At 50.7% G+C, this 280114-nt stretch overlaps 12 protein-coding genes, 1 long non-coding RNA gene, 2 other non-coding genes and 1 pseudogene across 28 annotated transcripts in view; 6 read left to right on the top strand and 10 right to left on the bottom strand.

The window, feature by feature from the left end:
• The window catches only part of ERICH4 (glutamate rich 4), a 2798-nt gene extending 2664 nt beyond the window's left edge, over nt 1-134 (bottom strand). Inside the window, exon 1 of the mRNA XM_005701687.3 lies at nt 1-134. This exon is cut by the window's left edge and continues 234 nt beyond it. Coding sequence (XP_005701744.2) covers nt 1-60 — 60 coding nt within the window. The 5' untranslated portion in view covers nt 61-134.
• LOC102178064 lies at nt 5583-18992 on the bottom strand (annotated as a pseudogene).
• LOC102177329 (cytochrome P450 2B4) lies at nt 18574-34893 on the bottom strand. Its single transcript, XM_018062462.1, has 9 exons — nt 34660-34893; nt 27629-27791; nt 27331-27480; nt 25866-26026; nt 24283-24459; nt 23659-23800; nt 21935-22122; nt 21620-21761; nt 18574-19663 (listed from the first exon to the last, which is right to left on the bottom strand). Exons 1-9 carry the CDS (start codon nt 34828-34830, stop codon nt 19473-19475), a joined length of 1485 nt encoding a protein of 494 aa, XP_017917951.1. The 5' UTR covers nt 34831-34893; the 3' UTR covers nt 18574-19472.
• On the top strand, nt 75488-81274 carry ATP5SL (ATP5S like). 2 transcript variants are annotated; one of them, XM_005692438.3, is made up of 6 exons: nt 75488-75533; nt 77089-77285; nt 78473-78553; nt 79311-79447; nt 79552-79714; nt 80094-81274. In XM_005692438.3, the coding sequence occupies exons 1-6, from the start codon at nt 75516-75518 to the stop codon at nt 80272-80274; spliced, it is 777 nt and encodes a 258-aa protein (XP_005692495.2). In that variant the 5' UTR covers nt 75488-75515; the 3' UTR covers nt 80275-81274. The 2 variants fall into 2 exon arrangements, with proteins under 2 accessions (XP_005692495.2, XP_017917950.1); XM_018062461.1 differs by lacking the exon at nt 79552-79714 and having other exon boundaries at nt 78473-78567.
• B3GNT8 lies at nt 85391-101710 on the top strand. 5 transcript variants are annotated; one of them, XR_001919491.1, is made up of 4 exons: nt 85391-85525; nt 93556-93701; nt 94026-94117; nt 96091-96825. It is a non-coding gene; the product is annotated as a UDP-GlcNAc:betaGal beta-1,3-N-acetylglucosaminyltransferase 8 (long non-coding RNA). The 5 variants fall into 5 exon arrangements; XR_001296780.2 differs by lacking the exon at nt 85391-85525 and adding an exon at nt 91420-92679; XR_001919492.1 differs by lacking the exon at nt 85391-85525 and adding an exon at nt 100891-101710 and having other exon boundaries at nt 93461-93701; nt 96091-96363.
• BCKDHA (branched chain keto acid dehydrogenase E1, alpha polypeptide) lies at nt 87589-106245 on the bottom strand. The gene is made up of 9 exons (XM_018062460.1): nt 106090-106245; nt 97024-97209; nt 96832-96918; nt 93346-93454; nt 91252-91413; nt 89652-89858; nt 89412-89553; nt 89028-89199; nt 87589-88123 (listed from the first exon to the last, which is right to left on the bottom strand). The coding sequence occupies exons 1-9, from the start codon at nt 106195-106197 to the stop codon at nt 87953-87955; spliced, it is 1344 nt and encodes a 447-aa protein (XP_017917949.1). The 5' UTR covers nt 106198-106245; the 3' UTR covers nt 87589-87952.
• EXOSC5 (exosome component 5) lies at nt 106495-115404 on the top strand. The gene is made up of 6 exons (XM_005692436.3): nt 106495-106843; nt 111239-111352; nt 111837-111958; nt 113269-113409; nt 114367-114456; nt 115155-115404. Exons 1-6 carry the CDS (start codon nt 106510-106512, stop codon nt 115245-115247), a joined length of 894 nt encoding a protein of 297 aa, XP_005692493.2. The 5' UTR covers nt 106495-106509; the 3' UTR covers nt 115248-115404.
• TMEM91 (transmembrane protein 91) lies at nt 117103-122474 on the bottom strand. Of its 2 annotated transcripts, none has more exons than XM_018063274.1 (4): nt 122298-122474; nt 120878-121101; nt 118694-118843; nt 117103-118158 (listed from the first exon to the last, which is right to left on the bottom strand). In XM_018063274.1, exons 1-4 carry the CDS (start codon nt 122308-122310, stop codon nt 118000-118002), a joined length of 546 nt encoding a protein of 181 aa, XP_017918763.1. In that variant the 5' UTR covers nt 122311-122474; the 3' UTR covers nt 117103-117999. The 2 variants fall into 2 exon arrangements, with proteins under 2 accessions (XP_017918763.1, XP_017918764.1); XM_018063275.1 differs by having other exon boundaries at nt 120920-121101.
• B9D2 (B9 protein domain 2) lies at nt 130893-138763 on the top strand. 2 transcript variants are annotated; one of them, XM_005692435.3, is made up of 4 exons: nt 130893-131126; nt 131560-131651; nt 135372-135497; nt 138166-138763. In XM_005692435.3, exons 2-4 carry the CDS (start codon nt 131564-131566, stop codon nt 138477-138479), a joined length of 528 nt encoding a protein of 175 aa, XP_005692492.1. In that variant the 5' UTR covers nt 130893-131126; nt 131560-131563; the 3' UTR covers nt 138480-138763. The 2 variants fall into 2 exon arrangements, with proteins under 2 accessions (XP_005692492.1, XP_013826783.1); XM_013971329.2 differs by having other exon boundaries at nt 130893-131136.
• On the top strand, nt 139374-155421 carry TGFB1 (transforming growth factor beta 1). Of its 2 annotated transcripts, none has more exons than XM_018061650.1 (7): nt 139374-140613; nt 143825-143985; nt 145182-145299; nt 147360-147437; nt 147588-147738; nt 153412-153565; nt 154281-155421. In XM_018061650.1, the coding sequence occupies exons 1-7, from the start codon at nt 140259-140261 to the stop codon at nt 154437-154439; spliced, it is 1176 nt and encodes a 391-aa protein (XP_017917139.1). In that variant the 5' UTR covers nt 139374-140258; the 3' UTR covers nt 154440-155421.
• CCDC97 (coiled-coil domain containing 97) lies at nt 159197-169723 on the bottom strand. The gene is made up of 5 exons (XM_018062458.1): nt 169516-169723; nt 165853-166308; nt 163701-163979; nt 163140-163269; nt 159197-161350 (listed from the first exon to the last, which is right to left on the bottom strand). The coding sequence occupies exons 1-5, from the start codon at nt 169553-169555 to the stop codon at nt 161230-161232; spliced, it is 1026 nt and encodes a 341-aa protein (XP_017917947.1). The 5' UTR covers nt 169556-169723; the 3' UTR covers nt 159197-161229.
• HNRNPUL1 (heterogeneous nuclear ribonucleoprotein U like 1) lies at nt 172398-206860 on the bottom strand. Of its 4 annotated transcripts, none has more exons than XM_018062456.1 (15): nt 206607-206860; nt 200871-200996; nt 198729-198882; nt 197679-197752; nt 195617-195756; nt 193922-194021; nt 192061-192173; nt 186627-186893; nt 185415-185537; nt 185192-185320; nt 177940-178108; nt 177065-177349; nt 175728-176017; nt 174159-174353; nt 172398-173624 (listed from the first exon to the last, which is right to left on the bottom strand). In XM_018062456.1, exons 2-15 carry the CDS (start codon nt 200989-200991, stop codon nt 173508-173510), a joined length of 2277 nt encoding a protein of 758 aa, XP_017917945.1. In that variant the 5' UTR covers nt 200992-200996; nt 206607-206860; the 3' UTR covers nt 172398-173507. The 4 variants fall into 4 exon arrangements, with proteins under 4 accessions (XP_017917945.1, XP_017917946.1, XP_017917943.1 ...); XM_018062457.1 differs by lacking the exon at nt 206607-206860 and adding an exon at nt 206469-206562; XM_018062454.1 differs by lacking the exon at nt 206607-206860 and adding an exon at nt 204597-205225.
• On the bottom strand, nt 207534-243533 carry AXL (AXL receptor tyrosine kinase). 3 transcript variants are annotated; one of them, XM_005692561.3, is made up of 20 exons: nt 243344-243533; nt 241474-241696; nt 241039-241139; nt 240135-240311; nt 234560-234640; nt 234300-234415; nt 227766-227976; nt 227330-227469; nt 225882-226032; nt 225645-225671; nt 223057-223189; nt 222665-222756; nt 219348-219443; nt 219096-219173; nt 217184-217276; nt 216659-216780; nt 215595-215704; nt 212549-212708; nt 211899-212035; nt 207534-209393 (listed from the first exon to the last, which is right to left on the bottom strand). In XM_005692561.3, the coding sequence occupies exons 2-20, from the start codon at nt 241629-241631 to the stop codon at nt 209042-209044; spliced, it is 2535 nt and encodes an 844-aa protein (XP_005692618.2). In that variant the 5' UTR covers nt 241632-241696; nt 243344-243533; the 3' UTR covers nt 207534-209041. The 3 variants fall into 3 exon arrangements, with proteins under 3 accessions (XP_005692618.2, XP_017917940.1, XP_017917942.1); XM_018062451.1 differs by having other exon boundaries at nt 242819-243405; XM_018062453.1 differs by lacking the exon at nt 225645-225671 and having other exon boundaries at nt 242819-243405.
• TRNAE-UUC lies at nt 230127-230199 on the top strand. Its single transcript has one exon. It is a non-coding gene; the product is annotated as a tRNA-Glu (tRNA).
• On the bottom strand, nt 245445-245517 carry TRNAG-UCC. The gene has a single exon. It is a non-coding gene; the product is annotated as a tRNA-Gly (tRNA).
• Nucleotides 252616-266460, bottom strand: LOC102190811 (cytochrome P450 2S1). Its single transcript, XM_018062450.1, has 9 exons — nt 266020-266460; nt 264613-264778; nt 262192-262341; nt 261271-261431; nt 260961-261140; nt 258482-258623; nt 256816-257003; nt 254009-254150; nt 252616-253915 (listed from the first exon to the last, which is right to left on the bottom strand). Exons 1-9 carry the CDS (start codon nt 266191-266193, stop codon nt 253734-253736), a joined length of 1485 nt encoding a protein of 494 aa, XP_017917939.1. The 5' UTR covers nt 266194-266460; the 3' UTR covers nt 252616-253733.

Genomic DNA, 280114 nt, shown 5'->3' with positions numbered 1-280114 from the left:
TGGGTAGCTGGGGGCGGGGGGAGGGGAAAGGGCAGTGGAGGGAGGAGCACCCCCTGGCATCACAAAGTCCGTTCTCCACAGAGAATCAGCAGCTTCGTGTGTGTGTGTGTGTGTGTGTGTGTGTGTGTGTGTGTGTGTGTGTGTGTTTTAACTGAAGTGTAACATCAGGTCTGCTCACAGGGATCCAACCTCAGCCCCTCTGGCCGGAGGTCAAACTCCACCCCTCCCTGCCTCTTCTCAGATGGACCCCTCACGGGTGAGCGGCTGCCCCGCCTCTTCTTGCCCCGCCCCTCCTGGGTCCCGCCCACTGCTCCTCCCCAACGCCCCCTGCAGCCCTCTCCTCCACTTGCCTCTGTCTTCCCCTGGTTTGATGCTTGCCCGTCTTCTCCACTCTGGCCCTTGCAGGGCTTCCCAGAACCTGTGCCTGAAGAGCCAGGAGTGGCTTCCAGGAGAACGATCCCTCAGCCGGAGTTCCTTGGTGTTCAGGCTGCTGGCCCAGGCTGAGCAGCAGTTCTGCCAGCCCTGGACCTGTCCGCAGACACTATCACTAGCAATTGAGGCCTCTCCATGAACTGCAGCACACCAGGCTCCTCGGTCCTCTACTACTTCCGGGAGTTTGCTGAAACTCATATCCATTGAGTTGGTGATCAATCCCTGGGTTGGGGAGATACCCTGGAAAAGGGAATGGCAACCCACTCCACTATTCCTGCCTGGAGAATTCCATGGACAGAGAAGCCAGATGGGCTAAAGTCCATGGGGGTCACAAAGAGTTGGACATGGCTAAGCAACTAACATTTCCTAATGCCAGTTACAGAATCTAGGCAGTGACTTACTGTACAAATCTTCAACTTTTCTGTATATTTTCAAATTGTCCTATTAAAATGTTAGGAAGCTATGATGCTATTGGTCTCTGTCTCTTAGTGGAGACTGTTGATTCCTTTGGGAGAGTTCACTGGTTGAGATTTTCAACCGATGGGAGTTGAGTCAGTGCTCACGACTGGTGGGAGAGTGTAACAGAGCTTGACTAAGGCTTTCCCTCCAAAGATGCTGTAAGCAATGGAAAGTAACTCAAATTCATTTAGGCAGAAACAGGAATCTATTTTTCGGAGCTCTGGGGCAGGCCACATGCTGGATTCAGGCTTTAAATGATGTCTTTGTTGTTGTTCAGCTGCTCAGTCATGTCCAGCTCTTTGTGATCCCATGGACTGCAGCACACCAGGTTTCCCTCTCCTTGACCATCTCCCAGAGTTTGCTCAACTCTTGTCCATCAAGTCAGTGATGCCATCCAACCATGTCATTCTCTGTCATCCCCTTCTCCTCCTGCCTTCAATCTTTCCCAGCATCAGGGTCTTTTCCAATGAGTCAGTTCTTCAAATCAGGTGGCCAAAGCATTGGAGCTTCAGCCTCAGCATCAGTCCTTCCAATGAATATTCAGGGTTGATTTCCTTTAGGATTGACTGGTTTGATCTCCCTGCTGTTCAAAGGACTCTCGAGTCTTCTGCAGCATCACAGTTTGAAGGTATCAATTCTTCAGCTCAGCCTTTTTTTATTGTGATGATGTCTTTAGCAGCAGTAGTAGTTTAGTCGCTAAGTCGTGTCCGACTCTTGCGACCCCATGGACAGTAAGTAGCCTGCCAGGCTCCTCTGTCCTTGGGATTCTCCAGACAGGAATACTGGAGTGGGACTCTGGTTTTCTCAATCTCTCTGCTCTCTTTGTCTCTTTTGTTGTCTGGTATTATCCATATGGTGGTAAGAGAGTTGCTGGAAGTCTAGTCCGTGGTAGATTATATCATTTTCAAAATATTTTCTTCCCTCCCACTGGTCCTTTCCTTAGGAGAGGATTTTGTTTCCCTCTTCCCCGCTGATGAGTTTGTTGTGCAACTTGTTTTGGCCGTGACTCCTGTTGGCCTTCTTTTGTACCCATAGGTTTCACGGGGTTCCGGGTACTGCTCTCTCCCTTTGACCCTTCAAGGATAAGGGTGTAATGGAGCCTCTCTGTGGCTAGTTTACAGGTGTTTCACCATCCCTCATTGGATACCCTTCACTTTGTAAATAGTGCTATTATTAGATGCTCTATTATCTTACTTGTGTGTGACTTACTTTTCTGCTGGGATCCTGACTGACACAGAATTCTATTGGATAGATCTACCACAATTTTTTTTTTTTTTTTGAGGGGCTTCCCTGGTGCTTCAGCAGTAAAGAATCTGCCTGGCAATGCAGGAGATGTGGGTTCAATCTCTGGGTAGGGAGGATCCCCTGGAGCAGGGAATGGCAACCCACTCCAGTATTCTTGCCTGGAAAATCCCTTGGACAGAGGAGCCTGGTGGGCTACATGCAGTCCATGGAGTTGCAACAGAGCTGGACACGACTTATCGACTAAACAGCAAAACAACCGCCACCACAATTTATCGGTTGTATCTCATGCTCTGCTGCTGCTGCTGCTAAGTCACTTCAGTCGTGTCTGACTCTGTGTAACCCCAGAGACAGCAGCCCACCAGGCTCTGCTGTCCCTGGGATTCTCCAAGCAAGAACGCTGGAGTGGGTTGCCATTTCCTTCTCCAATGCATGAAAGTGAAAAGTGAAAGGAAGTCGCTCAGTCGTGTCTGACTCTTTGCGACCCCATGGACTGTAGCCCACCAGGCTCCCCCATCCATGGGATTTTCTCTTTTACCTTCAATCTTTCCCAGCATCAGGGTCTTTTCCAATGAGTTGGCTCTTCACATCAGGTGGCCAAAGTATTGGAACTTCAGCATCAGTCCTTTCAATGAATGTTCAGGGTTGATTCCCTTTAGGATTGGCTGGTTGGATCTCCTTGCTGCCCAAGGGACTCTCAAGAGTCTTCTCCAGCACCACAATTCAAAAGCATCAATTCTTAGGCTCTCAGCTTTCTTTATGGTCCAACTCTCACATTTGTACATGACTACTGGGAAAACCATAGCTTTGACTAGACAGATCTTTGTCAGCAAAGTGATGTCTCTACTTTTTAATATGCTGTCTAGGTTTGTCAGGAGAAGGCAATGGCACCCCACTCCGATACTCTTGCCATAGCTTTTCTACCAAAGAGCTAGTGTCTTTTAATTTCATGGCTGCAATCACCGTCCATAGTCAGCATCTAAGATCTGTTAGGACTTCCCAGGTGGTCCAGTGGCTAAGAATCCACCTGCCAATGCAGAGGACACAGGTTTGAGCCCTGGTCTCGGATGATCCCACATGCCTTGGGGCCACTAAGGCCCTGTGCCACAACCACTGAGCGTGCACAGTCTAGAGCCTGAGCTCCACAACAAGACAAGACACCTCAACAAGCCCGCACACCACGACAGAGGAGCTCCTCGCTTGTCACAACTAGAGAAAGCAAAGCCTGGGCGCAGCAACAAAGACCCACCACAGCCATGAATAAATGAACAAATAAATAGAATCTTCAAAAAGAAAATATAAATCAGACCATGGCATGCCCGTGCAAATGGAATAAAGCACAGTCAATTTCTCGCCCCCTTCTCTGACCTAGTCTCCCACACCTCAGTGCAAGCCGGTCCCAGCTCTGGGCCTTTGCACTGGCTGTTACCTCTGCCTGAAACACTTTTCCCCCAGGCCCCTGAATGGCTGTTTCCTTCTCATCCATCAGTTCAGTTCAGTTCAGTCGCTCAGTCGTGTCTGATTCTTTGCAACCCCATGAATCGCAGCACACCAGGCCTCCCTGTCCATCACCAACTCCCGGAGTTCACTCAGACTCACATCCATCGAGTCAGTGAGGCCATCCAGCCATCTCATCCTCGGTCATCCCCTTCTCCTCCTGCCCCCAATCCCTCCCAGCATCAGAGTCTTTTCCAATGAGTCGACTCTTTGCATGAGGTGGCCAAAGTACTGGAGCTTCAGCTTTAGCATCATTCCTTCCAAAGAAATCCCCGAGTTGATCTGCTTTAGAATGGATTGGTTGGATCTCCTTGCAGTCCAAGGGACTCTCAAGAGTCTTCTCCAACACCACACTTCAAAAGCATCAATTCTTCAGCGCTCAGCTTTTTTCACAGTCCAACTCTCACATCCATACATGACCACAGGAAAAACCATAGTCTTGACTAGAAAGACCTTTGTTGGCAAAGTAATGTCTCTGCTTTTGAATATACTATCTAGTTTGGTCATAACTTTTCTTCCAAGGAGTAAGCGTCTTTTAATTTCATGGCTGCAGTCACCATCTGCAGTGATTCTGGAGCCCCGAAAAATAAAGTCTGACACTGTTTCCACTCTTTCCCCATCTATTTCCCATGAAGTGATGGGACCGGATGCCATGATCTTCATTTTCTGAATGTTGAGCTTTAAGCCAACTTTTTCACTCTCCGCTTTCACTTTCATCAAGAGGCTTTTTAGTTCCTCTTCACTTTCTGCCATAAGGGTGGTGTCATCTGCATATCTGAGGTTATTGATATTTCTCCCGGTAATCTTGATTCCAGCTTGTGTTTCTTCCAGCCCAGTGTTTCTCATGATGTACTCTGCATAGACGTTAAATAAGCAGGGTGACAATATACAGCCTTGACGTACTCCTTTTCCTATTTGGAACCAGTCTGTTGTTCCATGTCCAGTTCGAACTGTTGCTTCCTGACCTGAATATAGGTTTCTCAAGAGGCAGGTCAGGTGGTCTGATATTCCCTTCTCTTTCAGAATTTTCCACAGTTTGTTGTGATCCACACAGTCAAAGGCTTTGGCATAGTCAATAAAGCAGAAATAGGTGTTTTTCTGGAACTCTCTTGCTTTTTCGATGATCCAGCGGATGTCGGCAATTTGATCTCTGGTTCCTCTGCCTTTTCTAAAACCAGCTTGAACATCTGGAACTTCACGGTTCATGTACTGCTAAAGCCTGGCTTGGAGAATTTTGAGCATTATTTTACTGGCATGTGAGATGAGTGCATTTGTGTGGTAGTTTGAGCATTCTTTGGCATTGCCTTTCTTTGGGATTGGAATGAAAACTGACCTTTCCCAGTCCTGTGACCACTGCTGAGTTTTCCAAATTTGCTGGCATATTGCGTGCAGCACTCTCATCCCTCACCTCCACTTAAAAGTCACCACTTCACAGAGGTCTTTATCGATGGCCCTGTGCCTCAGTCACTCCCTATTATATGGCTTGTTTTTATTTGCCTCTTATCAAACACTGTCTGCAATTATCTTGCTTATTCATTTGTTTCTTAACCATCCTCTCACTGACTGGAATGTTGGCTCCATTCCATTCCTTGTTTCCATGGTAATCTCACAACTCAGAACAGTGCCTGCCACATGGTAGGGACTCAGTAAATATTTGTAGAATGAATGAATAAGTAATTCTATCCACAAGACTTCGTAATGAATTTTCCCTTGAGATGTAGCCTTGAACTCCAAACTGAAATTGCCAACACACCACAATACTAGTCTTGAAATTCTGCCTCTGTCCCTTACCTTGAAATCTCAGATCACCATCTATTCGATCTTTCTCTTCCCTGAGCCTGCTTTAAAGAAAGATGCGGGGCTCCCCTTGTGGTCAGGCTGGATGATGGGGAGACCACAGAAGGAACTTTCCACAGGAGAGAGTGAGCAGGGAAGTGAGGAGCCTGCACGTGTTAATTCTGGACAGAGAGAGAGGCTGCATGCAAAGACTCAGAGGGGATCTGAGCCTCTTCTTGCCTTCCCCCTCCCCTGCAGGGCAGGAAGCTGACCTGGAACACAGGGGGCAGTCTCCCCAGCCCATTCACCCTTGGTGTAAGGTCAATGTCCTCAGGGGCCTTGTGAGACCCCAAGGAGAAGTTCTGCAGCAAGGAGGTAAAGATGAGGAAGGGCTGGGAGCGGGCCAAACTCTCACCTAGACAGAGGCATTTTCCTGCAGGTGTAAGGGAGAGAGTGTCAATGAGGGGAGCCCTGCAGAGCAGTTGGTTGCCCCACCTCGAAAATCTAAGGATATTTGCATGCTCATTTACATAGATTTACATGCCAAGTACTTCTGATTCTATGTTGGTGATGGTTAGTTGCTAAGTTCTGTCCAACTCTTCACAACCCCATGGTCCTCTGTCCATGGGATTTTCCAGAGAAGAGTACTGGAGTGGATTGCCATTTCCTCCTCCAGAGGACCTTCCTAGAGGGGTAGAGGGGAGCTGAAACCTCTGGCCCACTCTGGTGTAGGCGGGGACTTGGCTGATCAAATACTGACCTACTTCTGCTCAGTGGATACACAGTCCTTGCTCTAAGCTTCTGAGTGTCTGCACTCTTCTGGTAACTTTGACCCTCCTCCCAGCCCCCTGGTCCTGCTCACCATCAGCAGGCAACAGAGTCAGCCTACCAGACCCAATCCCCACACCCCAACCCATGGAGGTACTGTCTAGTCATGCCCACATCATGATTGACAGAGACTTTGAATAATACTCTGCCCACCTTTACACCCATTTTTCTGACTCTCATGACCACTCCTCACATCGTCCTGCCACACAGGGTCAACTATCACCAATGGGTCCACCATGTAGGTGGAGCCCTGAATATCCTTGACCCACTTTAGCACAGGCTGGGTCCACTGGAGTAACCAAGAGAAGGACCAGCATGTTCCTGGGTTGAGCAAGAGTTTCATCTGCATCTTGTTGACCCGCAGTCTCATGGAAAGGAAAGGAGCCCAGAGAGCTATCTTGCGTGTGGGGAAAAGTTCATTACTGTTCCTTCATTAAGTATTCCCAGTACATTTCTTGGTGCATAAACTTCTCTGCCACATTGAACTTGGATGGGATTTCCTTTATCTGGTGAAATGAGGTCTAAATTTGTGCATGTCATGCATTTTCCCCCGTTTCTTCATACGTCAGGAAAGAGTCCCCATTAGCTCCCATTTCTACATGACTGTTATGGTCATGAAAATAATAACCTTTTAATTTTAAGTTGTTGAGACGTTCAGATTACAGCCTAGCCCTGCCCTGACCTCCACAGAACATGACTTCCTACCCAGCCTTGAGCAAGTAACCTGCCCACCCAGCCAGCCTCTCTTGTTCCGCTTTGACAACAGAGAATGAGTCAACACTGAGATAGCGACTATTTTTTAAGTGATCAAAGGAGGAAGACAATTTGATCCTCCTGACAAGAGCTGAAAAGATTATTGAGAATACTCAGTGTAATATCTTGGTTAAAAATTTAAAAAGAATTTACTGTAAAATATGGAGGAGAAAAACATTTCCTTAGTTTGACTTACAGTTGAGAAAAATATATGGTAGAGTAGCCATAAAATATCTGGAATAGGCAATAGCCAGCATTCAGCTTCATAGAGAAAATAAAAATATTCTCCTTAAAGTTAGGACTTGGACAAGATTGCTCACTATCTGTGCTATTGCTTCACATGATTCCAGAAGGGCTAGTCCTTGATATTTGGGAAAACATGACATGTGACGTTAACATAAGAAACAATAAAGTCAAAATATCATCATTTACAGCTGCTAACATCAGTTAACTCCACTCCAGTACTCTTGCCTGGAAAATCCCATGGACGGAGGAGCCTGGAAGGCTGCGGTCCATGGGGTCGCTGAGGGTCAGACACAACTAAGCAACTGCAATTTCACTTTTCACTTTCATGCATTGGAGAAGGAAATGGCAACCCACTCCTGTGTTCTTGCCTGGAGAATCCCAGGGACAGGGGAGCCTGGTGGGCTGCTGTCTATGGGGTCGCACAGAGTCGAACATGACTGAAGCGACTTAGCAGCAGCAGCAACATCAGTTATTAGGAAAATCCAAGAGAAAAAAATGAAGCATTATTAGGTATAAAAGTAATATAGGGAATTTGTTCAATTATGACAGAAATACACACCCCAAAAGATGAGTGGATTTCTGATATACTTAATAAAACAATTTGAAATGCCTTTAGAAAAGTGCTCTGGACTAAAGCCTGTGCTCCCAAAATTTATATGTTGCAGTCCTGATGCCCACCACGATATTTTGAGAAGGGATCTGGGAGGTAATTAGGTTTAAATTAGTTCATTAGGATGGGGTCTCCCTGAGAGGAGAGCGTTCTTAGAAGAAGTGAGACCACAGTCCCCAGGCTTGCAAGTCTACAGCAAGATAGTGGCTGTGTGCAAACCAGGAAGAGACCGCACCAGAACTGGACCATGCTGGCTCCCTGATCGCAGACTTGTGGCTTCCAGAACTGTGAGAAAATAAATTTCTTTTGTTTAAGCCACCCAGTCTATGGCATTTTGTTACAGCAGCCCACAGCTGAGCTGACAAAGTGGTCCTACAAACAATAGCCACAATCTTCTCCCATGTTTCTTAGGAATAAATTTAGCAAAAAATATGCAAAACCTAGTTTTAGAAAAGTTCAAGATGCCAGCAGTGGTACAAGGACTAAATGAACACACTGCCTTTTACGCTGCTGCTGCTGCTTAGGACATATAAATGGGCTTTAGGTGGTGCTCATGGTAAAGAATCCGTCTGCCAATGCAGGAAACATAAGAGACACCTGTTAGATCCCTGGGTCCTGGGTCGGGAAGATCTGGAGAATGACATGGCAATCCACTCTGGTCTTCTTGCCTGGAGAATCCCATGGACAGAGGAGCCTTGCAGGCTACAGTCCATAGGGTCGCAAGAGTCAGACATGACTTAGCGACTAAACCATTACTATCAAAAATGGAGGTTTGGCAAAGCATCAGAATCAAAATACAAATTTAGATTAATCCTAGTAGAATCCCAGTGGGATATTTTGGGACTTTGACAAAATAGTTCTAAAATACACTCAAGAAAAATAAAATGTGTTACAAACAAAAAAAGGAAGAGTAATGTCCCCTGGAAAATATTAAAATATATGTACAGATATAATATTAATAATTCAAAGAATATTATATAGCTGAAAAAGACAGATTGGAGAATCAGTGTGGATATGGATTATTACCCCCAAAAAAAGAATGCTAAAACAGAAATAGACCTGAGGAGAATAACCACTTCAAATACGATGAATTTCAAGTCAGTGGCTAAAACTGAATTATTTCATAAGTGATGAATACAGAATAACCCTAGGAATGCATATTGAATCAGGGTTGACCTAGGACTGAATATTCCTCACATTTCTGTGCCTTAAGTGTCTCATATATCTCACTCTAGTCTTGCTTGTATTTTTAAATATGAAAGCAGCTAACAAGAAACAAATTAAGGAGTTTTCTTTCTTTTTCTTCCTTTCTGTTCCCTTCCTTTCTTTCTACTTTTAATTAAGTTACCTACCTATTATCTATTTACCTACCCACCACCTACCTTTGTGTGTGAGCAAATATTAATAGAACCAGTAAAGGACATCCTCTGTAGTACTAATAAGTCAGGTTTAGTGATGAATTATGGACGATTTTCACCTTCACTTCATACTTCACTTTTTGTATGAAAATGAGAGAAATGTCGTTATTTAATCTTGAAAGGAAAGTTGTAAACGCCTTTCCCCATTCTTGCCGCATGGCAGGTGCTCAGCACTGGATCCTTGGTTTCTCTGTTCTCTGTGTGCAAGCATGTCTCTCTGCCTCTCACTTTATCTCCGTCACTGACTGAGTCTCCGTCTTCCTTCCCCACCATACCTCATCCCTATCCTTCCCCCTCACACTATTCTTATCTCTGAAGATGTCTTGCTTTCTCTTCCCTTCAGACTCCTCGTTTCCCAAACTGTTCACACAGGGCTTGGAGCTGGATCAAGAGAGGGAGTCACATACAGAGCGGGAGTGAGCAGACATGCCCACGGGGGAGAGAGAGCATGCCTGACTTATGGAGAATGGAATGAAGACTTGTGGCTTCTTGAACTTGCCCTGCGCATCCAGGAAGCGGCCAGGGTAGAGGGCATCTGGCTTCTCAAAGTGGCGTGGGTCATGGAGGGCAGAACTCAGGATGGAGTACACAGGAGCGCCCTAAGAGGACGTCAAAGACAAATGGGCCCAAATGGCCGTCAACAAAGAGCGGCTGAATCCTCAGCAGATAAGGAGCTTCACCTGCTGTCTGGCTCTACACTTGCTGGCAGGAATGTTGAAACAGTTCTGCCCTATTTGGTCAATAGTGTCCCATCCCTCCAGGTATCCTCACCAACCACCCTGATTCCTCCTCCCCAAGACCCCGGGTCTTCTTTATGATCCGTCGACGGAAAGGTTCACATCTGACTCAACAGAGCCCTGTAGGAAGCTGACTCCAGGACTGGGGCCAGAATATAATCGGGTGGGTGCTGTTCATTGGGCAATTTGATACTGTTCATATCTACAGAGTATGGTTATATTTCAAAATGAAAGCCACACACACAAATTGCAAACTGTATTGGTATGGACATAAAGACCAGAGGGTAAGGTGACATGAACGCTGGGCACATAAACTGCACCATAACAGATGCAGTAGGGCCCAGTCATTGTGTATATAGGTATATATAAACATATGGGTTCATATAAAGGAGAGATTAGAACACAGATTATAAAACCAGTCAGCTGTATAACAAGTTTCAATAAGTACATGGTACTTTTTTCAGCAAACATAACATTTTGTAAAGGTTAAAAAAAAAAAAAAGAACAAAAGGGAGAGGACTTTTCTCTTTCTAAAATCTCCCTCCCTCCCACAAAAATCTGGAAATAAGAATTCTTCTTATAGTCACGAACCAGACATGAACCATAAGGCTGGAGGTGGCCAGCACCTTCCAACCAATATTCTCTGGCCCTTCTGGTCTCACCTTTGGGAGATAATATCCCCGGAAGTGAGTGTCCCTGATGGCAGAGTGGGGTAGGCCAAGTGGGACAGAGTCACTGGATCTCCGAATCTCACGGATGACAGCATCTGTATATGGCATATTTACCCGCTCTTCCAGTGCTGGGAGATGGGGTGCACCATTACTCTGTCGATTTCTGCCTGGACTTCCTCTGAGAATGGTTAGGGTGGGAGGAGGGTATGTCGATAAATATGCATACCAGTGGACTCAACCAAGTGACCTAAAAATGACCTGCAGCCTGATGGGAGGATCTTGTAAATTCTTTACTAAAGATGTTAGGCTACCATTCCTTCTTAATGAAAGCATCAAAAAGGAAGTTAGAAGCTTCTTTGAGGGAAGTCTTGGGTGGTGTTTCCACTCTAGTTACAACATGAGGATAACTTGGATAAAGATGGGTGGGTGGAAATTCATTCAACACTTCAGGATGTGCTTTTTTCTTTTCAGCTAAAAATGAGTTGCAGGTAAAACGGGTGTCATCTCTTTTTGTCCCACTCACATGCTATGTGATTTTATATATGTCACTCCCCACTCTGGCCTTAAATTCATTCTTGTGAAATAACATGCCTGACCAGGTGAGAGCATCTCCAAGTCTGATCTGCAGACCATTAACTTGAATGGAGGAGCTCTTTAATTAGTTGTAAATGGGCAATATACTTCAAAAAGTCAAGTTTTTTGTCAAACTCAAAAACCATGTACTTTCATAGACTGGCAAAATCCACTTCAAATGCTTTGTGCTTTTATTATAAGTCCCAATAGAAGTGATTTTTTATTTTTCAGACTACTCAGGACAAAAGTTATCTGTCTTAGCCCATCAGACAACCACCTTCCCATACAGCCTCAGGGACACTCACCCCTCCATCGTCCCCAGCTCCCATAAGCCCAGCTCACCTGAAGACATCGGGATTTTTAAGAAGGAGTAGAAACCCATAGCTGAGAGTGGCGCTGGAGGTCTCTGTGCCAGCAATGAGCAGTGAGAGCACCGCGTTAAGGAGATTTTTCTGGTGAAACTCACTCTCAGGATCTGAGCGCTCCAAGAGACAGCGATGGGCGCTTCCTAAGGTCTCGCCTTGCAAAGATTTCACTTTTTAGGGTCTTCCTCCCTCTCTACCAGCACCATGTTCCTCTGTGCCCCTCATTCTCTTTGCTGATCTGTTTTTCTCTAGCCAAGGCCAATAAGATACTAAGAGAGTGAGCTCTGGAGCCAAAGCTCTGGATTTCAAACTCAGGTCCTACCATGTATTAACTGTGTATCTTTGTGCAAGAAATAAAAATTCTATGTGCTTAGTTCATCACGTGGGTTGTCGTGATATAATGTATAATAAGCTCAATGGGCTTCCCTAGTAGCTCAGATGGTAAAAAAATCTGCCTGCAATGCAGGAGAGCCCACTTGGGTTCCTGGGTGGGGAAGATCCCCTGGAGAAGGGATAGGCTCCCCACTCCAGTATTCCTGGGCTTCCCTGGTGGCTCAGCTGGTAGAGAATCTGCCTGCAATGCTGGAGGCCTGGGTTGGGAAGATTCCCGCTGGAGGAGGGCATGGCAACCCACTCCAGTATTCTTGCCTGGAGAAGCCCCATGGACAGAGAGCCTGGTGGGCTGCAGTCCATGGAGTCACAAAGGGTTGGACACGACTGAGCCACTAAACACAGCACAGCACATGGCACATGCCCGACCAATCAGAACAGACATTGGTCTCTATCATCTGAATATAGGAGGAGCCTGACCAATCAGAACAGACTTGACTGTCGGAACTGGGGAAGAAGGGAGCTGTGTCTCAGAGAAAGCTTACTGGACACATGTTAACTGCTTAATTACCAGCTCTTTAAAGGCTGCTGGGAGGAAGGCTTGGGGAGGCATAGGAAAAAAATGGTGGGGGACTGTGGATCTTGGCTTTCTTCTAATCCTTAGGGAAATATTTCAACATTTAAAACACATGTAATCGCACCCAAAGATATTAGTTCAATGTCAGTACGGTTTCCATCACTCCGTTTCCCATCGCCAACACCCATCTGGGCCAGGTCTTGCCTTGTCCATGTGAAGCAGGAAGGAATCCTTGAAGTCCTTAGGGCCACTGGGATCCAGCATCTTCTGGTGCCTCTCCATGTTCTCAGTGATAAATCTTTCACCTCTTGAATCATGCTGTACAAGCACGTGTGTGTGCCAGGAAAGTGTTTTCAAGATGCCCGGGGAGATTTCAAACTCCTACAGGGTGGCAGACAAGGCCCCAGAACCTATTATACTCGCTGGACTGGTTCTGTGAGTGTTGATGTTCTGAGCTGCACATATAGCAACATCCAAAGGCTATTATTTACCCTGCAGACTTGGAGGGTGTGGCTCCCACCTGAGCACACTCACACACACATACTCACACACACACACTGACACACACACACACACTCACACACACACAGTGCTGCATGGACCTCTGCATCCAGCCCCAGTCACTGTCTCATCTGCTGAGGTTTCTTCTCTCGAAGCCCATCCTTGTCCAAGGCCTGATTCTGACACCCCGACTGACGGATGGCTTCACCTGGGAGGGGTCAGGGCTTGGAGTGCGCACATGAAACTGATCTCTCGATGCCTTCTGCCTTTGGTGATCAGGACAGAAATCATCTGACCTCTTCCCAGGGTCTACCCACCCTGATTCCTGGCCCACCATGGAATCTTTAGCCTCACCTGGCTATAGAAGGAGCTGACAATGACAGAGCCCTCATTCATTACATGTAGGAGCTGTAATAATTGAGGGTCCTGGTAATTAAAGTGCTCGTCGAAGGCGATGGAGGAGATGGTGTTCGCAGTGATGGAGTTAAAGAGGAAGTGGGGATCCAGGTGGGCCCCTGAGGAGGAGAGGTCTGTCATGGGGGTCCCCTGCAGTGTCCTTCTAGGAGACTGACCTGACTGGTGCCAGCCTAGCTTGTTTGATGATTTTCCTCTTTTCTTCTTTGCTTTCATTGTTCCTCTCTGTCTCCCCTTTTCTTTCTAGGAATGTCCACATCTGTGTCTCTTGTAGTTTTTCTTGCTCTCTGTCTTGGGCTGACTTTCTCTGGTCTTATCTTTGACTCTTTATTCCAGGCTCACCCCTTCTTCTCTGTTCTCTCTCCAACTCCCCATCTACCCTCACGGCCCCTCTCCTTGACCTCACTGGCATTCCATGTTCCTCTGACTCTGTATCTCTCTACCTTTATCTTTGCACGGCTTTTTCTTGCAGCTTCTGCTCCCAGACTCACTCATTCATTCAGTGGCCTCAGCATCTCTCTGTCTCTTGTTTTCTCTCTGCCTCTGGTCTCTTGTGCTTCTGGCTGCTTTCTCTGCCTGTTTCTCTCTCTGCCTCTGCTGGTCTCACTTTGTCTCTCTCTCTACCATCTTCTGTTTTTCTGTTTATTCCTGTCTATCCTTCTCTCTATTCCTGAACCTGTCTCTGCATCTCTCTCTCCCGCTCTCTCTCACCCCATCTCATCCCCACCTCCACCCAGCCCACACTCACCCAGCTCCTCCACCAGACACTGAGCCCCTCCTTGATTCCTTCCTCAATACTCTGCTTCCCCATCCCAAGTCCTTCATGGTGGTCACAGAGAATTGCTGTAGAACCTTCCAAGATATTCCACTGGCAAACCCACACCCGATGGTGGGGCATGGAGGGAAGGTTTTGAAGGCACATGGGATAGTCCCTCCCTCTCTCCCTAATCCTCACCCTCGTCCCCCACTCACCTGTTCCCTGGAAGACAGGGTCAGTGATGGCGACGTGCCCTCGGCCAGAGAACGCCACAGCCTGACCCACCAGGGCCTCCCTCATCACCTCGTACCCCCACAGGATGACAGCCGGCCGAGACCCCAGGTAGATGTTAAAGACATCCCCGTCTTTCTCTCGCAGCTGTGGGGGCAAAGTCCAGGTCTCACTCTCTGACTGAAGAGAAGGCTCTCCACCTCACCCCTGCATCACACCTCCCAGCTAGCTTACCCTGCAGGCTGCAGACCCATCAGGGAAGAGCAGAGGCTGGAACTCTGTGGTCTCCTCCGAGCCTCACATATATCACCTGACCCCCAGCATCCTCCTCTCTTGGCTTTTCCAAGAGCCCTCCCAGCTTTGCTTTTAAGAACTACAGAGACTCCCCACATCCAAGCTATGGAATCTCTCCTTCTCAACCCACACAGGACCACAGCTCAAAGTCTCAAGTCGATCAGAATCTCTCTCTCCAAAGGAAAGCCTCCTACACTGTTGGTGTAGCCACCATGGTGCAGCCACCATAGAGAATAGAATGGACGTTCCTCAAAAATACTAAAAATCGTTTCCGTGTGACCCAGCCATCCCACTCCTAGGCATATGTCTGGAGAAAACCATAATTCAAAAAGGTACATGCACCCCAGTGTTCATCGCAGCACTATTTACAAAAGCCAGGACGTGGAAGCAACCTAAATGTCCATCGATAGAGAAGTGGATAAAAAGGTGTGGCCCATATATCCAATGGACAATCACCCAGCATGAAAGAGAATGAAGTGACGCCGTTTGCACTGACACAGATGGACGTGGGCCTGGCAAACCGAGTGAAGGAAGGCCGATGGAAAAGGCAAATATGTGCTGTCACATACGTGGAATCTAAAACAATGGTACCAGAAAGCCTATCTAGAAACAGTCATTGAGTCACAGATGTAGAAAACAAACTTATTTACCTAGAGGGAAAGTGGGGAAGGGTAACTTGGGAGACTGGTTTGACATATACTCAGGCTAATATACAAAATAGGTAACTGATAAGAACTTACTGCATAACACAGAGAAGTCTGCTCAGTTCTCTATAATGACCTATATGGGGATGGAGCCTAAAAGAGAGTGGATATATATGTGTGAGTGCTGCTGACTCACTTTGCTGCACCAGAAACCAACACGCCATTAGAAATCAACTATACTCCAATAAAAAAGTAATTAAAATTGTGAAACAGAAATGGTCACAAATACAAAAAACAAACTTACGGTAACCAAGGATAAAAGAAGGGAGGGATTACTTGGGAGACTGGGATTAACACATGTACATTAATATACATGAGATAGATAACAAATAAAAATTTACTGTAAGCACAGGGAACTCTACTCAGTACTCTGCAGTGACTTCTATGAGAAAAGAATCTTAGAGTGTGCGTGTGTTAGTCACTGAGTCATGTCCAGCTATTTGTGATCCCATGGACTGTAGCCCACCAGGCCCCTCTGTCTCTGGGATTTTCCAGGCAAGAATATTGGAGTGGATTGCCACTCCCTTCTCCAGGGGATCTCTCAACCCAGGGACTGACCTGGGTCTCCCACATTGCAGGCAGATTCTTTACTGTCTGAGCCACTAGGGAAGCCCATAAAAGGAGTGGATACATCTACATGCATAATTGATCCACTTTGCTAGCCAGCAGAAACTAACAAAGCATTCCAAATTAACTAGACTCCAACATACAGTGATTAGAGAAACAAGACAGGACTTCCCTGTGGTACAGTGGATAAGAATCCTCCTGCCACTGCAGGGGACACAGGTTTGATCCCTGGACCGAGAGGATCCCACCAGCTACAGAGCAGCCTAGTCCATGCACCGCAACCACTGAAGTCCACGTGCCCAGAGCCCGTTCCCCTCAACAAGAGAAGCCCCCACAACGCAGAGCCCACACACCTCAGCTAGAGAGGAGCCCCTGTTCTCTGCAACTAGAGAGCCCACAAGCAGCCTCAAGACTCAGCTCGACCAAAAATAAAAAAATATATTGAAAAAAAGAAGGCCTGAAGGAGCAACTCTTTCACTGCACCTTCCAAAGTCCTAATGATCATTGTCTATCCTTACTATGACTACTTTTTGAAAACCCATTTGGCACTTGTTATTAAACTGTACGGGGAACTGTGTTAAACGTATTTTTTTTTTTAATAAAAGACTCTTGCACCCTAATGTTGACTGCAGCACTATTCGTAGGAAGAAACAGAAGGAACAGAAAGCAACGTACTTGTCCATTGACAGAGGCTTGGGTAAGAAGATACGGTGTATGTATACAGTGAAATATTACTTAGCCATAAAAAAGAACAAAATAATGCCATTCACAGCAACATGGATGGACCTAGATTATCAAAAGAAGTGAAGTAAGAAAGAGAACAAGTATCTTACGATGTTGTCAATATGTGGAATACAGTTTTTTAAAATGATACAAATGAACTTATTTCCAAAACAGAAACAGAGTCACAGATGTAGAAAACAAGGTTATGGTTTACTGAGGAGAAAATATAAGGCAGGGAGGCAGGACAGGATAAATCAGGAGTTTGGGGTTAACATACACACCCATCTATATGTTAATATAAAACAGATAATCAAAAAGGACCTCTATACAGCAGGGAACTCTACTCAATATTCTGTAATAACCTATATGGGCAAAGAATTTGAAAAGAGTGAATATATGTATATGTTTAGCTGAATCACTTCTCTGTACATCTGAAACTAACACAAGAGTGTAAATCAACTATGCACCAATAAACTATTTTAATCAAAAAAAAAAAAGGTACTTCTCTCTTCACTCAACCCATCCTCCACTCCTTCTCATAGGAATTCTGGTAGCTTCTCTATCCCATATCTAGGGCCAGATCATGGCTGGAAGAAGACAGCTCCCAAGGGAGTCTGGGGAATCCCATCCAAAGTTGACCTGCCTCCCCCAGCTCCCTGGCTAACTGGGAGCTGTTTCCCATTCACCCCACCTCCTGGTGCCCCTTCCATCTCACTGCCTGCAATGACTTGAGTAAATCCTTGGGGTTCATTTGCAAAATGTTTCCCGGGATGGGAAGAGGCCAAGGTCCAGTGGAGAGGCAGCCCCGGGAGGCAGGGCAGCCTCAGAGGAGCAGGAGGCCAATGAAGAGAATGAGGAGCAGGATGGCAGAGAGAGCCATGGTCCATGCCTGCCTTCCATCCGACGTTCCTCTAAAAATTTAGGTGTCTCTGTTCTGTTATTTTGCCCGATGGGTGTGGAGGTTGTGCTAGGATCCTGCCTTGGCAGAACTCCTGCTAATTCTCCAGAGACAGGAGAGAGCAGGGGTTGCAGAGGCCACGAGGTTTTATCATCTCAGCAGATCCCAAGCCAGCTCCCATGGGCCTCTGATGGGCTGGAGTTGTCTTGGTGGGCGATGCCATTGAACAGAGAGTACGTCCCCCATGGAAGAGGGGTGGTGCCAGCTGAAGGAACTTGTGGAGGCTGCACTTAGGGTGGGGGCCCTGCAAGGGTGGCTCTCAGACATTTTATCAGTGAGTGGCATTGCAACATAAGAGATTAAGCTTAGCTTGCCAGCAGAAGCGGGCGTCCTGTGCCCACTGGGGACAGGGCTGTGTCTGCACATCTGTGAAGTGTGAGGTGTAGACAAGGAGGCAGGGTCTGATGGAAGACCTAACTCCGTGTGGTCTGGATTTAGGGGTTCATTGTTTTTTTCATTCATCCATCAGCAAATATTGTAGATGTCTGTCACCTACCACACATTGCCTCAGGTGCTGACGGTAGAGTGTTAAACAAGACAATAGGTTTTCCCTCAAGGAACAAGCATTGAGATGAAGCAGTTCTCACCTTCTGGAATGATCTCCAGTGATCTCACAATCAATGAGTCATCTGTAAGCCGGCAGGGATCACCACTGGACCCAGGGATGTCAGACTTCTGATGTTTATTTGCAGCTCGGGGCATTGGAGGGGGGATGTCAGGGAATCCAAGACCCCTGTATAGAGCCACACAGCTCAGGGGCCATGGGCTGAGGTCCTTCATGGGAGGAGGGAGGCGGGAGAAGCAGGAAGATAAATACGAAGGAGGACCACTCTGTGTAACCCATAGTCTACAACATGGATGTACCTCAAAAACACCACACTAAGTGAAAGAATCCAGACACGAAGGAACACACATTGTATGATCCGTTTATATGAAATGTGCAGAATAGCAAGTTCATGGAGACAGCAAGCATTTGGTTTTGCCAGGGGTTGAACACAAGGGAAAATGGGGAATGGCTACTAAGGGGTACCAGGTTTTCCTCTGGGTGAGGAAAATGTCTGAAACTAGATGATGGTGATGGCCAGGATTGTGAATGAACCAAGTGCCACCTCGTTATACACTTGAGATTGGTTAGTTACAAGTCATGAACTTCATCTTCATTTTAAACTCTATCTCGGGGACAGAAAGGAGCTGTGTGAAGAGTTTAGGTTCAAGAGCCAGGGACCCAGAGTGTGAATCTCGCTTCTCCACTCACTAGCCAGGTCACCTCAGACCATGCTGGCCATTGCATGGCCTCTGTTTACTCATCTGTACAATGGGCATGATCATCGTACTCACTGCATAGGGCTCTGGAAGGACTCAAGTGAGCTCATGGATGCACAGATCATGGAGCCCAAGATGTGGAGAAAGGGAGGCTGTGGTTATTCTCAAGAGGGGAATAGTCACTTTTGTAAGCTCTGGTGCAGAGGCAGAAATGCCGAGAGATACTGAGGCAAGTTTTCATTCTTTGCCTCATTTATTTAGCCAAATATATATATATATATATATATATATGTATGTATACATCACTTGTGGAATTCTATTAATAGGTGAAAGGAAAACACCTCCTTGAGTTTAGAAGAGCTGCAAAGGGACGGAAGGAGGTGAGACACAGATGGGACTTTCCCATGGAGGTGGCATCGATGGAGGGGAGGGATGCTGGCTCACAGCACAGCCTGTCCAGAGGCAAGAAGACAGGGAGAGGGTTCAGGAACCATTCTCTGCAGAGGTGGGGACGCATATGACCCTGGCATCCTTAATCGCCTTCCCTCAGCCCCTTTGACGGGGCAGGAACCGGATCTGGTATTTTGGGGGCACGTTGCCCACCCCACTCTCCTGGGGAGTAAGGTCGATGTCCTCAGGGGCCACAGGGCTGGCCACGGAGAAGTTCTGGAGGATGGTGGTGAAGAAGAGGAATAATTCGGTGCGGGCGATGCCTTCGCCAAGACAGATACGCTTTCCTGTGAGGACAGAACAGAGGTTCACAATGCGGACACGAGGCACAGACTCTCGGGTCACAGTGTGCATCGGGGCAATGCACATACTTTGCCTTGTCACACCCCACAGCCCAGACACCTGTGTTCATTGCAACAAAGTTGTGTGGGATTAGCCTTTAACCTGTAGTCACAGTAGACTCAGAGGATTTCAAAACTCTCTGAAAGCCAGTGCCAACTGTGGGCTGAATGTACCTTGCTCATTTTTCTGGGACAGAGTTTGTAAGCTTCTGTTCAATTTCCAGAGAGTTCTGTGGCCCCAGAGAATGGAAGGATGCTTGACTCTGTGCGTGCGTGTGTGTGTGTGTGTGTGTGTGTGTGTGTTCATCTGCCTGCACATACAGACTGGTGCATATTTCTGACTTAATATTTTCATGTCTGTCATACCTAATATGGGAAGAATGGTACCTATCTAGTAGGGCTCTTTGGAAGATAAAGGTTAGTGTTTTCTAAAATTTTTAAAAGACCTGACTAGTTCAGTTCAGTTCAGTCTCTCAGTCATGTCCAGCTCTTTGCGACCCTATGGACTGCAGCACGCCAGGCCTCCCTATCCTTTACCATCACTGAGAGTTTGCTCAAACTCATGTCCATTGAGTCAGTGATACTATCCATCCATTTCATCCTCTGTCACCCTCTTCTCCTGCCCTCAGTCTTTCCCAACATCAGGGTCTTTTCAGATGAGTCAGTTCTTCTCATCAGCTGGCCAAAGTATTGGAGCTTCAGCTTCAGCATCAGCCCTTCCAGTGAATATTCAGGGTTGATTTCCTTTAGGATTGACTGGTTTGATCTACTTGCAGTCCAAGGGACTCTCAAGAGTCTTCTCTAGCACCAGAATTCAAAAGCATCAATTCTTCAGTGTTCAGCCTTCTTTATGGTCCATCTCTCAAATCCATACATGACTAATGAAAAACCATAGCTTTGACTATATGGATCTTTGTCGGCAGAGTGATGTCTCTGCTTTTTAATACACCGTCTAGGTTTGTCATGGCTTTCCTTCCAAGGAGCAAGCATCTTTTAATTTCATGACTGCAGTCATCATCTGCAGTGATTTTGGAGCCCAAGAAAATGAAATCTACCAGTTTCCACTTTCTCCCCATCTTTTGGCCATGAAGTGATGGAACTGGATGCCATGATCTTCATGTTCTGAATGTTATTTCACCCTCATCAAGTGGCTCTTTAGTTCCTCTTCACTTATCTTCTCGGCGCTTCTCTTCTGTAACCCACATCCCAGTCTTCCTGAGTTCTTTCTCAGATGAGCCATGCCATCTCCACCTTCAGGCTCTGCCCTTGCTTCTCCTTCTGAGAGAACATGCCTTCCAGTGGCTGGTTGATACTCCCCCATGATGTCATAGCTTAGAAGACACTCTTTAGGGTAAGCTTTTCCTCACCGACCCACCAGGAGTAGTCAGTATTTCCTATTTGATGTTCCCAAAGCCCCCATTAGAGCAGTTATCATAATTATGATTTGTTACATGAATAAGAGTTGGCCTCTGAGCACTTACTTTAGTCAAGGAGTTCTAAGCCCATGGAAACATTTATTCATTTAACTATAGACTTTTCTGTAACCATATGACCCGTGCTTATCTCCCTTGTTGGGCTGTAAACTTCCTGGGGCAGGAACTGTGTCTCTTCCTGACTCGTCTGATGCGTTATCTTCAACCTCTGATGGAATGTTTGGCTCATGGTGGTGCTCAACAGATTTGATACCTGTGTGTAGACAGGTATAATTGTGCCCCTTACAGAGCTGTGCCTTTGGGATATGATCTTGGTTCTCAAGCCCCCTCTAGCATTGGCGTGAAGATGAGATGAGTTAATACAGGTAAAGCAACTGTCACAAATAAACTGCTCAATGAACAAAGACCTCTCTTTGATTGTCTTCAAGAGGTCACGGCACCTGCACTCTGGAATGCAGGCCCAGCTTACCTATGGAGAAGGGCATAAAAGCATCATTTTTCTTCACTGCCCCACTGGCATCCAGAAAGTGGGCAGGGTTGAAGTCATCTGGTTTCTCAAAGTAACGCGAGTCGTGGAGAGCAGAGCTCAGGATGGGATAGACTTCTGTGCCCTGAGGGAGGGTCACAAGGTTGAAAAATATTGCCATTTCCTCCCCCAACCCACCCCTACATATAATGAACCAAGGGTGAGTGATAAAACCAAAAAGAGGTCAAGGTTGGCAGATGAGAGAGAACCCAGGAGACCCACACAAGGGAGAGATGGGAGCCCAGTGAGGTGCTGTACCTTGGGGAGGATGTACCCTCGGAAATGAGTGTCTTTAGTGACCATATGGGGCACACCAATGGGGATGAGGTCCGCAAATCTCTGAATCTCATGGATGACTGCGTCTGTGTATGGCATTTGGGCTCTGTCATCCAGGGCTGGAGGGCGATCTGAGCCAATCACCCGGTCAATCTCCTTGTGGACTCTCTCTGCACAGAAGAATGGGACCAGGGAACCTCATTTATATTTCTATGCTGGAACACAGTTCAATGTTCTATGAACCCTGGTCCGTTCATTTCCAGGCCAATGAGCCCAGAAAACCTATAGGAAGTGGTTAGATCATTGACACCCCTCTGAGTAACGAGCTTGTGGCAGGAGGTGAAGTGGGAAAACTGTGATTTCTCATCCGTTGGTATCTAATGAATGTTATGGATCCTCTCCCAACATACACAAGCAAACACACACACACACACGCACCCCAGTTTTGCTCAGAATTTCAGACTAAGAACTCAAGGCTATGAACCTATCAAAGTTCCTCCTCTAAGATGAGTAGAAAGTGAGCTAATATTTATTGTGTGTATATTATAGACAGGCACTGTGCTAGGTCCTCAGGAATATAGCTGTGAAATTACACCAGTGGATTAACCCATGAACAGCTGGGTAAATACATGAGTACATCAATCAGTAGATCGATCAGTAGATCAATTCATGAGTGAAAAGACTGGTAAATGGGAGAACACTAATGAGTGGATGCATTATTAACTCATCAAAGGTTAATTTATCACTAAATGATCCACAGACAAATAAATGAACTTGATGAACCAATGACTCGTGTGAATGGCTGGGTGGCTAAATTCATGGAAGAACATGTGAACGAGTACATTTAAAGGGACAGGTGAGCAAAGGAATGAGTGGGTGGTAGGAGGGACTGAATGACAGATGTATGAATCAAGGTGAATAAATGAGTGAATTATTAAACAAACAAATGAAAAGACAGATGGATGAGGATGGAGTGAAAAACAAGCGATGGAAGGATTAAGGTCTGTAACCAATTTTAGAAAAACAGATGGACACATGAATGAAGGAACAGACGACTCAGTGACAAACGGTTTGTTCAACGAATCGCTGTTTCAAATGATCAATAGATGAGCCAGTCTGTCCAAATAAAGCGTGGAGATATACATCCTAGATGAGTCATAGATGAAAGAATCTGAGCGCACGTGTTGACTGATGAGTTGAAAGGACAGATGGATAAATGATGGGTCGATCTTTAATTGATAGGAAAAATAGTGGGAAAACAGATGGACCGATTTTTTTTTTTTCCTGCTACACTGCGCTACTTGCCAAATCTTAGTTTCCTGACCAGGGATTGAACTCAGGGCCATGGTAGTGAAAGCACTGAGTCCTAACCACTGGACCTCCAGGGAACTCCCCAGATTGACAGATTCTTCGTTCATCCATCCACCAACAGAGCTGGCTTAGTTGGGTAGATCATTCAAGACCTGCACTGCTCGGGGAACTTCCCTGGTGGTCCAGTGGTTAAGACTGCACACTGCCATAGCATGGGGTGCAAATTCCATCCCTGGTCAGGGGTCAAGTGAAGAAGAAAAACAGAAACAACCTTCAGGGCTCCTGGTATAAGAGGGGAATGCTGCCTCTCTCATTCACCAAAGACCTCTAGCCCCGTTTCTGTACCTGCAAAGGGCTCAGAACCCCTCCGCAGCGTCTGTCCCTGGCTTGCCCACCTGCAATGTGTGGGTATTTGAGCATGAGCAGGAACCCATAGCGAAGCGTGGTGCTGGTCGTCTCCGTGCCGGCAAAGAACAGCGACAGAGCAGACATGATGAGGTTCCGATGATCGAACTGGCTGTGGGGGTCGGACTTGTCCTGCAGCCGGGTGGGTGGGGCGCCCATCAGGGGAGGCGGGGCCTGCTGCCCTCACCTCTTCTCTCCGGAACCCTCCACCTGGTTCTGGGTCTCACACCGTCCGGCCCTTCCCCCTTTCCTCTATGCTCTGTGTGTCCACCGTCTCTCTATCTCCAGTCTCAATCTCTCTTCGCTCTGTCTTGCTCTGTTTCAATCATCTCGCATCTCTTTGGCGTGTTTGTCCCCCTTCCTCTCCGTCTCTTTCTGCCTCTGCGACTCTTTTCACCAGCTGCTGCAGTTTTCCCCCTTGTCCTGTATTTCCATACCTCTGTCTCCTCCCTACCATCTCCCCACTCTTTCCTCTCTCCCTCTCTCCCTCTGCCCCCTTACGAATCTCCTCTCCCTCCTTCCTCCCGCCACTGCTCCACTCCTTTCCCGTCCCTTCTCACTCCGCATCTTTTGTTCTCCTCCCTTCCACCCCCATTGCCTCTCCCAAATCCCACTTTTTCCATGCGGAGCAGGTAGCAGTCAATGAAATCCCGGGGGGCACTGGGGTCGAGGGTCTCACGGTGCTTCTCCACACTGCGGTCAATGAAGCCGTTGACTTCCTGCAGGTTTTTGTAGATTTGCCTGTGTGAGCCAGGAAAGTACTTCAAGAAGCTGGAGTAGAGCTCGAACAGCTGCAGGAGAGAAGGGGCTGTGAGGCCCTTCTGGGGTTGAGCTAGCCGGTCACGGGGAGGGACAGCCCTCCTGGCCCCCAGTACCTTCACAAGGGATCTCTGTTTTCCTGCCTCTCTCTGCCTCTCTGGGGTGTCTTGGTCTCCCTGTCTCTGCCTCTGTCTCCCTCCGGCCCTTACTCTGTGTCTAAGTCCCTCACTCACCGCTTGTGTGTCCCCGCTGTGTAAGAGACCTCATTTTTCTCTTTCTGCATCTCGCCCCTCTCCTTGTGTTTTCTTGTTAGTCTCCGGCCCACCTCTCTCTCTCCTTTCCACCTCTCCTCATCTCCATGGGTCTCCCGCTCATCCACCCTCTGCCCTGTCCCTGCCTACCCCAGCCAGTTTATCTGTTCTGCTCAAACCTCTCTCTGTCTCTTTCCACCTCTCACATCATCCTTGTGTGTCAGGCGTTAATAACATGATGCTTACACAGAATGAAGCTGCTGCCTATTTGGGAGCATATGTCTATTGCTTTGCCTAATGACAAATGTAACATCTAACTTGTTGTCAACAGTTGCAAAAAATGCAGGATAATATAAATTATGCGTGGAATTTCTCCTTCACCTGTCCTTCTAGAGATAACATGGTTAACTGTTTGGCAGATCTCCTTCCAGACTTTTCCCCTCTCTGTGGTTCTCTGTGAGAGGAGAAAATTGAAACCCCATGTTGGACTTCTGCATGTACTCAACTGAACTTCCTTCCAGATTTTCCAGGCCTGACTCTCCACTAGGACGTCATGGGAATTTGTATTTTCGATATTCATTCCTGTGACTCTGACCTGCACTCTCGGTTGAGAACAATAGCCAGGCAGACTTTTCTGAAGTTTCACTTTTTAATTTAACATACAATAGGGGCGGGGCTTCCCTGGTGGCTCAGAAGGTAAAGAATCTGCCTACAATGCCGGGGTCTGGGTTAGGTCCCTGGGTTGGGAAGATCCCCTGGAGGAGAAAATGGCAACCCCTTCCAGCATGGAAGAACTGCATGGACAGAGGAGCCTGGCAGGCTACAGTCCATGGGGTCACAAAGAGTCAGACACGACTGAGGACTAGCACTTTTCACAATGGGGGTATTTCTAGGTTGACTGGGAAAGACAAACTTTATCATTTTGTTTTAAACGAGGAGCATGCTCATGTGTGCGTCTTTGATTCCTCTCTCTGTTTCTCCCTCCTCCGTCACTCCCCTTTCTTCCTCTTACTCTCTCAGTCCTGTCTCACCATCTCTCCCTTCCCCCAGGTCTCTGTGTCCCTGTCTCTCTGTCTCTGTCTGTGGTCTTTGCCCTTCTTCTGGCTGGAAGCTGCATTTCCGGTTCACAAAAGCAAATCACCCCTCTCCCCTGCCTGGACGTCCACCTGAGCTCTGCCCTCTCAGACCTGGCTGGACAAGGAGCTGATGAGCACGAAAGATTTGAATAACAACTCCAGCAGCCTCAGGAACTGAGGATCTCTGTAGTCAAAGCGTTTTCCGAAGACAATGGAGCAGATGATGTTGGCGGTGATGGAGTGGAAGTAGAAGACGGGATCCTGGAGGGCGCCTAGAGGGAAAGGGGTGGGTCGCAGGGTACAGACTTAAATGCCTGGGGACCTGTCTCTGTGTGACTTTCCTCTATCACTCAGTCACAATAAATAAATTTAAAAAACAACTGGCATCATAACAGCCAACACTCGCTAGCCTGGAAGTTGTGCCAGGCCCTATTCTAAGCACTTCACGTATTATTTTATTAAATTCTCATCTCAGTCCTGTGAAGAAGGTGCAGAGCAGGTGTTCAATCAATTGCATGTGCCATTTACATAGCTCTGTTCTCCTGGTCCCTTAACTGTCCACCCTGCCCCTCCCCATCTTTTTTGTCCCCCTCTAGAGTTCTCTGGTCTTTGGGGAACTGTTCTGCACTTGATTGTTGATGTCTAGATGTGCCAAGCTCGCCCCAGTCAGAGGGAGGGCGGGCTGTGCACCCAGGAGTGTCAGCTCAGTGCAGTCTCTCTCCCTGGGGCTCGCCTGTCCATCGCCTCTTGTTCCCTTGCACACCCTTTCCTGAGCCTGTCTGTCTCTCTCTAATCTTCGTGCCTCAGTTTCTCTCTGCCGTTGTTCCTTCCTGCCTCTCTGAGTCTCTTCTCTTTTTGCCTCTGTCCCTGCATCCCTGTCTCTTTCTTCCTCTCTGTGTCTCCATCTGAATCCCTCTGTCTCTTCTTGTCTTTCTTCTGAGTCCCTCCGTCCTTATACCTCTATAGCTCCCTGTGGCTCTGCCTCTTCCTCCCAGACTCTCCATTTATGTCTCAAAATCTCTTAAGAAAGCATCTTGTCACCTCTGTGTCTCAGACACACGTTTCTGAGGAATCCTAAAACCACTGGAAGTGCCCACTTGAATTCCTAAGAGCAGAAAACCCTGACTGTGCCTCCTTGCTCGCTGCCAGTTGTTCACCTAAAGAAAGGAAAACACAATTTGTCCTTTAAAAAAAATGTCTGTAGTTTTCTCTTTTTCTCTCTTTACTTTCTTTTTATTGAAGTCACATTTTGGCCCTTGACAGATGCAATCAAACATGAACTGGTTCCCCTGAACACAGGCAATTGACGTGCTATTTACTGTCTGAGTCGTCTTCGAGTTCCTCTTGACACTACACTTCTGTATCTCTCCTGCCCCTGCATTTCTCACCTACCCACCTCTGCCCCATCTCTCTGCCCCTCTCTCTGTCCCTGCTCCTCTGACGGTCTCCCAAGCTCTGTCTCCTCTCTGTCTCTACATCTCTCTCTCTGCCCACCATATACCCTTCTGTCTTTGGGCTACAGTCCTCACACAGCTTCCCGTGTTTCTCTCCTGCCCACCCCTGCCCCAGGGCTCACCCTGGGATTTCCGCAGCTCCTCCATCAGACACTGAGCCTCCTCCTGAATCCGCTCCTCCACGCTCCGCTTTCCCATCCCGAAGTCCCTCATGGTGGCCAGAGAGAATCGTCGAAGGGCCTTCCAACGTTCCCCGTTGGCAAAGACAACACCTAGGGTTTAGGAGAGGCTTGGGTTGCAGAGGAATTTTCAAGGACACTCTGGGTCCCGCTCCACCCCTTCCCTTCCCTTCCCAGCCTCACCCTCCCCAATCCCCATCCTCCATCCCCTGTCCCTTCCCAGTGGCCCTGAGGCCCTTACCGTGTCCCTGGAAAACTGGGTCAACAACGGCGATCTTCGCTCGGCCAGAGAAGACCTCGGCCTGGTCCACCAGGGCCTCCCGAATGGCCTCTGTCCCGCATATTATGACCACTGGCCTTGGCCCCAGGTACACCGTGAAGACATCCCCATATTTCTGTTGGAACTGCCAAGCACACCCACAGCCAGGGTTGCTATTAGTCGTTATGCACCTCTGTCGCCATCTCCACTTTTAAACCAGTAAAACACGTGTGTGTGTGTGTGTGTGTGTGTGTGTGTGTTAGTCACTCAGTTGTTTCTGACTCTTTGCGACCCCATAGACTGTAGCCTGTCAGACTTCTCTATCCATGGAATTCTCCAGGCAAGAATACTGGAGTGGGTTGCCATGTCCTTCTCCAGGGGATCTTCCCAAACCAGGGATCGAACCTGGGTCTCCTGTATTGCAAGCAAACTCTTTACCTTCTGAGCCACCAGGGAAGCCCTAAGACACTTGTATATAGATTGGTGATTAGACACTTGCATATGGATTGGTGACTAGACACTTGCATATAGATTGGTGATTAGATACTGGCATATAGATTAGTGATTAGACACTTGTGTATAGATTAGTGATTAGACACTTGCATATAGATTGATGACTAGCCACTGCCCCAAGACCTTACACCCCAGTCTGCCTTTTTGCTTCCCAGAACCCAGCAGTTAAAAGATTAACCCATGACCCAGTCCAGTCAACACTGGTTGGCTTGGTTGGTGTCTTAAGCAGCGTGTGTGTGCTAAGTCACTTCAGTCGTGTCCAACTCTTTACGATCCTGTGGACCGTAGTCCGCCAGACTCCTCTATCCGTAGGATTCTCCAGGCAAGAATACTGGAGTGGGTTGCCATGCTCTCCTCCAGGGGATCTTTCTGACCCAGGGATTGAACCAATGTCTCTTACATCTCCTGCATTGACAGGTGGGTTCTTTACCACTAGCACCACCTGGAAAGCCCCCCAAGAATCACAGATGGTTAAATATTCCTATTAATAATTTCACCCAAGCCCAGGTGATATTAGTTGAGTCTGGTGAGATCTCCCTGGCATCTCAACTAAAGAATCATCCTTCTTGGAACTTCCCTGGTGGTCCACTGGCTAAGACTCTGAGCTCCCAATGCAGGGGCCCATGTTCAATCCCTGCTCAGGGAACTGGATCCCATTAAGTATTTGCATGCTGCAGTGAAGAGCAGCGAAGACCTAGCACAAGCAAAATAAATAAATATAATATTAAAAAAAAATCATCCTTCTTGTGACCCACCTTCAACCCCCATCTGCCTCCTGGCAATTTCCCCAGAGAACCTCCCACCCACTTGGGAGGCATGAAGGTAAAGTGATGGCCTTCTGGGGGTTATCATGAAATTTGAAAAGTCATAACATCAAGTCTTGCCACTGGGGCAACAGCTCAACAGTATTTATTGAAGCTGGAGGCAGGTATACTGAGTAACTCAGCCACTTCATTCCCAGAAACACACTCAACTAAAATGCATACATGTGCTCAGCAAAATAAAAAACAAGGAGGTTCATAGATGCCTTATAATAAATGCTCGCAACATAGGGAATAAACAGCTAGTGATGAATTCATATTGTGGACTACTATGCAACCATGAAAAAGAACAAACCACTTCTACAACCAACATCAAGAATGAAACTCACAGATGTAATGTTGAGTGAAAGCAACTAGACCCAGAAGAGTTCATATGTCATAATTGCATTTCTATGAAATTCAGAAACTGATAACAGGAACTTAAAGTGTCAGAATAATAGGAGGGTAGTGACTGGAAGTGGAGAAGGCAATGGCGCCCCACTCCAGTCCTCTTGCCTGGAAAATCCCATGGGCAGAGGAGCCTGGAAGGGTGCAGTCCATGGGGTCACGAAGAGTCGGACACAACTGAGTGACTTCAATTTCACTTTTCACTTTCATGCATTGGAGAAGGAAATGGCAACCCACTCCAGTGTTCTTGCCTGGAGAATCCCAGGGAAGGGGGAGCCTAGTAGGCTGCCATCTTATGGGGTCGCACAGAGTCGGACACGACTAAAGTGACTTAGCAGCAGCAGCAGTGACTGGAAGGGGGACTTAAGGGGGTATCTGGGCATGAGCCAAGTTGTTACATATCTGTATGTCAACTCCATCAGTATGTTCATTTGAGAAACTTCACTGAACTGAGCACTTAGGATTTGTGTGCTTTACCCTAAAGGTTAAACTTCAATTACAAATTGACTTACGGAAGAAGAAAGACCAACAGCACATGATACCACTTATATGTGGAAGCTGAAGCATGACGCAGTCAGGGAACTAAGATTCTGCATGCTGCACAACTCGGCCAAAGAAATAATAATTAAATTAAGTAACACAGTGTAAAGGAATAAAAGCGACACAAATGAAACAAATACGACACAAGTTAACATACCTAAGAACCAGAAACAGAATTACAGACACAGAGAACAGACTGGCTGTTGTCAAGGGGGAGGACGTGTGATCGGAGGCGGAGGCCGGGCAGAGCAGATGCAAGCTTTCACATATGGAAGGGATAGACAATGAAGGCCTACTACTGTACAGCACAGGGAACTATACTCACTATCCCAAGATAAACCATAATGGAAAAGAAGATTTTTAAAAAGGAATGCATGTATATGTACAACTGAATCACTTTGCTGTACAGCAGAAATCAGCAAAACTTGGTACAGCAGAAATCAGCAAAACTTGGTAAATCAACGATACTGCAATTTCAAAAACTGATTTTAAAAGTTGACTTAAAATTATAAAACGGTTAAGTTTATTGAAAACTCTCTCACAGTGATCTCTGCAAACCCCCCTTGCTGGTCTCCCTACTTCCTTTCCTGTGCTACCCACAATCCTTTCACTGCACACCCCACCCTATCTTGAAACCAGAGCCATCTGATTAAAATGTAAATTAATTAATATCCCTAACCTGTTTCAAACCACCCAGCACTCCTACTCCCTTGAGTAAGGCCTGAAGTTTCCCCACGGTGGACAGAGCCTAAGTGATGTTGCCCATCACCCCTCTGACACCTTCACCTTCACCCACAGATCCTTTGATTGCACAGATCCAGGGTCCCTGGGGCTCCCCAAACATGCTGAGCTTGCTCCTGCTTCTGAGTTCTGGCGCTGATACCTGTCTCTCATTGGTATCTTCCACAGGCATCTTTCAGGGTGTCTGATCATCGAAAAAGCAAGAGAGGTCCGGAAAAACATCTATTTCTGCTTTATTGACTATGCCAAAGCCTTTGACTGTGTGGATCACAACAAACTGTGGAAAATTCTGAAAGAGATGGGAATACCAGACCACCTGACCTGCCTCTTGAGAAACCTATATGCAGGTCAGGAAGCAACAGTTCGAACTGGACATGGAACAACAGACTGGTTCCAAATAGGTAAAGGAGTCCGTCAAGGCTGTATGTTGTCACCCTGCTCATTTAACTTCTATGCAAAGTACATCATGAGAAATGCTGGGCTGGAAGAAACACAAGCTGGAATCAAGATTGCCGGGAAAAATATCAATAACCTCAGATATGCAGATGACACCACCCTTATGGCAGAAAGTGAAGAGGAACTAAAAGGCCTCCTGATGAAAGTGAAAGAGGAGAGTGAAAAAGTTGGCTTAAATCTCCACATTCAGAAAACGAAGATCATGGCATCCGGTCCCATCACTTCATGGGAAATAGATGGGGAAACAGTGGAAACAGTGTCAGACTTTATTTTGGGGGGCTCCAATATCACTGCAGATGGTGACTGCAGCCATGAAATTAAAAGACGCTTACTCCTTGGGAGAAAAGTTATGAGCAACCTAGATAGTATATTCAAAAGCAGAGACATTACTTTGCCGACTAAGGTCTGTCTAGTCAAGGCTATGGTTTTTCCTGTGGTCATGTATGGATGTGAGAGTTGGACTGCCAAGAAAGCTGAGCACCGAAGAATTGATGCTTTTGAACTGTGGTGTTGCAGAAGACTCTTGAGAGTCCCTTGGACTGTAAGGAGATCCAACCAGTCCATTCTGAAGGAGATCAGCCCTGGGATTTCTTTGGAAGGAATGATGTTGAAGCTGAAACTCCAGTAGTTTGGCCACCTCATGCGAAGAGTTGACTCACTAGAAAAGATTCTGATGCTGGGAGAGATTGGGGGCAGGAGGAGAGGGGGATGACAGAGGATGAGATGGCTGGATGGCATCACTGACTCAATGGATGCGAGTCTGAGTGAACTCCAGGAGTTGGTGATGGACAGGGAGGCCTGGTGTGCTGCAGTTCATGGGGTCCAAAGAGTTGGACATGACTGAGCGACTAAACTGAACTGAACTGATCAGCAACAAGGCAAGATGGAGCTTTTCCTTCTCCACTCATTCTAAAGTAGCTCCAAGTAACTCCGGTCACTTTTTTAAAAATATATATTTATTTTTAATTAGAGGACAATGATTTTACACCATTACGTTGGTTTCTGCCGTATGTCAACATGAATCAGTCGTAGGTCCACCTATGTCCCTTCCCTCTTGAACCTCCCTCTCCCCTCCTGCCCCATCCCACTGCTCCAGGTTGTCACAGAGCCCTGGTTTGTAGCTCCCGCCACTCTTGGAAATATCACCTCACTTTATTTTAATCATAGTTCCTACCAACCTAGTATTTCCTTCTCTGTTTGTGTGCCCTGTCTAATGCCATATCATCAATGCCTAGAATGTTTCCGGGCACACAGAAGGTGCCCAGTAAGTTACCATTGAATGAATGAATAGATCGAGTATTAATGAGCACTTACTGTATACCAAGCTCTACACACTGTCTAGTCCTCACAACTGTCTTATGAGGCAGGCATTCTTATCATCACGACCTCATCTTGCTGAAGAGAAGCTAAGATTCAATGAGTAAGAGTTGAATCTGGAACACAAACCCTCATCTGTCTGACTCCAGAAGGATTTGGATATAAATCATGACACCTACTAACCTATGACCTCTCTTTCCTTCCCTCCCTCCCTCTTTCTCTCCCAACCTCTCTCTCTCTCCAAAGACGCAATGGGAATGGAGGATCATGGGGAATTCCCTGGTGGTCCAGTGGTTCGAATTCCAAGCTCCCACTGTAGGGGGCACGAGTTCAATCCCTGGTTGGGGAATTAAGATCCCACATGCCGCATGACACGACAGGAAAAAAAAAAGGATCACGGACACACAGAGAACCCTTGCAAGGACTATAGAAGAGATTTAGGGGGTCTGGAACTAGCAAAAATTTATGCAAAATGTATGTGAATATTTGTGGGGGAGGGGATCCACCGTGCCTTAAATGCCCAAAGGATTTAGTGATCCCCAAGTTGTCAGGAGACACAGGAGAAGGGGTTTCAATCCCTGGGTTGGGAAGATCCCCTGGAGTAGAACATGGCAACCCACACCAGTATTCTTGCCTGGAGAATCCCATGGACAGAGCAGCCTGCCAAGCTACAGTCCAGGGGGTCACAAAGAGTCAGACACGACTGAGTATGCATGTGATAACAATAAATAAAATAACAAATTGTTAGGCAGCTTCCATCCATGAAGGGGAAGAAAAGGCCTCCGTGCTGGACTCACACATCCCCTCTGTGAAGTCCCAGGGTGTAACTATGGACCAGTGCCTTCCCCAGGCTGCCCTCACTATCTATTTCTCTAAGGTGAAGGCGACACCTCTTCTAGCCCACAAGGCGTTGTAACCAAGACCTGATGAATTCCCTCCACGATACAAATAAATCCAGCCACACAGTTCTGAGTGAAGAAACTAAGTCCAGGTATTTCCATGAAAGTCCATGGTGTTTACCCTTGTGATGAAAATGAAATAATACGCAGCTGGGGCCTCCACATCTGTGATAAGACACTCTCCCTTAAAATCAAAGGGTGGTCCAGTGGTTAAAAATCCACTTTCCAATGCAGAGGACACGGGTTCGGTCCCTGGTCGGGGATCCCACATACCACAGAGGAACTAAACCAGAGGGCAGCAGCTAGAGAGCTCTCGAGCTCTGAGCCTGCACACTCTAGAGCCCGTGCGCTCCAAGTGAAGCTGGCACACCACAGCTAGAGGAAGTCTGCACACCACAAGAAAGAGCCAGCGGAGCTCAAAAAGAAATCAAACACGTGACAAGCCCAAGACTCAGGAGTGTGGTCACTGCAGCGGTTGTGCGGAGGGGACAGAGGCACCTGGGGCTGCTGGAAGTTACTGTCGAGTGTTCCCTAAGCCTAATCTGTCGGGGAGTGGGCTCACGGGTATAGATTGCATGGTGGGTGTGCTTGGTTGCTCGGTGATGTCTGACTCCTTGCAGCCCCATGGACTGTAGCTCCCCAGGCTCCTCTGTCTATGGAATTTTCCAGGCAAGACTACTGGACTGGGTTGCCATTTCCTACTCCAAGGGATATTCCCAACAGAGGATTCGAACCCACTGACAGGCAGATTCTTTACCACTGCACCACCTGGGAAGCCCATGGATTACATTATTAATACATAAATAGATCATCAGTCATGAAATCGTGCCTGGAGAGCAGTGATGCAGGACCTGGTAAACACTCCAGCGTCAGCTACGCATTGCACATTAGCGTTTATGATTAGCAAGAACTTGGGACCTGGCCTCCCATTCTGTTCTCCCTCCCTCCTCCTCTTTGTCTGGCGATGGCTGGAACCAATCTTTGACAGCTTTTGTTGGCGGGTACTACCACCCCTTTTCTCCCTCTCTCCCTGTGGCAGGCAGGGACTCGGGAGAAGGGGACAGAGGAGCAGGGATTTCTACACCCCTGGCTCACACCCAGACACCTCTTCATGCCCGCCTGCCCTCTCCAGGGACAGTGCCCACGCACTTCCAAAGGAGCAAGGGACGCCTCTGACTGCCTGATCGCCATCCACCACACTTCAGCTCCACATCCCTTCCTCACCGAACTTCCCACAGCCCACCCCTGAGCCTGGAAGGATGCCTCACATCTACTGGTGAATGATCCCCAGGGACGGAGGCAAGCAGCCACCCTCAGATCCCGCCCACCTGAGTCTCACCCTCAGGAAGGATTTGAGCAGGCCTTTTCTGTCCATCTGCAGAAGGTTCCCCAGGAAGGGCAGAGGACGGGGGCCAGGCGGGAGGTGGCCACGGGCCTTTGGGCGGCCTCTGGCCAGGAGGATCAAGAGTCCGGTGAGCAGAGCAAAGAGAAGGAGCACGCTGAGCTCCATGGCCGAAGGTTGACAGTCTTCCAACCTGCTGGGCTTCTGGCTGAGCCTTTTATACTAAGCTTGTCCCCACACCCACTTATGTAACATCATCCATTCCCTGGCATCCTCCAAGAGTGTGAACTCAAAGAGAAGGGGCACACACTTCCTGCTCCGACAGTCAGCTGACCTGCTCCCCTGATACCTCTACAGCCCCTCCCTAGATGCTGGCAGAGACACCGCGGTAGCAATGACAAGGTCCACATGAGTCTGTTTACTTTTGTGGGTATGGAGAGCACCCGCTGTCTCCCTGCTTTAGCTATGTTAGTGGGTTTGTGTTTACAGACTTCGGTGCATACCTGCTTGCGTGTGTGTGCCTGCGTGATTCTTACACATGAAAGAGGGTTTGTGCTTATGTGAACATGCCCGTGTGTGTTTCTGTACATGAGTGTGAGTGTGCTTACACATGTGTCTCCACACGTGTGTGGACTTCTATGTATTTATGTGGGGTCTCACACCTGAAGCTGTGTCTGTTTTCGCGGTGGTGGTGGTGGGGTGGGTCTGTGTGTGTGAGTCTGTGTGTGTGTGTCTGCATCAGACAGTCTCTTCCACTACAGGGCTTGCAGAAACTCAGCCTTTCTCTCTCCAGCCCGCCTTCCTTCACCCTCCCTTCTGTGAGAGCCACAGATGGGAGGGGAGGGAGGAACAAAGCAATAGGGCGAGAGACAGTTCTGGGGTCTTCAGATCTCTGATTGCCCTGAGTTTCCTCCTTGCCTCCTGCTCTGTCTTCACAGTTGCAGGACTTTTTTCCGTCCGTCGAGGATATGTGTGCGTGTCCCTCTCTCTCCTGCTATCTTTCTCTGTCTTCGTGTCTCTGTTTCACTCCTTAAACTCTGAGCTCCAGGAGCACAGAGACTGCATGCAGTTTGATCAATGCCCGCTGAGCTTGCCTGTCTCCAGCATTCACCTGAGCCTTTGGCAGGCTCAATTTGTATTTACCAAATACGCTAATGACTGTGTCTGTGTCCACTTGTGGCCTGGGTCTGGCTTTCCACCTCTCTCTGTCTCTCCTCTTTAGAAGGAGGGTGGCAGTCTCTTTCTTGCAATGTTAGGCAAACGTCTTGAGAACCCAAAACTCTGATCCCAGCAGCTGAGTCAGACTCCTCCAACCCAGTGTCCCTTCATCTCTTGAAGAGGTGGGACCTGTACTTTCCTGACCTTGGAGAGAGGCCACCATGAACTTTCCTCAACCCAGGTCCTGGGTTCTGCTGTGCTGTGTGAACTGGCACTGAACTTGGGTCCTTATTCCAGGCCCAGGAATCACTGATGGGGAGGCATGAAGTGCTTTACACAGAGGAAATCACCTGATCTTCACTCAGTTAATGGGGTGAATCACAGAGAGGTTAAGATCTTGCCCAAGGTCACACAGCCATCCTGTGGCAGCCTCAGGAGTCAAACCCAGACAGTCTAGCTCCAGAGTCTGTGCTTCCAACCATTTGACTGGGCTGCCTTGCTGAGAGAGAGGCAGAGATACAGAGTGAGATAACAGACAGAGAGAAGCAGAAAGGAAAAGAAACAGAAAGGGTGAGAGGCAGAAGAGGGCAGAACGTTCTAAGGGAAAGACGTCTCTGGGTAAGTAAGCGAGGGAAAACCTTGGTTAAACAAGCTGCTTTCTTTCCTACAGGGCTTCTCAGAGCCCTTAGATTGCTAACACGAGCTGTCCATAACTCATCAAGAGGGGAGGGGACTTGACAGGAGCTCCCAGTCTGTTTGGAGGACGCATCACAATCTCTCGGGCAAGTGTCTGCTGCTCTTTGAGCTTCATGTTTGTGCATCAGGAAAATGTGGGTACCTACCCTGTAGGATATTTATGAGAATGAAAATGAGACCCACTGCGCAGGGGGCCTGGCCCATAGCAAGTGTTCTATGGATGCATGGTGGCCACAGAGAGAGACTCGGAGGCCAAGACTGAGGAAGGCAGAGAGACAGACCCAGAAAGAGAGGCTTGAGACATGACTGAGGGGCACCCAAGACAAGGCTATGGTGAGACCTCAAAGGACACAGCACACAATTACTCATTCACTCAACAAGCAACTATTGGGTACCTACTGTGTGCCAGGCCCTGTTTTAGGCACTGGGGACACAGCAGTGAACAAAACGTGAGTATCTTCGCTCTCACAGAGCTAACATGCTAGTGGGAGGGTCAAATAACAACAAAATGGTGATACATTCAGTAAATTCACATAGTGGCAGTAGCATACAGGCGTCAAGCCCTGGGCTGTCCTTCCTGGTTGTCTTATCACCTGTGCGCATTTTGTTTGATCAACATCCACCTACACCGGGTACATGGTAAGTTTGATAATCACCCCGGGAGTGTGATAAGTTTTACTGTCAGGGAAAGAGGCACAAAGGTGGAAATGGTGATACCTGAGATTGTGCGAGGACAGGCATGGCGAAGAGGCAGGCAGAGAGATAATGAGACATGAGGAGGGAGACACAGAAGCCCAGGGACGGGAGGACAGAAAGACAGACATGAACATTGGAGAAATGAAGGCACTGGTTGTAGCTGTTTAGTTGCTAAGTCATGTCCAACTCTTTGCGACCCCATAGACTCTAGCCCTCCAGACTCCTCTGTCCATGGGATTCCCCAGGTAAGAACACTGGAGTGGGTTCCATTCCCCTCTCGAGGGGATCTTCCCGGCAAAGGGATCAAGCCCGTGTCTCCCGCATTGGCAGGCGGGTTCTTTACCACTGAGCCCCCAGGGAAGCTCTAAATGAAGGCACACTAGGGGACAGCGAAGGACAGACGTGTGTCCTGAGAGAACTGGTGAGGAGCTGAGGGACTCGCGAGCAGCTGAAGGAGGGGCTCTGGGCTGAGGGAACCCACTAGGGGCTCGGAGAGCTAGTGAGGAGCTGGTGGAACTGGTGAGATTCTGAAGGGAAAGTCAGGGGCCGCCTGAGGCAGATTGAGAGGCTCAGGGTAAAGCAAGGTGACACTCAGAATCGGAGACATAGAAACACAGAGACACGGAGAGACCCAGAAGAGAGGGCAACACCGTGCGATGAGACCCAGGGCAGCCGCAGCGACAACCGCCTGTCCAGAGACCACGACGGACAGACAGGTGGGTGCTGGTCTCTCGGGCCACCCCCCGTCGCCACAGCTGAGGGCCTGGCAGGGCCAGTGTTCACAGGGCGCCTGGGCCCAACGCCCAAGGTCATCGCTGTGTGGCTACCAGGCAGTGTGAGGCTCTGCTGGAGAGGTGGGTGCCTTCACTGGGCACTTTGGGCACAGCCATCGCCCAGACGACCCTGTGGGTCAGTGGTGAGATGGGGGCGCCCGGCTCAGGGCTCACTTCACACCCAGCAGGTCCCCTGCAAGATGCAGCTCACCCCAGTCGTTAAGCGCTCAGGCCCTAGAGTCAGAGGTTGCTGTTGTTTAGCCGCTCAGTCCTGTCCACCTCTCTACGACCCCCAGGACTGTAGCACGCCAGGCTTCCCTGTCCTTCACCATCTCCCGGAGTTTGCTCAAACTCATGTCCATTGAGTCTGTGGTGCCATCCAACCATCTCATCCTCTGTCATCCCCTTCTCCTCCTGGCTTCAGTCTTTCCCAGAATCAGGGTCTTTTCTAATGAGTTGGCTCTCCAGGTCAGGAGCCAGAGGACCCAAGTTCAAACCCCAGCCCCACAAGCACTGTCTATATGCTGGCTGGTTCTCGAACCTCTCTGTACCTCTCTTCCCTCACCTGTAAAATGGGGATAATGTCCAACCCCATCCCCAGGGATGTTGTGAGAGTTCAATCAGGTGTTACACCAATACGTGTTATACCCTGGTGGTCCAGTGGCTAAGACTCTGCGCTGCCAATGCAGGGGGCCCAGATTCCATCCCTGGTCAGGGAACGAGATCCCACATATCACAACTAATGATCCCCCATGCTGCAAACTGAAGATTCTGCATGCCACCACTAAGACACAGCACAGCCAAATAAATAAAAATTTGAAATAATTTTAAAAAAAGAAAAAGCAACTTGGATAGATTCTAGCATGTAATACCCATTACACACCTGTTTTCCTGCTAAAGTCAGTTGAAACATTGGGAGGTTTGCTCCAAATCCTCTTTTGCCCATTCGCACGTGAAGGTGCATGATGGTTTCAGAATAGCGCTTTTAGCAGCATAAGGGTAAATCCCTTAAGGAAGCCAAGCACACGGTGTGGCTGAGCCCCTCTGCTGTTCACCTGAAATTATCTCAGCATCGTTGCTCATCGGCTGTGTGCTCCTCGTAGTCGCTCAGTTGTGTCTGACTCTTTGCGACCCATTGGACAGTAGCCCACCAGGCTCCTCTGTCCATGGGGATTCTCCAGGGAAAAATACTGGAATGGGTTGCCGTGCCCTCCTGGTTAGTCGGCTATACCCCAACACAAAATAAAGTTCAAAAGAAAAAAAAGGCAATTTTTAAGATATCTAATATTCTTTGTATACTTTTATAAAGTTTTTTTAGCATAAATAAATGTCAAACCAGAAAAAGAAGAAGTCAGTCACACAGAGTCACACATTACGCATGATTCCATTTACATGAAATACCCAGAACTGGCAAATCTGTGGACACAGAAAGCAGTTCAGTGGTTGGCAGATACTAGGGGAGGGGAGAATGGGATGTGCCTGCCTAATATATACAGGGTTTTCCTTTGGGGTGATGAGAAGGTTCTGGAACTAGACAGTGTTTTACAACATCGTGTGTGTACTTAATGCACTCAATTGTACTTTTAAAAATAGTAAACCTCATGTTATGTTTGCTTTACCATGATAAAAATATTTAATTCATAAGCTCCCCACAAAAATCAATTTTATTAAAAGTCAAAAATAAACCAAATGTGTGATATAGTGCATTCTTGTCAGAAACGTGCTCAAAAACAAGATCTAGGCATCATCTTAGATTGGTGATGAGTCTAAATGATATTTCCAGAGCTGCAATTGAAATGTGCTGTGAAAATATCTGTGGTTTCTGGGGACTTCCCTGATGGTCCAGTGGTTAGGACTGCAGCAGGAATGCAGCAGGATTGAATGGGTTCCATTCCTGGTGGGGGAAATAAGATCCCAAATGCTGCAGGGCATGGCCAAAAAGAGAAGAAAATGTCTGGTTTCCATTAGTGACAAAGCCACTGTTACTGCTGACATGACTGCAATCTGCCTTCATAATCGGGAGAAAGGCTAAATTTCAGAATGAGTTTAGTGAAAAACATGCAACTTTACTTTCCATCCAAGTTCCTGGGGGCCCGGAAATCTAGGGCTGCCTGGACCTCACTGAAAGTCTTGCAGGTCTACAGGCTTCAAATCTAGGCCCTGGAGTCCGTTAGCCTGGGTTTCAACACTGTCTCTGGCACATATTAGCTTTGAGAAGTGACTGTCCTCCCTAGGCCTCCATTTTGTCATCTATAAAATGGGGAGTGTTTTTTTTTTTTTCTCATCGTTTTAAAAATTTATTTATTTTTAATGGAAGGATAATTTCTTTACAGTATTGTGTTGATTTCTGCCATACATCAACACGAATCAGCCATAGGTATACCTATGTCCCTTCCCGCTTGAACCTCCCTCCCACCTCCCACCCACATCTCACCCCTCTAGGTTGTTGCAGAGCCCAGGTTTGGGTTCCCTGAGCCATACAGCAAATTCCCAATGGCTGTCTATTTTGCATGTGGTAATATATATTCTTCCTTGCTACTCTCTCCATTCACCCCACCCTCACCTTCCCCTTCCCATCCCCATGTCCCCAGGTCCATTTCTATGTCTGCACCACCACTGCTGCCCTACAGACAGATTCATCAGCGCCCTCTTTCTAGATTCCGTATATATGCGTCAGTATGTGACGTTGGTCTTTCTGTTCCTGACTTACTTCACTCTGTGTAATAGGCTCTAACTTCATCCATCTCATTAGAACTGACTCACATGCGTTCCATTTTATGAGTGAGTGATATTCCTAAAATGGGGCGTTTTAAAATTGTTTGTATGCACTACATGAAGAATGTGGCTACTCAATGAATCACACAGGTCACACAGTACAGTAGGAACCATGACCTGGGGTCAGGAAAGTCCACGGTGGCACCTCTCCAAGGTCAGGAAAGTGCATGTTTCACCCCTGTGTTGAAATGCACCATAAGACCAACAGGAAACAAAGGTCAGGAAGCTGAAGAGTTGGCGATGTGTAACTCCCCCGCCCCTGTAGAGCACGGATTGAATGTATCTGGTGTTTCCAGTGCCCAGTTGGGCGTTTGGGTCATGGCAGGGGCCCAGAAGAATATTGTGACATGAATAACAATTTTCTGGGGTTTAATTGTGTCACCCCCAAAATTGATACATTGAAGTCCGACTCAATGGACACGAGTTTAAGTAAATGGGAGCTGGTGATAGACAGGGAGACCTGGTGTGCTACAGTCCATGGGGTGGCAAAGAGTCGGACATGACTGAGCGATTAAACTGAACTGAATTGAAGCCTTAACCCCCAGTACCTCAGAATATGACCTTATTTGAAGATGCATTCATTCATTGCAAATGTAATCAAGTTAAAAAGAGGTCCTTAGTGTGGGCCCCAATCTGGTTTGACTGGTGTCTTTATGAAAGGGGGAGTTCAGGACACAGACACATCCCAGGGAGAATGCCATGGGAAGATGGAAGGCAGAGAACAGGATGATGCTTCTGGAAGTCAGGGAACATCAAAGATGGCCAGCAAACCACCAGACACAGGGGGAGAGGCCTAGCATGGATTCTGTCCCATGGCTTTTGGAAGGAATCAACTCTGATGACTCCATGGTCCTTGTTACAGCTGACTTGAGTGAGTGAGTGAAGTCGCTCAGTTGTGTCTGACTCTTTGTGACCCCATGGACTATAGCCTACCAGGCTCCTCTGTCCATGGGATTTTCCAGGCAATAGTACTGGAGTGGATTTTAAAGCAGACTTAGCAAACTAATATAGACTGGGATGACCCCAGATGGAAAGTCACATGATATATCAGTTTCCTATGGCTGATATAAAAAACAATCACAAACTCATTGCCTTCAAATAACACAAACGTATTATCTTACAGCTTATTTATTTATTTAGCTATATCATCTTACAGCTTTTTTATTTATTCTTTTTATCTTATACATCTTCAGTTTCTAGACGTTGCGTCTCTTGGTTCATGGGCCCTTCCTCAGTCTTCAAAGCCAGGAGCGTAGCATCTTCTTTCTTCTCTGACCTCTGCCACTGTCCTTAAATCTTCTCTGTGTCTGATCTTTCTGCCTCTTTCCTTTTTTTTCCAGGAGGACACACCACATGGCTTGCAGGATCTTCGTTTCCCAACCAGGGATAGAACCTGTGCCTCCTGCAGTGGAAGCATGGAGTCCCAACCACTGGGCCACCAGGGAATTCGCTCTGCCTCCCTCTTACAAAAACTCTTACTGTTACATTGGGTCCATCCAGATAATCCAGGTTAATCTCCCCACCTCAAGATCCGTAACTTTGTCCCATCTGCAAAGCCCCCTATGCAATGAAAGTTATTTTAACATATTCTCAGGTTGTAAAGATTAGGACACAGAGATCCTTGGCACAGGGTGGGGAGATACTACAAAGGACTTTGCAGGCTGGGTCCATGGGAAGTGACCCTGAGATGGGCATTCGTGCGTAAGACCCCTGTTGGTTCTCATCACCAACTCAATGGACATGACTGTGAGCAAACTCCAGGAGACAGTGAAGGACAGGGGAGCCTGGCATGCTGCAGTCCATGCGGTCACGAAGTCTGCTAAGTCAGACATGACTTAGCAACTGAACAACAACAACAAATTCCTGAGGAAGGACCTGGGAGCCATGGAATGGCTTTGAGCAGGAGAGTGAGATGGTCAGATGTGTGCTTGGAAGGGACCATGCTCTGGCTACTAAGCGGAGAGAGGCTGGGAGAACAGCTTGCCTCTCTCGACCTTGGCACAGATTCATCCTTCCACCCCACCTTCCTGATCTGCTGCTTGGTCTCTAGCATCATCTGCTCCACGACCTTTGACCACTGTTTGGACTCCCAGGATGAAGACTTCCTAGGGCTGCTGGCTGAAAACCTGCAGCAGGTGGACGATTTTTGGGTGAGGTATCTGTTGAAGCCACCCCAACCCCAATCGCACAGCCCTTCCTCCAAAGTCCCTTCTTTCAGTTCAAACGTCTGCCAACATAAATAAGCCTATATGTGTGTTCAGCTCTTGGTTGGATACTGGAGACACACCAGGAGCCAAGATATACCTAGCTGTGTCATCATGGGGCCACAGTCCAGTGGGGTAGACAGACAAGTCACCAAACCTGATAGCCCAGAGGGACCAGGACCATGACAGATTGAACAATCATTCAGTCCATGCTTACTGAACCTGCTATCCCGTGCCAGCCTGCACTGGCCAACCTGCGGAAGACACAAGGGTGGCCCAGACAGCCGTAGTGGCCCTGACCTAGCAACCTTGAACTCTTTAATCAATATAAATTGACTAGAGACCAGAGGAGAATTTCAGGCAAGGCTTTTTGGGGGGCTTAGGCTGCAATACCAAAAAGTGAGAACAGGAAACAAGTTCCTTTGCTCTCTCCAAGGGGGTGGGGCAAGATGGTTTCTTAAACATAGTGAAGATAGGGGCGGATAGGTGGATTGGGCAGGAGGCGTAGCTTAGGTGGCCTGCCACTCCCTCGGCGGTGCTGTGGGCGGGGCGGATCATGCGCAGTATCCTGCTTTTCCTCTGGGCACCTCAGAAGTGGTCGTTGGTTTGTGGCCTCTTTGTATCTTTTTCTTCCTAATTGCCCCAACTGCGCATGCATGCAGTTATTTTCAGCAGCTTCTACTTTGTTTTCTGTTGCCCCCGGAGATGTTTGTCCAAGAGCTAGCACTCCAGTAAAGGGTCCAAGGTCCCAGCCAATCTCACTGGGACCTGCCCTCACAGAACTCTCATCCTAGAGAGGGAGATGGAACAGTTAGCAGACAGTGACATGTCGGGGGGCAGGGGGCGGGGGGAGCTGATGCTCACGCAGCCGTGACAGCGCAGAGAAACTGCTTGTCATTGTCTGGAGGTCAGGGAAGGCTTCCTGGAGGAGGTCACATCCAACGAGAAACCTCAGTGATGCACAGGACTATACCAGCAAAAGTGAGAGGAAAGACGGGGAACAGGATTTCAGGCAAAGGGAATAGCATGTGCCAAGATACATTCTCTCCAGGGCCTCTTTCCCCCCGAAGATATATAGCCTTTTCCCTGCTTTTCTGAGCCACTTTCCTGGTCCACGCAGCTGTCTCTTTGAGGTCTTTGAGAAACAGAAGGAGCTTGTGGCTGGAGTGTTGAGGAAGCATGAGGTTTCCTTGGACCCGGCTCAGTCCCCGGGATTTCATGGATGCCTTCCTCACTCGCATGCAGCAGGTGAGACTTGGAGCAAGAGGCAGTGCATTCTGGGATCTAGTAGGAGCTGAGAGTCTTGGGGTCTGAGGGTCTCATCTTTGGATGAAACTCAAGAGACTTGGGTCCCAGATTCCCCATTCTTTCAGTTTACTGTGTGAGAGGGTACAATTCCCCCCACATCTCTGAGCCTCTGGTTTTCCATCAGTAAAATAGAAGTTCTGATGAGGCAGCTTTTGTTCTAGCTCTGGAACTATAAACAGGCTTCATTTTGGGTGTTAACTTTGTTCATCTGAGAAGGATTCTGAGGTTTAGTATCAAAGAGTTCTGTGATTGATTGGTGATGCCTGCTGTGGTCAGAGAGTCAGAAAGGAGACGTGTAATCAGGGATCTGAATAGATCTTTTGGCTATCTGAAAAGGCTCTTTTGGCTCCTCTCTAATTCCAGCATCCTGTGTTTTTGCATATAGGACGAAAGGGACCCCCCCACACACACACTCAGAATTTAGGAAGAGAATTTGCCCAGTTGTGCTCTCGACATCTTTTTTGCCAGGGTGGAGACAACCAGCACCACCCTCAGATATGGGCTCCTGGTCCTCCTGAAGTACCCACCAGTTACAGGTTAGGACCAGTCCTTTCTCTTATCATGTTGTCAAGCTAGGTATAAGGATCAAGTTCTAATAACACCTTGCTTGGAGGCTGGGGGAGTGGGGTGGAGTGGAGTACCCATTTTTTAAAATTTACTTTTGGCTGCCCTGGGTCTTCCTTGCTATGCATCAGTTCAGTTCAGTCGCTCAGTCGTGTCTGACCCTTTGCAACGCCATGAATTGCACCACGCCAGGCCCAGGCGAGCCGGCTGAGTGACTGAGCGCAGGCGGCTGTGAGCCGGCTCACTGAGCACGGCTGACAGGAGCTACCCACGTCCAAGGTCAGGGGCAGCAGCCTAGAGTGCCAGGCTGCGTTGGCGCAGGAATGGCCGAGAGGAGCTACCCTGCATCCAAGGTCAGTGGTGGCTGGGAGGAGCTACCCCGAGTCCGAGGCCAGTGGCGGCTGGGAAGAGACACCCCGCGTCCTAGGCCAGGAGCGGCCGGGAGAAGTCACCTCGCGTTGAGGCCAGGGGCGGTGACCTTGAGGAGCCACCCTGAGCGCGAGGCCCGGGCCGGCGGCTGGGAGGAGCAACCCGAGGAGTGGTGGCTGCGCAGGCACAGGAGGGCCTAGAGGAGGTATTCCACGTTGAAGGTCAGGAACCGTGGTGGTAAGGAGATACCCCTCGTCCAAGGTAAGGAACAGCGGCTGTGCTTTGCTGGAGCAGCCGTGAAGAGATACCCCATGCTCAAAGTAAGAGAAACCCAAGTAAGATGGTAGGTGTTGCAAGAGGGTATCAGAGGGGAGACACACTGAAGCCATACTCACAGAAAACTAGTCAATCTGATCACACTAGGACCACAGCGTTGTCTAACTCAATGAAACCAAGCCATGCCCGCAGGGCAACCCAAGATGGGCGGGTCATGGTGGAGAGGTCTGACAGAATGTGGTCCACTGGAGAAGGGAATGGCAAGCCACTTCAGTATTCTTGCCTTGAGAACCCCATGAACAGTATGAAAAGGCAAAATGATAGGATACCAAAAGAGGAACTCCCCAGGTCATTAGGTGCCCGATATGCTGCTGGAGATCAGTGGAGAAATAACTCCAGAAAGAATGAAGGGATGGAGCCAAAGCAAAAATAATACCCAGCTGTGGATGTGACTGGTGATAGAAGCAAGATCCAATGCTGTAAAGAGCAATATTGCATAGGAACCTGGAATGTCAGGTCCATGAATCAAGGCAAATTGGAAGTGGTCAAACAAGAGATGGCAAGGGTGAAACGTCGACATTCTAGGAATCAGCGAACTAAAATAGACTGGAATGGGTGAATTTAACTCAGATGACCATTATATCTACTACTGCGGGCAGGAATCCCTCAGAAGAAATGGAGCAGCCATCATGGTCAACAAAAGAGTCCAAAATGCAGTACTTGGATGCAATCTGAGAAACGACAGAATGATCTCTGTTCGTCTCCAAGGCAAACCATTCAGTATCACAGTTATCCAAGTCTATGCCCCAACCAGTAATGCTGAAGAAACTGAAGTTGAACCGTTTTATGAAGACCTACAAGATCTTTTAGAAGTAATACCCAAAAAAGAAGTCCTTTTCATTATAGGGGACTGGAATGCAAAAGTAGGAAGTCAAGAAACTCCTGGAGTAACAGGCAAATTTGGCCTTGGAATGAGGAATGAAGCAGGGCAAAGACTAATAGAGTTTTGCCAAGAAAACTCACTGGTCATAGCAAATACCCTCTTCCAACCACACAAAAGAAGACTCTACACATGGACATCACCAGATGGTCAACACTGAAATCAGATTGATTATATTCTTTGCAGCAAAAGATGGAGAAGCTCTATACAGTCAACAAAAACAAGACCGGGAGCTGACTGTGGCTCAGATCATGAACTCCTTATTGCTAAATTCATACTTAAATTGAAGAAAGTAGGGAAAACCGCTAGACCATTCAGGTATGATGTAAATCAAATCCCTTATGATTATACAGTGGAAGTGAGAAATAGATGTAAGGGTCTAGATCTGATAGATAGAGTGCCTGATGAACTGTGGAATGAGGTTCGTGACATTGTACAGGGGACAGGGATCAAGACCATCCCCATGGAAAAGAAATGCAAAAAAGCAAAATGGCTGTCTGGGGAGGCCTTACAAATAGCTGTGAAAAGACGAGAGGTGAAAAGCAAAGGAGAAAAGGAAAGATATAAGCATCTGAATGCAGCATTCCAAAGAATAGCAAGAAGAGATAAGAAAGCCTTCTTCAGCCATCAATGCAAAGAAATGGAGGAAAACAACAGAATGGGAAAGACTAGAGATCTCTTCAAGAAAATTAGAGATACCAAGGGAACATTTCATGCAAAGATGGGCTCGATAAAGGACAGAAATGGTCTGGACCTAACAGAAGCAGAAGATATTAAGAAGAGGTGGCAAGAATACACGGAAGAACTGTACAAAAAAGATCTTCACCACCAAGACAATCATGATGATGTGATCACTAATCTAGGGCCAGACATCTTGGAATGTGAAGTCAAGTGGGCCTTAGAAAGCATCACTACGAACAAAGCTAGTGGAGGTGATGGCATTCCAGTTGAGCTATTTCAAATCCTGAAAGATGATGCTGTGAAAGTGCTGCACTCAATATGCCAGAAAATTTGGAAAACTCAGCAGTGGCCACAGGACTGGAAAAGGTCAGTTTTCATTCCAATCCCAAAGAAAGGCAATGCCAAGGAATGCTCCCACTACCGCAGTTGCTATGCACAGGTTTTCTCTAATTCCGGCAAGCAGGGGCTCCTTTTTCCTGTGGTGTGTGCTCTTCTCTTTGTGGTGGCTTCTTCTGTTGCAGAGCATGGACTCTAGGTAGTACTTGTGGTGCACAGGCTCAGTTGCCTGTATCATTTGGAATCTTCTTGGACCAGGAAAATCAAACCCGTGTCCCCTGCATTGGCAGGTAGAGTCTTCACCGCTGGTCCCCCAGGGAAGACTGGGTATCCGTTTGAGAGCATGCAAGGTGACTGCCATTAATGCGATCCTGGGCCTGAAGCCTGGGAAGTTGAGGGTAGGGGTGGGTGCCCAGGATGACAAGCCTTCCCATGGTCACGACTTCCTTTTTCCCACCCTTTTCTGAATGGAGCAGAACTCATACAGCAAGAGACTGACCGTGTAGTGGGGCCAGAGAGGTGGCCCTGCCAGGGGTACAGGGCCCAGACACCACACAGATGCTGTCCTCCATGAGATCCTGAGGTTTGCTGACATCCTACCTCTGGGCACGCCCCGTGCAGTCACCCAGGACACCCAGTTCTGGAGATACCATATGCCCAAGGTACAGGCTGGGTATGGATCCTCTGGGTTCAGCTGGTGTTTCCAGCCTCCTAGGTAGAGCTGCAAGACTGGGCCTCTCAGTGTTAGGTTCCTGGACCCATCCATAGCTTGACCCTCACCCCAACCCAAAGAGGTCTGGAATTGCCAGCCCCTGATGGAACACCAAAGCACAAGCATCGAGAACTAGGCCTCTGGAGTCACCTAGAATCCCTGCACCTCCACTGCCCAGCTGTGCAATTCTGGGAAAGTGACTCAACCTCTCTGAGCCTCAGCCTCCTCTATGATCCAATGGATATAATAATACTACCACAATACTCTGTATGGTTGTGAGGATTCAGTGGATTGATGGTACATAGTAAATGCTCAAACATGTTAGCTATTTTGGTTGTTTTTCCAACTATTGTCAACACCAAAGCCAGAGGAGTCTAATAACTCCTCTTAAGTCATATCCCTCCTCTGCTTGGAGAGCTTCCCTGACGGCTCAGTGGGTAAAGAATCCCGCCTACAACACAAGAGCCGCAGGAGAATCGAGTTCGATCCTTGGGTCAGGAAGATCCCCTGGAGAAAGAAATGGTAGCCCACTCCAGTATTCTTGCCTGGGAAATCCCATGGACAGAGGAGCCTGGTGGGCTAAGCCCAAAGGGTCGCAGAGTCAGACACAGCTGAGCGACTAAGCACTCCTCTGCTTAACTCCCCCGTGGCTCCCTTCTCTAAGGACAGACCAAGTGGACCTGCATCAGACGCCCTCCAGCCCCCTCTGTGAGCTCACCTCCTGCCTTGTCTTCCTAGCTAACTCCAGCCCACCTGACCTCATTGTCCTTGCATGTTCCAGGGCTTCTCCCATTTCAGGGCTGTGCACCGGGGGAATGCCCTTCACTCAGAGACCCTCATGGCTCACTCTCTCCTCTCCTAGAACTTGCTAGAAGTCACCTTCTCCAGAAGACCTTCCCTGGCCCTCAGATGAACAAGCACATAGTGTAGAGAGAAGTGTCTGTCTGATCTCATCCACATGGGGCATTTGCGTCAGTCACCATGAAGGAGAGAGGAGGCTCCTGGGAAATCGTATTTTGCCCTGGAATTGCCTGGAGTGAGAAGTCCCAGGTCTAAGCCTACTCTTGTTGCTGAAACTCAGCCTGTGTTCACCACTGCCGAAGAGAAACATGGAGACGGAATTTGGAGTGAAGTAGAAAAGAGTAGCTTCAATTTTTTTTGCCAGGCAAAGGGGGCCACAGTGGGCTGATGCCCTTAAGACCATGTGGCCCACCCTGGAGAGGGAAGTAAGGAGTTTTATGGTGTTCAGGGAGCAGAATGTGGTCAACTCATGGCCAGTTCCTGGACTGGCTGGCATCAAGGCGAAGTTTCAAACATCGTCAACCTTCCCGTTTCAGCCAGTCCAGGGTCCGTGTCCTTGTGGTCAGCGCTTTTCATCTGGGTGGCGGGTCTTCTTTTTCATTTGGGGTAGGGGGAGGTCTTCTTCCTGTAAAATCAGAAGCAACTTATGAGTGTGTGTCAGGCTTTATCTATGTCTTTCAGAGAACCGGGAGTTCGGTGACTCTTACGTGGCTGAGTTACCATCTAAATTGTTACAGTTTCTTAGCCCAACAGCTATCCTTTGTTTCTACAGCTTCACTTTTCCCAGTCATTAACTCTTGAGTCAGTATTTTGCTTCGAAAGACAAGGGCACCAGGGGCTTGAAGACAGTTTCACTGTTGTGAGCACAGCGTGTGTGAGGTTGGTTTCCTAGAAACAGACGGCGAGATGGAGATATGCATGCAGGAGTCTCACCAGGGAAGCTTCCAGGGAGTGACCCTCCTGGGGCAGCGGGGCTGCAGGATGGGGAGCAAGTGGTAGTGGACTGTGACTCGGCTGCATAGAGGCCCCGGTCGGTCCCATCGGGGGCTCTGGGACTGTGGGACCCACAGAGCTGTCCCAAACCAGAGCAAGGGGCTGGCTTCATACTCCTGTATCAACAGCGGCTGGTCATGGCTTTCTGCGGGGAGGGGCTCTGACCAGGGCAAGGTAAGCTTCCTTTGTCAAAGGCAATTCTTGGAAAAGGACCAGGTCTGAGTTGTTAGCAGCAGACGTTCCTAGGAGCTAGAGTTAATGCTTCAGTCCCGAAGGAGGTGTGGGCGGCCACCATAGGGTCCACTACGTGGGGCAGGACGCCAGGGGAGGTCCAACCTTCTCTAAGTATGTGGAGATGAACCAACAACCATTAGATAAAGCGTGCTTCCTCCTCCTTCCCTGACAGAGAGAACTCCCCAGTGACGTGAAAAGCAAAGTTTTATCTGGATAGTCTCAGACTTCCTCAAAGGAATGTGACAGTTCGGGGAGAGCTAACCCTGGCCCCAGACCCGTGCCTACCTGCTTTCCCTCCCACTTACAGCTCCATCCTACCCCGCAGCCTGAGTGAGCCAAGCTCCATCCACACCCATATCCAGCCGCCCCTTTATTGAAACCCTTTGTCCCTGCTTCTCTTTTATGGTTACTTGTTTGTTTTGTTTAGTCACTAAGTTGTGTCTGACTCTTTTTGACCCCATGGGCTGTAACCCACCAGGCTCCCCTGTCTGTGGGATTTTCCAGACAAGAATACTGTAATGGGTTGCCATTTTCTTCTCCAGGGGATCGTCCCAACCCAGGGGTCGAACCCAAATCCTGCTTGGCAGGCAGATTCTTTGCCGCTGAACCACCTGAAAGGTTATATGTCCCTAATAATTATCCCATCTGTTTGATGGTTAAAAAAAGAAAATGAAAAATGACAAAGGACTGAAAGAACTAAGGCACAAAGGCCAACTTCATTAACATTCTAGTAAAAATTTTACGAGGTCAATAGTAAAAGAATTAGATAAAATTAGGATTTAATGGCTTCAATGATCCTTTCAATTTTATTATTTTTAGGCATCGAGATTACTGTCTTTTTTAGAAGGAGAAATTTGCTTTAGGAAAATTGGGCGCAGGGTGATATGTTCAAGGTAGACTGAGTCTTGTTCTAAAATCAATGATCTGTGTTCAACTTACCATGTTATTGAATTGCTTTAAGTCTCAGTTGCTTCATTCGTCACACATGGATAACAAATTATTTCAAAATATTGTTCTAGGAACTAAATAACTTCATGTATAACCTACTCAGCTTGTGGTTTCTGTCATGTATTACAATAGCTCAGAGCCACGTGCCTGCATCTGAACCCTGGCCATGACTCAGAATCTTCATAACACTGGAACAGTTACATACTATAGTTGACCCTGAATTATTTTTTGTGTATAAAAATGAGGACAATAGTATATGCTTCTTGGAGTTTTTATGAGATTAAGTAGGGTATAAGTAAAATATTTAAAAGAGTCTAAAACATGGTAACAATAAGGAAACACTAAGCACTTTTTTATAGGTGGTAATATCAATAAATGTTTCTCTTTACTTCCTCCTTGCATTAGAAAATAGAGTTTTAAAAACAAGGGTGGTCAGAAATCATAGAGTTCCCAGGTGACTCAGTGGTACAGAATCTGCCTGCCAATGCAGGAGACTTGGGTTCGATCCCTTAGTTGGGAAGATCCCCTGGAGGAAGAAATGGCAACCCACGCCATTATTCTTGCCTGGGAAATTTCATGGACAGAGTAGCCTGCTGGGCTGCAGTCCATGGGGTCACAAAGAGTCAGACGCGTCTGAGGGAGGTAGACATCAGATCAGAAACCAGCGCCTCCTCCACCTTTTCTCTTTTAGGGCCACAAGCTATCACTAGTAAGGGTTAAAATAAATAAGCAGGGGTTTCCCTGACAGTCCATTGGTTAAGGCGTCGCCTTTCAGTGCACGGGGTGCAGGTTGAATCCCTGGTCAGGGAGTTAAGATCTCACATGCCTTGTGGCAAAAGAAATAAAATAAAATAAAATAGAAGCAATAGTGGCTTCCCTGGTGGCTCAGTGGTGAAGAATCTACCTGCCAACGCAGGAGACACGGCTTCCATCCCTGGTCCAGGGAGATCCCACATGCCTTGGAGCAACTAAGCCTGTGCAGCACAACTATTAAGCCTGTGCTCTAGAGCCCAGGAGCCACGACTACTGAAGCCCGCATTCCCTAGACAGAGCCTGTGCTCTGCAAAGGAGAAGCCGCTGCAATGAGAAGCCCTTGCACTGCAGCTAGAGACTATGAAGGAAAGTTACATGGCTCAAAGTAGCCTGGGATTAAAACTCCCCTCCCGGTCCTCCCACCATTCTATGCAAAACAAAGAACTCTCTCACCCAAAGGGGAAAAAACGGACGTTAATGTTGATTACACCCAGCTCCCAGCCCGTCCAGCCTCTGGCTGATCTCCAGAATTCCTTGCCCCAGCCATTTAAGAGAGAACTACTCCGAACAACCTTGGAGAGGAACAGGCCCCCTTAAGACAGAAGATTTCCACATATATGCCTGTATATACTTACTCTGTCTTGGGTTAGTGCAGCAGCTCACGAATCCAACTGCTGCCCCTTCTCTCCTCATTAAAGGTGATCTGTTCCTCTAAAGTGCTGGTCTCAGTCTCATTCTTTTTCTGAACCTCAAACCTGGCCTTCTCTAACTCCCTTATCCTACAGAATGGCCCTCACTCTCCCCAACTAGAGGATGCCCACAGGCAGCAACAAAAACCCAGTACAGCCAAAAATAATAAGTAAAAAATGTAAAAAATAGAAGCAATAATGTACCAAATTCAATAGACTTTCAAAATTCAAATATACACTTAAAAAAAAATCTTTAAATAAATAAAACTATTCCTGAAAACAAATCTCCCTAAATCTGAGGATAGATCTACCTGCATACACCGCTTTTTCTGTGTGGAGTGGGGACTTTCTTCCCTCTTCAATAGCAAGTGGTGAGTAGTGCTAAGGAGGAGAGAGGCTGCCAGGGGAGTGCCTGAACCTTGGTCCTCAATGGCCTGAAAGTTTCCAAATGTCCTTAGTGTTGACTGGGATGTTTGCTTGTTTGCTTGAATTAATGACACATGTACTCTTGCGTGGAGAGGTTAATAAATCTATGACATTGCTCAAAAGCCATCAGAACAGGTAAACATGATCTCAAACAGGCAAGCGTTCTCACCAAGGTCAGAAACCATGTAAGTAACACCAGAGGAGCCACCAGCTTTTATAGTGCATCTTTGTGATAATTTAAAAAAAATCTTCTCTGAGCAAGTGACCTGTGGATTGCATGGTAATAAGAAAAAGAGCCCTTCTGGGATTTCAGTCCTGCTGCGGTGACAGCCCATGTGACTGTTGTTGTTGTTTAGTCGCTGCTAAGTTGCATCCGGTTCTTTTGCAACCCCATTGACTGTGGCCCACCAGGCTCCTCTGTCTGTGGGATTTCCCAGACAAGAATACAGGTGCAGGAGTGAGTTGCCATTTCCTTCCCCAGGAGATCTTCCCCACCCAGGGATCAAACCCATGTCTCCTGCTTTGGCGGGCAGATTCTTTTCCACTGAGCTACCAGGATAGCCTGCTCCATGTGATAGCCCTGAGTAATAATAGTCATTTATTGTCACGCGAGTGTATGTTCCTCGACTTTTTGTCTCTTCACAACAAAGATTTGGAGTGAAGGACATTAAAGCCCCTCGGCGTGTCACAGCTCTCAGGTCTTGGATAGACCGTGTTATAGCTCTCAGGTCTCGAATGGACCATGTTATAGCTCTTAGGCAAATCAGTGTTACAGCTCAGTGTTACAGCTCTATTTTATTTAGAAGATAGCAGGAAAATCCATCTTCGAGGCCTGAGGGCATTGGCGGGGGGAGGGAGGGAGAGAGAGAGAGAGACAGACAGACAGAGTGCTAGCTTTGGTCTTCTATTTATATGTTTATCTCTCCCTGGGCCTGTCCTATGTAAATTGGGCCAGCCAGGAGTGTTGTTTGTCTTACCTGAGGTCCTCACTCTGGTCCCCAGACCTTCTTTTGTTTCATTTTCGCGGGCTTTTCCCTTCCTTGTCTTGTAGCCACTGCCATTTTGGACTCCTTTTCCCTATTTTACCTACCTGACATTCCCCCCTCAAGAGATGGAAGGCCCAATTCTTTGGGAATAGAGGTGTCGAGGTCTTTCTGGCTACTTCCTGCTGAACTGGGGCGGCGAGGGGTATTGGGCCTCCCCCTCTTGCTAGTCTCAAGCCTCAGAGTCCTTATAGCGGTGTCCATCTAAGGGTGACTGGTATTTTCCGTGGTTGGCTGTAGTTTTACATCTTTGTTGAACTGGCACTGCATGTTGTAGCTTGTTGACCTGGGAAGAGACAAAACAGGTTAGATAATTGACAGTACATGGAATAATCATAAGCGTCATCAATATAGCATAACAAGGACTAGTAGGGGTATTAGTCAATATCAAATTCACATCGCCAGGATGGCTCAAGTCCCTCCTTGTTCAGGGATCAGAAGATCTATCTCCTGTCTGTTTTGGAGTATAATCTTTGTCAAGCTGTGTTGGCTCTTTAGAGCTATCCTGAGAAATCTTATCCCCAGGAACTAGATTTTGGGGGTGTTCATTAGAATGGCACTCATTTGTAGTCCTGAATAGGTATCTGAGATCTCCCAGGGGCTCACAGGTGTATTGAGTGTCCTCTTCTGTTTTTTTTCCACAGCTTGACTCATGAGTAGTGAATCCAGGTGTCGTGTCCTGGTACCTTGACTGCTGTGGGGATAGAAAGTATTACAGGGTAGGGGCCCTTCCATGTGGGCTGGAGTTGAGCCTTTGGGGACCTATCTTTCCAGACTTTAATTAGGACTTGAGTCCCTGGAGCATATAGTGGTGACTCTTTAGAATCTTTTGGGTCCTGGTTCATACCCCACAAGCGTATATCTTGTTGGAATTGCCCAATGGCCATGGTATAAGACTGGAGGGTCTGAACCTCTGGATCTAGGAAGAGGTCATTGACAGAAACAAAAGGTCTCCCATATAGCATCTGATAAGGACTGAGACCAAGCTGTTCCTTAGGGGCAATGCGGGTGCGGAGGAGAACTATCAGTAATGCCTCCTTCCATCGCAGGGAGATTTCCTGGGTTATCTTTTTTATCTGTGATTTTAAGAATTGATTGGCTCTTTTTACTTTTCCTGAAGATTGAGGCCTCCAGGCACAATGGAGATAATCAGTAATGCCCAATGCTTTAGAGACCCCTTGGGTGACCTTAGAAGTAAATGATGTCCCATTGTCACTTTGTAATGACCTGGGCAGACCAAATCTTGGAATGATTTCATGGAGCATTTTTTTACCACCTCCTCAGCCTTCTCAGTCCGGGTGGGAAAGCCTTCAGTCCATCCTGTGAATGTATCTATCATGACTAATAGGTATTAATACCCTTGAGAAACTGGCATCTGGGTGAAGTCTATCTGCCAGTCCTCCTGGGTAGGCCCCACGTCGTTGGATGGGCTGGGCCAGCTGGGGTCTTCGAGCTCCTTGGGGGTTGTTTAATTGGCAAGTGGGACAAGAGGACACCACCTGTCTTATAGTTGTTTGGAAGCCTGTTCCTCTGAAGGACCTTTTTAGTAATCTTTGGAGGGCCTTTTCTCCTAAATGAGTAGTGGCATGTAAGGAGTTAACCAATTTGCATTGGAGGTTCTCAGGCAGAAAAAGGAGTCCCTCCTTTTGGAACCACCCCATATGATCTTGATGAAAGCCCTCACTCTTAGCTTTAAGACTCTCACCTTCAGTATATGAAGGAGTTTCTGGCAAATTAGTCTGTGGAACTAAGGTGGCAACCCCTATTAGGTCATGGTTCTGTAACGCTGCTCTCCTAGCTGCCTGATGAGCTGCTAGGTTCCCTCGTGCCACTTCTGTGCTCCCTTTTTGGTGTCCTTTACAGTGGGAGACTGAAACCTCACTGGGCAGATGGACTGCCTCCAAGAGTCGAAGAATTTGATCACCATATTTGATTGGGGACCTCGGGTGGTCAAGTGGCCCCTTTATTTCCAAATAGCCGCATGTGCCTGTAGCACCAGAAAGGCATACTTGGAATCAGTGTAAATGGCTATTTTTTTTCCTTTTCCCAGCTCTAAAGCTCAAGTCAGGGCTATGAGTTCAGCTAATTGGGCTGAAGTACCTGGTGGCAGAGGCTTAGCCTCTATGGTCTCAAAATTGGAGACTACTGCATACCCGGCTCTTCTTTTTCCATCCAAGACAAAGCTGCTTCCATCAGTGTACCAGATTTCCCCAGGGTTGGTCAGAGGATCTGACAATCCTTCTCGGGGTTTTGTCCAGTGGTCCAAGGTTTCTAGACAAGAGTGAAAGGGGAGAGAGCCCTTGGGGGTAGGCAGGAGGGTGGCTGGGTTAAGAACCTCACAAGGGGATATAGTGAGGCCTGGATTTTCCATCAGCATTACTTGATATCTGAGGATTTTTTGATCAGACATCCATAAATGGCCTCTCCCATTTAGGAGTTGTTTTGCTTGGTGGCTGGTAAAAATAGTTAGTTTGCCTCCAAAGGAGAGTTTTAAATCATCTTCTATCATGATTGCAATAGCTGCAAGATTTCGAAGGCAGAGGGGCCAGCCTCGGGTAGTTGGATTGAGCTTTTTGGATAAGTAAGCTACAGGCTGGGGCTCCTCTGCCTTCTTTTGAGGAGTTCCCCATATCAGTGGGATTGAATCATCTCGTCCCTTTAAGCTTTCATATAAGGGCTGGGCAATTAGACCATAGTTGGGTATCCAGATTCTACAATATCCAGTTAGTCCCAGGAAAGCTCGCAATTGTTTTCGAGTTGTGGGGGAGGGCAACTGGAGGATTCCTTGTACCCGATCAGAGGACAGCCTCCTGGACCCGTGTGTAATCTGAACTCCCAGGTAAGTGACCTTTGTCTCGACCATCTGTGCCTTAGCACGGGAGACTTTATATCTTTTTTCTGCCAAGAAGTTTAGAACCTGAATTGCATGTTGTTGGGCACTTTTCTCATCTGGAGAGCAGATTAGTAGGTCATCTACATATTGTAATATTTTCCCATTAGGTCCCAGGTCCAGATCTAGGAGATCCCGGCCAAGGGCCTGTCCAAACAGGTGGGGGCTATCTCTGAACCCCTGAGGTAATACTGTCCAAGTCATCTGTTGGTGTTTTTCTCTTGGGGCCTCCCACTCAAAGGCAAAAAGATATTGGGATTCTTTAGCCAGTGGTATGCAAAACAATGCATCTTTGAGATCCAAGACTGTAAACCACTTGGCACTGGGTAGGATTTCTCCCAAGATTACATAGGGATTGGGTACCATGGGATGGAGGGGGACTACAGCTTCATTTATGATCCAGAGATCTTGAACCATTTGCCAGGTTCTGTCTTTTTTCTTTACTGAGAGGATTGGGGTGTTACATGGCAAACCGGTGGGGACCAATAGCCCACAAGCAAGGAATTTACTTATTAAAGGCTGTAGTCCCTCTCCAGCCTCTCTTTTGAGAGGGTATTGTTTCCGGTTAGGAAACCAAGTGGGATCTCGGAGGACAATGATGACTGGTTCAGCTTGGTGGGCTCGTCCAGGAATCCCCTGGTCCCACACCTGGGGGTTAATTTTGTCTTCCCATAGTTTTTGGTCCTTCTCTATTGAAGGTGTAATGGGTTCTTCAGTAGTAACCAGGAGCTGCAGGGCTCTAGGGGCTGAAAAACTTTTCATCACCAGGGTGGTTCCCAGTTTAGTGAGTATATCTCTTTCCAATAAGGGAGTAGGGCACTTAGGGACAACTAGAAACTGGTGGGAAAATATTTGTTCATCCCAGCAACAAAGAAGTGCTCAGGTGAATCTTTTAGTAGTTACGTTTCCTGTAGCACCTAAAATGGTACAGGTTTGGAAGGAGAAGGGTTCAGAGTAGGAGATCAAGACAGAGTAGGTAGCCCCTGTGTCAACCAAGAAATTCTCGGACCTACCTGCCACATCCAGTTGCACCCTTGGCTCCAGCCTCCGTGATGGTTATCTGTGACAGGCGGGCTGGCTGGAGCGGGCCGCTTCAGTCCTCTTGAACCATTGTGAGGGTAGGCTTGGCTCTTGACCTTGAGGCTCTTGGGTCCCCAGGGCAGAGTGCCGCCCAGTGTCCCAGTTGATGGCATTTGTGGCAAGCCGTTTTAGGAGACTTGTCACGGTTTGGACACTCTTTGGCCCAACGACCCGCCTGTCTGCAGATCAGGCATTTGTCTCGTGCCTTGTCCTTTAAGGACTCAGGGTTTGCCATAGGGCTTTTCTGGAGGGCGGCCAGCATCTTGGCATGCCTTCTCTCTTTTTTTCTCTCCTTCTCTTGGGCCTTGGCCTCCTTTTCCTGTTTTTTGTTATAAAAGGTATTGGTGGCTGTCTGGACCATCTCATCTAAACAGGCAGTGGGGTCCTGCTGTTGTAGCTGTTGTAACTTAATTCTGATATCTGATGCACATTGGGACAGGAATTTGTCGTTTAAAATCACCTGTCCCTCATAAGAGTCTAAGTCCAGATTGGCAAACTTTTGGAGTGCCTTTTTTAGCCTTTCCAGAAAGGCAATGGGGTTCTCATTGGGCTCCTGAGTTATTGCTGAGACTGGGCACAGTCCCACAAGCAATAGGCTTTTTTCTGTTTCCATGGGTGGACTTCCTTAGGGGGTGAGTCTTTCTGAAGCTTATCCTACCCAGAACTGTTGCAACCTGAGAGCCAGGCGTCCCCGGGTCAGGGTGCAGATCCCCAGGCAGGCTGAGGTGTGACAGTCTCCTAGAGATCGAATCCCCAGACAGGCCGAGGCGTGACGGCCTCCCGAGAATTGGGTCCCTGGGCAAGTCGAGGCGTGACGACCTCCTGGGACCCCTGGGACTGGTGGATCCCCGAGCAGGTTGAGGCGTGACAACGTTTTGAGGACCAGATCCCTAGGCAGGTCAAGGCTGATGACCTCCTGGGACCCCCGGACTGCAGTTTGGGCGTCCCCAAGGTCTCCAGCGTGACCAGTGGGGGGTAGAATTAGGGGTTTGGATATTATAGTGTATTTCTCTCCCAAGGCCAGCTATTTTCCGGTTGTCTTTCCAGAAGATTGTAGAGGCAACCTTGTGGGTCTGGATGGGGCTCAGGAAAAGAGCATGAAACAGGAGGGAAGAGGGCAGAGCACAACCTTTGAAAGAATGACATAGCACAAGGGTATAATGTAAACCAATTAAAATCAATTGGGTCTAAGATGACAAGTCAAATTCAACTAAAACTTAATCTCCAATCTATAAACCAACAGACACACCAGAGGTGGCAGGAGAGCTCCAAGGCACTGTGAAACAGATGGAGGAGTGGGTGGTTCCCCAATGGCTGGGATGACCCTCCCACTCATTAGCATATGAATTCACCCCTCTTACAAAACCTAGCCAGGCCGCATTCAATGACCAGTACCCTGTAGAGTGCAAGGCTTTTCTGTGAATCTTAACAAGTCTACCTCTTATCTATCACTTTGACTCTCAATGAATTTTTGTAATGCGACCTCAGAGCCTGAACTTTATTAGTTTTGGCCGGGCTTGAGTCCCCGGAGAGAGCTGAAGGACAGAAGGAAAAAGCAGTGGGAAAATGTGCCAAGGAATCCCCTTCATAGCCCGCCGGGAAATTTGCTAAATATATAAATATATAAATATCTATTAGCTAAAAACAGTGCTCACCGTTTCTTTGGTCTGATCCTTGGCACAGAGAAGAGAAAGGACAGAAGAACCCCCACCGGCTTGTATAACAGCTACTGGGGCTCAGCAGATAGTGCCTTTGGGACATGCTGAGGAGTAGCCTCTCCACAGTCCCTCAATTGTGCCCCCTGCCGCCTGCCTGTTCGCGGGAGGTTGGAGGAAACAAGAAACGAGAGATTGTAAAGGAATTAAGATTTCGTTAGGCATGTCCCTCCAGCCAGAGGAGCGAGGACCTCCTACCTTAACTGGAGGTCTTCTGGGATCTGAGACTGGGCCGCGTGGGCTTTCCGCTGTCCCGGTTTCCAGCTCGATGGGCCTTCCCCTGCGCTGGATTTTCTTCGCGTTCCGCGTCTACCGCCAGAGCTTCACTGAGTTGGGTTCCGGCTATGCTTGGCCTCTTCCACGTGGAGGTTGTTTCAGCCAGGTTATATCAAGTCACGGCACCATAGATGTCACGCGAGTGTCTGTTCCTCAATTCTTGGTCTTGTCACAACAAAGATTTGGAATGACGGACATTAAAGCCCCTCGGCATGTCACAGCTCTCAGGTCTTGGACAGACCGTGTTATAGTTCTCAGGTCTCAAATGGACCATGTTATAGCTCTTAGGCAAATCAGTGTTACAGCTCAGTGTTACAGCTCTATTTTATTTAGAAGATAGCAGAAAAATGCATCTTCCAGGCATGAGGGCACGCGGGGCGGTGGGGCGGGGAGGAGGGGGGGAGAAGGAGAGGGGGAGAGGGGGAGAGGGGGAGTGGGGGAGAGGGAGAGAGAGAGAGAGCGCGCACGCGCAAGATCTAGCTTTGGCTCTTCTATTTATATGTTTATCTCTTCCCGGGCCTGTCCTGTGTAAATTGGGCCAGCCAGGAGTGTTGTTTGTTTTACCTGAGGTCCTCACTCCATCCTCGGACCTTCTTTTGTTTAATTTTCCCGGGCTTTTCCCTTCCTTGTCTTGTAGCCACCGCCATTTTGGACTCCTTTTCCCTATTTTACCTACCTGACATTTACTGAAGGTTTAGCATGTGCCAACTGATTTCTCACTATTTTGTGGGCTCTTGTGAACAGGTGCTATTCTTATGCCCATTTTGCAGATGGAGATACTGAGGTTCAGGAGAAGTCGCTTGCTGGGTCTTCCAGCTGGGAAGTGACAGAGCTAGGATTTGAGCCCAGGTCTGCTGACTTTGTTATAGCAATCTGATGGCAGGTTGGAAAAGACTGTCCAGACACGGAGCATTTCAGAAAGGAGTGAGTTTATTAAGGACAAAGAACGAGATAATGCGAACACTGCAAGCAGAGCAGACCATTCTTCTGACAGACAGGGAGAGCCAACTCTTAGAACACTGGTTCAGCTCAAGGGAAGAATTGATGCCTTTCATGGGCTATTAGCCAGTTTTTATAGCCTCAAGATGAAGAAAACTCCTGCTGGAAGGGTGGCATTAGGTGATTGGTTAGGGCACTATAGGATGAGAACAGGGGTGGGCGCTTTACCTAATATGGAGTCAGGAAGCTGGCTGGTAAGGATCAGGAGGGCTTTTGGCAACCATTACAATGGGGTTCATCATCTCTGATGAGCTTGGGGCAGGACTCCACATCTATGGTCTTGGTGCCAGGCCTTGCACCTGTGACCTTGGTTTTGGGTTCTACAGACCCCAAAGTCCGCAGTCTCCCCACCCTGCTGTTCCCCAGGGCTGAGTAGACCGGGGGTTTGGGATCAACGTGTGAGAAGCCCCACCTCTGCTTGCCTTCCTGGGTATGGCAGCCATGGACATCTGGACAGACTGCCTTCACAGGGCACCACGGTGTTCCCATAGCTCCACTCCATTCTCCACAATCCTGACCAGTTCCAGGATCCCTCCTCCTTCCAGCCCGAGAGGATTCTGGATGCCAACGGAGCTTTTCAGAAGAGCCCCGCCTTTCTGCCCTTCTGTGCAGGTCAGTGTCAATGACTTTGTCCAGGCCAGGGGCTGCTGTGTGACTCCAGGGAGAATCCCTTCTCTCTCTGCACCTCCCTCTTTAACACTAGCCAATGATTTTGTGATTGCTGGTGTCAACTTAAGCACAACCTAAAAGTTGTGACACAACCTAAAAAGTTGTATAGACACAAGCTAAAAGTTGAGAGTTATGTTTTATTTGGCAGAAATTTTTAGTACTTAAGCCCAACAGACAGCATCTCAAGTAACCCAGAGAATTGCTCCTAGGAAGTGAGGGGAAGAGCCAGATGATATAGAAGTTTTACAACAAAGGGAAGGTAGCCTGAACAGTAAGCGATTATTGTTAATTAAAGGAAACCAGATATCTGAAGTTAAGGAATTTAGTGCTTTTCTATGTATGGGATTGGGGGCAGGAGAAGAAGGGGACGACCGAGGATGAGATGGCTGGATGGCATCACAGACTCGATGGATGGGAGTCTGAGTGAATTCCGGGAGATTGTGATGGACAGGGAGGCCTGGCGTGCTACGATTCATGGGGTCGCAAAGAGTTGGACACGACTGAGCGACTGAACTGAACTGAACTGATGTATGGGAAAATGCAAGAGTCTGGGCTCACTGAAATAATTTCTTTCCTATGCATCTCCCCTATCGGGAGCCAGTATCTTGTGTTTATTCACATCCTGAGTTTCTCAGAGTTCACCATAGGGAGTGGCTTCAGCCTAATGGCTGTGGGATCACTGGTATTGTTCTCCTTCCTTGGTCTCCTCAGGGCTCAGAACTTCACATGGAAGGCTGCAATCGCTGATCACTGTGACATCCTTGTTTGCCAGTTTGGCAAGAAAGTACTCCATTTCTCATTGGTTTGGAAAACACATGCTAGAGACCAGTCTCAGGCGAGAAGAGTAGATGGAAAGCACAGACATACCCTAGCCACAGTTAATCCTGAGGTCAGTTCTCACTCAGGAACTATAGATTGTGCCAAGCCTATGGAAAACACCCGAAAGGTTTTTTTTTTTTTTTTCCCCATTTGCTAAATAATGATTAAAAAAAAAAAAAACTGAACATAATCCTCCAACTTCCAGGTAAAATAAACATCACATTTAATTCAAAATACAAAATGCTTTTTAAATGATCAGTTTTGTTCAGTTCAGTTCAGTTCAGTCGCTCAGTCGTGTCCGACACTTTGTCAGACACCATGAATCGCAGCACGCCAGGCCTCCCTGTTCATCACCATCTCCTGGAGTTCACTCAGACTCATGCCCATTGAGTCCGTGATGCCATCCAGCCATCTCATCCTCAGTCGTCCCTTTCTCCTACTGCCCCCAATCCCTCCCAGCATCAGAGTCTTTTCCAATGAGTCAACTCTTTGCATGAGGTGGCCAAAGTACTGGAGTTTCAGCTTCAGCATCATTCCTTCCAAAGAAATCCCAGGGCTGATCTCCTTCAGAATGGACTGGTTGGATCTCCTTGCAGTCCAAGGGACTCTCAAGAGACTTCTCCAACACCACAGTTCAAAAGCATCCATTCTTCGGCGCTCAGCCTTCTTCACAGTCCAACTCTCACATCCATACATGACTACTGGAAAAAACATAGCCTTAACTAGATGGACCTTAGTCGGCAAGTAATGTCCCTGCTTTTGAATATGCTATCTAGGTTGGTCATAACTTTTCTTCCAAGGAGTAAGCGTCTTTTAATTTCATGGCTGCAGTCACCATCTGCGGTGATTTTGGATCCCAAAGTAATAAATTCTGACACTGTTTCCACTGTTTCCAATCTATTTCCCATGAAGTGATGGGACCGGATGCCATGATCTTCGTTTTCTGAATGTTGAGCTTTAAGCTCAACTTTTTCACTCTTCGCTTTCACTTTCATCAAGAGGCTTTTTAGCTCCTCTTCACTTTCTGCCATAAGGGTGGTGTCATCTGCATATCTGAGGTTATTGATCAGTTTTGTTACAGTTACCTAAAAATTAGACAGCTTTGTAAACACTGGCTAATCATTTAATTTAAACTACTTTTTAATTATACATGTAAAGTGAAAGTCGCTCAGTCGTGTCTGACTCTGCGACCCCATGGCCTATACCGTCCATGGAATTCTCCAGGCAAGAATACTGGAGTGGGTAGACTTTCCCTTCTCCAGGGATCCCAGGGATCCTAACCCAGGGATCGAACCCAGGTCTCCCACATTGCAGGCAGATTCCTTACGAGCTGAGCCATAAGGGAAACCCAAAATACTTGAGTGGGTAGTCTATCACTTCCCCAGCAGATCTTCAATCCAGCAGATTGAACCGGGGTCTCCTGCATTGCAGGCGGATTCTTTACCAACTGAGCTATGAGGATAAAGCAAACACTTAATAAAAAATCAATCCTGCAGAACAAGAGAATATAAAGTGAAAGTATGGCAGTCCCCCTGGCAGCCCTGTGGTAAGGACTTGGCACCTTCACTGCCAGGGCCCAGGTTCTGGAGTCCCTGGTCTGGAAACTAAGATTCTGCAAGCCTTGAGACATGGTCTAATTAATTAATTATGAACTAATAATAAAATGAAAATAAAGTCCTCCTCCCCATCCTATTCCTAGATCACAAGCTATAAACTTAGTGACAAGCATGGCTAAGGATTTCTTACACATCCTTCAAATTTTGTTTGTTCAAATGCACACATAAATATGAATGTACGTAGACAGTTTACAAAACTAAGCACTCTTGGCCTCCCATCGTGGCCTTTCTTCCGCCATCCGTCTCGGTTATTGTGCCTTTGCAGCATGCAGAGTTCTAAGTCTTTCTTAATGTTTGTGTGGCTTCTGTTGTTGAGACACCATAATGTATTCACTCATTCCCATATTGATGTGGATTGTTTCGAGGTTTTTTTTTTTAGATTGCTCTTTTTAAAAAAATGTATTTATTTTTAACTGAAGGATAATTGCTTTACAACATTGGTTTGATTTCTGCCAAACATCAGCATGATTTTTGAGTTTTTCTGTTTGTGGCAGTGTGTACTGTTCTCCCTGGGTCTCCAGCCTCCCCAGAGAGTGTCACTGAAGGAGCAGTCCCTAGGACAAACTCTTGGGTCACATGCATTCACTGAAGAAGCTACTGCTTTCACTTTTCTGTACAGCTGAAATTAACACAAACCATAAATCAACTACAGTTCAGTAAAAGAAGCCGTCACCTGGGCTTCCCTGGTGGCTCAGTGGTAAAGACTCTGCCTGCCAATGCAGGAGACACAGCTTCAAGCCCTAGTCCGGGAAGATCCCACATGCCAAGGAGCAGCTAAGCCCATGTGCCACAACTATTGAGCCTGTGCTCTAGAGCCCAGAAGCCACAATCACGGAGCCTCCGGGCTGCTGCTACTGAAGCCCATGCTCCCTAGAGTCCGTGCTCTGCAACAAGAGAAGCCACTGCAATGAGAAGCCCGAGCGCCTCTGCTGAAGAGTAGCCTCCTCTCGCTGCAACTAGAGAAACAGTAACAAAGACCTGCCCAGGAACAAAGACCCAGCACAGCCCAAAATAAACAGATAAAATGCTTGTTTTTAAAAGAGAAGTGATTGCCTGATTCTGTGGGCTGCTACTGAAAGACAAAAGGATGCAGACCCAAGGATGATCTTCAGTCAGTTCAGTTCAGTCACTCAGTCGTGTCCGACTCTTTGCGACCCCATAAATCGCAACACGCCAGGCCTCCCTGTCCATCACCATCTCCCGGAGTTCACTCAGACTCACGTCCATCAAGTCCGTGATGCCATCCAGCCATCTCATCCTCGGTGGTCCCCTTCTCCTCCTGTCCCCAATCCCTTCCAGCGTCAGAGTCTTTTCCAATGAGTCAACTCTTCACATGAGGTGGCCAAAGTACTGGAGTTTCAGCTTTAGCATCATTCCTTCCAAAGAAATCCCAGGGTTGATCTCCTTCAGAATGGACTGGTTGGATCTCCTTGCAGTCCAAGGGACTCTCAAGAGTCTTCTCCAACACCACAGTTCAAAAGCATCAATTCTTCAGCGCTCAGCCTTCTTCACAGTTCAACTCTCACATCCATACATGACTACTGGAAAAACCATAGCCTTGACTAGACGGACCTTAGTCGGCAAAGTAATGTCTCTGCTTTTCAATATGCTATCTAGGTTGGTCATAACTTTTCTTCCAAGGAGTAAGCGTCTTTTAATTTCATGGCTGCAGTCACCATCTGCAGTCATTTTGGAGCCCCCAAAAATAAATTCTGACACTGTTTCCACTGTTTCCCTATCTATTTCCCCATGAAGTGATGGGACCGGATGCCATGATCTTCGTTTTCTGGATGTTGAGCTTTAAGCCAACTTTTTCACTCTCCGCTTTCACTTTCATCAAGAGGCTTTTTAGCTCCTCTTCACTTTCTGCCATGAGGGTGTTGTCATCTGCATATCTGAGGTTATTGATATTTCTCCCGGCAATCTTGATTCCAGCTTGTGTTCCTTCCAGTCCAGTGTTTCTTCACATTTCCTCACCTGTAAAGTGGGGTAATAAAAATACCTGCCTCACAGACCATTCAGCAAATTATTTATCAAACATCTACTACGTTCTAGGCTCTGTGCTAGGTGCTGAGAATACCACAGCGAACAAACAGGAAAAGTACTTACATTTGCGGAGTTGACATTTATGTGTGTTGAGGGAGGGAGAGGGGATAGATAATAATTAAGAGACAAGAAATAACTAAATGGTATGGGGTGCTTTCAAATTGTGGTGCTAGAGAAAACTCTTGAGAGTCCCTCGGACTGCAAGGAGATCAAACCAGTCAATCCTAAAGGCAATCAACCCTGGATATTCATTGGAAGGACTGATGCTGAAGCTGAAGCTCCAATGCTTTGACCACCTGATGCAAAGATATGACTCATTAGAAAAGACCCTGATTCTGGAAAAGATTGAAGGCAAAAGAAGGGGATGACAGAGGATGAGATGGTTAGATAGCATCACTGAGTCAATGGACATGAATTTGAGCAAACTCCAGGAGACAGTGGAAGACAGAGAACCCTGGCGTGCTGCAGTCCATGTAGTCACAAAGAGTCGGCCGTGACTTAGTGACTGAACGACAGCAACATGGAATGTTTGAAGGTGACGTAAAAAGCTGTGGGAGAATAAATTAGAGGGGCAGGAGTAGTGGATGGGGCCATCTGTGGTTTTCAACTCGGTGATTTGGAAGATCCTGCTAAGAAGGGGACTTTGGAAGAGAAATTCGAAGGAAATGAGAAAGCGCTGATGCAGATATCCCAATCATGAGTTTCAGGCCCTGGGAAGAGCCAGTGCAAAGGCCCTTGGGCAGGAATGTGCCTGGAGTTCAGAAAAGCAACGAGGTGGCCAGTGTGGCTGACAGGATGAGTGAGCTTGCCAGTTATGGGAGAGGTGACAGGTTTGATGGCAGAGGACTTTGGCCTATTCCTTGAAGGAGATGGAACCTGTGGAAGGTTTTTGAGCAGAGGCGGGAATGTGGTCTGACATATTTTTAAAGAATCCCACTCGCTGCACACCTGTATGTCCTCAGAGTGCCATCTCCTCTGAGGCATGTGCAGACAGAGGCAGGGCCCTGGTAATCCTTTTCCCCAACTTCCAGCCAACACCCAGACCCAGCAGGGGCTAGACCCCAGGGCTGGGTTCCCACCCGTGTTCTTGCCTCTGAGCCACAGCCTGTACCGGGCAGAGGGCTCACGTGTTTCCACCTGTCTTTGGCTTAACTCTCAGTCCTTGAGTAAACTGATGATGCAAAGAAAGCTTGCTGGGTGGGTGAACCAATGAGCCCTGTTTGGTAACATCAGCCAAGAGACTTGCTCTCTGCTGCCTTCTGTGGAGGGATAAGTTATACAAGGATGACTTTTGCCCGGGATGGCCTGGGGATAGTCCGGTTAACTGCCTCTTGTCCTGGCTTAATTATTCTTTGAATTAATAAATTCACTTTTTTGTCCGTGGCATGTGGGATCTCGGTTCCCCGACCACGGATGGAACCCGCGCCCCCTGCACTGGGAGCCTGGAGTCCCAGCCACTGGACCACCAGGGAAGTCCCTGGCTCAGTTACTAATAGCACCTCTTGCACTCTCAAAGCAATTTGGGTGCAGCAATAAATTATAAGGTCTAGTTTAAACAATTTTACAGCCCAGTTATCTGGGGGTGGAGGGTGAATTTAGGGGCTTTAGAAACAAAGAAATAATATTTATTTTTATCATATTTATCATAAATAAATGTTGGAATCATGAGCTCTTCAAACAACCAGAATAGCTGGCCTTTGTTAACCACTCCCTCTATGCCAGACAATGTTGTAAACATTTTACAGTTATTAAGTCATTCCATCCTCCGATGACCTCAAGTGTAGGTACTGTTATCTCCATGTTACAGTGGAGGAAACTGAGCCCCAGTGGTTGCCAGCTGGTAGGTGGGAAAGCCAGGACTTGCCAAGACCCACATCACCGTGCTATGCTGTTTCTCTCATCACAGAGCCACTACAGTTTAGAATTCTCCAGCCATGAGAACCACAACCTGTATTTATCTGCTGCTCACAGGGACCGTCTTACTGAAGCTTTACAACAAGCCTGTGAAGTAGATATCATGAGCTCCCTATCAGATTTTTTTAAATTATTGATTAATTTATTTTTAATTGTGGTAAAATATGCATACCATAAAATTTACCACTTGGAAGTGGTGTAACATAAAATTAACCATTTTTAAGAGTGCAGTTCAGTGGCTTTAAGTACATTCATGTTGGTGCACCCGTCACCACCTGCATCTGCAAAGGTGTTGTTCATCTTGCAAAACTGTATCCATTAAAAAACAACTCCCCATCCTCCATTCCCCCAGGCCCTGGCAACCGCCTCTCCACTTCCTGTCGCCGTGAATCTGGCTGCTCTGGGCGCCTGATGTATGAGCAACCACGCAGCATTTGTCCTCTTGTGACTGGCTTACCTCACTTAGGGCTTCCCTGGTGGCCCAGCTGGAAAAGAGTCCGCCTGCGATGCGGGAGACCTGGGATTCGATCCCTGGGTTGGGAGGATCCCCTGGACGAGGGCATGGCAACCCACTCTGCTATTCTGGCCTGGAGAATTCCATGACCCGTGTAGTCCATGGGGTCGCAGAGAGTCGGACACAGCTGAGTGACTTTCACTTTCACCTTTTACTTCACTTACCATGATGTCCTCAAGGTTCCTCTGTGGTACAGTATGAGTATAATTTCCTTCCTTTATAAGGCTGAACAACATTCGCTGTATGGATATACCACATTTTGCTTGTCCAGTTATTCCTCTGTGTCAGTTTTATTTATTCATTTACTCATGTACTTAAATTATACACCTAACACAGTAGCTGTGGATAAAACTGACAAAGAGTTTACACTGCCCTCAAAGCGTCTACATTCCTGTATGTTTGGAAACAAACACTAAGTAAAAAGCAAAAGATATGTCATATCAAACTACTATCTATAAAATAAACAAGATCCTAGTGTATAGCACAAGAAACTATATTCAATATTCTGTGATAAACCATAATGGGAAGGAATATGAAAAAATATATACGTGTGTGTTTGTGTGCATGCTAAGTTGCTTCAGTCGTGTCTGACTCTTTGCAACCCTTTGGACTGAAGCCCACAAGACTCCTCCGTCCATGGGATTCTCCAGGCAGAATACTGGACTGGGTTGCCATACCCTCCTCCAGGGGAAGTTCCCCACCCAGAGGTCAAAACTGTGTCTCTTATGTCTCCTTCATTGGCATATGGGTTCTTTACCACTAGTGCCAGCTGGTTAGTCACTCACAATCTTTGCAATCCCGTGGACTGTAGTGCTCCAGACTCCTCTGTCCATGGAATTCTCCAGGCCAGAATGCTGGAGTGGGTTTCCATTTCCTTCTCCAGGGGATCTTCTTGACTCAGGGATAACCCAGATCTTCTGCATTGTAGGCGGATTCTCTACCATCTGGGCCACCTGGGAAGCCAGGTATTTATACATATACATACATATATATATATAACTGAATCCCCTTGCCATAGAGTAGAAACTAATACAACACTGCAGATCAACTATACTTAAAATGTAAAAATACAAATGAAAAATATATGGTGTATCAGATGGTGATGAGTGCTGTGGTCAAAAATAGAGTAGAGAGAGGACAAAGGAAATGCTAGGCAGAGGGGGTGGTAGTTTTAAATAAGTGAGGAGAGGCTGCCCTGAGAAGGAGAGTCTTTGAGCAAAGACCTAGATGGGATGAGAGTGGGAGCCATCTGGATATACTGGGGGAGAGCATTCCCAGAAGAAGAACCAGCTAGTGCAAAGGCCCTGAGGTTGATGGGCCCAGTGTGTTCAGAAACAGAGAGGGAGCCAGTGAGTTTGGAGCAAAGTGAAATATCAATAACCTCAGATATGCAGATGACACCACCCTTTTGACAGAAAGTGAAGAAGAACTAAAGAGCCTCTTGATGAAAGTGAAAGAGGAGAGTGAAAAAGTTGGCTTAAAGTTCAACATTCAGAAAACAAAGATCATGGCATCTGGTCCCATCACTTCATGGCAAATAGATGAGGAAACAGTGGAAAAAGTGGCTGACTTTATTTTTCTGGGCCCCAAAATCACTGCAGATGGTGACTGCAGCCATGAAATTAAAAGATGCTTACTCCTTGGAAGGAAAGTTATGACCAACCTAGACAATATATTAAAAAGCAGAGACATTACTTTGCAAACAAAGGTCCATCTAGTCAAGGCTATGGTGTTTCCCAGTAGTCATGTATGGATGTGAGAGTTGGACTATAAAGAAAGCTGAGCACTGAAGAATTGGTGCTTTTGAACTGTGGTGTTGGAGAAGACTCTTGAGAGTCTCTTGGACTGCAAGGAGATCCAACCAATCCCTCCTAAGGGAAATCAGTCCTGAGTGTTCATTGGAAGGACTGATGTTGAAGCTGAAACTCCAATACTTTGGCCACCTGATGCAAAGAGCTGACTCATTTGAAAAGACCCTGATGCTGGGAAAGATTGAGGGCAGGAGGAAAAGGGGGCGACAGAGGATGAGATGGCTGGATGGCATCATCGACTCGATGGACATGGGTTTGGGTAAACTCCAGGAGTTGGTGATGGACAGGGAGTCCTGGCATGCTGCGGTTCACGGGGTCACAGAGTCGGACACAACTGAGCTACTGAACTGAACTGAGGAAGAGAGAGAGAAGGAGCTGAGGGAAGTGAGGCTTTGCAAAGTGGCAAAAGGCCTTTCTCAAGGTCACAGCTAGTAGGTGGCTGGCCTGCCACTTAAGCAGGATATGCTTGACTTCGGAGCTTGGGCTCTTAACCGTGGCATTATTTTGCTTCACAGATTTATTGTTGCTATTCAGTTGCTAATAGTGTCTGACTCTTTGCAATACCGTGGACTGCAGCACACCAGGCCTCCCTGTCCTTCACTATCTTCCAGAGTCCATTGAGTCGGTGATGCTATCCAACCATCTCATTCTCTTTTGCCCCCTTCTCCTTCTGCCCTCAGTCTTTCCCAACATCAGGGTCTTTTCCAATGAGTCGGCTCATCACATCAGGTGGCCAAAGTATTGGAGCTTCAGCTTCAACATCAGTCCTTCCAATGAACATTCAGGGTTGATTTCCTTTAGGATTGACTGGTTTGATCTCCTTGCAGTCCAAGGGACTCTCAAGAGTCTTCTCTAGCACCATAATTCAAAAGTATCATTTCTTCAGTACTCAGCCTTCCTTATGGTCCAGCTCCCACAATCATACATGACCACTGGAAAAACCGTAGCTTCGACTAAACAGACCTTTGTCGGCAACGCGATGTGTCTGATTTTTAATACTCGGTCAGGTTTGTCCCGGCTTTTCTTCCAAGCAGCAAGCATCTTGTAATTTCATGGCTGCAGTCACCATCTGCAGTGACTTTGGAGCCCAAGAAAATAAAATCTGCCACTGTTTCCAGTTTTTCCCTATCTATTTGCCATGAAGTGATGGAACTGGATGCCATGATCTTCATTTCTGTAATGTTGAGTTTTAAGCCAGGTTTTTCACTCTCCTCTTTCACCCTCATCAAGAGGCTCTTTAATTCTTCGCTTTCTGCCATGAGGGTTATATCATCTGCATTTCTGAGGTGGTTGATATTTCTCCCGGCAATCTTGACTCCAGCCTGAGCTTCATTCAGCCTGGCACTTCACATGATGTACTCTGCATAGAAGTTAAATAAGCAGGGTGACCATATACAGCCCTGATGCATTCCTTTCCCAATTGTGAACCAGTCCATTGTTGCATGTCTGGTTATAACTTGCTTCTAACCCACATACAGCTTTCTCAGGAGGCAGGTAAGGTGGTCTGGTATTCCCATCTCTTTAAGAATTTCCCATAGTTTGTTGTGATCTATGCAGTCAAAGGCTTTAGCATAGTCAATGAAACAGAAGTAGATGTTTGTTTGGAATTCTTTTGCTTTTTCTGTAATCCAGTGGATGTTGGTATTTGATCTCTGGTTCCTCTGTCTTTTCTAAATCCCCAGTGTTTTTGCTGGCCTCAGGCTATCAATAAGCAGTGTTTGTGGTTGGACTGGCCCTTGGAGTTTTTATTATGAATGCAAGATGCCCATCAGCAATAACCATCAGGAAACTTTGAGGAAAAACACATAGAGATTTCTTATTTACGAGACCTAGAAATTACATAGCACAGCTGGAGCCACTCAGTGAGGTCTCTGGTATAGATAGGGGGTGGGGGGGGAGTGCGGAGGGGTGGGGGGCAAACCTGGGGTTCTGCTTTTATTGGTGTCAAGAATGGGCACCTAGCGTTTCACTGGCCTACTCCTCACTGGTGAATTCAAAACAGATGAGCATGAATTTAAAGTGTGGGAAGACAGGGGACTTCCCAGGTGGTCCAGTGGCTAAGACTCTGCGCTCCCAATGCAGGGAGCCTGGGTTCGATCTCTGGTCAGGGAACTAGATCCTACAGGCCATAACTAAAGATCTCAAATGCCACAACTAAGATCTGGCACTGCCAAATTAATTAATTTAAAAATCAAATGAAAATAAAGTGTGGAAAAATAAATGAAGTGTAAGAAGAGAAAAAAGCAAGCAACCCAAATGATCTAAAGTTATCCATGTCAACCAAGAGCTCTAAACATTGGAGAAGGAAATGGCAACCCACTCCAATGTTCTTGCCTGGAGGATCCTAGGGACGGGGGAACCTGGTGGGAGGCCATCCCTGGGGTTGCACAGAGTCAGCACGACTGAAGCTACTTAGCAGGAGCTCTAAAACAAAGGGCCTCAGTGGGAGAAGGTGGGCTGGCTCTTCACCCAGTCCTATGGCTGGTAATGTGTTTATTTGAGAAAGGCACCTTGGAAGCAGATGCCTCTGACAATCAAAGCTTGAGTCAAGCAACTGCATTACAAAAAAGAAAAAAGCAAACAAAACAAAACAACCGTCAAGGTTTACCCTACACCCGGGAACAATCTCCAGGAAGTGATATTTCCCTGGGCTAATCCTGGGCTCATACCTTACAGGCATCGTCTCATTTTACACATGGCAAAACAGGGGCTCCAAGATATGTAGGAACTGGCAGGGGCAGAATTAAAGACAGGTCTCTGTTATGCTTAGTCATCAGTCTTGTGACTCTTTGCAACCCCACGGACTCTAGCCCTCCAGGCTCCTCTGTCCATGGGGATTCTCCAGGCACGCATACTGGAGTGGGTTGCCATTTCCTCCTCTAGGAAATCTTTCCAACCCAGGGATCGAACCCAGGTCTCCTGCATTGCAGGCAGATTCTTACAAGCTACCAAGGAAGCCCAAGAATACTGGAGTTGGTAGTCTATCCCTTCTCCAGGGGAATCTTCCCGACCCAGGAATCAAACCAGGGTCTCCTACATTGCCGGCAGATTCTTTACCAGCTGAGCTACCAGGGAAGCCCCATAAAGACAGGTCTACTGAAGTTTAAGTCCATGCTCTTCCCTGCTGTTATCACACTGACACATGGAGCTGGAGTTCTTAAATTAGAGACCTTTAGCATTTTAAGACCCGCTCCAGTACTCTTGCCTGGAAAATCCCATGGACGGAGGAGCCTGGTAGGCTGCAGTCCATGGGGTCGCCGGGAGTTGGACACGACTGAGCGACTTCGCTTTCACTTTCATGCGTTGGAGAAGGAAATGGCAATCCCATCCAGTGTTCTTGCCTGGAGAATCCCAGGGACGGTGGAGCCTAGGGGGCTGCCGTCTATGGGGTCGCACAGAGTCGGACACGACTGAAGTGACTTAGCAGCAGCAGCAGCTTGCCCTAGAGCCCATGACCACAACAAGAGAATCCAAAATGGGACCCGAAATGAGAAATGAGAAGCCCGAGTATGGAAACTAGAGCAGCCCATGCTCTCCACAACTAGAGAAAGCCCTTTGTTGTACTAGCAACGAAGACCCAGTACAGCCAAAAATAAATAAATATTTTTTAAAAATAATAATTAAAAAATAAATATGTGGAGTTTCTCAGCGCATCTTTTTCTGTTCTAAGGAAGCATTAACAGCTAGTTAGACCTAGAGAAACAGGAAAGCTCACAGGGACTGTGAGCACAGTCAGAGGGAAGGAAGGTACTCCAACAGCCTTCTTCTAAGGGAAAGACTGCTGCGTCCCATTTTAACGCCCGTTGGAAAGGGCGGTCCAACAGACTGCTAAACCCAAGAAGAGTAATAAGTGTGTGCTCCTTTAAGTAGTGGTATTTGAAAAAGTGGTAAAGAGACCTAAGGTCTCCGAAGAAGACATGCAGATGGCTAACAAACACATGAAAAGATGCTCAAGATCGCTCATTATTAGAGAAATGCAATCAAAACCACAATGAGACATCACCTCACACTTGTCAGAACGGCCATCATCAAAAAGTCTATGAACAATAAATGCTGGAGAGGGTGTGGAGAAAAGGGAACCCTCTTGCACTGTTGGTGGGCATGTGAATTAATACAGCCACTGAAGACAGTATGGTGATTCCTATAAAAACTAGGAATAAAACCACCATATGACCCAGTAGTCCCACTCCTAGGCATATACCCTGAAGAAACCAGGGTTAAAAAGACACATGTATTCCATTGTCCATTGCAGTAATATTTGCAATAGCTAGAACATGGAAGCACCTAGATGCCCATCAACAGATGAATGGATAAAGTAGTTGTGGTACATATACACAATGGAATGTTACTCAGCCATAAAAAGGAACAAATTTAAGTCAGTTCTAACGAGGTGGATGAACCTAGAACCTATTATACAGAGTGAAGTGAGTCAGAAAGAGAAAGATAAATATCTTATTCCAGGGCACATATGGAGAAATGGTTCTGTAGAATTTATTTACAGGGCAGCAATGGAGAAACAGACATAGAGAACAGACTTATGGACATGGGGAAAGGGGAGGAGAGGGTGAGATGTATGGAAAGAGTAACGTGTAAATTTATATTACCATATGTAAAATAAATAGCCAACAGGGAATTTGCAGTATGGCTCAGGAAACTCAAACAGGGGCTCTGTATCAACTTCGAGGGGTGGGATGGGGAGGGAGATTTGAGGGAGGTTCAAAAGGGAGGGGATACATGTATACTTATGGTTGATTCATGTTGAAGTTTGACAGAAAACAAAATTTTGTAAAGCAATTATCCTTCAGTAAAAAATTTAAAAAAATGTTATTTGCTCAGTCATGTCCAACTCTTAGGGCCTCGGTGGACGGTAAAGACAATAGCCCTCCAAGCTTCTCTGTTATGGAATTCTCCAGGCAAGCATACTAGAGTGGGTTGTCATTCCCTTCTCCAGGGCATCACGCCGACCCCGGGATGGACCCGAGTTTGCCGTATTGCAGGCAGATCCTTCATCAGCTGAGCCGCCACGGAAGCCCTTTAAGAGGAGGGCTGGAAGACGGAGGGGGCGTGGTCATAAGAGACCCGGCGGGTTGGGTAAGATGAGCCCCTTCCGGTTACACAATCCTAGCAAGATGGCGGCGCCCAGGGCGGTAGGTGACCGAAGCTTTTCGAGTCCCCTAAATTAGTGTCCGCTCCGCTGTCTCTGCCTTCAGGACCTCTCTCGGCGCCCAGCGGACAAGGAGCGAGAAGGAGCAGGGAGTCTCTCCCGCTAAGCCTCGCTCTGGGCGCGGAGACGTGTGGTCGTCGGGAGCCGGGAAGGATCGGTGCGGGTCACAGGCAGCGAAGGAGAGAAACCAATGGGGAAGCAGGGCGTGCCGACTGAGAAAGTGCGCCAGACCAATCAGAGGGAGGGATCCGACGGGCGCTGGGAGTCTGGAAACGGACGACAGTGGGGCCTGCAAAGGATGAGGGTTTGGAAGAAATTGGCAGAAAAACTGAGGTTTGAGGTCCAAGAGTAGGTGAGGGAAACTCATGGACTAGTTAGGAATTTTGATGGAAAAGCCAAGAGGTGAATTTGGGAATTCCAAGGGAAACGATCTAGGGGAAATTAAGGGGAGAATTTGCAATATTGTGGAAAGAATTTAGGAAGAATTCGGCAAAATCAAGGAATGGACCTAGGAAAATTAAGGTTGGGAGCTTAAAAGGAAGTTTAAGGAAAATAAGTATGTAGGCAAAACTATTGGGAGAATTTGGTTAAAGCAAAAAGAGAAACTGAAGCAGGTTAAGAGAAAACTTTGGAGGGGAACTTGAAGAGAGTTTGGGAGCTTCAAGAGGTAAGATAAGGATGGTTTGGCGAGAAATTAAGATTATATTTGGGAGCTTCCTTGGTGGCTCAGTGGTAAAGCACCCTAGACCCCATTTCTCAGCAACAGAAGTCACAACATCAGAAGCCTGCACACTGAAATGGAAGAGTAGCCCCCCATCACAGCAACTAGAGAAAGCCTGCACAGCAACAAAGACTCAGCATAGCCAAAAATAAAAAAAAAGTTTTTTAATTGTTATATTTTGGGGAAAGGAATGCCTTATTTAAGAAAACTCTGGTGGGAAGTGGATAAAATTAAGGGGAGAATTTGTAGTACATTAAGAGTTCAGATAATAGAGGTTTAGTGAGAGGCTAAGGGCTTGGGGGATGTCAGGGGGAGACTTTAGGAAAACCAGAAGACCCTTGGGCCAAATCGAAGATAAACTTTTTTGACAGCGCTAGGTCTTGGTTGCTGTGTGCAAGCTTCCTCCAGTTGTGACAGGCAGGGGCTACTTTAGCTGTGGCGCACTGGTTTCTCATTGCAGTGGCTTCTCGTTGCCGAGCACAGACTCTAGGTCAAGTGGGCTCAGTAGTTGAGGCACATGGGTTTAGTTGCTCCCCAGCATGTGGGAGCTTCCCAAACCAGGGATCGAACCCACGTCCCCTGCTATGGCAGGCAGATTCTTAATCACTGGACCACCAGGGAAGTCCCAAAGAGAACTGAAGATTGATTGGGGAAAGCCTGGGGAAATTTTGCAGATTCCAAAGAACTGGAAGGTCCTAGAAGAGAAATGAGCAGGGAAGCATTGAGGAGGGAAGATTTGGGAGGAAAAACGGGGGAATCTGCCTGTGTGTCTCTCAGGAGGCTCTGGGCTCAGCTCCTCCTCCCCTTTCCTCCCCAGTCCCTGCGGCTAGTGGCCCCGGTATGGCACAGGGGTACCAGCGGCATCCGTGGCCTGAGCAAGGCAGTGGACCCGGAGGGCAGTCAGAGGAAGGGGAGGACGCTACTCCAGTTCCTGACTGACCGCTTCTATGACGTGGAGGCTGTGAGGGAGTACCTTCTCCGGAAGCAGGTGTTGAAGGTGCAAAAGAAAAATCGGTGAGAACCCACTGACCTGCCCAGCCCTGCTGTCCAGGCCTCCCCGGTCTGCCTGCCCTGCCCTTGCCACTCCAGGAAGCCCTAGGGCTTCCAGTGCAAGCCTTGCCCACGTGCCTCTTCATCTCCAGCCCACATGCTTCCCAAACCCTCCAGCTCATAGAGGCAATCCATTGCCCACTGTCTCCTCTTGGAGGTCTAGCTGGCGCTTCAAACCTCACATGGCTAACAGCAAACCTTGGTTTCCCCCTAAAACAGCCTTCTCACCCCTAAGCCTTCCTCATCCCAGTCAGTGGCCCATCCATTGTTCAGACCACATTCTAAGGAGTTATCCCTGATTCCTGTCTTTGCTTCCCTTTCCTCCACGTCCAGTCCATCAATAAAACACCAGAATATCCTAAATTTGACCAATGGTCACCTTCTAACTGTCCGTAGCCTGGTTGGAGCCCTTTTATTTTATGGTTAGATGACTGCAGTTGTCTCCTATCTGGTCACCTTTTGGCCCCTGTTACAGTCTACACAGCAGCCAGAGGACTTGTAAGAAAGGAAGATGAATAACATTACCATTCTGCTTAAAATCCTCTTATGGTTTCCGACTGCAACTAGAATAAAAGCCAAACTCCAAGGCCGAAAATCTGGCCCCTTACCGAGCTTTGAGACCTCTACCAGGGACGCCCACTCACCTCTGCCAGCCTGGCATCCTTATTGCCATTTGTTCACCTTAATTCGAGCCTCTGAGCCTTTGCAACTGGCTTTTCCCTTGGCCTGGCAGACTCTGGCCCTGACCTCTGCAGTCCCTCTGTCATTCAAATCTCTCCAGTTTCGCCTCCTCCAACACGCAAACCAAATCACTACCTCCATCCGCCATCCCGACCCGAGCCACCCCTAGTCTGCTCCCTCCGTATTAACTTCATCACGGAATTGCTACTCCGCGATTTGTTCTTAACATGGCTGTTGTCTGTTTCCCCTGTGAAATAACTCTGCAGGGGCAGAGACAGTGATCCGCCTTGGTCACAACTGTCCCCCAGTGCCCAGCACTTCAGAGGCCCTCGGTAAATATTAGCCATGTGACTCAGAGTGCCTGTGTATCTCAGTCCCGTGCTGTGGACTGTGACCCTCTCAGCAGCACCTGGGCCTGGCAAGGGGTGTGGTGCTTCAAGGCTCACCCTCGGCTACTCTTCTCCCGGCAGGTCCTTCACCTACATCGAGGAGCGATATGGCCCCTACGTCGCAGGGGCCTATTTCGTCTTGAAGCAGGGAGGCGCAGTCAAGTATGAGGGCAAAGGTGTCAGAATGGGGGGAGGGGGGAGAGGCGGGAGAGCCACTTTCTAAGCCTGGGGCTCATCCGGATGGGCTCATGTCAGTCCAACTGGCTTCCGTGCACACCCTGGTCTCTGCCCCCTCCTGGCCATGTGGCTGGGGCCTTGTTCCTGAGCTTCACTGTTGTCATCTGTAAAATGGGATGGTGGTCATGTGTAACCTACAAGGTGTGCTGAAAGATTCAGAGACACTTTGCAGTCTGGACACTTGTCATGGGTCACAGGCCAACGTAGCATGTGTGCTAGGTCAGCGCTGGTGCGTCTTTTCTTTCTTCCTTCCCCCTCCGCCGCCTCTTGTTTTTCCCCTTTATTTTCCTTCTTTTTTGAAAACACAATTCACATAGCCTTCCTCTTGGTTCTGATTGAGATTTTCACTTGTTTTGAGCACTTCCTCCAGCACCTTCCTTAGAAATGGTGTACCTGTCTGTAAATATCTCAACATTCACCCATCTCCAACGATTCTTGTCTCATAGCTCTTTTTTCTCATGTTAATATCCATAATCTCTTCAACCCTCAACTTCCAGGTATGTAAAATGGCCAAACACTCCATCTTTGATGGGGTTGTCAGGGGACCCAATGAGACCAGACATGTAAAACCCTTAGCGCAGGGCCTGGTGTTTAGTGAGTGCAGCAGGTTCTCTGATACGGTGCTAGGAGTGTTAAGAGCTTGGAAGGTTGCGGGACCCTGCTGACACTCCCTCTCTCCCAGGTTTCGGGACAGGGAGTGGATGCGGGCAAATGAGCAGGGCCTTTCCTCTCTTGAGTTCCGGAAGCTCCAGGAGGTGCCTGTGGAGGCTGTGGATGCCAGTGGTTGTGCCATCAACTACCAAGGCCTGGACAACCTCTGTGAGTGGGGTGGGGTGGGATGAGGTGGAGACGGGCCAGGCTCTGCCCTTCCGTGGTGGGCTCCAGAAGGGCCGTCAGTGCCATCCGCCCTCTGCCCCCTGCAGTGGCCCTGAAGGAGCTCCAGTCCCTATCACTGCGGCGCTGCCCCCATGTGGATGACTGGTGTCTCGGCCGTCTCTACCACCTGGCCGACTCGCTGCAGGAGCTCTCGCTGGCCGGCTGCCCCCGCATCTCTGAACGGGGCCTCGCCTGCCTCCACCACCTCCAGTGAGACCTCAACTCAGGCTGGGCCCCAGACCAGGGGAGGGCAGTGCCCCCATCCCTGCCTCCTGGACAGACCTAGAGCTGGTGGTGGGTCAGCATAGATGAGCTGCGCAGTGAACCTCTGGGAGGGTGGGAAGACTCTTAGTCTTCCTGCCTTTTTGTATTAATGAAATTACAAGATATTTACACTGTTGTGGGACAGCAGGAGCCAGAGGTGTGCAGTTTATAATGAACACAGTGGGTCTCATGTACTTGAGCAAAGATTTTATTCGAAAGCTGGAGGTCAGCGTGGGGGCAGGTACACCCCCCACACTCACACACACAGACGCCATCCTTACATGTGACCCCACCCCCACCCCACCCCCATCTTGCCTCCTCTCAGGAACCTCCGCAGGCTGGATATCTCCGACCTTCCTGCCGTGTCCAACCCGGGCCTCACTCAGATCTTGATGGAGGAGATGCTGCCCCACTGTGAGGTTCTGGGGGCTGACTGGGCACAGGGCCTCAAGATGGGGCCAGAGGAGCAGTCCCCGGATGCAGCCGGCAGCCCCATCCCCGCCTAGCCTTCGGCCCCTCCCCATCAAGCAGGGTCTCGGCCAGGCTGTGCTGAGCGCCCAACAGCTCATCCTTCTGGCTCTGTTGGGCTCACTCAACTCAGGGGGTCGGGCTGGGCTGAGGGGAGGAGAGCCTGAGCTTGGGACATTTGTTCGCTGCTGCCGGGGTACTTGCTGGCTGCACCCAGCCTGAAGCTCCCAGCTCCTCAGTTTTTCAGGTAGCCCTCTTCACATGCTTCTCTCCTTCCCAGTTTAGGGAGCCCCCTTCTCCAGCCTGGGGGAGGTAAGGGCCCTGGCTGCAAGTAGCCTCGGGGAGCTGCACTCTCCCTTGTGATTGCCCTGCACCGAGCCCACTTCTCTGGCAAGAGACTTCTCTTGACTTCTGTTAGAAGTCAGATTATCCCACTTGCATGTGCTCCTGTTTCCTGCCGGGGGGCACTACTGGCATTCTACAGGGCTAGTTCTTCCCTGTGTGGGACGACTCGGCTCACTGCAGGCTGCAATATCCCTGGTGCATACCCACTACCCGCGGCAAGTCCCACAGCGTTCCCCTTATTGAGTTACTGACACTCAGCTCCAAATTCAACGTTGTTTGCTCTGAAAATTGATCTGGGCCTTTGAAGTATTCTCCTTTGCTAACTGGCCTGATAAGGGTTGCCAGTAAAGGGCGGCCGAGAGATATTCCTCAAGGGAGGAAAGGCTTTTGCTTTCTGGCTCAGCTCAAAGGTGCTTGCTCAGCTGCCATGCAGCACATGGTGGTACAGGGCTCCCCGTATCTGCTGAGGTGAATCAGGTGGTCAGCAGCTTACCCTGGCGCCCTCCACCTGCCCCCACCCCTCAGCAGAAGACAGCCTCCACTGAGGTGTCTCTTGGTGAATGCCCCTCCACCATACCCCTGAAGGTGGATTTCCAGTAACTCCCAGGGCCCCTTACCAATGAATCCCCTCCTTACTTCACTTTGCTGTTACAGTCATTGATTCTCTATATTAAACTTTCCCTGTTCAAATTACTGTGTGGCTTTTCTCTCTAGACTGGATCCAGACTGATAAGAGCCTTGGCATCTGGAGTGTTCCCAGAGATAAACTCATAAAGTGTTCCCAGAGATAAATTCACAAAGACAGGATTTGGGGGTTGGTTCGTTCCTGCCTTTGGCTTGACTGCACTACTGAGCTCCTTGGCAGTGGGAAATGAGACATTAGAAATCCATGGCCTAAATGCCATCAACAGGATGAATGGAAAATGATGCCTTTGGCTTGAGTCCACGGCTGAGCTCCTTGGCAGTAGGAAATGAAACATTAGAAATCCATGGCCTAAATGCCATCTACAAGATGACTGGATAACAAAGATGTAGGGGGTATATGTGATACATAGTGGAATACTACTCAGCCATGAAAAAGAATGAAGTAATGCCATTTGCAACAGCATGGATTGACCGGGAGATTATCATATTAAGTGAAGTAAGTCTGACAGAGAAAAATATGATATCATTTATATGTAGAATTTTTTTTAAATGATACGAATGAACTTCAAAAACTCATAGACTTAGAGAAAAACCTATGGCTACTGGGGGAAGGAGAGGAGATAGCCTGGGAGTTTGGGATTGACATGCACATGCTGCTATATTTAAAACAGACGGAGTTCCTTGGTGGTCCAGTGGTTACAACTGTGCCTCCACTACTGATGGCATGAAAGGTTGCTGCTGTGAGCTGTGTGTTTCACCGGGATTTGTGACCTCTGGAGGAGAGGATTTCAATCTGGGGTCAGAGATGAGGCTTGACTACTTGGGGAACTTTTTGTATAACCAAGTCTCATTAAAATATAGAGATAGGGAAAGCTTCTGACGCCGACATCAGACGGGAACAGAAAGAGTGCCCCCTTGCTAGTTTTTAGCAAGCAAGTTTTTATGTCTGTTAGAAAGCTATTAATCAGATAAGAGAGACACCTCAAAGCTGAGGGAGTTTCACCAGACCTCTCCCCCAGCCATAAAACAATTGATAGGAATACTGGTTTGTTGAGCCATTACCAGCCCAAGGTTTGAGAAAAGAAAAAAAGTTAGTCTTGGGTGGAACCATTTTGAAGAAAGGCAAATTCTAAAGCAAATACATAGTTTAAAAAACATTTCTACAAGAAAAACATTGGTTAGCTCAAGGCAGGACGTCTGCCACTTGCCATTTATTTCCTCCTGCTGCTTGGGAACCTCTGGCCTTCCTGCCTGTTACCCTCTCAGGCACACGTTCAGTCCCTTGCTGGGGAACTAAGAGGGGCCAAATAAAAAATAGGCTAAATAACCAACAAAGACCTTATGTATAACACAGCGAGCTCTGCTTCATGTTCTGTAATTATCTAAATGGGAAATGAATTCGAAAAATAGCTAACATGTACATGAATCACTTTACTGTACCCCTGAAACTAACACACTATTAATCAACTATTGTTGTTTAGACTCTCAGTCGTGTCCAACCCTTTGTGAACCCAAGGACTGTAGCTCACCAGGCTCCTCTGTCCATGGGATTCTCCAAGCAAGGAGACTGGAGTGGGTTGCCATTTCCTCCTCCAGGGAATCTTCCCAACCCAGGGATCAAATGTACGTCTCCTGCATCGGCAGGCAGGGTTTTTTTTTTTTGTTTTTTTTTTAAACCACTCACTGAACTACCTGGGAATACTCCAGTATAAAATAAAAATTAAAAAAGTAACAACCGAAGGCATGCTGCAGGATCACAGAAATGTTATCGCCTGGGGCTGTGATGAGATGCCAGTGAGGTGCCACGTGCCCTAGGGGGCCCTGTGGCTGCTGGGCATGACGCTGGCAGTAATGACAGCTCTAAAGATAGGGTTGGGCAGACTCCCTCAAGCGCCCAGCTCAGTCACAACCCTCGGAACTGGCAAGCTCCCATTACAGCATTTCCCCCCGCCAAGGTTACTGCTCATAGATACTGCTGAAAATACAACCCAGTGTTTAGGTTTGTGGGTTGCTGAGTTATGACACTTGAATTCCCCAGTCTGGGCAAGTTTCTTCTCTGGTGGTATTGAGGGTGCTGACTGGTACACAGTGGGATCCAGAAACCTGGAGTCAGATCATCTGGTTGGATCCAGAGGAAACAGACGACCTCGAACCCCCGAGTTCCTGGAAGCCTTCCCTAACAATGTGGGGAGACCACCTGTGATCCTGCACTTGAAAACCCGGCCATGACCTCCCCTGGGGCAAATGCCTTGAAAGGGAGATCTGCTTTTCTTGAGACTTACCACAAGCGCCCCCTGCTGTCACTAGACCACAGGTCAAGCCTCAGCACGCTCCGGGGAGCGGGTGCTCACGGCGACCCAGAAGGGAACAGCTCAGCTCTTACACAGAAGGGCAAGACCTGCAGACAGATGTACAGTCAACACCCAAGAAGCCGCACGGGAGTGGCTTCTCAGGGTGTTAGGCCAGTGAGAGCGGACCTCATACTGCACGGAGCGAAGCTCACTGATACAAGGGTGCTTACTGGAGACTCTGGATATAATGAGTTAGCGAGTGCAGCTGCTGTTGTCCTGACAGTTTTCTTGGTTGGCTGACTGGAACTTGGGACTCAACAGTGACCTATGGTTACTAAGGTGAGAAACCCGAACTGCCCAGGCATAAACTGGAGAGGGAGATCCAAAGACCCAGGGAGGCAAAAATGCAGGCTGGGGTCCACATTCCACCAGAAGGCACCTACCTCTTTTAGTCACTCGACATGCGACCTCACCTGCTCCAGTCGCTGGATGGTTTCTCTCCTCACTGGCATGTCTGCAGACTAAGGCACACAGCAACCGAAACTGTCTGCCCCTGCTCTGTGCTCCGGGTGTAGCTAGATGAGCCAAGAGTCAGGGGGCGAGACACCACCCCAGCCCAGCCTGGGGGTAAAAAGGCTTGCAGACCCCTTCCAGGGGCTCTCAGAGCCCTGCCCCAGCCCACTCTGGCTTTTACTCCATCAATAGTCCCCTCCTTCTCCACACGCTCTTCCTCCATCTGGTCCCATGGGCTCCATCACTCAAACTGCTGTTGCTGACAGACAGGGTTCCTGCAGTGATTTGAACAGTTCCCAACCCAAGTGGGGGGTCAGGCCAAGCTCACCTGCGGGCGGGGGAGGGGGGCTCCCTCTCACCCCAGGCTCCAGGAGGTCTAGGATGAGCCGGCCCCACTGGCCTGCCTCCCCAGACAGCTGTAGCAGCCCCAACAGCAGAGGCCCCTGTAGGGCAGGGCCGTAAACACAGGCAGACACCCTCTGGTCCCGAGGGGGCCGGATGTGAGCGTTCCTGGAGTCACCGTGCAGCTGTAGGCGGGGCCGGCCCAGGGCTGGAGAGAGGGACCAGCAGGGACGGACTGCGGCCCTGCCAGGCACCCAAGGGAATGGGGTGGGGGTGCGGAGGTCAGCCCAGCTCCAGGGCTCCCGGTGCCCCCACCGGCCACCCTTCAATGCCCCTGGCTTGGCTCCCCCTCCACCCACTCACTCCCCAGCTCCTCCCCAGCTCTCGGCCTCTCCCTGGCTCTGGCTGTTCGCCCACTCCCGGCTCTCTGCTTCCACCCCGAGTCCCTCCACCTGCCCCTCCACATTCTCTCCCCACCCCTTCCCCCCGGGGTCCCCTTATCTCCTGCGGCTCCACCTCTAGCCTCTCCTCTGGGCCTCCCTGAGCCTCTCTCTCCACCCGCCCTGCCCCTGCGGTCTCCCCGGCTCTCTGCTTCCTCGGCCAGTGTCTTCTCCTCCTCACTAGTCCCCTTCCCCGCCCCCAACCCTGACTCCTGGCAACACCCCCACCTCTGGCAAGGCCCCCTGCCCTCTCAGCACATTCACTGCCCGCCTCCTCCCCTGGCCAGGCCCAACCCGTGGCCTCAGGGTTGGCCACTCTAGGGCTCTGCCTCTCCCTGGGTCAGTCTGACACTTCCCAGCCCGGCTCGGCGGCCCTCAGCCTCACCCTCCCTGGGACTCTCTCCTAGGCCCCCGGTTCTCCCCTCCCGGGTCTGCCGGCTCCCATACACCTTTCCCGGTCTCACCAGAAAACCAGCCCTGACACGCCCCAGCCCCATCCCTCAGGCCTGCCTCTTGCCCTCCCCCGCTCCCCTTCTCCCTCAGCCCCGCCCCAGCCCCTCCCGGCCCCTGGGGCCCTCCCAGCCCGCAGCAGCTCCCCTCCCCGCCCGCGGACCGGCTGGGCTGGGCTGGAGAACAACACCCGCACCTCCGGACCGCGGAGAGAGCCAGACCGAGGCCCGGAGCACTGGAGTTGGCCGGAGCTGGCCCCAGAGGTAAAAAGGAGGGAGCAATGCCTGGGGTGGGGCCTGTCAGGCGAGGACATAACCCCTGTGATCCTGACTCCTGGTGGGGCGGGGTGGGGGGGCAGGAATGCCGGAGTCCCTGGTCTCTAGGGTGGGGATGGGGAATGGGGAAAATAGAAGGCTCTGGGCTGGATGGAAAGAGCCAGGTGCTGGAATGGCAGTGGAGTGGGGATTCGCTGGTCCAGGAAGACCGGGCGTCGGGTGGTTGGTGGAGGGCTGGGTTAGGGTCCGGACCACAGAAGCCTCACAGGAGTTGCCAGGGCCTGGCCCGGCCCCCGCCCCAAAGGCCTTGTGTCTCTTCAGCAGCTCCCACAGCCGCCCCTTCCCTGGGCCGGGTCATGCGCTGCCCCAAGTGCCTTCTCTGCCTGTCAGCGCTGCTCACACTCCTGGGCCTCAAAGTGTACATCGAGTGGACATCCGAGCCCCGGCTGGGCAAGGCCTACCCAGGACCCCGCAGCACCCTGCCAGGCCCCACGCCAGCCAGCGCCGAGCCCACCCTGCCGGCCAACCTCTCAGCCCGTCTGGGCCAGACTGGCCCCCTGCCCTTGGCTTACTGGAACCAGCAGCAGTGGCGGCTGGGGACCCTGCCCGGAGTGAACAGCACAGAGGCGGAGGACTGTGGTGCTTGGGGGGCCGCCGCCGCGGCTGAGATCCCAGACTTTGCTTCCTATCCCGAGGACCTCCGCCGCTTTCTGCTGTGGGCCGCCTGCCGGAGCTTCCCACGGTGGTTGCCTGCAGGCGGCGGCGGCCAGGTGACCGGCTGCAAGGATCCCGGTGATGTCCCCTTCCTGCTGTTGGCTGTCAAGTCAGAACCAGGGCACTTTGCGGAACGACAGGCCGTGAGGGAGACATGGGGCAGGCCGGCCCCCGGGGTCCGGCTGCTCTTCCTCCTGGGGTCCCCGGTGGGCCAGGCGGGGCCGGACCTCGGCACCCTGGTGTCCTGGGAGAGCCGGCGCTACGGTGACCTGCTGCTCTGGGACTTCCTCGACGTTCCCTTCAACCAGACGCTCAAGGACTTGATGTTGCTGGCCTGGCTTGGCCGCCACTGCCCCGGCGTGAGCTTTGTCCTACAGGCCCAGGACGACGCCTTTGTACGCACCCCTGCTCTGCTGGACCACCTGCAGGGCCTGCCGCCCACCAAGGCCCGGGGCCTCTACCTGGGTGAGGTCTTCACCCAGGCCAAGCCTCTCCGGAAGCCAGGAGGACCCTTCTATGTGCCCGGGTCCTTCTTCGAGGGCAGCTACCCGGCCTACGCCAGTGGGGGCGGCTACGTCATCGCGGGGCGCTTGGCACCCTGGCTGCTGCAGGCAGCGGCCCGCGTGGCCCCCTTCCCCTTTGGCGACGTCTACACTGGCCTGTGCTTCCAGGCCCTGGGCCTGGCCCCCAGGACCCACAAAGGCTTCCTCACGGCCTGGCCGGCAGACCGCACTGCTGACCCCTGTGCCTTCAGAGACCTGCTGCTTGTGCGACCCCTCAGCCCTCAGGACAGCATCCGGCTCTGGAAACAGCTGCAGGACCCTGGGCTCCAGTGCTGAGCCCCAGAGGCGAGGGCGGGGAGGGGCAGTCAGGGCAGCCCCTGAGGGGTGAGGAAGGAGGTCCTGGAATGGAGGCTACTTGAGCCCCTGCTGGGCCTGTCTTTTAGATTTTGAAACAAAACATGCACACTCCGCGTTCTGAGACCCTGAGTCGCCTCTCTTGTCTACCGGAACCTGGGGTAGCATACAGAGCAAGGCTCTGCTGTCCCCTGACCTTCACACCAGATGCTGCCCCTACCCTGGGCGAGGTCCACTCTAATGGCCTAGCTGTCATGCTGGACACCAGCTCTGACTCGTTCTTCAGGAGACCAGAGGTCATCTCTGGAGGACCCCAGCTCCATGCTATTCGCTGAAGCTGACCCTCCAGCTTGTGAGAAGACGACGACAGCTCAACACCCTTGGCTTTACTCATCGCCAATGGAGGAGCTAGGGGAGTCCCAAGCCAGCCATGCTGGCGTCGCCTCCCATGTCCCCACTTCAGGAAACAGAAACCAGATGTGGCAGGGAGCCAAACACAGAGACACAGTTTATTCACTGCGTGCTGGCCTCTCATTCTGAGTCAGGTTCCACAGCCTGACCTGCCACACCTAGCCCCAGCCCTCAGGGGTGTCCAGTCCCAGAGGCGCCCTCGCCCAGCCCCTGGGAGAAGACCGTGTAACTCAGGGTGGAGAAGGGGCTGACCAAGGACCCCACCCAGTGTAACAGCCTAGCGGAACAGGAGCCACCTCAAGTACTGCCTGGCTCCTGAGTGTGTTGGGAGGCAGCTGTCTGAGGAAGCTGGCACCCTGCCAATCCTGTCTGCCCCTCAAACTGGGGCTGCCTCTTGGGGTAGTTGAGGCACGACCCCAGGGGCTGTGGGGCCTCACTTCTCGAAGTGGTCCAGTGGGTAGTGTTCGCCGTAGGTCTGGAGGTGACGTGCCAGAGATTCCTGCTGCTTGCGGAGCTGGGCAGGCATCTCCTGATACACGTCCGAGAAGATCAAGTTGGGGTTGGGCTTCAGCTTCCGCTCAGCCTGCTCAAAGGCCTCCATTACCTGGGAGACAAGGGGTGATGGGCAGGCAGCCCATCCCTCACCCAGGAACCTACCTCCTCCTGTGGGACCTCGGTGAGGGGTTAAGCCCCCTGAGCCTCAAGTTCCCACGCAGACGATGGAAATAATCACCCTAACAGTGGTGACAGTTAACACCACCAACCCCAGCTTTCTCCATCCTTAGTGGAACCAGGCACTGTATTAAGAGCACAGAATCATTTTGGCCTCTCAGCACCCTTAAGAAGCAGGCAACTCGGGAGAGGAAAGTGAGGCAGAGAGAAGGACGTGTCCATGATGTCAGAGTCAGGAAGTGCATGCTGCCCAACACCAGGGTCCACCCTGCCCACTGGGCTGCAATGTCCCTGGCATCTGATGACCAGGGCTGAGGGGGGCAGTGCACAGACTCTGGTGGGCACTTACACTGCATTTGGAGTAAGTGCAAGGCCTCAGACAAGCTTCTGAGGCAGGTACCCCGTATCCCTCTTCAGAGAGGAAAGAGCTGGGGCCAGACATCTGCTGGGACACGGCCAAGATGCACGTGTCTGGGCATCGTGACATCAGGGCTATCCCCAAGGCTCCGTTCAATGGCACTCCCCACCACGCCCCACAGCTGGGCTTCCCCGGTGGCTCAATGGAAAAGAATCCTCCTGCCAGTACAGGAGATGTGGGTTCGATCCCTGGATTGGGAAGATCCCCTGGAGAAGGAATATGCCAGTATTCCTGCGAGGGAAATCCCATGGACAGAGGAGCCTGGTGGGCTACAGTCCATGGGGTCACAAAAGAGTCGGTTGCGACTGAGCGACTAAACAACGAACACCCCCCCAGCCTCTCCATTCTTGCAGCGCTCCTTATGAAGCATCATGGCCCCTGGGTGGGTTCCAGCCAGGTCGGGGAAGCCCTGCCTCACCTTCTTGCGGGACTGCTTCCTCCAGGCCTTCTCCTGCTCGTCATCCCACCAGCCGCGGCTCTGCAGGTGATGCCGCAGCCGGGAGATGGGGTGGTCCTGCTTGTCCCAGTAGTTGACCTCGTCCACTGAGCGGTACGCCGAGCTGTCATCACTGGTGCTGTGGTGCCCGATCCTACAGGGGGAGGGGAGGCCTGGGTCAGGCTACGGCCCCACAGGCAAGGGTCAGGAGGGCAAGGCTAGACTAGGAACAGAGGAGTGGGAATGGAATGGAGGCCAGAGGGTGCAGGGCAGCAGGGTCGTGCTGTGGGGACAGTGGCCAACGTTGGGTAGAAGCCGGGGACAGGCTGTCACGCTTGGGGGATGATGGGGGCAGCCAGCAGGTACCTGTAGGTCATGGCCTCAATGAGGAAGGGCTGGTTCTCCGCCACGGCCCGCCGCCGGGCCTCCTTGGTGGCGTTGTACACGGCAAACACATCATTGCCATCCACGCGGATGGAGAGGATGCCGTACCCGGGGCCTCGAGCCGCTGTGGGGACAGAGGCCGGCCAGGCCCCAGGGCTCAGTGGAGACCTGAGCCGGGAGGGGAGGCGAGGGGAGCGGAGGGGCGCCCAGCAGGGCCCTCACCGATGCCGTCCCCGCGGTATTGCTCCGAGGTGGGCGTGGAGATGGCATAGCCGTTGTTCCGACAGAAGAAGATGATGGGGCACTCGAGGGTGGCGGCGAAGTTGAAGCCGGCGTGGGCGTCCCCCTCACTGGCTGCCCCCTCTCCGAAGTAACAGATGACCACCCTGTTGGCGTTGGCCCGCTTGGCTGCGTAGGCTGCCCCGACCGCTGCAGGAGCAGAGACATGCACGTCTCACCTGCGCTCACACCCCTGTTCCCCGACCCGGGCCTCTGGGGCTCAGGCTGGCAGTCGCCAGGCACTGAGGGGAAGAAAACACCTGAGCCCCCAAGAAGCTCCCCACCTGGTCTTCTCCCCTCAGCTGACGGCAGCTCCATCCTTCCAACCACTCAGGCCAAAACCTTCAGCATCTTTGAGTCCGGTCATTCCTGTACCCGCTCCACCTCCAAAATGGGAGTTAACATTTGACCTCTTCTTCAGCTCACCCTGGTGGTCCCAGCCCTGCCTCTTCCCTACGTGCCTAAGCAGCCTCCCCGACTCCTGCTCCTCCCACCCACGCTGTTACCCTCTGGTTAAACCCTGAGCCAGGCCGACAGGGGACTCGCTCCTCTTCCTCCCCCAGTGGGGGTCCTCTGTGGGTCCAAGCGTGCTCAAAAATCAAGAGCCCGTATCACACCCAGGCCGTTTTCCCTGTAGGCCTTATGACGCCTGACATGCTCCACGTGTTATCTGCACCAGATGCCGTCCATCTCCCCCACCAGGGTCAGCACCCAGAGGCCTCAGGGTTTTACTGCCTCTGTTCACTGCACCTAGAACGGTGCCCAGCACAGCGCATGGACTCCAGACATATCCAACTGACTGACTAAACTGCTCACCCAAACGGAAGGTGAGGGCCCAATCCCACCTTATGGAAATTCTACGGGATGGAGATCAATGAAAATGCTACCTCCACGCAGAAAGCTGCCCTGTCCACCTCCCACCTCAGACATAAACTGCTCTTATCTAAAACTCACTAGGGGCGAACGTGCCAGGGACTCTGCTAAACCCTGCACACATCAGCTCAAGTGTCTGCCCTGGAGCAGCCTGACCTTGTCTTTGCACTCTGTGGCCGTAGGCCTGGCCCCAAGCGGGTCTGCTTCACAAGCAGTCATCTTTAATAGAAGTCACACCGGCTGCGCCAAGCATCGTGCGCTTCTAGAGTCTGCTTCGGGGGAGTCAGACTCTGAAGACAGAGGAAGACCAGGATTGGGGTAGAGAACCTGGGCTCTGGAGCCACCTGGTCCACAACATGAGAGCCAACTCTTCTTGGGACCTGCCAGTGACCTTTAGCGAGGAACCTGGCACACACTCAGTTCCACACGGCTGGCTGTGCTGCTGAGCAGACACGAGGTGAGCACAAGCACAGGAAACAGAGAGCGACTGTGCCTGCCGAGCGCCACCAGAGCCCTCCCATGAGGGTCCCAGAAAGAGAGATCTTCTAAGTCTAGAGCCCAGACCAGCGCTGGGTCCTTGCGCCCACCAGGAGGCCCCAGTGGAGAGGTGAGGCCCCGAGGAGGGAACGTCGTCAGTCTGCGTGTGCCGGGCCTGGGCGCGCGTTCTCACCCTGGGGGATCTGTGTGGCCAGTGGAGAGGAGATGGTGACGAAGTGGCGCTCCCTGCAGCCGTAGTGGACGGGCATCTGGCGCCCCTTGCCCAGGTCGCTCACGTTGCCGTAGCACTGGGCCATGAACAGCTCCAGGGGGTAGTCCCGGTACATGAGCACACCTGCAGCAGGAGGAGGCAGGGTTACTCTGGTGAGTGATATGGGGGCAGGCCAACCCCTGAAGGCTACCCCCTGGCCTGCCGCCAGGCCCCGCCCCTGTGCCAGTGCAGCCAGGGAGCCGAGCAGAGCAGGGAAGGAACGTTCGGATGCTCACAGGGACGGTGCGCAGAGCAGAGAGGCCTGGCTCAGGAGGGAGGCTGCTGTTCAGACCAACTGGCCTCTGCTCAGGAAGGCCACATGGTTTCAGTTTTCAAAGAAGAAGAAATTCAGCTTGCCTGTTTTTTTCTTTTGAGAAGCTACCTGATTTCTAAGTGTTCCTCTAATTCATTTACTTAAAAAAAAAAATCATACGAACCAAATAAATGTATGGGCCATGTTCATGACTCCTGGACTAAGGGAGGAAATATTCAAACCTGTTCTCAGCAGTAAAACCCCTGGTGGACACCCACCTCATCATCAAAAGCCGCAAGCACACACCTCTCTGACCTGGGCTTCACACCACCCGGCTGGCAGGGCTGGTGGGGGCCCCATGCAGCCCCTCCAGCGCAAGGCCGGCAGGGCAATGGAGACAGGCTCCGGGAGCGCCGCCATCCTCAGTGCCCTTGTTCTCCCCACTCCAGAGACGGGAGACACCGAGTCAGCCAGGCGAGCAGCTGCCCAGCCAGGATGGGCAAGCAGGGTCGGCCTTTCCTCCTGCCCTGCACAGGTGCCCCTGCAGCTGCCAGGACGCAGGGCGTTCCAGGACCCGGGCAGGATGGCTCACTCCTGCAGAGGTGGCCAGGGCCCTAACGGCCCCCGTGTGCAGAGCCCAGCTGGCGCCCGCGATGCCAGGCCCTGCCTGGAGCCCTCCCCAGAGAGAACCACTGGGCAAAAACAGTGGGAAGCACTCGGCAAACCTGGCAGGGCCTGGCTTGTGGCCCAGTGCCCGGGGAAATCTAATGATGCTGAACCAGAGTCATTATCATGGGGCGTCTGTTCTCCTGGTGTGTGTGGGGGTGGGGGGTCTGGTGCAGCTGAGAGAGGAGACAGTCTGAGACGAGATGGCCATGCCAGCTGGTTCAGGCTCTGGACAGACACCCTGGCCAGGCCACACCTCCCTGAAGAGCTGTTCAGGGTGCGAGGCCCTGGCCACAGCATCGCCTCCAACTTTGAGGGCTTACTGCGCACCGTATGCCCTGTGCTGAGGGCTTCATGTCATCTGCCCGGTGAAACTGTCTTGGGAGGGGTCCCCATCCCGCACGGTGAGGACGTGAGATGAGGAGGCTGAGGTAAGGTGCAGTTAAGCAACCTGCCCAGGATCATGAAGCACCTAAGAGAAAGGGGCAGATGGGGCTCCCTGCTGGGTCCTCATGCCAACAACTGCTCTGGAAGCCCCAACTTCAGCTCCACTCTCCCCTCAGTCTCTCCTAAATGCTCATCTGTCTTCTTCATTCCTAGTCTATGACCCTTCCATCCTCTCCCCCGTTCACTTAGAAATGGTTAGAACACACCGTCCATCTGCTTCTGCTGGGTTAGTGACCTGGCACCTGGAAAGGCTGGCAGAGCCCTGCACATGTAGACAGGGGTCCCGCAGCCCAGCCTGCCCTCACTGTAGGCTCCCGGCAGCGCCACCATGCAGGAGTCACCACCCCATCGTAATCTCTATTTCTAGATGAGAAAAATGAGGCTCAGAGAATCGAAGTGACTTGCCCCAATCTAACAACCAGCAGGGCATGGCAAGGTTAGGGGCACAGGCGCTTAACTACAATATCGCCAGGCCTCTCGGAGGTGAAGCACCCTGAGGCTTCCCTGGCATCATGCCGCTCACAGAAGGGCACACGGGTAACTAATGTAGGCCTCACCTTCTGAGCAGGCAGGACTGAGCCTGACCTGTCTCCACGGAGACCACAGATCCAGGGCCCCACTTCATACAGCCCAGCTAAGGTCAGACATACCTGCCTCCCGGTACTGGCCAAACACTAGGTCTGTGTCGTCCAGGGCTGCCGCGCTGCCCACGTGCGTCCCCTCTTCGCCATAGTTGGTCATATAGAAGGATATGCGGCCCTGGGGGTAGAGGGGGGCCCAGGGGCCCGGGTTCAGTGAGGCTGGGCAACGACAGACAAGTATCCAAATGCTGACTATCTGCTGACTCTGTGATTCTGCAGATGCTTCCTGAAGGCCGGCTCTGGGCCAGGCCATGCTGGCATGCCTGCCTCCATGGAAGAAGTGCCAGGTTGGTCAGAGCCAGGGTGATGGAAGCTGAAGGTGTACCCACTCCACCATGGAGAGGCATCATGGAGCAAGGCCTAAGGTGAGCAAACGTGGGGATGGTGGCGGTTTCCAGAGAGCCCACAACAAAGGCCGGGAGGCCAGAAGGGCTGGGATGTAAAGTGTGGCAGGGGGCGGCAAGGTTGGAGAGAGGGAGGCACCTGCTAGCTGGATACACCAGTGCCCAAGGGGAGCCCCCCTTCCTGAATCCCTCAATCCCATGGCCTGGAAAGGCAGGTCCCCAGCCTCCCTTATAGTCAGAAGTGGCCACCGGACACAGTTCCAGCCAGACAAGTGGAAGTCTGCTTTTGCTTTCTTGATAAAAAAGATCACTGCAGCGCTGCCATCCATTTCCCCCACTTTGCAGAGCCGTGAAGCCTGGACCTGTGGCAGCCATCTTGTGAAGGTGAGGCAACAATTACAGGAAAGTCAAGCTGCCCAAGATGATGAAGCAGAAAGGTAAGAAGTCTGGGTTCCTGACTGTGGTACTGAGCAGAATGGATTTCTAATTAAAGACCTAAGAACAGAGAGAATGAGAGGGAAGTGATAGCAAGGAGAACACTGTGGGTCTTGTTTGGGTAAATGGGTGGATGGTGGCACCCATCACTGACCAACGGCCTAAGGGAGAAAGAGGAGCAAGTCTGGGAGGAAGGTGCTGAGGTCAAGTCTGGACAGGCTGAAACTGGTGAGGGACACCCAGGGTGGGAAACCAAGTAGATCTGGGGCTGAGAGGTGAATTCTGGCTGGAGACCCGGGAGCCTGGCACAGAGATGGGTGGTAAGCAGGGCTGCATGAGCAGCAACACACTCAGGCCAGGCTCTGCAGGACACCCCGCGCCCAGGCCTAGCCTCCCGTCACAATCCGGGAACGATGACTACTACTTGCTTCCAAGTGGAGGGCCAATTAAAAGTTAATTGACCGCGCAGTGCCAAGTGAGTGGGTGGATGCTGAGCGCTTGGCTGGGCTGTCTAGGTTGGCGTGGGGAGAGGCCTGAGAGGGGGGAATCCCGAGGAAACGGGACCTGGGCTAGTGGCAGAGGCCACTGGCTGCCTATCCAGCATCCAATCCCTCCTCTTTACTAACAGGTCTCCCTGCACCACCAGCAGCCACTGCCCAGACTAACAGACTACTTTCTCAGTGTCCCTGGCAGCTGGGAGTGACCAGTGACACCTATGGTGTTATTTGGTGGGACTACCTAGAAGTTCTATAAATGTGGGCGTGGGGAGATAGCTGGGCAGTGCCATGTCTGACCTTCCACCTTCCACTTCCTGCCTGGGGTGAGACGTGATGGAGGGCTCCAGCAGCCACTGGGTTCCTGAGGGGCCCTAGAGGCTAGAAGCCAGCGCTGGCTGTCCAGTGACATTGTGGTGCATCAGTCCTGACCACCTGTTTCCACATTTTTTATGCAAGAGAAGGAAACTACTAATCTGTTTAAACTATTGCTTTTATTTTTGTCAGGATTTGGGGGGTGTTGAGGGAGGGCTGACTGCTACTTATAGCTGGGTGTCATCCAAGCTAATAAAGGCTGGAACCTGACAGCCAAGCTGATCTTACTGAGGGTCCCCAGTGTTGGCCAATGGACAAGTGACCTGAGGTGTGGGTCTCACGGAACTCCCACTCCCACCTTCTGGGATGTGTTCTCTTGTTATTTCTACTTTTTTTCTTTAATACACTAAAGAAACTGAGGCAAAGACAAGAAAAACCATCTGCCTAAAGTCCCAGTCGTGACTTGGGTCCATGTCCTCAGGTTCCAAAGGTCCTGTGTGCAGTCAATCCAGGGGCAGGAAGAGCCCATGAACGGGAGCGGGCGGGGGGCGGGGCCTGGCCCTGAGGCTGTGCAGAGGGGAGCAGATGGCTGAGCGCCACAACGGGAGACAGGGCAGGCAGGAAGGGCCGGTCTTGATCTTGTGGATGACAGGAGCCAAGGGAAGTTTCTGGGCAGGGTGGCGAACCCACACACAGCGCTGCTGTGAGCTGGCTGCCCGCATGATCTGCTTGGAATTGTCCTCGGTGGGCCTCAGGCTTCAGTCCACAGTGGGGTCACCTGGGAGCTTGATGCAAGTGCAGATTCCCAAGCCCATCCCCACTTCTGACCCAGCAGCGGTGGTGGAAGCTGAGGGACAGCCGGCATTCTCCCACTTTTCTAACAGGAACCCCGTGCCCCTGCTCTTAAGTCTCTGCAGCCCAGGAAGGACAGACGCCAGGCTTCTGCGCCCATTGGTTCCCAGGCATGGGCACACGGCCCCGGCCTGGCCTGTCAATCTCACGGGTTGGTTCAGAGAGGAATCTGTCTGTGACCAAAGCCTGGCCAATCAGCATCAGCCCTGGGCCTTCTGCTGGAATGTTAGGGACACTCTCTTTCCACTGCTAAGCAGAGGAGATAGTAACTGCGAGGCTGGTATCCATAACCAATGCGTTTCACTGTTTCTCAGGCTATTATGTGCACCGCCATCAACCCTCGCAGCAACCCCATGAAGTAGCTAGAGACCAGCAAGCTGAAGCACTGGGCGGCTGAGCAACTTTCTCACGACCACAAAGCTGGAGGGTGACAGAATGGACTCTGACTGCAGTCCTGCTCCAGAGCCTGCACCCCGAACCCTCTCACTGGCCCCTCTGTGAGTCTGGAGCTTCCAGAGACCACTGCGGCTTGAGCATGAGGGAAGCTGAGGCAAAGCTGAGTGGAAGACACTCGGAGAAAGAAACAGGTTTGATAACATTTTTTGAGCCCGAGTCAGCAAGCTTCCTCTCTGCTGACACTGCTGAGCCTCAGTCTCTGTCTGCTGAAGCTAACACTGCTGGGTGTCCCTCCACAGCACACTGGACACAGGCACTCCAGGAAGTGCCGAGGGCCGCCCTGTTCTCAGGACTGCGAGTGTCTGAGACGAACGGCCATCCAGTCTTCTCCTGTCTTGCCGCCCCCAGCACAGCTAAGCCCCAGCCCAGCAAACAACAGGCTTCCTGTGATCCGGTTCAACCTTCTGCCCTGGGGCAGGACCACCCCTCATCTTCTTCCTCCAGAGCCCCAGGAGAACCCCAGGAGGTCTAAGGACCACAATTCAGGGATCTCCATTCCACTCCCCCTTCTCTGGGTGCTGTCTTTTGGCCTAGACACAGGTAGGGTGGGCAGGACCTCAGGTAATCCCAGGCCCCCTCCCCAGCCCATCCCCACGCACCTGCCTCTGGGACTCATAGAGGATGCGGTCCATGGTGTTGAGCAAGGTCATGCTCTTGTAGAATTTGAGCACCTTCTCCTGGGGCAGCTGCAGACAGAGGCACAGACAGACATGGGCCATCTGCGGCCAGAGAGGAGATGGGCAAGGGGCTTGGGCGTGGGAGGCACGAGGTCAAGGGAGGTGGCCTCTTACGTGGGGATCCTCGCTGGGGTTGATGATCTGGCCCTGCCGGTCCATGACCCGGTAGATGGGGATCCCAGAGATGACATTGGGCTGGATGAACTCGAGCTTGTCTATGAACTCCGCTGAGGCCCCTGGGAACTGCGGCTTGTCATCCAGGGACGAGAAGTGCCGCTGTTGCTGCCACCTGTGGGTATGCTGGGGAGAGAGTGTGGAGCGGAACACCCAGGTCAGGAGCAGCAGAGAGGTTCCCTGTGCTGACAGGCAGTGTTGCTGGTGATGCAGCCGCCAGGCCGCAGTGGACTCTGGGGCCCGACACACAAGGTCTCATTTCCCGCTCCATCACCTTCCCAGTGTGTGACGTGACCTCAGGCAGGTTCCTATAACCACCCTCAGTCTTGGCTCCTCAGCTGTAAAACTGGGGTGAAAATCATAGCATCTATCACACAACGTTGTTGTAAAGCTTAAATGATCTAATAAAGTGGCAGGTGGCTCAGGAACTGGTAGCTATAAGAGGCCCAAATTCCTCTCCCGGCATTCAAGGACTCTCAAGGCTGACCGCAGCTAGCCCCTCCTCTCATCTCCCATGGTGACCCCCCCACGCACACACCCAGATGTGCTCTTCACCGACCCCTCTACCCACAAGGAGACCGCTCTAAGCCAGTCTCTCAGCTTAGAGTTTACGTCTGGGAGCCCTTAAAAGTCAGCCTGCCTAGGCTCAAATCCCTTGCTGTGACCATGGGAATGAGCGTCTCCCTCCTCAAGTCTCCCCTTTCTCATCTGTAACATGGGGAACACCTCATGGAAACACAGGGAGGCTTAGACAAAAGCACACGTATAAAACGGTGAGCAGAATATTTATACCTATCATGAAGGTGCAAAGTAATGCTGATCCTCGTTTCCACATCTCTGCTCTCATCTACACTAGAAGGCCTCCTCCCCCATCTCCTGGCAAAGAGCTCCACATGCTTCGCTGCCCTCTCCAGTCCTAACCCCCTCCAGGAGCCCAGACTGACTCATTCAACAAATATTTGAGCACCTGCTTCGTTCCACAGCCTGTGCTGGTCTGTGGGGACCTAAGAGAGGCAAGACACCTGCCCCTGCCACGCAGCAGGGAAGACAGATGCCCAACAAGTAACCCTGGGGGGCCAAGGGTGATGCGCGTTCTTCCAGGAGAAGCTGTGGGGTAAGAGCAGAGTGGAAAGAGGGGACAGTTCCCCTGAGGAAGTGATGTGAGAGCTGGGACCTGAAGGATATCCAGGAGTCAGGGAAGGAGCATTCGAGGCCGGGGTAACAGAACACGCGGGCTTCCCAGGTGGCTCTAGTGATAAAGAACCCGCCTGACGATATGGGAGATGTAAGAGACGTGGGTTCGATCCCTGGGTTGGGGAGATCCCCTGGAGAATGGCATGGCAATCCACTCCAGTATCCTTGCCTGTATCCTGCCTCAGATATGCAGATGACACCACCTTTACAGCAGAAAGCAAAGTGAAACTGAGCACCCTCTTGATGAAACAGGAGACTGAAAAAGCTGGCTTAACACTCAACATTCAAACAACGAAGATCATGGCATCCGGTCCCACCACTTCATGGCAAATAAATGGGGAAACAACGGAAACAGTTAGAGACTTTATTTTCTTGGGCTCCAAAATCACTGCAGATGGTAACTGCAGCCATGAAATTAAAAGACACTTGCTCCTTGGAAGAAAAACTATGACCAAGCTGGACAGCATATTAAAAGCAGAGACATTACTTTGCCAACAAAGGTCTGTCTAGTCAAAGCTATGGTTTTTCCAGTAGTCATGTATGGATGCGAGTTTGACTGTGAAGAATGCTGAGCACTGAAGAACTGATGCTTCTGAACCATGGTGTTGGAGAAGATTCTTGAGTCCCTTGGACTCCAAGGAGATCCAACCAGTCCATCCTAAAGGAAATCAGTCCTGAATATTCATTGAAGGGACTGATATTGAAGCTGAAGCTCCAATACTTTGATGTTGGCAAAGACTGAAGGCAGAAGGGGACGACAGAGGATAATATAGTTGGATGGCATCACTGATTCAATGAACATGAGTTTGAGCAAGCTCCAGGAATTGGTGATGGACAGGGAGGCCTGGTGTGCTGCAGTCCATGGGGTCGTAGAGTCGAACACGACTGAGCAAATGAACTGAACTGAACTGATTCTTGCCCGGAGAATCCCATGGACAGAGGAGCCTAGCTGGTTACATAGTCCATGGGGTCCTAAAGAGTAGGACATGACTGAAGTGACTTAGCATGCATGCACGGCAGAACAGGCAGAAGGCAGAACGTGAGGAGTGGCATGTATCTGTGGAACGCGGGAGTCCTGTGGGAAACACTGCAAGCCCCGGCTCAGAGGCGGCCTGGGAAAGCCCAGGAGAAGGCCACATGCGCACCAGGAGAACTGATCCCATTTCTCAGCTCTCCAGTTAGCCTTGAACCACCTCAGTGTCACAACAGAGCCCCTTTATTAAGCCCAAGCAGGGTGCCAGGCTGACGTCCCAAGACACAGCCCTCACTGCTCAGAGCACATCCGGGAGGCAGGGAGCACTTACTCTCGCCCTTCAGACGAGGAAGCCGAGGCTTAGGGTGGCTGTATCAATTCCTGCACCAGGCCCCAGAGCTAAACCAGATAAGTCAAGACTGGGCTTCAAACCTGGGCAGGGCTGACAGCCAGACCCCCAAGCCCAGGTTCCCCACTTCCCACAGGTCCCCAGGGTCCTCTCTCAGCTGGCTAACCGTGGCTTCACCTCCCAGAGGAACTGAAGCACACCACCTGGGCTCGTCCTGAGCTAGGTCTCACACGAGGGTGTGCAAATGGGTTCCCCACCCTCCCTCCTTTAACTGAGGCAAAGAGGCCAGTGGGGGAATGTGAACGAGTGTGCTTTTCTCTGCATTTGTGGTGGTGAAGAAATAAAGGAAATTATGCTCCGATGGCAGGGCAGCTGCTCAGCTCTTGCAGACCACCCCCCTGCTTTCAGGATGCTCACGCGGGCTGGGCCCTCCCAACCACCTGGTGGTGGTGTCTCCCCCACACACACCATGAGCTCCGGAGGCAGGGAGCATGTCCACGTGGGTTTATAGGGCACACACTTCAACAGGGAATTACTGACCCAGTGCATGAATGTTCACTGGCTTGGAGTCAGACCAACCTGGGTTCCAATTTCTTAGCTCACTGCACAGCCCTCTGCAAAACACGGTGTCTCTGAATTTCTTCATCTGTGAAAAGGCTGTGCAGGGTTACCAGTAGTACCTCAGATAAGGTATGCAGAGGGTTCAGCACAGGTGTGGGAACTATTATATGCTCAAAAACTGGTAGAAGGGAGGAAAAAACCAAAAGCTAGGAAGAGAAATGAGAAAAATTGACTGGCACCTTGGAAAGATGGGGAAAACAGGAGTTAGGGAGAAGGACTGTCTGCGTCTCAGATCAGATGGTAACTCCAGACCAGGCCCCAGTGGACACTCGAGACTGAGGTGCAGCGGAGACTCCATCTGGGGAGGGGCTCCGGGACAGGAGGCCAGGGGCCAGCAGGGCCCAGGAGGACAGAGTCACAGGGCTCAGAGCAAACCCCAGGGTCAGGGCATGGCTATCTGCCTCCAGAGGCTGGAGGGCTACCGGCAGGGCGCTGTCCCTGGAGCCGGGCCTTGGCGGTGCCCCTGCATCCGGGGCCTGTAGAGATGAAGGTGGTACCCACACCAAGGGTACTGTGCTGATTCCACGAGCTTTCAGAGGGCTCCACACAGTGCTGGCCCTCAGGAACGGCTCCATCACGGGGTGGGGGCGGGGCGGGGGGGTGGTGCGGCGGTGAGTCACGTGCAGAGGATATATGCCTCTCCACCCATTTTCCCTTCTTTTTGGTGCAGGTGGGTTTGTCCTGGTGGAATCCTGCAGAAACTGCACGATTTACACAAAGCCTTGAAGCCATGCCCTCTCCCAGCACAGGACCAAGACATGCTCTGGAAGGCCAGGTCTGCCCCACAAATACTGACAGGTAGTACTTGTGGATGCCATAGCACCGTAGTTAAGGACAAGGACTGCGAGTCCACCACTGCTTCCGGGTTGTAGAACTACAGGTCCCTCCGTTTCCTTATGTGTAAAGGAGGCTGGTATGCAGATTAAGGACCTCACGCCTGGCATATAACCAATGCTGGACAAATATGGGTAGCTAACAAGTGCGCCTGATGGCTATTGCGGTCAAACAAGGCGTCAGTGAATATTTGCTCTAAGTCAGGCCCTGAACTGAGGGCTGGAGACAATGGGGAGAGATGGATGATGGACACTGAACATAGGAGTTACAATCAGGAGGAGCGATCTCAGAGGAGGCAGGATTGTGAAGGGTTTGGTCAGTTAGGGTGAGGGCTGGAGGGCTGAGCGGCCTGTGCTTGAATCCTGGCTCTCCGGTCACGTCACATTGGGCAGGAGACTGCCTCCCTGAACCCAAGAAGAATTTCTATACCAGTTGGTGGTGGGAGGGTAAAAAGCACCTGCTACACCTGGAGAAGGAAGCCTTTTGCTATCTGTATCACTTGTAAGAGGAAAAGCCTCGGGGGAAAAGGAAGAGGGAAGCTGAGGCCTGCAGGACGAGCAGGGGTGAGCCAGGCAAAAACTGGGATGGGGGAACATGTCAGTTCTCTGGAAGGACAAAGGCTGAGGCCAGAGGAGAGACCCTGGCACCATGAAGACCATCTGGCTGCAGCACGTTAATGACAGCAGTTACGGACGTGCATCCGGGCCACACCAGGCCCTTGCTGTGTGATGAACCCGAGGAGGGCACCATGACCACACCGCCATAAGAGAGGCGGCCCCGAGGCTCAGAGGGGTTAGGCAACTTGTCTGCGATCCAAGGAGATCGGGAGCGGTGATGTCAGCACATGAAGCCAGGCAGCCTGACCACTACAGGGAAGCTGGAGAGGATGGTGGGGTCCAGCCTGGGACGGCTCTGTGGATGGGGCCAGGGAACCGGGTCCTCTGAAGGAGGTCCTCTGATGGCTAAGGTCACCTCAGCCAGCACTCTCTGGGATCTGAGACACACTGCCCTCAAAGAGAGCTAAACCCTGACTCTACCTCCAGCTGAGGAATGTCAGCGCCCTCATTAGTGGCCTCCCTTTCCTGGGGCCAGAGCGGGGTGGGGGCCTGGCTGGGGAGGCCAGGGAAGGGTGGAGACAGGCCAGGCTTTTTCTGGCCTCAAGGACCCAGGAGGTTTAGGAGCACTAAGCCCCCCAAGGCACTGAAGGTGTAAAGCATCCTTCTTTGCATCAGTCAGAACCACACCAGTGTCACTGTCCCTGGAGAAAGACAGCAGCTCCCACTTCTTGAGCCTTTATGGAGCACATGGTGTGGGTGGCGGTAGTGGTTTAGTTGCTAAGTCGAGTTTGACTCTTTGCGGCCCCATGGATGGTAGCCCGCCAGGCTCCTCTGTCCATGGGATTTTCCAGGCAAGAATATTGCCATTTTCTTCTCCAGGGGATCTTCTCCAACCAAGGACTGAACCCGAGTCTCCTACACAGCAGGAGGATTCTTTTCCGCTGAGCCACCAGGAAAGCCCTAGGTATGTGTCATAAGCGCTTCCTAAGAACCGTTTCCTTTAACCCTCACCTCTCTCTGAGGGAGGCACTGCTACTGTCCCTGTTCTACGGACTGAGACTGGCGGTCGGGGTGGGAAAACTTCTCTGAAGAAATGACCTGTCTGCCCACACTGGAAAGACCATATCCCTACCAAGGCGGTGGGAGCTCACCCAAGGGAAGGGAAAATGCCAGTGGGGCTGAAGTACAGGGAGGGGAGGGCACCCCATCTTGCCACCAGCCCTAGGTAGAGGCTGATGATGCACACCCAGTCTGGACTAAGCAGGATGCGGTAAGAGCTGAACCGAAGTCCTGCCCTTGCTCCTCCGGGCAGTTCTGGAGTCCAGAGCTCCAAGTTCAGACCTCACCTCTCTGAGCCTCAGTTTCCTCCCCTGTAACAGAAGAAAACTACCAGTACCGTACCTTGCAGTGTTAAATATAACAACGGTGTGAGTTGGCCCTGTCAGTGAGAAAGCGCTTCATTAAGACACCGCCAAGAGGGAGACGACGAACTACTGTTTCATGCTGCAATATACTCTGGGCACCAACCACATGGAGATGCCGCCCAGAGCCCTGGAGTTCTAGAGCCCCCAGACACACTGCCTGAACAGCAGGGTCCAAGAAACACTATTATTGATAATTCACACAGACCCAGCTTTGAGGTGCTCCCTGACTCCCAACTGGGCAGGAGGCACTCTAGTCACCCCACCTGCTAAAGCTCAGAGAAGTGAAATGACTTGATCGAGATCACACTTGCTTCTTGGGGTGGTGGCTGAGCAAACAACTCAGGACTCTGGGACAATCAAGTTCCCTCCTCCTCTTCTCCCTGAACAACAAAACGTCTGCTAGAAACAGGGCTGAGGGCAGAACCAGCCAAATGCCTCCAGGGCAACGGGGCACAGCCTGAGTAAAGGGCAGTGAAAGGAGGGGCAAGCAGGAGTGGGGTGGGAGGGGGGCTGGGGGTGGGTGGAGAATGAAAAGCCTTCCTCCCAACACAGCCTGCCCCAACAACCCAATCAGTCCACTACAAGCACAACCTCCCAACCTGCCAAGATACTATCTCCTGACTCCACCCTGACTGCCTAAAACTGCATCATCCAATATGGCAGCCACCAACCTCTTCTAGCTATTTAAAGTCATTAAAGTTAAACGAGAATTTCAAGTGCTCTGCCACACTAGCCACATTTGAAGGGCCCAGGAGCCATGGGTGGTTAGTGGCTACCGTACTGAACAACGTGGATATCATCACAAAAAGTCGGCCTGCCAGTCTCCTCTGTCCATGGGATTCTCCAGACAAGAATACTGGAGTGGGTTGCCATTCCCTTCTCCAGGGGATCTGCCTGAACCAGGGATCGAACCTGTGTCTCCTGCATTGGCAGGAGGGTTCTTTACCATCTGAGTCACGAGGGAAGCTGCTACTGGACACACCAGGTCCCAGATCTTTGAGTAAGTGCTACTACTCTTTTCTCTTCTTTTTTTTAACACTTAAAAACAAATGAGATAATTAAAAGTGGAGAAGACGAAACAGGGACTCTAAAAATACACAGAGAATTCCCTGGTAGTCCAGTGGCTAAGACTCCACGTTCCCAATGCAGGGGGCCCAGGTTCAATCCCTAGTCAGGGAACTAGCTCCTTCATGACACTAGGAAGACCCAGTACAGCCAAATAAATAATGAAAGACCACTGCCCCCTGCTTCCCTCCCCAACAACAGATCTCACTCAAAAAAAAAAAAAAAAAAAATGGGGGGAAGGCAGGAGGGAAGAGTAGCAAGGAGTCGGAGCCAGAAAGGAAGCAGATTTAATCAGCCGTGAGTGACGCTTTCCCTTCTCCCACTCAGTCAAGCTCACCCTCACTCCACAGGCTCAACCAACGGGCTCTAGGGATGGAGCTGTGGAGGATCTGATTGCTCAAATCAAAACCAAACCCCTACAGAGACCAGCCCAAAGGCAGGGACTCTCCCACCTCCCTCTTGCTCCAGTAACCTTTTTGAAATTACCTGCTTCAAGTAACTCCCTTCTTAGGTCTTCCCACACATTATTCACAACCCATCCTCCTCCCATTTCTCCCTCTAGCAAGAGCTTCGTCCCAAATTCCATTTTCCTTTCCTAATGGTTTGGGATCAGATGGTCAGACCCAACCCCACAAGGTCTGGACAGAATTCCCGCCAAGGCCTTCACCAATCTAGGCCTTTCCCAGGTGACCTCCCTTCTTCGCCCCCCATTTCCGAGGTGAGTTTTTGTCCCATCCCTCCAACCTCACTTTCAACAGTGGCTACCACTCCAATTGCCCTCATCATATGCCAGATCCAGTTCTTAGCACTTTACATATTTAATTTTCACAACAACTCTATGAGGTGACCATTGTTAGCATTTTACAGAGAGGAAAATCAGGTCCAGGGAAGAGCAGTCCCTTGCCCAAAGCTACAGAGCTAGAAAAAGGCAGATTACAGAACACGACCTCACATGATTTAGCATGAGCCAATCTTCTTAACCACTACTCTGTTATATGCAAAATCTCAGTTCACAGCTTTTCTCAAGCCCCCTGCCTCTGTCTCTCTAAATAGTGGTTCCCATCTACATTTCTGCTGTGCGAGCATGCCATTAGCAGCATCAATCTAAAGGGAGTCTGCTCCTTTTGACAAGAAACAAGGCATTTCTCCACTGTTTCTAAGAAATATGGACTAAATGCTCTGCCAGGACCTCTCCCCTCATTAGTTCAACAAATATTCACTGATCACCTCCTCCTTAGAGTGACCAAAACCAACAAGGTCCTTGGCTACCGTTCTATACCGGAGGCACAGGATCCACGACTTTTTATAAGTATTTTATCTTTATTTATTTGGCTGCACTGGGTCTTAGTTATGGCATGCAGGATTTTTAGCTGCGGCATACGAACTCTCTAACTGCCGGCACGTGGGACCTAGTTCCCTGATCAGGGATGAAACCCAGGCCCCCTGCATTGGAAGCGCGGAGTCTCAGTCACTGGACCACCAGGGAAGTCCCAGAAAGATGTTTCTTTTTTTAACGCAGTTTATTTAAAAATCAGAATTGGAGCAAAGAAACACGGGGCACCATAAAAGTTCCTGAAAGGGCAACTGATGTCTCTCCTCCTCCTTGAAAGTAGACTGTATTGAGAAGAAAGTCTTTCCCTTACAAACACAATTTTCTCCAGCTCCTGAGGGGAGAGGTCACACCCTTCTCCCGTATTCTTCAAGCGGCCTCCCCTGGGGATGGGCGGCAATTAAGTAACTACCTCGCTCTCTCCAAGTTTTCTCCCTCCCTTAGGGTCACGAAGGAGCTGCCTGGCTTTTCTTCTCCTAAGGAAGTGGAAGTTATTCCCTTGCATGTCCTGTCCAAGTGGTTCTCCCGGCCCTCGTCCTTTCTCTCACGGCCCTTCCTTCACTTCCTACAGGGACCTAAGGGAACCCCCTCACTCTGAAGACTGCATAAACATTCCTATACCTCTTTCGAGAAAACCTTCAGGTGCCCCAGGTACTCACAGATCTAGCCAGCCCACGAGCCCCAAGCAGCCGCAGGAGCGGGAGGCCCGCCCGTCCCAAGCCTCGACTTGGTCTCCAAACCCTCGCCGCCGCAGCCGCCACCGCCATCTTGGCTGACCATCCCTCGGAGATCCGCCCCTCTCCTCGGCGAGACCGGGGCTGCCCCTTCATAAGCCTGACTCAAATGCCAGCAACACCCTGCCAAGAAACCATACGCTACTAGTTCTGCAGCCTCTGGGACACACATGTAGGTGCATAAAGCCACCTAACTTCCCCAAATTACTCTGACCGCCTCACGTTAGTTATTCCTGTAACCGGCAAAGAAAAGGACAACCCGTCCAGAGCCTCAGGGTTTCAGGGCCGGGGGCCTCGGGTAGGACGAGCTCATGCCAAGGCCCGCCCACTCTTCTCTTCTGTCCAATGGCTTTCCTGGACTTTCGAGGCGGGAGTGGGAGGGTCCAGATTGTTAGTAAACGCCGAGCCACGTGCGGGCGCCACTCCTGGAGCCCCCGGGTGGGCGCGTGCGTACTGCGTACGCACCTCGTACGCAAGCGCGCGCTTCTGGGCGGAAGCAACAAGCCCCGGCTGCACGTGGGCTCCCGGGCTATGGAGGGGGCAATGCAGACTGAATCGAAGATTCGGGCTGATTCTCGGACAGAGCCCGGCCCTAGGGGCCCCGGCTGTAGCCTCCGGCACTTTGCCTGCGAACAGAACTTGTTGTCCCGGCCTGATGGCTCTGCCTCTTTCCTGCAAGGTAGGAACTACTAGGTTGTATTATTTGGTGGGGCGGGGGGCGGTTACAATGTATCGCACTAGCTGGTAAAAATCTCTCCTGAACTGGTGCAGTTCTTGCCGGGGTGGACACTACTGCATACGCAGGTAGACATATATCTCTCCCTCCAGACTAGCAAGGAGAAGATTGTTAAAGTACGCAGAATGGGAGAGGGCAGACCGCTTCTAAAGAATGAATACTCCAGAATAGGGGAAATATTCTTACCCCGGGGTCTCCCTTGACTAGGTTCCTCTCCGGTTTCCCACACACGTACCCTGGGTCCATACATCCCAGGCTGAGGCAAACCTGTTTGCATAAATACCCAGTGGACTGTCAGATCACCACTTCCGGTGTATTCCCTAGCCCGGTGGCAGATCTTTTATCCAAATAGTTACTTCTCAGATGGATGGTGATGTCCCCAGCCCCACCTCTTGGGTAAATGTCCCTTTGGCTGGGATACACAACTCTGCTTATATCCCTAAGATTGGAGCAGTTCTTACCTATTAGGGAAATATCCCCTTTTCCTAGCTAAACAACTCTGAAACTAGACTCAGTTCCCTGACCCCTCTGAGGGAAATGTTCCTCTGGAGATAGGCCTAAGGGTCACCCCCATAAATGCTTCAGACCCTGCTCTAGGGCATTACCTGAAACCCAAATACAAAACCTGCTTTCATTCATTCTTTCATTGAACATGTACCTTTGCTTAGTATTGCTCTGGACACTGAGAATAAGTAAATAAATTTTTTAAAAATCCCTGCGGTAACGGATTTGACATTCTTACATTCTAGTCAGAGAGACAGGCAAAAGATAAGTAAAATATGTAGTAAAAAACTGGAGAAAAATACAGTAAGGGTGTAGATTGGGGTGTGCCAGAGAGGGTTGCAGTCTTAATTAGGATGGTCAGGAAAGGCATCAACTGAGATGGTACCTTTTGAATAAACACTTAAAGATGGGACTTTCCTGGTGATCCAGTGGCTAAGACTGACTTCCCAATGCAGAGGGCCTGGGTTCAGTCCTTGGTTAAGGGAACTAGATCCCACATGGTGCAACTAAGAGTTCGCATGCCCCAACTAAAGATCCTGCATGTTGCAGTGAAGACCCAATACAGCCAAATAAAAAAATTTTAAGGCAGTTTTTTTTCCTAAAATTGGCTTTTTGCAGGGGGAGCAAACCCTAAAGAGATCAAGAGGAAAGCTTATGAAGCATTAGGAACCACAGGGCCCTGAGGCCAAAACTTGCCTGGTGTGTTTGAGGGACAGTCAGGGGGACAGGGGTGCCTGCAGCGGTGACAGGAGGTGGGGTGGAGATAAGGAGACCTGCCCCTCATATAAAGTCTAGTGACTGAGAATGGAGACCTGTGACATGCTCTGAATATATTTTTTTAATAGATTTTAGACTTTCTGGCTGCAGTGTTGATGGCAAAGGGCATGGGGGAAAGGAGGAGAGGAGGGTGGCGCAGACCAGAGTGGAAGCAGTACAGGTGGTGAGAGTCTGAAGGTAAACTGATAAATTGCAGGTGGTTTGGTTTGGGGGTATGACAGAGTCAGTTTTTTACCCAGACCAGCTGTGCTGGGAGAAAATGAGTTCAGTTGGGAACATTACATTTGCAAGGCCTAATAGACTCTCCCATGGCAGTGTGGATTCGGCAGTCAGACATATTACAAGGCTGGAATTTGGGAGTCCTTTGGCTCTAGATGGCAGTTCAAGCTACTGATTGGATGGAATCAACAAGAAAATCAATGTAGATGGAGAAGAGAACTTAGAACTTAGCCCTTTGCCTTCTAGCCTGGGTGGAGCTAGGAAAAGACATAGAGAAGGAGCAACTAGTAAGGTAGGAGAAAAACCAAGAGAGGGCAGTGACCTGGAGCCCAGAGAACGTGTCTGAAATGTAAGGACCAACCAACTGTTTTGGTCCGGCTGAGAGACTGAATCATGTGAGGATGGACTAGACCTGTGTGTTGACAACCTGGTTGTCTGTTGTAGGTGGTGCAGCCAAGAGTCACTCTGGGACTTCCCTGGTTAAGATTCTGAGCTCGTAGTGCAGGGGACAGAGGTTCAATCCCTGGTCCAGCAAGCTTCACATGCCTTGCATCACAGCTACTTGAGCCCACACACCCTAGAGCCTGTGCTCCACAACAAGAGAAGCCAGTGCAATAAGAAACCTACATATCACAACGAAGACCCAACGCACAGCCAAAAATAATAAGTAAAATGTAAAAAAGAAAAAGCTGTTCCGGTGGAGGGGTGGAGTCGAGGAAAAGAGTGAGCGGAGACAGCTCTTCAGGAACTTTGCTGTAAAAGGATAAGATAGATGGGCGAGGAGTTAGATGGATGTGGGGTCCAGAGGGGAGGGAATTGCTAGAGCCATGGCCTCAGGAAGATGAGAAGAGAGGCACTCTTGTGCCCAGGTGAAGCACAGACAGTGCCTTTGGAGTAACAGGAAGGAAGACCCCGGTGTGGATCTATTTCTGCTTGGACAATTTCCTCCTCCAGGGTCTATTCTCCTGGAGCCAAGAGAGTCCCTCAGTTGCATAGCAGCTCTTCCTCGCCAGCCCCAGAACAAAAAAGCCTCTACCAGGGACCTCTCCAGGCTTAGCTCTCTTGCTCAGTGCAGGTGCCTGGAGGTTCTTAGAATTTAAGAAATACTGAGCCCCTTGTGTGTTCTAAAAAAGAAAGAAATACTGAGCCCTTTGTATGTTCTAAAACCCCAAAGCCCAGGACCCTGGAGCAGGGTCCTCTGCAAACCCTCACTAGACTCTCCAGTGAGGTTAAAAATGCCAAGCCCCAGAACCCACCTATGCCAACTAAGGCCAGCCCTGTTTGTCCTTATTGATTAGTTGCTCAGTCGTGTCAGCCAGGCTTCTCTGCCCATGGGATTATCCCAGCAAGAATACTAGAACAGGTTGCCATTTCCTCCTCCAGAGGATCTTCCCAACCCAGGGATGCCAGCCCTCTGTATTTTTAAATGATCTGCTGTAGCGATTCTGGTTGCAGGCCTGTGTTTTGAAACCGTGCTGGAGCTCCATGTCTTCCCACTGCAGGTTGCACATCCAGCTGCACGTTAGAATGGCCTGTTGGAGCTCTGAGGCTCCCAGTGCCTGAGCCTCAGCCCCCAGCAATGGGATTAAGGCTCTCTAGGGGAGGGGCCTGGGCATCTAGATCTTTCAGAGTTCTGCAGTGAGCCCAGTGTGCATACGGGGTTGAGAACCACTGTGTTCACTAGTGGATTTTTGTTTTTGTTTCCATCTTATTTCTGTTCTTTGGTCAGGTCAGGTGTTAGCTGTGGTGCGTGGGCTTAGTTGCTCCACGGCATATGTGATCTCAGTTCCCTTATCGGGGATCGAACCGGCATCCCCTGCATTGGAAGGTGGATTCTTAACCACTGGACCACCAGGCAAATCCCCTTTAGTGGTTCTTTGTAACCGAAATATAGTAGAAAATCTCCGAGTATGTCAAAGCAGTAACAGTAAAGAGTTGTTTTGGGAGGCGTTCTTTCCGTTTATATCCACACAGATTTGTGTGAGTTTTGGGTCCTGAAGTGTATTTGAGTCTAAAATGTATTTCTTACAGGGAGTTAGGATCAGGAATGTTTGGAAACTGCTCTTGTAGTCCAGTCTACCCATTTTGCTGATGGGAAAACCGAGGCCCAGAGACGTAAGCAAAATCAGCTGAGATTACAGAGCCAGGAGAAAATAAGCAGGTGTCAGGACCCAGCCCTAGATATTCATCCATTTCTCAGGTGTCCTGACTGCTACAGAGCTGGGGGACGTGAGCCAGAGGGAAGAGAACTCGGCCTCGGGGGAGCTTTGGAAGGAGAAGTTGGGACCAGCAGCAGTAAGAAGGAGGGTTAGCACTCAGGAAGAACTTCCTGTTAAAGTTAGTAATAGTAGCTAAAGTCCTTTGGGCACTCAGCAACTTAGCAGGCAGCATCCTAAGTGTTTCTCTTTTTATCTAATTTAATCCCCATAGCTGTGAAGGATGTCCTATAGGTGTTTGCTTTTTTTTTTTTTTTTTTTCTTTTTCACTGCACTGGGTCTTAGTCCCAGCATGCAAACTCTTAGCTATAGCTTGTGGGATCTAGTTCCCTGACCAGGGGTTGAACCCAGGCCCTCTGCACTGGGAGCTCAGTCTTAGCCAGTGGACCACCAGGGAAGTCCCAGGGACGTACTGTAGTTATCCTCATTTTACAGATGAGGAAGTAGAAGCAGAGACATGAAGCAAATGCTCAAGGAATCGCTGCCAACAAGGGGTGGGCCAGAGTGAGGGTGACGTGGGGACCCCTGGCCACCCAGCTCAGGGCCCACAATGTTAAGTGCCTCGTGTCAGACCCCAGAGGCAGGGAAGATGCGGGTGAGCTCGCCCATGCTTTCTCCCCAGGGGATACCTCCGTCCTGGCCGGCGTGTACGGGCCAGCCGAGGTGAAGATCAGCAAAGAGATCTTCAACAAAGCCACGCTGGAAGTGATCCTGAGGCCGAAAACTGGACTGCCTGGTAACTGGTCCTCTCGCCCGGTGTCCCCGTCACTGCTCTTTCTGGTCTCCACTCCTCTCAACTGTTTCTTTTTCTCCAGCTTTCTGCCTGTACATCTCTTATCACTTTTCTCCCTGTCTCTCTCCATCTTCTCTCCCCGCTCCCTCCTTCTTTCCTGGCTCCATCTCTCCTCCTTTCCATTAATCTGTTTTTCCACGCTTTTACTCTCTGCCCCCCTCACTCCCCAGGGCTGGGTGCACTGCGATGGGAATGGACAGCAGCACTGGACATGGGAGAGCTCTGAGGTTCTCCTCCCCCAGAGGCTCCCTTGGTGGGTGCTGGAGGTGGCGGGCATCAAGTGGGTGGCAGTCAGGCCCTGCCTCCCTCCCACTGGGACTCCTCTGTCATCCCTTTTTTCTGGAGGCTTGGCTGGGGCACATGGAGACAGGTGAGCCAGCTGGACAGGAAGAGCCTGACAGCCCAACCCCATCCCTGATTTCCGCAGGCGTAGCGGAGAAGAGCCGGGAGCGGCTGATCAGAAACACATGTGAAGCGGTGGTACTGGGAGCGCTGCACCCCCGCACCTCCATAACTGTGGTGCTGCAGGTCGTCAGCGATGCTGGCTCTGTATCCTTTCCTCCAGGAAGTCCTCCAGAATCTCACTGATTGCCGACGGCCATGTTCACACCCTCTCCTAGTCTGCTTGACAGATGTCAACTTGTAGGAACAGCAAACACGGCTTGAGTGTTTACTGTGTGTTAGGCAATTTATACAATGTGGACAACTCACACTTCTAGTAACTGGCAGTGCCAGGACATGAGCCCAAGCCATGTGGCTCTAGAGCTCAAGGCCCCTAGCAGCTGGGTCCTGTTCTCATGTTTCAGGTGAGGAAACCAAGGCCACAAGAGGAGAGGTCGCTTACCCAAGGTCACACAGCTGGAAGGCAGCAGAGGCTGAATTCACACACAGGCCCATCTGACTCTAGAGCCTGTGCCGTTGACCTCATTTCTGACCCTGAGCTTGGATTTGAGGCTCAACAGGGCAGGAGCCCTGAGCAGGCAGAGCCTTTGGTTTGGCAGCTTAGCCTTGGAATATGGCCGCGGTTTGGGTGTGAGAGGCAGAGGCCCAGAAATGAGCATTTCTAGACAGCATTGTGGGTGGGTGTGGCCCTGCGCTGGGCAGATACTTCACAGATGGGGGAAGAGGCGCTCTGTGAACCCATTTCACAGATGGGAGATAACGGAGGGTCAGTGGCAGAGGTGGGGCTGGCTGACTGTAAAGCTGGGCCCTGGGGAGGAGAGGAAACTGAGCTGGGGCTGGCTGGCTGACTCAGGCCTGTGCTCACCCTGCACAGGGCCAGGGCTGCACCTCTCCCCTGGACTGCGGGCTCCCTGAGGACACTGACTCCTCCCTCCGTCATCCTGCCAGCCTGCCACCCGGTAGCACTGCTTGCTCGATTCCCCAGCCCCAGGCCTGGCTCTGCCACTGCCTCCTTGTTTTATCTTGAAAGGCTTCTGACCTTTGTTTCCCCGAAGGTGCATACCTGCCGAGTATCACTGTGATCCCTGACTGAGGCTGAGAGAGAGTAAGTAGCTTGTTCAAGGTCACACAGCCTAGGGGTGGCAGTTCACGTTTGGAACCCAAGGATACTAGATCCCAGGATTACTCTGCCTTTCTGTGATCAGTTAGCTGTCTAGTGTTCACAGGCACTGGCTTGGTGAACCAGAGGCATGGATGTGTTCTGCTGACCAACCTCCGGTAGAAACTCTTAACATGGGAATTCCCTGGCAATCCAGTGGTTGGGGCTCTGTGCTGTAACTGCTGAGGGCCTGGGTTCAGTTGCTGGCGGGGGAACTAAGATGCCACAAGCCACATAGCATGGTCAAAGAAAAAAAAAGGATGAAAAAAGAAACTTAACCACGGCCTGTGGCACTCAGCTCCTGGCCTGTTGCCTGAATGCCGCCTGCATGGCCCTGGTGGACGCCGGTGTGCCCATGCGGGCCCTCTTCTGTGGGGTCACTTGTGCTCTGGACTCTGATGGGACCCTCATGCTAGACCCTACTGCTAAACAGGAAAAGGTAAGTGTGAAGGGCGGGGTGGTGAAAGGCCCTGGGCAGGCACCCTCCCTCTCCTCCTCTGGGCCTCGCTTCTCCAAAACAGTTGGCTGGTACCACCTCACTTGCTCAGCCGGCAAGCTCTGCTCTGTTCCTCTGGGCAATTGCTAGAAACCCAGCTCTAACCTGCTGAAGCGACAAGGGAGTGGATTCTAAGAGGTTCAAAACCAAAAACAAATCTTAGAGTTTCTTCTTCAGTGGCTCAAGTTCACAATGTGCTGGGGCTCCAGTTATTCCCAGTTATCTGCTCAGGACTGTGACAGTCACTTTCAGTCAGGAAAGCGGAAAGAAACCCCTTGGGAGCTTCAGATGTGGAGGGAGGGGAGTGGAATTGAATGCAGGGAACTGGTCACAACAGCCGTGTTGAAAGAGCTGAAGAAGCAAAAGGGAAGAAGGGAGGACCCCCCCAAGACGAGAAGCCTGAGGCCAGCTCCTACCGGGCACTGTTGGGGACATTGGCGCAGTCAGATCTAGATGAAAACAGAGACAGTCTGGCTCTGGCCTGGCTGCTGAGGTCCGCAGCCACCCCATCTCCATGACAACTGTGGTGGGTGATACGCCCCAAACTCCTGTGAGGACCCAGATGCTTTCTGCTTCCTCTCGTCTCCCACCAGATTCCCACTAGAACCAAACTGGCAGGGGAACCTGGGAAATAGAGCTTGCTGGCTTCCAGCCCCAGAGAGCAGAGCACTGCTGGGAGGCACTGAGGGATGACCATCACCGTGGCTGCCCCTCTGGTGTGGACTACTGTGCTTTGGAAGCCCCTGTCGGAGCCACGTGGTGGGAACGCACGCACGCACGCACACACACCCACACACACCCACCCACACACACACACACACACCCCCCGCTTTGGGGCCAGCTGAGATTGTATCTGAGGGGAGGGTCCCAGGTTTTCCACCTTGTACCTCTTGTTCCTAGGAGGCCCGGGCAGTCCTGACTTTTGCCCTTGACAGCGTGGAACGGAAGCTGCTGATGTCCACCACCAAGGGGCTCTACTCTGACGCCGAGGTATCACTGCATAATTGGGGGTGAACACCAGGCCCTTTGCAGCCCCCTGACACGAGGTCCGGTCACTATTCTAAGAGGCGTAAGGGGAACCCCTTCCTTGCACCCCTTCTGCAAATAGGTTTTAAACTTTGTGGCCATAGAATCCTTTGTGGGAATTTTAAAGGGAAGTCCAGTTGATGAGAAGAGGGGCTCAGGTGGAAATCAGAACACGGGGCACTTGAAGGCCTCCCAGCTTCCAGCTCAGAGCTGTGCACCCTGGAGTTCGGGGTGTCTGAACAGAGTTTGGCACCTGTTGGGCCAAATGGTCACCAAGAACATTTATCACTTGGCCCTCCTGTGAAAACATGTATACGCGGCAGTAAAGATTTGGGGTCTTGAGTTCCATGGCTTTTAAGAGTATTTGGAGTCACAGGGCCTCTGGGTCTAAAATTCCAGTCTCTCTGGAACCTGGGAATGCTTCCGGGAGCAGGATGCCTGACACTGTTGGTCTGAGGGCCTGGAGCTGTTTAATCAGCCCTGAAGCCATGAAGTGGGGAAAACGGGAATGCACGTGGAGTAACCCCCTCACCACCACCCTCCCCTGGGGAGAGGGGCTTCTGGTGAAAGGGGAGGTATAGGTTTGGGGGGCTCTGGGAGTCAGGTGGGGCCCCCGGCACTGACCACCCCTGCCCCCCACCCCCCCCCCGCTCCCCTCCCAGCTCCAGCAGTGCCTGGCTGCAGCCCAGACTGCCTCCACACACGTCTTCCGCTTCTACCGGGAATCGCTGCAGAGGCGTTACTCCAAGAGCTGAGGCATGCCAGGGCAGGCCGCCCCTCCCGCCACCTCCAGCGTCAAAGAAGCCAGCAGGCCGGCCCTGCCGAGAAAAGAGTGGCTATAGCCGGCCCCCTGGGCATGGGGGACCCCACCCCACTCCAGGAAGGCACTGGTAGGGTAGTGCATTCACTGAATGAAGCTGCTCATTCTAACAGCTCCATGAAGCCGAGACTGCAGTTAGAGTGTGCAAGCCCTGCTGGGTGCTAAGGCCTCAGCAGTGAGTGAGGCCCAGGTTTGAGGAACGGTGAGGTGATAGACAAATACCAGTAGTGTGTGTTGGATGGTGGATGGTATTTAAAAAATAAAAAAATTTTTATAAAGGGGTTTAGGTGAGTTCATGGTGGGGGAAGGGGACACCCTCGTGGAGAGGGGGCATCTGAGGGAAGTCCAGGAGGAGGCCAGGGATGAGCTTAGGGACTCATGGACACGTGGCGGGGAGGACCCCTCGGCAGAGATAGGCAGAGGTTCAAAGACCAGCAAGATGGCTGGTGCGGCTGGAGCAGAGGAAGGGAGGGCAGGAGGGAGGAATTGGTCAGGGAGACAACAGGGTTCGTGTGCCTTGGAGGGCAATCTGCCTCTGCGCACTGCCTTTATCCAGCAACCTCCTGAGGTGGGGCTGTTATGGTCCCTATTTTAAGGTAAGGAAACAAACTTAGGAGCCAGTTAACTGGCAGAGGTCACTAGCTAGTTAGTGGTGGAACACGGGTCCCTCCTCAGAGTCCAGACCCAGAGCCCCACTATTCAGACCCCAAGAGAGTCAGCACACTCTGGACCTCAGGTCCCTGACAGTGAATGGAAGTGGCTGAGGCCTGTTGGTTCTCAGTCGGGTAGTAGCATCCCATAAGGGGCTTCTGGAAAGAGGTATATTTTCAGTTCTGATTTGACTGATTCCCACAGGTGGGCCACATGCCTGCCAGATCCTGTCTGCCACTGACATTTGGGGGGTTATGGTAAAAATGACATGTTGGGGAAGGGGGTCCTTTGCTGCAGCTTCACATGGGTGCACTGACGCACACAATTGGCCCTTTGGGCAGGTGTCATTTTCATCCCCAGTAACCAAGGAAATGCATAAATAGCTTGAAATTACACTCTGTGAAAACAGTCAGGAGAGTATAGACAGCGAATAATGTTTGCTTCTGGCAGGATTAAGTGGCAGTGCGCCTGTGCACGCCAAGTCACTTCAGTAGTGTGCCACTCCGCAACTGTGGACTGTAGCCCACCAGGCTCCTCTGTCCATGGGGTTCTCCAAGCAAGAATACTGGAGTGGGTTGCCATGCCCTCCTCCAGGGCATCTTCCTGCCCCAGGGATCAAACCCACATCTTTTCCATCCCCTACATTGGCAGGCAGGTTCTTTACCACTAGCGCCACCTGCTGCTGCTAAGTTGTTTCAGTTGTATCCGACTGTGTGACCCCACAGATGGCAGCCCATTGGGCTCCGCAGTCCCTGGGATTCTTGGGGCAACAACACTGGAGTGGGTTGCCATTTCTTTCTCCAATGCATGAAAGTGAAAAGTGGAAGTGAAGTTGCTCAGTCGAGTCCGACTCTTAGCAACCCTGTGGACTGCAGCCTACCAGGCTCCTCCGTCTATGGGAGTTTCCAGGCAAGAGTACTGGAGTGGGGTGCCATTGCCTTCTCCGAGCGCCACCTGAGAAGCCTCAAAATGGTATTAAGTGGAGTGAAGAAAACTAAACAGCTCTCACTTCATTACTTTATAATATCCAACCGGCAGTCGGGGTTGGCCATGGCATGTGGGATCTTAGTTCCTTGACCAGGGATGGCACCGTCCCCTGCATTGGACGTGTGGAGTCTTAACCACTGGACCACCAGGGAAGTCCCTCAGGCCCAATTCATGTATCTGACAAGCACATTAGGCACAGGGCTATTTTGCCTGCTAGCACTTTGATGCTTTGAGGCTCCAGCTGTCCCAATCTCAGGCTGTGGGATGCAGCTGCCTTGGACCCCAGGTGGGCCAGTGAGAGGGTGCCTGGCAAAGACGACCTTGGTGGCACCAGAGCTGCCCGCTCCCACTTTCCTCCCCCAGTAGGGGGCACCTGCACAGTGGAAGCCAAGAGATGGGGAGACCAGACCATTTCACCTGACACCCTGAATCCAGTTCTCTCAGTTTTCCCCCGCTTTTTTGTGTAAAAGAGTTGGGTTTCTGCCACTGCTGTTAAAGGAACTCAGGAGGAGACTGCTGTGTAGACCGTATCATTCATTTGGTCTCTACAACTGCTCCAGCTGTGGGGGAAATCAGTTCCATTTTGCAGATGAGGAAAAGTGAGGCTCAGACCACAGGGTTACACGGTGAACTCAGAGGAGGAAGGACTTGGAACCTCGCTTTCCCTAATTCCCTGCCGACTACCCATGGAGAGATGGAGAGAATGTTCTGCCATCTGGGAACATCCCACTCCAGTTCTGCCAAGCCTCCATGGATTCTCCCTTCTCTGGCTCTGAGGTGTCCAGGAACACCCCGGGGGACAGCCTGTCACTCTGGCCCCGCCTGTCCACCTGCCCACACACTCAGACAGACACAGGTTTGGCAGCAAGAGTGTCTGGTGTTTAATCGCTCTCTGCGGCCTCCAGGAGGGCGGGCGGGAGGGGGCGGCCCAGCCCACTCCCGTTTCTGGATGCTGCCGCTGCCGCCCCGTCCGCCGGGGACTCTCCACTCCGACCGCAGACGCGCTGGGCGGCCGGCATCTGGGTTCACAGCGGGGGCCGCAGGGGCAGCTAGGGCGGGTCCCGGGAGGCGAGGTAGGCGGCCAGGGTCACCAGGGCGGCCGCGTACGTGCACACGCCCAGCCCGACGGCCAGGACCCCCAGCAGGAAGGCTCGGCGGGAGGCGGCCCCTGCCCCCTGGACGTCCCCCTGGGCCCAAGCCTTGTTGGTCTGTAGAGACGTTGGGCAGCGGTGACTCAGGCGTCCCCTCATCCCACCCTGCTTCCCGCAGCCCGACCCCTCCCCCACCCCCCACACCCTTGTATTCATATGTTCCAAAAACAGCGAGCAGCTACCGTGGGTCAGGCACAGCTGGGCACTGGGTTTACTGGGTGACTAATAAAAATAGACATATATTACTATATGCCGCAGTTCTAACTCATTGAGCCTCACAATGACCCTGAGGTAAGAATTAGTCATCCCCATTTTACAGATAAGGAAAACGGGGCACAGGGAATTTAAGTGGCTTGACCACCACCTTAGGGGGTGGGGGGAGGGTGGGCAGGCCTAGGAGTGGAGCTCACTGCACTCCCCTCTGTGACACACACGCCTCATTTCACTCCTGAATATTTCTACATGAATCCTCTTCATCACTTCCCACCCCCTACCCCAACCTACCCAAGCAGGGCTCCTCTCATTTGTTTTCTTTCAAATGCCATTTTGTCTTTTATATCCAGTCCCCTCTCAACCCCACCCAGAGACTGACCTTCTGGGCCAGGCAGAAGGCGGCGATGCCCAAGGGCCAGAAACAGCACAGCATGGAAAAGACAGCCAAGCCGAGGTGGTCGTGGGGCAGCAGCGGGGAGAGGGGGCCGCCCCCACCCCAGTCCGAGTCACTGTCACTGGATGAGACATCCTGTGGGCAGGAGACAGCCTGAGTGGGCATCTCCATCCCCCATCCTTGCTCCACTGTTCTGCTCCCCATGCCCCCAAAGATACCAAGAGAGAAAAATGTTCCCAAAGATAGACTCTTGACCCCACTATATCCTGGATGCCTCCGAGGGGAAGCTTTGGACCCTGCCTCCTGAGAAAAACCTCACCCACGCTCAAAAGCTTTGAGTTCAGTTTCAAGAAGTTCACAGGTCCAGCCATGGGTGGGTATTAAGCCCTGAGTTATAAACCCCTGAAGTAGACACACAAACCAATGGGGATCAGAACCTGCAAAAAAGATGGAGATTAGAGGAGAGAGCTCTGGTGGCCTGAATTACTAGGACAAACCTGCCTGCTGAAACCACAGGTTCTAGGTTTACATATATATATATGTATAAGTTCAGTTCAGTCACTCAGTCGTGTCTGTCTCTTTGTGACCCCATGGACTGCAGCATGCCAGGCTTCCCTGTCTATCACCAACTCCCTGAGCTTGCTCAAACTCATGTCCGTCAAGTCAGTGATGCCCTCCAACCATCTCATCCTCTGTCGTCCCCTTCTCCTCCTGCCTTCAATCTTACCCAGCATCTGGGTCTTTTCCAATGAGTCAGTTGGAATGTATATATATATTTAATCTTGCATCAAATAGCTCACAAGATTTTAAGGAGTTACTGTAAGGCCAAAACTGAAGTGAAAATCAAAATTAATTTAACAGAGAAGGTCCCTTCCGCCCAGCAGGCATTTCCTGATCCCAGAAAAATTAATCTTTCATTCAGACCCTGAACTAGATTAAAAATGATCTCTGAATGGCAGTGCCCCTAGGCAGTTGACAGAAGCAGACCAAATCCTTTTTGGACAAGGTACTTTCATTCTAACCCTCAAAACCATTTTTCAAATACAATAACCAACAAGCCATCAAAGATAACCAGGTACACAGGAACCATGGAGGAGAACTAGCAAAATAATAAGGCCCTGAAAGTCTTCAAATACTGGAATTATCAGACACATAACCATGTCCAAGTGAAGCTTACTGCCACGGTGTGGCAGACTGTTTCTAAAAATGGCCATAACCACCTCTCCCCTCCCACAGGCTCTTCTTACAGTGTGACTGATAATCTTCCCATCAAGGGGTGAGGTCTGTGTCCACTTTCCTTGAGTCTGGGCAGGCTATGAGTCATCTGTAATTGATAGAATGTGGTGGAAATAATACCACACGACTCACAAGCCTAAGTCAGAAAAGGTGAGGCAGGTTCAGCTTTGTTGAAACACTCCTGCCGGGGGGCTGGAGGCACATTCAGAGTGCTGCCCTGAAGCTTACGTGCTATGAGCCCAAACCAGCCCACATGGGGTGACTCCTGCGGAAGCCCTGAGACCACATTAAGAGAGAGATAACCAACCAGACCCCCCTGCTGCTTCAGGCTCTGACTGTTCCAGTTCTGGCTACTGGCTGGCCTCGACCTCATGAAAGACCCTGAGACAGAATCACCCAAGTCCTTCCCAAATTCCCAACCCATGGAAACCATGAGCCATGATAGTGATTGTTGTTTTAAGCTACCAAGTTCTGGGTGATTTCCTAAACAGCAGTAGCAACAGGAAAACCATGCTTTGCAAATAAAAGACAAGCTTGAGAATATGGACACAGAATAAGAAATGATAAAAAAAAAATGACATTAACTAGGGAGGGGGAGAGAAAAAAAGAAAGAGGTGCAGAGACGCATCAGCTTTAGAGAGATGGACAGAGAGAAAACAAGGGGGTCCGAAATGATTGGGAAGAAAGAGCCAAAAGAAACAAAGATGAGAGACGAATCTGGAGAGAAAAAGGTAAAGAAACCGGGGGAGAGGAAGAACAGGCAAAACCACAGCTGGAAACCCAGGAACATGCATGCAGTTGGGAAGTGAGACTCCAGGCCAAAGGTGGGCACTCCACCTGCCAGCCTGCTGGATGTCGGCCGCAGCTGGGTTTCCCTCCAGTCCCCTCCCCCAGTTCCCACTAGGGAGCCTTCCTTAGCGCTGCTGCTCCTACCTCAAAGTCAGGGGTCCCTGGCTCCCCTAGTCCTGCACTCACAGAAGGAAGAGATGGTGGCAGGAACTGCCAGCCCTTCAGCGACTCCGCAAAGGCTGTCTCTCGAAAGGGAGGCCCCAGCTCAGGCTCACCGGACTTCTGGATGGGAAGCTCACCACCCACCAGCAGGGGCTGTTGGAGTTCTCGAAGACTGGGCCTGTCCATGGCTGGGGAGAGGCTCCTTCCTAGGGGAAGGGGAAAGAACAAGACAAGCTGTTAATAGTCTCATCTTCATCTCTCCCCTGACTCCTGGCTTTGGAGAGACTCCAGGCAGAGACTAGGTAGCTGAACCATCCTAAGACCCATTTAGAGACAGCAAAACTGAGGTCTAAAGAGTTAAAAGGGACTTCCCTGGGGGGTCCAGTGGCTAAGACTCTGCACTCCCAATGCAGGGGGCCCAGGTTCAGTCCCTGATCAGGGAACTAGATCCCACATGCCTCAATGAAGACTGAAGATCTCACGTGCTGCAACTAAGACCCAGCAAGGTCAAATAAATAAATAATTTTAAAAAGAGTTAAAGAGGATGGTCCAAGTTGTGTGTGTGTGTGGGGGGGGAACCTCAGGAATCTGGACATTCAGTTCTAGGCTTCTCTCTCAGGGCAAAACCACATACCTGTTCCACAGTTATTCCAAACCATGCTTTACACACTTACTTGGCCCATGAACTACACACCCATCTTGAGTTCACATTCCATCCCTCTCGCGCACAGCCATCCCCAGTGATGCTTAGTCCACACACCCCCTGGGCCCCCCAAGCCTGCATACTCAATACCCAAGTCCCCTGCCACACATACCCAACCAGGCAAGCCCAACCCCCACCTGCGCACACTCATGTCCCAAGGGACAGTTTGCCCCAGACAACATGAGCTCCCAGGAAACACCCCTCTGAGGCCTGCAACCTTCTTACACACTCACCCCAAATAACTCCTTGTACATTCATCCTAATCCCCTCAACATCAGAATTTCCCCAGATGTACGTGTATGCACAGGCTTCCCACACATGCAGGTGGAACACGCTCCCGTTTCCATCACTTCCCCTGCACACCTGCCCCAAACACCAGGGTCCACACACCCCTCTTACTCCACCCACATTCATGACCCACACCCACCTGCTCCCCAGACACCTGTGTTTGACAAGAATCCACCGCTGCGCTCCTCCCCCAGAACACCACCAACCCACCACACACTCCACTCAACCATAGAGAATATTCTTCTGGCCCTCACGATCGCCCGGGGGGAGAGGGGGGTCCCCAAGTCTCCCGCCCTCAGTCCAAACCTGGCTTGAGCCGATTTCCTCGCCAAGGTTTTGCCTCCCTGTCCCTAAACCCAAGACCTGGGGTAAAAGCGGTGCCCCCGGCCCGCAGCTGCGCCCCTCACTCACCGCCCACAGCCATAGGCCAGGACCTCCTGAGTTCCCTGCACAGACACCCGACCCGACCCTGCCGCCCAGGGTGGGGGCACTCAGTGAGCCCCGCCCTCCCCGGGGTCCAGGCCTGCCTGCGGGCTCGGGGTTTCCGCGCTCAGCCCAGTACCCCTCTCAGAGCCCCGGGCCCGCAGCGCGCGGGGGCGGGGGTGGGGGCGGAGCGACGGCGCCCGGGCTCCGCCCTCCGCGGAGGCCCGGGGATCGGGCCTTGAAGGCCGACGTCAGCGCCGGGCGCGGACCCCTACCACCCCCGGTGTGGAGGAGCGGGCGGGAGTCTCTGAGAACAGCGGGCCCTGACTCCGTGAACCCAGACCCTAAAGCTGCAGGACGGAGGAGGGAGCACCCCGATTCTCCAGGGCCTTCCCGGCTTGGCCCCGCCTCCAGCCCACCACCCTCCCCGCTGCCCAACAGTCAAAGCAGCAACCCCAGCTAACTGTGGGCACGGTTCTTAGTGCTTTACATACACACGTTATGTATATACACGGACACGTTTATTCCTGAGAACGACCTGAGAAGCACTATCACTGGTGGTCCTGTCGTGCCCAGGAGGAAACAGGCGCTGAGAGTTAGAGCTTGCCTAAGAGCGTGCGGCAGGGTCAGTGAGTGCAGTGACCCACGCCCTGCCCCTGCGTTAGATGCCCTGCGTTCATCATCTCACGGATTCCTCTCGATCTCTCTCCCTATTCTGCACATCAAGCAACTGAGGCTGAGAGATGTGTGTGAGTTCACTGGTCCGAGGTAAACAACTAGTACCAGGACCCACAGGCAGATTCTAACCCAAGGCTGTACTTCTTGTTGGCCCACGTAAAGGGATGAAAACAGAAGCAGAAGATGAGGTGGGGGCTTCCAGGGAGAGGGCCGGCGGTGGGAGTGGGCCAGGGATGGTGTGCTGGCTATCAGGTGGTACAGGCGGTAGTTATGAGTTACCTTTTGGACCCACGCAGACCTGAGTTCCTTTCCAGGCTCTTCAAAGCACTCGCTATGTGACCTCTGGATAATAGCATCACCTTTTTGAACTGCAGTTTCTCCATTTGTAAAATAGGGTAAGTACTCCCTGTCTCTTGGATTGTGATCGCATATATAAAGCACTTAGATTAGGTGAAATTAACACATGTCCAGCATTTGCCCCAAACTAGGCACTCTGAACGTGTTTAATAGTGCTTAGGAATAGAATTATTTATTAATATAGCCATCATCTTCAGTCTGATGAAGGGACTCTTCTCGCCCTACAGGCCTCAACCTCCTTCAAGGAGGCCACCAGCTTGCACTGGCTTCCGCGTCTCTCAGAAGCCTTCCGTCTCACCAGTCCCAGACAGCCAAACTGGAGGATTCCCTTCCTGATGTGGGGCCGGCCAGAGTTCTCTCGCTCCAGGGCTCTGGGGCTCTGTGCCAAGAGTCCAGACGCTGGAGTTGGCATGGGCCCCACTCCCAGGGAGAGCAGATGGTGTCTGGAAGTGCACTTAGCTCAGCCAGATATTCTGGCTGACAACAGGCGGGGAGACCTGTGGGAGGATAGAGGAGGAGAGGGAGCAGCACTGTTCTATCAGGAGAGATAACCTGTTACTCTTTATTATCTCCTTAACCTTGCTCTTATCACTGTGAAACATACTACATACTTTGGCTGTTTGTAGTTTGAATTCCCCCACTTCAGTGCCAGCTGCAGCTGAGCTGGGATTTGCTCTCTTTTGTTCACTGCTGTGCCTCGGGGCCTAGAACAGTGCCTGGGTGCAAAGCAGGCCTTCAATACCTATTTGTGGCATGGGCACATGAATTGTTACCAGCTTCCCTTTTTTACTGAGGCTGAATCAGTACATTTTACTGAGGCTGCATTTACTGATTTTTACTGAATCCCTGAGCAACATGGGGCCTCCTGACCCCCTAGGCCACCCTAGAGATTTTTTTTTTTTTTGGTCACTCTGCATGCAGGATTTTGTTCCATGGATGGAATCTGCACCCCTTGCAGTGGAAGTGCAAAGTCCTGACCACTGGACCACCAGGGAAGTCCTGCACCCTAGAGATTTATTAACTTCACTACATTCTCTGGCCACCATCAGCCTTGTACAGTCTCCCTGCCCCTTCCAGGGTTCTTGGGCTTTGTGGTGGTCCAGAAATACTGAACATGAAATCTCAGCCAGGATTATGAACAGAAGCCTAAGCCACTGAGTGAAAGTTTGATGAGTAACAGGACATGTATTTAGTCTCAAAGGATCCCCCCACAGATAACTTATTACAAAGGGGAAAAAACAGTATTAATGGACAAGTCAGCAGACACCACTTAAATCAGGTGGTGGAAGTGAACATCACCAGTACGGAGCAGATCAACATCGTGTGCCTACTGATGTGCACTTGAAAAGGAAAGACATGACATCATTTCTATGATGCTTCTGCCAAAAATGCATCATCTGAATCTAATCATGAGAACATATGGGACAGAGTCAAATTGAGCAACACTTTATAAAGTGGCTGATCTGAACTCTTCAAAAATGTCAGTATTGGGACTTCCTTGGTGGTCCAGTGGTTAAGAATCCACCTTGCAATGCAGGGGATGATGCCAAGGTATAACTAAGTTCGTGAGTTGCAACTATGAAGCCTGCACGCTCTGGAGCCCATGTGCCACAACTAGAGAGCCTGCGTGCCACAACTAAGACCGAATGCAGCCAAATTAAATATGTATTTTTTAAATGTCAGTGTCATGAAAACAAAAACATAAAAATCTAAAAGTTGGCAGCCTGTTCTAGGTTAAATGTGACCAAAGAAACATGACGGGCTCCCTAGGTGGCACTAATGGTAAAGAGCCCACTTACCAATGCAGGAGACATAAGAGGCTCAGGTTCAATCCCTGAGTCGGGAACGTCCCTTGGAGGAAGGCATGGCAACACACTCTGGTATTCTTGCCTGGAAAATTCCATAGACAGGAGCCTGATGGGCTACAGTCCATGGGGTTGCGAAGAGGTGGACATGACTGAAGCGACTTAGCCCGCATGCAAAGAAACATCAATCTGCCTGCAATGTAGGAGGCCTGGGTTCGATCCCTGGGTTGGGAAGATCCCCTGGAGAAGGAAATGGCAACCTACGCCAGTATCCTTGCCTGGAAAATCTCATGACAGAGGAGCCTGGCGGGCTGCAGTCCATGGGATTGCAGAGTCGGACACGACTGAGCGACTAATACTTACTTACTTAAAGAAACATGACAAATAAACACAAAGTGTGATCCCAGATGGAGAGCAGATGGTGACAGGTGTTTTATTGGGACAATGGGAGAAATTTGAATATAAACTATGAGTTAGATGATAGTTTTCTGTCAATATTAAATTGATACTTGGGGAAATGTTAAACTGGTATTATGGTTATATAGGAGAATCCTGTAATTCTTGGAGAATTTTACTGTTAACATAATATTATGAATATATGTATATGTATATGCATATGTGTATATATGTGTGTATATACATACATATATATATGAAAAGAAAATCAAGTGAAAAAATCGAACAAAACTTCACAAAAAGAGGAAATCCAAGGTAGCAATGAACATTTAAAAAATTACCCAATCAGGCAAATGCAAATTAAAATCACAATGTGATACTAATACACCCCCATGAGAATGGCTAAATGATAGAAGAAGCCACCAGGAAGTACTGGTAAGGAGGTGGAGCAGGGGAACTCTCATACATCTAAAATTGGTTCAACCACTAGGTTGAATGAGCATCCAAATTGGTTCAACCACTAGGAAAACTCCTGGGAAAACCACTGGGAAAACTTCTACTATAGCTGAACATATCTTGTGTGTGCGTGTGCGTACTTAGTCATGTCTGACTCTTTGTGACCCCATGGACTGTAGCCTGCCCAGCTCCCCTGTCCATGGTATTTTCCAGACAGGAATACTGGAGTGGATTGCCATTTTCTTCTCCAGGGGATCTTCCCAACCCAGGGATCAAACTCATGTCTGTTGGGTCTCCTGAACTGGCAGGTGGATTCTTTACTAGTGAACCACCTAATGACCCAGCAATTCCAGTCCAATAAGACATGAACATATGTCCACCGGAAAACAGGTTCCCATCAACAGATGGATAAAGTACAGCATCTTCACACAGAGGAAACTATATAGCAATGAGAATGAAAAAACTACAGCCACGTGCAATGGCATGCGATAAATTTCACAAAGCACTGAGCAAGAGACAGCAGACACAAAGTAAGACATACTGCGAGACTTCATTTATATAAAGTACAAAACCAGGCAAAATTAATGCATATTGTTAGGAGTCCAGTTAGTGGTTTCCCTTGGGGGCATCCTGGATGAGGCATGAAGGGCATCCTTGGAGGTTAGTCATGTTCTTTTCATGAGCTGATTTCTGGTTATCAAGTGTGTTCAGTTAATGAAATTTAATTCAGCTGTTCACTTATGATTTGTGCACTTTTCTGTACATATACTGCCAAACATTTATTTTTGAAAATGTGAGTTTGATCTAAAGATATGGATAACCTTCCAAGATGTATCACTGAGTGAAAAATGCAAGATGTGGGAATTTCCTGTGGTTCAGTGGTTAGGACTAGGCTCTTTCACTGCCAAGGACTTGGGTTCAATCCCTGGTCAGGGAACAAAGATCCCATAAGCCACTCTGCTTGGCCAAAAAAAAAAAAAAAAAAAAAAGCCAAGATATAAAAGAGGATGAACAGTCACTCTAATAATGAGTACAGCATTTCCTCCAAAAATTAAAAATAGAATTACCATATGACCCAGCAATTCCACTTCTTTGGGTGTATACCCAAAAGAACTGAAAGCAAGGTATTAAAGAGATGTGTGTATACACCCATGTTCATAGTAGCTGTATTCACAATAGCCCAAAGGTGGAAGCAACCCAACTAGATGAATGGATAAAGAAAACAGAATGTATATCTAAAATGGAATATTATTCAACTTTAGAAAGGAAGGAAATTCTGTGATGTCCACTTTGTAATGTATAGAAATACCAAACCATTATGTTGTGTACCTGGAACTAACATGGTGATGGAGGTCAACTATGCTTCAAAATAAATAAATAATTGCCATATAATTTTGAAACACAAGGAAATTCTGACATGCACTACAGCATGGCTGATCCTTGAGGACATTATGCTGAATTATGCTAAATGAAAAAACCCAGTCATAAAAGGACAAATATTGATTCCACTCATATGGGGTACCTACAGTAGTCAAATTCACAGAAGTAGAAAGTAAATAGGGGGTTTCCAGGGGCTAGAGGAAGGGAGGGAGGGATGGGAGTTTTTGTTTTATTGGTACAGTTTCAGTTTTGCAAAATGAAAAGAGTTCTAGAGACATTGCAGAATTATGTGAATGTACTTAAGGCCACTGAACTGTTCACGTAAAGATGGTTAAAATGGTAAATTTTATGAGTATGTTCTCACAATTTAAAAGACTTTAAGAATAAAAACTACATAAAGAGATATTCAGTGTGCTTCTTGTAAAAAGTATGTAAAATGTGCCATCTGAGTAACAACAACATGAACAATAAAAACCATCAATAATAACAAACATTTACAGTGCTTCTTATGTGCCAGGCACTACCCTAAATTCATTAGGCATTTGTATTATTATTATTAGGCACTGACATTGTTATTATTGCTGCATAACAAAATCCTCCAAAACTTTAGTGGCTTAAAACAACAAAAACTACCATCAGACATAGTTTCTGTTGGTCAGGCTTTGTTGGCTGACTCTGGGTCAGGGTGTCATGAAGTTACAGCTGGCATGGTGGCCAGCTGCAATAGTCACTGAAGGTTTGCTGCAGCTGAACCATCTCCTTCCAAGATGGGTCTCTCTCATGGCGCTGGTTTGTTTGGCTTTGGTTCTTTCTCATTTGGGTCTCTCTGCTGTCGCGTCATGGTGGCTGGGCTCTATCAGGTGAGCCATGCAAGAGAGAAATGGAGGTGGAATCCCCATGCCTTTTATGGCTCAGTCTCAGAAGTCACACAGTAACAACTGTACCAGGAGCTACTGGAACAAGTGACAAGGTGCAGCCTATACTCAAGAGCGGCAGGCTCCACCACCTAGTGAAAGGAGTGTCAGGAATCTGTGGACATGTTTTAAATGTCCAGCTTCATATGTTCATTAAATTCATAATCTAACAGGGTGGGTACCATTACTCATGCTCCTGTTACAGACGAGGGAACTGAGAGGCTAAAGGTCAAATGGAAGGGCCAGAACTAAGACTTAAATCCAGGTAGGTGAGCTGGGAAGCATTTTCTTAATCACTAATATTATCAGTGGGAAAGAAACCAACTGAAGAAAAAATATTTAAGAAGGAGCTTTTTATGAGACTTTTGTTTGTTTGTTTTTGGGCCATGCTGTGTGGTATGTGGGATCTTAGTTCTGAGACCAGAGAACGAACCCTGTGCCCAGTGAAGTGGAATCAGAGAGTCTTAACCACTGGACCACCAGGTGAGTCCCATGTATAGGACTTTGATGACTGGCTGGACATGGGACGTGATGGAGTTGAGGATGACACCCATGACCTCCATATTCCTTTGATACTGGGAGATGAGATGTGTATCCAAGAGAAGTGAGACAGCAGGAGGTGAAGAACATAAAGTTTTGGGACAGAGCGAGAGAGACCTATGGGCTTCCCAGGTGGCACAGTGGTAAAGAATCTACCTACCAATGCAGGAGACATGGGTTCCATCCCTGGGTTGAGAAGATCCCCTGGAGTAGGAACTGGCAACCCACTCCAGTATTCTTGCCTGGAACATTCCATGGACAGAGGAGCCTGGCAGCCTACAGTCCATGCAGTCACAAAAGAGTCAGACGCAACTGAGCACGTAGCACAAGACAGAACTATAGTCTATTTGGTTTAAGGATAAATCATTTTGCCCTAATTTCTTCATCTTAAATAAATCTGATAATTACCCACCCTGTGGGATATCTGTGGGCTTCCCTGATGGTGCAGTGGTAAAGAATCCACCTGCCAATGTAAGAGATATGGATTTGATCCCTGGGTCAGGAAGATCTCCTGGAGAAGGAAATGGCAACCCACTCCCGTGTTCTTGCCTGAAAAATCCCTATGGACAGAGGAGCCTGGCGGGCTACAGTCCAAAGGGTTGCAAAGAGTCAGACACGACTGAGCACACACGTGGGATATCTAAGGATTAAAGGAGATCATGCTTGCAAAACAATCAGTTTACACTGGCTAGCACAGAGAAATCACTTGATAAATGGTAGCTTTCAAATATACCTACTAGTGGAATATTATCGAATTATATACCTTTTTTTTTTTCTATATAAATACTATCTGTGGATCCCTACAACAAGGTCACAGGTGTAAAGCCTTGTACCAAGTTCACAAATGTGAAGGCCCGTACTAAGGTCATCTCAGGAACTGACCAGAGCCCCCATATCAACCATTGCCATGAGCGCCCTCCAGATCTAAACCACTCAATTCCTTGATCCCATATTAGGTAAAAACACCCACTCCATTATTCACCCTATAGCATCCTAACTAATCACCTAATGCCACCCTTCCAGCAGGAGTTTTGTCTTGAGGCTATAAAAATTGGCTACTAGCCGATGAAAGGCGTTGGCTCTCTCTTGAGCCAGCCTGCTGTTCTAACAGTCAGCTCTCCCTGCTCTATCAGGAGGTAGGCCTGTTGTTCTAAGGGCATCTCCCTACCGAATAAACTCTATCCTCCTCTCATTCTGCCTCATGTCTGGAAATTCCTTTCTAACCTGCACACAATCCACGACACTATCCTATTGAAATGTTGCCCCCCTCTCTATCACTTTGGGCTGGTGACTCTTAACTTTTGCTGTCCCCGTTTTACAATAAGTAGGGGAATAAGTTCCCTTTGGACTCCTGGTCTGGGCTGGAGGAATAAGGCAGGAACTAAGGTTCAACTGAACTTGGAGGGTGGAGAAGGTACTGCTCAGGAAATCAGAACGTGTGAGTGCCTGACTCAGTCACTCCCCTTGGGGTCATGACATGGATGAGATAACTGAGACTTAGAGCTGTGCAGGGTCCTGTTACTGACAGAGTCCAGCCTTCAAAAACAGGATTTTCTGCAGATAAAGTGGCCTCAGTTCCTCATTTCTCTTACCCCTTCCCCCACCCCACCCACTCATTGCTCAGAATCAGCACTAACAATGAAGAAATGGGCGGTATTTCTGAGAAGGAAGTTGGATTTATCAGTCTTTGAGGAGCTTGGGGGAACTCTAAAAAGGAACCCCGCCAACCAGATGAGTTTATTTCCAGTTAGGAGGCAATGGGATGCATCCAAACCTCTGGCTCAAGTCTATCTTGCGGTCCCTGTTGAGAGACAGTTTGAGGGGTAATGGGGCATGGATGGATTTGCTTATTCTGTTATAAGAATATCTGAGACAGACAGTGTTCAAATTTCCTCGCCGCGCTCAACATGGCCACAACCGGGCCACGCCGCAAACGGCTGAACCTTGGGTCGTGGCTGGAGAGACTTCTTACCCAAAAATGGAAACGGGTGGGGAAGAAAAAATGTCAATCACAGCATAGTCCCGCCCCGCCAAGTGCCGCTAGGGCCAATTAGCAACCCGCAGGGCGGGTGCAAGGCCAGGGGAGGAGGCTGCCGTTGCCCCAGCAACAACCTGGGAGGCAGGAGGCGGGCGCGGTCTCGGAGAGATCTGCGCCTCAGCTCTCTCGCTGCCAGGAATGTCCTAGGAAAGGCGTGAGCCAGACCTGGGAAGTCAGCGCCTGCGGAGAGAGGGACAGGTCAGGCCCATGAACTCCAATCCCCGCCAGCGCTCTCGCCTCTCCTAACCGTTAGGTACTCTGAGGTAGGAATAAGGCATGCGCGAACTCACAGGCGGAGCTAAGGCGCCCAGCGACGCATGCGCCTCATGGACTTGGGGGGGGCGGAAATCTGACGTGGGAGGAGGAGCTTTTGTGTTGTGGGCGGAGCCATTTGGGCCCCTGGGGCGGGACTTTCCGCGGGGTTGAGCCTAGGAAGTTATTTTAGAGGCAGGCAGGGTTACGCGCCAGCTCCTTGGAGCGTCCATTTCTCGCCCCTCATTTTTCTGAGACTCTCCTGGAGGGGCAGTTAGTATCATGGCTGAAACCGCAACCTCAGTGGTTTGACGAAACTAGCTTGGAATCCCACGTATTGCTCCTTACTTGGTGGGCCTCAGTCTTCCCTTCTATTAGGTGGAGATAATTGTACACTTTTCTCATAAGGCTGTGATTATATTTTCCCCTTTCAGGGCAATGGCTGAGGTGCACGTGATCGGACAGATCATGGGGGCCACCGGTTTCTCGGAAAGTAGCCTGTTCTGCAAGTGGGGCGTCCACACAGGTATTCCCCGACATGGTTCATTTCCCCACCGAAACCTCTCAGTCTAGCTGCTCCACCTTCTTTCCTTGACCCCTTGGCTCAATCCCTGGTCCTTAGCTTCCGTCAGCTCTCAGGACTCCTATCCCTGACCACATTCTGTTCATGCGAGTCTCAGGCTCCCTTCTTATCCCTTCCCATCCCACCTCTGGGAACTCTTGAGTTCTAGTCTCTCAATACACATTCCCTGAGGGCTTCCTATGGTGGTGCTAGTGGTAAAGAACCTGCCTGTCAATGCAAGAGACATAAGAGACATGGGTTTGATCCCTGGGTCTGGAAGGTCCCGTGAAGGAGGGCATGGCAACCCACTCCAGTATTCTTGCCTGGAGAATCCCATGGACAGAGGAGCCTGGTAGGCTACAGTCTATAGGGTCACAAAGAGTCGGACACGACTGAAGTGATTTAGCACACACAGCAAGGATAGGGGACTATAGGCTTGACACACCCGCCTACCCCCAGCACACACTCCCAATCCTCAAAACACTTAAAACCCCAACAACACTATTTGGCTTCCATTCACTGTCAGAGGTGCTTTGGCCTTGGGTGACTCCCCCATCTTAATTCTTTGCTTTACCATCTCCATTTATTGAATTCTTAAGGTGAAATGGAAGTTTCCATCTTGCAACTAAGAGGAGAGACCACCCTCCTGTATTCATATTTCTCTGTGAAAACGTAGGAACCTGGTTCTGATCGTCATCCAAGTCCATCCACAGAAGCCCAAGAGGGACCGTGGAGGTCCCAGTTTTCATGCCTTTCCATCAGAGGCAGTAGAGGGTTGGTGGTTAGTGTGATAGGGCCACAGGTCACCAAGTCTGGGCTCAGATACAAACTCTCTTACCTATTAATTGGGAGCCTTTGGACTTGACCTTTTTGAGCCTGTTTCCTTGTCTGAAAATGAAGCTAATAGCACCTAAGAGGCAGCAGAGTACTAAGAGGTTAAGAGCAGAGACTACCTGGATTCAAAACCAGCTCCTGTTTATTAATTATTTGACCTTGGGCACTTGTCTTTGCCTTGATTTCCCTGTCAGTACAATGGGAATAATAACACTGTATACCTCATGGGGTTGTTGTGAGGACTACATGAATATCAACAGCCCTTAGAAGAGAACCTGGATTTGTAAGTCCTCGTAAGTGTTGCCTGGCTTGTGTAACAGCTGGATGGGCTCTTGTTTCTAAGCCTGGGATATGTTGTCTAGCAGAGATACATGTCCATGAAATGAGTGTGCCCATTGCCATCATCATCTTTTTAGGTCCAGAGTCCTTTGTGATTTCGCTGGTGGATAGACTAGTGGCTGAGATTCCCTGGGAAACTGGGATCCTCCAGTTGAGTGAATAAGACAAGCCTGGAATCAACTCGGTTTCCAGCGCCCTACCACTCATCTGTTCTGTGACCCTGCCTCAGTTTCCTGGTCCGTAAAATGGGACTATTTGTCCTTCATAGCAGTGTCAGGAAGTCTTGTATGTGAGAATCCTGACTCAGGGTCTGTTGCTTTCCTCACTTGGCCCAGAAGGGAGCAGTAACCAACATGATTTTTATTATTTCAGGGGGCTCTTCGCCAGGGAGAGGAGGTTAGTTATGCAAGAGAGAGCCGAGAGGCAGTCAGATAAGGGGCTTGGTCTCTGCTATCAGTCAGAACTCTATTTGAGGAACTTCGCTAGTGGTTAAGACTCCACACTTCCACTGCAGGGGATGCAGGTTCGATCCCTGGTAGAGAAACTAAGATCCCTGCATGATTCGAGGCACGGTCAAAAACAAATAACAAACAAACCAGAAACAAACCAGAGCTCCATTTGAATTAGCTCCACTGTGGGACTTGGTCTGCTGCGGTCCTGCTGTAGCCTCAGCATGGAGAACAGTGCTTGGCACAGAGAAGGTATTCGGTAAAGGTTTGTGGAATGAATGACCAAGTGCCATTCCTTCTCAGAGTCTGTTTCTTTACCTGTAAGATGAGGACTGTATTAGCCCCCACCTCCTAGGATCATTTCTTTGTCCAGCAAACATGTATTGAGCACCTTTTGTGTACCAAGATCTGAGTTTGTGATCCTAGGGATCCAGTACATTATAAGATCCCTGCTCTCTGGGGGCTCACAGTAGGGGAGACAGAGAATAAATAAACAGATAAAGACATGAGTCTAATGATTACAGATCGTGTACTAGGTCCTAGGAAGAGATGAGCTGAGAGATGATGTGAGAGGGACTGGTTAGTTTGGGGATAGAAGAGTGAGGGAGAATACCCCTGTGAAAGTAGCGCTTGAGCTGATCCCTGAAGTATGGGGAAAACAAGTCTGGGGACATCCAGGAGCAGGGTTTTCTAGGCAAAGGGAACAGCCAGTGCAAAGGCCCTGAAGAGTGGAACAAAAATAGAGCCAGTGAGGCCAGAGAGTGGTGAGGAATGAGGAAAGTGATGAAAGATGAGCTCAGGAAGGTGGTGGGTGGGGGCGGGGAGTGGGCACAGGCCAGGCCTTGCAGGGCCTGTGGGCTATGGAGGAGAATCTGTAAGCAGGGGGTGGGGTGGGGATTAAGAGTCCCAGAAGGCGGATTAAATGAATTCATTACTAAAGCGCTTAGCACAGCGTCTGGCATTTGCTAAGCACTCAGTGCATTTTCACTATGACTGTCACCCTCGGTAGGACTGCTATTACGATGCACCTTTCACGATATGCTTTGTGCTTTTTGTTCACGAAGGACACCCTTGGCCCCATCTTAGTCCTCGGACTAGGGCCTCTAAATGTGGAATGAGAATAGTAATATAATAAAGTGATACCCAACACTTTTCCAGCAGGCACTATGCCATGGACACTATTCTTAGTGCTTCGTGTGTATTAATTCATTTAATCATCTCACAAACCTGTGAGGGATGCATTATTATTATACCCACCTTACAGATGGGAAGACTGAGGCAGAGAAAGGTAACAAGCCCAAGGTTGCATCAGTTCAGTTCAGTTCAGTCGCTCAGTCGTGTCCGACTCTTTGCAACCCCATGAATCGCAGCACGCCAGGCCTCCCTGTCCATCACTAACTCCGTCAAGTCCGTGATGCCATCCAGCCATCTTATCCTGGGTTGTCCCCTTCTCCTCCTGCCCCCAATCCCTCCCAGCATCAGAGTCTTTTCCAGTGAGTCAACTCTTCGCATGAGGTGGCCAAAGTACTGGGGTTTCAGCTTTAGCATCATTCCTTCCAAAGAAATCCCAGGTCTGATCTCCTTCAGAATGGACTGGTTGGATCTCCTTGCAGTCCAAGGGACTCTCAAGAGTCTTCTCCAACACCACAGTTCAAATGCATCAATTCTTCGGCGCTCAGCCTTCTTCACAGTCCAACTCTCACATCCATACATGACCACAGGAAAAACCATAGCCTTGACTAGACGGATCTTAGTTGGCAAAGTAATGTCTCTGCTTTTGAATATACTATCTAGGTTGGTCATAACTTTTCTTCCAAGGAGTAAGCATCTTTTAATTTCATGGCTGCAGTCACCATCTGCAGTTGCATAGGCAGGAGGAAATAGTGCCAGGATTTAAATCTAGACATTTGGCTCCAGAATCTACACTTTGCAATCCTTGACCACCACCCACCCCCGGTTCCAGAGAGAAAGGGGGTCCTGCAACCACAGTGGGATCCTCTTCCTGAGGACTGTCCCCTGCCCCTCCCCCTGACCTCATCCATGTCCTGGCTCTCACTTGCAGGGGCAGCATGGAAGCTCCTGTCAGGCGTGCGGGAGGGCCAAACACAGGTGGACACTCCCCAGATAGGGGACATGGCCTACTGGTCCCACCCCATCGACCTGCACTTCGCCACCAAAGGCCTTCAAGGTGGGTTCCCAGCCTGGACCTCAGGCTAGACTAATAAGAGGTGAGTTAGCGGCACCCACATGCTACCAGAACCGGAACCACCAAGTGCTGGCCCTGCTTCCTGTGCCTTTGGGTCCCTTTTGTGACCAGACTTGGCCCTGGAGAGGCTGAGCTGAAACCTCCCCAGGCCAGCTCTAGAGTTCATTAGAACCAGGGCAGAGGCCAAGGTGAAGGGGGCAAGGTCAAGGGGCGGGCCGGGGGAGAGGGACGTGGCTTTCACAGAGACAAAGCAAGAGAGTCTTCAATCAGAAGGACGCTGGGAGGCACTTCCTGGAGGTCCAGGGGTTAAGATGCTGCGCTTCCAATGCAGGGGGCCTGGGTTTGATCCCTGGTAGGGGAACTAAGATCCCACACAATACTTGGCTCAGTCAAAAAAATAAAAAGGAGGAAGCTGGGAGAGGGTTAAGAGAGAGAGAGAGGTGAAGGCTAGTGGCTGTTCTGCAAGCAGGGCTTTTCTGCTGCTCGGAGGGTAAATGAATATGTGAGAGAGGAGGGGTATCAGAAAACCTTTTCTGGTGGAATATCTGTGTCGTTAGAAAGGAGTAGATTCCAGGAAATAGTCTAGATAAATATGCCATATATTTCTATCATATAAATAATAGTTACTGAGTGCCTACCCTGTGTCAGGGGGTGCCAAGGAGATGTCAGTGATGAGACAGCCCCTGCTAGCCCAGCTCTGTTCCCACACAGATCATCTCTGGGGAGAGAAAGAGCTACCCTGAGTGGCAGCCCAGAGTGGGCAGGCCTGGGTGAGGGATCCTGAAGGACTCTGGGAGCCCAGAGGAGGTGCCTTACTCTGCCGGGGAGTTCAGGGAGGGGTTCCCGGAGGAGGGGGAATGTTTGGTTTTGCTGGGAAGAGTCAGTAGGAGCTATTAAAATGGAAAGATGGAAGAGGGTTCTAGGCAGAAAGCCATGTGTGGAAGGGTCAAAGGGGGAGGTGAGTCAGGGGTATTTGGAGGATGGAGGGTGAGCAGGGGTACTACATGGGGTGATGTGGCAGGGGACAGGGAACAGGCCCTGCAGGATCTTCAATGCCAGGCCGCAGAGTGGAGGCCATATCTGGGGAGCCAGAGCAGGTGATTGACAAGTCAGATTTTGCTTTTAAAAGATCCCTCTGGGGACTTCCCTGGTGGTCCAGGGGTTGAGGATCCATCTTCCAATGCAGGGGAGATAGGTTCAATCCCTGGTCAGGGAACTAAGATCTCACATGCTGTGGGGCAGCTGGGTCCCCGTGACTACTGAGCCTGTGGGCTCTGGAGCCCTAGTGCCGCAACAGAAATCCCATGTGCCACAACTGAGACCTGACTCAGCCAAACAAATAAATAAACTTGAAAAAAAAAAAAAGATTGCAGTTAAAAAAAAGATCCCTCTGGCTGCCTCACAGGTGACTGATTGGAAGGTGAGGCAGGCCACAGTCCTTTCAGCTCTTAAGGATCCCAAATATCCTTGCTGTTTCTTTTCTCAGTCTATTAGGAAATCCCATTAGCTCCACCTTTGGAATGCATCCTGAATGTCATCACTCCCCCAACCCCCATCACCTCTCACTAGGCTGTTACCATAGAGTCTTTACTGAGGTGTCCCTCCTGTGAACACCTAAGTCAGGCCACATTCCTCCTCTGCTTAGGACCCTCTGTGGTCCCCACATCACTCAAGGTAAAAGGCAAAGCCTTACCATGGAAGGACAGGGCCCTGCTTGATCTGGTTCTGTCTCCCCTTCCCCGTCTGCTCCAGCCACATCAGTCCCACCAGGCAGCTCCCACCTCAGGGCCTTTGCACTAGCTGTCCCCTCTGCTGGGAGCACTCTTTCCTAGATAGCCATATAGCCCCCAGTCTCTTCCCTCCTTTAAGCACTGCCTCCGATGTCACCTCAGTAAATTTTTTCTTGATCACCGCCTTCTAAAACTGCATGCCTACCTACTCCCACCCTACCCAGCTTATTTTTCTCCAGAGCAGTTATCACCATCTGACATACCCTATAATTTGCGTATTTACTGTGTTGGTTGTCTAAGATGTCAGCTGCACAAGGGCAGAAATTTTTGTCTGCCCTGTTCGCTGCTGTATCCCCAGCTTCTAGAACAGGGCCAAGCTCAGAGAGACTCAGAAAGGAGGGTGAAATGGGGCTGGATCTCCCAAGCACTTTGCCTATAGGGTGAGGAGCTGAACTGTATCTTGAGTGAGGAACTGAGAAATCTATGGAAAGGGGAGAAAGATGCTTCCAGCTGCCAGGTGAAAGATGATGAAGGCAAGAAAGAAGGCCCCGAGGCCAGGAAAGAGGACAGGGTGTGGCCATGGGGAGGGAAGGAAGGAGGCATCCAGGACAAGGCCCACCACCCTCACCTGGGGACTGGGCTCCCCAGATATGTGGACACAGAGGAGAAGGCCAACAGAGAATTCAACAGAGGCCAGACCTCAAGGGTCTAGAATGTTGAGGTTGGACTTTATACTGAGAACATTAGGGAATCATGGAAGGGTTTTGAGCCAAGGAAGAACCTGGATTCAGAAAGATCCCTTTGGCTGCTCTGTGGTGGTCCAGAGGAGGAGGGTGGGGCAGAAACCTGGCAGGGGGTCTTCAGGAGTAAGAGGCTGGACTGTACCCCTTCACCTTTCCACCCTCCCTCCTATCCTGCAGGCTGGCCCCGGCTCCATCTCCAGGTGTGGTCCCAGGACAGCTTCGGCCGCTGCCAGCTTGCAGGCTATGGCTTTTGCCATGTGCCCAGCAGTCCAGGCACCCACCAGCTGGACTGCCCCACGTGGCGGCCCCTGGGCAGCTGGCGAGAGCAGCTGGCGAGGGCCTTCGTGGGTGGCGGGCCTCAGCTGCTGCATGGAGATGCCATCTACAGTGGGGCTGACCGCTATCGCCTGCACACCACCTCCGGGGGCACTGTGCACCTTGAGCTGAGCCTGCTGCTGCGCCACTTTGATCGGTATGGGGTTGAATGCTGAAGGAGCCTATAAGAATGGCTGGCCCCCAGCCATGTCTTGGGACACCCAATAAGGGGCAGGATGGTGCAGTGGTCAGAAGCATGGGCTTTGGAGACTGTGAGGCCTGACCCAGCCAAGGCTGGTGCAGCTTCTAACCTGACTAGCACCTCAAGCCCAGTGGCTACCCCTCCCAGGTCCAGTTTTCCCATCTGTAAAATGGGCCAGTAGGTGTGTGGGCTCAGGGGTTGGGTGCAGAGAAGCTGCTGGCACGTGGAAGGGCTCAATAAAGATGTGGTGCTTTTCAAGTGTGGGTGCTTTTTTGACCTTCATCTGTCAGACGTGGGCGGGGGGTGGGGGGATTCCTCCTACTGTTACCCTCCTCCTCAAGCCCCCTTCCCTTGCCCTCTGCCTCAGCGCCTGACCCCCTTCTCCACTCTGGGTGATGCTCTTAAGGGCCCCCACTCCTTGGAGGTTCCCCGCGTCCCGTGCCCCTTTCCCCAGTGGCTCCTTAGTTTCTGGCTGACCCTCTTCCCCTCTGCCCCGCTTTCCCACTCTCCACTCGGGGCAGTCCACCTCGGAGTCCCTGTATTCTGCGTCCCCATTCTCTGAGCCTTCCGCACTACGTAGGTCTTTATGCTCTCGCTGACCCCCGGCCCAGTCCTCAAACCCACACGCATCACTGCCGCCCGCTTCGGTGGCGCTCGACCGCCAGGAGGCAGCACCCTGTTGGTGGGGCGGAGCCGGGTGTCCGCCCCCTCCCCCTGGGCTTAAGGGACCCCCCTTGGAGCCCGCCCACGCAAGATGCGGACCGTGGCCCGGCCCCCCCGTGCCCTCCCCCTGAGGGCCGCCCCCGCCCCGCGCGCTTCCTGGGTGGGGCCGGGGCGGCTTCAAAAACCCCCGCCGCCCCTGCCGGTCCCAGCTGCCGCCGCCCTTCGCGCCCCAGGCCGTCCCACCTCCCTCCTCCCGCCGCGGATCCGCCAGACAGCGAGGCCCCCGGCCGGGGGCAGGGGGGACGCCCCCTCCGGGGCACCCCCCGGGCTCGGAGCCGCCCGCGGGGCCGAGGAGCAGCCCGAGGCCCCAGAGTCTGAGACGAGCCGCCGCCGCCGCCCCCGCCGCCGCCGCCGCCGCCACTGCGGGGAGGAGGGGGAGGAGGAGCGGGAGGAGGGACGAGCTGGTTGGGAGAAGAGGAAAAAAAGTTTTGAGACTTTTCCGCTGCCTCTGGGAGCCGAAGGCGCGGGGACCGCAACGCGCAGCGTTGCTCCGCGAGGCAGGACTTGAGGACCCCAGACAGCAGCAGCCCCAGCCACCGCCTCGGACGCTTGCTCCCTCCCTGCCGCCTACACGGCATTCCCCAGGCGCCCCCATTCCGGACCAGCCATCAGGAACCGCAAACCCGATTCCCGCGAAGACTTGACCCCAGACTTCGGGCGCACCCCCTGCACGGCCCCCCAACTCCCCAGCCTCTCTCCTGAGCCCCCGCGCATCCGAGGACCCTTCTCCGGTATCCGGGATCTCTCTCAGACTTGCCTCAGCTTTCCTATTCAAGATCACCCATCTCTAGTACCAGAGCTCACCCATCTCGGTTTTTTTCCGTGGGATACCGAGAACCCACCCATCAGAGCCTCCCCTCCAGCTCTGCTCCGTTCTCCCTGAAGGCCTCAACTCTCCCCGCAAACAGACCCTCCTACCTTTTCCTCGGGAGACCCCCACCCACCCCAGCCCCTGTAGGGGCGGGGCCTCCCTCTTCCCACCCCAGTCCAGCTCGCGCTCTCGGCTGTGCCGGGGGGCGCCGCCTCCCCCATGCCGCCCTCGGGGCTGCGGCTGCTGCCGCTGCTGCTGCCGCTCCTGTGGCTACTAATGCTGACGCCTGGCCGGCCGGTCGCCGGACTGTCCACCTGCAAGACCATCGACATGGAGCTGGTGAAGCGGAAGCGCATCGAGGCCATCCGCGGCCAGATTTTGTCCAAGCTTCGGCTCGCCAGTCCCCCGAGCCAGGGGGACGTGCCACCCGGCCCGCTGCCCGAGGCCATACTGGCCCTTTACAACAGTACCCGCGACCGGGTGGCCGGGGAAAGTGCCGAAACGGAGCCTGAGCCAGAGGCGGACTACTACGCCAAGGAGGTCACCCGCGTGCTAATGGTGGAATACGGCAACAGTGAGCTCGCAGGGGCAGGGGACCCTGGAGGGGAGCCCCCAGGGGGCGCCGGAGTGCAGGGGTCACGGGGAGGAAACTGCTGGTAGAGGAAACTGGCTGGAGGAAGAGAACCCCCGGGGGCGCCGGGAAAGTGTGTGGGGGGAGGGGTCCCAAAGAGGATAGAGCTGAGCTCCCTAACCCCCAAGGTATCTATCTGGTCTTGAATAAGAGATAGTGAGTGAAGTGGACCGCTTTTAAAGGGCGACGGGATCATGCGAGATCGTGCGGGGAGTCCCTTAGAGTGAGAGAAGCGAAGCCATTCGAAAAAGACTTCCCCTTGCAGGGTGCTCGAGAATGCAGGGGTCGTGGGAGCGGGGCTGCAGAGAGGGAGCTCGCTTTGGGAGAAACTAGCACCCCGGCATTTGGAAAAGGAGAGGTAGTGGGGAAAGCTGACTCAGAGTTCAGGGGCCGTGAGGCAGGAAGATTCAAGGACAGAAAAACAGAAGCGAACCCCAGAGGGGTGCCAGGAAAGTAGAGAGAGTGGACCCGCATGCACAGGACGCGAAGAACACGGGAGATTGGGGGAGGGCTTAGAAAGAGAGGCGGGGAGGGGGTGATAAATGTGAGGTCGGAAGGGGACTCGAGGTTGTAGGGTGCGGGAAACTAGCGGGAGAGAAGCGGAGACCCTAGGATGTGCCCAGGAGGTGGGGGCGGGGGGTGCCCAGGATGTGCCAGGAGGTGCTCTGAATATTTCCCAGACGGACTGTAAGAGGAGGAAACCCAGAGAGGAAGCGCGCGCCCCCAGGAAACCTACAGTACTGGGTCGTGGGAAGGGGTTTACAGAACGGGAGGATAAGCGTGGGAAAGGTAGACCTGGAATGGGGTAGAGGATGGTGTCATGCTGGGAGCAGCAGGGCCCGCCACCCTCCCGCCGCTGGCTGGAAGGGAGAGGGCTGAGTGAGGAGTCTTAGTAGAGAGAGATAGGTGGGTGGATGCGACTCTGCGAGACCCGGGGGAAAGACCGAGCTGGTAGGGGTTGGAGAAGCCCCACGTGGGTGCCACGCGCGGGCGTTGGGGAGGAGCCTGCGCCTCCGGAAGGAGCAGGAGGACCCCGCAGAGCTCTGCGGAGAGCCTAGACCCCAAGCTCCTAGTTCCTCTCTGCGAGGCTGGGGAAACCCCAGCGTCCGGCTACCTAGCCCTCCCTTCCCTTTCCTTCTTGTGCCTCGGGGTTGGGGGTGGGGGGTAACGGGGCGGGGATCGCGCGCGGAGCCTGGGGCGAGACGAGGCAGGTCCGGTCCCCGCCCTCGCGACGGCGGCGACTCCCGCCCTCTTCACCCCCAGCTCAGGGCGGGGCTACCCTGGGCCCGCCCTGTCGGCGCCCGCGCGGGTACCCAGGCGTCCCGCTGGGCCCCGAGGCTCGGGGGGGAACCCCGCCCCCCGCTTTTAGTTTCCCTCGTGGGCAGTAGACGTGTGGGTCTCAGGCCCATTTGGGCGCCCAGTTGCGGCTTCAGTCAAATGACATCCCTACAGCCTACCCACCCACATCTCCGTCTCACCTTTTCCGTCGACGCTTCACCTTCGTCGGAGAGGTTTTTCCAACGCTGACACCTTCAGTTGTTCTTCAGCCCTCTTCTGCCTCCATCTCGCTCCCAACCCTCCGTCTGTTTTCGCATTTGTCTTCTGCCTTTCCGTCTCTCCCTCATCCGTGTTACTCTGTCCCTCTCTGGGTCTCCTAGTTTCTCTCTCCATCTCTTCCCTTTTTCTCTCTTTTTCTCCTCCATATCCTACTCTCCATCTCTCCCTCTGACCCTTCCTGCTTCCTCCCTATCTGTCTCCTGGGCCTGGGCTCTACCCTTCCGTTTGGGTCGGCTGAGTAACTCTTGGGCCAAGATAGGGCTTATTTGTGAGGGAGAGGGGCCAGCCCCCAAGAGAGGGAGGAGCATGGGGAAGGAGGCGCTCAAGAGGGTCTTCCTCTGCCTTTTCTCAACATGTCTCCACCATTTCCATACCCCCCTGGCAGAGGCCTAAAGAAACTGCTCCAGTTGATCATGGCCTGCCCCCTTCAGTCCCAGTCCCCAATTTTTCCTGAACTGGGAGTCTTCTTAATTTTGTTTCCCTTCCCCCACCCCTGAAGCCATCCTTATCTAGAATGAACTTGGCTTTCTATAACCAGTTAAGGGAGGAAATACTACTACTAATAACAAAAATAATGCCACATTAGCAGGGAGGGAGCAATAGCCTAGGGATTAAAAGCATAGCCTCTGATCAGACTGGCCGAGTTTGAATCCCCACCCCACACTGTAGTTTCCTGGCTGTGTGGCTTAGGGACAAATTGTTTCATCTCTTTGCCTCAGTTTGCCCATCTATAAAATGGGTATACTAATAGAATCTTTCTCATGCGGTTGTTGAATACACATTAGAGTAACTACTGTATGCAGACTCTGTGCCACATACTTTATCTGCATCATCTCATCTATTTCACACTGGCATCCTGACATCAGTCCTTGGCTTATAGGTGAGAATCTGGCACAGAGAGAGGAATCCATCTGCCCAAAGTTCCACTATGCTTCAGTTAGGAGAGCCTGGGTTGGGAGGCAGAGAGCTTGATGTCAAGTAGATTTAACAACTCCAAGAGGGAATGTGACTTGCCCAGGGTCACAGAAGGCAGCAAAACCATAGTCTCATCCAAGCGCCCTTTATCTCTCTGCTTCAGTGTAACTTGCATTTGAGGCTCCAGGAGCTGGGGAGGCCTGAGCAAGCAGAGCAGCCCCACCCTCAAGCCGGCTTTGTACTGAGGGGCCACTTCCTACCTGATGAGAGGGAAGAATGGATAGGACCCTGTTTAAAGAGCTAGAGGAATTTCCCTGGTGGTCCAGTGGCTAAGACTCGAAGTTCCCAATGCAGGGGACCCAGGTTCGATCCCTGGTCAGGGAACTAGATCTCACATGCTGCAACAAAGTGTTTGCATGCTGCAACTAAAGACCCCAGATTGCACGAAGCCCGAAGATCCCACACCACAACTAAGACCCTGCACAGCCAAATAAATAAATATTTAAAATAATAATAAAGAGGTGGAAACAAACTCAGAGAGGAGAAGCTAGTCACCTAAGGTCACACAGCTAAAAAGTGTCAGGGTCGGAGTCCAACCCAGAGCTCTTCGATTTGGGGTACACTAGCTCCCTTGCCCCTTGCCAGACACTGACAGCCCCCCACCCCGACTCTTTCTGCCTAGAAATCTATGACAAAATGAAGTCTAGCTCGCACAGCATATACATGTTCTTCAACACGTCTGAGCTCCGGGAAGCGGTGCCTGAACCTGTGTTGCTCTCTCGGGCAGAGCTGCGCCTGCTGAGGCTCAAGTTAAAAGTGGAGCAGCACGTGGAGCTGTACCAGGTGGGGGCAAGGGTCCCGGAAGGTGGCCTGGGCTGGGGGGGGGGGTCCCAGGACGGCTGCAAGGCTGGTGGCTGCAGGGTCCACGCGGACCAACCCTGAAGGATGAGGGAGCACAGAGTGTGGAGTCTCCTAGAGCCTTAGAATGTTAAATGCTTAGCAGCTGGAATTTTCGGAGCTGGACTCTGAAAACTCAGGACAAGGAAAGCTGGAATCTTTGAAAAGTTGGAGACTTTCAAAACGCCCTGTGCCCACCCAGTAGCCACTAGCCACATATGGCCATTTAAGTGGATTAAAATTAAATAGAAGAAAGAATTCAGTTTCTCAGTCTCACTGGCCATAGTTCAAGTGGCACGTAGTCACATGGGGTGAGTGGCTGCTATTTTGGACACCACCGATAAAGCCCATTTGCATCGTCACAGAAAGTTCTCTTGGATAGCTCTGTTCTAGAAGAGTCTCCAGGAAGAGTCCAGAAAATCTGGATTTTCTTGAAGGTTATGTGACCTAGACGCCCTGTCAGATGGAATGTTAGATTCAGTGGTCGATGTTAGATTCTTACGATGAGGAAGCTTTGATATCAACTGGTCGGAATCTAGAGAACTCGGCTTTATGCTGCCAGTTCCCAGGGCGTCATCATTCCTCGTGGATGTCAGGCGTTTGCAACGTCTAGGTTTCTGGCTTATCGGACTCCTGGGTTTGTTGAACTTGACTCTCATAAAACTTCTCGGGTTCATAGAATGTGTAATTCTTGGGGTGCCACCAAGTGCTGGAGTTATGGAATGACTTCGAACATAACTTCTAGAAAGCGATAGACTCTCAGAATGTATCGTCAATGACCTCTGTGATGTCAGTAGGGGAATTTTAGCCTCATGAGCTGTCCAAGCTGAAAGGAACTGGGCATTTCATCAGTGAGGAAACTGAGGCCAAAAAAGAGAAAGGAATTTTCCACAGCCATCCCGGGATCAAGGGTGGAGGCTGAAATGCCTAGGTGCCTTGAGCCCCAGCCTGGAGTTCTTTGTCCCCTGTCGTGGGGTTGGGTGGTTTCTATGAAGTCCCTCAGTGTGGATGTCTGGGAGGTGGACTGTCTGATGGACTGTGTGGAGACCCGTTTTGGGGAGCAGATGGAGTGAGGGGTGCAGGATACATGGGTGTGTGTGGCAGCCTCTACCCACTATCTCACCCAATTCTTCATCCCTCAGAAATATAGCAACAATTCCTGGCGCTACCTCAGCAACCGGCTGCTCGCCCCCAGTGACTCACCGGAGTGGCTGTCCTTTGACGTCACTGGAGTTGTGCGGCAGTGGCTGACCCACAGAGGTGAGGACCACTTGTCTGCCCCACCTCTGTTTTGTAACCCATTATTTGTCCTGGGACCACCCTGCCTAGCACCCCCTGCCTTGTGTTGGTGCTGAAGAGCCCAGACCTGGCCCTCCTCCCAGACACTCACACCTGAGTGATTAATGGTTAATCTATTTCTTGAGCACCTGCATTGTGCTGGGTGATGCTGGAGACACAGAAGTGACGGAAACAGCTTCATCCTGACCTTCAGGAAGCTTGTGCTCCATTGCTTGGGTTGGGGGACTTGGGGAAAAGACCTGAAAACCAGGTAGTAATGTCCCAGCGTGGGCAGGGTTGGGATGGGGAGCCCAGAGGAAGTGCCTGATGCAGCCTGGGAGGTCAGGGAGGGCTTCCTGGAGGAGGGGATATTGGAGCGGGTATCAAAGGGATGCCTGGGGCCAGCCTGGGATAGGAGGGAGGGGCAAAAGTGTTCAAGGCAGGGGGATAGGCTATGCAGAGGCCTCGAGTCCAGGGAAAGCCTGACACACCTGTTCTGTCTGGAAGAGGACTATCTGTCCTGTCATGTTGAAGGCCCCAGTGCTCACATCTCCCTTCCTAGTCTCCCTCTCATTCATTCCTTCACTGGGGTAAATGCTAGTAGGTTCTTGCTCTCTGGCTGGCCCTATGCTGGTGGGGTGGGGGAATCAGAGGTAACCATGACAACCTCTAGGCCTGCCCTTATGGGACCTGCACTCACTTCTAGATACCCAGGAAATCTTGCCCAAAGCCCTAGCAGGCCATGATGGCCAGGGGAGGCCGTAAGTGCTATAGGAGCCCAGAGTGGGCACCCTTACTCCTCTGAGGGGGTTCAAGAGAGCTTTCTGGGTGAGAATGATTGTGTTGAGACTCATGGAAGAGGTGATGGTTTGGCCAGAGGAAAGGATGGGGGTTAGGGAGCAGGTGCATACTGGGATGAGCATCCTGAGTTGACTGTTGAGTCCAGAGCACCGGATACAGGGTCCCACACAATAGTGGGTGCTTAGGAAAGCATTCATTCAAGAAACCTTTCTTCTGGGATGTATGTATACATTCAGCTAATTCACTTTGCTGTACAGTAGAAACTAAACACAGCATTGTACAGCAACTACACTCCAATAAAGGTTAATCTAAAAAATAAGAACTGATAAATACTGCTATGATTATTAGATATACATATTCTTTCAAAAGGGCTTCCCTGGTGACTCAGATGGTAAAGAATACGCCTGCAATGCAGGAGACTAGGTTCAATCCCTGGGTTGGGAAGATGCCCTGGAAAAGAGAATGGCTACCTACTCCAGTATTCTTGCCTGGAGAATCCCATGGACAGAGCAGCCTGGTGGGCTACAGTCCATAGGGTCGCAGAGTTGGACACAACTGAGTGACTAACACACTGTTCTTTCCAAAAATGTTAATAAAACCCGTTACTTTTTGTTTTGTATGTTAAAAAAAAGAAGGAAAACCTTTCTTCTGCACCTGCCTTGGGACAGGAGCCTAGGTCCTTGCATCCCATCCCAGTCCTGCCTGTTGGCCTTGGCTTCCTCATCTGTAAAATGGGGAACTTTGGTGAGGATTAAAGGAAATAACGCACAAAGACTGTTTAGAACAGGGTCTGGCGCCCAGCGCACTCAGGAGATGTTTGTTTTTAAGACAGAGGGCCAGGCCCAGCAGGGAACAAGAAAACAAGTTTCCCTGCCCCCGTTGTATCCTGCTCTCCACTGAAAACAATGAGGGGAATAAATAGCCAAAGACAAATGTCAGAGCTACAGAGGTCAGTGCTTTGGAGGAAAAAAAAAACGTGCTGTCACAGTGGGGGGAGGGGCTGTGTCCAGGAGGGCTTCCTGGAGGAGGTGACCTCAGAGCTGAGACCTGGAGGAGGAGAAGGAGGCTGCAAGGCCAAGAACTGGAGCAAGAGGGTGCAGTGAGGGGGCTGGCAGGGGAAGGGGCAGGAAAGAGATTCCCCCCACACCCCAGGGGTTTGCGACTTCCTTCCTCTCCTGCCCACCCGCAGGGATGGGTGAGCTGCCCCCCTCATGCTGGCTTCCCTCTCCCCACTCCCACAGAGGAAATAGAGGGCTTTCGCCTCAGTGCCCACTGTTCCTGTGACAGTAAGGATAACACGCTTCAAGTGGACATTAACGGTGAGGCCCCCTCCCTGCCCCCCACCGACGCCCAGCAGTGATGTATGTCTGTCTGTGTGTGTGTCCTCCCCTGCCTATCCCTGTCATCCATCCATCTGAGTGTGTGTGTGTCCCCAATCCTCCCCACCCCCCTGACTCCCAAAACCAAAGCAGGGTTCAGTTCCGGCCGCCGGGGTGACCTCGCCACCATTCACGGCATGAACCGGCCCTTCCTGCTCCTCATGGCCACCCCTCTGGAGAGGGCCCAGCACCTGCACAGCTCCCGCCACCGCCGAGCCCTGGACACCAACTACTGCTTCAGGTGAACCTTGCAGCCTCCTGGGCTGGGGGCGTCCTCGCCATCCGCTCAGCGGCCACCGCAGGTTGGGCACCTGGCTGGTGCTCTGCTTGGGCTAGCGTCTCCTTCAGCCTGGAGGGCTCAGGGCATGAGGTCCGAGCCTCAGATGCTAGAGTGTGTGCAAACTGGGAGTCCTTGGATGTATCGGAGATTTGTTAGAATGTGGAACACCGAACATGTGGGACTTCAGTATTGGAAAGTCGCCGTGTTAGATTTCTGTGCTGTGGGCAGGTTGGGGTTTGAAAACGTTGGGATTCTAGGATGTTAGAATTCGGTATTAATTATTGAAATCTGAGAATGTTGGATTCAAGAACTGTTGGGTTCTTAGAAGTTGGGAATTCAGAACTGAAAGATTGCCTGTGATGGGTACCATTGACCGACTGGAATCTCCCATTTTGGCAGGTTGGAGTCCTTGAATATTAGGTCCAGAATGGTGGAATCCTGTGTTGAACTTTTAGCATCCATAAATGTTGGAGTTGGTGAAAGCCAGAATACTGGCACCTTGGAACGCTGGGACTCAGTCTTACTTATTTATTCTTGATTGCACTGAATCTTCACTGCTGCTCGGGCTTTCTTTAGTTGAGAAGGCATCTCTTGCTGAGGAGCACGGGCTCTAGGTGCTCTGTCTCCAGTAGTTGCGGCTTGCACACATGGGACCTTCCCTGACCTGGGATCAAACCCATGTCCCCTGCATTGGCAGGTGGATTCTTAACCACTGGACCAGCAGGGAAGTCCCAGTGCTAGAGTCTTGTTAGAATCTTGGAAGCCTGTGATCTTAGAAAGTGGCAGCTTGAACCTCTGGGGAGATGGGCTCAGAACTATGGAATGCTGGAATGCAGTTTTGAAATATTGGAATTCAAGAATACCAAGATCAAAAAAAAAAAAAAAAACCAGAATGCCAAGATCCTCGAGAGTGGGGATGTGGGAATTCTAGAAAGTTGGAAAGCTGTTGCTGTGTTAGAATCTTGAGATGCCAGTGTATTGCAGTCTAAAAAAACTGCAAAGTTGTAGTCTTGGAATTTTGAAATTCAGAGTTAAGAATATGGCAAATTTAGAATGATAATCTGACCTTGGCCCACCTCTGCTAAGTACTTTGATGGTGCCTTTGGCCTTTGTTGCATGCACTTCTCCTGTTGGAAAGTCAGCTCTGTTTCCAAGGTCCTTCATCACTAGATCCTACCCTCTGCCCAGCAGCCTTATGAATGAATGGATGGATTGAAGTCTGAGTGCCAGCCCGCTGTAACATTAAGAGAGAGGCAGCCAGCCACGTGAGTGACACGATGTCACTTAGGAAATCTTGCCAAAAAAATCAAACCTGAAGCCCATCAATAATGGTAGGTCCAACTCCCAATTTTCCAGAAATATAAGGACAGAGAAACAGTTAAACAGCCACCATGGGCATGCAGCCTGCAACATCTAGATTTCGGGAAACCTGACCCAGTTTCTTCAACAAATACGATACAAAGGGATGAAATAGAGAGATGAGTTTATTAGATTTTTAAAAGAATCTTAAAAGATGTATCAAGCAATAGCCATGTATAGACTTGAGTCTTTATGTATGCAGACTGTTTTTACATTTTTATTTACTTATTTGCTTTTTGGCCTCGCTTCACGGTTTCCAGGATCTTAACCTGACCAGGGATCAAACCCATGTCTCCTGTCTTGGAAGCATAGTCCTAACCACTGGGCCACCAGGGAATGCCTCAAACTTTTTTTTTTTTTTTTTTAAGATATTGGGACTTCTCTGGTAGTCCACTGTTTAAGACTCTGAGTTTCCATTGCAGGGGATGTGGGTTTGATCCCTTGTCAGGGAACTAAGATCCCACATGCTACATTTCATGGCTAAAAAACAGATAAATAAAATAATTTAAAAGATAGTTATGAGATAGTTGGGAAAGTATGGACTCTGATTAGATATTTGATGTCAAGGAATTACCATTAATTTTTTTGTGTGATGCTGTAAAGTAGTCTAGATTTCCTTGAAGATAGAAATATTTATGGATGAAATAATACGGTGGATGACGTGGGTTTCAAAATCATTCGTCAAAGGAGAGAAAGGGGATGCGGGAAGAAATACAGTGAAACTGACCATGACTTGATGTTTGCTGGAGCTGGATGGTAGAGACACAGAAGTTAAATATAAGATTCTCTGCTTTTGTGTATGTCCCATGCCTGTGCTGTGCTCAGTCATGTCTGACTCTTTGCGACCCCATGGACTGTAGCCCGCCAGACTCTTCTGTCCATGGAATTTTCCAGGCAAGACTACTGGAGTGGGTTGGTGTATGTCCGAGACTTTCCGCAATAAAGTTATTCTTAGCTTAACCACTATCTCCACTGGGAAGCCTCCGTGACCCTTTCCCCAACATCCAGGGTTAGAGAGTAGCTCAGGGTCACCTGAAGGGCTTGTTAAATGTGGCCTGCTGTCTCCCAGCCATCCCCACCCCCCAGTTTCTGATTCAGTGCATCTGGGGTAGGGCCTGAGAACTTGCATCTCCCACAAGTTCCCAGGCGATGCTGCTGCTGCTGCTCCGGGAACCCCACATGGAGAGCAGTTGAGTTGGGTATTGGAATCGCACACTTCAAATCAGAGGATCTCAGCACCCCAGCGGAGCTGGACCAGAAATGATAGATTTTTCTGGACAGTGGTTCTTCCCCTTCTGTGAATCTAAGACCTTTTTGAGAAGCTGAAAGCCAGGTACCTTTGCCCCCAGAATATGCCTATACATACACACATATGTGGGCTTCCCTGGTGGCTCATTGATAAAGAATCCGCCTGTAATGCAGGAGCTACAGGAAACGAAGGTTTGATCTTTGAGTCCGGAAGATCCTTCAGAGGGGGAAATGGCAACCCATTCCAGTATTCTTGCCTGGAGAATCCCATGGACAGAGGAGCCTGGCAGACTACAGTCCAGGGGGTCACAGAAGAGTCAGACATGACTTAGCAACTAAACAACAACAACACTCTTCTGTGTGCATGGTTTAGAGAGCTCAGACCCCTCCCTGAGCCTATCCATGGACTTCCTGATGTCTCCTCGGCCCTTAACAATATCTTATTTGACCTAACGTCCTCTGCATCTTTGTATAGATGAAGGAACTGAGGCCTAACCAGACTGAGGAGGGACCAGGCTGAGCTCACAGGAATCTTAGTTTCCTGACTTCCTTCTAGAGGTCCTGTGGCTCTTGAAAAGGCCCTGTCTTGCCCTGGGAGAGCCTGTGGCATCGCCTTCTCCCCCTCTGCTTGAGCTGACTTGGTTGTGCTGGGCAAATGAAGTCAGAGACCTCTGGCCCTGAGCTCTACCACCTTCAGCCTACATTTGAACAGACAACATCCCCCTTTCTCTAAGGCTCAGTTTATTCCTCTTCAAATGGGAATAATAATATAAGACCTGCCTTGGAACTTCCCTGGTGGTCCAAGGGCTAAGACTCCACACACCCAATGCAGGGGGCCAGGGTTCGATCTCTGGTCAGGGAACTAAGATCCTCATATAGCAACCAAAGAATTCGCCTGTTGCTGCGAAGACCTGCCAAATACATATTTAAAAAAAAAAGAAGACTTGCCTTGTAGGAAATTCTGTATCGATTTTTAAATAGGAAAATACATGCACATGGACCAAACCTAGAAAGGATATTCAAAGACTCTCCAGTTCTGACCCCTCAGTCCCCCTCCAAACAGACTTTTATTATGTTCGTGCGGGCTTTTCTCTGGTTGCAGTGTGTGGGTTTCTCACTGCAGTGGCTTCTCTTGTTGCAGAGCACAGGCTCTCGAGTGCACGGACTCCGGCAGTTGCGCACATGGGCTCAGTAGGAATAGTTGTGCAACAAGGGTTTTGTCACGCCATAGCATATGGGGTCTTCCCGGACAAGGATCAAACCCCTGTCTCCTTCATTGCAAGGCAGATTCTTCACCACTGAGCCACCAGGGAAGCCCGAGGACTGACTTTTGCATCTGAGCCCGGGACAGAGATCATGAATACATGGCAGTCGTCTTACCCACCACCATTCTCTGATGTGCTTCTGAAAAGTCTAACATATTGATCAATTAATTTATACAGCCAACACTTGCTAAGCACCTGCCGTGTGCTGGTGACTGTTGTAGGCAGTGGGGACACCTTTAGGGACAAAAGAGACAAAAAGTCCTGTTCTCAGAGGAAGACAGGAAAGGAAGAGATCAATCTCTAATAAAAGAGCAGCTGGCAGTAAGTTCTAAGAAGGAATATAAATCCAAGGAAGAGGAAAGAAAGAAATCATTGTGGTGATTTGTTTTTCCTATTCTGATTTAAACTTTTTATTATGGAAACATTTAAATGTATAAGCAACCAGGATGGTAAAATGAACCCCCATACACTCTCATCTAGATCAACAGGCGTTAAGATTTGCCCCCTTTCAGTTGCAGACACTGGTATATTTCTTTGCAGAACTGAAATGTCGTTATTACACTAAATGGAATTAACTATCTTTTTTTTTTTTTGGCTGTGCCTCATGGCATGTGAGATCTTTCCTGACTAGGGACCGAACCCATGCCCCCTACATTGGAAGCACAGGGTCTTTCCCAATGGACTGCCCAGAAAGTCCCTAGCAATTAACAATTATTTAGATTGGTATTTGGGGAAGGATCATCCAGGAAGGTCTCTGAGGCAATGACATCATTTGTTTAACTGATATTTATTGAGCACCTACTTCATGCCGCGCAGTGTTGTAGGAGGGAAGACATGTGGAGTATGTTTGAGCACATGTATAAATGGAGTGAAGAAACAGAGCCAGAGAGGGTATCTGTGGGAAGAGCAAGCCAGGCAGAAGGAACAGCACGTGCAAAGGTCCTGGACTGGGACTCAGGAATAGCAAGGATGCTAAAGGGGCCAGAGGACAGTGAGAGGGGGAGTGGGGAGGGGGTTGAGATCAGCTAGATCTGGTAGCTCCTTGAGCCTGTGGCGAGGACTTGGGCATTGTGCTTGTTCAGAGCAGAGGGGCAACATGATAGTCTCTAGTATGTGGCCCCAGAAGGCAGGGCTTTGTCTGTTTCATTCGTACTGAGTCCGCAGTAGACCCCAGCCCAACACGCAGTAGTTCAGTAAACATTTGTTGCACACTTAGATGTCAGTACACATGGACCTGCGCTGTGTTATGTTGTAGCATGTAGATGCGGTGTGATCTGTGTAGCTGTCCCCTGTGGACAGTCATTTGGCTTGGTTTTTTTTTTATTTTTGGCTGCACTGTGCAGCATGCAACATGGAACTTCCTTGACCAGGGATCGAATCCATGTGCCCTACAGTGGAAGCTTGGAGTCTTTGCTTGTTTGTTTTTTTTGTTGTTGTTGTTGTATTGAAGCTTGGAGTCTTAACTACTGGATGTCTCCCTGGGAACTCCTCATTTGCCGCCTTACAGGTGTGTTTTGAGGGCTGCCTGAGATAATGCTTATGAGGATGGCCTTAGTGCAGTGCTGGACTAGAGGAAGTGCTTTATCAGTGTTAGCGATGATCACTGCTATTACTACAGTTATTGCTGTTATTACCACAGAGGGTGCAAGGGAGACCAAGTTGGATACCGTGCTCGAGGGCAACCAGGGTGACACACACCCACTGCAGGGGAGGAGGGGCAGCCTTCTGCTCTCCTGACGGTGTTTTTCCCTCCCGCCTGCAGCTCCACAGAAAAGAACTGCTGTGTTCGTCAGCTCTACATTGACTTCCGGAAGGACCTGGGCTGGAAGTGGATTCACGAACCCAAGGGGTACCACGCCAATTTCTGCCTGGGGCCCTGCCCTTACATCTGGAGCCTGGACACGCAGTACAGCAAGGTGTGTCTGGAGCCCGACACCCCCTGCACCCCAGCTGGGGGTGGGATGGGGGTAGCAGAAACCCAGGGAGGAGAGGGAGAAAGAGAGGTCAAATCAGATGAATTGGCGAGATGGTAGTCAGAAATACAGGGGAGAGGAAGGTTGGAGGGGAGGTGATAATGGGATGGGAGAAAAGCTCGAGGCAGGGTCTGCAAAGTTAGAGACTCAAGGCAGTGGGAGACAGAGACACGGGGAGACCTAGTGGTAAAGAACCCCCCTGCCAGTGCAGGAGACACGAGACAGACGTGGGTTCAATCCCTGGGTCAGGAAGATCCCCTGGAGAAGGAAATGGCGGCCCACCCCAGTATTCTTGCCTGGGAAACCCCATGGACAGAGGAGCCTGGCAGGCTACAGTCCATGGGGTCACAGAGTCGGACACGACTAATGTGACTTAGCCTTAGCCCGTGGAGACCGGTAACTTGGGCAAGGGAGGAGGTGGGGAGATGGAAGGAGAAAGAAAAGGAGACAGATGAGAGAGCAAAAGGCAGGAGGGTAGAGAATTCGGAAAATGGAAGGAGAAGGACAGTGAGATACAAGCCAAGAGTGGAACATGGGGAGAGGCAGAGAATCAGAAAGACACGGAATGAGATAAGACGGGGGAGATGGGGAGAGGCGGGCAGGGTGGCGGCATCCTCCCCACGACCCCCGACCCTGACCCCGCGCACCCGCCCCGCAGGTCCTGGCCCTGTACAACCAGCACAACCCGGGCGCGTCGGCGGCGCCGTGCTGCGTGCCTCAGGCGCTGGAGCCCCTGCCCATCGTGTACTACGTGGGCCGCAAGCCCAAGGTGGAGCAGTTGTCCAACATGATCGTGCGCTCCTGCAAGTGCAGCTGAGGCCCCGCCCCACCCCAACAGCCCCCGCCCCATAGGCCCCGCCCACCCGGCAGGCCCGGCCCCGCCCCCGCCCGCCTCACCAGGACTGTATTTAAGGACACAGCACCCCGGCCCCCCCCATCAAGCCCACCTGGGGTCCATTAAAGGTGGCGAGAGGATTGGGTCTCTGTGTCGTTGGGCGCCAGACGGCGTTCTCCCTTCCGACGTTCTCTCACCCCCCCCCCACCTCCGTCTGCCTCCTCCTGTCTTTGTCCACCATTCATTTGCCCCTCTTCACACAAAAACTTCCTTTGCGCTTGTTATGTTCCTCACTACTACTGAACATTTAGATTTATTTATTGTTAGGTTTCTTGACTGAGCACCTTGGACCCTATTTTAAGTGTCTTACATTAATTAACTTTTGAAACCACCATAACAAAGCTCTGAGATAAAGAGATTGATAATACCCACTTTAAGAAAACCGAAGCCCAGAGAGGTTAAGGAATTGTTCCTGCCCACTAAGAACCTACTTTCTGGGGAGGAGACAGACATAGTAGCATTGTGCAAAAATAGGAAAGCAGGATGGGCTAGAGAAGGCTTTGGGGAGGAGGGAGGGCTTCTTGGAGGAGGTGGCATTTGGGACTTGAAGGAAGCCAAAATGGCAGCTTGGAGGAGGATGGGGGAGGGTGTTCTTGGTAGGAGAACAAAAGCAAAGGCCTGGAAGTGAAGATGAACTTGGGGTAAGCTACACAGGAAAGAGGCCAGTGCGGTTAGAAGGGAGGGGCATAGGGAAGGGTGTTAAGATCTGAGTCAGAAAGTAACACTCACAGGCCAGAGAGTAATAACAACAGTTCTCCACGCCAGGTATGGAGCTTCTAGCTCACGGCATTCTCCCCACAGCTCAAGAAAGCAGGGGTTGGCAAACTATCTCCCGAGGCAAATTCTGACGGGCTGCCTGTTTCTGTAAATAAAGTTTTACTGGACCAAAGCCATGGTCGTTCCCTACTGTACTGTCTGGCTGTTTTAGTGCTGCAAGGGCAGAGTTGAGTAGAAAGTGTACAAAGTCAAAAACCTTTACTATCTGACCCTTGATAGGAAAAGCCTGACAATTCCTGCTACAGGGACCATTTGCTCCCCACTCCACAGATGGGAATACTGAGGCACAGAGAGGTTAAGTGACTTGTTAAGGTCACACAGCTAGCAAATGGCAAAGCTGGGATTCGAATCCAGGCAGCTGGAGTTGAGGGTTTATGCACACGACTTCTGCACTGATCCCACCTTCCAGAGCCCCATCAAGGAACCTGTGAGAACCTGTTCTCTGAGCTCTGTTTGTTCCCATCTGCTGGGGTCTTGCTGGTGAACTCTGCCCTGCTTCCTCTTTCTCTGGCCTCTCAGTTTCCCCTCTTCCTCCCTGGTTTCAGTTCCTGTCTCTCCCTGGCCCTCTCCTTAACCTGTTTTGCCCAGTGACCCCCGTGGGGGAGGATGGTGTGAGTGCTGAGCTTCCTTTGTTGGGGGCAAGGGGACAGCAGCTCTAGGTCTGGATGTATGAGTCCTAGCATCTGCCCCCTTCCAGCCCAGACCAGCGGTAGACGTGTGGTCACTCCTGCTGCCCCAGGTCTGGAAGCCATAAAGGGCCGGGCATGAGATGGGGGACCAGAGGAGGTCTCTATTCAAGGAAGTGTCGCCGTTGTTAGCAGCCTCTGGTGTGAAGATGCCGGCAAGGACACGAGGATATGAATAGTAGTCACTGCAGCCCCACGAGGATGTGGCATACGTATGCACACATTCACACAGAGGTTCAGATACGGGTAAAGGTCCTGCAGCGTCACCTGAGTGCCACAGTGGACACACAAGACACCTGCGGGACCCGAGTCACTGGCTGGGAGACCTGGTGTCAGTGTGACACACTGCCCCATTCCATGCACACAGCCCAGCCTTGGAGTTCCGCTGGGACACACCATAAGCAGAGACTGCAACGGGGACACAGCAAGACGCAGCGACACAAGTCTTTCCTGTGGGGTCCTGGTCACAACCAGCGCACAGCAGACAGAGAGGAAGAGCAGTGTCACGCACACACTCCTCGCAGCATCCGAGCTGCTCAGGAAATGAAGCAGAGACTCCGGTTGCGACCCACCAGCAGTTACACAAACATCCTCCAAGGGGTCACCGTCACCCACAGGCACAGCGTGCACGCACACGGCCTGACACGTCACGGCCCCACCCAGGCGCGTCCCACACACGGAGGCCTGACACGTCAGGGCCGCGCGGTCGTGCCCACTCGGCCTGACAGCTGCCGCTCCACACGCTCAGCCCGGGGAGTCCCCCCGCGGCCCTCCGGACGGCGGCCGCCCCGTCATACCCAGACGCACTGTCACACCTCGGGGCCCAGACGGAGAGGCCCCCACACCCGGACTCACCCCCGGGGCCGCGGCCCTCACACGCCCAGCTCGCGCCCGGGCCTGGGACAAGTCCCGGCCGCGCACCGGGCCGCGCGCTCCCGCGGCCGCCGAGCCCCGGCCCCGCCCTCGGGCCACACCCCGCCCACCTGCCCGTGCGCCGGGGGCAGGGAAAGCCGCGGGCTCAGCACCTTCCGGGCCGCTCCCGCACCGGGCCCCCGCGGGGAGGCCGGACCTCGCAGGACCGGCCCCCAGCCAGCCGCAGGGGCGAACCCGGGGGTTCGGGGGGGGAGCCCCCCGCTCCCCTCCCCCGCCTCCGCAGGCAGCCCGGGCGGGGAGGGAAGTCGTGGGGGGAGCCTGGGTTCCGGCTGGAGCCCCAGCTTCCCGTCCGGCCCCCACTGGGCAGGAAGCAGGGCCGAGGGAGGCCAGCCCAGGCCTTCCTGCCCACTCCCCCTGACGTGCCTGGGACCTGGGACGGGGTCAGCGAGAGAGGGAGAAAGGGAGGGGCGCGGTGAGAGGGAGGACAGAAAATCCCCTTCTGCCTCGATCTCTGGACATCAGTGTGCGGTGTCTTTCGTTTCTACTGTGAATGTGTGTGTGTGACTGCGCTGCATTCGTGGCGCTTGCACCTGCTTTGTGTTTCTGCTGTACAAGCTGGTGTGCACTCTGGTTTCTGTGTCCTGACACCATGTGACTCGGTTAGCCTGTGTGTGTATGTTGTGTCCCTGGGGTGTGTTATTTCTCTGGATTTTTTCCTCAATACTGTGCTCTTCTCTGGGGGTAAATTTGTACATTCTTAGCTTAAGTTTGAGTAGAAGTGTGTTTATGGGTCTGTGAGAAGTGTGTTTCCAGGAGGTACAGTGTGTGTGTGTTGTGTTTCCTGCTCAGGCTGTTTTCAGTATGTGTGTGCAACAGTTCCCAGTGTGTCTGTGGGCAAGTGGCCTCTGGGTTACATTGTTTCGTGATCAGTGTGTGTGGCTGGTATTCTGAGCATGTTTGTGTCTGTGGGGTGTGTCTGCCACATGCTTGCTGCCCTCGCGGTGTGTGTGCATGTCCATCTCCGGGATTGGTGTTCTCAGCTTGTGGGGTCTGTGAGCAGGTGGGTCTGCATTCTGTCCCCACATGTGGGCTGATGACTTCAGTGTGTGAGCAGCTGCATGGGTCTCTATTTTGCACTGTCGCTTTGGAGTTTTTGGTGGAGTGTGTGTTCACGTTCATGGGCAGAGCTGCATGTGCAGGGCTGCATTTGTGCTCTGGTGTCTCCAGGGCAGGGGGGCATCCTGTGTCCCCAGTGAAGCCGCTGGCATCCCAAGCAACACGCCTGGCGGCCTCCGTGCCGACTGGAGGCTGGCTGTGTCTGCGGCCGCGTCCCCTTGCTGGCTGGTGCCACGTTGGCTTGGGGCTGGCTGTGGCGGGCAGGGCAGGGCAGGGGCTGTGGTGGGCACTGGACCCACGCCCGGACCTCGGTATAAATATCTTGAGCTGCTGGCGGCTGTGTTTACTCGGCCCCAGTCTGGGGGTGGTAGCAGCCCGGCAGGTCCTTGGGGGCGGGGGTGACCAGGCCACAGCAGAGTCACTTCCTTCTGGCCAGACAGGCCACAGCCTCGCTGCCCCTTCCCGCCCCCTTTCTGGGTGGGGGCGAGGTGGTGACCCCTCATCCTGGGCTCCCAGGGGCCACCAGTGAAGCCCTGACCCGCACATTCCCGTTGGGCTTCCCAGGATCTGGGAGAGAGACCAACAGAGTGGGGATGAGGAGGGTGGGCCAGGAGACAGCAGAGAGAGGGGTAGGAAAAAATGAGGGTGAAGCCAAGAGGAGCAGCTGGGGCGGGGAGCTGTGACAGAAAGGTATGGGGAAGCAGAGACTGAGAGGGAGGGAAAGACAAGGAGAGAGAAAGGTGGGGGGCAAAGCAGTGGGAGGAGAAGGGGCTGAGAGGGGAGATGCTGACAGAGCTGTAGAGACAGCTCCCCCAAAGACTGAGCGAGGGGAGGAGCAGAGGAAGGAGGGGACAGTGAGGAGAGGGGCGGGAGGCACAGGCACAGAGGTGTCAGATGTGTGTGTGTGTGTGTGTGTGTGAGGGGAGCCGGCTGCCAGCAGAGCCCGACCAGGAGGACAGACCGGAGACACGGGGGTGGGGGCCGGATGCCCCCGGAGGGGCTCTCCCCTCCCTGACTCAGCCTCTCCGCCCACCCCAACCCCAAGGAGCAGGAGCGGAGGGGCAGGCGCCTCTCTGGGCACCTCTGTGTCTCACCGGCTCTGACGGGGGTGTGTCTCCGGGCTCCACCTCTGTCTCTCAGGCACAGACACTCCTGCTCCGCCATCTGACTAACCCTAATTCTGACTCAAAATGCTGTCTCTCATCACTTAAAAAATTATGTAACAAATTTATGTATGGCACAGTATATCACAAATTTAATGATCAAATGGAAAATGTACAGGTCATCCGGGGCTGATACTTGTGGTATGAAAGACCCCTCACAACTTGAGGGCATGAACACGAGCACCTGAGACAAACATCCCACCCTCTTCATCTTTCCAAGCTGGGGGTCTGGCTGACGGGATAGCCTTGCGCCTCCTCCGAGATGCACCGTCGGTGCTGAGTATGCACTGCACGGGATATCTGTGATGGTCCAGTGATCCAAGTACAGACTAAACACTAGAAGATTCCATACGTCTCTGGAGAGGAACGGCAGTGCCTAGCATACCAGGAGGGCCCCAAAGGTGTTATCCACTGTTGGCGGCCTCAGCAGCTGACCCTCCTTCAGTCGGTACCCCCGAGAAATGGGTGTGTCCGTCCACGCTGCGCGGCCCTGAGAGTGGACAGGCAGGCCAGGAGGTGGTCTCGAAGACTTGGCCTTGAGTACGTGACATCTCCTTTCTGGGCTGCCCATGGCCCACACATGGAATGGGACGGAGCCCCTGCTTCCTGGAGCTGTCTGGAGGTTCAGTCCAGCATCAGGCACCTGGCCAGGGCCTGGCACAGGACCGAACTGCTCAGGAACTGGAAGCTTCCTTATTCAATAATCTGAACTATACTGACCACCCCTCCAACTCCAGCCTCCATCCAGCTTTCACTTTCTGTGTCTGGCTCTAATTCCAGTTGACCCAGAGGGCAGAGCCGAGCCCTGGGGGTCAAGTGCTGTAGCCCCAGGAGTCCTTGGAGTCTCCCTTCACCCTGGGCTGCATGCTGGAGGCAGTTTTGAGAGGGCTTTCAGGCCAGGCCATGGCCTGGCTCATGGGAGTGAGGGGTCCCCACACCCCTCTTCTCCAGCGTATGGCCTGTGTCCTCCCCCTGCTAGCAGCCAGCCCCTTCTGTGTATGTCTGCTGGGGGAGCATGAGCTGAGTGCGGGGCCATGGGAAGGCGGAACGCCTGGGTTCCCACAGGCCGGCTGCTGAGTCACCAGGCGGCCATCTGGCTCCCATTAGCCCAGGGCGGCAGGGGGCTCCGCAGGCCGGCACTGTGGCTGCCTGGGGGCAGGGAGGCTGGGGCCGACTGTGTGTATATGTGGGATGACTCAGGACCCATGATAACAGCCTGTGCGTATTCGGGGAGTGTAAACAGGAGAGGGAGGTGGAGGAAGTGAAGGAAGGAAGGGAGGGAAAATTGTGGCTGGGAGAGGGATGCTGGGAGGGGAGAGTCCCCCCTACCCAACCTAGCAGGCCCGTGGTCCCACGTTGCTCCTGCCCACCTTTCCCAAACCTGAGCCCTGAGGGAGAGGTGAGAGCAGGTGGCCACTTCCAGGGTCTCCCCGCTGTCCACAGTGAGGCTGGGTTACTTAGCAGCCAGGCTCTGTTGCCCACAGCAGCCAGGATGGGGGATGCTCACAGCCTGGGGAGGAGGCGGGGATCCTGAAACCCAGAGATAAAGGCAGAGAGGGACAGAACCAGCACAGAGGCTGAGAGAGATGGGAATGTGTGGCCATGGGTCCCGAGAGCTGAATCCACAGGAAACAAGGTACCAGGCACGGAGGTGCACCTGCGAGCCTGAGACGCCAGTGCAGAGCGCAGGAGAGTCAGGGCAGGGCTGGTGGTGAGGCAGAGTGGGGAGCGCTGCTCTGAGGTCAGCCTGGCCAGCTCCAGCCAGAGGGCCCCTGGCCTAGGTCCAGGGGAGGATGTTCATCCCGGGCCCTGTGGTGGGGACAGGGGCCAAGGCACAGAGGGAGGGGAAGAAAGAGAAAGGCAGAAAGGAGAAACAGGGAGGTGGGGAGACAGAGACAGAGATAGCAGGAGCTAGAAAGGCAGAGAGAAAGAGGTTGAGGTGGGTGATGAGGGGTAGGGGGATGCCCAGGCACAGCTGGGGAGAGGGTGTGGAGACCACCACCAGGCTTGGTGGCACCGGGCAACCGCCTGCTTCTGCTTAGAGAAAGTCCCTGAGCTGGCCTCGTGCGGGCGGGAGGCGGTGGGCAGCTGCAGCCATCAGTCCCCGTCCAGCTCCGGGCTGGGCGCGTCCTCAGGCTCCTCCTCGTCGAAGTACCTCTCCTCCTCGTCCCGGGCCACGATGTCCAGGTTGTCAAAGTCGGGGTTGTCATCCACGGTGCTGCAGGGGGAGGGGCTGTCAGGGATGGGCTCTGCCTGCCAGTGGCCTCCCCACTTCTCACCCGGTGGAAGAGCTGGGGCCCGGGGTGCCCCCGAAATCAAAGGCCGTTTGCTGGCAGCTGTAAGTTGGAGCCAACTTACAGTTGGGTTAGGCTGGGTCTCTGAGGGCTTCACACAAAAAGTAACACTTGCCAAAGAAAGATCTTACAAGACAACGTCTGGTTTCTCTTAAAAAGCTGGAAGATGCGGTGAGACATGGGCCCACATTCCCCAGAGGCAGTTCTTCCCAACCAGGAAGATCCTGCCCCCAACCCCCACCCCAGGGAACATTCGTGGTAACTGGGGACATTTTGGTTGTTACAACTTGGAGGCGGGGGCTCCTGCTGGTGTTCAGGAGGTACAGGCCAGGCAGGTTGGCCAACGCCCGCCGCACGCAGGACAGTCCACACAAGGATTATCTGGACCAAAAGGTCCACAGTGCCAACAGGGAGAAACCTTGTCCTCAGGCAGCCAGGGGTCCTGTTGTAAGGACCCTCCCAGGCCTGCTCACACTCTCCGGTGCACGAAGCCTTGTCCAGTTCAGCCCCCTCGCCTCTGATGAGACCAGCTGGCTCCCTCCTCACCCGCCCTGCGGCTCTCTGTGCCCCCCAAGGCTCCTGCTCCTGCCCCCTGCAGGGAATGCTCTTCCCTCGCCTACCCTTCCCCTGCTGCAGGTCTCTGCTCCAATGTCACCTGCTCAGAGAGCCTCTCCTGGCCACCTCATCACCCACCCCCCTGCTTTTTCTTTCTGGCTCCCTCACTAGATCCTTTTTTGCCTTCCTCACTGGAGTGGGACGCCCTTGGACAGAGAATCCTTCCACTGGTTTTGTTCCCTGCTTGATCCCCAGAGTCTGGACACGGCAGCGCTGAGAACCTAGTGGTGAATGCAGGCCAGCAGCTCCCCCCCGACCCCCACAGATGGCACAGGCTTTGGCCCACACCACACCCCATGCTGGGTCTAACTTTCTCATGGGCACCTGGCTTTATGGTGGCAGTGGTGTCCTTACTGAGTGCCCAGGGCCCACGCACTCTACTCACTGCTTTGTGTGGAGCCCTGAGAGTGATAAATGTCGAAGTGGATCAGCCAGAATTGCCTCTAGAGCTGGGGATCCCAGACTGGACCAGAGATGCTCTGGTACCAGGGGCTGGCGTGGCCGAGGCAATGAGGACCCCCATTCTACTGATGAGACCCCAGGAGCTGCTTGTTCACGTGTTGTGGGGGGTGGGGCCTCTGCTGCCACACCTGATGTTTCAGACCACAAGGCGAGGCTGCCACAGTTAACAAAAAGCATCTGTCTTTTCACTCTGATACTTCACTCGCCTGTGTCCTTTTCCTTGATGCAAAATCTCTTTTCTCCCAGGTGGCCTGGGAATCTTTTCCCTAGGGTTGTACTGGAGAAATGAACAACGAGCCCAGCAAGGGTGCCCGGCACAGGCCCCTCCACACCAGGCGTCACCCTGCCAGTGACTATTTCCTGCAGCAAGAGGAGGTCTGCGGTCCTGGGGACATGTCGTATCAGGCTGCCATACCATCTACCCGGACAGGAATGTTTCGGTGGTCTATCAACGTGGAGCTGAACGTCAGCCCTGCTCAAATCCCTCTTTCGGGGGAGGGGACAGAGGCTCAGAGATGGACAAAGCTGCTCCAGGGTCACCCACTGACCTCTGATTACCCCTAAGCTGGGTGAACCCAGAGCCCCTGCCCTGTGGGGTGCCGGGCTGGGGGACCAGGGGCGAGGGCAGGGGAGCACCTGTAGTCAAAGTCCCCATCCTTGCCATCCAGGAAGCGCTGGTGCATGCGGCTGGTGAACTCCTCCCGCAGGATCAGCCGCTCCTCCGAGTCGGGGACCCAGGCCTCCGAGTCGTTGCCAGGTCTCTGGTCTGTAGGGGAGACGCCCAGGGTGGGGGTGTGTGAGAGGTGCATAGAGAGCTGCATCCCTCATGCTGGGCGGCCCTGGGAACAGGACAGTGACCGCGATGGCCCTGTCCTACCTTCCCAGGGCATACATCAAACCCGTGACAACGCAGTGTTTTGGAGGCCACAGAACAGGGTGGAGACCTGACACCTCAAGGAGGGCGGTCAAGGGAGGGCCCTCCAGGCGGAGGGAACAGCATGAGCGAAGGCCTGGAGGTGAGGGATGTCCTTCGAGGAAGGGAACAGGGATGCTGGAGAGGATGGAAGGGCCGGGGTGCTCAGGGCAGGCAGGGGAGGATGTGCATCTGTTCCTGCAGGTGGTGCCGCCAAGGAGCTAAGGCACACAGGCTGGGGCTGGGTGTGCCGATGCTGGGGCCCCTTGGCCCCCGGCCCTCACCTTCCTCATCTTCGTCCTCCTCCTCATCCTCCTCCTCTAGGCAGGCCTCCTCCTCCTCCTGCTGCTGGAGCAGCCGCTGCTGCAGCTCCCGCTCCTGGTAGGACTGGAGCAGCAGGTCGGAGAGTGGGCAGGTGGGTGTGCCGGGGGGGCCGGGCTTGGGCGGCCGGTGAGCTGGGGTGCGGGCGCTGAGCTCCTCCTGGGTCAGGTACTGCCCAATGTACTGCTCGTACAGCAGTGGGGCCCGGAAGCGCATCTGCTCGTCGCTGAAGTACTCGCCCCCTGCATGGAGGAGAGAGGGTGGGCGCGGGGTCTGGGTCGGCGGGTGAGGCGAGGGGCTGGGTGGAGGTGAGCACCTGGGCAGACCTGTGTCCACTCAGCCGTAGAACCATGCTGACTGGGAGCTGTAGACACACAAGTGTGTGACTGTCCAAATTCAGGGATGCAGTGAAACATGCACAGATGTCTGAGGTCGTGACCACGAGGACTCACGAACATGTGTGAGCACGTGGACATGACCAGGCCTGTATCTACGTGTGGGCTCACGTGTCCCAAGTTGGTCGGGTCCAGTCAGGTTGTTGGACATTCTGGCCCGAGGCCTTGGTGGCCTAGGGCCCGTGTGCAGCTGTGCTGGCAAGGCTTTGTACCCCACGTGTGCGTGCACATGCGTGAACGTGTGCGTGCACGCCTCAGCACACTGCTTGGGCCCGTGTCTCGGCGCTGGTGAGCAGGGCACTGTGGGCAAGCACACTGCACAGGGGAGCTGGTGTGTAGACCATGCGTGCCTGTCTGCTGAGCCTCCTTCTGGCTGTTGCCTGGACACGCCTGCACTGCTGGGCACATAAGAATGCATCTGCACGGAGCAGGTGTGCGTGTGTACCAGATCAGGCCTCGCAGGGCACCTGGCCAGGTGTGGGCGTCCCTGTTGGTCTTCCAAACCCCACACCTCACCCCTCAGGTGGGCCAGGCTTCCCTGCCCCTCAGTCTCAGGGCCTTCCCACCTCCCCTAGCTGTCTGCCCCTGCAGAGGCAGCTCTGTCCCTTAGATAACAGTTCAGCCTGCCCAGCCCCACCCTCGAGAGCCCTATGCTGGGCTCCGTCTTGTCCCCCCTCTTGCCCCCATAGCTGTTTCTGGTGTTCCCCACCAGTCAGTCTCTCTCTCCTTATCTCTCACTGGCACTCTCTCTCTCTCTGGGTCTCGGTTTCTGCCTCCCCTCCCCTGCCCCTGTCTGCCCCCATCTCTCTCTCCCCCGCTTCCTCAGTTTCTACTGTCTCACCCCAGCTCCTTCATTCACTCACCCTCCCTCAGCTCTTCACCCCGCTCCTCATCTGTCACTGTGTCCCTCTCCAGTTCCCCTTCTCTATAGCCTGTGCCTTCTCTCTGACTAGAAGCTTAACTCACCCTCTCCTTCATTTGCTCTCATCTTTTAGCATCTTTTAGTTCTGGTGTCTTCGGTCACAAAGCTGCTTGTAATTACATCATGGGCAAAAGGGTAACAACGTTACACAAAAATTTCAAAAAATTTAAAAATTAAAGAAAAGAGAAAAAGGTACTGATATTTTCTTTCCTGTTTTGTTTTTTTTTCCAAGATTTTTTGAGGTGGACCATTTTTACAGTCTTAACTGAATCTTGTTACAACACTGCTTCTGTTTTGTATTTTGGGTTATTGGTCCCGAGGGATCTTAGCTGCCTGACTGGGGATGAACCTGGATCCCTGGACTGGAAGGCGGAGTCTGAGCCACTGAACACCAGGGAAGTCCCACTGATGTTTTTCTCCATGCATTTCACACGTGTGTGTGTTTCAAGAGGCCTTTCTTGAACATACTCCCCTAGGTTTCTGGCAATGCCTCTTTGTACAGTATGAGGTAGGGACCTAGTTTTCCTGAGGGATGACCAGTTATCACCATGCTGGGCACTGTGTCCTTGACCCGCTGGCCTGAAATGGCACTTCTATCATCTGCAAAATTCCAGCCCTTCTCACTGCCTGTGCCATTCTCTACCGGTGAGTCCCTGCTTGTCTCTCCCTATCGCGCCCTGTCACCCCACATTTCTGTCTCTGTCTTTCCGGGATCTCCGTCTGTTTCTGCTCTCGCACCCTTGTTTCTACTTCCTCTGCCGCAGTCTCCCCTCCCGCTCAGCCCGTGTGCCCCCACACCTTGGATGAGCTCACGCAGGGCAGCGTAGCGGCGGTTACGCAGGCGGGTGCGCAGCGTGCGGGGCCGGGTGGTGCCTTGCCGGGCCACTTCGGCACAGTAGAAGTCTGCGCGGTGGTCACCGCGCAAGTGTCCAAAGCAGGCCAGGTGCTCCTCCCGGAGGCCTGTGCGGAAGCGCTCCAGGAACACTAGCGGCTTCTCGTGGTACAGCTGGCCCAGGATGGCCACCTTCTCCCGCTCCGTCAGGTCGGGCTCGCCCTGCTGCTGGCTGCACACGGGCAGGCGGCTGGCAGCCACCGCGCGCAGCATGGCACTCACCGCCGCGTCCTCCACTTCGGGGGGGTCGGCATCTAGGGCCCTTGGCGTTCCCTCTGCTGCTTCCGCCTTGTCCTGGGGTCTGGGCAGGACCGGCGTCCAGCTCAGCTCCCCCCAGTGCCCAGGACTGGGCTCTGTGTGGCCTGTGGGGAGAGGGGAGATCAGTCACTCCAGGGATGGGAGAGGGGATAGGGGGAGTGGGTGACAGGGACTGAGTGCTCACTCACTCACTCGTTTCACATTTAGTGAGCACCTGCTATATTCTGGGCACTGTTCTAGGCCCTAGAGAGACCACCCTAAGCAAGAGATTGACAGTTCAGTGGGGAAGGCAGACAAATGGAAACATGATTAGTGGAAACAATAGTGTGTTAGGTGGTTCCAAGAGCCGTGCAGGAAAATTAAGAGGGAAGGAGGAGGGCTGGTGCACTGGGATGACCCAGAGAGATGGTATGGGGAGGGAGGTGGGAGGGGGGTTCAGGATTGGGAACACGTGTATACCCGTGGCGGATTCATGTTGATGTATGGCAAAACCAATACAGTATTGTAAAGTAAAATAAAAAAAGAGAGGAGGAAGGTATGGGGGTCAGGCTGCAGTTTTAAGTGGACAGTCAGTGAAGGTCTTGCCAAAAAAGTGACATTTCAGTTAGAGACCTGAGGCCATCAGGGACTGATCCATGAGATTTCTGTGGGAAGTGGCAGAGCAAGAGCCAGTGCAAAGGCCCCGAGAGAGAAGTGTGCTTGGTGTGTTTCCTTAGTCCTTGACCACTTCAGTCACTGATTCACTCTATTTTGCCTTTTCCCTTGTTCATGAAATCTTCCATACATTCACTAACTCCACTCACTCATCCATCCTTCTCTCCTACTCACACACATCCATCTAACCACTCTTCAGCAACTCTAAATCTGTGCTGGGCCCTGAGCTGGGCAACGCTGAAGACCCACTGAAGGATCCAAATCAGCTCCCAGGGAGCACCTGGTCTGATGGGAGAAGACAGACAAGGTCAAAGCCAGTACAGGCACTGGAAACAAAAGCTGAGGGCTGGGCAAGCCTTGGTGAGAGCTGTTTTCTCAAAAGTGGCGGGAACTGGAGCAAGGCTACTGCAAGCAGGAAATAAGTGAAGAGGGGAAGTATAGACAACTCCTTTAGGTAGCTTGACTGGGATGGGGAAGAGAAAGAGGGTGGTGATTACGGTGCAATGGGCTTCAGGGAGCGTTTTAATCACTGAGGCAAGAGAAGACTGGGCTGGACCATGTAAGGGGCTGTGGAAGAGAGGATAGATTAAAAAGATGCTTGAGAGGCTGACTAGGACAAGTCATGGGATTGAAGGGCTGGAAGGTGAGGAAGGCATTCAGTTAAGGTCCAGGCCTCTGGCCAGTAAACCGGTCAAACTGTCCCTGACACACACGCATGGATGAAGAGCACATTTAGGGGAAGATGTTGAGACCAATTTGGGACATGGATGGTATGACAGGCCCAGGAGACACCCATGGGAAGGCATTTATGAGACTGCTGGTACCTGGGGCTGGAGACTTCTCAGGAGAGAACTGCTGCTCTGGGGACAGTTACAGAAGTCATCAGAGACAAGGAAAGCGGTGGAGCTGAAGGAAATAAGTCACAGGGAGGGTACAGGAGAGTGTGTGAGGGATGAAAGGAGAGGAGGGACTAAGAAAGAGCCATGACTGGATGGGAAGGAGGCTGTGAGAGGCTAAAAATGGCCCCCCAATATAGCCACATCTTAATTCCTGGAACCGGTGAATGTTAACCTTACACGGCCAAACCCCCCCCCACAAAACTCAGAAGGTCTTTGCAGATGTGATTAAGGTATGGACCTTGAAATAGGGGAATTCTTTTGGATTATCCTGGTGGGCCCTAAATGCCATTACAAGTGTCCTGTCAAAGCAAGATCTGATGCACCCAGAGGAGAAGGCAAGGTGAAGACAGAGCAGAGATTGGAGTGATGTGGGATCAAACCACGGAATGCGAGGAGCCACCAGAGCTGAGGAATGGGTTCTCCTTAGAGCCTCCTCGGCCCTGCTGACACCTTGATGTCAACTCAGTGATACTGATTTCAGACTCCTGGCCTCCAGAACTGTGAGAGAAGAAATTTCTGTTGTTTTAAGCCACTCAATGTGTGGTCACTTGCTACAGCAGCCATGGGAAACTAATGCTGGCTGAGCAGGAGGAGCCTGAGAGATAGGAAGGAAATCAGAAAGAATGGTGTCACAGAAACCAAAGAAAAACATTCAGTAAAGACAGAGGGGTCAATGGCATCAAATTCTCCAAGTAGTTTAATAAGAAAAAAAACCTGAACCGGGCCACGTGGTTTAACTACAGAGTGGGGCTTCCTTGGTGGTACAATGGTTGAGAATCCACCTTGCAATGCAAGGGACACTGGTTCAATCCCTGGTCCGGGAAGATCCCACATGCCTTGGAGCAAATAAACCCGTAGGTCATGACTACTGAGCCTGTGCTCTGCAACAAGAGAAGCCACCACAGTGAGAAGCCTGTGCAATGCAACAAAGAGTAGCCCCTGGCTCTCCACAACTAGAGAAAGCCTGCATGCAGCAACAAAGAGCCACCCCAGCCATAAATAAATAAATAAATACATAAATCTTTCTTTAGACAAAAAAAAAAAAAAAAAAAACCTACACAGGGAGGTCACTGGGGACCCTAATCAGTGCAGTTTCTGAAGGTAAAAGCCAGACAGCAGTGGGTGGGAAGAGGAGGCAAGTGTAAATGACTCTTTGGAGAAGATTAAATGGTATCTGGAAGGTGGCATGGAATCAAGGGATAGCTTCTTAGGTTAAAACTTGCAAAACAAAAGCATTTTAGGTACTGATGGGAGAGGCATCAGGAGAAATAAAGAGACTGAAAACGCAAAAGAGAGCACAGAAATGGATTAACGACCCTGAGTAAGCAGATGGGACTGTGGACTTTCGGAGAAAGGGAATTAGAGTGAAATGTGGGGAGGCGTTAGCAAAGAAGAGTTTGCGTGGGAGGGGAGGAGTCAAGGGAAGGAGGTAACATGAGAAAGCAAGGTTCGCTGAGATAATGCGAGGGTTAGCCCAGGACAGGGACAGGTTTGCTAGCCTGAGTTAGCCTCGTAAGGAAACGGGTTAGCCCGGGACACCGAAAGAACTGGAAGAGGTTAATTTCGGGGGAGGCGATGGGATAAAAGAGGTCAGCCTGCCAAGACAGGGGTTAATCTGGACAAAGCGGTGAAGCGGACAGGTAAGGCCGAGGACAGGTGCCCTCTTTTATACAGTCCTCCTTCACCTTCAAGGGGAAACATTTCACAGTGACACTGCAGCCCCACCTTCCTGCCGCCTCCGCGCGGCCAGGACCTCACCTTCACCAGGTTCCCTCGCCGCGGTCACTACGGCCTCCATCCCGACCGTCTACGACTTGTTACCCGCCCTGGCGAGCTCCTAACACCAATTCCTGACGCAGGTCCTTAGAGGCCACTTCCGGCTGAGTTCATTCCTGGGACCGGGTGCTCCAAGGCATCAAGAACCAAAGTTCCGGGATGAAGGCGGCCCTTCCTCTGCGCACGCGTGCTGCTGCCCGACCCCGCCCACTCCAGCCGGGCAGGAAAAGCGCGCCAGGGCCCCATAGGCTCTTCCGGGCCACCCCCGCCAACAGGAACCGCTACGAAATTGTGGGGTTTCAGGAGGGAAGCAGTGTTCCACCTGTGCACTACTGACCCCAGAGCCCAGCATGCTTCATTTGGGAATGGATGAATCACCACCCTTCATGACCTGAGTGCTTGGGCTCTGGTTTAGACCTGTCTATCCTCTTCACCACCTCAAAGAATATTTGCTAAGTCTTGTAGCATGCCTGTCATCACACCCAGTCCCTGGTTAGCACGATTGGTGGAGAGATCAGAGACTGAACGTCCCACTTTGTTTCCAGGACCTGAAGAATCTGCAGGTGTGGAAAGAAGACCTTGGTCTTGATTTGCCCTAGGTGGTAGGTAAGGACTGGCATTCAAACCACTGACCAAATGGGCAGGGCTGATGGACCCACAGGTTCAGCTAAGGGAGCTGTCCGTCCCAGCCTGGAGGGCCCAAGGAAGGTTTCTTTCTGGGAGTGAAGGATACCCTGAGACCTGAAAGATGATCAGGAATTAGGGTAAGAGGGAGGTAGAGAAGGGTCTCATGTAGGAATTCGGCAAGGCAAAGCCCTAGAAGGGAAGGCGGGTATCCATAGTTCTGTTTGCTGCAAGGACTTCAGTATGGTCAAGGAGTGAAGTGAAAAGTAAAGTCGCTCAGTCATGTCTGACTCTTTGCAACCCCACGGACTGAGGAGCCTGGTAGGCAAGAGTGCTGGAGTGAGTTGCTATTTCCTTCTCCAGGGGATCTTCCCAACCCAGAGACTGAACCTGGGTCTCCCTCATTGCAGGCAGACGCTTCCATCTGAGCCACCAGGAGTAGGAAAGTTCAAACTTGGCCCTGACCAGACTGCAAGGATCGGAGACTCTCATGAATCTATGCAAAGTTCCAAATACACATGCGTTTCCAAGGCAGAAGTTCATGGCATTTAGAGCCTAAAAGGGATCTGTGGCTCTCTCTGAACAGCTTAGTGATCTGAAGTTTGAAAGGGGAGTGGCAAAAGATAAAGCCAGGGAGGTCACCAGGCCCAAGTATGTGTAAGCCGAATTAAGTAGCTTGAGCTCCTTGATCCTGCGGAGAGCTAGAAGAGGGTGAGGGCATCAGGGTAATGGACTGGAGGACAGCGAGATCTGTGAGGAGGCTGATGCAGTAACCCTGATACTATGGCTGAAAGCAGAGGAGTAACTTCCTATTTGCCCTCCCATGATAAGGGATCTGGAGCAAAGAGGTTCAGTTGCTGCTTGGAATAGGTGGGGGGACTGATCTTAGATGTTGCCGAGAGGCCAGCAGAGGGCACTCTTGCCCAACACATGGACCTGCAGCAGGGGCACTTCCCAGGCTACAGGGCCTGAGGGCCTGAGGGCCTGAGGCCCTCTCAGCAGGGAGGCCACTCTAGCATCATTTGTAGCCGTTAGGCATCAACCTTGGCTCCGTCTCATGTCAGATACCTCACATTTGACCTCAAAGGTAGTCAACCTTCCTCCTCCCTTTTTTTGTAGCCCATGTCCCCTTCAGAAGGCTCTGAGATAGTTCTGTGAGGGAAGAGGTAGGGCTGAACTGGCTCCTCCTGCGTCCCAGCCTTGTCCCTCACAAGGGGCCAGGAGCACAGCACGGCCAGAAGAAATGACTCAAGTTGCCAGGGAAGGAGGACAGGCTGTGGGGATGCAATCCTTTATCCCAGATCATTCTCACTTGAAAAAAATTCTCCCCTTCTTCAGGAAACCCTCACCACACCCCACACCCACAGCTGATCTTGACGCTGTCACCATTCCATGAGAGGTCTGTGTCACTTCTGGACTGGGAGCCCCTTGAGAGCAGGGTCCAAGACCACCTTTGGTCATGCTGTGGTCTTAACACTGTCCAGAGTGGGTGGATAAGAACAGAGCAAAAACTGACACTAGCTGGATACATTAGTTCCTGGAACCCCACTAGCCTGGATCCAGGAGCAGTCAGGAACCATCTTAAGTCTGGCACCCAGGCCAGACCTAATGTAGATGGGCAGTCACATCCAGGGGTGACCCCAACAGTCCAGCCCTAGTTCCCAAACACTGGCCCTACCTTGCTCTCTGCTGAGGGACCTGTTACATCCTTTCTATTCACAAATTCTGGGAGGGGCTTGGGTGGACTGAAAGGGGCAGAAACCAGAGAACCACTTTAAAAGTGAACTAGTGGATTTTAAACTGAGGGCCCCAGGTTTAAGGGGGCACACCCAGCACCAAAAATGTGGAAAGGCACACAAATCCCACCAGTCCGTCCTAAAGATCAGTTCTGGGTGTTCACTGGAGGGACTGATGTTGAAGCTGAAACTCTTAATACTTTGGCCACCTGATGCAAAGAGCTGATTCATTTGAAAAGACTCTGATGCTGGGAAAGATTGAGGGCAGGATGAGATGGTTGGATGGCATCACCCACTCAGTGGACATGGGTGGACTCCAGGAGCTGGTGATGGACAGGGAGGCCTGGCATGCTGCGGTTCATGGGGTCGCAAAGAGTCGGATACGACTGAGCGACTGAACTGGAACACAAATCCCACAGTAAGTATTTAATGAATGAGTAAATAATGTCCCCTTGTAAAAGCCCCCACCCCAAGTAAAGGCCAACTGCAGTTAACACTTCAGCGTTGAAACCCTGCTTCCTTCCTGCTAGGAGGTGCCATGTCATTTATTGAAAACAAAACAAAAACAAAAACAAAACCAAAACAGGGCAAACACATTTCTTAATAAGTGCAGTTTGTTAAAAGTTCTGTTAAAACATATGGGTCAAGGGGAAGTAAAAATAATCAGAGGATCACTGTAGGAAAAACCTTTAGGTCTGGCACTGGGAGACCTCTGGAGAGGAGCAGTGGGAGAAACTTCATGTTCTGAAGGGTAGGAGCCCCCCAACTCCCTTCTTCCCTCTTACCCCCTTAATCCCACGAGAAACTACCAAGACGCCCGGAATAAAAGGTTTCAAGTTCAATAGTCACACTCTCTCCAAATACAAAAAGCAGGTACAATTCAACTCAACACAGAAGCTTGTGTGCAAAGTTACGGGAAACTGAGACATTGTATAAAAAGTTAGGTTAAAGATGATTCTGTGGTTTTGTTCTGTGTGTGTTTTGAGGGTGTGGCTCTTCCTCTGTCACCTGAACTCAGCAAAGAAATGGTTATCCTGATGAAATATCAACAGCCGACCCACAGTAAAAACGGACAAGTTCTAAAAATTAAAAAAAAAAAAAAAAAAGCATAATTACCAAAAAAATATCTGTCACTGCTTCCTCCCTCTGCATTTTGCTTTTTAAAACTTGTGTTTTTTTAAGTTTTTGATTTTTTTTTTTTTAAATCCTGAAAAGTAGACAGTAAAACAGCTCCTGGAAGAATTTACAACCAACTGCATGAGAGTCTGAGAAGCTGAGGGCCTAGAGCAGGGCTGGGAGGAGAGGACAGGAAAGGGCCCTCCCCTCAGCCCTGTAGCCTCACTGTACGACCAAGGCAAGGGACGGGGGGGTCTTTAGTCAAAAAGGAGGAATGGAGGAAGAGGAGGGTAGGGGGACGAACAGAAAATAAAAGGTCATTGTTGCCTGTTGGAATCCAGAGGAAATGCCCGGCCCTGTGTGGGGGAAGAGCCCCTCAGAGGGGAGGCAGCCTGGGAGGACCCATCCCCCAGCACCACGGGACCCGGGAGGGATGGATGAGGAGGACTGAGGTGGGCGCTGGTGGAGGAAGCCGGCAGGGGCCTCCAGGGCACGTGGCTACTGTGCGCTTGTGCCCCCCTGTGTGTTCCCGGAGTAGCTCCCGTAGTCATAGTTCCCGTAGTACGGCGGCCATTGGCCCTGGTTCTGATAGTACTGGTTCCACTGCTGGGCGTACTGGGGAGAGAGAAACCAAGAATGCCACATGTTCATTCAGACCCACATCTGGCTCCTCCCGACCACCCCCCGACCATGGTACAGTGACGACAGTCAACACATAGGTCTCCTGACAGAGAAACCAAGGTACCTTGGGAGGACAAGTGAATGACCTGAGATGGCATGGGTGGGCAGTTCGAGACTGAAGCCCAGGTCTCCTGGCTTGCCAACCTACTGCCCTTTCAAGTGTAGCTAGATGTGGGTGTTACACCACAACCAAAATACTCAAAAATAGGTACAGGGGCCTAGCAACAACCAATCAGAATGGACACTGGCCATGGTGCTGAAGCAGCGTTTGCGGCCCCCTCTGCTTGCTGCACTGGGGAGAGGAACTAGAACGGCAGTTCCTACACTCAGCAGCCAGTGTGGCAGTGGTCACCAAATGGAATGGCTATACTAGATGGATACCATCTTTTAGGGATAAGCAAGGACATGAGTCTGGGAATACACATCCGTGTGGGGCCCCATTTTACCATCCCTGTTTCTGGCACTTACCTGTTGATACTGGTTATAGCTGGGCTGAGGGTAGGTCTGTGCTGCGGGGGGCGGTGGTGGGGTGTAAGGGGCTGGATTGTAGCCGCCATAGCTCCCATAGTTGTAGGCAGGTGGTGGCGGAGGCGGAGGTGGTGGGGCTGTGTAGCCCTGGCTGTACCCTCCCTGGTTGTAGGGAGGTGGCTGGCTATAACTTGGCTGGAAAGTGGAAGGGAAAGAAAAACCAGGTCTCTGTGAAATAACCAGCTCAGCTGGGATGGAGGGAGGGCCTTTGTAAGCAGTGGGCCCACAAAGAAATGTCACCAGGGGAGGTTGTTCGTGGGCTAAGAAGGGGGTGGGTCAGCTCTGTGACCTGGCAGGACAGGGGAGGATGCAGAGCTCTATCCTGGACTCTAATCCCAGGCCTGAGACCCTCGGGAACAAGGCACACAGCATCTCTTGAAAACCTAGGTGTTTCCCCACCCCCTGCCCCTGTAAAATGAGAATTACAACAGGACTACCCCTTTGGACTTCCTTACGTATTCAGTAAGCTTATGTGCACACACCATTGAGCACAATAAATGGTGGCATTTGTTACAGCAAGACCAGCTAAGGAAAACAGCAGTGGCAATTTCTAAGTGCTCCCCATGTCCAGGCTGTATCCTTAACTCATCTGACCCCTGATCAACTCTCTGAGGTAGGTTCCATTGGCTTTGTTTTATAGAGAAAGAAGGGGAGGCCAGGGAGGTGAAATCAACAGGGCCCAAGTCACACGAGCAAAAAGTCGTGAGTTGCCTCTAGGTCCACCTATTTCCAGAGCCTTGCCTGCAAAGCTATAACGTTATCTTTCCCTCACAGCAAACCTTTGAAGTGAGTTCTACTAACAACTCTAGGCCTTTATGAGGAAAACAAGATTCTGAGAGGTAAAGCTGTTTGTCCAAGGTCACAAACCCAGAAGGTTGTGAGGCTGGGGTTTGAATTTGCATCTGCCCAACTCCTGTTCTAGGAAATATTCTGGTTAGACTGGGACTAGACCATGCACCTGTATCCCCTGGCAGCTGCCTCCAGGCCTGGCGAGTGGAAGGCTCACAGTAAACAGGGACCGCTGGTTACAGGGCCAGTGCACACCAGAGCTGAGAACCTGAGCTGAGCCTGGAGCTGCTTAGCAGTGAAGCTCTGAGGGCAGAGGTCAAGTCCTCACCAACCTCAGGGTCTGTCTCCACATCCTAAAGACAAAGGGGTCACCCCTTCTAGCCTGGGCAAGAGGTAACTCCAATGCAGTGCTCTCTTGGGAATTCAGTGAGGCCAATGACAATACAGCCAAGAGAAATGCACTTGCTCATGACAACAGTCGGCCCTGAGGGTGACAGAACATGTAGGTTCCCCATTTACTCTGAGTCTGGAGGGATCTGGGAGTATCTAGGGTCTGTTCCAGCTGAAAGCACTGGCGACAAAGGGAGAAAGGGCAGGGCTGGCGCTAACAGTGAGGACCCGTGGCCCCACCTCCTCTCACCTGCACACACACACACACACACACACACACACACACACACACACACTCTCTCTCTCTCTCTCTCTCTCTCATCCTCTCACCTGTGGAGGGCTGTAGCTGCTGACAGGAGGGGTGCTGGTATTGGCGCTCGAGCCAGGGATGTTGGTGTTCTTGTTGTAGCCGCTGGCCCCTGGGGGGTTCCTAGCAGGGCTGTAGGTGGGTGGCGGTGGAGGCTGCTGTGGCGGCGGCTGTGGCGGCGGTGGCTGCTGTGGCGGCGGCTGTTGCTGGGGAGCCCGGTTATAGCTGCCTCGGTTGTTGGAGTTGTTGTTGTCCCGGTTGTTGTTACCCCAGCGGTTCTGGTTGTAGCCACCACCTCCACTGCGGTTGAAACCTGCATTGGAGAAGCAGGTAAGAGGCCCCACTGTTCTGACTGGTTAAGACCCTCAGGTGTCGGGCTGTCTTGGGGACTGCTGTGGCTCCAGCGTGACCATGCACAGAGCAGGTCCAGTGAACAAGTCAAGCACCCCCTCTGGCTCTGGCTCCCAGAGCTCTGGGAGAGCCCAGTCATCAAGGCCTGCTGACAGGTTTGTCCTGCCCATTGGACTATGGGCCTGGAACCAGAGCCGTCTTGGTTTCTACTGTGTCTCCAACATCTAAGTGCTTGGCCTAATGAGCCAGCCTCTCCCCAAGTCTTTGGCCCGGAATCCTTTCCCCAGCCCACTCCTGGTGGCTTCAGAACCTTAGCTTAGGCATTAGCACTTCTGGGGGCCTTTCCTGAGCCCTGCTCCTCTGCAGGCTTAATCACTGGAGCTCACTGTACCCCTGGGGTTTCCCATTCAACCCAGCATCCTTCTGGACTGACACTAAAGGGTGACAGAGTCTGGGTCATGGCTCTGTCCCCTAAACCATCCAACACAAGACAGAGACACAGTAGGGCATGCTTATTAAAGTCACGACCATACACTTCAGACACAGCACAACTTCGTGACTAAGAACTTGGGCTTTGGATCCATCACTTAATACCAACCATGGATTCACCTGGGTGAACTGAGCAAATTAATCTGTCCAAGCCTGTTTCTCCATTTGTTTTAGAAGCAAAAACAGTCCTAATATTCGCCTTGTGCCAGGTCCTGAGGTGGGACCCAGGACTGGCCCTTCTTCTCAAGGAGCTCATGGTCAGATGAGGGGTAGGAAAGACTCACAATAATAATAGCAATGTGACACACAAATGGGCAAGGCCTTCAGGGGTAATGTTGGTGGGGGGTGGGGAGGGAAGAGATGACAGTGGGAGTTTCCCTGAGGCCCCAGACTTTATCTCAGTTCTCTACCAGGGCTCAGCCAACAGCTGGTGCCAAGGAAATGTCATCTGCTGACTGAGGAAACAGTCAACCCTGACCCCGGAACCACAAGCAGGAGAGTTCAGTGTGAGATGTCTCACCTCCTCGGTAGTTGCCTCCTCCACCGCTGCCTCCTCCTCGATTTTGGAAGCCTCCTCGGTTGCCCCCTGGGGGACCTCGGTTGTCATAGCGCTGGAAACCACCGCCACCCCCGCGGCCCCGGAAGCCACCCCCGCCGCGGTTGTCAAAGCGCTTTTCAGGCGGTGGTCCAGCCCTGCGGCCCTCCTCGTTGTACTGCCTCACCAGCTTGTCGGCTTCCTCTCGCTGCAGCTCAATGAACAGCACCTCGTCCAGGAAATCCCCAACGTCAGGCAACGTGAAGTTGGCTAGGAGGAAGGGAGGGTGCCAGAGGGAGAGGAAAGGCGGTCAGCACCTTCCGAGGGTTAGTCTCCTTCACCCCCAGGACACTGGTCTGCCAGAAGGGAGGAGGAGTAGGGGACCGCAGTGTGAGCAACAGAGGAGAGAGGGTCCCAAGCTCTGCCTCCCTGACAACAATCAGGGGCTAACAATGAGCCTCTTCTCCTTTTTCTGAAGAGGTGACTAAGTTCCACCAAACCGATGTTTGATACCCCAGGAACAAGCCAGTCAACGAGAATCACCATCCTTGTTTATTATGGAGATGCCTCACTGAGGCTTGCTCAGCCAGCCCACCCAGTGGGTGCCAGGGGCAGAAGGCCACGCAGGTCTCCCACACCCTGCCCCAGCCCCATCTAATCTGAAAAGCCTATCCCACCGGGGTATGGGCAGCTCTTTCAGTCACAGCGATACTACACAGGCAAGGAACAAAGCAGAAGCGAAGAAAGAACAAATTCAAAAAAAGAATACTCAAGCAGCTGGGGCGGGAAAAACGGGATAAGACACTTTTCCCCTTAAGGGCCTTGCCATGATGCCCGCCTGGGAATCGCTCATCTCCTACCTTTCATTTCTAAGACCGCGTGATCTGGGACATCCTTCCCTTCTTCGTCAGTTCGCTTTATTGTTCGGTCTTTCAGGTCCTCATCAGTGGGACAAATTACAATGGCTTTGCGCTGGAAGCCTTCAAATGGTCTCATTTTTCGTCTCTGGGCTGACCCATAAACATTTGTCTAGGGGTAGGTATCAGAAGAGGCAAGAGGTGGCACATTACAAGTTGGTTTTTCCTCTGCAGGTATTATGTGGGCCAGGGAGTGAGAAAAGGATACCAATTCTCCTAAGCAGAGAAACTCAGGAAACTGCTCCTTCTTCACTTCTAAGATTCTTGAATCTACCCTCAGAAAACAAAGTGACTTGGGAAAGTGGCTGCTGACAGTCACAGGACAGGAGATTCCTAATGTCTGAGCTTTGCTTTTTAATCCTATTTGTTCTTGGTATTGTACATTACAGCTCTCTTGGCCCCTATTCTAAAAGTAGCATATGCTTACTGTAAAAAAAAAATCCAGAGTACAAGGTGTAAAGTATAGAGTAGGAAGCCCTTCATCCACCTACTGCTGCTGTTCCTACTTCCCAGAGATAACCTGTATTGAATTTCTTATGTATTTTTAGAAGTATCTGTGTGATTCTTAAAACCAATGGAATCAAACAACACACACTCTTTGGAAGCCTTTTTTTCACTCAACATTTATCATTTTTCTGTGCTGGTGCTCTCCCTTTTTTTGGCCACGCTGTGCAGCTTGCATGATCTTAGTTCTCCAACCAGGGATTGAACCCCGGCCCTAGGAACCAAAAGTGCCAAGTCCGAACCATTGACCGCCAGGGAATTCCCTGGTGTTCTCCTTTATTATTTGTAGAACAGATGCCATGATTAACCAGCCCCTTTGACAGCTGTGTAGATCATTTTCATCAACACTGTTTATTTTATCCCTAGTCCTGCTCTGAAACACCAGCTGCACCCACAGGCTTCTAAATTAGGGTGCTTGGCAAGCCAATAGCTTGTGCTGTTTGGAAGTGCAGTTTTGCTAGTAACTTCCTCTTTGCTTCTTCTAGATGGTTAGGTGCATCTTGGCCTGGTGCTGGCAGAGAGTGATACTCTAGGACAGACCTGACTGAGAGCACAACAGCTTCCATTCACTGCGTACCTCCCACGTGCTGGGTCCTTTGGGACTGGGGCCCAGATCTATCAAAACCCAGTGGTCCAAGGACTCAGCCTATGTACCTGAATCACTGGGACACGACTGAAAAAGACAGCAGCTGGAACCCCCCTATAGGGGTCTTCCTCAACCCCCGTCTCTGAAGTGGGGTCCAGACACACATACGGGTGTCCTTTTCACATTCTGACACACAAAAGAACTGGAGTGATAAGGAATACTGCATTTAAACAACTTTCAGTGGCCCTGAAAGGTAATCAGGGGAGAAGCCACAGAGGGGAACAAATCTGTAAAGAGGCCTGCATGTACCAACAGACAAACAAATATTATGTTTTGAAGATGCAGCCTAGTGGGGTGGAAAAAGCCCAGCATCGAGTTCCAGTGTGGCTACTCGCTCACCACAGCCAGTCCGTGTTGTTGCTTCATCCATGAAATGCGGGAGAAAAGCCTCTCTCCTGGACTTGGTGAAGACTGACCGGAAAAAGGACCACAAAGCAACTGACCATGTGTGAGGGATCCCTGGAGTAGGGGCTCCGTTGTGGCCTCCAGGATGGAAGCTGCCCAGAGAGAGACCAGTGGTGCAGGGCAGAAGCTTCGCACACCCCAGATCTAAGATGACCTGGTTAAGTCACACCACAGGGCCCGGAGTGAGTGACTTCCTCTCAGAGCCTCAGTCTATCTACTAAGTCTCAAACCCTGAAAGGGGGAAATAAGAGGAAAATCATATGGTCACTACTAAGACTGAAGGAGCTCAGGCGAGTAAAGCCCTTGCTTGGTCCAGGGTCTGGCTCACAGCTGACACTCAACAAACGGAGGTCATGGTTGGTGAGATGGCCGATGGCTGGTGGCCATCACCGGATGGCTGCACTGGCTCTTCTCACTGTATGGTTGAGTTCAAGCAACCCGGACCAGGTGAAAGTCCAGCTACAGTGATTCCCATCAGGAGGACAAAGTCAGCGTAGAAATCTAGGCTCTGGGGAAGAGGCTTGAGATTGAAATCACAGCTGTGCCCTCTATTTGTGAGGATGTAGACAAGCCACCTAATTAGTCTGAGTCTCAAATTTCTGCATCTGAAAGACGGAGATCCTATCACCCTCCCCCGGCTCTGGTGGGGATTTGCAGATGTGGAAATGTCTGGCAGGGAATGAAGTCTGAAATTGGGGCCAGCAGGCCTGACGGTGTCCTGGGAGAGGCTTCCCAGTAGGGAGCATCAAGGAAAGTTAAGTTTGAGGAGAAGATGAAACACAAGAGAGCCTATTCCAAAAACACGAGGAAGAGAAGCTAGGATATGGGTCAGCCAGAGGCCAGGGACCGCAGTGCACATCTGTTGGGAGATCTGGTCAGTGGGTGTTCTCTAAACCAACTCGACCCCGTGGCTCTGACACACAGCAGTTAGAGGGTCTTCCTTGTTTCCCAGGGAAAATATCTCAACCTTCATTGGGGGTGGAGGTGAAGGCATACACATGCAGTCATCTGTGCCTTTAGCCACACAAACGGTGAAAAAGTACACTGGTTACAAAGGAAAAGTCAAGTCCTTCTCCTCGCTGCTCTTCCCAGGCTCCATTCCTAGAAGCGAATCAGGTGGCATCTGGTCATAGGAAGATAGAATTTGATTTCCAGCTAAATAATGAAGCTTCCTCCTGGCACACAACCCAGATGAGCCAGGAGTGAGTGTGGCCCCAGACATTCTGTGGATAACTGATGAACAGTGGACAACTCATTCCACTGTCTGCTTGCCCATAAGAAATGATCAGTGATCCTATCTGATTCCTCTGAACCTCAAGGACGTGGATAAATGCCTCTTGGGGGTTTTCTATGAAGCAGACCCGCCCTGTCCATGTCCTGATGAGGAGACAGAGAGGAGAAGCATTGCTGTCCAGAGGGACCAGTCCCCATAGCTTCTTGATTGGAAGTATGGGGAAGAGCAGACGGAACTCCTCAACAGCTGGCCTCTATCCTGGGAAGTGGCTAGACACCAAGGGATGGCTCCTCAGATACTTCAGAGCTGAGGTGCTGAGAACCCTCGTGGTGACAGTTTAGAGACTGCACCTCCCTCCCCTCACTCCTTGGCTTGAGGAAGAGCATCCAAGCCACACCAGCAAAAATGCAAATACTTGGCTTTCCTAGAGGGAAGGGAGTTAGCTGTTGGTGGCTGTTGCCACAGCAAACACAGTGAGGTCAGAGCCCCTGGGCTGGCCCAGCACTGCTGTGGTCACTGGGGGCTGCTGGTGGCTGTTGCTAGGAGACCAACACAACAGCTAGGTCAGCTTTTCCAGCTGTGTGGGCTCCTGCTGCCTCATTCCTGCTCCTCTCAGTCCCACCCTGCTTGAAGATGCTGACTCGAAGGAGGTCTGGGGCTGTCTGTGTTCCCTGCCTCCTGGCTATTCCCCTTCCTCTGTGATATGGGCCAAAGGACAGGGGTTGGGTTTCTCCGAGCAGCTGCCTCGGTAGTTGTGGTGTGTGGCAGTCTGGGGCAGGCAGGAGGGGACACAGCAAGCTGCTCACAGCCTGAAATCTCTAACAGACACTGCTTCCTGTCAACTGTCCCTCTTCCATAACTCAACAAGGTCAGGCTGGCAGCAGGAGAAACATGTGTGAATCCCACAGAAGCAAGGTTAAAGCTGTTGACTGAAGAGTTCACTCTGGGCTCAGCATGAGGTAAACCCAGCAGAATGAACCACATGTGCAGACACAGAACTGGCGAGAGTGTCAACAATGGAATGGGCTGAGGTTCTGGGGCTGGGGAGGACAGAAGAAACACCCTCTTCTCCAATGCCTGTCCACAAGAGGCAGTTTACTCTGGGTCCCCACAGTAGCCCTGGGTCTCTGTTTCAGGCAAAGGCATGGCACGTGCCCACATGGATGCCAAGCAGGAGTACAACCACCTTGAGCTGAGGCAAGGTTAATGATGCTGTCATATCGTAGCCTCTGGTCATTTGCCTGGCCTGGCTCTGGGCTGCTGGATTCCTAAGAAAACTCCTAGCCTCAGACCTCCACTCTGGGAGTGGCCTGGGCCCTCACTTATGCCCCTGAGGGGCCTTCTCAGAAGCCTCCAGGAGGGCAGGTCTGCTGCCTCACTGAGGCCAGCTCCTGCTCTGCATCTGGTAGGCCAGGGACAGTCCAGGCAGTCTCCCATTCCAGAGGATTCCCACTGGCACCTAAAAGAGGCATTTGAAGCAATGTGGCCTACCGCTGCTTTTTCTCCTCAGCTGTTCCACAGCTCTAACACTCACAGGATCTGAAGAGGACACTCAGGTCACCACGGAACGAAGGCAAAAGACAGCCCCCACCTTGAAACCTGGCCTTTCCTGGCTTCTGCAGGCACACTCCCCTCTCAAGAAGGGGCATTTCTGGGGTCAAACTAGGTAACAGGAAACCCAGAAAAGCCAAACGTGGGGAGGTCAGACCACTCAGGAAAAACCAGAGAAGGAAAAAGACAGTGCTGGGCTAAGATCCAGGAGCTGCAGGGACTCTGCCTGCAGCTCCAATCCTGGCTCTGGGAACCCCATCTAACTGAGGAGTCAGCTGCACATCGACCTACCCCTCACTGCCAAGGCTGGTGGGGGAGGAAATGCCAGGGTCTGGCCTAGGGCCTGCTCTGAATCTTCTACACACACATCTACCCACACAGGCTTTTCTGGTACACCCTTTTTGATGTTTAAGCCAAAACAGGTCAAACCACTGGCTTCAGACCTCTTTTCAGGCCTCCGTAACCTCTGGTTTGGGGCCCCAAGTCAATCCTCCAATCTGTGGTTAGCCAGAGAACCCTCCTCCCCATCCCACCCCACCTTCAGAGTTTGCGTTCTGTTGCCTTGCTGTTGGCCTGGAGCACTTGGCCTGACCTGCATGTTCCTTCACCAGGAAGCCAGCAGCCCTGGAGACCACAGGGGCACCTGGAAAAGCCCTGGACCCTGTCCTGAGCAAGTTGACGCAAGCTGAGAAGGCCAACAGTGAGTCTTTACAGTGCTCAGCAGTTCTGTGCCTGGCTGAGGGGCTAGGGGCCTGACCTTCAGAGAAAGCCCATTTTGCAATGTTGGACGGAGATGTTAAGACAATTTACCCCTAGGATTATAAACATTCTCCACCAGGCCCTATATGTGAAATGGGTTTCACAGCTGATTTAACTAGCAAACTGAGAAAAAGGGAGGCAGGGAATACTTGTGGTATCCAAAAAAATAAAGGTATGGACTACAGTTCCAAAATGCCCTGACAAGAAATGGGGCAAGGTGAGGCCAGGGTTAATTTACACAAAGTCTTCAAAGGAGAAGAAGGCTGGCTGTACACATTATTGATGGGGCTGGGCTAGGGCAGCAACCCTGAGTGGCTCTTGGACTACCCTGTGCCCAACCACCCCTCCCCCATAAATGCAGTCTAAATATCAGCCCCATTAGTTGTTGTATCAAAATTTAGTATTACGGGATCATATCTGTCTTCCCAAATGTCAGTCTTTAGGGCTTAATCCCAGGGTTGCAGCATCGGTCACTAGACAAAAGTACACCTTTCCAGGGAACTCCTTGGTGGTCCAGTGGTTGAGCCTCCACATTTCCACTGTGTGTGTGTGTTCCCCTGCTCGGGGAACTAAGACCCCCCCATGATGCACAGTGTGGCCAAAGAAGAACTGAAGGAAAAAAAAAAAAACCAAACCCACCTTACAAGAAAATTAAAAAGTAGGCCTTTTACATGTCCACCTCCCAGAAAAGCAGAGCCCAGTATAAATCTTGTACCCCTCCCCACGACAGAAGAGTGGCAACAGTCCTGCAGGCCTGGCCGACTTTCAGTTTCCCAGCATAACTGTTTCATCAGCAACCCAGATTTCCACTCTCAGTATCTAACTGGCAAGACTGTTTATCTGTCATGAAGAACCATCACCAACTAGTAGCCTTTTATTTTTGTCTTCAGTTCTGTGTATTCCTTTCAAAGGTTGGATATTAAGGAATCAATGTTTCAACTTTGAACACTAGATTACCAGTGTACTATAAAAGGATATAATGCAGGAACAACCTGATGGAAAAGACGCAAAGGGCAAGCTATGTGGAACGTGCCACCCTCCCCGAATCTCCACTATTCACCAACCCAGATGCTCTGGCTTGTTTTCTGTAAGATGCTCTCTCCTGTGCAGAAGTACTTTGATCCCTTGGAGTTTCCAACCACCTTTCTTTCTTTTCTTTCTAAAAGGTTGTGAGTTAGTTGGGTGAATAATGGATCCATCTATCTATTGCTGCTCCACATGGCTTGTGGGATCTTAGTTCCTCTATCAGGAATTGAACCCAGGGGCCTCCTGCAGTGGGAGTGCAGAGTCCTAATCACTGGACCACTAGGAACTCTTTTCAACCACTTTCTGATCAGGGCTGGGACAGGGCCACACTCATGGAAGGCACTCTAGTTAAGGCTGCCGGATCAGCGCTGCTACTTAGTTAATATATCTGCACACGTATACAAGACCTGCTACTTGAGAAAGCATTCAGGACAAAGGACAAGGATGATGTCTCATGGGGTACTAACAAGGAACTTTAACCGTTTGGGTTGGTCGTACTTTTAATGTGACGAACCCTGGTCTTCACTGAAATGCAGGCAGAGCACACACGACATATACATGTACCTGACAGTCATAAAAACATTCTGAGAGAGGCTGGGACAGACCCATTCTGCAGATTAACAACAACCTCCAGCTACCACATGCCAGTCTCCATGTTAGCTGTGTGGGCACCATTTTGAGCTGTTTTCCAGATCAGGAGACTTAATAGTCAAAGGATAAAGGCCTCTGCCCACAGGCATGCAGCTAGCGAGTGGCAGAGCTGGGATTCAAGCCCAGGTCTGTTTGGCTCAGAAATCTAAGCCTTTCCATTTCACACAATTGCTCTCACCTGACGATGTTCTTTTGAGCTGCTGTGGGCTTGAGCCAGGTCTGGATTGCTGCCCACTGACCCCCCGGCAGACTGGACTCAGAAAGTTAAGAGTCTGGGACTGTGCTACCATGTATAGCTGACCTCTGACCAATACTGTAGGCCAAGAGTACTATGGGGAAAAAAAAGAACCAGAGAGGACTTTCCAGGTAACCAAAAGGCCCGTTCCCTCTCCTAGGAGACGATGGTCACCAGGAAGTACCTGATCTAGGATATAGTTGCGCTTCTTGCGGGCAGCAATCTGGATGAGACGGTTGAGGCACTGAGTGGCCTGCTGGATCAGGACGTCCCAGCGGCCGGCGTAGTTTCGCTGACGGCGTAGGCCCATTACCTGCGGGCAGAGAGTGGTGAGGGGTGGGTGGGGGTCCTGTTTGCTAGGCAGCAGGCAGTTGGGGGGGGCAGGGGTAAAGAGGGGCTGCGCTTACCCGCATCTTATCCATGATGGCATTGGTACCCAGGATGTTGTACTTCTTGGAGGGGTTGGAGGCTGCGTGTTTGATGGCCCACGTGGTTTTGCCAGCAGCGGGCAGGCCCACCATCATTAGAATCTAGGAGAATAGGACCAAGAGGGGCGCTGTGAACAGTGTGTGCAGCCTGGCATCACCACTCACTGAGGACCATAAGGGTGACTCTAAACCTCACAGCCACCTCTGGGAAATGGAAGCAGTAACAGTGTCTACCTCACAGTATTGCTGTTGCGAGTGAAAGAGATGAGGGTTGTGAGACTTTCAGCAGAGGACCTGCTGTTATCATGAATATTAACATTTCTGTTTAGGCAAGATCCAGGGGCGTCTGACAAGGAAAGGCCCATGGAATAGGCACAAGGAATGGTACAACATTCCTGGAGTCTCAAATGGGGACAGACTGTATGTGCAAGGACAAGCACCATTTCTAGTTAGTACCTTTAAAATTTGGCAAACATTGGATGCAAGTAAAATGCGTAAGAGGAGGAAAATAGTTTGAGGCTACTAACAACAAATTTCAAAGAGGTGTTCAAGTGGTTAAGATAAAAGCTCACCAAAAACTGTTAAGGGTAGGGTATCAAAATGCTTACTTATACTGTAAGATCTCAACAATAAAATGTGTGTATAACTGGTACCTAATACAGAAAAAAGCACAGGATAAACTTCAAAACTCTTAAAAGGAAACATTTGTAGATGGTGGAATTACAGAAAACTCTCCTTTATATTTCTTAATTTTCTAGAATAAACGCAAAATCACTTATGCACCAGAAAAACAAAAATTGAGAATCAAGACCAGGAGTACAGCTTTTGCAGCCAAATCAGCTCCAAGCCCAGGTACCATTTTTGTTCTCAGACAGGCTTGGGCAGGAGTGTGGAGCCACACAACCTCCTCCAAGAACCTGCTCACTGAAGTGCCTTTGCACCTTTTTTCTGCTAGAAGGCCTCCTTTCTCAAGATTCTGACCTCACTCAAGGAATAGTGTGGCAACTTCTGGGATCTTTCTGGTATTTAGTTATGACAGTCCAGCCCTCTTTGGCCTAAGCCACGCCCATACCCCTCACTCTCCCCCGAAACTAGGACGCTCCTCCACACTCAGCTGCAGGCAGGCCTCCTGTCTAGGCAGCAGTGTGGCTCTGCAGAGGTGGCCACTCACGCAGGCTTCCAGCTCCTCACCTCACACTCTGCCTTGCTCTTTGGTCCGACGGTACCCCGGATGCGCTCACTCAGGGGAAGGTGCTGGATGAAGGTGAAGCCTGGGAGGACAGAACAGTAGGGCTCTGCCCGCTGCCCAAAGTTGAACTCCACCGCACAGTTCTTCACCAGGACGTGAGGATAGAGGGCCTGACCCCCTAAGGCTTCCTTCTGGATTCGGAAGGCAATACCCATCCACTTCCCATTTTTGGTGAAGGAAAGTTCCACGTCATTTCCACATTCAAAGTCCTACGGGAAAAAAGTCAAAGAAAGGTAAGTTCCAATGCTCTGTGAAAGGTACGAGGAACCATAAGTCAGGGAGCAGATGTAAGGGGTGGAAACAGCTTGCACCCCAGATTCAAGTGCAGCCCTCCTCAACATATAGACGTGCTCGCCAGCCCCAAGGAATGGCTCAGACCATAAGCAGCCCAAGGCCCTCTTTGGCCATAACCCAGAAGTGGATGTGAAGTGTGTAATTTTAGGAAGTTCCAAGTATTTGAGTCTTGTGCCTAGCCTGAGATGGAGAGGAAGCTGTCCTGTCCATTCTCAACTCCCACAAGATAATGGATGGAAAGAAATTCACAGCAGGGCCTGTTAAGTCAAGCCTGGCTCCACAAGTGCATCCATTTATATGTTCAACACACGCTCCCGGAGTTCCTGCTCTTCTTGATGCATATTCTAGTCATCTGAGCCTGACGAGAGTTCAGAGCCTAGTGGGAAACCACATAAGGACATTATTCTAATTCAGTGAGAACACCCACGCAGGATCAAGATTCTCTGAGAAGGACCCTGTAAGCCAAGTCCTGAACAATAAATGGGAACAAGCCAAGTTTGGGGTGAGAGAAGATAGTCCTTAAGAGAAGTGCTTATGTACAAATCTGGCAGTGAGAGGACACAAGGTCAGACTGGCTGAAGCATGAAGAACTGGGAGGTGGTTAACTTCAGGTACAGCCGGCAGCTGGAAGGGAGCATATTCATTAATTCAACAATTCATTGAGTCCTTACTGATCAGCTGAGGTTTAGTGTCAAGATCCTGGTTTGGAAGGTAGATGGCTTCAGTTCTATCATTTACTACATCTTCAGTTTCCTTATCAAAAAAGATTCCGCAATACAGCAGAGTTGTGCTAAGGACTAAACAGGTTAATGTATTTCCTACGGAGAGAGCACAACGAGTGGGTGGTCTCACTCCCAGATGCCAGACACTGCTCTGGACTGAAGCGTGGGGGCGGGGAAGGAGTTTAGATTCCTGCTGATGGCAGCAGAGCAGAGCCCCTGACTTGTTCCTAAGAGCAGAACTGCCTGGTCAAAACTGTGTTTCTTGGGGAGGGAGGTGGGAGGGGGGTTCATGTTTGGGAACGCATGTAAGAATTAAAGATTTTAAAATTTAAAAAAAACAAAACAAAACAAAAAAAAACTGTGTTTCACAAAGATCACTTCAGCTGCAGGGCAAAGGTTAATAATTAAGGAAGACTCAAAATTTGTGGTCGTAAGTAGGCGGGAGCAAAGGCTGAGTGGTATTCCTTCCCCTCCTACATGCAGAGACCACCTTGGGACTTGCCTTTGAGCAGCTGTGAAAGCCCCCTTCCCCCAAGAAGCCTCCTCGCCACCCTCCTCAGTGGTCACAGGGCATAGTTCCACTGGTCCTTTGTGTCTCTAAGCGCCCATACAGGTAGAGATCATGCAGGGCAGACACACAGACATCTGCTGGACTAAATCCTGCCTCAACTCCTGCAGTATGATCCCTCCCGTATCTTCTCACCTGAGCAAGAATCGCCCAGGTCACTTTTGCTCTGTTGTGGAACTGAACATAGCAGGGGCTAACCTTTCTTATGTCCACCAGCTTCAACTACAGGAACTTACCTCCCTGTACGGAAACCAGCACCCTCAACTGACAAATCCGGCTCAACAGGAGGCAAGCATAACGGTGTCACTTCTGCTGAAACGTCTCCAGGTGCCACTCTAGAGCCTAAGGACCCAAAGTCCTAGCTTGGCACTGTTCAAAGTCTGTGTTTTCACAGCCTCACCTCTCACACCTCTCTGTGCTGTCCCCAAGGCGCCAAGTATTTCACTCCTTATGGTTTGCTGAAGTGAGCTATACTGTTCTTTCCACCTGGAAGGTCATCTGGTCCTGTTTTGTGAATGCTGAGAACTCAAGCTCTGACACCAATGTCCTCCCTACTAGTTCCCCTACAGGTCACTGATTTTTCACACCCCTTCTTAACCCTTCGCTCTGAATCTTTTAAAGTGATGCCATCACTTCATGGGAAATAGATGGGGAAACAGTGACAAACTTTATTTTTGGGGGCTCCAAAATCACTGCAGATGATGACTGCAGCCATGAAATTAAAAGACGCTTGCTCCTTGGAAGAAAAGTTATGACCAACGTAGACAGTATATTAAAAAGCAGAGATATTACTTTGCCAACAAAGGTCCATTTAGTCAAGGCTATGGTTTTTCCAGTAGTCATGTATGGATGTGAGAGTTGGACTATAAAGAAAGCTGAGGGCTGAAGAACTGATGCTTTTAAACTGTGGTGTTGGAGAAGACTCTTGGGAGTCCCTTGGACTGCAACTGGAGATCCAACCAGTCCATCCTAAAGGAAATCAGTCCTGAATATTCATTCGAAGGACTGATGCTGAAGCTGAAACTCCAATACTTTGGCCACCTGATGTGAAGAACTGACTCATCTGAGTAAACTCTGAGAGTTGGTGATGGACAGGGAGGCCTGGCGTGCTACAATCCATGGGGTCGCAGAGTCGGACGTGACTGAGCAACTAAACTGAACTGATCCTTTAAACAAAGGAAACTGAACACAAAATCTTAAAAAACAGAAGTAAAGATGAACTGGTTGAAGCCAAGAGTCAAGGCCCAAAGTTCCTAAGTGTCACACACTCAGAATGTCACGCCCAAATGAGAGTGTGGGGAACACAGTCACGATGATGACACATTAAACTGCTACAACCTCTCTGGAGTTGGACTACAGTCTTGACAGTAGCTATCAAAAATTAAAACTATACCTCTGACTTAGAATTCATGCTTTCAGTAGCATATATCCTACAACTGTATGCCCACAATAACGCAAGAATGTGCAAACTGTTCACTCCAACACCGCTAAATGTCCTCCAACGGGGAAGTGGGAGACTGAATCACACAGGACGTCCATGAATGGGAACATGAAAAGCCCTCCAAGATACTCTGGTAAGTGGGAAATGATAAGCTATCACTGCAGCATCAACTGTTCCAAGAAATAACTTTCAGGTCCACCAGGGGAAACTGACACCTACATTAGAATACTAGGAAGCCACTAAGTAAAATGATGAGAAATTAACCAAATGTCTACTAAGAGAGGACTGATTATATAAATATGGTAGATCAACACAATGACTGCAGATTATATAAAAAACAAAGAAGTCCTCTAGGTAATGATATTAAAAAAAACCTCTAAGATATACAGTTAAACAAAGACAGATATAGAATAACATGTATAATATGCTACCTTTTGTGTAGAAAAGAAAAACAACAACCACCTTTCCTGTATTTTGATAAAGAAATGCTGAGTACCAGCGGGCTCATGTGTAGGGAAGGCATATGTGAACCAGGGGAAGGGTCTGAAGAAGATTTTATACTGTATACCTTTCTGTATGTCCGGATATTTTTGAAATCCATAAGAATTTATTAACTATCCAACAGTGTTTTAAATTGAGCTAGATTTATACTTTCTGTGCAGACGGGAAAGATAGCTGAGATTTACTGTTAAATTGAAAAAAATGCGAGGTTTAGAACAGTATGCAGAATATAGACATGGTTAATTTTTATTCAAGAAAACATGCTTTTTATTAAAAAGATAATGAGGTCATGACTGACAAAAGACTGAAAAATTGTTTTAGACTAAAAAGACATGACAAGAAAATGCAATCAGTGATCCTGAACTACAGACCAAATTGCTCTAAAGAATACTGTTGGGACAGCTGACAAAACTTAACCATGGACTGTGGAGTAGATAATAGCATTAAATCAACATTAAATTTGATTACTGTGGTAAGAGAATAGCTTTATTCTTAAGAAATGCATACTAAAATATTAAGGAATAAAGACAGAAAGTAGGCATCTTACTCTCAAGTAGGTCAGATAAAAATCATATACATACACATACATATATTTGAGAAAAATGGTAAAGCAAACATTAGAATCTGGACAAGATTCTATGAGAATTCTATGGCTTTTCTGTAAGTTGGAAATTCTTTCAAAGAGGGGAGAAATAAAGACGGACAAAAAGAAAAAAGAGTACCGTGTATATAAATACGAGGGAGAGAAGGAAGAAGGGAGCGGGAACAAGGCCAAGAGGAAGCATCCACCTGGTTAACCACTCTCCCTGGGGCTTCATGGCATATTTTTACAAACATTTAACTTCCAATGATCATAGTGTTAAAGAGTACTTCCTGAGCATTCATTCTCTGCCAGACACTGTTGCAAGTGCTTCTCATGGTTTACTTTAATGACACAACATGAAATTCTGAGGTAGGTGTGAGAATTCCCACTGAAAGGAAACTGAAACACAGGGAAGGCAGGGCTGTGAGTTGAAAAGCAGGGACTGGGTCTGGGCCTAGGGATTCTGGCCCCAGAACCATCAGTCACACTCTATACCTCTGTGAGTGCCGGTTACTGCTCTTGGGAACTAAAGTTCAGCAGCAGTTCAGGTTTCTTCTACCTTGTTCTGTTTTGCATCCACCCCATCCTCCTAAAAGGCAATGCACTACTGGAAGCCTGGCTAAACCAATGAGATGAAGGAAGGGAGAAGTTCCGGGATGAGATGATGCTAAAGTGGGGGCAAAAGCCAACACCACTGCCCTTGAGAATAGACTGGCTATTTCATGGGCTTCCCAGGTGGTGCTGGTGGTGAAGAATCTGACTGTCAATGCAGGAGACACAAGAGACAAGGGTTTGATCCCTGGATCAGGAAGATCCCCTGGAGAAGGAAATGGCAACCCGCTCCAGTATTCTTGGAGAAAATTCCACGGATAGAGGAGCCTGGCAGGCTACAGTCCATGGGCTTGAAGAGATTCGGACAATTGAGCACCTGCGCATGCTGACTACTCCACAGCAAAGAGAAGAAATTCCTTAGTTTGCTTAGGAAATGTCACTCTGGTATCTAGAAGTTGTGCATGTCTGACATCCCCAAACATCTTCAGGATGCCATCTTAAAACTTTGCACAAAAGACCAGAGGGGGAAGAACGGCAGAATTTTGCACAAAATGACCACAAACATTTCAGTGTGTCACAGAGAAACAGAGGTATGGTGAGAGCAGCTGGACAAAGGGCAGACAATGGACAAAGGTATTCTGAAAAAAATGTTGCAGGTTGACCTCATAGGACCAACATTTGGCTCTGCCAACTCCCACGGGCTGCCAGCACTCACCGCAAAGCAGCCAATTACATCATTCTCTGCAAACTTGTCTCCATAGTTTTCAAAGCGGCTATTGGTGGACTTCTTCCCAGTGCCTCCGTAGCCATAGGAGAAAGGCTCTTCACCTGAGGGAAGAAACAGGCAAAGGCAGGTTAGACCTGAGATGGTCACAATGGCCTTTACGGCAGTTACAAAGTTTTAAATTAAAACAAATAAAAGAAACATTTTCTTTGCCAGTTCTAGAATCAGGTGCTTTTCGGGAAGGAGGTTAAGAAAGCTTCCATTGAAAGGAAGCCCTTCATCATGCAGAGATTCTGAGGGTTTGATGGCTTTAGGTGTTAAGTCTGAGAGTTGGAGCTGACCTGAACTGCTTTGAACAGAAAGGGAGAACTGGGGGAAAAAGGGAGGAGGGAAGAGAGAAGCTGGGATGGAGGAAGGCTATACACTAAGGCACATTTCTTCCCTGTGACATTCAACATTCAGTTAAGTCTCCTAACAGTGTCTGGTGTCTGTTTTTGGTGTCAATGAATTTTGGTCAGAAATCAGTAAAGAGGTTTTGCTTCTGCAGACCACGAGGTCTAACCCATAGGAAAGGTACCGATTTCCTCAGGCTACACAACTGGGTTCTGAAGAAAGATGACTGAGACCCCCTGGGCCCTGAGTTACAGAGATATTAGGCCAGAAACCTAAGTTCTGGCAGTAAAGCAGGCGCCAACAAGCATAAATTCCAGGCCCAGCTCTAGCCTGAATCAGCTGTGTAACCTGGACATCTGCTTGACTGTTCTGGGCTTTGTATCTTTATCTGCATCAACTATTCTCCATTTACATCTCAAAACTGAAACAAAGATAAAAGGAGATGACATATGAATCTTAAATAAAACTACTAATACATGTCAAAATGAAAACTGTACATTGCTTTTAACCTACCATTTCTACTCTTAAGGCTCAGACTAATTACATACAAGGAGAGCTCAAGTGTTTTACTATAAAAATTTGTAATCAATGTAAATGACCTACAAAACATTTATAAATAGGAAATACAATTATAAAATGAAAAATTATGCAGTGGTCAAAAAATCTATACTTATTTACAAAAATATAACCATCAACATTAAGTGGGGAAAAGCAGTCAGTCTACAACAAAGTTCTGTAACATACCCCATTTGAGTTTCACAAAGGACAAAGAAACTGTCTCGAAGAATGCAGATGAAAATGCTAACACTAGTCGTTATCTCACAGGTTTAGAAGGATTTTCATTTCCCCTCTCTGTAACGGCCTGAATTTTCACACGGAGCAGACATTATTTTCACAATCAGAATGTTTACATGATCAAGAAAGAAAGTCTCACCATCGGTCACTGAAATCAGTCACCTGGGGCCAGGTCATTAGGGCCTCGGGAATCTGTGAAAATTCAAAACCTCTCAAGACAGCCCCTCCCTGCCTCTCTCCACCAGCCAGCCCTGGCCCCACTGGTCTTTCTCTTTCACTCTGGGTTAGGTTCTGGACAGAACATTCCAGACAGAACTCAGTGGAACTTGAGGACCTCATTACTCTCACCATGGTTTGAGAACAGGAGACAACCAGTCTTTTTTTCTTTTTAAAGGGAACAGTTTTTGAAGAGAACTTTGGACCCTGTTCTTAAAGATGAAGGATAAATTTTTTGTAGAAAAGTTGTTGTATGACTGTGGTCCTTCCAGTTAAATCCTGTAAGTCTGAAGCAAGGCAGCACCACAAAGCTAATCCCTGTGTCTATTCCACCCCAGGGTAGTTCTGTTCTGGGTCCAATGCGGGAGAGAGAAGCTGAGGAAGCTTGAGAATCCAGGCATCAAGGCACCCGCGCTACTCTCTGGATTGCTTGGCTGACCTCCCTCACCTAGCTGAGTGCTGCAAGAGTCCAGGGACCAACCAATGCGGACCACGTGGGGGTCGGGCTCTGTAGACGGAAGGTGCTTCACAGAGATTTCTTCATTGATCTGGGGACAGAGAAAAAGGCGGCTCAGAATTGATTCTCTGGAGGCTGACAATTTAGGAGGCAATACAGGTGGGAAGTGCACAGATGTTAAAAAAACAGGAATGGCTTCTGTGGCTGGGGAACATGTATCTGAGCTGTCTGAAGGGCCAGCTATACCGAAACCAGGGCCTCCAGATGGCTCAGGAGAGTTCAGGGCCACAGGGATGGGAATTTAAAAATAGTTATTTTTTAGCTTTAATACTTGGTACAAGGCAAACAGGGACTCTCACAACATTTGGTGTGGACACATAAATTGGTGTAATGTCTTTGGAGGGCAGCGCAACAGTCTTACTATTAACAGCAAATGCACATGCTCTGTAACCAAGCAGTTCAACTTTCAGTCTGTCCTAGACACACACACACACACACAAAGTGCAGTGCGGCGGTCTTTACGTTGAAAAGGAAGGAAGAGAGGGGAAGAGGAAGGAAGAAAAAACCGCCTGTAAAGTACCAGTCACATTAAGGCACATCCATGCCACAGAATGATACAGCAGTTAGAATGAACGAAGCAGGGCTAATACACTGGTATGGAAAAACGTTCGAGACACATAGTAGTAAGTAACAAGAGCAGAAAAAACAAAAGGCACCTTCTGACTTAACTTTTAATTAGCAGTTAATTATCTAATAATCAACATTTATCTTATTAGTTTGTGGCTTTTGGAAAGTTACTCTAGTAATTGACTTTTGGACACACGATTTTCACACTTTAACATCTCCAGAGTCAGTATATGTCTTACAACTGATGTCCGAAAGCACTGTTAGTTTAATTGGCAGTTTCTCTATGCACACAAAACAATGTGCAACTTGGAATCAAGCGTCTTAGTCAAATATGATAACCCTTGGTCTCAGTTTTCACCTCTGAAAAATGGGGGACAACAGCACATATTTTGTGAAGAGATGGTGAAGATTAATGGAGATATCCATGGAAAGAACTTGGCACTGTACCTAGCACATGCAAGGTATTCTATAGATATTAGTTATCACAAATAAGTTTGGATATACGAAGGATACACAAGAAACTGTTAACACATAAAGTATCTCTAGAGGGTAGGATGGGGCTGGGAGGATGTGAGTATAACTCTGGTTTTTACTCTTCTGTGCTCTCCGACCTTTTACTAAACATGACCAGGTATTATTTTCATAAATACACTTTGACGTGGAACTGTGGAGAGATAATGGTAGAGGATATCCGGATAGCAGAACCCTACTTTGCCCTACTCTCACCTGGCCTCCCTTTAACTGGCCAGGGCCAATTCTTTCCAGCTCACTGTTTTTCCAAACAACTCCTCTCCCCAGCTCTACAAACATATCACCCTCGAATGGCTGGCGATATAGCACCTAGGTCAAACCCTATCAAGGGAAAAATCCACTTGATGAAGCAACGTATGGTCGCCTTGCTTTCCCCATATATTTAGCAATGACCGTTCTCAGAATTCATTTTACTCTTTCTTTGGCCTGAACATAAAATTCATGTCCAATCAAGTTTCTTTTGCAATCATGGCTCTGACCAAGGATGGATCTGCTTTCTGTCCCCATCCCTCTGTTGCTCCCACTTACCTTCATCTCAAAGCACACACGGCCCCTTCTGACCCCGTAGCTGGCACGGGCTCCTGACCACAGGTATGCAAAGCCTTCGATCGTGAGCGGGTAGCCACTACTCCGGTCTCGGGCCACCTTGAAGTGGAGGTCACAGTTATCTGTGGAGGGAAAAGCCTGTAGTTGGCTGATGTTTTAATGCTCCCCAGAGGGACAGGCCAGAGAAGGCAATGGCACCCCATTCTAGTACTCTTGCCTGGAGAATCTCAGGGACGGGGAGAGCCTGGTGGGCTGCCGTCTATGGGGTCGCACAGAGTCGGACACGACTGAAGCAACTTAGCAGCAACAGCAGCAGAGGGACAGGGAGAGGTAAGTTTCCTAAAAGTGTTAACCAAAAGTACACAAGCTGACATGGTGTGGGGATAGGTTCACAAGAAACCAGCCACACCACCTAACCATTCTCTCTTTTAGCACAAAGGCCCTGCAATACTGCAAACTGGACTGCGCAGGATGAAAGCTGCCACTCCACAGAGGAACTAGGGTTCTTCACTGGGTTGGGGTCCAAGGATGGCTGTCAAGGGGGCTCCTGCAAATAATACACACATGCCTCTCTAATGGGGCTAGTGGTGAAGAACCCCCTGAAAGTGCAGGAGACGTAAGAGAGGTGGGTTCGATCTCTGGGTCTGGAAGATCCCCTGGAAGAGGGCATGGCAGCCCACTGCAGTATTCTAGCTTGGAGGATCCTATGGACAGAGGAGCCGGGTGGGCTACAGTCCATAGGGTCACAAAGAATTGGACACAAGTGAAATGACTCAGCATGCACACTTGCTAGGGAGAGGGTCAATATCCTTTCAAGTGATTCTAGAATTTAAAAGGTTAGAGTCTCAGGTGATTTTAGAATTTAGAAAAGATTAATTCCCAACACCATAAACTTCAACCATCTCCCATGCTAACTCTATCAGTGTGGAATATCAGTCATGCTCCCGCTGCCAAGAGCGGCACCAACAGCTGACCCTGATCCACACCCGCCACCCAGGACCACGGTCAGGTGCGCCACAGGTTCCCAGCTCCTTGCGTGGGCCCAGGACTCTGCTGCTCAGACTCCCCACTCTGCCAGGGGCCACCCACGTCTCTAGGAAAGTCTTTCCTGTCTGTCTCGTCCAGTAGGCTCTCTCCTTTCTCTAAAGGCTGAGTGCCATCGTCTGTACATTTGGCATTTAATCAGATGCTGCTTCATGAACCACTGCCACCCAATACTTAAAAAATTAACACTCCGTTTTACTCTGAATCCTTTAGCTCCTGTGATAAAAGGGACTGTATACGAGATGTCTTTACCTCTTTTAAAGCATGTAGCCATTGGTTTATAAACACGAGCTACGTAAACAAGTACACGAATGAACTGCTATTAATTTTCTGCTCTGTTGAAAAGTGCAGTCCTCAGACTTGACTGGGCTTCTGGGTGTGTTCAACAATTCAGATTCACAGGCTCTACCACTTAAGAGTCTATCTGAGGAGGCCTGAGAAGGGACAGGACCTCTATATTCGTTCCCCCAAGTATTTAGATGCACGGTCAAGGGGGAAGTCACTTATCTAGAGGAAACAAAACGGAACTGAGGGACAGAGAGCAGGGCAGGCCAGGTTAATGCCTGAGGAGACAAGGCAGCATTGGTTTCACCAGGAACGTGAGCAGCGGATGGAAACTGGGGAAATGGCTGTCAAAGAGTTAAGTTTCCCCAGCAGCACTCAGGTTCCCTTCTTGATTAGATGACAACTTTACAGGGTGTTCAGGGTTTTCCAACTTGCTCTCTGATGAATGTCACTGAAAGTCCCCTGAGGTATAAGAGCAGGATTCTTCCTCTCTGAAGAGAAGCTCGGAGAAGTAGAATAACTTGACCGAATCTCACAGATAGAGCTGAAGTAAATCTTCTGTCTCCAAACCAACACCCTGACTCCAGGGCTCTGCTGGTTCTCACATTTGAACTAACACTGCTCTGGCCGGTGCCAGGAAGGGATTTTGTGAAGGTAAAGGCAGTCTCCTTGCACTGACTGAAGACAGTATCGAACAGGCACTCCAAGGACTCACATGTGTCAATGGCGACAAGGGTGTCGTCAAAGTCATCTTCATCCTCTTCAGCTGGAGGCTGAGGAGATCGCCCCCTGCGTCATAAAGAGGTATCAGTCACAGGAGAACAGATGGACAAGGGAAGAAGGGACCTCAAATTTCTGCAGGAATTTACAAGTGGCCTACAAGCTGCTTCCTGGATTTCAAGTTCCTCCCACAGACGTTAGCAAAAGAACTCTGGAACCCTACATTCTTGCAATGAGAGCAATGACTATTAACTACCAGGGCGGGGTCAGGGACTGGAGAGGGTGTGCTCTGCTTAAGACGGCCATGAGAATTATTTGGAGAACTTTTTGAAAAATACCACTCTCTCACACCCTCAGATTCTAATCCACCCCTCTACATGCTGAGCACCGCCTTCACACTGAACTCTGCTACTGATGGGAGGTTACAGTAGCCCAGAGGGTACTGGGCCAGGAACAGCAATCTGTAAAAATTTAGATAAATCTGTTATTATAATCTGTCCTTATTCCAGGCTTCCTAAAACTCCACATCTGAAAGGATTTGAAATGACCCATTTTTGTCTTCTTCTCTTTTAAAAGTGTCCTAAATTATGAACGAAATTTATTCCGACCAAAATACTAAAACGGACTATGTGAAAATACTGGTGGTTTCCAACATATGGGAATAAGGGGAAGGGGTAGAAGTGTGGAGTCTAATGCGTAGGGTCCTCCCTGGGACAGTCTGGATGACCTTAGTCTACCATATGCTCAGGTCAGGTCATATGCAGGGCAGTGGGGCAAAGGACAAAAAGGCAGGCTGGCATCTCACATGTGAACGGCAAGGTGTTTGAACTTCATCCTTCAAGTAATGGGAAGGGAGAAACTGAGGGAAGGATCAGAAGTTTAGCAGAGCTGAATCTGTAGTGGGTATAGGAAGAAATGGGGGAGAGTGAGAGGGCAGGGAGACCTCAGCTCTGCCCTCCTGGCTAGTAAAAAGACCCCGGTGGGCATTGGGCTACAGACATTGAGACCTATTGGAAAAAGGATGACCACTGCCTCACAGACCCACCTCCTATCCTCTCGGTGCTCAAAGTACCCCCGTCCCCGGTTTTCTTCATAAGGCCTCTTGCGACTCTGGAATTGCTGTCTGTCTGGTTTGTGTTGAGATGCTTCGGGTGGGAGGAAGCTGGTGGGTGCTTCTTGCTTCATCTCCGTCTTCACTTCTACAGTCAGGACAAATCCAGACGGTTAAGACACTCAGAAACTCTTCAGTTATCACTTTTCTGGTCCCCTCTACTTCAGGAGATACTGGCAGGATCCTGACTATGGTGATGAGGTCTGGGCAAAGGCTCTTGCTAGGTTCAGTGGAAGCCTGCTCAGGGAACCCAAAAGGCTGTACTGGAGGACAGGGCTACAATAAAGTGAGGCTGGGGATGGCCATCCAGGCCCAGCAGCACCAGTAGTTGATAGGATGAGAGATGTCAGTCAGAAAATTCTCAGGCTTCGTGGGGAGGAGAGGGGAACTTTAGCACTAAACAAGGAGAAGCTCTCTAAGGGCCTACTCAAAGGCGAATGACTGCCTGGGCTACTTTGCCAAAGGCAAGGGAAAGTTGGGAAAGCTGGGAGCCGCCATCACATGCACCAAGTAGGAGGGAGCCCTACAGACTTCTACCATTTCACAATTCTGCATTCTATAATTTCTTCTCCCAGAGAATCTCTTCACTTCAATTCTTACAGAGTTTCTTCAGTCTAGCAATGGAGGGGAAAGTCAGTTCAGCAGTGCTGTGGTCCCCCACGTAACTCCATGGGCTTTAATCACTATTAGCCCAGAAGCACTCCAGAAGGGAGGGTATGCATGTAAGTCAGCCCACAGGTGGGATGGCCTTATTAAATCACCCCACAAATAGGAAGTCAGGATGGGATAACATACTGTGGATCACAAGAATGTCCCAGGCTCAGGCAGATTCCAAGAATCCATGCCTACTGAGAGCAAACTGTGGATTCAGACTCACCTCATCTATGGATGCTGTGGATCACTCACATCACATCTACACACTTCAGCATTCAACTCAACACCACCTTGGAGCACTCCCTGGCTCTGGCACACAGACAAAATCTCAGAGAAGGCTCCTCGTTCACTAGGGCAGAGATGGTGCTCACCCACACGGACAGAGCTTCCTTGGTTCCCATCACAGCACTGGGCTCATGGGAGGCCCTGATAAATGTCTGCACAGAAAACAGTCTCCTTGGGCCACATGATCCCACAAGTCTCACAGAGCCTGACACAAATCTACAGTTTGTAACCTACATTCATTAAAATCCTGAGCCAATCACAAGAAATGTCCGGGGATTTTACTTTGTGGGTGAACCAGAATGGAATCAGACAGAACCGACTAGACTGACCACGAAAAGGCACTGTGGCCACAGCACAGTGGAAGGAGCACAAGACCGGGAGTCAGCCCTGGCTTGGTCGGTACCCGACAGGAGGACCCGCTCCCCAAACACTAGGTAAGGAGCGCTGCTGATCAGCCAAGAGCAGTGGCCCAGAAGCCAGTTCAACGTCCTGGATCTAACCCTAGCCCTTGACCTCCCCCATCTGTAAAATGGGGAGAGATCTACATTATAATTTTGCTTTCCAAGCCTGTACTGTAGAAAACTGTTCTACAAAGACACATTTACATATTTGGGAAACGCTGGGTTTAAACAATGTAACATAGAGTTTTTCCCAATCCAGGACTTCTCAGCATCTTTCATGAACACAGTTACTCTCCCAGAGGTGGCAAGGTATATGCCGCATTTTTCAGATGCATTTGGCCAAGGAACTCTTCTCTGAGAAGTCCTTAGCAATATCTCCTGGAACAATATTCTTCAGAACATGGCAAATACTAGATTTCGAAGGTCCTTTCTAGCTTCAGCATTCTAAGATTCTAAGCAGGACTCAGATATTGGCCTCCAGGTCTAAGCTCGCCAAGATGTTGGTACTAACATTTGATGACAGATACTTTGAAGACTCCCCTATCCTAACACTTGCGAATGAGAGAGACTAAGTTCTTCCCTTCAAAAAGATCTTGCCAGAGTGACCAAGCCCAAAGTATTGCCTGAAAGGAAGATACAAAGTTTCTGGGAAGACAGGCAGTAGGCAGAAGGTAGAGGCCACCCACAAATAGATTACATTTCCTTCAAAAGAGATGTATCACATGCGCTTTCCTACCTGGGCGATAGGCCTGCTGCTGCTGGTCCATTTCCAGTGGTCTCCTCTCGTAGCCTGACTCGTTCTCTTGCTTGATGACCTGCGTCTCATAGAATTGGTTCTGCATGGTAATATTGTCCATGACATCTTAAAACAAAAAATGGCCAGTTAGAAGGGTATTTCTTGGGACTAGAGGTAGCTTTTTAATACAAAACGATGCCATCCCCACTGTGGACAATCAGTCTTCCAGGGGCTAAAAGATGTGAAAACACCTTCAGATGGAAACCCACCTGGGCAGTCAGGGGCCCCAGCTGCCTGAAGACAGGCCCTCTTGCCCCTCAAAAGTTAAGAGATCTATCTGTGACTAGGTTCTATAGAATCCTAACACAGAAAACCAAATGAAGCACAAATGCTTTGGTTGGAGCAAGGAGATGGGAAAGTTGGAGAAGGGGTCCAACCTGACCTCCCCTCTAAGTCCCCACTGGGGTGGGGGGCAACTCCATGAACACAGTTTAAAAACTACCAGCCCAGCTGTTCTCTGACACAGTATAAAGCTTAGGGAGTTGCCTTTAGGGTACAACCTTAAAAACTGTTCAGAGCACAAACCAGTCCTCTGTCCAACCCAATACACTATTCCCACCTGCATAGCCAACTCTCTTTGTGAATTTCTTCCACCCTGCAATAGCTGTAAAGATAAGGGAAAACCATCTCAGTTGATGGGGAAATGGGGGAGGAAGGAAAGCAACTGTTAAGAAAACAGGAGTCATAATAATAGTGGCCTTCAGACTCATTAGGGATAAGCCCTAAAATATTTGGAGTTAGGCAGGAAGTGTTTCAGGAAGGTGTTTTTGTGGGTCCAGGAGGAACTCAACTGAAGGGTGGCAAGAATAATAACATCAGGGAATTTCCTGTGGTTACGATTTAGTGCTTTCACTGCTGGGGCCAGGGTTTAATCCCTGGTTGGGGAACTAAGATTCCGCAAGTTGTGCAATGCAGCCAAAAAAGAAGGAAAAACAATATCAACCATTCATGGAGTGGAGTACATACTATACACCATATGCTAGGATATAACTAAGAACAAGTTCCAGCTTAGTCAGACATACACACATTAAACAAATCTGAAAGTACAAAAATTGTATTGTGTTAAGGGCTATGAAGTAGTAGCAGGGGCTGAGATCAGGGACCCAGAAAGTAACAGATAAGCCTGGACTCAAAGGATACATAAGTGACGATAACCCAGTGATGAGAATGGAGAAAACATTCCTGGGGTTGGGGTGACACATGAGAGAGCTCAGAGATAGGACTAAAACCTGAAACTTCTTCAAGAACCCTGTAGCCAAACCCAGAGAGAACTTTGGAAACCTAGGTTGAGTAGCAAGCAGGTTCTCCACCCCAGGGGCAGGCTCTGCAAGGCGCCTCCAGGGCCCTACTAGTGGCTGTGCCAGGACCAGTGAGGCAGAACCATGGGGAAGGAGAGACTATTCTGCTGCTTGCTAACTGACTGGATCCTTTCTCAGAGGACAAATGTATCTGGGCACAAACCAGGTGCGGCCCAAAGGGAGGAAACTCACACAGATCACGTGGTTCGCTACAGGTCTGTTTACCAGGGCTGAAGGCAGGGTTGGAAGGGGGCATAAAAGGGGCTCAAAGGATTTTGCTGTAATGGGTAGGAGAGAAAGGAAGACACAGAATAACTCCTTAATTAGAACACAGGGGGCCCTTTCATACCATCCTGTTTCTTCCAGGTCCTAGGCACAGTGTTGTTCTTGCCACAAAAGACTCATATCTTTCTTTCCGAGAATCTCTCCTGTGCTCATAGAGGAAGCCTCGCCCAGAGCAGCTTATGATTCTGGGGCCCTTCTCTGTTCTCTAAAACATTTACCTCCTAATAACAGGCAGAACCAGTGCTAAGCCCCTTACACACGTAATCTCATTCATCCCCAAGTGGGGAGGGGGGCGCTATTATTACATCCCAATTTTACACACAAGGAAGCCAGAGCTCAGAGGTGAAGTGACTTGCCCAAGACAAAAATCTGAGTCTAGAGCCTGTGCCGTACAGCATATCACTTTTCTTTGGAGAAATTTCCAGCCATCGGCATTCCTGCCAGGGTCTTGCCCGCCCCAGGCAGGTACACTGGGCCACTGCTCCTTCCTTGACAGGTCTCTGCAATGGGAAGTACTCCTCCCAGCATCTGAATCCTAGACAACCACCCTCCACCCCAAATCTACCCTCAGATTGCCCTGCTCTAAGAAAGCACATAAGTACCCTGTGCCAACCCCAAATCTAGTCTCTTCCCTGATCCTCTGGCTTTCCTCATTTCTTTAGTCCCACAGCGCAGGGTACCCTCTTTTTCAGGTAAATACTACAAACTCTGGATGCCAAAATCCTTTCTACTTACTCAACTTTTCCAATCACCATGTCCTGTCCCGCTAGAAAGCCATCCGCTTTTAACTTGATTTACTTCCTCCCATACCAGGGTCTCGTCCCTTCAGAAAGTCACAGATCTACTCCATCCCCTCTCCTTCAGAGTGTCTGATGCAGAGGTTCTCAACCACCCCTTGAGGCCTCTCCAATCCCTAGGCACACACACACAAAAACTCTGCTTCTGGGGACCGAGGAGCCCTCTCATGGAGATGCTCAGCCCCAGAAACACCACCCCCTTCACCCTGCGGCACCCTGCCAAGTCAACTAGTTTTCTTTCACCCTCCACATCATACACTCTTCCCTTCTCTATATTTGACACACCAGCTACACACTCTTTTCTTGTGCACGATCCTCTACCCCCCAGATAATCCCTCAACTTCAAACTCCACTGTTATCTACCCCACCCACCCCCAGATACTCTTTTTCTCCAAACACCCCATACTGTTAATCTAAGACCATTCAGCAGGAGCCACTGCATTATCTGTCCCCAATGCCTTCCTAGCTCCAGACCTCCAGGTACTTCACCCAGTGAAGTAGCCTTCTCTCCCCCACCAGCTTCTGGACATCGATGTTCCATATACCATCTCTAGAAGTCAGCCAAAAAGGGCCCCAGATGGCCAGCATCAAATGCCCAGGTTGCCCATGCCTCAAGGCTGGCCTTTCAGCCCTGGATCTGAGACACCCCCTCAATCCAGGCCGTCCTCAGACAGATAGGGGTTCCCCATGATAGCCTCTCGCATCCCCTAAAAGCTCCCCAGTCAACCACTAGAACGCACAGTCCGTCAGACCCTCCCTGGCCAGACACCGGAACTCCATCTTACCAACCCATCCCAATAACAAAACATGAGAATTCCCCGGTACCCCATCCAGCAGCAAACTCCAGGATACTCCATCCTCAAAACGGTCCCTGCCCTGAAAACACGGCTCCCAAGCCTACCCAGCTCCAAATCTTAAGATCACCATCTTTAAGATCTCAGTCTACTAAAAGAGATCCCCTTGTTCTTCCGACTGTCTTCGGTTCCAAAAACCACGGTTTCCGGTTTCTGAGCCGTAGGCTCGGGAATCCTCTACACCCCCACCCCGGACCTTCCTCATCTCCGAAAACGAGAGCCCCCACTCCAGTATCTTCCCTGCGCCGAATGCCAGGATCCACCCTCCGGTCGTCCCGCGGGCCTTGTCCCCCGACCCTTTTCAGCGGCGGGGAGAAGTATCCCCCGATCCTCAGACCGTCTCCCCGACCTCAGGCGCCGGACTCCCGCGTCCCACAGCCCTTCCTCGGCCCGGAGTCCGGGCTCCCCGGCCCCCGCCCCGCGCACTCTCACAATGTCCGTCCGGCCCCGAGTAGCCGCCGGGCTCCGGGTGCGGCTGCAGCCCGGGCGGCGGTGGCTGCGCGGTCCCCTCCAGCTCGGAGCCCCCCTCGGTCTCGACCTCCTCGTTGCTGCGCCCGGGTCGCCCCGGTTCGTCGTCGGCCTCGAGCTCCCGCTCGTCGTCGGGCTCCTCGGCCTCCAGCGCCGCCTGCAGCCGCTCAGCAAGCTCGGCTTTGAGGCCGCGAGTGTCCAGGCCGCGGCGCTGCAGCTCCTCGCGAAGTTCGTTCACCTTCAGACGGCGCACATCCATGGCCCGGGCCCCCGGGGCGGCCCCCGAGCCCGGCCCGGCCTCCCAGGGCTCTGTCCCCCTTAAACCTTTCCTGTCAGCAGGCGAAGGGGGAAAGGGGGGGGGCCCCCACTCCAATGGCGGCGGCGGCTCAAAATGGCCGCCGCCGCCACCTCCCCCCTCCTCCGTGACCCAGCGCGATGTAACACAGTTGCCAATTGGCCACCTCATAGGGACAACGGGCGCGGGCCCAAGGGCTCAACCAATCAGAGCGCGTCTTTCAAAAGAACAGCAATGAAAGGGCTTAGGAGCTGCCGGGGAGGAAGCGTTGGACTACGTCGATGCCGGGATCGAAACGGGAGGGCGGGAAAAGGAGGGAGGAGGGGCGCGCGGTGATTGGGTAGTGCCAGCGCGCCCGCTCCCGTAGGGTCAAATGAGGGAAAGAGAGTAAAGATTTGGGCCAATCAGTGATGTGGTCTCAGAATGAGCACCGCACGGCCTTCCCTGCGCGGTCCTTTCATCAAACTAGTGTCTCTGTAACACATATCTTGATTGGTCTAAACTCCCGCCCCTAGAGGAGTCCAAGCGGGTAAAACCACCAGAACCAATCAAATGGAGAGTCGGCAGACTGCCCCGCCCCCCCTTCACGATTGCCCTTAAGAAACCGGAAAGAGATGAATTCACTAAGGACCTGCCCCTTGCCGTTAGGGCGGTTTCAAAACAATCTGTCCACCAATCTCAGTTACTGACTTATCTCACTAAAGCTAGTATAGTTGCATCGTTTTAGGAAAACCTAAACAGATTGGCCTTACAAATTTCGCTGTCGAGGAAGTATGTGAAGTCGAGATTAAGTAGATAAATTATTCTTAATCTGGAAGAAACTCAGTTGCCTGTAAGAAAAGCAACCCTTTGACTTCAGAGTCCTGAAGGTTTGAAAATAAAAGCTAGACTAACAGCGGGAGAAAAGTTATAACGGGGAATCGCACCCTCTCCCCTTTGATAGTACATTTCATCGAGCGCCTCCTTCCACAGTCGTAGCTGAGCTGTCTTTATGGTTGGTATCTTACGTGAATGGACGCTCAGCACGCGATCATAGAGCCTTTCCCTCCGGAAAGACCTCAAGTTCAGGGGTCTCTACCCAAATCCTCTATAAATTACTGTTCAGTAGATCCGCCTGTTTGGCGTCAGTATGCTAAGCTCAAACACACAGGTCCGTAGTTAAGGCTGTTAAACGCCACAGTTTCACAATGTCTAGCCCTGTCGCCTAACTCAAAAGACACAAAACTTCTGGAAGGTACACTATCGGGATACGCAAGGCAAATGCCCGCTGCCCACGGAGCCATATCTAAAACCCACGAAAGCCATACACAACCTCTACTTAGACAAAGGCGCACACACAACACGGATAAACAAATGGCGTGTGTAGGATCAGATGCATCCATTCAGGGCATAGTACACCAAACTGCGATGTAGATGTGCCCATTAAGGTTGGCACAAGCAGGCAGCATCAAATGATATAGACACAGGACAGTTACACTACAAGCTTACACCACGGCAACCTAGACACACAGCACCCACTCAGAAGCGGGACAGACACTCACGTGGGCCCGTAGGTTCCAGTCCAGACACCCCGCCCCTCGCCCACGTCCGACTTCCTCTCTCCTCCCAGCTTCCCACAATGATTTGTGCTAAAAAAGTTTGTGGCCCGGATTGAACTGTTTTTCATTCTCAGGACCTACCACCGGGGGGCGTCCGGGCGCTGCCATGGGTTCCTCCGTCTGCTGCTAGACACACCCATGAACTTATGCCTGCGATTCGTGTAAAACACAGTGGTCTTGTTTTGGCAGGAATCCCTCTGTGGGCCCGTGGTTATCGGAGGTACTCTGTGCTTGTGTTTCTATGTGACTCTGAATGTTTGGGTCTGTGAGTCCCCTTTAAGTACTGTGTGTGTGTGTGTGTGTGTGCGCGCGCGCGCGCGCGCGCTCGGTCATGTCTGACTCTTTGCCACCCCGTGGACTGTAGCCTCCCACGCTCCCTCTGTAGATGGAACTCTTCAGGCAAGAATACTGGACTAGGTTGCGTTTCCTTATCCAAGAGATCTTTCCGACCCGGGGATCGAACTCACATCTCTTGCTCCTCCTGCACTGGCAGGCAATTCTTTACCACTGTGCCACCTGGGAAGCCCCCTAGGTACTCCATATGTCTGAGTATTTGTGTCTGTATCTGTTTTCCTCTAGTTACTCAAGTTTCTTCTTATTCTTGGTTGACCGCCTGCCAGTGCATATTTGTAAACATGTTTGTGTGATTTTGTGTTTCTCTGTCTGAATTTGTGTCTCTGTATTTGCGACCAAGAGTGCTTGAGTTTGTCCATTAATTAAGGAGTCTGTAAAAAAAAAAAAAAGAGTCTGTTACTTTGGGAAATAGGGAGGATCTCTGTGTGACCTTGTGAGTATCTATGTGCTTATTTCTCACTAGGGGTTTCGTCGAGTCTGGCAAGTCCGCTTTTCTTTGTTTGCCTGTCCTTGTTGTCTTTGAATCTGTTCACATCTACCCTCTTTAGTGAGGGGAGAACTCCAAGACCCCACGAAACCCTCCTTTTTACACAAGCTGAGTTGCCTGGGAAAAGGGCCATATGACAGCCAAGTGGAGACAAGAGGAGACAGAAGCATGGTTACAAAGTTTTATGTGATCTGAGCCCCACTGGAGGTGCTAGGGTTCACACTCTGTTCAGGGGGCATAAAGGACTGGCTCGGGGGCGGGGGGCAATATGGCCCCCAAAAGAGGGATATTGTCCTCTGGGGAAAGGAGGCATCTTTATTGCATTGCACGGGTTTGAGGGGGGCACACCCCCACGTGAAAGGAAGAGGAAGCAGAGGTGGCTAAGAAGGGAAGGGTCACACAGGATAAAACTATAAGGTAAGAACCTCAGAATTTTACTTTAGAATTCTAGACCTTTAGAATCTTATAACATGTGAATCTTGGAACTCAGAATCGTAAGACTTAGAACCATGAATTCCTAGACCCTTAACTAAAATCCTAGAAAGAGAAGATGCAGCATAGAACTTAAAGGTGTCCAAAATTAAACATGATTAGAACTTTGGCATCCAGTTTGTCACCACTAACTGTGGAATATCTATACCATAGATGCTGAGGATCCAGAATCTTGGACCAACAGGATCTAGAGTGCCTTGGAACACAGAACAGAACAACATTAGAATCTTAGAGTTTAATAATCTAGAATCTTGAAGCATATGATCTAGAATCTTAGACACAGAGACTCTCGGTTCTTAGACTAAGCCTTAGAACATCACATCTTAGAACATTAGACCTTAGAAGAACCTCCATCTTTAGACTATTAGAACTTTTGAATTGCAGATGCTAGCATTTTAGATCTTTAAGATCCACAGTCTCATAACAAAGGTTTCGAGGATCATAAAGCCTTAGACTCTGTCACTGACCATCATTAGAATCTTAGAACTTGAGAAGATCAAATCTTGTGGCTTATGATCTGGAGTCTTAAAACCAGAAAAGTTATACTCTAAGAGGCTCAGAACTTCAAATTTTAGAACATATGACCTTAGAACCTCCATGTCTAGAACTGTAGGATTTTTAGAATTGTAGGATCTAGTATCTTACACCCTCAGGACTTAGAACCCTAGAAAAATAAAATCTAAAATCACAGAGCCTTATATTCTAGAAATAGAATCTTAGAGCTTTGTAACCTAAAATTTCATGGGCTTTATGAAGAATCTCAGAACCAGAAAAATCTAGAGCCACAGCATCTCAGAGCCTTAGAATGTAGGCCTTAGAACTTCTGTGTCTAGAACCTTAGCACTTTAGAATTAGAGACTGGAATTCCAAGTCTTTAGAATCAAAGACTCAGCTCTGAAACTCTGAAACCTCTGAATCTAGACTCTTTAAACCTTAGAATCTAGAATCTTGGAATGTTAGACCTGGGAGGGCCCTCAGGGATTTCAGTCCAATCCCCTTCTTTTACGCATGGGGACACTGAGGTGTGGAAAAGGGAGAGGATCTGTCTGGGATGGAAGTGGAACAGGTGGGAAGAGAGGGCTCTGATTGGGGTTAAGGTCTGGAGTGGGAAAGTAGGGGGTGGGTCCCCCAGTGGCAGTGCCTAGCTTGGGTCCTGAGAGGAAGTCCCAGGTGGAGGGTGGTCTCAGGCACCGTCCTCCTGCCCTGGGGCTGCTGGGGAGCTCCTTTCAGCAGGCAGGGTGGGGCCAGGGGCTGTAGAAGGGCAGAGGACATAGCGGCCAGCAGGATGGACTTCGGCGGCGGTGAGGCAGCTGCAGGAATCCTTAGGGTCAGGCTGAGTTGGGGGGTCCGCTCCTCCAGCAGCTCCAAGTGGTTCAGAATGACCTCCACCCTCATCCATGTTGACGTAGAGGATTTCCTCCGGCTCCTGAGCAGGGGGCAGGGCCTTCAGCGTATTCTCCAGGTCTTCCCGCAGCTCTGCAAAACTCGGCCGGTCCCGGGGGTTTAGCTCCCAGCACCGGGACATCAGGGCGTACCTAGGGCAGCAGAATGAGGGGTGGGACACTGAGCAGGGGCTCAGACAGGGAGCCTCCTGGGAGCTTGGCATTTTAGGACACTCGGGACTGAGGGCATTTCACAGGAGTGGAGGGAACTGTAGCGGTTTCGAGGGGGGCACCTATGGGGATTTGGGAATTTGCACAAGTTTCTAAGGGGAGTCCTGGAACAGACACTCAGGAGCTGGAAGATGTCTTGGGAAATCTTTCTAGGTGTGGGGTGATGTTCTAGTGAGGTTTTGCTAGAGCAAAGCTTCCCAATATGGCTTCTCAGGACAGACTCTAGCATCAAAGCTTTGCAAGCTGTGTTGGTTTAAAATACGAACTCAGGACTTCCCTGGTGATCCAGTGGTTAAGAATCCGCCTGCCAATGGAGCAGACACAAGTTCTATCTCTAGCCCAGGAAGATTCCACATGCCGCGGGGCAACTAAGCCCACGTGCCACAACCACTGAAGCCCACATGACCTAGAGCCCATGCTATGCAGCCGCAGCTAGAGAATAGCGCCTGCTCTCTGCAACTAGAGAAAGCCCTCGCACAGCAGTGGAGACCCAGTGCAGCCAAAGAATAAATTATATATATATATGTACTCAAATTCGTTGACATTCCTCCCTTCAAAAGATAGAGCACTGCTTTCTGACTTGGTACCAATGATAGTGTGTGTGAGACTTTTTTTTTTTGCCATACCACGTGGCATAGGAAACTACTGAACACATGCCTCCTGGCAGTGCAGAGTCGTAACCCCTGGACTGTTAGGGAAGTTCCATGGTGTATGTGACTTCTGAGACTAGGTTGAAAAGGTATTGTGGATTCCTCCTTGTTCTTTCTCTTGGGATGCTCATCTAGGGGAAGCCAGCCACCATGTCATGAGGAAACTCAAGCAGCACTGTGGAGGGTTCCACGTGGCAAGGAACTGAGGCCTCCTGCCACAGCTGTGTCAGTGAGCCAGCTTCCAGTCCCAACCTTCAGACTGTAGCCCCCCTGATATCTTGACTGTAACCTCACTGAAACCCTGATTCAGAATCAGCCTGCCAAGCTGTTCCCAGACCCCAGACGTTCAGAAACCATGTGAAGTAATAAAAGGCCTGTTGTTTTAAGCTACTGGATTTTGGGGATATAGATAACTAAAACACCAGCTGTGCAGCCTTTGGCAAATGATCTTCCGTTGATGTGGGTCTCTGTTACATCATTTACACAGGGGAATACTAATGGTGCCTTGAGTGCCTGCGTGCTCAGTTGCTCAGCCGGGTCTGACTCTTCAACCTGATGCACTGTGGCTGGCCAGGCTCCTCTGTCCATGGAATTTTCCAGGCGAGAATACTGGAAAGGGTTGCTATTTCCTTCTCCAAGGGATCTTCCCGACCCAAAGATCGAACCTATGTCTCCTGCATTGGCAGGAGTGGTATTCTTTACCACTGTGCTAACTGGGAAGCCCTACTAATGGTGACAACCCACCTCAAATGGCTGTAGTAAGGATCAAATGACTTAGTTTCATGCAAAGCACCTGAAACCGTGCCTTCTAGTAAGTTCTATGGAAATTTTCACTCTTCTTACTCCCTTCAGCAATTAGAACACCCAAGGAGGACTTGGGGAGTCTGAAGCCCCAGGCTGTCCCCTCCTGACCCAAGCAACATCTTCTCTTTATCCCCCAAGTTCTCTTCTCTATGTATTTCATGGGATGGCAAAGTGTGATAAGCACCACCCTAAAGGATTCTGAGAACATCTCAGGGGAGCCCTGAGAGTTTGGAGAAGTTCATTATAACGGTTTGGAAGAGGGTTCTGGGTGTTGAAGAGCACGTAGGGGAAGCATGGGTGCTCAGGAGTCTGGATGGAATTAGAATTCTTTGGGAATGGGAACTACAGCCCACAGATAACCTGGCAGGATACCGATCCAGCCTGAATCTGGCACAGAGCAAAGAAAGAAAGGGCACCTTTTGTTCATTCATACCTCTCGGGCTTCCCATGTGGCATGAGTGGTAAAGAACCCGCCTGCCAACACAAGATACAGTGAGAGATGCGGGTTTGATCCCTGGGTGGGTTGGAAAGATCCCCTGGAGGAAGACATGGCAACCCACTCGTGCCTGGAGAGCCCCATGGACAGAGGAGCCTGGCAGGCTACAGTCCATGGGGTCGCCAAGCATCGGACACGACTGAAGCGACTTAGCACACCTCTCGAGCTAATAGTGGTTCTGAGGAGCATGTCGGGGCAGATAGGTTCCTCAACAGTCTGAGGGAGTCTGCGCAGGTTTTTCTTTTTTTGAGGGGGGAGGGAGCCGTGCCAGGTGGCACAAGGGATCCTAGTTCCCAGACCATGGGATCAAACCTGCACCCCCTGCAGGGGGAAGCTTGGAGTCCCAACCACTGGACCACCAGGGAAGTCCCTGTGCAGGTTTTAGAGGGTCTTGGATATGTCAGGGCCAGGTGGGGCGCTCAGGGTTTGGGGATGGAATCCCATGAGGTAGGGGAGGGGAATCCTGAGGGTCCTCACAGTCCATCCAGACAGTCCACAGGCTGCTTCAGGCGGTTTCCCTGGCACAGGTAGTCATAAATCTCGCTGTTCTCCACTCCCGGATATGGGGTTTGCCCTCGCGTGGCAATCTCCCACATCGTCACCCCAAAGGACCACTGTCGGGGGACAGAAGGGAGAAAATTAGAGGGTCTCTCCTGCACAAAGACACCCTCACCCAACACACAGATACACCCACACTTACATGTACACAGATGTCTTTGTGGGTGCATCAGAGCTAGTCACGAAACACTCTGGTGCAGGTACACACTTATGGAGGCAATTCGTGTGCACACCTAGACCTGCTCACCCGTGCACACATTTACACACTGCATGGACACGTGGTCTAGGGTCACCCTCCATACCCTAGCTATACACGTGCATACACTTGCCACTGCCTCTCCCAACCTAAGCTGTCTGCACAGTCCATGAAGCAACCTGTCACCATGCACACATAGCCATGTGCACACACCCCCCCCCAGCATGTCCACACCACTGCTCACAGATGCCCACCACACACGGTCCACGTGGACAGGCCCCTGCTCAGGGAAGCCCTCGTGTCCCCAGGAGCCTGGGTCAGTGTGGGATGATCAGGCCATGCCCTTCCCCTAGTCCTGCTGGGACACACGTACCACATCGCTCTTGCTGGTATAGACACGGTCCGCCAGGCTCTCGATGGCGATCCACTTGACCGGCATCTTGGCGATGCGTCCCTGACGGTAGTAGTCCCCGTTGTAGATCTTCTTGGAGAGCCCAAAGTCAGCCACACACACCGACATGTTCTCGTTCAGCCTGCCCAGGTTGGGGGAGAGGAATGGGGTCACAGAATTGCCCCCTCCACCAGGAAGCCTGCCCTCACTCTCAGACGTGTCTCTGTCTCCTGCCCTGGCTGTCCTGCTTCGGGGTGGGGATCGGTCAGCCCCCAAACCTGGGAAGGAACTACGTTACTTCTTATACCCTCTGTGAAAGGTGGGTCTGAAAAGGGCTGCTAGGGGGCCTTCCCAGCTCTGGCTTTTTGCCAGATTCTAAGGTCCTTCCCAGGCTCCTTGGGTTGGATTCTCTGATATTAAAAAAAAAAAATTTTAATAGTTATTTGACTGCACTGGGCCTTAGTTGCTGCACTCAAGATCTTCACTGCGGCGTGCGGGATCTAGTTCCCTGACCAGGGATCAAACCCAGTGCCCCTGTGTTGGGAGAATGGGATCTTAGCTACTGCACCACCAGGGGAGTCTGTTTAAAAAATTTTTTTTGATGTATACTATACATATACAAAAACATGCACAAATCTTAAGTGGAGAGCTCACTGGATTTTTACAAACACACCTATGTAACTAGAACCCAGATTAAGAAAGAGGTTATCATGGGGCAGCTGTGCAATGGAATACCATACAGCAAAGAACAAGAACTACAGATACGTACAGGAACACGGACTGATCTCAAAAACTTCACGCTGAGCAAGAGATGCCAGACACAGAGGAGTCAAAATTGCAATTCTATTTACATGACGTTTAAGAACAGGTGACAGAAGTACAGAATAGTTGTTATCCCTTGAGGGCAGTGGCTGGCAAGGGCAGGACACAGCCTGCGAAGGGCCAAGTAATGTTCTTTATCTTGATTCAGTGGTGGTGGTTTCCGTGGGTCTATGTGCATGCTCACGCAGTTGTGTCCAACTCTTTGCAACCCCATGGACTGTAGCCCACCAGGCTCCTCTGTCCATGGGATTTCCCAGGCAAGAATCCTGGGTTGCTATTTCCTCCTCCAGGGGATCTTCCCAACCCGGGGATCTTCCCAACCCAGGGATCTTCCCAACCCGGGGATCAAACCTGAGTCTCCTGCATTAGCAGGTAGATTCTTTACCACTGGGTCACCTGGGAAGCCCTTCCATGTGTCTATAAATATGTAAACATTCATTGAACTACATGCATAAAATGTGTATATTTTAGTGTATGTAGAATAAACATCAATTATTTTTTTTAGCAAGAAAGAAAGATTACCAGACCTTCCTTGCTGGGGTATAATTACCCCTTGTAGGGTGACTGAGAGCTTCACTTCTAACAGTGTGGATTACTTGTGTTTGTTTTTGTGCTTTATATATGTAAAATTTGAATATGGATTGGATATGAGACTGTGTTACGGAATTATTGTTAATCTTCTTAGGTCTGAAAACAGAATTGCGATTGTTTAGACTTAAGTCCTTATTCTAGGAGACACCTCTTGAAGATTTAGGAGTGGAATGTCACCATCTTGGCAACTTACTTTCAAATGGTTGAGGGGAGGGAGAGACGGAGAAGAGAGGAAAAACGTGGCAAAAACTCAACAAGGAGGAGATATGGGTGTTCACGGCACAATGTTTTCAACTTTTCTGTAGATTTGGAATTTTTTCAAAATAAAAATTGGGAGTGGGGTATTCCCTGGTCCAGTCGTTAAGACTGCATGTCTGCTTCAGGGGGCACTGGTGCAGTCCCTGGTTGGGGAACCAGTATCCTGCATGCTGTGTAGTGGGGCAGGAAAAAAAGAAAATTATACAGTTTTGCTGAAAGAAGCTGGATAATACCTAAATAAATTGGAAAGCTATGCCATAATCATGGATGAGAAGACCCCAAATGTATAAAAGGCAATTCTCCTCAAACTGACATGTGCATTCCATGGAAGGTAATCAAAACCATTTGTGAACATTTGCACGTCTTATTGAAGATTCTCTGATTCTCCAATTCCAACTTCTTTTTTAATATTTTTAAAAATACTTATTCTTTGGTAGTTCTGGGTCTCAGTTGTGGCATGCAGGATCTTTTAGTTGGGGCATGTGAACTCTTAGTGGGTCAAGCCCAGGCCCCCTGCATTGGGAGTGTGAAGTCCTAGCCACTGGACCACCAGGAAAGTCCTCTCCAGCTCCAATTTCTGAGTCCATCATTATAATGATATTCTAAGCTTATATGTCACACACACACACACATAGCCCTTAGACCAGGTTCTGGGCTATTTTTTGCTTGTCCCTTGGAAAGGAAATCAACCGTGAATATTCATTGGGAGGAATGATGCTAAAGCTGAAACTCCAATACTTTGGTCCCCTGATGGGAAGAGCTGACTCATTGGAAGACTCTGATGCTGGGAAAGATTGAAAGCAAGAGGAGAAGGAGGCGACAGAGGATGAGATGGTTGGATGGTATCACCGACTCAAAGGACACGAGTTCAAACAAACTCTGGGAGATAGTGAAGGACAGGGAAGCCTGGAGTGCTGCAGTCGGGGTTTCAAAGAGTGGGACACGCCTGAGTGAGCGACTGAGCAGCAACAACTTAGCAGGGGGTGTGGTCTCTTTATCCAGTGTGGCCACTGCCCAAGTGTACCCCCAGGCAAGACACTCAGCTTGGAGGGGGACAAAGATGAAGCTTAAATGTCACCACCCTCTTGGGTTTCCTCTGCCCTTTTGCTCACATCCTGCTACCCACTGAGCCTGCCCCATCTCCTTTTCTCTGCACATTCCAGCACGTGCAGGATCTCAGTTCAGAAAGCTGGCCCCAACCTCCCTGCTCATCTCTCTCTTCCACTCCTGAGTTCTGACTTGCCTGAAGGGTGTGTGTGTGTTGGGGGGGGGACACCTTCTTCCATCCTGGGAAGGAGGGTTGGGGGTACGGATGGGTCCCTGAAGAAGGGGGATTCCTGGAAGGCTGGGCACTCACATGCAATTCCTGGCAGCCAGGTCCCGGTGTATGAATCTCTTGGTACTCAGATACTCCATGCCACTGGCAATATCTGCCATGAACTTCACCAGCATCTGGGTGGGCAGGAACTGGCGGGGGGGTGCGGGCAAGACAGGATGAGGTAGAGATCAGCGGAGTCCCAGAAATCCATCCCTCCACCCTACTAGCTCTGCCCTGTGATGCTTTCCCATGCCTCTGAGACTTAAACTCCACTCCTTTCCATATCAGCCCTTTGTTAACCCCTCCTACCTTCCTCTCCTGTCTTGATCTCCCATTGTGCTTGTCCTTGACATACGCTCCAGCAGGGAACCCCCTTTCTGGTCTTTCAACAAGCCATGCTTGTTCCCACCTCTGAGCTTTTGTACATTCTGTGCCCTCTGCCAGGACCACTTCCTCCCAGATCTCCCACTTCCCACCAGTTAGCTCCTCCTTCAATCTCCTCCATAAGACTGTCCCTGTTCACTCAAACGAACTGCCTGGCCTCCCTGTCACTCATCCTGCTCTGTTTCCTTCCTGGCACTTAAAAATTACCGTGCTTATTCATTTGTTAACTTGTTTATTGTCTGGTCCCCCCACCTCTGGCAGACAGCTCCTCCACGAAAACAAGCTCTTGGTCTCCATCACCTTCCTAGTGGCTGAGCAGCACTAGGTACCTAATGCGTGCGTGGGTACTTAGTCGCTCAGTTATGTCTGACTCTTTGCGACCCCATAGACGGTAGCCCACCAGGCTCCTCTGGCCATAGATTGCACAGGCCAGAATACTGGAGTGGGTTGCCATTTTCTTCTCCAGGGAATCTTCCCAACCCAGGGATGGAACCCACGTCTCCTGCACTGGCAGGCGGATTCTTTACCACTGAGCCACCTGGGAAGCCCTTCCATGGGTCTATACACAAGAAAACATTCACTGAACTGCATGCAACAAATGTGCGCATTTTAGTGTGCGCAGAATAGACATCCATTTTTTCAAATAAGAGAGAAAGATTACCGGGTACCCAGTAGGTGCTCAGTTAACACTTGTGGTCCAGATAATAAAATGCCCTCACCACTGGCTGGTCCCCAAGCCGGGAATAGAGAAGGAAACTGTGAAGGTCTCCGTGTTTCATGAAAGGTAAGATGACCACGGGCGCCGGGAAGCCCTCTCGTTCAGAACCCTGGAAACAGACGCCTGAGTCCCGCCCCCCCCAGGCAGTCTTGTCACTGGAGGTGGGCAGAAGGGGATGCCACCCCCACTCCCACCTCTGTTTCTCCCCGCTCCCTCTCAGATCTGGCCTCCAAACTGTTGGGGGGCGGGGGTGGTGGTGGCAGGGACCAAGTGTCAGAGAAGCCATGTCCAGCACTGGTTCCCAGGGATGTTTCTCCAGCCCTCCTGGGGACCTCAGCTATTTCTGGGAAAGGTCAGAGGTCACATTCCTAGCTGAGGGAGAGAGGAAGGGGGGAGCCTGCTCACTCTGGGGTGGTGGGGGGAGGAAGCCTGGAGGTTTGATCTTCCCAGTGCCTGAGGGAGGGTTCTTCCCTCTGGTGCAGCCTGCATGGGGCCTGCTGGCCCACTAAATCTGCCCCTCCCTCACCAATGAGCCTCATGACGTTGGGGTGGTCGAATTCCTTCATGCAGACAGCTTCACTCAGGAAATCCTCCAGCTCCGACCTTGTGCAGATGGCAACTGGGAGGAGAGAGGAAGGTGGAGGAGGCTGAGGGAGGACTCTTTTCCTCCTCCTCCTTATTACGATCATCATCTTCTCCTTCTTCATCAAGCATGACTAGTAAGTACCAGGGGCTGTACTCAGTGCTTGACAATTAACCCATTTAACCCTCTGAGGAGCTTCTATTTCCTCATTTTAAAGATGGAGAAGGGGGCTACAGAAGGATGAGATGGTTGAATGGCATCACTGACTCGACATGAGTTTGAGCAAACTCAGAGAGATAATGAAGGACAGGGAAGCCTGGTGTGCTGCAGTTCACGAGTTCACAAAGAGTCTGACACAATTTAGCGACTGAACAAGAAGAAGGATGGAGAGACAAGGCACAGAATGTTTATGAAACGTGCCACAGCTTGCAAGAGGAACAGGCAGAGTTCAAACCCAGGCAGTCTGGCTCAGGGGTCCATGTGTGGGCTCTGTGCTAGGCTGCTTCCTAGCACACTCCCAGCAGCCCTAGAATGCAGACAATTGTGCCTGTTTTACAACTCAGGACACTGGCTCAGAGAGGCAAAGTGACTTGCCCAGCGTCACACAGCTGGGATTCAAACCCAGGTCAGGAACATAACCCAGGATTCAGAAGGCAGTCAAGAATGAATGAATGAATGGGTGATGACTCCATAACTCAAGTTTTTTACCCCTTGTGATTCTGAAACGATCGTTCCTCCCTCCAGCATGACCCTCTAAGCTTTATCCGTATGTGGAAAAGCTTGACCCTGACCTTTCTGTGCTGCGTGAGCTTGGACAGGACTGGCTCTCACCCTCTCTGTTTATGTAGATAACATGGTTTTAGTCCACATTAACTGTGTGTACTATGTTGCAAACCCAGCATTAAGTGCTTTGACATAATACCCTAGGAGGTAGAAACACGATGATACTTTTTTCTGGGTGAGGAATGGTAGGCTCAGAGAGGGGTAGTCACTTACCTCAGATCATAGTGAAAGTGTTAGTCACTCAGTCGTATTCGACTCTTTGCGACCCCATGGACTGTAGTCCACCACGCTCCTCTGTCCATGGGATTCTCCAGGCAAGAATACTGGAGTGGGTTGCCATTCCCTGCTCCAGGGGATCTTCTCAACCCAGGGATTGAACCTGGGTCTCCTGCATTGCAGGAAGATTCTTTATCATCTGAGTCACCAGGGAAGCATACAGCTAGTAAATGATGAAGCCAGGTGTGCCTCATTCTGGACCATCTCATGCTTGCTCTGTATCACATGGGGCTGGCCCCAGAAAACTACATTGCCCAGGTTCCCTTCCCTGCTGTTTCCTGTTGGAACCCGCCAATGGGAAGCGCTGATGGGAGACTGGCAGGTGGGCGAGAGGAGAAATCAGGGCATTTCACCCTCTCTCTTTCTGCTTCCAGTATTGCCTTGGTGGTGGCTGTGTCTCCTTTCGTGTTTCAAGCTCCCACAAGGTAGCCCCTAACTCTGTGATGCCTCAATCCCATCAGCGGGCCCTGGCTGTGGGCTCTGGTAACTCCGCCCCTTCCGGCCTGGGAGGCGGAAGTGACACGCTTGGCTGCTGCTAACCTCTGGGTTGTCTTAATGGCACCCTGCTGTTCCTTCAGTTTTCCCTACACCTTTGTAGTGATCTCCCCGTATTGAGTTCCTTCTGTTGAAGGACCTGGCAGGGACTTAATCTCTCTTCTGGAACCACTGAAGTTCTAGGGTTGGGCTAAATTGCTGTCACCTTTCCTGTTCTTCTACCTCCTTAGGGGCACAGGGGAGGGGCCAGAGGTTAAGGGATGGGGATCCCACATGTGTGCACATGTATGTACATACTCACTCTTCATGGTCTTCACAGCCACCTTGAGGACGGAGTCGTCCTGGTTGAGCTGGCCTTCCATCACAGCTCCGAACTCTCCTGTGGGGGACCAGAGAGAGACTTTGACATGCATGGGGGGGCACCCCCCGTTGACTTCAGGGGGGGATGCTGTAGGAACTGCATTTCCTGTGGTTGGGTAGGGGTGGGGAGATGAAGGACTGCATGGCTCAGGGAGATATGTGTGTGTGTGTGCGTGAGGTGGGGGACACTCACCCTCTCCCAGGGTCTTCCCCAGAGCCACCTTATGCCGGTCCACCATCACGTCCCGCAGTTTCTCCTTCAGCTCTTCGCTGATGCCCAGGCTGTTCACTGCATGGGGGGTGGGAGCAGACAGAGCCGTGGAGCAGAGCTGACATCCAGGCAGCGCCTCCAATAAGGATACAGGCGTGCCTCATTTTACCGCACTTCGCAGATATTGTGTTCTTTACATATTGAAGGTCTGTGGCAATCTTGCGTCAAGCAAATCTATCTGGACTGCCAGGGAAGTCCTAAACATAACTTTTATATGCACTGAGAAACCCCAAAATGCATGTGACTCACTTTATTGCATTACACACTTTATCGTGTTGGTCTGGAATCAAATGTGCAGTGTCTCCCAGGTACACCTGTGTATTGTTGTTTATCATTGTTTAGTCACTAAAGTTGTGTCCAACTCTTTGCAATCCAAAGGACTGTAGCCTGCCAGACTCCTCTGTCCATGGGATTCTCCAGGCAAGAATACTGGAGTGGGTTGTCACTTCCTTCTCTAGGGGATCTTCCCAACCCAGGGATCCAACCCGCATCTCCTGCATTGGCAGGAGGGTTCTTTACCGTGAGCCGCCAGGGAAGCCCCATGCCTGTATACCCATTGTTAAAATACTGAAATAATTCTGCATTCATTCAGGATTAGCTGAGCACTCCCAACTCCCACTTTTCCTTTAGACTCCCCATATCTTCCCCCAGAGCAGTAACTAAAGGGTTAGAGCCTGGCACATAATCTTGCAGTAGTGGCACCTTGATTGGTTGACATCCTGCCGTACCAGTTGTTCAAAAATTTTCTTAACTTTTCATTAAAGGATAACCTGCAAAAATCATAAGTGAGCAGCTCAATGGATTTTCATGAACCAAACACAACAGTGTGTGTCACTAACACCCACGTCAAGAATAGACTATGACCTGTCCTTTCAGGGGTGGCCACTTTCCTGACTTTTCTTACCCCAGATTAGTCTTTTCTGTTTGGGGATGTTATAAACATGGAATCACATACTATGTTCTCTTTAGTGTCCGGTTCTTTCACTTAACACGATATCTCTTAAATAACTGTAATGCAGTTGTGTATTGTTGTTGTTTAGTTGTTAAGTGGTGTCCAACTCTTTGCGACCCCTGGGCTGTAGGCAGCCAGGCTTCTCTGTCCATGGGATTTCCCAGGCAAGAATACTAGAGTGGGTTGCCATTTCCTCCTCCAGGGGATCTTTCTGACCCAGGGATGGAACTCATGTCTCCTGCATTGGCAGGCAGGTTCTTTACCACTGAGCCACCAGGGAAGCCCAGCTGCTGTGTGTAGTTGGGTTTATTCATTTTCACTGCTGTGTAGCAACTGTTCTCCAACTTATTGGCCCCAGGATCCTTTTACATTCTTAAAATTATTGAGACTTGAAAAAAGCTTTCTTTTATGTGGGTTGTCTACACAGCAATATTTACTGTGTTCATGATGAAAACTGATATGATTGCCTTTTTTCATTTTTGGCCATACCGCGAAGGATCTTATTAATGATTCCCTGACCAGGAATTGAACCCGAGCCCCCTGCAGTGGAATCTCAGGGTCTTCACCATTGGATCACCAGGGAAGATCCCCAGACAAATTTTCAAAACACAAGAATATACAAGCACATCAGTCAACAGAAGGATGATATCATCACATATTTGGAAGCCTTTGGAAAACTCTGCGGAGCACTTGCAAGAGAAGGAGGGTGTGAAAGGGCAAATGACGTTTTGGTATTATTTTGAAAATAGTTTTGACCTCATGGACCCCCTGCAAAGGTCTTGGGGATCCCCAGGGACTTGGATCACACTTGGAAAACTGCTGCTGCATGTTATTCCCATTAGATTGCTGTGACCTCCTCACTTCCTCTTCCTTCTCCTTTGCAATAAATGTCTTTCCCAGCCCTTCGGGCATCTCCCTGGGGCCCCCAGCAGTCTTCTCCCTGGGTGCTAACTCCAAAAGAGGCCTAACTCTGTCCCTCCCTTTTTTTTTCTGGATCTGTTTTCCCAACTGGAGAGAAGAAGAAATTTGACTAAGTGGCTGCTGAAGTCCCTTCTTAGCTGGGACCCTCCATAAATGCTACAATCCTCTAACACAGGGTCTATTATAGTGCTAAGATTCTATGATTTTTAAGATCCTAAGAGTCTATCAAGTGTTAGTTGCTCAATCATGTCTGACTCTTTGCGACCCTAAGGCCTGTAACCCTCCAGGCTCCTCTGCTCATGGGATTCTCCCGGCAAGAGTACTGGAGTGGGTTGCCATTCCTTCTCCAGGGGATCTTCCTGACCCAGGGATTGAACCCGGGTCTCCTGCATTGCAGGCAGATTCTTTACCATCTGAGCCACCAGGGGAGCCTTAAGAGTCTATAGCACTGGATTATAATTTTTTAGGCCAATTATAATTGGACATCCTCTCGCACATCCTCTACTTCCAAGAGGCAGTTCAGAGGATGAACTTGAGAGTGGAACCGCCTGGGTGTGAACCCCAGCTCTCCAGCTTACAAACTGTGTGGCCTCCAGTAAGTTACTTAGCCACTCTGTGCCACTGGTAGTGGGGAGGATAACGTGCCTACCTCACTGGGTTGTCATGGGGATTAAATTAAGTGACATGTGTTGAAGCTTAGAACAGCACCTGTGGGACTTCCCTGGTGGCCCAGTGGTTAAGAATTCACCTCCCACTTCAGGGGACACAGGTTCGACCCCTGCTTCAGGAAGATCTCACATGCCTCAGGGCAGCTAAGGCCATGTGCCGCCACTACTGATGCCTGTGCTCCCCAGAGTCTGTGCTCCGCAACAAGAGAAGCCACTGCAACGAGAAGCCCTCAGACCACAACTAGAGAGTAGCCTGCACTCACCACAACTAGAGAAAGCCCGTGAGCAGCAATGGAGACCCAGTATAGCCAATAAGTAAATAAATACTTAATTTTTAATAAGGAACAGTAGTAGTCACAGAGGAAGTGCTAAGCTGTTATCCTCAGCATTGTAAGCACCTCATCATGGGCATTTTCTTCATTGCCATGGTCATTGTGTTTATCGTCTTTATCATCATCATCACATGGTTCTAAGAGCCTATGACTCAGAGTTTGGCCTTTCTAAAATTTATTGTGTCTAAGATTCAATTATTCTAAAGTCGTGTGTGGTCCCACAGTTCTGTTGTTCTTAGGGTCCGTGGTGCTAATATTCCAAGGCCTTCAGAAACTTTTGGTTCACGCATCTGCTGAAGCCCAGCAGGCCCAACACTCGATACTTCTTATCCCAAATCCAGGCAGGGAGGCATGGGGCTCACTTACAGGTGGCTTCAGTGGTCCTCCGACTGTAGGACTTGCGAACACGGTACCTGACCACCAGCTCACCCCTCTCCACGGTTGGTTCAAACACCTCTCTAGGGAGGGAACAGAGAGGAGGTGAGGGCAGGGCAGAGTGACATGGAACCCCCTCCACTTCCACCAGCAGTGGAAGCAAGCACCATCCCAACCCCCACACCTGCCAGCCCTCTCCTCCAATGTCTGCTGAGAGCCTCTTGGGCTGCTGCCTTCTGCCTTCCATTCACTCCCCAGATGCTTGTCCTCGTTCTGATTCTTGGTACTCTCTCCTCCTGCGCCAGCCTCCTCACGGTCTCCCCGCCTCCAGCCTCTCTGCCCCAGTCCAGGCCAGCCTCCCGACCCGCACGGTCCCAACTTACCCATAACGGGTCTCCTTCTTCCGCCGGTGGAAGAGGAACAGGGCCAGGATGAGGGCACAGGCAGCGGCCACCACTGCTCCCAGCAGTACGTACCACCAGGGCCACGAGAAGGCGGGGGCTGGGGGTTCACTCACTGTCAGGGGGCACGCGGGACAGGTCATGGTGGAGGTCTTGGTTCCTTGGGTCCCCAGGGGTGTGGTGTTGAAGGGAGGCAGGTTTAGGTACACTGGGTGATGGACAGGGCTGGACGGGGCATGCAATGGATACAAAAGGAGTGGATGTTGGAGGAGGAGTGTGAGGGGATGTCCTTGGTGGTCCAGCGGTTAAGAATCCACCTTGCAATGCAGGGGATTCGGGTTTGATCCCTGATCGGGGAACTAAGGGGCTTTTCTGATAGCTCAGTGGTAAAAAGAGTCCACCTGCAATGCAGGAGGTGCAGGAGACATGGGTTGGATCTCTGGGGTCAGGAAGATTCCCTGGAGGAGGGCATGTCAACCCACTCCAGTATTCTTGCCGGAAGAATCCTATGGACAGAGGGTTCTGGTGGGCTATGGTCCATAGTGTCACAAAGAGTTGGACATGACTGACATGAGTGAGCACACACGTGGGCATAGGAAACTAAGATCCCACATGCCTAGGAGCAACTAAGCCCCCGTGCCACAACTACTGAGCCTAGGTGCTCTGGAGCCCATGTGTTGCAACTAGAGAATCCACGAGCCACAAGAAAAGATCCTGCATGATGCAACTAAGACCTGACGCAGCCAAATAAATTATTTGTTTTTTCAATGAGGAGTGTGAAACTCCTAGGATGAGTGTGGAGAGTGCAAAGTGGGATGGATACTTGGGGCATGTGCAATGAGTGTGGAAGGAGTGTGGGATGAGAGTGAGAGATTGTGTGGGATGGGCTGTGAGAATGGAAAGAGGGCTGGAGGAGCATGGGAGGGCTGTAAGTAAATCTCAAGTGGGGTACCTGTGTGTGATACATGTGATGATTATGCAAGGAGCGGGCATTTGGGTGTGGAAAACTGTTGAGCAGGGAGAGAATGTGTGTAGTGTGTACAAAGCATGTGCAATGGATATGCAAGGAGTTGGAGGCTCCAGGGACCAATGGCCAAGGGACATTTTTGAGGAGTATATGATGACTATGAAAGCGTGTTTGTTTGTTTTTTTGGCCACTCCTTGAAGCTTGTGGAATTTTAGTTCCCTGACTAAGGGTCGAACACATGCCCTCAGCAGTGAAAGCACTGACTCCTTACCACTGGACTTCCAGGGAATTCCCTAGAAGGGCTTTCATAAAGCAAGGGATGAGAGTGAAATAAATGTGCAAAGGGGCATGGTGTGCAAAGGAGTGTGTAAACAGTGCCAGATGAGTATTTGAGGAATTGGGAGTATGTGAGGATTCAAGGAGTATTCAAGGAGTTTTAGATACAAGGTAGGGGCAGTGATTTGTAAGGATGTAACTTTGGTGTGAGAGGAGTGTGCAATGAGTGTGCAAAGGACGTGGGAGGGGAAGATGAGCATGAGATGAATGAAAAGGATATGCAAAATAGTGGGAGTGACTGTGTAAGGAGTGGAGGATGAGTGTACCAAGAGTTTGGTGCAGTATGTGCAGAAAGTGGGCATGGGTTAGGCTTAGCTCGAGGTGAGGGAATATTGTGTAAGGAGTGTCTAGTGAGTGTGCAAGGAGAGTTGCAGAATGTGAGATCGTGTGGATTGAAAGTCTTTCAGTGCCTGCAATGTGGGATGCATGGTGAGTGTGCAAAAAGTATCAGTTTGTGAATGAGAAGTGTGAGTGTGTATTGGGTTTGGGAAGCCCGTGAGAAGAATGGGGGGTTATAATGGGATGGATGTGAAAGGAGGGTGGGGTTAGTGTGGAAAGGGTATGCAAAGAAATGCAAGAAAACACATAAGGAATATTTAAGGATAGTGGGTTGAGTTAGAAGAGGTGGGGTGTAATAGTGCCAGGAGGGTACAATGGGTGTAGGAGGAATATTTGGAGAAATATTTGAGGAAGATGAATATGAGGGGGATAACTCCTCTCTGTCCCTCTACCTATCTATTCATCTACCCACCCACCTATTTATTCATTCATCCACTCCTCTACCCATTCAGTCATCCATCCATCACCCACCCATTCATTCATCCATCCATCACCCACCCATTCATTCATCCATCCATCACCCACCCATTCATTCATCCATCCATCACCCACCCATTCATTCATCCGTCCACCATCCACCCATTCATTCATCCATCCACCACCCACCCATTCATTCATCCGTCCACCATCCACCCATTCATTCATCTGTCCACCACTCAGCCATGCATTCATTCATTGGTCCATCGACACATCCATTCATTCGTCAGTCCATCCATCCACCTATCCATCCACCATTCACCAAGTACCCACAATGCTCTGGGCCACTCCAGGCACTTCCATCAAGGACCACACAAAACCAAGAAGCAGAGGGTTAGAGTGATGAGTTTGAAGAACAAGAAAGGGATGTGTAAAGAGAATGTGCAGCGATGGGGCCCTCACTGGGCCTTGGGGGAAGGGAGAGCAGGAGAGGGGGTGTGAAAGCCCTTACCCAGCTGGTGGATTGGCTGTCCTTGTCCTGCAAGGAGAAAGGACGGAGGGAGGATATGCTCAGAGAGAGTGGTAAGACATGGGAGAGAGGGAGTAAGGCTCTCAGGAAGCTTCCAGGTAGGAATGGAGCCTACACTGGGGTAACGCCAAAAGGTACAAGGAGCAAGTCACGGGCATCTGGAATAGACGTGGCCCCTGTGGGTAGGCTGAGGGAGGCTGAGCATGGCTTTGCAGCTACCTGGGCGCCAGGGCTCCAGGGGCACAGGGAGGCTCCAGGGTCCATCCCCAGCGGCGGTGTAGGCTGCCACGCACACCGTCAGGTTGGGCACAGACCCCTCCCCTCGCAGTTCCAGGGTCACCTCTCGCTTTAGCCCTACGTCCATCAGCACCTAGGACATGCAAATAAGGCATCAGAGTAGAGCTCCAGCCCCAGCACTTAAGCCCTCACCCTCAGCCTCAACTCCCCATCTTTCTCAAAGCCCACTCCTCATCTCCAGCCCCTCATCCCCTACCTCTTCCTATCCTTCATCTCTCATCCCCCATCCTGTCCTCTCCTTTCCATTCTCTATCCCTACACTCGTTAAAATATCAGCTTCACCGGGTCCAGGACTTTGTCTTCTTCACTGCCATATACATCCTCAGGTCCTAGCACAAGGAGGCGTGGAACACAGTACCGTTGTTGAAAGGACTGAATTCTCATCTTTGCCCCCTCATCCCTCCATCCCCTTCTAATTCCTCACTCTTTCTCCCATCTATCTCTCCATCCCAGGGTGCTGCTTGCTTAGATAGTACCTTCATGTTAATTAGAAAGAGACACCCCTTCCTCAATGTGCTATGCGACTCTCTGCTGTAAAATTGTCCTAGTAAATATGTCTACTGAAATGTTTTATACATGATTCATAAATTGTTGTTCAGTTGCTCAGTTGTGTCCAACTCTGTGCGATCCCATGGACTGCGGCACGCCAGGCTTCCATATCCTTCACTATCTCCTGTAGCTTGCTCAAACTCATGTCCATTGAGTTGGTGATGCCATCCAACCATCTCATCCTCTGTCATCCCCTTCTCTGCCTGCCTTTCATCTTTCCCAGCATCAGGGTCTTTTCTAATGAGTCGGCTGTTTGCATCAGGTGGCCAAAGTATTGGAGCTTCAGCTTCAGCATCAGTCCTTCCAATGAATATTCAGGGTTGATTTCTTTTAGGATTGACTGGCTTGATCCCCTTGCAGTCCAAGGAACTCTCAAGAGTCTTCAACACCACAGTTCACAGATTCATAAATAGCCATCCCCTAAACTCTCTCCTGGGGACTGCCCAGGTAGCTCAATGGTAAAGAATCGCCTACCAATGCAGGAGATGGAGGTTTGATCCCTGGGTTGGGAAGATCCCCTGGAGAAGGAAATTACACCCCACCCCAGTATTCTTGTCTGGAGAATCCCATGGACAGGGCGCCTGGCAGGTCCCTGGCTACCGTCCATGGGGTCGCAAAGAGTCAGACGTGACTGAGCAACTGAGCATGCACACACGCAACCCTCTCGTGGTCCCCTTTAACCGCCCCAGAATGTGCTCTGCAGCACAGGGTGACCGCATTCTACGCAACCTGCCCAACTGTCCTTGTCTGCCTTGTCACCTTCTCCTCCCCAGTCGCCTCCTCCACAGCCACTCCGCCCCAGCCCAGCCAGCAGCACCCACCTCGGGCGTATCCTGACCTCGATAGGCCAGTCGGTACCCTAATAGGGTGCCCTGCAGCGGCGCCCTTGGCTCCTGCCAATGCACAAGGGCTTGGCTCCCATTCCGCATGGCGCTAACATTCTCAGGAGGGCCCAGGGGCACTGGAGGACAGGGAGAAGGGGAAGCTGGCATCCCCACCTTTTCCTGACGCCCTCCCCTCTTCCCAAGGAGTAGGGGCAGGGTGCAAAGGACAAGCACGTGGGCAGCTGGCACAGGTCTCCCATGAGCAGGGGCACAGAGATGAGGTCCAGGAGAGATGCCAGTTGGGGATGGGACAGGAAGGAGAGTGAAGCCACGTAGGGTATACAGGTGAGAGGAGATGCTGGGGGTCATGCTGATGTACTCAAGGGTCAGCAGGGCAGTGAACGATGTCTCCCTGCCACCAGCCCCTTCTTACCTCCTTCTGGTGTCTCCACAGGAAGCCAGTGGGTCCAGGGTGAGGGGCCCTGGCTACTGACACAGGCCACCCGGAGGTGGTAAGGGGTGTGAGGATGGAGGTTGCCCAGCCGCAGTCGATGAGGGGGAACGGACGCTTGGAAGGTGAGGGGCTCCTCTGGGGGGTCTGGCTCTCCCAGCCAGGCGCCCACCCTGTCGTCTGACAGCACAGCCTGGGAAGAGGGAGGGGGTGTGAGGTCAGGGTGGCCACACTCAAGGTGGTCAAACAGTTCTCAGTGGTAGTGACCCTGGTGTGATGACACACCTTCTCAAGGATGTGTGTGTGTATGACGATTCCATGTTTGATTCCATGTTTGTGCAACACGGGAACCTGGGTTTGCAAAGCGAGGAGGCCACCCAGCTCTACAAACGTGGCTCTGCCATCGGTTGCAAAAGCCACTTCAAACAAGACTTTCTCTCTCTGAGCCTCAGTTTCCTCATCTGGAAAATGGGGGCTTAGAGGAGCAAATACATGGAAGAACTGTACAAAAAAGATCTTCACGACCCAGATAGTCATGATGATGTGATCACTAATCTAGAACCAGACATCTTGGAATGTGAAGTCAAGTGGGCCTTAGAAAGCATCACTATGAACAAAGCTAGTGGAGGTGATGGAATTCCAGTGGAGCTGTTTCAAATCCTGAAAGATGATGCTGTGAAAGTGCTGCACTCAATATGCCAGCAAATTTGGAAAACTCAGCAGTGGCCACAGGACTGGAAAAGGTCAGTTTTCATTCCAATCCCAAAGAAAGGCAATGCCAAAGAATGCTCAAACTACCACACAATTGCACTCATCCCACACGCTAGTAAAGTAATGCTCAAAATTCTCCAAGCCAGGCTTCAGCAATACGTGAACCGTGAACTCCCTGACGTTCAAGCTGGTTTTAGAAAAGGCAGAGGAACCAGAGATCAAATTGCCAACATCCGCTGGATCATGGAAAAAGCAAGAGAGTTCCAGAAAAACATCTATTTCTGCTTTGTTGACTATGCCATAGCCTTTGACTGTGTGGATCACAATAAACTGTGGAAAATTCTGAAAGAGATGGGAATACTAGACCACCTGACCTGCCTCTTGAGAAATCTGTATGCAGGTCAGGAAGGAACAGTTAGAACTGGACATGGAACAACAGACTGGTTCCAAATAGGAAAAGGAGTACGTCAAGGCTGTATATTGTCACCCTGCTTATTTAACTTCTGTGCAGAGTTCATCATGAGAAACGCTGGACTGGAAGAAACACAAGCTGGAATCAAGATTGCCAGAAGAAGTATCAATAACCTCAGATATGCAGATGACAACACCCTTATGGCAGAAAGTGAAGAGGAGCTAAAAACCCTCTTGATGAAAGTGAAAGAGGAGAGTGAAAAAGTTGGCCTAAAGCTCAACATTCAAAAAAGAAGATATGGCACCTGGTCCCATCACTTCATGGGAAATAGATGGGGAAACAGTGGAAATGGTGTCAGACTTTATTTTTTTGGGCTCCAGATCACTGCAGATGGTGACTGCAGCCATGAAATTAAAAGACGCTTACTCCTTGGAAGAAAAGTTATGACCAACCTAGATAGCATATTCAAAAGCAGAGACATTACTTTGCTGACTAAGGTCCATCTAGTCAAGGCTATGGTTTTTCCTGTGGTCATGTATGGATGTGAGAGTTGGACTGTGAAGAAGGCTGAGCGCTGAAGAATTGATGCTTTTGAACTGTGGTGTTGGAGAAGACTCTTGAGAGTCCCTTGGACTGCAAGGAGATCCAACCAGTCCATTCTGAAGGAGATCAACCCTGGGATTTCTTTGGAAGGAAAGATGCTAAAGCTGAAACTCCAGTACTTTGGCCACCTCATGGGAAGAGTTGACTCATTGGAAAAGACTCTGATGCTGGGAGGGACTGGGGGCAGGAGGAGAAGGGGACGACCGAGGATGTGATGGCTGGATGGCATCACGGACTCGATGGACGTGAGTCTGAGTGAACTCCGGGAGATGGTGATGAACAGGGAGGCCTGGCATGCTGCGATTCATGGGGTCGCAAAGAGTCGGACACGACTGAGCAACTGAACTGAGAGGAGCAAATGCTTTCCAGGGCTGCTTAAAGGTTCAATGTAAGGGACTTCCTGGCAGTCCAGTGGTTATGACTTTATGCTTCCACTGCAGGCACAGGTTTGATCCCTGGTCAGGGAGCTAAGATCTTGAATGCCATGTGGCATGGCCATACAAAAATGTTAAGTGTAGGATAGCTGGACGGTGCATGGCAGGCGGTCAGCATCAATAATAATGACATTCAACCTCAGGCAAAAGCAATGTCCCACAATAGAAGTCAGAGGAGGGAATTCCCTGGTGGTCCAGTGGTTAGGACTCCATGCTTTCACTGCCGAGGGCCCAGGTTCAATCCCTGGCTGGGGAACTAAGATCTCGCAAGCCTCTCTTAGCTAAAAAATAAGTCAGAAAAGTGGGCATCTCTGGGGAGTGAGGGAACCTTCAACAGCTGGGAAGAGTCTGTATCTTGATTTAGAGAGTGGTCACACTGGTTAAACAATCTAGGTGTACACCAAAGATTATGAACATTATATATTTTAATTAAAAAAAATAAAAAAGGACTTCCAAGGTGCTCCAGTGGCTAAGACTCTGTGCCCCCAATGCAGGGGGCCCAGGTTTGATCCCTGGTCGGGGAACTAGATCCCACATGCTGCAACTAAGACCCAATGCAGCCAGAGAAATAATATTTTTTTAAAAGCAAAATTTTTTACAAACCTAAACTCATTTGACCCTCACTTTAGCTGTGCATTGTAAGTATGTGCTATGTTTCTGCCCATATACAGATGAAGGCACTGAGGCTTGGAGAGATGGAATCACTGATCCGAGGACACTAGCTTATCACTGATGAAGCTGGGACCTGAACCCATCCTATCTTCAAAACCTTTGCCCTACTGACAATAAGAATGTCCTTTTAAGAACATCAGTAATGGTAATAATACTCTTCTGTACAGAGATGCAATGCATCTTAGTGCTGAAGAGCACAGATACTGGATCTGGGATTCAAATCCAGCCTCTCCTACTCCCTAGTCCTGTGCCTCAGTTTCTTCATCTGAAAAATGGGATGACAACAGTGTTTCCCTTCTTCACAGGATTAACTGAAGTGATACCCTGTAAGCATGTAGAAAAGTGTCTGTGCAGGGCTTCTCTGGTAGTCCAGTGGCTAAGAATCCACCTTGTGATGACGGGGACACGGGTTCAATCCTGGGTCTGGGAATATCCCACATGCCACGGGGATGTGCGCCACAACTGTCGCGCCTGCACTATGCAGCCCCCAAGTTGTGACTACTGAAACTCACGTGCCCTAGAGCCCATGCTCCACGGCAAGAGAAGCCACCACGATGAGAAGTCCGCACGCTGCAACTCGAGTGGAGCCCCCAAATAAGGCTGTGCACAGCAACAAGGACCCAGCACAGCCGAAAATAAATATTTAAAAAAGCAAAAAGAAACAAAAAAGAGTGTCTGTGCAGATTGAGTATTTGTCATTATTTTGTGTGTGTGAGATTGTCTGGCCACCAGTGTCAAACCCAGCACATCCTGCACAGCGGTAAAGGCTTCTCCACCCACTTGGTCCCCAGGACTGGCAAGATCAGGATGGGAGGGACCACAGCTGGGGAGGACGTCTGTACAGCCCTTCCCCACAGAACCACAAACCCGTCACAGCCCCAGGGGTGCTGCCTTCACCCTGGGGAGCATCCAGGCAATATAACCACGACACACACTGTGCTGGGAAAGAGTTACTGCTTACAACCAGACTCCATCGGGTCCAAATCTTGGCTTGGATATTATTTGCTGTCTTTTTTGTTTTTTTTTTTGGGTCATGCCACGTGGTGGCTTACGGGATCTTAGTTCCCCGACTAGGGATCAAACCCTTGCCCCCTGCAGTGAAAGCGTAAAATCTTAACCACTGAACCACCAGGGAAGTCCCTGCTATGTGATTTAGAGTGAGTGTTTCTACCTCCCCGGGCCTCAGTTCCTCCCTCTGGAAAATGGGCCTCCGAGAGTCTCTACCTGTCAAGGTGAGAGGTTTACTGACATAATGCCCATGAACTGGCTTGCCTAGCCTGTCAACAGCTAACTTATTTTGAGTGCCAGCTGTGTCCCAAACACCCTGCCAAGCACATTAGTCCGGAATGAGCACCCATGGGGGTCAATTCCTTTTTTTATTCCCATTTTACAGATGCGGAAACAGAGGCCCAGAGAGATCCAGCAGCTTGCCCATACAGTCCCTGAGTGGAGAAACCACAGCAAGGCCTGGGGAGGAGATAGCAGGAGTGGGGGAGGTGGTCTCCTTGCCTGCTCTCTGACCCACACTAACTGACCAGAAGGGGAACCTCGGCCGGGACAAAGGGGACATGGGCGCAGACTGTCAGCCTCCCCCTGCCCACCCCCACTTCTCTTTTCCCTCGCACGGCTGTGACCCTCCAACTTGAACCCTGAGCTCATGCACAGCAGGAAGTGAGACCTGGAGAGGGAAGAGGGCACACTTCTGCTTTTCTTGGGGGACACTGGATGGATGTGGGTTGGGGGTACAGCTGGCGTCTGACCTGGCATTTGAGGTCTTCCCAAATCAGCCCAGCTTCTGGGACTGAATCAGTTTTAGCCTTTTTAGCCACTGGAGAAGGCAGGTCACTTCCCCTCTCTGGGTCTCAATTTCTTATCTTGAAAATGGGAAGATGAACAGTCATTACTGTCTGGGGTTAAAATATCAACTGAATGTGAGGTTGTCCCCAGGGCCAGGGTCTTATAAGAAAGGTAGCTCTTGTTTAATCAAGCACTGGCTCTAAATGGCTTTTCAGAAGTGCCCTTTGGGTTTGGCAAGACAAGGGTTTGGATCCCACCTCTGCCACTTCCTGGCTTTGTCCTTGGGCAAGTTGCTTAATTACTCTGAAACTTGGTTTCTTTTTGAACTTTTTGGCCGCACCATATGGCATGTGGGATCTTAGTTCCCTGCTGCTGCTGCTGCTAAGTCGCTTCAGTCTTGTCCGACGCTGTGCAATGCCATAGACGGCAGCCCACCAGGCTCCTCTGTCCATGGGATTTCCCAGGCAAGAATACCGGAGTGGGTTGCCATTTCCTTCTCCAGGGGATCTTCCTGGCCCAGGGATCGAACCTGTGTCTCCTGCATTGGCAGGCCAATTCTTTACCACTGAGCCACCAGGGAAACCTAAGCACATAACGGACATGCAATAAAAACTGGTCATTAGGAGTTTCCTGGTGGCCTAATAGTTAGGATCCTGGGCTTTCAATGCTGTGGCCCAGGTTCAGTCCCTGGTCAGGGAACTGAGATCCTAAAAGCCATGTGACATGACTGAAAAAAAAAAAAAAAAGCCGGTCACTATTCAATATTGTCATTTCCCATCATGGGCATTGTCTCATCCCCACTTAAACTCTCAAATCTCAGACAACTTCAGGCCAGAACCGGATCTCGTATTTGGTTTGTTGGTTGTTTTTCTTATTCTAGAGCAGGAGCAACTTCAGTGCAGAAGGCTGGGTCCAGCTCACCTCAATTATCAGGTAATTTTCCACTAAACATTTCCTACTCAGTGTCTGGCCCTGCACTGGGCAGTAATGGGAACCCAGAGATTTCCCTGGTGGTCCACTGGTTAAGACTCCACGCTTCCACTGCAGGAAGGGGAACTAAGGTTCCATCCCGGGTCAGGGAACTAAGCTCCCACATGCTGCGCAGCAGCCAAAAAATAATAATAATTATAATTTTTAAACATAAAGAAATAAAATTATGAGGACCCAGTGGTGGTTGAGCCAGCTCAGCCCTGGCCATCCCAGAGCTCACAGTCCAGTGGAGAGATAGACCCACCCCCAGACAGTGAAAAGCCAGAGTGGTCAGAGATGGGATAGGAGAAGCCCAAGGGTTGTGAGCACCCAATGGTGAATGATGGCTCTGGTCCCTGTTGTTTCAGGGTTTCTATTCTGGCTAGAATCAATATCACCAACACTAAAAAAATGAAAACGGCCAATAGCTTTTTGTTTGTTTGTCTTTTGCCACGCTGCTCGACTTGCAGGATCTTAGTTCCCCAACCAGGGATTGAACCCATGTCCCCGGCAGCAAAAGCATGGAGTCCTAACCACTGGATGGCTAGGGAATTTCCAAAAGCAGTCAACAGTTTATTGCATGCTTTCCAAGTTCCAGATACTATTTTAAGTTTGTTAAATGCAGTCACTCACTGAATTCCTACAGCCAGTCTACCAGGTTGGGACTATCGTTGTGCCCATTTTACAAATGAGAGAACTGAGACCCAGGGACGTTGAGTCACCCACCCAAGCTCATGCAGCCAGCAGCTTGTTGGAGCTAGGATTTAAACCCAGGACATCTGGCTTATCCCAAGGTTCTACTGCCTCTCAAACGAATGGCTGGGAAAGGCTGGTTTCCCAGGGAGAGGATGAGGGCTTGCGGCTCTGGGTGGAAGGAGGGCTGAGATGGAGGCGAGGAAAGGCTGCAGTCTCACCTACCTGCAGAATGCAGTGGGTGAGGGGGTAGATGCCGCTCAGGCCTGGGGTCCAAGCCACCTCCAGTTCCGTCGGCTGAGTTGAAACCAAGCGGAGGTCATGGGGCCGCTGGGGGAGCACTGTGGACAGATGAGGGGAGGGACTGATCCTGTGCCCGAAGCTCCTTGCCCGGCCCTCTACTCCAGCTCTGACCTCTGACCCCAAGCCCATACCCTAGCTCCCCTAGCTCTGACACCTAGCTCCCCGGCTCCCTCTCCTGTCACCTGTGATGGTGGCCGTGCGGGATGTGGTGATCCCCTTGGCGTTGTGGGCTTCACAGGAGAAAGAAGCAGTCTTGTTCAGGCCTGAGGAGTCATGTGAGGGGGGGCCCGGTCAGAGAGGGGAAGGAGGGTGTTGGGGCCAGGCTGAGCATGCCCCACCACACTCCATCCCCAGGATCAGTCCAGCCCCCAGTGGTGCCTGCTTGAAGGGAGTGTCAAAAAGGGAGGTGATGTATGGGGAATGCAGACCTCCACCCCCAAAGACAGGCCAGCTAACACCACCCCTACACAGACCCAACCCCCACCCAGATAGACACATGTACAAGTACACACACACAGACACACTCACACAGACACCACAAACATATGCACCAGCATACAGTTATACACAGAAATGTACACACTTACGTATAGAAATACACACTCATACCTAGACACAGGCAAACACACAGACACATACACACAAGCACAGACACAATCACACTGAGCCACGCAGACACCCGCAGAGGTGTACACACCTATTAGACACACACTTAAGAAGCAGGCCTTCATGGGGTTGTGTAAACATGCGAGTGTTTGTTCATTTACATGCTCGGTTGCAACCAACTTCTCTCCCCCAAACCCAGTTGCTCTAGCCCCACCGGCCTCCTGGTGTTTCTAGAAGGTACCAAACATATTTCCACCTCGGGAATTTTGCACTTCCATTCCCTCCGCTTGGAAAAGCATCCCCACAGACATCCACCCTCCTTCACACTCTTTACTCAGATCCCAACTTCCAGCCACTCTGTCCCTCCCCAAGCACCTTGTCGAAAACTGACATTCCCTGGTGGCTCAGCTGGTAAGTAATCTGCCTGCTATGCGGGAAAACTGGATTCGATCCTTGCGTTGGGAAGATCCCCTGGAGAAGGAAAAGGCTGCTCACTCCAATATTCGGGCCTGGAGAATCCCATGGACTATCCATGGGGTCATAAAGAGTCAGACATGACTGAGTGACTTTCACCTCCACAGCCAGCCTTCTCCTTGCTTTACTTTCTCTCTTTGGTTCTCATCACAGTATCCTTCACACGGTCCTGTGTCTCCTGTTCACTGAGTGTTGACTCAGGGGTTCGGGGTTTCAGCCCTGCTGTATTCCCACACCGTCCCCCTCCCAGGGGCCCAATATGGCCTGGTACACAGTAGGTGCTCCATAAATGTTTGTTGAATGAGTGGCTGTATTGGTGTGGATACATTTGTGTACTTATGAGCATTTTAGGGTGTGTACGTAGCAATGTGAGCTTGTGTAAATCCATGGGTGAGTTCGTGGAGGAGTCTTGAGTAGCTGTTTTTGAGTGTCAGCGGGATTGCCTTCCCTTCCCCAGTGTGGTGGTGGTGGGAACACAGGCAGACACACACATACACACATACAAAGGCACATACAAGTACACAGGCAAACCCAAGGGACGCAGACGCAAACACAGAGAGACACAACACAGAGCTATACAACGTCCACAGATTCACACACACACACAAAGGCATACAGAAGTAAACAAGCAAACACAAGAGACACAGACACACAAACGCAAAGACACACAACACACAGAGCTATCGAAAGTCCAGATTCACACTCACAAAGGCACATACAAGGACACAGGCAAACACAAGAGACGCAGACACACGCAGAGACACACAACACACAGAGCTATACAACGTCCACAGATTCACACACACACACAGCGTCTGGGTGACAGCATGTAAGGAGGACCAAGTCTTAAATCTGTGCGTGACTGCAGGTCTGAATCCATCTGTGTTTGTGTCTGAGTGTCTGTTGGCCTCGCGGCGTCTCCCGCCTTCGCTCTGCGCCTTGCTTGTTCCCACCACCATCAGCAGCTACCCGCAGACACAAAGTTTCCTTTCCTCAGGCGGCAGAGGGAGTGGACGCAGGCAAAGGCGGCGAGGCCGGAAGGGGGTGGGCAGGGAAGCTCCGGGGCTCCGCTGCCCGGGCCGCGGTTCCCAGCCAAGGTCAGGCGCCCGCAGCCCCCGCGGGCCCAGCCGAGGGACAGGACGGCCCCGGGCGGGCTGCCCGGGGAGGTGGGGGTGGGGCGCGGCGGGAAGCCTGGGTCCCCTCCAGGCACCTGGCACGTGGGGGCCCCCCGCCAGGGTCACGGCGCGAGAGCCCGCGCGGCCCGCCGCCCGTAAAGGAGCCCGCGGGCGGGAGGGGGTCTGGAGCCGGGTCCCGTTCTGACCGCAGCATTCCTGCCCCCGCGTGAGTCACCCCAGCGGCCCCCCCGCACTTCCGGCCGGCCGAGATCCCCCTAGCCAGGCCCCAGCGGCCCGCACCTTGAGGGAGGGAGGGAGCCGGGGCGAAGGGGCCTGGGACCCCCTCCCTCGCGGCGCGCTCTCGGGCCAGATGTGCTTTCCAGATGTACCGGCCCTCCCCCACCCCGGAGCGCAGTCCGCTTTTTCCGAGGGAACGGGAGGGATGGAAGCAGAGAGAGAGGGGGCACGCCCTGAGTCAGATCCAGGGACAGACACGCACAAACGGACGGAATTCCTAACACGGCACCACCGCGAATTCCTGCACACACGCACAGTGAATCACACTTAACATACAGGGGCAGTTGCTGGTCCTAAAACGGAAAACAGCAACACTGGTCAACTGCCGCGGAGGGTACTGTCACAAACAAGCAGTGACTCAAAAACATACTGGTTGACTTGTATGTAGACACAGGCGGCTGACATTGACATGTACGCAGACACACACATGCCCACATTCGCATAGGCTCGCAATCAAACAAGCCCCCGCGGACTGCAGACACCTGTGTGTGTTTAGTCTCTCAGTCCTCTCCAACTCTGCGACCCCGTGAACTGTATGTAGCTCTCCAGGCTCTTCTGTCCCTGGAATTCTCCAGGCAAGAATACAGGAGTGAGTTGCCATTCCCATCTCCAGAGGATCTTCCCCACTTGGGGACTGAACCTGGGTCTCCCTCGTTGTGCTGTGCTTAGTCACTCAGTCGTGTCCGACTCTTTGTGACCCCATGGACTGTAGTCTGCCAGGCTCCTCTGTCCATGGGGATTCTCCGGCCAAGAATACTGGAATGGGTTGCCATGCCCTTCTCCAGGAGATCCTCCCAACCCAGGGATAGAACCCAGGTCTCCTGCATCGCAGGCAGACTATTTACTGTCTGAGCCACCAAAGAAGTCCTACAAACACTCAGTAACGCAATATACACCTAGGCTGAAGCTGACAAACACACCAGCGTCCCTGCAGATTGCGACCGACAAATGCACACTGAGGTTGAAGTGGACAAACACACACAACAGGGCGCAGACCAGGCTGATGTGGATGCGCTCGCACACAAACACAGCCAAGCCTTCCAAACACAGCTGGACACACTCAGCTCACTTTGGACGCATTCATCAAGATGCAGAGTGACACAGAAACACACAGGGCTGCTGCAGGCACGCAAGCGTGGAGGCGCTGCCCAGTGCATGGAGGTGACGCAGACACATATACACACGGGCTGGTGAGGACCTCAGGTTCATGCACCGGGAGGTAGTCAGGGCTGGGACTGACACACCCGAACAAATAGAAGCTGAAGGGTATTGTTATTGCCTGCTGTGACTCACACACAGACACATACACTTCTATAGGGATCCATGGGACAAAGCTGTACACCAACATTCTCACCCTGCGGCATACATACAGATATCACAGAGATATCCATACACAGACAGCCACACCAAGTTGTCCAATGACCCATCCTGACTCCACAAAGAAACAAAATCCCCACCAAGACACACTCACACCTAGAGGAACACACCTGTAAGCTGACATGGTCACCTCTATACAGTGAGGTGTACAAAACAGCCTTCAGACACACTGTGGCTGTGGTCCAGCACTCTGCCATCTCTCCTCACACACACACACACTAATCCACCTTCACACAGTGAGTCACAGCTATGGACACACAAAGAGGCCAACACTGAGATTCTTAGTCACACACACAGACACACACTTCCACTGACAGCCCCTGAGAAACTTACAGAAATATGCCATAAAGACCCAAACACGGGCTTCCCTGGTGGGGCAGTGGATGGGGATCCCCCTGCCAATAAAGGGAACATGGGTTCCATCCCTGGTCTGGGAAGGTCCCACATGCCATGGGGTAACTAAGCCTGTGGACCACAACTACTGAGCCCTCAAGCTGCAGAGTCCCATACTCCTCAACAAGAGAAGCCACCGCAACGAGAAGCCCGTGCACCGCAACGAAGAGTCGCCCCTGCTCGCCGCAACTAGAGAAAGCCAAAGCAATGAAGACTCAGCACAGGCAAAAAAAAAAAAAAAGAGACCCATACAGTGGGACAGATGGCTAAACTGACAAAACATACCTAGTAGTGCGCACACACACACACTCACACACACCCCCGAGACATTCTCTGCAGCTGGCCCCCACTAAGGCACACCCTCATCCAGAGAGGTTGATGCTGACAGAAGCGCTGAGACACAGATCCAGAGGGCCAGAGACACACCCAGAGCCTCCCACCACGCCCTCCACACTGGGACACACACAGAGACCCCGCCTGGCAGCTCCCATGCTGATAAGCACACAGATCCTCTCACACCTTCGTCCTCCCGTTTCTCCCTCTTCCTGGGATGGGCTCAGGGATCCATACCCCCACTCCCCCTGTCCGGGGTCCTGCCAGGCTGACTCAGGCCTGGAGCGAGCCCTGGGCCTGAGTCACTCCTCTGGAGCCCAGCATGCTCACCGCTGCTTCCTCGCACACTCAGGGCCCCCGGAATGCTGGAATGTGAGCCCCTCCTTCCCCCCTAAGAGACCCTCCATCCGGAGCACCCTCCCAGTGCCAGCAGATGAAGGTAGCGGGTTGGGGCTGCTGGAAGCTGATGCCTTCCAAGGTCCAGCCACCTCCCTCTGACTGACTCAGCCTCCCCCATCTGTGTTCCTTTGTCTCTCTCAGTGAGGGGAACTCCCTGGGCCCAGGGTCCCCTAACTCTGCCTGACCACTGCGTGACCCCCCAAGCTAGATTCTGCCCAGTGTGTGAGGTGTGGAAAGAGTTGGTCACCCTGAGACGGGGAGGGTGTCATCTGTCACTCAGCCCTGTCCCGTCTCTCTCCTTCTTGGCTTATATCTGCAAGGAGGAGGAGAAGAGGAGGACACAGTTGATTCCGGTGCCCTGCTTGGGGTCAGGGGCTGACAAAGGGGCATCGGGCCCACACACACTTGGCCATGGAACAGCTCAGAGGAAACCCAGGACAAAGGACGCTATTCAGAGAGGCTGGCGCGAACGGAGGGAGAAAGAGCAGAGAGACGACAGAGAGACAGGGAGACAGACACAGAGAGAGATGGAGAACAGAGAGACGGAAAGAAAGCACGCAGAGAGAAATGAGATCGATGGGGACAGAAATGCAGAGACAGAGATACTCAGAGACAAAGAGGAAAAACTAGAGACAAACTCAAAGACAGAGAGAGACAGACAAGGACAGAAGGATGAGGAGAGCCTCAGATGGAGGCATGAAGGGCCCCCCACTTCCATCCCGTCTGGCCCTCTGTCCTGAGCTGATCACATCCCTGGACTCACCTGGAACGCGGAGTATGTGCTGGGGGCTGTGGTCCGTGGCTGAAGCCAGGGAGACAACATCCTGGAACCACAGGAGGTCCACAGGCTCTGGGGGTCCCTGCGCCCGGCAGCTCAGGTTGAAGGGAGTGTTGGCAACCACAGTCCTGTCCTCAGGCTCCTCCAGGAAGTAAGGCAGGCCTGGGGGAGCAGTGGTAAAGGCTGGGGTCCCTCTGATCCCCCTAGGGGTCTGACTCGCCGCAAGGATGATGTAGGCTGCTGGGTCTTTGACACCTATGTCTGAGCCCTCAGGATACCTCTATTCCTAGGACACAAGGTCCCATATATCCAACTCCTCTCATCAATGTCTGACCCCCTTTCATGTTTCTTTTCCAGAATGTCGCTAAGTCATATCTGACTCTTTTGTGATCCCAGGGACTGTAGCCTGCCAGGCTCCTCTGTCCACCAGATTTCCCAGGCAAGAATACTGGAATGGGATGCCATTTCCTTCCTTCTCCAGGAGATCTTCCCGACCCAGGGAGCGAACCCACATCTCCTGCATTGCAGGCAGCCTCTTTGACCACCGAGCCACCTCATCCCACTTTATCTATGAGGAAAGTGAGCCATCCCCCAATCCCCAGCAATGGGGGATGATAGGGTTAAGTCTCCCGGGGTGGGGGAGAGTGGTAAGTTGCCTTGAATCTCTTATCTGACAACCCCCAAGATAGCTTTTTCCCAAAAAACACATAATCTGCCCCCCCCAGGCTTGTCCTCAATAATTTATAGACCCCCTTGCCTGACCCTCCCAAGATGTCTGATGTTCCTAGGCCACATGTTCCTAGGCCTAAGACACCCTGAATCCACCAGCACTCTCTGACCCCTCCCTTAGGATTCTTGCCCTCCCAGGACCTCGGAGCCCAGGGCTCACCCTCCAGCCCCACGTAGCCAGGCTGGGACACAAAGGTCTTTCCTCCCAGGACCACGGCGCACTGGTACCATCCTGTATCTGAGAGCTGCAGAGACAAGATTCTGACAGGGCAAGAAGAGGGACAGAGAGATTCAGGGTCAGAGCTGGACCTGGCGAGGGGGGTCCTCAGAACTGAAAGCGGGGAAGGGGGTCTGGCCCAGAAACTTGTAAGAGCTAGGAAGTGGGTGCTATTATTAACTCATTTTACAGAAGAGGAAAGCGAAAGCCAGGGTGAGTTACATCACTTGGTCAGAGCCACACAGCTCGAGAGTGACCACATTGCCATCCAGCCCAGGTGGGGCTCCTGCGAGTGAGTGCCCACTTGGCCTCAGGTGGTGGAGGTGTGGGGACAGGAGGGACGTGGGTCACGGCTGGTCGGAAGGGGAGGCTGGGCACCTGAGTTGGCTGACTACTTTCCAGTCATCCTGCCCGTCTTCGCCCAGGGGCACCTGGGTCTGGGTGCTGTCTGCTAGCTCTAGGGCCTGTCCATCCCGAAGCCAGGTCACCTCGGGGGGCTCCCCCTGAACCTGGAGCTCACACCGAAGGGTGCCCATGAGTCCTCGGGCACCGGTGATGTTCCCCGGACTCCCCACGAAGGGGGACACTTCAGTCTGTGGGCCTGCAGGGAGATGGAAGAACGTTAGCTCGGGAACCCCTGCTTCCCTGGACTCCTCGGTTCCACCCCTGCCGGCCTGCCTACGGCTGCCAGGACCCCGCCAGGCCCTTAGGCCCACATAGTTGTTGAGTGACCTCAGCTGGGGGGGCAGAGGGTGGAGGCTTCGTGGGGAGGATGGGAGCCTTCCCAGGGGACTGGGGTCCGGCCTCCATCCCGTTGGGAAGTAGGCCCAGCATCTGGCAGCCTCCCACGCCCTGACTGCCCGGCTGGCCTGCCCCTGCTTAGGGTCTCTAGAGACTTCACAGACTGGGCTGGTGGATGGTGGGGAAGAAAACGGGATGGGAGAGAGCTGGGAGAGAGAGAGAGAGAGAAATGGGGAAAGAGAGACAGAGAGTGGAACCAGAGAAAGTCAGGCAGACAGAGAGGAGCAGAGACTCAAGAGGCACCGAGGATGAGAAACGGAGAGACCCACCTAGAGGGGAAAAAGTTGGGGGAGAGACACGCAGAGGGAGAGAGAAAGACGCAGACAGAGACGTTGATAAGAGACACTTAGAGAACAGGGAGAAGGAAAGACAGAGACACGGAGACGCACAGAGATGGCGGGCCGAAGGCAGAGCCCCCGGCCCCGGAGGTGGGGCACACAGACAAGCAGCCCTGGGGTGAGGGGAAGTGGGGGTGGCAGGGGTGAGGGTCTTCCCCTAGGGCTCCGGAGCCTCCTCACCCTGCGGCCTGACTTCGGGTCCCTTCTGGAAGGCTCCTTTCCGGGCAGCACTTGCTCAGCCCCTCTCTGCGAGGCCCCCAGTTCCAGCCCAGCCCCTACCCCTCCGTCTCCTGTCTGTCTGTCCCATTGTGCTGTGTCCATCTCTTCCCCATCTCTGGGGCTCCCGGTTTCTGTTTCTTGTCGTCTGTTCCTCTCTCAAGGGTCCCCTTTTTTTTCTTTCCCGGCCTCTCTTGGTTTGTCTCTGTGTCCCCCTTGTCCCCCTCTCTGTCGTCCCAAGGAAACTCCCCGAGCGGGCTCAGGACTCAGCGCCATCCCCCTCAAACACCTGCCATCCGTCCCCCTCCTCTCCCCCCACAGCCCCTCTATGAGAGGTCCCTCCCCATAGGCCCCCCATCATCACTCACCCTTGGGAGCCACGCGCCCCCAGCAGCACAACGCCCAGCACCAAGCCAACAGGACCTTGCCCATCCTCGGGGCACCAGGCAGTCAGTGCCAAACTTTCCTCAGAAGTTGCTGGGCACCCCGCGAGGGAGGGGGCAGGGCCGGGCTGTCCCCGACCCTCCCCCCAGCTCCCGGCTCCCCCCGCCCTGATTTGGCACTGCCCGCCTGGCACAGCGTGGTGGTTGGGGGGTGTCCTCACGGGCTCGGCTCAGCGGGCCGCCTTCCCAGCTCCTCTGCCTCCTTCTCTCCCTCCCAGACTTCGGGCAACACTTTCTCCGCCCCTGGCTCCCCGTCGCTTCTGCCTCCGCCCACCAGCTTGGAGCCCAAGAGGCCACCTAGACTTCGAGGGGTTAACACGGAGAGAAGAGGACCAGTTCGGTCTTAAAGGGGCCCTGGAGGGAGGCTGAGGAGGGGGCAGGGGCCCCTGGCGGCTGCGTCCCCGCTCCCGCTCCGGGCCGGCAGGGCAGGGAAGCTGAGCGGCTCTGTACCCCGGCTCTGGGCGCTGTCCCTCTGGGCTCTCTCTCCGTGCTCGTCTGGTAAACATTCCTCCAGAACTCCACTCCCCTCTGTGACGACCCCTCCCCTGCCTCCACCCCCAGCCCAGCCCAGCCAGGCACTCCCCCTTTGCACTCGCAGCTCCTCAGACCAGGACACACACACACACACACACACACACACACACACTCAGATGTCATCCACACACACAGACACACACGAGAGGCTGGGACAGGAGGAGACACGCAGGGACACGCCGCCCGCCCACACTCCGACAAGCCGGGTCAGGAGTGCCTCCATTCCTGGAAAAAAGTCTCAGAAACCAGAAAAGGGAGGACACTGCTGTATGGGCATCCCCGGGGTGCACTGATGGGGGGGGGTGCGGGGAGGGGAACATCGCCCCTAGTACCAAATAAAGACCAACGTGGGCACAGAAACAGGATGCCAGTGGATGGGCACTCACGGGGGTGGGGGTGGGAGTAGCCTGAAGACCTGGATGGGAATCCTGCCTCTGCCACTAACCCCATGACCTTACAAGGGACTGGCCTCCCTAAGCCTCAGTTTTTCCATCTGTAAGCTGGGAATAAGAACAGAACCTGCTTGGCAGGCTCCGGGGACAGGGCATATGCAGTTCCGTTGCACGTGGTAACGACAGCTGACTAGGTGTCCTCGGTTTTTCTGCATCTCCTGGGTCTGTCTCTGGGCGCTTGCATTGCTGTCTCCCTCTGGCGGTTTGGTATCCTGATCCTGCAGATCCAGTGCAGGTGTGCTGGTTTCTCCTGCTTGTCCATTTCCCTCCCCCATGTGTTTTGCACGTGTGTGTGTGTGTGTATGTGTGTGTGTGTGTGTGTGTGTGTGGTCTCTCTGAGCCTGCGTGTTTGTGCAGGACAGGCTGAACTCCCAACTCTCTGCTCTTGGCCGTTCTGCTTCTGTACTGGTATCCCCACAGCTCTTCCCAAATTCCTTTCAGCCTCTCAAGGTCTCAGCCACCCGCCCCCTTTCCTCAGTCCTTTCCCACCAGGACCTTGCCTTGGCCTCCTCCCGGGCCTCCATACCTCCTCCAACCCATCTCCCATTTGTAACCAGAGGGATGTTTCTGAAACTCAAATCTGACCCCGTTCCCTCCCTGCTTAACCCTGGCTCCTCACTGCCCTCGGGATGAGCCCTGGGCTCCTCAACTTGGCACCCAGGGCTGAGGCTTGGCACCCTCCTTGAGCTGTCTTCCGTTTCAATGGAGACCTCAGCATCTATCCTGCCTCCCGAGCCTGACCCTCAGGGTCTTCTCAAATACCTCCTACCCTCAGTAAGTTTCCAGCTGCCATGGAGGATTAGACTCAGCTAATTAACCTCTCTCCTGCCTGGCCCTGCTCTCTTCTCCATGACCTCACCCTGGTCCAGACCTGTCTTCTCTGACCTGGACTCCTGCTCTGGCCTCCTCCCTGGTCTCCTGGCCTCCACTCACCCTCCCTCTAACCAGTCAAGAGCAAGAAGAATGTCTTTTGGGATTTCCCTGGCGGTTCAGTGGCTAAGACTCTGAGCTCCCACTGCAGAGAGCCCGGATTCCATCCCTGCCCAGGGAACTAGATCCCACATGCCTCAACTAAGACTCGGCGCAGCCAAATAGATAGATATTGAAAAAAACAAAGAGAGATAAAAAGACTGTCTCTCAATCCCAAATCTAACCATTTCCTCCTTTGTCCCAAATCTTCCATGAAAAACCCCTAAACTGCTTGCCTCGTGCCCTCTGATGTCCACCACTTGGCTCCTTTCTCTTGCTCACAGGTCTCCGGCCTCCTCCTGTAGCCCTTTGTCCCCAACCCCTCAGCCCCACCTCAATTGCCCCCTTTCCATGGCATCACTGCCTGGTACTTCCCAGTCAACTCTAGGTCCCCATGTTATTCACTCCCAACACTTTGTCCTTTTCTTTTCTTTTTTTTTTCTATATATATATATATATATATATATATATACACTTATTTAATATTTTTCTTTTTTTAACAAATATATTTATTTGCTTATTTGGCTGCACCAGATCTTTATGTGGTATCTTTAGTTGTGGCGTGAGAACTCTCAGCTGTGGCACGTGGGATCTAGTTCCCTGAGCAGGGATCGAACCTGGGCCCCCTGCATTGGAAGAGCAGAGTCTTAGCCACTGGACCACCAGGGAAGCCCTTGTCCTTTTCTCTGGTGACGCTGCTTGAGTTTTCAGGCCTATTTATTGCAGCAACTGTGTGTCTTGTATCTTCCTTCTCCTGCTGGTCTGTGGGCTCTAAGGGAGCAGGCATTGGGTATGTCTTAGTCCTCACTCTGTCCCCACCACCCTGTAAAAAACCTTTCATAAAGGGGTCAATTAATTATTGTGGCATTGGGGGGGGGATGCAAATATTTGCAACGATCTGCCCGCTTGCTTGAACATGTTGGGGGTCCGTACGCACCTAATGGGCCTGCTGTGTGTATGGCCAAGTCGAATCTGTATTCGTTCTCTCAAAAACTATTTGCTCGGGATTTCCCTCGTGGTCCCAAGTGGTTAAGAATCTGCCTTTCAATGCGGGGGATCAATGGGTTTGATCCCTGGTAGAGAAACGAAGGTTCCCACGTGCTGTGGGGCAACTAAGCCTGAGTGCTACAACTACTGAGCCTCCCAGAGAGACATTTATCAGGATGCGTCATGGGCAGGGAAGACAAATACATCAAGGGGAGGGAGATCAAGGGGGTGGAGAGTGCTGTTATAGGGAAGGTGGTCAGGGAAGGCCTCTCTGAGGTTGCCATCAAGGTCGAAGTAAATTAGCAAGTGAGTGAGTCATGTAAGGAAGGGCATTCTAGGCAGAGGGAACAGCCCGTGCATAGGCCTGGAGGCTGGCTTGTGGAGAACTCCAAGGAGGAGACCTGTGTGGCAGGAATGGATGGGGGTCATGGAGGCAGTGAGGTCATTGTCAGCCTGGCAAGGAAGACTTTGGGCTTTTGTTCTAAATATGATAGACTGCACTAGGGGGCTATTTTCTCTACCCAGCTTTATCAATGTATAATGGACAAATGTATAAAGGACTTCCCTGTAGCTCAAGTGGTAAAGAATCTGCCTGCGATACAGGAGACCAGGGTTCAATCCCTGGGTCGGGAAGCTCCTCTGGAGAAGGGAATGGCAATCCACTCCAGTATTGTTGCCTGGAGAATTCCATGGACAGAGAAGCCTGGTGGGCTACAGTTCATGGGGTCGCAAAGAGTCGGACATGACTAAGTGACTAACACACACAATGGACAAAAGTGTGTAAACTAGTTAAGGGGTACGACATGGTTCACTACATGTATATATTGTGGAGTGGTTACCACAATATATTTAGTTAACCCATCCATTGCCTCACATAGTTACCATTTTTTTTTGGTGTGGATGGTGAGGATATTTACGATCTACTTTCTTCGTAAATTTCAAGTATACAATACAGGGGCTTCCTTGGTGGAGCAGTGGTTAGGAATCTGCCTTGCAATGCACGGGACACTGGTTCGATCCCTGGTCCTGGAAGATTCCACATGCCTCGGAGCTAGTAGTCTTTGCACCACAACTACTGAGCCCATGTGCCCTAGAGTCCGTGCTCTGCAACAAAACAAGCCACAACAATGAGAAGTCAGAGCTTCTAGAGAGTAGCTCCTGATATATGCAACTAGAGAAAGCCCAGGTGCAGCAACAGAAACCCAGCACAGCCAATCAATAAATAAACATGCAATACAGTATTAGCTATGTTCCCCAGGTTGTACATTAGATCCCAGAGTTTATTTATTTTGTAAATGGAACTCTGTACCCTTGACCAAAATCTCCCCATTTCTCACCCAGTCCCTGGCAACCACCATTCTTTTACTTTTTCATTTAATTAATTAATTATAGGTGGTGGTTCAGTCTCTAAATTGTTCCAATTCTCGTGACCCCATGGACTGTAGCCCACCAGGCTCCTCTGTTTCTAGGGTTTTCCAGGCAAGAATCCTGGAGTGGGTTGCTATTTCCTTCACCAGGGGATCTTCCTGACCCAGGGATCAAACCTGGGTCTTCTGCACTGCAGGCAGTTTCTTTACTGATTGAGCTACCAGGGAAGCCCCCATTAATTATTAATTGAGAGATAATTGATATACAACATTACATTAGTTTCTGATGTACACAGACATTCAGTATTTGTATATATTGTGAAATGATCACCATCATAAGTCTCGTTTAACCTCCATCACTACACAGTGACAGTTTTTTGTTGGTGTTGTTAACAGAATGTTTAGGATCTACTTTCAGGGGTCTTTCCTGGTGGTCCAGTGGTTAAGACTCTGCTTCCACCGCAGGGGGACTAGGTTCAATTCCTGGTCAGGGAACTAAGATCTTGCACGCTGAGTTGCATGGCAGATAAAAAAAAAAAAGAAATCTCTTTTTGGGACTTCCCTGGTGGTTCAGTAGCTAGGACTCCATGCTGCCAATTATGGGGGGAGGGGGCGGGCAGGGGAGGGGGTTTCAGTCCCTGGTCAGGGAACTAGATCCCATATGCTGTATCTAAAGATCCCACATGCCCCAGTTTAAATAAATACATAATTTTAAAATAATCTACTCTCTTAGCAACCTTCATATGTATAGTACAGTATTATTAACCATGATTACCAGGCACCTACTACATTATATCCCTCTCTGTTTCGTGATTTTTCAGTTTTTTTTAGCTTCCCCATATAAGCGATCATACTACAGTTTGTCTGACTTAATTTCACTCAGATAATGTCTACAAGGTCCATCCATGTTTGTCAGAAATGGCAGGATTTCCGTCTTTCTTACGGCTGAACAATATTCTGCTACTTATCTATGTTACTTTCCCTTTCCCTTTCCCTTTTTTTTTTTGGCTGCATCACCGTGTGTGAAACTTCCTTGACTAGGGATTGAACCCTTGCTCCCTGCAATGGAAGCGCAGAGTTGTAATCACTGGACCACAAGGGATGTTCCTATGTTTCTTTATCCACTCATCTGCTGACACAGATTTGTTTCTGCGCCTTGGCTATGGTGAATAATGCTGCCATGGACACAGGGGTGCAGGTATCTCTGGAGACGCTGATTTTGTTTCCTTTAGATATATACCAAGAAGTGGGATGGGGCTGGATCCTGTATAACAATTTCATTTTTAAGTTTTTGAGGAGCCTCCAAGCTGTTCTCCATGGTGGCTGCACTAATTTACATTCCCACCAACAGCACACAAGTGTTTGATTAGGGGAGTGACCTGATTTGATTTGGTTTTCAAAGATCTCGGGCTTCCCGGGGGCTCAGTGGTAAAGAATCCCCCTGCCAGTGCAGGGCACGCAGGTGTGACCCCTGGTCTGGGAAGATCCCACACGCTGCAGAGCTACTCAGCCTGTGGGCACCACAACTATCGAGCCCCTGTTCTAGAGCCCAGCAACCACAATAAGAGAAGCCACTTCGATGAGAGGCCCATGCACAGCAACTGGAAAGTAGCCCTTGCAGGAGTGAAGACCCAGGACAGCTGTAAATACATAAATATGGCTCTACTGAGACCAGTAAGTGAAAGGGTGATGGGAAACTTTCTAACAGGGGCATCAAGACCCGGACACACTACATGGGACAGTTTATTATTGATGCTGGCAAGGGACCCAGCACTCCCTAGCGAGGAGCTCTTGCCAGAATAAGCCCGCATCTGGTCTAACTCCCAGTTTACAGGGAATTCCTGGCAATGGAAAGACATCTTCTTGAGTAGACATCTTCGCCCCCAAGAAGCCATCAGCCAAATGAGGGATGTGACCCAGTTTCTTCAAGAAATTAGTGGCATTACCAGAGGAGAAAAGGGGGAGGGATAAATTAACAGTCTGGGATTAAAATATATACCTGGCTATATATAAAATAGATAACAAGCATCTACCATATAGCACAGGGAACTATACTCAATACATTATAATAACCTATAATAGAAGGGAATATAAAAAAGATTATATAATTATGTAGATGCATAATTGAATCACTGCATCTGAAATTAATACAACATTGTAAATCAACTATATTTCAATAAGAATTTAAAAAAATAAGTAGGATTCAAAAGATTGGGGAATGATTACAGCGTAGAAGATTTCCCTGCTGGAGCAGAGGTAAAGAATCCACCTGCCAATGCAGGAGACGTGGGTTCGATCCCTGGGTTGGGAAGATCCCCTGGAGAAGGAAATGGTAACCCACTCCAGTGTTCTTGCCTGGGAAATCCCATGGACAGAGGAGCCTGGTGGACTACTGTCCACGGGGTTGCAGAGTTAGACATGACTGAGTGACTGAGTACAGCATCCCAATGAAGGCACTGCGTGGTGAGCCTTTGAGTGCTGATTTGAGTAAATACGATCACCAAGTACATTTCTGGAAACTTCGGGGAAAGATGAACACTAACTGGGAAAGAGCTAACTGTGATAGGTGTGAAAATGTGGATGTGGTTGTGACTTTTTAAAAATCATTTTGTTTGTTTTCGGCTGTGCTGGGTCTTTGTTGCTATGCAGCCTTTTCTCTAGTTTCAGTGAGCAGAGGCTATACTCTCGAGTTGCAGGCCGCGGGCTTCTGATGGCAGCGGCCTCTCCTGTTGTGGAGCACAGGCTCTGGGGCACTCAGGTCCAGGAGTTGTGGCTCTGAACTCTAGAGCACGGGCTCAGCAGTTGTGGGGCACGGCTCAGCTCCTCTGTGGCATGTGGGATCCTCCTGGATCAGGGATCCAACCCGTGCTTCTTACTTTGGCAGGTGGATTCTTTACCACTGAGCCACCAGGGAAACCCCAGAGTTGTGATTTCTAAAGAGTGGCTTTTAGGGAATTCCCTGGCGGTCGAGTTGTTAGGACTCCAAGCTTTCAGTGCTGAGGGCATGGGTTCAGCTGGGGAACTAAGATCCCGAGAGACACATGGCAAAAAAAAAAAAAAAAAAAGAATAGATTTTAAAGGCGGAGTTGTTTTAATAAGTTAGGAGCCTTTGCTGGGGATAATGAAAGTTTTGTGTATAGACAGTGTGATGGTTATACATTGTGAAGGTATTTAATACACTTACAAGTGGTGAAAATGATAAATGGATATATTTTACCCACTCCCCTCCCAGAAAGACTGAAGACCACACTAATTGTAAATACTTTTACTTTGGGGTCCGATAATTATTGTTAAGCCATTCTGAGTTTATGTTCTTCTTTGCTTGCTACTGCAATCATTCCAATATGTCAACTTTCATATTAATGCAGTACAAGGTCCATCCTTCCATAAATAAATGACTTTGCTGGTATTTCTGGTTCCAAATTTTCCTGAATGTGAACTAGCAAAGGAAAGCTAGTTGTTGCCTTAATTAATTAATTAGGTGGCACCTTACGGCATGTGGGAACTTAGTCCCCTGAGTAGAGACCGAACCCAGGCCCCTTGCATTGGGAGCACGGAGTCTTAGTCACTAGACCACCAAGGACATCCCCACTGCCTTAATTTAAATAAAAAGAGCAAACCTCAAACCTCATTCATTCCTTTTCGTATCCTCCTGACATAAAAAATCCAGTATTCAGTCGATAAGTCGTGTCCAAATGTTGGGACTCCGTGGACTGTGGCCCACCAGGCTCTTCTGTCCAGGACATAAAAAGTAGCAATAATAATAAATCCAGGAACGTAACATATATTCTGGTACCTGTGAAGTTCCAGAATTTTTCACATCCCTTCTCTTAAATTAAGTAAATATTTTATTGTTTTCTTTTTTAATTATTTCTTTGGCCATGCCACGCGCCATGTGAGATCTTAGCTCCCTGGCCGGGGATCAAACTGATGCCCCCTACTCTGGGAGCATGTTAAACTGCGTGTCTTTTAGATGCTCAACCCTCAGTGAAGGCATCATTAACTAGAAAGCGGCAAAGTTAAGATGTGACCCAGTCTCGTCTTTCTATTTTGTATCATATCACTGTTCTGTGCTACCTTTGTAGAACTTAAGCCAAAAGATAGTGATGACATCATGGAAAATTAAAAAAAAAAACACCAAACACCTTTAGCCAACAGTCTGTGCACTGCTGAAGCTTTCAGAGGCCTATATCTGCAATCTTTTGTTTGTTTTGGCTGTGCCGAATGGCATGTGGAATCTTAGTATCCTGACCAGGGACTGAACCTGTTCCCTCCACCTCACCCTCAGCAGTGGAAGGGTGGAGTCCTAACCACTGGACTGCCAGGGAAGTCTTTGAAATTTGTTTTAAAATGCCTTAACAAAAAATAAAGAGTTGGATGGGCAGGTGGATAGAAATGTACTGATGAAGCAGGGCAACCAAGGTGGAGAACGTAGGTGGTGTCCCATGGATGTTCCCGAATAATCCCTTCAACTTTGCTGCATTTTTGAAAATTGTCATAACAAAATGTTGCAGGAGAAGGGGGACTTCCCTGGTGGGCCCAGTGGTTGAGAATTTGACTTGCAATACAGGGCACTCGGGTTCGATCCCTGGTCAGGGAAATAAGATCCTATATGCCACGGGGCAACTAAGCCTGCAACGGGGCAACTAGGCTCAACTACTGAGCCTGTGAGCCACAACTACAGAGAAGCCCGCATGCTGCAGTGAAGATCTGGAGGGCCGGAATTAAGACCCAACACAGCCATAAATATATAAATAAACGAATATTTTAAAAGAAAAATATCGTCAGGTCCAACATTTGACTTTATAAAAGAAAATAAGAAAGGGAAAAAAAATGTTGGCGGGGGGAATGTCTGTTCCTATTAGGAATGTGTATTCAATTATTTTCTGAGATTGGCTTTAAAATCATCGCAAGAGAACGACTAATGAAATAAAATCAGCAGAAAGCTGATGGCTTATCGAACGAGGCCGGGTCATGGGCCCACTGCCCTATTCTCTCTACTACCGTATATTTGAAAACTTCCTTACCAGATAGTTGACAAATAAAAAGGTGCTTCTGGCTTCCTTGTGAGGAGAAGAGAGGGAAAGTGTGGCAGGAGAGGCCAGAGTGAAGGTTTGTGTTTCAGCATCTGCTTTCAGTTTGGGAGGGTGCCCAGGGTGCTGGGCGGTCACCTTCAGGCTGTCCCAAACTGAGGTCGCCCCACTGCCCCAAGCCCCCGCCCCCTAGTCCTGCCCCTCCCCCCACAGCCTCACCGGAAGTGAGGCCTAGGACAGCTCCCCTCCCCCCTCCACATCTGCTACTGATGTCAACAGCCAGGGTAGGCGGGGGCCATGTTTTTCAGTTCCCGCCTAGCCTCCAGGGAGGGGTGGACCCCCGTCCCCACCCCTTACTCACAATGATGGACACTGTCACACTCAGAGTAGGCCCAGCCTCGGGGCCAGAAACAAACTTTTATTGCAAAACAGGGACCTTCCAAGTGGCAAGGACGTCAGAACTGGCCTCTTCCCTGACACAGTGAACTGGAATCTGGCTCCTTCCATGGGGTCTAGCTGGGGCTGTGACACAGTCAGGGCGGTGGGTCAGTGCATGTGCTGGTGGGGGCGAGGGGCGAGCCTGAGAGGCTAGGGCTTCCCTGGAGGCTCAGTGGCAAAGAACCTGCCTGCTCATGCAAGAGACGTAAGAGACATGGGTTCAATCCCTGATATAAGCTGGTGTGTGTGTGTGTGTGCGTGCGCGCACGCTACCCTGGCCTGGGGGTCCACGTGTGTCCAACTTTACCTGGTTCCCAGGCTTGTGTGCACAATTGCCCACTGGGGTGTGTCTGTATTTGGGGGCATCTGAGGATCAGGGTACCTGCAAAGGGGATGCCCTTGGCTGAAGGTGGCCCTCGAGGCTGTGTTGTGTCTTAGCAGGGAGATATCCAGCAGTCAGGTGGTGCCACACACACGTGGGCTGGCTGTGTCCTTTGACAGTTGGGGGCCTGTGGATGGCAACAGTCTTATACCTGGATCGCAGTAGGGTCACCAAGGGACATACCTCTCTGAGGACATGTGTGTGGTGATGTGACCCAGCCTGGGGTCTCTGCTCCAGGCTCCCAGAGATGGTGGCACCAGTAAATTTGATGCACTCAGAGGGCATGTGGGCCATAAACACTGTGGCCATCTCCGTGAATTGTAACAGCAGCAGCTGAATGCCCATGTGTGGGCTGGGAGTCCAGGCTGGTTGTGCTGTGTGTTGAGTTGGTGGGTTATCTGGGTATGTGGTTGTGATTTCAGATGGGCTGAATTTCTGTCTTTAGAAAGTAGTGTGGCGCAGTTACCTTATGGTTCTCGTGGGTGTGTCTGGGTGCTGATAACCCTGCGGATGTGGAGGCTAAACACACATGTGTGAATATTCACCTACACAGGTGTGAATGAGGCTGCCCTAGACGCATGGCTCTGGAGACACAGCCATGTCCATGCCCACCGTCGAGGCTGCCACCCTTGCAAGGCTGTCATCCTGTCCACACAGCAGGTGGTGGTGGGATGGAGGTCAGCGGGGCCGGAATCGCAGCTGGAAGGCTCGGGGGATGTTGAAAAGGCCACTGATGGCCGGCTGGAGGTTCAGGGTGCCCGGCGGGCATGGGCCCTCCAGCGAGAAGGCCTGCAGGATGGCGGTGAACAGGAGGAAGAGTTCGGTCCGAGCCAGGCCCTCCCCGAGGCAGACGCGCTTACCTGGAGGGAAGAGAGAGGTGGCACTGGGTCAGCCGCCCTCCCCGCCAGGCACAGGGGGACCGGTGAGTGGGCAGGGGCGGCCCCAGAAGATACCTAAGGAGAAGGGCAGGAATGCCTCGTGCTTCTTGAACTTCCCGTCCGCATCCAGGAATCGGCCTGGGTTGAACTCCTGGGGTTCTTTGAAGACCGCGGGGTCATGCAGGATGGAGCCGAGAAGGGGGAAGACCTCTGTGCCCTGTGGTGGTGGTAGTCACTCAGCCATGTCCGACTCTTTGCGAACCCATAGACTGTAGCCCACCAGGCTCTGCCGTCCATGGCATTCTCCAGGCAAGAATACTGGAGTGGGTTGCCGTTTCCTACTCCAAGGGAATCTTCCTGACCCAGGGATTTCCCGCACTGCAGGCAGATTCTTTACCATCTGAGCCACCAGGGGAGGTCATAACAAAGCTACAAATATCCAGACTCCCCTGGTGGCCCAGTGGCTAAGAATCTGCTTTCCAACTCAGGGAACACTTGGGGAATGAAGATCCTGCATGCCGAGGGGCAACTAGAGAAGTCTATACGCGGTAACGAAGACCCAGCACAGCGCCCCCCAACCCCGCCCTCCCTCCAAAATTCTGGCCCCTAAGCTCTTGGAAAACAGTGGGGACATAAAAAAATATTAAAAACACCCCAAACTACAAATATCCCTCACCCCCAAGGTTTTCAGTTCCTGAGGGCAGAGCACAGCAGTCTGGAGTCTGGGGAAACTGACTCACAAAACATAGCGGCATCATGTTTACTGAGTACTTTTACGGATCAGGCATCTTATTAAGTATTACATATATTACCTCATATAACTATATACACATATTATACTTACAAAGACACACAAACTCACTAAATCTTTTTAACAAGTCTGCAGGTATGTATGAGTGCTCAGGCGTATCTGACTCTTTGCGACCCCATGGACTATAGCCGGCCAGGCTCCTCTGTCCATGGGATTTTCCCGGCAAGAGTACTGGAGTGGGTTGCAGTTTCCTTCTTCATTTAACAAGTCCAGGGAACAGTTACTAATATGATCCCTATTTTAGAGATGGGGGACTTCCCTGGCAGTCCAATGGCTAGGACTCTGTGCTTCAACTGCAGGGGACATGGGTTCCATCCTTGGTCAGGGAACTATTAATAGTTGCAAGTTGCGTAACCAAAAAAAAAAAAGATGGGAAAACAAAGGCTCAGAGATCTTAAGCAACTTGCTTGAGGCAACATCTGGACATGGCTAGGCAGAGCTTATTATTTTTACATTTGTTATTATACCTTGAGGGTATGCTGTGATTAAGCTGTGGCTATCCTAAGCCTCTTAGCTCAGAGTCCAGCTTTCTGCCACTATGGTCTTCTGAAGGTGAAGGATGGGTGGGTGAGGGCTGTCCATGAAGGCATCCCCTTGCTCGGGTTTGGGGAGAGGGGCAGCCCCTTCAGCTGAGATCACAGTCTCCATGTTCCCAAGACTATGGTGGAGGGTGAACGAAGGTCAGGAATCTGAGGAGGGAGTGAGGGACCTCCTTTATTGAAGACACTGGCTACTGGGGCTCTGAATTGGGAAGGTTGAGTGAGCACTGAGGAGATAGTCATACTGTCGCTGTTCAGAAAAGAGATTAAAAAAAAGAGAAAGACAGATAGCAATGGTTAAAGCATAGGCTGTGGGCTTAAATCCTACCCCTATTGCTCGCAGGCTGGGTGAGCTTGGCAAATCTAACCTCTCAAGGCTCAGTTTCCTCATCTGTAAAGTGGGCATGATAAAGCTATAGTGTTGTTCTGAAGGTTAAATAAGGTAATACATGCAAAGCATTTAGAATAATATCTGGCACAGAGCAGGCCCTTCATCACTGATGCCTGTAACTGCTGTTGCCATTATCGTATGGTTATTGTAGCTGCAATGGTCGTTGCTTTACCAATAGTTGCTGCTGTGGGGTACGTAGGAGCCCCACTTCCTGCACAGCTCATTTGGTGTTCTGGGGTTTTTCTTTTTGGCCATGCCACATGGCATGTGGGACCTTACTTCCCCGACCAGGGATTGAGCCTGTGCCCCCTGCATTGGAAGTTTGGGGGTCTTAACCACTGAACCACTGGGGAAGTCTCTCATTTGGTGTTTCACAAGCCTCATTTCACAGATTCCTTACAATTTCAAATTGATAATATTATTGTTTCCGATTTAGTAGAGAAGTAGATGGAGGGTGAAGTGATTAGCTCCAGGTCTCAGCTGGAAAACAGCAGGACTGGATTCTAACTGCTTTGAGTTGGACTCTACAACAAACTCAAGGAGCTGCTTGCCAGAAAGGCACTTGCGGTTTCCAGGGAGATGTCGCCCCCTGGTGGTGCTAGCTGTGAGTTGCTCTCGAATGAAGGGGCAGGAACTGAGTGTGTAGGTGTGGAGGGAAGGAGAGCCTGATAGCCTTTGCAGCCAGGAGGGGAATGGGGAGAGTGGAGGGGAGAGGCCTCCGTTGGCCCTCAATTCTCAACTTGCTTCCCTGCCTGTCACCTTATCTGACTGTCTCAGCCACAACTGGAAGGAGGCAGAATAGTGGGGCACAGAGGAGCCTGGTGGGCTGCAGTTTGTGGGGTCGCAAAGAGTCAGACTCCACTTAGCGGCTCAACAACAAAGAATTAGGATCCGTTGGACACACGGGCAAACAGGCTCAGAGACAGCGTCAAAATGCAAGAGAAAATGTACACAGAAGGAAACAGAGGTGCAGAGACAAGGACAGAAAGAGAGGGAGATGTCCTCCAGAGAGGAGAGAGAGAGAAGAGGAAGACGAAGACGCAGAAAACAGACCAAGATCCAGAAACAAAGACAGCAAGGGACTCGGAGCCAAGGCTCAGGGGAGAGAGAGCCGCTGGATCTGGCTGACCGGAAAACCTACCTGAGGCAGGGTGTACCCCCGGAAGCGGGTGGTCTTGGTGAGGGCGCGGGGTATTCCCATGGGTACCAGTGCCAGCAGCCGCTGCGCCTCGTGCAAAACTGCATCCGTGTAGGGGAGGCGGGCTCGGTCCCCCAGGCTTGGCCCCTGGCCAGCCCCCAGCTCTCTCATCAGCTCCTCCTGCACGCGCTCTGCACGCAAGAAGAGGAGAATTGGAGGTCAAAGGCTGGGCGGGGTCCTTTGATCTCCCCTTGGACATCTCACCTTCTTCTTCTTCTTAAAACATTTATTTATTTATTTAGCTGTGCTGCCCAAATCTTAGTTTCCTGACCAGGGATTGAACCCAAGCCCCTGGCAGTGAAAGTGTGGCATCCTAACCACTGGACCACCAGGGAACTCCCATCTTCTTGATCGGCTATGGTTAGGGGTGAGGCTGGCGGGCAGGAAGGGAGAGTCCTCTGGCCTTCCACAGCCCGGACATCCTGTGTGCTGGGCATCACGTCTCTCTTCTTCCAATTCCCGCAACAATCCTGCGGTGGCGGGGGAGTAGCCATTATGTAGCCCCATTTCCCAGATAAGGACACTGAGGCCTGGTGAACTGAAATTGCAGCTGACTCCATTCCACCAAGGCCACCAGGTCTCAGCTTCCCTGTCATCCCACCCCACTAGCTCAATGGCATTTGATGGAGTGGCCTGCCCCTGAAATGCTGCAGTGCCTTCGGGCACATTCCCAGCCTTCCCTCACCAACACAGCTTCAGGTCTTGCCTGTGCTCTGATAACCCCAGTTTGTTTTTTATCTTTAGTTCTGACCCAGGTTGGATGCCTTCCCCTGGTGGTCCCAGGCTCCTCACACTCAAACTGTCTCCAAATGGGGCTTCCCCAGTGGCTCGGTGGCAAAGAACCCGCCTGCCAATGTAGGAGGCTCAAGTTCGACCCCTGTATTGGGAAGATCCCCTGGAAGAAGAAATGGCAACCTGTTCCAGTATTCTTGCCTGGAAAATTCCATGGACAGAGGAGCCTGGCAGGCTACAGTCTGCAAAGAGTTGGGCACGACTGAGCAATTGAGCATGAACGCACGGCCTCAGTGTCTCCCCTGAAATAGCTCATCATCCCTCTGCCCCCATCTCTGGGTGGCCTCACGGCTCGCCCATCCCCTGGCCAGAGCCCTGGGCCTGTCCCTGGACTCCTCCCTCCCTTGTCATCCTCTACCACCTGCCTACCAGGCCCCCTCTTCCCTCTTCGCAGCCTGGTGCAGCCCTGTTCTCTCCCACCCAGGTCCCTGCCCTGGCTCACCCTGACCTCCTGGCGTCCTCTTTCACACTCTACAACCTACTTCTTCATGACAGACCAAAACATTTTTCTAAAATGTTAATTTGACCTTGTCCTCCCCTGCTCAACAGCGCTCCATGGCTCCCCACTGCTCAGGGTGAGGCGTATAATGTACCACCAAGGCAGCAAGGCCAGAGACATCTCCTGCCTCCTTTCTCATTTCACTGTGCCTCAAGCTGCAGCCGGCAGTCCCCAAACTTCCCGCTCCTCAGACACCCTGGATGTCCGGGCCCATTCTCATCTCCATGCTCTGGCTCAGACTGCCCACTCTCCTGAACATTCTTCTTCTCGAGCCCTCCCTCCTGTTCCCGGGACCCGGCTGGTGGAGAAGGCTCCTACCTTGGACCTGAGGGTATTTCAGCAGGAGCAGCAGGGTGTAGCGGATCGTGGTGCTGACGGTCACTGTCCCGGCGAACAGCAGATACACGACTGTCATCAGCAGGTTCTTGGCGGTGAATTCTGTGTTTGGGTCTTGCTTCTCCTGGGAGAAACCAAGCAGAGGGACTCAGACAACGCAGGCTGCGGACATTAGAGATCCAGCACAGCCACGTTTAGGGTATAGGGTAGCAAGTGAAAAGCTTTGTCAGGGAGTTTAAATAAAATGCATGGGCAAGTCGGGTCTTGACATTACTTCTGTTGGCTTGAAATGGTTTAAAAATGAAAGAGTGGCTGCGATTAAAAAAACGCAAACAGAAAATGACAAGTGTTGATGAGGATGTGGAGAAACTGGAACCCCTATCACCAAAGGGACACATGAAAGGGTGCAGCAGGGACTTCCCTGGTGGCCCGGTGGTTAAGAATCCGACTGCCAACTTAGTAAACATGGGTTTGATCCCTGGTCTGGGAAGATCCCATATGCTGCAGGGCAACGAACTCTGTGCGCCACAACCACTGAGCCCACACTCCTAAAGCCCGTGCTCCACAACAACAGAAGCCACCGCAGTGAGAAGCCCGTGTTCCACAAAGAAAAGTGGCCCCTGCTCACCGCAACTAGAGAAAGCTCAAGCGCAGCAATGAAGGCCCAGTGCAGCCACACACAAAAAGAGCAGGGTGCAGCTATTATGGTAAATGGTATAGAGTGCTGTACCTCCAAAGCTACAAACAGGATTACCATGTGATCCAGCAATTCCACTTCTGGGGATTTATTCAAAAGAGTAGAAAGCAAGAAAAAAAAAATAGAAAGCAGGATCTCGAAGGACATTTGTACACCCATGTTCATCGCAGCATTATCTACACACTAGCCAAAAGGTGGAAGTAATCCAAGTGTTCACTGATGGATGAATGGATAAAGAAAATGTGCTATATTTATACAATTCAGCCTTAATAAGGAGGGAAATCTTGCCACGAGGTAGAGCGATAATGAATCCTGAGGACGTTATGCTAAATGAGATAAGCCACAAAAGGACAAATACTGGTGGCTCAGATGGTAAATCATCCGCCTGCAATGTAGGAGACCTGGGTCCGATCCCTGGTCAGGAAGCTCCCCTGGGGAAGGGAATGGCTACCCACTCCAGTATTTTTGTCTGGAGAACTGCATGGACAGAGGAGCCCTGCAGGCTATAGTCCATGGGGTCACAGAGATCCAGACCCAACTTAGCTACTAACACACAACACATGAGGTGCCTAGAGTAGTCAAATTCATAGAGACATAATGTAGAAGGGGATGGCTGGGGGCTGGAGGTGGGAAGGGGGAGCTGTCTTTTAATGAGTACAGAATTTCAGTTTTGCTGGTTGAAAACAGTTTTGGCGATGGGTGGTGATGATGTAATTAATATCTAACACTACTAAATTGTATATTTCTTTTTTTTTTTTGACCATGCCACAGTTTGTGGGCTCCTAGTTCCCTGACCAGGAATTGAACTCAGTCCCTTGGCAGCAAAAGCGTGGAGTCCCAACAACTGGACCACCAGAGAACTTCCAAATTTTTTACATTTTAATTTTTTACAGAAGTCTGGTTGATTTATGATGTTTCCAGGATACAGCAGAGTTATACAGATGGTATACAGAATGTATAGAGATTCAGTTATACACACATAACTGAATTATACTACATATATTCTTTTTCAAACTCTTCCATTATGGGTTATTACAAGACATTAAATATACTTCCCTGTACTATACAGTAGGTCCTTGTTTATCTATTTTATATACAATAATATCTGTTCATCTCAAATATAATTAAATCTTTTTAATTCAAAAAATGAAAGGAAATGGGAACTCCCTGGCAGTTCAGTGGTTAGGGCTCCATACTTTCACTGCCGAGGGCCTGGGTTCAATTCCTAGTCGGAGAACTAAGATCCCACAAACCGAGTGGCATGGCCAAAAAATAAAAAAGTAGGGCCACAGAGTTAAGAAAAAAATTCCTCTCTCTCCATGAACAGGGTGGCTGCATGTATTCAAAGACTGTGGCCCTGAATATCTCCCTTAATTGCAAAGTGTGTACAATTAAAAACTAGTTATTTCCGCAGGGGTCATCATAATGTGAATTTTCCCATATGCTGGTTATTCTCACTTAATTAATAAAAAGGACTTTCTTAGTGTAATTTGCAATCGCAAGGTTTCGTAAGTAAACCATTGTAATTAATAGGAACTGTGCTGTGTGGGCGGGGGGAAGTGACAGTGAGGGTTGACAGCAGCGGGTCAAGGGGCTTGAGGCCTGGGCAGGGGGCTGAGGTTGGAGGGAGGACAAGATGCAAGGGACTCAGCCTTGCATTCACAGAGGGACGTGCAGAGAGAAAGAGGGAGGCTGACAGAGCGTCCCAGCTACACCACCCGGGTGGGGGCCGGCCAGGAGGCCCCCAACCCCAACCTTACCCACCTTTGCCATCTTCAACAGGAAGGCGTCCACGAGGTCGCGCGCAGGGCCTGCGGCGCCCAGGCTGCCCTCGTGCTGCCCCACCTGCTGGGCGGCGAAGGCGGCCACGGTGCCCAAGTGGCCGAGGAGCTGCGTGTGGGGGCCCGGGAGGCACTGTAGGAACCGGGAGAACATCTCGTAGGTCTGCGGGGAGAATGACAGCTGTTTTCCCGGGGGGCCTGCACCAGGGCAGAGGGGCAGGTGGACAGGGCGCTCTGGGGTTACCTGGAAGACCTTTGGGGAAGGTGGCCGGAGAGGGGTCCCAGCCACTCACCTGGCCCCACGGGGAGCTGAGCCCCACAGCAATGCCGCCAGCCGCCCGGACCACGGCCTGGAACTCCTCACTGTCGTAGGGGAGGCGGAGGTCGAAGACGAGGGAGCAGGTGATGTTGCAGGTGGCCTGGGCCAGCAGCAGGGAGGGGTCAAACGGCTGTCCTGGGGAGGGGGGACAGTGGGGAGGCCGTGGCGGAGACAGGCAGAGCGGAACTGGCTTGGGCAGAGCTGGTCCACAGATGGAAGAGGGGCCCGACACCACCAGAAATAGGCACAGAGGGAGACAGAGACAGCCGACTGAGACAGAGAGAGATAGGGAGGCAGAGCCAGTGAAAGAGAGATGCTGAGAGTCAGAATGGGGAAGAGAGTCAGACATGGGGACTTCCCTGGGGGGCCAGGGGCTAAGAGTCTGCACTCTCACTGCAGGGGGCGAGGGTTCAACCCCTAATCAGAGAACTAGATCCCACGTGCCACTTGGCTTGGCTTGGCCAGGGGGAAAAAGAGAGAGAGGGTTAGAGACAGAGAGACTTACAGGAGAGAATAACAGAAAAATAGAGAAAGGTGGCCCAGTGGTAAAGAATCCACCTTCCAGGGCAGGAGATGAAGGAGATGTGGGTTTGATCCCTGGGTCCGGAAGATCTATTAGAGGAGGCTGTGGCAACCTGCTCCAGTATTCTTGCCTGGAGGATCCCATGGACAGAGAAGTCTGGCGGGCTACAGTCCATGGGGTCGCAAAGAGTCTGACATGACTGAGCAACTGAGCACACACAGAGAAAAAGAAGAGGCAGAAAGAGTGATGTGACAGCTCTCAGGGAGACAGCAGGGCGGACGGAGGCGGAGGAAGACAGAGGTGGAGTAAACAGAGCCCCCAGCCTGGCCCCAAGGGGAGAAGTTCCTGCCATAGTCGGGCGGCCCTGCTGACCTTTTGTCCCCTGGAGAGCCTCCACCAGACATCGGGCTTCCGCCTGGATCAGCTCCTCGCCTTCTCGCTTCCCCATGCCCAGGTCCCGCAGGGCCAGTGTGGTGAACTTCCTCAGCTGCCTCCATCGCTCCCCGTTGGAGAAGAACACCCCTGCAGAGACAGCTAGGCTCAAGGAGGGACCGGCCCTCCCCCGATCCCCAGGACTCCTCCCTTCCTCCCAGGGAGGTGCCCTGTCCTGGGTGCATATGAGCCTAGTCCAGGGAGGAGGACTCGGGAGATGCTCCATCAGTGCCAAACCTTGCATCAGAGGCTGACCTCCTGGGGAGTCATTAACGGGGATTATCCAGACTCGTGTCTGGATAATTCGCCGAGGTGAATGAAGATGTCTTCCTTTCTTCTCTCTATCCACCTTTTTATTCCTCTACTCACCCACCCATCCATTTATCCTTCCTTCCTCTTCCTCTTTCTCCCTCCCTCCCACCCTTCTATCCATCTATCTTAACATTTATGCAGGTCTTCTCAGCTGGACCTAGCGGTAAAGAACCTGTCTGCCAATCCAGGACATAAAAGAGAGGCGGGGTGGGGTTGGGAATATCCCCTGGAGAAGGAAATGGCAATCCACTCCAGTATTCTTTCCTGGAGAATCCCATGGACAGAGGACAGAGGAGCCTGGCGGGCTACAGTCTATAGGGTTCCAAAGAGTCAGACATGACTGAAGCGACTTAGCACGCATGCGCGGGCATTGGGTCCAGGGAGGCAGGAGGGAGGAATTGCACTGTTTTCCTCTTTATCCAAGAGACTTGCTCTGGACACACCCTTCCCTGCTCTGAGCTGTTTCCACTTGTAGAATGCCAGCCCACAGTGGCCTCCTGGACGCCTCCTTCTGGATGTCCCCCGCCCACCCATCCCTCCACTGGGCCCCTCACTGGCCTCAGCATCTCTCCTTGGCTCAGCCACCGAGCATCCCATTCCCTGCCCAGAGTCCTGCGTTCCTCTCCTACCACCTCCCCTCCCCACTCCACGGCCCCAGCCCTGGTCCAGCCCTGGTCCAGCCCTGGTCCAGGCCAAGCCCCTCTCTGGACTCCCACACAGGAACCAGAGGACCTTTCTAACTCTGACTCTGTTCTTTTCCAGGAAAACCCAAAGTCTGGCTTGACTCAGGCTCTGCATGATCAGGCTCCGCAGACGTCTCCAGCTTTGTTCCGCATGCACTCACACTGGCCTTTTCTCACTTCCTCAAAGGTGTCAGCATGTCCCCTCTGCCTCTGCCCCTGCTGTTCCCTCTGTCTGGACCACTTACCTCTTCCTCCTCACTGAACTAACTCCACTCAGCCTGGAGGTCTCAGCTTAAATGTCACCCTCTCTAGGAAGCCTTCCCTGACTCCTTCTATTCTCCCCTCAACTCCCTCTGCTCCTGTGGCCAGTAAAGGTCCCCTCTGTCTTGCTTTCAGGACAGTGCATGCATGATCAGTCATGTTTGACCCTTTGCAACCCCACGGAGCCCTTCAGGCTCCTCTGTCCAGGAAATTATTTTCCAGGCAAGAATACTGGGTTGCCATTTCCTCCGCCAGGGGATTTTTCCAACCGAGGAATCGAACCCGAGTCTCTGGCGGCTCCTGTATTGGCAGGGGGGTTCTTTACCACTAGCGCCACCTGGCTTTGGAAGTCTAGTCTCTCCCTCCATCTCACACAGCTCATCACTTCCACAGTAAAACATGTCATTACATTTGCTACTGCTGTGTTCCCAGTATCCAGCTAGGTGTAATGAAAAGGTGTCAGTCGATGAACGCATGCTTACCTCACCTCCGTGCTTTTGTAGGTGCTGGGCTCTCTGCCTGGAGCACTGTTCCCCTAATCCTATGAGTCTCAGCTCAGACTCTCCCCATCTTTCGGGAAGACCTGCTGGACAGGCTGGGCCAGGCGCCTCCTCCGATTCCATCAGTCCCAGGGCTTCCCGCAGGCCAGCCCTGACCTCTCTGGCCTGTCACTATCAGGCGACAGGTCTGTCTGCTCCTGACCTGTGCGCTCCGGGAGAGCAGGGCTGAGGCTGTTTACTCACTGCTGTGTTCCCTGGAGCACCCAGCACTGGCCTCCTGCTTTCAATCTTAACACAGAGACTTGTTTGTACATTTTGAGAGTTTGCCCACTAATTCCCAGTGTCTCAAATGCTCTCCGTTTTCCTCCCAACCCTGTGGCTTCCCCTGGAGCAGTAATAACTACTACAACCAGATAACTAATGAGTGCTGACTTTGAGCAAACTTCAGTACCATTAGGTAATAGGCACTGTTATCATCCCATTTTACAAATGAGGAATCAGAGGCCCAGAGACCCTGAACCACGCACAGATGACCACAGGCCAATAAATGGTGGCAGGCTCTGAGTGAAGGGACCCAGCAGCCTCCAGCTCCCCTGGTGACTCACCGTGGCTATCGAAGGTCCCATCCAGCGTTGCCACCATCCCCCGCCCGCTGAACTCCTCGGCCTGACCTCCCAGGGCCTCCTGCACAGCCTCATGCCCAACCAGGACCACCACGCGCCGCCAGGGTCCCAGGTACACGGTGAACACCGGTCCATACTTCTTACTCAGCTGGGAGCAGGGAGGAGAAGCGTGAGTGATGTGGGGCAGGCTGCTGCCTCTCAAAGTCTATGTGTCTCCATCGTGACCCCTTGTCTTTGGATGAACCACCTAAGAGGAACCCCTTCTGCTTCTGCCTCACCCCAAACGGAAATAGTCCCTTTGGGAGATTCAGTTCTTGTTTCGTACCAGGCTCCCAGCCTCCCGCCCCCAAAAGCTCTCCTTCCCCAAACTCCATCACCCAACACACTCTCTGGTCCCCATCCCCTTACTCTGCAGAGCCCTAACTTCTGACGCTAGGAAGACCCAAGACCCACCATTACTTCCACAACTCAGACATATAGGGGCAAAAATGGGCACGGATGATAACAGTGGGCTTCCTTAATCCCCGCACCCCCAAAAAACTAACCACTCCTTTGAGTCACTGCTAAATCCTCAAATTCTGGGAGCAGATATCACCAAGCACCAGCACTCTCTCTCTCCAAACAAGACCAATACTGGCCTTGCCGGTATGGAGGACCCCAGAATGGGGAACCTCTGGCCTTTCCTCACTTCCCCCCCCGCCCCGAAAAGGTTGGGGTCACCCCAGCCTTCTTTCTCTCCCCCCCTTTCTCCTTCCCAGGAGCTTCCGGCTCCCTCCTAGCTGAGTTCCATGTATTCCCCTCCCCTCCCCCCCACCCGTCTCCAGCCCGTATCCCCATCAGTCCTGGCAGACAGATTCCTGGAATCCTCCAGCCTCCAGCTCCCCCGCGTGAGGGGCGGGGGGGTGGGGTGGGGTGGAACACCTTCTTTTCACTCTCTGATCCCTCCTCAGGAGACTCACCTGTGTCTCCCCGCTACCTCTCCCAGTGGGACAAGCCACCACGATCTCTTCTGCTTGAGGTCTCTTGTCTCAGCTCCGGTTCCCTGCACCCCGCTGCAACCTTCCTAGGATTCTCCCAGTCTCTCTAACCCGGGACCCCTGCCACTCTGGATCCTGCTTCCGACCCCTCACACCCTCTCCAGGATTCTCTGCCTCTCCTAGCGCCATCCCCACCCTAGCCTCCTTTCTCACCATCACTCCCCAACTATCTCAGCCCGGGACCCTTACTCCCACCCCATCCCAGGGAATCCGTAGCCCCTTCGCCTGCATCCTCTAGGATACTCAAGGGCCTCTCTGCGTGGTCTCCCGGTTTGGGGTCCCCTCGCGTCTCTTGGCTCTGGCACCCCTCTCACCCCCTCTCCTCTAGCCGGGAAGTCACGCGGCCGCTCACCCGTAGGAGCCCCAAGTAGAGCGCCCCCGGCCGGAGTTGCAGGAGGTTGCCCAGCAGCGGCAGAGGCGTGGGCCCCGGGGGCAGGTGGCCTCGGGCCCAGGTCGCAGGCAGCACTAGCGTCACCACCAGGAGGAGAAGCAGCAGCAGCAGCGCCCAGGTGCCTGCCGCCTCCATCTCTGCAGGTCTGCGGCTTCTCAGGTTCTCAGAAGCCCCACGCGGCCCGGCCCGTCGGGGGCGGGTGCTGGGCGGCTCCCTCCCTCCCCGCCGGAATCCGCCCGAGGGAGGCGGGGCCGGAGCCTCTCCCGTTGCGTGCGGGTGGGATTCTCTCCCCGCCGCCGGATTTCTTTCTCCCAGACGACTGCCTCCGCCTGGTGTCGGGGACACACTCCTCAACGGTCCTAGGTCCCCCAGGTTCGAGGGGGCGGGTACTGCTCCCCGCGCCCCAGGTAGGGCGTGGACCCACCGGGAGGAACCTGCAAGCCGGAGACTTTGGCCGCCTTCTGGAGGCCACACCCCAGTGCCTGGCGGCGACCCCGCGCCGCCCTCCCCAGCTCCTGCCTCCTTCCTCACTGTTATCTGAGTGTGTGTGCTCGCGTGCGGGCTTGTGTGGTGGGTCTGAGCCGGTTTTCTCCAGCATCTTACATCTTCACCATGAACTAAGAGGGGGGACGGGACCTTTAACAATATATAAAATACATAATCAACAAGGACCCACTGTATAGCACAGAGAACTATGCTCAGTATCTTTTAATAACCTGTAATGGATGGCATCACCCACTCGATGGACGTGAGTTTGAGTGAACTCCGGGAGTTGGTGATGGACAGGGAGGCCTGGCGCGCGGCAGTTCATGGGGTCGCAAAGAGTCAGACATGACTGAGCGACTGAACTGAACTGAATGGAAAGGAATCTAAAAAAGGAAAAAAAAAATGTATATATATACACACGTACATATATATTTGGGCTTTCCTGGTGGCTCAGACAGTACATAATCTACCTGCAAGGAGAGCTCAGGGAGACCTGGGTTCGATCCCTGGGTCGGGAAGATCCCCTGGAGGAGGGCATGGCAACCCGCTCCAGTATTCTTGCCTGAGAAATCCCATGGACAGAGGAGCCTGACGGCCTACAGTCCACGGGGTCACAAACAGTCAGACACAACTGAGCGACTACACACACAATATACTTATATATATGTTGTTCAGTCGCTAAGTCGGGTCCAACTCTTTGTGACCTCAGGGACTGCAGCACTCCTGGAGTTTGCTCAAACCCATGTCCATTGAGTTGCTGATACTATCTAACCATCTCACCCCCTGCCCCAGCTTCTCTTCCTGCCTTCAATCTTTACCAGCATCACGGTCTTTTCTAATGAATTGGCTCTCTGCATCAGATGGCCAAAGTTTTGGAGCTTCAGCTTCAGCATCAGTCCTTCCAATGAATATTCAGGGTTGGTTTCCTTTAGGATTGACTGGTTCGATCTCCTTGCTGTTCAAGGGACTCGAAGGAGTCTTCTCCAACACCACCGTTTGAAGGCATCAATTCTTCGGCTCTCTGCCTTCTTTACAGTCCAGCTCTCACAACCATACGTGACCACTGGGAAGATCATAGCCTTGACTACATGGACCTTTGCTGGCAGAGTAAAGTCTCTGTTTTTCAACACACTGTCTAGGTTTGTTGTAGCTTTCCTACCAAGAAGCAAGTCACATACACACACATATATATAAAATATGTAACCAACAGGGACCTACTGTATATCACCTGGAACTATACTCAATATCGTGTAATAAACTGCAATGGAGAAGAATCTGAAAAAGAAAATACACATGTGTACCTATATATATATATTATATATTTATATATACATATGTAATGTATATATAAATATGTATGTGTATATATAGACACATGTATATCTACATATATTAATTATATACATATATATGTATGTAAATGGGCATGTGTAACTGAATCCCTGCTGTATACCTGAAATTAACACGACACTGTAAATCAACCGTACTTCAATAAAAATTAATTAGTTAACAAAACAAACAAGAAAAAATAAAGAATCTAGGTTCAGAGAGCCTTAGGCCACACAGCTAACAAAGGGGCTCAACTAGAATTTGAACTCAGGCCAGTCTGAATGATTGACTAAACCATTCATTCACTTCTCAGTATAGCACAGTGGTTAGAACCATGGTGTCTAAAGCCAGACTACTTGAGTTCACAGCCTAATTTCTCTGTGACTCTGTTAACTCATCTGTAAAATGGGGATCTGTTTTAGAATTAAATAGGTAAGTGTGGGAATTCCCTGGTGGTCCAGTGGTGAGGACTCTGGGCTCTCACTCCTAAGGGCCCCCTGTTCAATCCCTATTCGCGGAAATAAAATCTCACAAATAAGAGGCCAAACATAAAAGAATATAAAAAGATAGGTATATGTGTGAGAAAGTGAAAGTGAAGTCGCTCAGTTGTGTCCAACTCTTTTTCACCCCATGGACTGTAGCCTGCAAGGCTCCTCTGTTCATGGGATTTTCCAGGCAAGAATACTGGAGTGGGTTGCCATTTCCTTCTCCAGGGGATCCTCCTAACCCAGGGATGGAACCCGGGTGTCCCGCACTCTTTACCATCTGAGCCACCAGTAATGTGTGTACATAGTTTTAAAACAGGGCCAGGTGCCTATATAACAAACATTAAACAAGTGCTGACTAATTGTTACTGCGGTCTAATTGTAAATAAGACTTTGCCAGCGCAGCTATGAGTAATAGAGAGAACCTTGCCCTCTCAGAGCACCTACGCCTGTGTAAAGAAACTTGCAAATTAAGACAATTTAAGGAATCTCAGAGGCCGGCCAAGGGAAAGGGCTCCTCCAGGCAGAACACAGTTACAGTGTCAGATTCATGATGTACCCCAGCACCTGGGGCAGCACCTGGCATACAGTAGATGCTCAATAAATGTCTGTTGCATTACAGATTGAATGTAGGGGATGAGGATGTTGAGGTTGACAGGGACGTCACAGAAAAGATTTTGTGTTTTATTTCTAATGAAAGGGGAAGCAATGGAAGGGTTTCTAGCAGGAAGTTACTCTGTTTGCTTTGCATTTTCATCTAGCATTTTATTAGGAAAACTTTAAAACATACAGTAGACACCAGTATATTCACCACCTAGCTTCCACTGATAACATTTCAACTGTCTTCCCTTTGTTATGGATCTATTCATCATGTCTCATCAATTCATCTTTTTTAATGCATTTCAAAGACAGTTGCAGACACCAGCATCCTTCACTTCTAAACACATCCGCATGCATATCATAACTAGCATGCATCTAGCATGCTAGAGTTAATATTGGTTTACAGGTCATTCCTTGCCACTTCCCAGGTAAATCTACACCCAATGAAATGCACACATTTCCACACATGAGTACATCCTCCGTGTGACCCCAAAATCCTATGGGGATACAGAGAGTTACCATCATCCCAGAAACCACCAGGCCTCTTCCCATCACCCCTTCAAACATTCATTTTCTCTTTGCATTTTTTTCTTATTTCTTAAAAAAGATTTATGTATTTATTTTACTTTTTGGCTGTGGCGGATCTTTGTTGCTGTTTGCAAGCTTCCCTCTAGTTGCAGGGAAGCGGGGCTACTCTCTAGCTGTGGTGTGTGGGCTTCTTATGGCTTCTTTTATTGCAGAGCAAGGGCTCCAGGGTGCACAGGACTCAGTAGTTGCAGCATGAGGGTTTGGTATTTGAGGCTCGTGGGCTCTAGGGTGCTGGCTCTGTAGTTTGGCACACGGGCTTAGTTGCTCTGCGGTGAGTGGGCTCTTCCCTGATCAGGGATCAAATCGGTGTCCCGTGCATTACAAGGCCACTTGCAGTGAAAAGTGCAGAGTAGTAACCACCAGGGAATTCCCCTCTTTTTGCATTTCAAAAGATCTTTCTGTCTGCCTTTAGAAGAAGGGACTGTTGGGGAGTGGGGAGCAGGGGAAGAAAAAGCTGGGAGCCCAGTGCAATCAAGGTCCAGGCAAGTGATGCTAATGGCAGGGAGCAGAGTGGTTACCAGTGAGAAGAGAAAGAAATGGATTTATTTTGAATGTATTCATACTTGGAGGTAGAGTCAGCAGGGTTTCCTGACACAGTTGGTTTGAAGGCGAAGGAATTCAGGTTGATTCTGTCATGTACTAACAGTTCTAGAGAGTAAGGAGAGACTTTTTATTCCGAAAGACTGTTGCAGTAGAGGGGACAGAGTCTATTGCAAAGACAGTGAGCAACCTCAGAATGTGACAACCCAGAAAAATGTATTTTCTAGTGAAACCAATGCGTTCCCTAATGCTTTGTTTTTGTCCTCAGCAAGTGGAAACATGATGCTTTCCTTTTATAGAGGTGAGGAAGGAGACAAATAGAAGGGACAAAGAGGTGGAAAACCGGTGAAGCAAGTTTTACTGGAGGGAGGGGAAATCAGGAATTCTCTTTTGTTCCGGAGAAGTTTAAGATAGCTGTTAGCTATCCCAGAAGAAGAGCCAAGTGGACAGGCAGGTCAGACGTTGGACTTGGGACCTCCCAGGACCCTCTGGAACAGGGCAAAGGAAAAACTTAAGGACTCACACCCGCTTCATTGTAACGAAGTGTAGGCCAGCCTCTTTCCATCTCTCTCTAATTTCAGGAGACACGTTTGGGTGTCAGAGGCTAGAATCGAGACTGGACTGTAGAGAACATTTTGGCCTTTTTTTTTTTTTTTGCTGCACCTTGGCATGTGGGACTTTCCCAGAACCAGGGATCAAACCCACAGTGGAAGTGTGGGTTCTTAACAATTGGACCACCAGGGAAGTCCTAGCCATGTTTTGAGAGAAAGGGCTCTGGCCTAGAATAGAAATTTCAAGATTGCAGAGGTCTAAGAGTCTAATCACGTTTTAAGATGAACTTGACTGCAAATTCCTATAGTTCATAAGATTCTAAAGATTCTCAAGATTTCAAGACAAGACTTTCCACCACCGTGGCAGTTAAATTCAAGTCCCTCGTGATGGCCAATGGGGCCCTTTTGGGGGATCTGTCCACTGGCTGCTGTTTGACATCATCTGGGCCCACTCTGTTCTATGCTCAGAATGGTCCACTCATCCTGAGCACTGGCCTTCTTTCAGTGTTTTAAACAGCAAGCTGGCCTCAGGGTCTTTGCACTAGCTCTCTGCCTGAAATGCTTGGCCTAGAGATTGAGACTGGCTCATCTTCTGTTCTCAGCTTAAATGCCAGCCCCCTCTGGAAGAGACTGTCATAGATGACACAAGCAGAATTCCCTTCATCTCCAACCCACCCCAGACCTTGCTATAATTTATAAAGTAAGGTACTTAATAAATATGAAATGAATTAATATTTTCTAAGCCTCTACAATGGGCTTTCCTGGTGGCTCAGACAATAAAGAATCCACTAGGAGTAGGGGAGACCGGGGTTCGATCTCTGGGTCAGAAGATCCCCTGGAGAAGGGCATGGCAACCCACTCCAGTATTCTCGCCTAGAGAATTCCCGCATGGACAGAGGAGCCTGGCGGGCTGTAGTCCACAGGGTCACAAAGAGTCAGACACGACTGAGCGATTAAGCACCTACAATAACAATGTCTGGCATGGAGGCAGTTTTGAATGTGTTATTAAATATATACAAAATTATCTTCATAGCTTTTTATCACTACCTGGAAGCATCTTTTGTTTAAAAAAAAAATAGTATTTATTTATTTGGCTGTACCAGATCTCCAGACCACCTGACCTGCCTCTTGAGAAATCTGTATGCAGGTCAGGAAGCAACAGTTAGAACTGGACATGGAACAACAGACTGATTCCAAACAGGAAAAGGAGTACCTCAAGGCTGCATATTGTCACCCTGCTTATTTAACTTCTATGCAGAGTACATCACGAGAAAGGCTGGGCTGGAAGAAGCACAAGCTGGAATCAAGATTGCCGGGAGAAATATCAATAACCTCAGATATGCAGATGACACCACCCTTATGGAAGAAAGTGAAGAACTAAACAGCCTCTTGATGCGAGTGAAAGAGGAGAGTGAAAAAGTTGGCTTAAAGCTCAACATTCAGAAAACAAAGATCATGGCATGGGATCTCAGTGCAGCTCCAGAGTATGAAGTCTTAGCCGCTGGACCACCAGGGAAGTCTCCTGAACTATCTTATATATTGATTCACATTTTCATTCTGCCTTCCCCCTCCAGAATATGCTCTCCATGAAGGCAGGAACTTCTGTCTGGTTCACTGATGTGTCCCCAGTGTCTGGCACACAGTAGGTACTCAATAATTATTTTGTTGAATGAGTGATTTGAATGAGAGATTTGCTAGTCTCTCAAATTCCTCTAAAGAGCAATCAAGTTTTCCAAAATCTCAGTCTACAGAGCAAAGATTCAGAGGTTCCCAGGGTAGATTCTTCAGTAACTGAGTAATCTCTGGTAGATCCTATCTCTCTTTCCCTGGACCAGGAGATGCTCACGTATCTTATTCAGTGACTGACAGCTGACCCTGTGCTCCCCCATATCAGCTACTTCCCATCAGACACCCTCCGGGTGACTTAATTTTGTATTTTTATTTTTTGGCAGTGCTGCGTGGCTTGCAAGATCTTAGTTCCTTGACCAGGTATCAAATTCAGGAGCCCTGGGCAGTGAAAGCATCAAGGTGTAATCACTGGACCACCAGAGAATTTCTCATTGGGTGACTTTAAATTTAGTCTACTATGATGGATTTTAAGAGACTGCTCTGGGGGTTGTCAACCCCAGGGTTCCAGCAGGCTGTGTGGTGGGTGCATTCTATAAGTTGCTGGGGCTTTATTTTGCTTGGATCCTCCAAGCCTTACAGTTGTAGAACCTGATTTGCTATCTGGTGGTGAGCCATGGCCCATCTGCTCTCTGGTTTATACCTTGTCCCAAATATTCTTTCCCCAGCTCTGCTTAGTTTCTTTGCCTTCCCTTCTGCAAAGCTACCCCACCCAGCACCCAGAACTAGGCAAAGGGGAAGTTTAAGATGAGTCTTGTTTCCTTCCTACTATACTGGGCCTAGGGTTTCCCTGGATTCTAAGAGCATCCTTGGCTGTGAGTAACTGAGGAAAGGAAGGAAAGTGAAGTCACTCAGTCGTGTCCGACTCTTTGCAACCCCATGGACTGTAGCCCACCAGGCTCCTCTGTCCATGGGATTTTCCAGGCAAGAGTACTGGAGTGGGTTGCCATTTCCTTCTCCAGGAGATCTTCCCAAACCAGGGATCGGACCCGGATCTCCTGCATTGCAGGCAGATGCTTTACTGTCTGAGCCACCAGGGAAGCCCGAGTAACATGAGGGACTTGGCTATGTCACAGTCCACAGGCAGCAATGTTCTTTGGCTTTCTATTGCTCTCTCCCGTCCCATCCCTCATCCATCCGCTCATTTACTCTCTCATCCACCACTTCATCCCATGCTCTTGAAACCAAGTCCCCCTAAAACCACATTCCCCTGCTGAGTTTATGATTATTCAAAACTGTGTTCCGTTTGTTGTCTGGCTCCTGTTCCTGTCAGGATTGAGGAATATCGAAGACAGGGGGATTTGAAACTGAGCAGCAGACTGTGGGGCCGCCCTAGGCACAAAAAACCTTCTATGTCCCCCATTTCTTGTTTGTTAGAAAAAAGCTTTAGTCTCTTAGGCCTTCTTGGCGTTCCAAAGAACAGACTTCAGCAGTTGCTAATTAGGGAAGTGAGGGGATGCAGAGACAAGGGAGGAGCGGCTAAGCAGGAAAAGTAATGATGTCTTAAACAATGGTTTGTTGGTTCTGTACATAAAACGGAGTCCTGGTTCCTCCTCAACGGATACACACAACGATCTGTGCATATCTTTGAGTTTTCTGCAGACACTAAGAACCCCCGACCCCTACTCCACAGGTGGAGGATGGTGACTCCATGGACCACAAACAAAGTAGACACTAGACTGCCTGGCACCAGGAGGTTGATGATTAAGATTCCAGAAACATCACCCTGTTACCTGACCATCAGCCAATCAGAAGAAAGTCCATACACTGCAACCCTCACCCCAAATGCTGCCTTTAAAAATCCTCCCCTGAAAGCCATCCGGGAGTCTGGGTCTTTTGAGCATGAGCTGCCCGTTTTCCTTGATTGGATCCCTGCAATTGGCTACCTGCTGTACTTTTTCTTCAAACAACCTGGTATCAGCAGATTGGTTTTGCTTCATGGTAGGTGAGTGGACCCAAGTTGGCTTCAGTAACGCTCTTACCCCATCCTCTCTTTTCCTGAGATCCTCGATGTATCATACCCTGTAGTGGGGCGGGTGGTGGGCGGGGCAGGTAAAAGTAAGGCACTGCCCCATACGTTCAGGAAGGCAGCCAAGGGCTGAGATAAAATTGTAGGTCTTTCCTGCCACGGCTCTTGCTCCCTTCCCTCTATCTACAACTGCATCTGATTATTATCTGGCTCCATCGCTCCTCTGTTCTGTTTTGGTTTTGTTTTGCCCTAACTTTCACATGAGGTTAACATCCCTCCTCCTCTGAGCCTTTCTCAAAATTTTTATGTATTTGCTTGCACTGGGTCTTCATTGCTGGGTGAGGGTTTTCTGTTTGTTGTGGTGCATGGATTTCTCACTGCAGTGGCTTCTCTTGCTAAAAAAGCACGGGCTCTGGGCATATGGGCTTCAACAGTTGCAACACACCGCCTCAGTAGTTGTCGCGCACAGACTCAATTGCTCCGACGCGTGTGGAATCCTCCTGCACCAGGGATCGAACCCATGTCCCTGTACTGGCAGATGGACTGCCATCCACTGTACCACCAGGGAAGTCCCCCTTTTCTGTTTTAGAAAGAATTATTTCAAACACACAGATGGGAGAGGTGTTTTTTTTTAAGCAATTTATTTTATTATTTTCTGGCTGTGCCACAGGCATTTGGGATCTTCTGTACCTGATCAGGGATTGAACCTGGGCCTCCTGCAGTGAAAGTATGGAGCCCTAACCACGGGACCACCAGGGAATTCCCAAGACAGGACAGATTTTGAAGAACTGTCATGATTCAGTGTGTCTACACATTTTATTATACGTTACCATTTTTACCATTTATTTATTTAGGGAAAGAAAAAAGTTTTCTAACTCAGTGTGTGGGGGTCTCCTGCATCCTCTCCTGTACCACCAGGGAAGTCCCCCTTTTCTGTTTTAGAAATAATTATTTCAAATACAGAGATGGGAGAGTTTTTTTGTCTTCTTTTCTTTTTTTAAAGCAATTTATTTTATATCCCAGATGTCATATTTCTACCCCGCCCCCCCCCCCAGGGAAACCACTCTCTTACAGTTTCTATTCTGACATAACTTTTCATTCTTTTACCACATATGTGTGCATCCAACACAATATTTAGAAGTCTTTTGCAGGTTTAAGACCTGGATACGCAGGACAGCACATACCACACACATATCTGTCTGCAACTGGCCTCTTTTTCTTCTATTTTTGGGGTCACTCATATCCAGTCAAGGCAGCTTTGCTGCATTTGTTTCATCTCCAGGCAGGCAGTTCATGGAATGGCTTTGACAGTTTCTCTAGCACTGAATCTTTCTCTTGGTTAAGAATTTCCTCATTTCAAGTGCCTGAGTCACGAGGGTTTGGTTCCTTCTGCTTGCAGCATTTGGTTTCAATCTCTCCCCTCCTATCTTTCCTTTGGATCCAACCTAATCTCCTCTAAGCTCCTGGCATCCAGGCCTCCAGGCTCCCATCTACCTTCCATTTGAAGCCAGAGAGGGTCTTTATTTATTTTATTTTTTAAAAAATTATGATTTTTTGGTCTTGCCGCATCACATATGGGATCTTCTCTGACCAGTGATCATACCTTCACCTCCCTGCAGTGGAAACACAGAGTCTTAACCACTGGAAAGCCAGGGAAATCCCAGAGAGTCTTTAAATTACCCATCTTTGATCATTGATCTGATGCTGGTTGTGTTCCAAGCCCAGAGCCGGACAGGGTCCAGGGCAGGGGCGGGGTTCATCTTCCCCACCCAGCAACACCCGACTAGGAAGACACAGACATAAGTGGGATGAAAGTGTACAGTCTCAGCAGCTGGCTTTGGAATTCTCTGAAGGAAATGGCAACCCACTCCAGTATTCTTGCCTGGAGAATCCCATGGACAGAGGAGCCTGGCGGGCTGCAGCTCGTGGGATCACAAGGGTTGGACACGACTTAGCGCTGTCTTTCTTTCTTAGGGGAAGAACTGGCTTGGTTGATGAAAGTATGTGGTTTGGCCAGTTGGTCAAGTTGGGGTGGGGTTGGGGGGTGGAAGTGGGGAGTTGTGGGGGGGCGGGCTAGGATGGTGTGGACTAGTTTTGCATTCAAAAGGAACAGGAAGAGTCTGGGGAGATGGGCTGGAGGCTGGAGTGTGAGCTTTGAAGGGCTGGAACCTCCAGTTTGGAAACTTTTGAGAACAGGAATTACCTGAATTCAAGTCTCTGTCTTGCCACTGCCACAGCTCTCTGTGTGATTCTAGTGTCACGCGAGTGCATGTTCCTCGATTCTTTGTCTCGTCACAACAAAGATTTGGAGTGACGGACATTAAAGCCCCCTCAGCGAGTCACAGCTCTCAGGTCTGGGATGGACTGTGTTATAGCTCTCAGGTCTCAAATGGACCGTGTTATAGCTCTTAGACAAATTAGTGTTACAGCTCAGTGTTACAGCTCTATTGTATTTAGAAGATAGCAGGAAAATCCATCTTTGAGGCGTGAGGGCACCTCGATCTAAAGAGATGAGGAGAAGAGCGGCCCAGCACGCGGGGGGGGGGGGGGGGGGGGCGGGGCGGGGTGGGGAGAGAGAGAGAGAGAGAGAGAGAGAGAGAGCTGGCCTTGGGTCCTCTATTTATGTTTATCTCTCCCTGGGCCTGTCCTATGTAAACTGGGCCAGCCAGGAGTGGTGTTTGTTTCACCTGAGGTCCTCACTCCGGTCCTCAGACCTTCTTTTGTTTCATTTTCGCGGGCTTTTCCCTTCCTTGTCTGTGGCCACCGCCATTTTGGACTCCTCTTCCCTGTTCTACCTACGTAACACTAGCAAGTTATTTTAGCTTTGCAGTTTTCCCCATCTGTAAATGGGGCTCATAATTATACCTGTCTGCCAGGGATTTGGGGCTTCCCTGGTGGCTCAGCTGGTAAAGAATCTGCCTGCAATGTGGGAGACCTGGGTTTGATCCCCGGGTTGGAAAGATCCCCTGGAGAAGGGAACAGCTACCCACTCCAGTATTCTGGCCTGGAGAATTCCATGGACTCTATAGTCCATGGGATTGCAAAGAGTGGCCAGGACTGGGCAACTATCAGTTTCACTTTCTTTCACTGGTGGCTCAGCAGTGGGATCCCTAGGTGGGGAAGATCCCCTGGAGAAGGAAATGGCAACCCACTGCAATATTCTTGCCTGAAAAATTCCATGGACAAAAGAGCCTGGAGGGCTACAGTCCATGGGGTCACAAAAGGGTCAGATGTGACTTAGCGACTAAGCAAGCAAGCAAATAGTAAACCCAGACCCCTTACACCCCACCCCAGCCTGGGTTAAGGACTCTCCTTTGGGCTCCTCCTAGAAAAGGCATGAATCTTATTATCACTCCTTAATACCTTAAGAGAGGTGTCATGATATCGGATGAAGAAACTGGGGCAGAAGAAAGTCAAGGTGACCTGCTCAAGGTCACGTAGCTATCTGTTGTTTGGGGCTGTTCCTTCCCTATTCCTCCATCCCTACTCCACAACCTGCCTGGTACAGACTGGTTGCCCTGAACTATGATGAAATGAAGGAGTGAGCCCCACGCTGATGCCCACCCTTCCCTATCGGTACGACCCCGCACTGCCACACCCCCCATCCACTCCCACTAGCTTCTTCTGCCGCTCACAAGGACTTCCACCAGGGGGCGCCCTCCTCTCTACCAGTCACTGGACGTGAGCGTTGTAAGCTGGAGAAGGGAGGTGGCTAGACATCCGGGAGAGAAACCGAGACTGGAGGGGGCGGGAACCTGCGAGGGATATTCGTACCTGCTGCCAGGTGAGGGTTCCTGGGTTCAAATCCCGGCACCGAGCCTGAGAAGCTGTGTGACCTCGGGCAGGCCAGCTGAACACCTCCCTCTAGTTCAGTTTCTCATCTGGAGAATGACTGAGGCCGATCCCGGCAGGCAGCATGCGTGCTACACTGCTCACTGCTGTGTCGTTCTGGGTGTGCGTCCGTGTCAGGCGTGGCCCTCGGATCTCACAACAGCCCAAAGCAGTCTCCACCACCGTTTTCTACAGAAATTCAGTTACACAAGTAGCAGATGATTATAAACTCAAGAATCTCAAAACACTGGGAGTTCCCTGACGGTCTCGTGAACCGTGTACCGTGGCCGAAAAAGAAAAAAAAAAAATCTCGAAGACTGCGGGGAAAGAATCCCTTCAACTCCTCATTCCCTGGCCCTATTTCAGCCCCCAGGGTGAGCCTTCAAGCCCGGGAAACGCCTAAGGGGTTACTCATGTTCTCAGATTTGTTGCCCCAACTGGTGTGGACTGGTTCTACTATTTTCTATCTTTCTGCCAAAGGAGACTCACCCTTAGATAGCTGACAGAAGACCCTGCCCAGGGTCAGGAGGTCACTGGCTCCCGGTGTTACTTTGGAAATGTCACATTCCACTTTGTCTCCAAATTTCAAGTAAATTCCACCTGCATTTAGGGCTACGAGTTATTTCAATATGCCCCAGCTTCCAGAGGAGAAGGAAATGGCAACCCACTCGAGTATTCTTGCCTGGGAAATCCCATGGACAGAGGAGCCTGGTGGGCTATAGACCATGGGGTTGCAAAGAGTTGGAAGTGGCTTAGTGGCTAAACACACACACGTGCACAGCTTCCAGAATAATTGGCTGGAGGAGAGCCAAAGGGCCAGAATGCAGAAAGGCATTCTGTCTATGCCTAAGGCTAGAGGCCCCAGTGAACCCTGGTTTCCCCCTCTTAACTCCAAAGTGGATGCCAGCTAGCTCTGTGCTCAGGCCTGGCTGGTCCATGATGGGGTCACAGTGGTAACATAGACAGCTTTGCCCTCTAGTGGGGTAGTCAGATCAGTCACGCTGACTGCCCAGTGAGGTCTGGGCTGGCATGGGGGTGGCATAAGCAGAGGGGTCAGACCCCGTATGGGGAAGGTACAGGGGACTGTGGGAGTCCACAAAACGTGCCTGCCCCAGCCTGGGAGTAGTGGGAATCAGGGAGGGCTTCCTAGGAGGCAGCATCTCAAGTAACCCTGAGAGAACTACTCTAAGGAGGTGAGGAAAGGACCCAGATTATATCAAAGTTTTGCAACAAAGAGCAGGTAGTCTGAACATTAAAAGATTATCGTTAATTAAAGAAAACCAGATATCCTAAGTAAAGTGATTTAGCACTTTTCTATGTATGGGAAGGTGCCAGAGTCCAGGCTCACTGAAATTGTTCCTTTCATATGCACCTCAGCTATCATAGGGCCAGTGTCCCGTGTTTCATATCTTGAGCTCTCCTGGAGCTCACCGTAGAGGGTGGCTGCAGTCTGATGGCTGCTCAGTTCAGTTGCTCAGTCGTTTCTGACTCTTTGCAGCCGCATGGATTACAGCACGCCAGGCTTCCCTGTTCATCACCAACTCCTGCAGCTTGCTCAAACTCTTGTCCATCAAGTTGCTGATGCCATCCAACCATCTCATCCTCTGTCGCCCCCTTCTCCTGCCTTCAATCTTTCCCAGCATCAGGGTCTTTTCCAATGAGTCAGTTCTTTGCCTCAGGTGGCCAAAGTATTGGAGTTTCAGCTTCAGCATCAGTCCTTCCAATGAATATTCAGGACTGATTTCCTTTAGGATGGACAGGTTGGATCTCCTTGCAGTCCGAGGGTTTCTCAAGAGTCTTTTCCAACACCACAGGTCAAAAGCACTAATCCTTTGGCACTCAGCTTTCTTTATGGTCCAACTCTCACATCCATACCTGACCACTGGAAAAACTAGCAGTTTTTGGCTGCTAGATGGCAGGTATTCTTCTCCTTCCTGCATGCCCTTAGGGCTTGCTGGTTCCTATTGGAGGGCTGAAATCGCTGATGACTGTGACATCCTTGTTTGCTGATACAGTACTGATATGGCAGGAGATACTCCATTTCTCACTAT

This window comes from Capra hircus, chromosome 18, assembly GCF_001704415.2.
Source record: "Capra hircus breed San Clemente chromosome 18, ASM170441v1, whole genome shotgun sequence".
Taxonomy (NCBI): Eukaryota; Metazoa; Chordata; class Mammalia; order Artiodactyla; family Bovidae; genus Capra; species Capra hircus.
This window is presented reverse-complemented; position numbering and strand designations above follow the sequence as displayed.

Excerpts from the sequence above, each read along its gene's own strand:
- LOC102177329 (XM_018062462.1), bottom strand. The coding sequence starts at position 34,830 with ATGGAGCTCAGCGTGCTCCTTCTCTTTGCTCTGCTCACCGGACTCTTG. Across the intron at positions 21,762-21,934 it reads GAGGGTACATCCTCCCCAAG|GGCACAGAAGTCTATCCCAT; the intron begins GTACAGCACCTC and ends ACCCTCCCTCAG. Across the intron at positions 19,664-21,619 it reads TTTTATGCCCTTCTCCATAG|GAAAGCGTATCTGTCTTGGC; the intron begins GTAAGCTGGGCC and ends CTGTCCTCACAG.
- ATP5SL (XM_005692438.3), top strand. Across the intron at positions 78,554-79,310 it reads AAGCAGGGAGGCGCAGTCAA|GTTTCGGGACAGGGAGTGGA; the intron begins GTATGAGGGCAA and ends CCTCTCTCCCAG. Across the intron at positions 79,448-79,551 it reads CCAAGGCCTGGACAACCTCT|TGGCCCTGAAGGAGCTCCAG; the intron begins GTGAGTGGGGTG and ends TGCCCCCTGCAG.
- BCKDHA (XM_018062460.1), bottom strand. The coding sequence starts at position 106,197 with ATGGCGGTGGCGGCTGCGGCGGCGAGGGTTTGGAGACCAAGTCGAGGC. Across the intron at positions 93,455-96,831 it reads TCTATGAGTCCCAGAGGCAG|GGCCGCATATCCTTCTATAT; the intron begins GTGCGTGGGGAT and ends CTCTACCCCCAG. Across the intron at positions 88,124-89,027 it reads GGAAGCAGTCCCGCAAGAAG|GTAATGGAGGCCTTTGAGCA; the intron begins GTGAGGCAGGGC and ends CTTGTCTCCCAG.
- EXOSC5 (XM_005692436.3), top strand. The coding sequence starts at position 106,510 with ATGGCTTTCCTGGACTTTCGAGGCGGGAGTGGGAGGGTCCAGATTGTT. Across the intron at positions 106,844-111,238 it reads CTCTGCCTCTTTCCTGCAAG|GGGATACCTCCGTCCTGGCC; the intron begins GTAGGAACTACT and ends CTTTCTCCCCAG. Across the intron at positions 111,353-111,836 it reads GCCGAAAACTGGACTGCCTG|GCGTAGCGGAGAAGAGCCGG; the intron begins GTAACTGGTCCT and ends TGATTTCCGCAG.
- TMEM91 (XM_018063274.1), bottom strand. Across the intron at positions 118,844-120,877 it reads CAGGGACCCCTGACTTTGAG|GATGTCTCATCCAGTGACAG; the intron begins GTAGGAGCAGCA and ends TCCTGCCCACAG. Across the intron at positions 118,159-118,693 it reads CCTTCTGCCTGGCCCAGAAG|ACCAACAAGGCTTGGGCCCA; the intron begins GTCAGTCTCTGG and ends ACGTCTCTACAG.
- B9D2 (XM_005692435.3), top strand. The coding sequence starts at position 131,564 with ATGGCTGAGGTGCACGTGATCGGACAGATCATGGGGGCCACCGGTTTC. Across the intron at positions 131,652-135,371 it reads CAAGTGGGGCGTCCACACAG|GGGCAGCATGGAAGCTCCTG; the intron begins GTATTCCCCGAC and ends TCTCACTTGCAG. Across the intron at positions 135,498-138,165 it reads CGCCACCAAAGGCCTTCAAG|GCTGGCCCCGGCTCCATCTC; the intron begins GTGGGTTCCCAG and ends CCTATCCTGCAG.
- TGFB1 (XM_018061650.1), top strand. The coding sequence starts at position 140,259 with ATGCCGCCCTCGGGGCTGCGGCTGCTGCCGCTGCTGCTGCCGCTCCTG. Across the intron at positions 143,986-145,181 it reads AGCACGTGGAGCTGTACCAG|AAATATAGCAACAATTCCTG; the intron begins GTGGGGGCAAGG and ends TTCATCCCTCAG. Across the intron at positions 147,438-147,587 it reads GCTTCAAGTGGACATTAACG|CAGGGTTCAGTTCCGGCCGC; the intron begins GTGAGGCCCCCT and ends CCAAAACCAAAG.
- CCDC97 (XM_018062458.1), bottom strand. The coding sequence starts at position 169,555 with ATGGAGGCCGTAGTGACCGCGGCGAGGGAACCTGGTGAAG. Across the intron at positions 166,309-169,515 it reads GGCGAGGGAACCTGGTGAAG|GCCACACAGAGCCCAGTCCT; the intron begins GTGAGGTCCTGG and ends CTCTCCCCACAG. Across the intron at positions 163,270-163,700 it reads GGAGGACGAAGATGAGGAAG|ACCAGAGACCTGGCAACGAC; the intron begins GTGAGGGCCGGG and ends TCTCCCCTACAG.
- HNRNPUL1 (XM_018062454.1), bottom strand. The coding sequence starts at position 205,098 with ATGAGGTGGCCAATTGGCAACTGTGTTACATCGCGCTGGGTCACGGAG. Across the intron at positions 197,753-198,728 it reads GAGCACCGAGAGGATAGGAG|GGGGCGATCTCCTCAGCCTC; the intron begins GTGGGTCTGTGA and ends TTTATGACGCAG. Across the intron at positions 178,109-185,191 it reads GCAACTATATCCTAGATCAG|ACAAATGTTTATGGGTCAGC; the intron begins GTACTTCCTGGT and ends ACCTACCCCTAG.
- AXL (XM_018062451.1), bottom strand. The coding sequence starts at position 242,882 with ATGGGCAAGGTCCTGTTGGCTTGGTGCTGGGCGTTGTGCTGCTGGGGG. Across the intron at positions 219,444-222,664 it reads GAGGACCACTGAAGCCACCT|TGAACAGCCTGGGCATCAGC; the intron begins GTAAGTGAGCCC and ends CCCCCCATGCAG. Across the intron at positions 212,709-215,594 it reads CTGGCTGCCAGGAATTGCAT|GCTGAACGAGAACATGTCGG; the intron begins GTGAGTGCCCAG and ends CAACCTGGGCAG.
- LOC102190811 (XM_018062450.1), bottom strand. The coding sequence starts at position 266,193 with ATGGAGGCGGCAGGCACCTGGGCGCTGCTGCTGCTGCTTCTCCTCCTG. Across the intron at positions 261,432-262,191 it reads GGCTCTCCAGGGGACAAAAG|GACAGCCGTTTGACCCCTCC; the intron begins GTCAGCAGGGCC and ends CCCCCTCCCCAG. Across the intron at positions 261,141-261,270 it reads TCAGCTCCCCGTGGGGCCAG|ACCTACGAGATGTTCTCCCG; the intron begins GTGAGTGGCTGG and ends TTCTCCCCGCAG.